At 62.1% G+C, this 227137-nt stretch overlaps 10 protein-coding genes and 3 long non-coding RNA genes across 32 annotated transcripts; 4 read left to right on the top strand and 9 right to left on the bottom strand.

Moving 5' to 3' along the window:
* Positions 1-12994: 12994 nt before the first annotated feature.
* On the bottom strand, positions 12995-17656 carry LOC132658021 (uncharacterized). The gene is made up of 3 exons (XR_009596966.1): positions 14981-17656; positions 13781-14664; positions 12995-13562 (listed from the first exon to the last, which is right to left on the bottom strand). It is a non-coding gene; the product is annotated as an uncharacterized LOC132658021 (long non-coding RNA).
* A 171-nt stretch (positions 17657-17827) lies between these two features.
* On the top strand, positions 17828-34337 carry LOC105603000 (glutathione hydrolase 1 proenzyme). The gene is made up of 15 exons (XM_027956848.2): positions 17828-17870; positions 18680-18793; positions 24069-24236; positions 24675-24838; positions 25415-25545; positions 25627-25713; positions 28769-28961; positions 29134-29291; positions 30161-30310; positions 30603-30739; positions 32698-32885; positions 33033-33160; positions 33255-33367; positions 33449-33562; positions 34049-34337. Exons 4-15 carry the CDS (start codon positions 24678-24680, stop codon positions 34193-34195), a joined length of 1707 nt encoding a protein of 568 aa, XP_027812649.1. The 5' UTR covers positions 17828-17870; positions 18680-18793; positions 24069-24236; positions 24675-24677; the 3' UTR covers positions 34196-34337.
* A 2497-nt stretch (positions 34338-36834) lies between these two features.
* On the top strand, positions 36835-45898 carry GGT5 (gamma-glutamyltransferase 5). Its single transcript, XM_027956847.2, has 12 exons — positions 36835-37271; positions 39671-39801; positions 40059-40154; positions 40744-40939; positions 41540-41697; positions 42164-42310; positions 42997-43133; positions 43407-43597; positions 44010-44116; positions 44270-44388; positions 44485-44595; positions 45462-45898. Exons 1-12 carry the CDS (start codon positions 37099-37101, stop codon positions 45606-45608), a joined length of 1713 nt encoding a protein of 570 aa, XP_027812648.1. The 5' UTR covers positions 36835-37098; the 3' UTR covers positions 45609-45898.
* A 9470-nt stretch (positions 45899-55368) lies between these two features.
* Positions 55369-63018, bottom strand: SUSD2 (sushi domain containing 2). The gene is made up of 16 exons (XM_027956845.3): positions 62989-63018; positions 62503-62592; positions 60626-60833; positions 60299-60450; positions 59701-59868; positions 59094-59268; positions 58740-58941; positions 58444-58529; positions 58096-58364; positions 57879-58022; positions 57625-57783; positions 57079-57327; positions 56695-56967; positions 56384-56560; positions 56089-56191; positions 55369-55954 (listed from the first exon to the last, which is right to left on the bottom strand). Exons 2-16 carry the CDS (start codon positions 62576-62578, stop codon positions 55930-55932), a joined length of 2466 nt encoding a protein of 821 aa, XP_027812646.2. The 5' UTR covers positions 62579-62592; positions 62989-63018; the 3' UTR covers positions 55369-55929.
* A 10344-nt stretch (positions 63019-73362) lies between these two features.
* Positions 73363-148874, bottom strand: CABIN1 (calcineurin binding protein 1). 4 transcript variants are annotated; one of them, XM_027956844.2, is made up of 37 exons: positions 148811-148874; positions 141923-141980; positions 141372-141464; positions 140892-141005; positions 140355-140489; positions 140022-140202; positions 138073-138202; positions 136906-137055; positions 135538-135824; positions 134531-134699; positions 132768-132904; positions 131016-131233; positions 130254-130332; positions 129645-129832; positions 128868-129008; positions 127852-128046; positions 122143-122379; positions 121852-122008; positions 118887-119002; positions 117129-117290; positions 116315-116521; positions 116081-116226; positions 114298-114559; positions 113150-113410; positions 111972-112123; positions 110587-110762; positions 104783-104965; positions 103112-103443; positions 97792-97905; positions 80592-80755; positions 80275-80371; positions 79182-79856; positions 77524-77598; positions 76039-76285; positions 74711-74854; positions 73775-74001; positions 73363-73685 (listed from the first exon to the last, which is right to left on the bottom strand). In XM_027956844.2, exons 2-37 carry the CDS (start codon positions 141923-141925, stop codon positions 73542-73544), a joined length of 6498 nt encoding a protein of 2165 aa, XP_027812645.2. In that variant the 5' UTR covers positions 141926-141980; positions 148811-148874; the 3' UTR covers positions 73363-73541. The 4 variants fall into 4 exon arrangements, with proteins under 4 accessions (XP_027812645.2, XP_042090086.1, XP_042090085.1 ...); XM_042234152.1 differs by having other exon boundaries at positions 110674-110762; XM_042234151.1 differs by having other exon boundaries at positions 129645-129808.
* Positions 148875-151574: 2700 nt separating this feature from the next.
* LOC101111911 (D-dopachrome decarboxylase) lies at positions 151575-154244 on the bottom strand. Of its 2 annotated transcripts, XM_015101737.4 has the most exons (3): positions 154098-154244; positions 153561-153736; positions 151575-151800 (listed from the first exon to the last, which is right to left on the bottom strand). In XM_015101737.4, the coding sequence occupies exons 1-3, from the start codon at positions 154203-154205 to the stop codon at positions 151728-151730; spliced, it is 357 nt and encodes a 118-aa protein (XP_014957223.3). In that variant the 5' UTR covers positions 154206-154244; the 3' UTR covers positions 151575-151727. The 2 variants fall into 2 exon arrangements, with proteins under 2 accessions (XP_014957223.3, XP_060256866.1); XM_060400883.1 differs by having other exon boundaries at positions 151575-153736.
* A 971-nt stretch (positions 154245-155215) lies between these two features.
* On the bottom strand, positions 155216-160344 carry LOC101118990 (glutathione S-transferase theta-3). 3 transcript variants are annotated; one of them, XM_027956842.3, is made up of 5 exons: positions 160167-160344; positions 158711-158798; positions 158084-158234; positions 155930-156106; positions 155216-155729 (listed from the first exon to the last, which is right to left on the bottom strand). In XM_027956842.3, the coding sequence occupies exons 1-5, from the start codon at positions 160276-160278 to the stop codon at positions 155511-155513; spliced, it is 747 nt and encodes a 248-aa protein (XP_027812643.1). In that variant the 5' UTR covers positions 160279-160344; the 3' UTR covers positions 155216-155510. The 3 variants fall into 3 exon arrangements, with proteins under 3 accessions (XP_027812643.1, XP_027812644.1, XP_060256862.1); XM_027956843.3 differs by having other exon boundaries at positions 155216-155628; XM_060400879.1 differs by having other exon boundaries at positions 155216-156106.
* Positions 160345-162475: 2131 nt separating this feature from the next.
* On the bottom strand, positions 162476-170064 carry LOC101111664 (glutathione S-transferase theta-1). Of its 6 annotated transcripts, none has more exons than XM_027956840.2 (6): positions 169910-170064; positions 168940-169098; positions 167654-167741; positions 166320-166470; positions 163117-163293; positions 162476-162932 (listed from the first exon to the last, which is right to left on the bottom strand). In XM_027956840.2, the coding sequence occupies exons 5-6, from the start codon at positions 163288-163290 to the stop codon at positions 162738-162740; spliced, it is 369 nt and encodes a 122-aa protein (XP_027812641.1). In that variant the 5' UTR covers positions 163291-163293; positions 166320-166470; positions 167654-167741; positions 168940-169098; positions 169910-170064; the 3' UTR covers positions 162476-162737. The 6 variants fall into 6 exon arrangements, with proteins under 6 accessions (XP_027812641.1, XP_060256865.1, XP_014957222.2 ...); XM_060400882.1 differs by lacking the exon at positions 169910-170064 and adding an exon at positions 169275-169315; XM_015101736.4 differs by lacking the exon at positions 168940-169098 and having other exon boundaries at positions 169876-170064.
* Positions 170065-171877: 1813 nt separating this feature from the next.
* On the bottom strand, positions 171878-178211 carry LOC101111397 (glutathione S-transferase theta-4). Of its 3 annotated transcripts, none has more exons than XM_027956835.3 (6): positions 178033-178211; positions 176913-177952; positions 175934-176021; positions 175286-175436; positions 174198-174374; positions 171878-173144 (listed from the first exon to the last, which is right to left on the bottom strand). In XM_027956835.3, the coding sequence occupies exons 2-6, from the start codon at positions 177022-177024 to the stop codon at positions 172947-172949; spliced, it is 726 nt and encodes a 241-aa protein (XP_027812636.1). In that variant the 5' UTR covers positions 177025-177952; positions 178033-178211; the 3' UTR covers positions 171878-172946. The 3 variants fall into 3 exon arrangements, with proteins under 3 accessions (XP_027812636.1, XP_027812637.1, XP_060256863.1); XM_027956836.3 differs by having other exon boundaries at positions 175286-175400; XM_060400880.1 differs by having other exon boundaries at positions 176913-178211.
* A 17993-nt stretch (positions 178212-196204) lies between these two features.
* On the bottom strand, positions 196205-196880 carry MIF (macrophage migration inhibitory factor). The gene is made up of 3 exons (NM_001078655.1): positions 196773-196880; positions 196354-196526; positions 196205-196271 (listed from the first exon to the last, which is right to left on the bottom strand). Exons 1-3 carry the CDS (start codon positions 196878-196880, stop codon positions 196205-196207), a joined length of 348 nt encoding a protein of 115 aa, NP_001072123.1.
* A 180-nt stretch (positions 196881-197060) lies between these two features.
* LOC105602957 (uncharacterized) lies at positions 197061-199564 on the top strand. The gene is made up of 2 exons (XR_009596955.1): positions 197061-198972; positions 199294-199564. It is a non-coding gene; the product is annotated as an uncharacterized LOC105602957 (long non-coding RNA).
* A 6519-nt stretch (positions 199565-206083) lies between these two features.
* On the bottom strand, positions 206084-222600 carry SLC2A11 (solute carrier family 2 member 11). Of its 7 annotated transcripts, none has more exons than XM_027956834.2 (12): positions 220545-222600; positions 216968-217066; positions 215194-215354; positions 212092-212216; positions 210438-210567; positions 209816-209964; positions 208610-208797; positions 208386-208496; positions 207767-207868; positions 207575-207650; positions 207196-207323; positions 206084-206973 (listed from the first exon to the last, which is right to left on the bottom strand). In XM_027956834.2, exons 1-12 carry the CDS (start codon positions 220623-220625, stop codon positions 206773-206775), a joined length of 1551 nt encoding a protein of 516 aa, XP_027812635.1. In that variant the 5' UTR covers positions 220626-222600; the 3' UTR covers positions 206084-206772. The 7 variants fall into 7 exon arrangements, with proteins under 7 accessions (XP_027812635.1, XP_042090802.1, XP_042090804.1 ...); XM_042234868.1 differs by having other exon boundaries at positions 206084-206884; XM_042234870.2 differs by lacking the exon at positions 220545-222600 and adding an exon at positions 220340-220494 and having other exon boundaries at positions 206084-206884.
* On the top strand, positions 208912-220996 carry LOC121816985 (uncharacterized). Its single transcript, XR_006056759.2, has 2 exons — positions 208912-209855; positions 210253-220996. It is a non-coding gene; the product is annotated as an uncharacterized LOC121816985 (long non-coding RNA).
* Positions 222601-227137: the final 4537 nt, after the last annotated feature.

Genomic DNA, 227137 nt, shown 5'->3' with positions numbered 1-227137 from the left:
ACATTACTTTGGTGACTAAGGTTCGTCTAGTTAAGGCTATGGTTTTCCAGTGGTCATGTATGGATGTGAGGGTTGGACTGTGAAGAAGGCTGAGCGCCGAAGAATTGATGCTTTTGAATTGTGGTGTTGGAGAAGACTCTTGAGAGTCCCTTGGACTGCAAGGAGATCCAACCAGTCCATTCTGAAGGAGATCAGCCCTGGGATTTCTTTTGGAAGGAATGATGCTGAAGCTGAAACTCCGGTACTTTTGCCACCTCGTGAGAAGAGTTGACTCATTGGAAAAGACTGTGATGCTGGGAGGGATTGGGGGCAGGAGGAGCAGGGGACGACCAAGGATGAGATGGCTGGATGGCATCACGGACTCGATGGACATGAGTCTGAGTGAAGTCCGGGAGCTGGTGATGGACAGGGAGGCCTGGCGTGCTGCGGTTCACGGGGCTGTAGAGTTGGAAACGACTGAGCGACTGAACTGAACTGAATATATGAGTAGTTGGAGTCTCCGAAGGAGAGGTGATGAGAGACAGAAAAAGTGTTTGAAGAAATAATGGCCCCAAACTCCCCAAGCTGAATGAAGACTATAAACCCGCAGACCCCAGAAGGCGAATGGACGCCAAGCACAAGAACCAGATCCAGGCAGACATCGTCGTTCAAAGCCGGTGACGAGGAGAAAGTTTAAACACACTGCTAGAGAAGAAAGAACCGTGATAAGCAGAAGAACGAAAACGAGGATGGCCCTGCTCACGGGGCCATACCGATACAAGAGCGGGAGACAGCGTCTTCCCAGTGTTGACACAACGCTGTCAGTCTGGAATTCAGTACCTGGAGGAATCACTTTTTAAGACGAAGGCAAAATACATCATTTTCAGACATTCAAAGGCTGAAAATAATCAGGAGACCTGCTATACAAGAAGCATTAAAGGATACTTCTCTAGCAAAAGGGAAATTAGAGCGCTTGGAAATCTGGATATACACAAAGAAGTGAAGATCTCTGTACTTCACCGTCTCCCTGAGTTTGCTCAAACTCGGGTCCGTGGAGTCAGTGATGCCATCCAGCCATCTCATCCTCTTGACGTCTGAAAGTAAAGCGCGTGGCAATATTAGCGTGAAGGCTGAGAGGAAGAAACTACATGCTATCATAAAGATCTTACACTGGAAATGGCATATTCCTTGAAGTCTGTGATAATTTTAAAATGTATAATATAAACCCCAGAGCAACACTAACAAAACAGAATTAAGGCAGTACTCCAATCTGCACCAGCTGGTGTGTGGATGGATAAACAAAAGTGGCATATCCATACAATAGTGTTATTCAGCCTTAAAAAAAAAAAAAAAAATGAATTTCTGGCACATGCTATACCGTGGATGGGTTTTGAAGACAAGGCAAGTGAAAGAGAACACAAACTGTGATTCCATGCAGGTGCAGTGCCCAGAATAGGCAGGTTCGTGGGAGCAAAGCAGGTCAGTGGTTTTTTTCTTTTAATAGACAACACTAAACACCTGTATTAGGAAAAAAGGAAGGTCTCGGGTCAGTGAGCTCAGCTGTGTCAATCTTAGACAGTGTATCGCTGAAGACTGGAGAAGGATTCCCTGGCGGTCCCATGGTTGGGACTCAGCACTGACTGCTGTGCACCCGGGTCCAATCCCGGGTCAGGGGACAAGATCTTGCAAGCGTCTCAGTACAGCCAGAATGAAAGAGAAGGTTATGAACACCTTCATGTCAAATTCCACAGCTGAGCTGAAATGGACTAATTCCTTGGAAGATCGAACATGCAGAAACTCCCTCTGAGAAGTAACAGCTAACCCGAATACCCCTACTTCTCTTAAATTGGAATTATAGTTGAAAACATTCCCACAAAGAAAACTTCAGGCTAATGAGCCTTCCCTAAGGAAATCTGCCAAATATTTAAGGAAGAGATAATATCAATTATCAATTCTTTGGGAATGCTTCCCAGGTGGCTCAAAGGTAAAGAATCCGCCTGCAATGCGAAAGAGTCAGGCCCTGGGTCAGGAAGATCCCCTGGAGGGGAAAATAGCATCCCGCTCCAGCCTTCTTGCCTAGAGAATCCCATGGACAGAAGCCTGGCAGGCTACAGTCCATGGGGTCGCAAAGAGTTGGACACGGCTGAGCCACTGAGCACGCACGCGCGCGATATCAATTCCACACAGACTGGCCCCGCACTCAGCTTTCCCAGCATCAGGGTCTTTTCCAGTGAGTTGGCTCTTCGCATCAGGTGGCCAAAGTATTGGCATTTCAGCTTCAACATCTGTCCTTTCAATGAATATTCAGGGTTGATTTCCTTTAGAATGGACTGGTTGGATCTCCTTGCTGTCCAAGGACTCTCAAAGAGTCTTCTCCAACACCACAGTTCAAAAGCATCAATTCTTTGGCGCTCAGCCTGCTCTACAGTCCAGCTCTCACATCTGTACATGATCACTGGGAAAACCCTAACTTTGACTCTACAGACCTTTGTCAGCAAAGTGACGTCTCTGCTTTTTAAATACGCTGCCTAGGTTTGTTGCAGCTTTTTTTCCAAGGAGGAAGCGTTTTTAATTAAAGCCTTCTATCTGGGCTCACACGTCCTCCCTTCCAGGACAGAAGCCCCCGAGCGATGGTCATCATGGTCCTGTAGAGGACAGGCGTGTTTTCTTCGTCTTTCTTGTTGCTCTCAACATGCCGGATGACCCGAGAAGCGGAGGCCGGAGAGACAAGGCTTCTGTAGCCGTCTGTCAGCTTGCCAGAAGCGGGCATGGACCCCACACGCCTGAGCGGGGCTGTACCATCAGTGCTTCCGGCCTACTCCTCACCAGTCCCTTTCCATCCCAGAAGAGGAAGAGCCTGGCTCCTCTCTGCTCCCCCGCCGCCGCCCCCACCCTGTCTTGCCTGTGAGGAGACAGAGGCCCAGGGAGATCCCAGCTGGCCTTGCTGCAGCAGGGCCCTTATGATGGCCGAATGGCCTCTGGCTTGCTGGGGCGCCCCTGGCGGGGATTTGGGTGACTCCTCGGCCCCCGATGGCTGGGAGACAGGCAGCACCCCAGACTGAAGCCAGCCGCCTGGCTCACCTCCTGGCTCCCCCCGTGCCTGGCCCTTTGACCTCAGACAGGTCTCTCGACCTCTCGCTGACTCAGTTCACTCACGTCCTGCAGGTGCAGAGAGAATTGAAGCGGTACAAAGCCCTCGGAACAGCGCTTGGCCCCGGCAAGCCTGCAGAGCGCTCTTAGATAGATGGCTTCAGCCCCGCCTCATCTCGAGGCCTGGGCTCTTGCCATTCCCACCCGGAGAGCCCTGGGGGGAGGCCCCGCTGACGCTGCAGAGCATTTGCCCGGAGCCCCCCGCGCGGCAGGCCCTTTCCAAGCCTTGTCAGCCTCGCGCCAGAGGGATAAGGGGAGGCTTGGTGAGCCTCGTTCCCAAGATGAGGGGCCGGGCCCTGAGAGGACCACACCATCCACGGGTGATGGGCGGGACCAAGCCACGTCTGCCTGCCTCCAAGACCGGGCCTCGGAGCGGACCGGCCCCAGCCGGGCCCACCTGGTGCCTCCTCCACCCGCAGTGCCTTCTTGGGTGTCCCTGCCCGCAGAGGAAGCCTCTCTGGGGTTTGCAAGGGCCCCTCAAAGGGACTCTGGACACCTGCATGGGAACAGGGCAGACTGGCTCAGAGCCGCTTCACACCCTGGCCCGGCCAGGGGCACCGAAGGGCGTCCGTCTGAGAGACGGGGAGATTGACCTGCGTCCAAACAGCTAGGCCAGCAACGCCGGCCGTGGTCCTCGCAGTGCCTGGTGAGATTCCCTCCACGCGGTCGCGGTCGTCAGGCCCCAGGTCTGTGGCAGACGCAGGCCTGGGGTGGGCAGGGAGGAGGGGCAGGGGGAGGCCGCAGACTCACAGCCTGGAGTCCCAGGACGTGGCTCAGCAGCTCACCCGGCCCGGGCCAGCTTGCTCATCCTCCCAGCCCCCGGGGACCCGAGCCCTCTGTCCCAGAGTGGGGGTCACTGGGCAGGTCCATGTCGTTACAGGAGGCTGGGGAGGGGCCAGGACCCCATGGCGGAGAGCAGAGAGCTGCACACAGGGGAGCAGAGCTCATGCCTTCCGGTCCCTCTGGGTAGGGATCCCCTGGGCACAGGGAGGCAGAGGTCTGACCTCACCGCCTCCTGCCCTCCCGGGCCTGACGCCACCCTTCTGGCCCAAGACGCTGTTGGGCATCCAGCCGCCTACAGATGTGTGTCACGGTGCTGGCTTGCAGTCCACCAAGGGCTGGAGCTCTGTGGGGCGCTCCGCGAGGCGGGAGACCCCGCTGCCCCTGGCGCTGGCCTGCAGGGGCGCCCTGGGCCGGGCACGGTGACACCACTCCACTAGCTTGGCGTCCCTGCCCAGCTCCCAGTGGCGCTGAGCTCCAGCCCCCCACGCAGGCCTGGGTGGGCAGCAAGGCGCCTGGTCTGCAGCCCGCCCGTGGGTCCTGCCCCCCCAACCCGGGCCTCCTGCTGCCAGCTGTGCCCGCCCCTCACCCCCGCGTGCACCCCTGGGTTTCCCCACGGGGGAGGACTCAGTGTGGGGCCCCCCAGGGCCTGCAGGGAGCACAGAGGTCTTTGTCTCTGACTGCTGTCTCTCCTCCCCTGCCCCGTGGAGCCGCCCACTCACCAAGTACAGGAGGCCTGGAGGGTGGCACCAGGACTGGTGGGCAGCGCTGTTCGCCCCACAGGAGGTGGGCCTCGCCCCGTCGGCACAGTTGTGTGCCTGGCCCAGGGAATCCCGGTTGAGGGGGGTGTTAAGCAGCCTGGGCTCAGGCAGGAGCTCTGCCCCGCTCTGGGTCCCGTCCTCCAGGTGCCCAGGCCCTGCCCGGACGCCCCGGAGGTCTCCTCCAAGTCTCCACCCATAGACAGACCTCCCGCTTCGGCCTCCCAGGGAACGCTGTCCAGGGAGCACCCAGGGGAGGTCAGGCTGAGTCTGGTCTCTCCCTTTTGCAGGCCCCCCGTCTCACCCCAGGGGCCGGGCTGGTGCCCAGTGGCCCCCAAGGCCCACGGTGCAGAAAGGCTGAGGTGGAGAGGGCGTGGCCCTTTATACGTGCTGGCCACCCGCACTCCGCACACTGGCTCCGGGGGGACCTCCGCCCCCATCACCCCGTCCGCCCATGGGCTCGGGAGCCAGGAGCCAGGGCAGCTGGTGGGTCACCCGGGGCAGCAGGCCTGGGGCGTGGGCCGTGCAGCCACAGAGCCCCAGGGGGACGCCAGGGCTGGGGCCCCGGGTCTGGGCCCTCGTGGATGGTGGGCGGCGAGGGGTGCTGGCTCAGAGGCTGGGCAGCAGCGGGCACGGCAGCCTGTCGCTGAGCCTCATGAAGCTCAGGGCCATCCCCGCCAGCCCAAATAGCGCGTGACGGGCTGCGGGTCCCGGGCCAACGGGGGTTCCCGACAGGTCCGCGGCCTCGCCTGCTGGCAGGGTCTTCCGGAGCTGCGGGAGAGTCACGGGCGGGGAGGGACTCAGCAAGGGCCCCACCGCCACCACCCTGGCCTCAGGCGGCGGCCCCTGGTCAGGGCGGCCCAGGCCCCTGCACACGGCCACTTCCTGGGCGAGTGGCCACAGGCAATGCTGCCAAGAGCTCTGAGCCTCAGTTTCCCCCTTGGTTAAGAGGCGGCCTGGCTGTGAGGATTCGACGCACCTGCGTTTATCAAGGCTGTTCTAAAAACCCACTGTTTGCGGCCTCGCCACGCCTCTCACAATGGTTGTCTCTGATTTTTACACCAACCCAATGGGGTGGCATTGCTTATCCCGTGGTGCTGGCGGAGGGGGTGACCTGACTCCTCCACGGCCACATGCCACTAAAGGGCAGCCAGGTCTCCAGATCGGGGTGCTGGGCCCCAAGCTCCCCGGTCAGTGTTTCCACGTGCCTCCTCGAAGGTCACTGACCATTTTGGAAAGATGGATGCTCCTGAGGGTGCGTGGTGTCCCCTACCCGAGGCTTGGGGGCCAGGGAGGGAACAGACCCAGGCTAAAAAAGAGGGCCGCGTTGGGGGGCGTAGTCTGGGGCCTGCCCTGTGGGACGCTCCCTGCGTCATAAGATGGAGTGGGGTCCCCCATCCCCCGCAAAACCCCTGTGGTTCTGTCCTGTCACTTGAGCCTGGGGCTGGCTGCCTGGGGGCCAAGAGTGGTGGGGGCGCCTCCGGAGCCCCTGCCCGCCCAGACAAGGAACAGCCCCCACAGGCCCGAGGCCAAGGGCAGCAGACTGGGGGGGCAAGGAGGCGCTCCAGGGCCCGGGTACCAGTGGCCTGTTGCCAGAACAAGCCTGTGCGCACGAGGCCATGTGGCCCGACTGAGGGGGACCCCGTGGCAACGTGGGCCGCTGGGCTGGCCGTGGAGCCCCCGCTCAGGCCAGGGGTTCCCAGAGGGCAGTGTGGCCCTGGGCACACCACGCCTGCCCCAGCCTCAGTTTCCCCCCAGGTGACAAGACCTGGGCACCACCTGCCTCCCAGGCTGCCTCAGGGACTCAGCTGACTGCCGCTGAGGTCGTGTTGGTCCGGGAGGGCCGGGCCCTGGGCCAGGCGGGATGCAGAGGGCAGGGCGGACGGCAGCTCCCACGGAGAGGAGCCGGGCCAGGGGGGTGCCTGCAGCAAGGGGGCGCCTTGGGCTGGGGGCTGCACACCTGCCCCCTCTCCAGCCCTGAGCCTCCCTCCGAGGCGGGTGGGCCCCCTGCAACCGCCTGGCTGAGGGGCTAGGCTGTAGATAAGCTGCTGGCAGGTCCTGCCCAAGGACTCCAAGCTCCAGGTGCTGCGGGGGGCAGCGCGGTCAGGGAGGCTGGCCACGGGGGCCCAAGCCGGGCATGCGCACAGCCGGCCGTCCGACCGCGGGCCGCCCACTGGCTGACCCCCCCCACCCCCGCCCCGCTCCCCGCCGCAGCCTGGCTCACAGCCAGGAGAGGCTGCCCGCTGGGAGCTGGACAGGCTGGTCCGAGGCCCGCGGGGCCCGGCGGGAGGAGGCCCAGACAATGGGCCCTTGTTCCCGGTCCTCAGGCCCCGGGCCAGAGCCTCGGGCGACCCGCCGGCTCCCCGCGCACCCTCGGCGCCCCCCGGGACCAGGCCCCTCCAGGGAGCCCCGCTGCCCCCGCGCCGCCCCGGGAAACAGGAGCCAGCCAGGTCAGCACGCCCTCCCCCCTCTCCCCGTCCAGCGGGCTGGCGCCCGTGGACTGGGTCTGGGCTGCCGGGGAGGGTGGCTGTTTGACGGCGCCCCCCCGCCCCCATCCTGGCCCCCTCTCTCTCTCGCTCCTAAGCGGGCCCTCGCAGAGGCCCAGCTGGGCAGGATGTGGGGCGGCCTGCTTTCCGCAGAGCCGGCACCGAGCCCACTCCGCCACCCAGCACATTCTTTCATCCAGGCTGTGAGCAGCGTGCGTGCGCAGTGGCAGCAAGCCCAGGGTCCCCGCAACGGCTCCAGGCCAGTCTCGGGGTGCCTGTGGCGGCCGCTGCACCTGGACGTGGTGGCTCAGAGCCGGCTGGGCCCGGGGGAGGGCGCCCCTGTCTCACGCCAGGGCTCACTGTGACAGGGGGCCACAGGTTGTGTCGGGAGCAAGGCCCCTTCCAGCCTCACGGCGGGACATCCAGTGGGCCCAAGGGGTGGGCTGCAGGTGGCAGGGGCCAGCCCAGCAGGAGGAGGGATCTCCCGTCGTGCACTGCTCGGGGAGGCGGTGGGCTTCCGTCCCCAGGGGGAACGTGTGGACCGGCTCTCTCCCAGCCCTGGGACTCAGTGGATCTGTTAGAGTGTTCTGGATCCTGAAGGCTCCCCACGCGAGACCCCCTGCCTGAGTCCCAGGGCCGGGCCCACGGCTCAGGAAACGGGTCCAGAAGACAGGCGACACCCCGGGGCTGGGCAGCAGGGTTCCCTTGGGCTGCAGCTGCAGGCCAGCCTCGCACACAACGCTGGCACGGGGTCCCAGAGAGGGACGCTGACCCTCCTGAGGCCAGGTGTGCAGCAGGCCGGGGGACCCCGTCCACCACGCTGCCCGGCCTGGGGCGCGGGCCTCACTGTCTTGGGGCACTGCAGGTCCCGGGCCTGGGGCCCAAGCAGGCCGTGGGCAGGCTGAGGAAGGTGGCATTCCTGCAGAGCAGGCTACTGAGCAGGGCCCCTTCTGGGCCCAAATCCTGCAGGCCTCTGAGAGTGGAGGCAGCCAGGGCCGCGGGCTCCCTGGCCTGGACGCCCTCCCAACCGCTGCCCCTGTCCCAGGCTTGCTGGACCTCCTCCCCCCCCTCCCCCGACACCCAGCAGCGATGGGCAGCTGTCCAGGGCAGGTGGAGTCTACGTGAACAAAGACTCAGTGCGTCGGGGGCCTCAGGGAGGTGATCTGTGGGTCTGGGAACCCTTAGACTGGTTCCCTGGAGGTGAAAATGTTCTGAGACCCCCACGGTTCTTCTGAGATGGGGCTTGTCTTTGGGGGGCTCCTCTGATGACCCCCCAGTGCCCGTGCCCTCCAGCATTCCCTTCGAGCCCCCCCACCTCTACCCACCTAGGCCGCAGTTCTGCGCTGTGGCTGCAGTCCAGACCCTTCCTGTTGGAGTGCACTCCGCTCAGACCAGGTGGTCCCCACTCCTGTTCTCCCACTCGAGAGAATGCCGCCAGCCCCGTCTTCCCAGGCCCGCTGCAGAGCGCAGGGACCACCCCGCCAGCGCCCTCAGCCCCTTGCCCAGCCCTCCCACTGCTCGAGCAGCCTCAGGCCTCGGCCCCGACAGCCTCCTCCGGGGGACCCTGGCCTCCCGTCCCTCCCAGCCAGAGCCTGCTCCACGGCACCCCTGGGCTTGACCCCCTCGGTAGAGATCAAACATCCTCACGGCTGGCTGTGGGGTGGCAGAGACAGCCTGCAAGCCTCAGACTCTGGCCTCCACGGCCTCCCCCGCCCACCAGCCCCCCTGTCCAGCCTCACGCACATCCCCCATCAGGTCCCCGGCCTGCCCTGTCCTTCCCGCCCCCACCCCCTGCCCTCCTCCTCCTCTTCTCCCCCTGCGCCTGGCATGCTGTCTTTTAGGGGGTCCGTTTACAGGACGCGACAGGCACAACCAGGATGGGCCTCCAGACCTCAGGCGCCTCTGCCCACCACAAGCCAGAGAGTAATGTGCTCTCTGCGTAAAGCCCAGGAGGGCACAGGAAGCCAGGCCTCAGCGCCCGAGGGCCGTAACTGCAGAGGCCCTGTTGGCCGTGGGACAGGGCGGACCCCCAGACACCTAGCTGAAATGCCCAGCCAGTGTGTCTTGAGCTCCTTGCCAGACAGAGATCTGGGGCCCTGGCTGATTCATGCTGGCCTATTTGCACTTCACACATGGTTCAAGTGGGAGATGCCAGCTAGGGAGGGTTCAGGAGAAGCCGGGGCTGGCCCAGACAGGGTCCCAGGGACCCCAGCCTGCCTTCTGCAGGTGCGGACAGCTCCCCTGAAAGGGCCAGCCCCAGCCCCCAGCCTGCGGAGCCCAGAGGGGCAGGGTGCAGCCTTGGCTGGCCCTCGATGTGCTCTGCGGCCCTAGGCTTGCAGCTCTTCTCCAAGCCTCCGTCTTCCCAAGCATGTCCACCTGCAGACCAGGCCGATCTCAGCGCACGGGGCGGTGGGCGGCGGCGGGGCACCGGGACTCGGCAGAGAGGGCAGCGGCTTGCTTGGTGGTGACTGCTGGGGGCCCGGGGCTGGGGGCCGGCGTCTGTGGAACCAGGGCCCCGCCCACCCTGACCCAATGCTAGGAGGCACAGCGGGTGCCAGCCGTGTGTCCTCAGTGGCCCGGGGCGCTGCCCGCGAGGAGGCTGGGCCTTGTCTGGGCTGCTAGGGTGAGGCTGCTGCACCTGCTGACCAGCCAGGCGGCAGCTTGGCCCCCCAGGTCCTGGCTGCAGGATCCAGGGCCGGGCCTCCCGTCTCCCCATTGCCCCTAGGGACAAGACCACTGGCCCCCCAGCCGGCCTCCTTGGCAGGGTCTTGGCAGGAGCTTGGCAGGCGCCTAGCTCCAGGCTAGGAGCCACAGCCGACCTCAAACCCCTGAGACGCGCGGACTGTCCAGGGAGCCCCTGCGCAGCTGTAGCCCACTGCCCTCCGTCCCCGCCTCGCCCTGCGGCCCAGACGAGACCCCCATCGTCCCCTCCCCTGGGAACCGCCCGGCGCGCGCGGCCCCGCTCCGCACTGCCTCCCGGCCCCTCCCCGGCCTCCAGCCCCCGCCGGCCCGCTCCTTCTCTCGCCTGGCGCAGGAGGCGCCGCAGCTGACGGGCGCGCTCGGGCCGCCACTCGCGGATCGTGGACTGGATCTCGCGGGGCCCGCGCACCCGGCGCTCCTAAGGCGCGGGCCCGCACCCCGCCGCCGCCCCGGCCTCCGAGCCCGCGTCGGGCCCGGCCCGCCGGCCTAGCCGCGCCCCCATGGCCGCCGCGCGGCGGGCGCAGAGCAGTCGGAAGGCCTCCGGCCCGGCGCCCCGCCCCGGCTCCGCCCCGGCCCCGCTCAGGCCCGGGGATGTGCCGCGTGCGGGGCGCGCGATCCGAGGCTGCGCGCCCTGGCCCGGCTGGAGCGGGGCGGGGAAAGAGGAGGGCCTCTGCGGGGTTCCCGGAGATCCCACGCTCGGCTTGGGGGTGTCGCTGGAGGAGGCCGTCGGCCCGCGCTCGTCCTGGCTCGAGCTGTGTCGCCAGGGACTGGAGTCACCGGAGGGGAGGCCTCGGGCACCCCGGGCTGACCGGGGATCGGTCGTTTTGGCGGCGAAAGAAAGGAGACTGGACTGGGGGGTCAGGGCGGGGTCGGGGGGCGGCTTCAGGCGGTGCCGGTACCGGTTCTCAGAACCTCCCCCCAGCCCTCGCCGCAGCGCAGTTGTAGTACCCGACTTTTTCACCCTTTGCGGACTCTCCTTGCCTTGACAAATATTTACCCTCCCTCCCTCCCGCCTTGGCTGGCAGCAGAGCTGGGCGAGCCAGGGGCCTTGGGGGTGCTGGTTAACCATCTCACCCCAGCTTTGGGCAGGCTGGCAGCAAGCTGGCAGCACCTGCCTGCCTTCAGCCTTCCTCCCAGGCAGAAGTGGGGGAAGTCTGTGCCGGGTGGGGGGGGGGGGTTGGTGCCTTGCTACTCCAGGGGCAGCTGACTCCAAGGGTCTTCCTTGGGGGCCGCTCCCCCTTGTAGCTCCTCCCTCCAGCCCCTTCACATTCCAGTGCAGGGGAATTTGGCTCCAGAGCCCCAGAGTGCCACAGCAGGGAGGGTGTGTGTCCAGCCTGGGAGGGGTGCCCAGGGACAGTGATGGGGGAGGAAGGGCCCACGGTGAGGGAAGGCAGACTTCGGCCCCTTCTGCAGGGTTAAGCACCGCTCCCCCCTGCCCCCCCCCGCCCCCGCCGCAGGAATAGGTCTGAGAGAACAGTCCCGGGGGCCGGCCCCCCAGCCGCCGTTCGGCCACCTGCGCTGGGCTTGATCCTCTCCTGGCCCCTTCTTTCCTGCTGTCGGAGGCTGTACCCAGACGCCCTCCCCCCCAGCTCTGTAGCCGGCTTTGTCCCCAGGCCACCTTGGCACCACAGGTTTCCTCCTTGGCAAACCTGCAGGACGGCCGGCCTGCCCTCCTCCGGGGCCAAGTTGACGGCACACTGAACTGACGTGGTGGAGGCCCAGGCTAGGGCCTTCAGCAGCGGCCCCGCGGCCCCAGGGGCCTTGCAGACGCCTTCCCAGAGCCGGAGGCCCGGTAACCCACACACTCCACGCTGCACCCCATCCCAGGACCGGAGCCAGAGCTGGGATGCCTCCCAGGTCCTGACCATATCCTTCCAGAGGCTGAGCCAGGCCTGGACCCCATCCCCCCCGAGAGTGAGAAGGCCCAGGAGGGGGCGTGGAGTCGGCGGGTGGGGTGGGCAGGGGAGGGCCAAGCCTGGATGTCGTGAAGGGGTGGCCAGACCGTGGTGGGGGGAGGGGTTACGCCCAGAGCTCGGACTCCCGTGGGAAGTGGAGAACTGTTCCTCAGCCCTGAGTCTCGTCCCCGCCCCACCCTCTGTGTCCTTGGCTGAGAGATTCCTGGAGGGTGTTTTCCAGGAAAGGGGGGTGGCATCTGGGCTTGGATCCCTGGACGGGCCTCCCCCGGCCTCCCGTGGGGGCGGCCAGGTTGACTGTCCCAATCTGCGTTGGACAGAGGCCCCAGAGGCAGAGCTGTGCCCTCAGGGGTGGGGGCAGCGTGCCCCACGGGCCGGCTCCCGTATGTGCTTAACTAAAGCCTGCTGCTCCCTATGCGTGGAGTTGCCCTGGGCAGCTGAGCTGTGTTTGGGGAGACCCCGTGGGATGGGGCGGGAGCTGTGGTGTTGCCCTCCGAGCCCCCAGGGCTGAGGTCGAGGTTCAGAAACTTGTATCCAGTGTCTCCGGCTCCCCAGCTGGCGCTAGTGGTAAAGAGGCTGCCGGCCAGTGCAGAAGCCTTGGGAGGCTCGGGCTCAGCCCTGGGTGGGGAAGCTCCCCTGGAGGAGGAAATGGTGCCCCACCCCCGTCTTCTTGCCTGAAATCCCCTGGTCAGAGGAGCCTGGAGGGCTCCAGTCCATGGGGTCCCGGGAAGTCGGGCAGGGCTGAGCACAGCACCCAGTCTCTCGGGCGGCCCTGTCGCCCCCAGGAGCCAGCAGGCCGGGAGGTGGAGGAGGTGGAGAGTCAAGCGGGCGGGTGAGGATGCTGAGGACGTCCTGGGCCCCGAGTGGGACCTGCCAGGAGACCAGAAGCCCCGACAGCTGGTGGCCCAGCTGCCATGACAGGGAACCAGGGTCCGGATGACCCAGCAGGTGGGGGGGAGGGCTGCCCAGGAGGAGGAAGCCCAGCCCGGGTACCTCAGCAAGCAGCCAGTAGCCACGGAGCCTCCCAGCAGCCACCGCAGAGGGACGAGGGAGCACTCACTAGCAGGGGGGAGGCAGGAAGCAGACGGACACTCTGCGGAGACCATTTCCCCTGGAGCTGCTCCAAGGGGCGGGTTGGGAGCTTCCTGCAGGGTCGGGGTGGCCTCAGGCCCCGGCTCCAAACCCCTGGACCTGCCCTTCTGGGGGTCCAGAAACACGCAGCGCTGAGTTTTCTGTGGGTTTCCTAACACGTGAACCACAAACTTGGTGATAGTTTAAAATGACAGGAGCATATCCTCTCCCAGTTCTGGAGGCCAGAAGTCAGAAACCAACCGAGGCGCTGGCAGGGCTGTGCCCTCTAAGATGCTTCAGAAGCCTCTCTCTCTGCCTGCCGCCAGCTTCGGGCAGTGGCCAGCGTCCTCACCGGCCTGGCCTTGCAGTGACTTCCCGCCAGTCTCTGCCTCCCTGGTCCCAAGGGCACCTCCCGCGCGTCTGTGTGTCCCCCGCTCTTTAGTGCCAGGGCCCGGCTCTTTAGTTAGGCGGCGTCGGCCGCGCGTGGGCTTTCTCTAGGTGCAGAGAGCGGGGCTCCTCTCGAGCTATGGCGCACAGGCTTCTCGTGGCGGTGGCGTCTCTGGCTGCAGAGCTCAGCTGCTTCCTGGCGTGTGGGGCCCTCCCGGATCGGGCCTGGGACCCCCGTCTCCTGCGTTGGCGTGTGCACGCTTAGTCGCTCAGTCACGTCTGACTCTTTGCAACCCGTGGACTGTAATGTGCCGGGCTCCTCAGTCCATGGGATGCTTCTGGGAAGAATACTGAAGTGGGTGGCCGTGCCCCCCTCTAGGGGATCTTCCCGACCCAGGGATCGAACCCGCATCTCCTGTGCATCACAGGCAGATTCTCTACCCGCTGAGCCGCCAGGGAAGCCGCGTGACTCCCTTCTTACGGGACGCTGCTTACTGACTCCGGAGCCCGCCCCCACCCAGGATAACCTCCCATTACTGATGACTTCTGCAGAGACCTCCTTTCCAGACGGGGCCCATTCAGAGCCCCCAGGTGGATGAGGATCTGGGGGAGATGGTTCAACCCACTCTGGCAGCTTCTGCAAAACCACTTCCTCTTCTGGAAAATGGGGAAAACACGATGCCCGCCTGGCAAAGGCGGAGGCTTAGACACAGCAGGGAAGGCGTCAGCGCGCACTCACGGGTCAGTGCTGAGCACCTGGGGCTCTAACCACGCTTCTGTGGCCCTGTGCCCAAGCCTCCTGGCCACGTGACAGCCATCACGTCCATTTAGCCACGATCACTGGGCCCCATGGGCGCCCCCGAGATCAAGATGCAGGAGGTCGATGGGAGAGCAGAGGTGGGGAGCTGTGATGGGGGTCCCGGGGCCCTGTGGGAGCCGGGGCAGCCCCCAACCAGGAGGCAAGGGAGTGCTTCCAAGAGGAGGAGGCAGTGTTGAGGTCGGGCCTGAGGGAAGACGAGTCCAGGCAGCGGGTGAACCGCTCGGAGGAGGGTCTGGCCCAGCCATGGGCACTGACCTGGAGGGCAGTGTGCACCTCTGAAGGGTGTCTTAGTCGGGGAGGGACATGATCTGAGTGCCGGGGCTGCAGGGGGGAGGAGAGGGGAGCCTGGGGATCTCGTGGGGTTCCCGCCACATGAATGAGAAGGGGAGGCTGCAGGGGGTGGGGCTGGGGTCAGGTGTGGCCGGGGGCAGCGGAGCGGGGGAGGGCTTGGCACCGCTGGACAGGGCAGTGAAGATGCCCAGGCCCCTCCCCAGGGCGGGTCGCTGCCTACCGTGGCCAGTGAAGGTCTGGGGAGGGTGGCCGCTTAGCTCAGGTTCGGGCTTGTTGGTTGAAGAATCAGCCGACAGGGTGTTTCAGCAGGACGCAGCTAGAGAGAGGAACTGCGCCCAGGGCTGAGATGTGAAGGGGGTCAAAGAGAGGCTGGGGAAGGGGGCGGGGAGAGAGCTTCCAGAAGCCCAGGCAGGCCGAGCCGGCCATGCACAGAGGTGAGCGCATCGGTGAAGCCCCATGTCCACGTAGCCCCGTGCAGGGTCGTAGCCGTGGACAGGGGGCTTGGGCATCGCACCAGCCCCCCACCTGGAGTCGCACCCAGGTCAGGGTTGGGGGCTGGGGTGAGGCCGGGACACTGCCTTCCTCCCCCGCCCCCTGGAGCTCCCAGACTCGCAGATAATTACGAGGTGGTGCGATAAACGCTACCTGTGCAGGGAGCCGTGGGCAGGCAGGGGACGGCGGCTACAGGCCCCGGGTGTGGCCGGTCTCAGCACATCTGCCCAGCAACTATTTGAAGGATCCGTGCTCTCCAGACAGAAAACGGAGGGCAAGGAAGGAGAGGAGACTCTGGGCCGTCAAGCCTGGGCTTGAACGTGAACCTGGGCCCTGCACATGGGGCCCGTGCCCTTGGTCGTCCTGCCAAACAGCCTCTGAGGTTGGGAATTGGACCTGGTCTGCCAGGTGCCACGTGGGCTCTGCAGCCCGAAGCTCCCGGTTGTTAACGAGCCGATTGCCCCGCGGGCCCATGCACCTGGCCTAGCGCCAGTCTCTGTCCTCACACCGAAGGCGGGTGCTGAGGCGGGAAGCCCCTGCAAGGCTGCTGGCGGGTGTCTGGGGGCAGCAGGGCCCCGCCGCTGTCTGCAGTTGGCCAGAGCTCCCCTCCCGCCACCAGCGGGCCACACCAGCCCCTGTGCCAAGCCCGGGATCTCCTCCCATCCCTTCAGTGTGGCCTTTGTGGCTCTGAGAGGCAGCGGCCGAGCAGCCGTAGGGTGGGGGGCGTCGGACAGTGGGCAGGGTGTTAGGCCAGGCCCACCTGACGCGGGTGCAGAAGGTGGACCACGAAGCAGGCAACTGGGTCTTGATGTTGGGAAGAGCATGCAGCGACCCACCATCTCTGTCCTGAGAGGTAGTGAGTTCCCTGTCAGGGCAGGTATGCAAGCCAGACTTTCTGGGGTGATGGAGATGGAAGCACAGAGGCCAAACATTTGGGTCTGTGTGACCCTCAAGCTGGTGAAGACGGACTTGTGTTCAGCCAGCTGACCGAGGGCCTCCTTGGTGCAGACCCCAGGGTACACAAAATGTCCCCGATGACATCATGCCTCCTGGGTCCCGCAGGTTCCAGAGGCTGGGTCGGGTGCGCCTTGCGTCTGGGCCCCCACCTGGCTCTCTCGCTGCGATGGCGTTACAGGATGCTGTGTCTCCTTTTTCGCTTTCTTTCTGGCCACTTCACCCTCCTTGCGGGATCTCAGCTCCCTGGCCGGGGGTTGAACCCCAACCATGAAAGCCCGGGGTCCTGACCACTGGGCCGCCAGGAGGCTCACCAGCACCTCCGCACTTCCAGGGGTTCAGGCCCAGCCACTCCCCAGGGCCTGACAGCCCAGCCGGGGGTGGGTGGGGCGCCCCAGGGGGAAGGAAGTGTTTTCAGGGCCTTCTCTGTTTCCTAGGTTGCTGTCCTGCCAGGTAGCTTTGGGCAAGTCCTTTTTCCTCTTAGGCTGCGGTTTCCTGGGCCAGGAGCATCCTGCTCGCCCACCCTCCCAGGGCGGTGTTGGGATGGGCCGGGTGCCGCCCCCGCCCCCGCCCCCCGCCCCTGCTCCCCAGGGCCTGAGTCTCCCGTCTGGCCAGGCCCTGCAGGCTCTCCGGGATCTTTAGCAGATGAAAGGCTCCGGGAGGGTGGGGCGGGGCCCGAGGCTGCCTGGGCAGCTGCCCCTGTCTGGAGGCTGGCCACACCCAGGCAGCTCCTCTGGGAGCGAGGACGCAGAGCCCAGCTCTCAGCCCCGCCCTCCGCCCGGCTCCCGGGGTGGTGACGGGATTCGTGGTCGCCCACCAGGGTCTTCATGAGTGAAGCTGAAAGTCACTGAATCGTGGGCTACACAGTCCACGGAGTTCTCTAGGCCAGATGGGGAGCCTTTCCCTTCTCCAGGGGATCTTCCCAACCCCGGGATCGAACCCAGCTCTCCCCCATTGCAGGCAGATTAGGGTTAGGGTTACCAGCTGAGCTATCGGGGAAGCCCTTTAATGAGTGAGCCAGGGTTAATGGGTTACCAGCCCAGTGACACATTCACCAGCTTCCCCAGGCTCTCAAAGTCCAGACGCGCTGGCCTGGCCTTCAAGGTCTGAGCGCAGCACCTTCCTGTTCCAGCTCTGATGCCTCAGGGCTCTGGAAGGGTCAGGAAGCTCAAAGGTCTTTCTTGTGGCCTCCCTGCTCCAGAGATGGCCCCCCCAGGGCCTGGCCTCTGGGCTACAGTGGCCCCTCCGCCAGGCTGGCCTCCCCAGTCCAATCCCAGGTGCCAGACACCTCCCCCCGCGACAGCGTGGGCCCCCCCTCAGGGTCCTGGGCTCCCCCTCCACGGCTGACCATACCACCCCATCTTGGGTCCAGCTGGGGGCTCCTGGAGAGAAGAGACGGCAGGGGTCAGAGGGGAGAGCGAGGGGGGGAGGAACGATGGGGGCAAGGCTGCAGGCTGCACGCAGCGTGTGGACCTCAGAGGCTCGGGCAGGCTTGCACTGCCAGCCTTGTGGGGGCACGCACCCCACCCCATCCCGTTGGGCAGGGGCATAAGCAGACCGCCCCGTCGTCCATCAACCTGCCTGCTTGCGACCCCAGAAAGTTGGGGGGCTGAGGAAAGACTCCCCGGGTCATGCAACTCCCTTCTGTCCCCGTGACGAGGGTCCTTCGACTGACAGCCTGTGGATGCCTGCGGCCCTGGGGCTGGGGGAGAGGGCATCCCGCGGCCAGAAGTGGGGGCTGCCCCCCGGATATCCTAAGGGGCCAAGAGGGACCCATTGCCTGACCTGCCCCTGCCCGGAGCCCGGTCTCATTCAGCTCCACAGAGGCCCTCAGAACTCAGGTCCTTTTACCCTGGACTGGAGACCCACTGGGCTGGAAGAGGCTGGCCACTGTCCGGGTCACGCGGCCCCCTGGGGCAGGACCCAGGCTCGCTCCTCCCCCTACCTGGAAGAGTGCCTGTGCCTTTAAAGCCTCCCCCACTCCGGCCCGCGGCGGTGAGGCGGGGGCAGGGGGAGGAGGGGAGGAGCCGCAGGAGACTGAGCTCTGTGCCTAGTGCTGGAGCGGACGGAGGACCAGCCTTGCAGTCAGGTGAGCTGGGGCAGGGCGGGGGGGTCTGGCTGTGCCCTGGCGCTGTGTGACCCCGAAGCCACTGCTCACCCTCTCTGAGCTGCGGGGGGGCATGGGAGAGGGCAGCCCAGACCTGGGGCCTTTTCCGGGGCATCTGGAGTGCTGGGTCCCAGCCCCAGCTCTGTTCTGTCCCGGCTGTGCTCTGAACAGGTCGCTCCTCCTCTCTGAGCCTCAGTTTATGCACCTGTGTAATGGGAGTGGGCAGCCCTTCAGGGTGATGGGGGCGGGGCTGGTGCGGCCGGGTCACGCAGAGGGGTCTCGCAGGGAGGTCGAGCGAGGGGCAGAGCCTGAGGCCCTTGGCCTGACTGGGTCTGGCCTGGGAGCCTCCTGTTTGTTGTCTGGTAAGTGGTCTGAGGCCCGCTGACCAGGCTTCCCGGCTGACCTGGCCACGGGTATGGGGTGGGTGGAGGAGGCCGGGGGAGTGGGCTTCTCAGATTGAGAGGGAGGGGGGCCTAGCGTGGAGAAACTGAGGCCTGGAAGGGTGGGGGAGTCTGGGCTCGTGGGGAGGTCGCTGGGGGGTCTGGAGTGGAGGCGGGCGACGCTGGGGGCTGGGTGCCGTGCCCTCAGACCACAACTGCCCCGCTTGGGCTCTGGGGGGCGGAGGGGCAGGCTGGTGGTGCAGGGGGGTGACTGCGCAGCCCCAGGGGGCGCCCACCCCCTTGTGGTCCTCACAGGCTCCGACAGCCACTTGGACAGGCTTCCGGCTGAGAGTGGGGTCATCGGGTCTTAGGGGAAGGAGCCGTTTCTAATTCTTGACCCTGTTCCACCAGGGTGGGCAGCAGGGGGCACGGACCCCAGCTCCGGTCCGGGTGTGGTGCCAAGCTTCCTGCCCAGGGCTGTGCTCTTGGACCCAGGGGACGCGGCTCTTCACTGCCCGCCAGGTGGTAAGTGGGGCGTCGGGGTGCCTACCTGCCCGTCCACGTACCTGCGGGCCCGAGTCACCCCTGCCTGAGCCTCGGCTTCCGGCCGGCCTCTGAACGGCTCTGGGGCTCAGCCCAGTTTCACCCCTCTGATTCGGGCGGGAGGATTAGCAGAGAAACCCCAGGCTGTCGGCACGCCTCATCTCTTCACACTCTCACTGCGTGTCCTGGAACCTGCTCGCTCAGCCCAGATTCCTCATGGGCGTAAGTGTGTGCGTGTGTGTGCACACGTGCATTCACTGGGAGCAGGCGGTGCATGGCAGGCTCAGCATCTCTGGATGCGTGAGACTTGCATACTCCTGGGGGCAGGGGGCTCACCACCTTCTGTGCCTAGCACAGGAGCCCTAGGGTCTGGCGGGGACCTCCAGCCCAGACCCCCTGCCCCAAGAGCCCCCTGCAGTGGAGGTGGGGGGCATCCGGGACGGAGTGTGGCACACTCGACGTGGGAGGACGGGCTTTGTTGTTCCGAACGTCTTGCCTCTGTTGACTCGGCCTGTGGGACGCCGTCACACCCGTCCTTCCTGAGACCCCGCAGCCGCTGCTCGGCTTCTCCTGGGCCCCATGGCAGGCCCTCCAGCCGGTCCCAGCCCAGGGTCTTCCTGCTGGGGTCACCTGTAGGGTCTGGGTCCTTCTCTGTCCATTCAGGCCTTTTTCTGACCTCCCTGCTACCCCAGGCAGGAAGGAAACCATTGAGCAAGCTCGGGCAGGTGGGGCAGAGCCCTGTGGCTTCCCACCGCAGAAGCCTCCCTGCCAATGGTGCGGTCACGCAGCCGCTCAGGCAGGACCAAGTGCCCCGGTGTTGCTGGCCAGCGTCCAGCCCTTGGGGACGGGTCTTGAGCCTCAGTCCCTGGGTCCTGCCTCGTCCCATCTTCTCAGTCACCCTGGTCTGCAGGGGACAGGATGACATCCAGGGAAAGAGAGGTCGGGGCACCCCCAGCCTGGGGTCGTGGTGGAGAGCTCATGGGGCACCCCCAACCTGGGGTTGTGGTGGAGAGGTCGCGGGAGTGGGGAGCTTGCGGGGGTGGGGAGCTCGCGGGAGTGGAGAGCTCGCGGGGGTGGGGAGCTCGCGGGGGTGGAGAGCTCGCGGGGGTGGGGAGCTCGCGGGAGTGGAGAGCTCGCGGGGGTGGGGAGCTCGCGGGAGTGGAGAGCTCGCAGGGGTGGGGAGCTCGCGGGGGTGGGGAGCTCGCGGGGGTGGGAAGCTCGCGGGGGTGGGGAGCTCGCGGGAGTGGAGAGCTCGAGGTCCCACGTGGAGCCCGCCCAAGGGCAGCGGTGTGTTTCGGCTGTGAGGCCCCAGGGGCGGCAGTGTCTGCTCCGCCTCTGCGTCTCCTTCCATCAGCTGGTGTGGCCTTGTGGGCTTTCTGCAGATTAGACAGTGCAGGTGTGGGGCTGGAGGCTTCGGGGCAGCCTGGGTACAGTGAACCGGGCGCAGGAGAGGAAGGCCTGGCTTGGGAAGCGGCTGATCCTTGCCCTTGGCAGATGAAGGCCAAGGCGAGGTGGGGCAATGTCCAAGTCCCCCGGGGCGAATCTGGAGCTGCTCCTGACTCCACTCCCTCACGTCCGGGACACACAGCCCCTTGGGGCAGGTACGGGGTGGCCAGGTGTGGCCAGGTGTGTGTGCCCTGCTGGTCTGTGCGGCCTTGGACCCGCTCTGGCCCTCTCTGGACCCTGCCTTCCAGGCTGGGCAGCTGGCTCCTCGGGCCTGGAACGCTTCCATTATTGGACAGATGGTGGAAGGGAGGTGGTGCCACCCCGGCCCTGCTGCAACGGCCTCAGGAACCATCTCTGGGCCTGGCGTTCAGACACTGAGCCAGGACAGGGCGGGCCGGCGGGAGACCCACCCTGGGGCTCGCGGAGAGGCTCACAGACACCATCCTCTGGGACAAGGATTGCCTTGCCTCTGTCAAGCTCCGCTTCTTCCCCATTGGAGCCACAGCCCTCACCTGCTGCCACCACCCAGGGGGCACCGCTGACAACACCTGCCACCTCCAGGGCCCTCCCAGGGCTGCGTGAACTTTAGCCGCCTGGTGATGGGCGGAGTCCCCAGGCTGCCGTGACAGGTCGGGACCAGACCAGACACAGCCTCTGGCCGCCCTCCCTGCCACGTGCTGTCTTTGGGGATTGCCCACTCTCCACAGGGATTCAAAGTGCCCCATCATAGTGTGAGCGCGGCTTGGGAAAGCATCTCCAGACACAGAGTATTTCAGAAAGGAGTGAGGTTTTTGAGAATAAACAGCAGAGATAGTGGAAATGTTAGCTGCCACTCCTTGTGACCCCATGGACTGTGGCCCGCCAGGCTCCTCTGTCCATGGGGATTCTCCAGGCAAGAACACTGGCGTGGGTTGCCATGCCTTCCTCCAGGGGATCTTCCCGAGCCAGGGGTTGAACTTGGGTCTCCTGCACTGCCCTAGTGAGAGTGCCGGGAGCACAGCGGGCCTGGTCACGGGTGGCCTCGGCCTGCAGCGGCGTGGAGCCGGACCTGGGCTCCCAAGCAGGGGCTGGGCCCATTCGCAGTGCTGAGACCACCACGTCCCAGCCGCTAGACCAGTGGTCAGCAACAAGAGCGCTGGCCCTTCAGCGTTGCTGGAAAGAATTTCCACCCAGACGGAAAGCAGTGAGGCACGGAAAGCGGTTACTAGGCAGAGAGCACAGTGCGTGTGGACAGGCGCGCAGCGGACTCGGAGGGAGAGACCCGGGCCACGGCCACGTGGCAGTTCAGATCACTTTATGGGGCGTTTCTTTCCGTTCCCCTCTAGCCAGTCCTTGTGATTTGCCCTCTTCACGTGTTTGGTGTATCTCAGGGCCCTGCCGTGTGTGCGCATGAGTCTCCCGGCCAAAAGGGATTCTACTGAGGAGGGCTGTGGGTAGAGCACCCCTTGACGTGACTCCCCGTCGGCCTCCAAGGAGCCTCTTCTGTGCATGTGTGGTCAGGGACAAGAACTCTGCGATCCATGCAGGGCCCAGCCTCCTCCCTTACTTGTCCTGCTGTTCTTATCTTGGAGTTTCGGTTGAAAGACTGAAACTCTGATGGCTTTATCCTGGTGGGGGGAGGGGGCATCTGACCTCCTGACAACCCACTGAGAACTGATGCTTTCCATGGGTGAGTAGAGAATTTTTATAGCCTTAAGACAAAGAAAATTCCTGCGGGAAGGGTGGCATTAGGTGATTGGTTAGGGCGCTATAGGGTGAGAACTGGATGGGCATTTCTGCATCACTGGGGGTCAGGAAGCTGGCTGGTAAGGGTCAGGGAGGCTTTTGACAATGGTCCCAGTGGGGCTCAGTCCGTCCCGGAGACGACCTTCATTCTGGGCTCTGGGGCTGTGGCCTTGGGATAGGACTCCACGCCCCCAGGAGGGCCTCTGGCCCCCTGTGCCCTCCGCAAGACTATGTGAGGGTTCCTCAGCCCCTCTGCTCCTCCTGGGGGAGCCCACCTGATCACGGGTGGCCTTGGCCTGCAGCGGCGTGGAGCAGGACCCACCCCAGCTCCCAGCCCCCAGCTCCCTGCCCAGCTCTGGGCCCCCTGAGGAGCTCTGCAGGGCCCGCGGGCATGGCTCTGGGTGGCTCTTGGGGTGGGGGGCCCGGCCTGTGCCTGGAGGGACTTTCCCAGGCAGACAAGTTGGCCTCTTCCTCCCCGGCCAGTACCCCAGCCCGCCGCCGTCTTTTGGGAAGCAGTGGGGGTATGGTGCAGCCCCCGTGGCCCCCTAGGCCTCGGGTAAGCCGACCAGGGTCAGGAGGAGCCCAGCCGCTGCTGGAGGCCCAGCACCCCTTCTCTGGCCTCAGTTTCCCCTCCTGACACGGATTTGGGTGAGAGCCAGCCTGGTGGTGGGGGCGGGGCTTGGATGTGGTTTTGGCCAGTCCAAAAATGTGGGGGGCGGGGATGGGAGACCAAAGCCAGTCCCTCAGCAGGGTGTCTTCCTCCGGGCTTCCTGTGGGGGCTGGGCCAGGCCTCCCGCCCAGAGAGAGGGCGCCGGTCACTGCGGCCCACTGCTTCCCCATTCCCCGGAAGGCTGAGCCTCGCAGGTACCCCCTGGCCCTGTGGGGAGCCCCCTTGGGCCCTTGGCAGAAAGCTGGACAGAGGGGAGGCCAGAGTGCGGACCTCAGGGGGCCTTGGCTGGCTTCTCCCCGGGGCCTGGGTGGGGAGAGGACGCAGAGTAGGACCAGGGTCTCAGCTGAGGGTCCCAAGCCCAGGAGAAATGCCCAGCATGCCCTCGAGGTGCCCAGCGTGAACAGGCCTGGGGCCCAGGACATGCCCTGCGGGCTGCGGAGGGTTGAGGGCAGAGGGCACAGAACCACCCCAGGGCGGGCCCCTCTGAGTAGGGATAGGGCGAGGCAGAGGAGTCACGGCCCGGGGTTTTCCGGCAGAACATCGCCCTTCGTGGGGGAACTGAGTTTGGGAGAGGGGGCCTTCCCCCTCTGACCCGTTGGGTCACACAGCCCTCACCTGCCGTCCTTGCCACTGGGACCCCATGGCTAAAGGCTGTCCCTGTCCAGCCTGGCAGGAAGTCTCCAGAGAAGCCCACGGTGTCAGGATGAGGTGAGGACGACCGGCTCCCCTCCTGCCCACAGGCCTCCGGCATCGCCCAGCAAAGCCAGTACTTAGCTAACGCTTGACGCCCGGCTCAAGGGCACAGCATCTGCCTGCTGTGCAGGAGCGCAGGGCTCACCCCTGGGTGCGGAAGGCCCCCGGGAGGAGGAAAGTGGCAACCCGCTCCAAAGCATCCTTGCCTGGAGAAACCCATGGACAGAGGAGCCTGGCGGGCTGCAGTCTGTGGGGTCGCAGAGAGTCAGACACGGCTGGGCAGCTTACACGTTCACTTTCCAACCCACTTCATCTCTCATTGCACTGGACAGACGGCCAGTGACTTTCCCAAGACTGCACGCAGATGAGATGCAGGCTGGCCCTCACCCGTGGGTCACATGCCAGCTCCCTGTGACTGACACACGGACACACACCCACCCACCCCACGCCTGGGAGACACACAGACGCACACGGACACACACACCCACCCTCCCCATGCCTGGGAGACACACAGACGCACACAGACACACACACACACCCTCCCCATGCCTGGGAGACACACAGACACACACGGACACACACACACACCCTCCCCATGCCTGGGAGAAAGGCCCTGGGGGTGGAATTCACACCAACCTGGGAGCGGCTGACAGCTTCCTCTTGGAGACACAGAGACTCCTCACAGAGCCCCCCGAGCTTCAGAGACACCCTCTCCGTTTGCAGGAGGACAAGCAGGCTGCGTGCTCTGGAAGCCTCCCTGGAGCAGGTTCTGTAGTCACGGGCTCCCGCGGAGCGTGAAGGAGGCCCCAGCTATTTCTGCAGCCGGTCCATCCCACACCGTCTCTGTGGCCCCCTCCCTGGGAGGCTCAGGCCACCCACCCGCTGAGGAAGGTAGGCTCCAGCCCCGCGGCAGTCGGGAGACATGGGTGCCCCCCTCTGGCTTTGAGCGCACCGGAAGCTGGGCCCCACACTCTGCGGCCAGTCACCTGGGGCCCCAAGGACAGTGTCGGGAAGGAGTCAGGCCAGGCCTGTCCCTCCTAGGGTGACCTGAAGGCCACTGTGAGGGCTCGACCACCATAAGGGGCCAGGCAGGCCCGGGAGGCTCCCCTCCCAGGAAGGGTCCCTGCCAGAGGGGGGCCCGAGGCTAAGCAAGAGGATTTAGGGGGCAGAGATGGGTCAGGAGCTGCTGAGAGAGGGCGTGGCCCGAGCAAAGACGGGAAGGAGGCCTGGCATGTCCTGAGGCCGGACTGTGTGCCATGCCCTGGGGGCCGAGGCTGTGCCCTGGGGTCCGGTCGGCTGACCTGCCACCCCCGCGCCTGGCGCCTGCAGAACATGAAGAAGCGGTCCATGCTGCTGGCTTTGGCGGCCGTGGTCTTGGTCCTCCTCATCATCGGGCTCTGCATCTGGCTGCCCGAGGCCTCCAAGCAGCATAGCCACGTGTACCCCAGGGCCGCCGTGGCCGCGGACGCCAAGCGCTGCTCAGAGATCGGCAGGTGAGTGGGGCCCCGGGCCCGGGGGACCGCCCCCGTCAGTGCCCTGGGGCATCACCCTCACCCCTCTGAGGCTCCACCCTTGCCCCTCTGGGGCTCAATCCCCAGCCCCGCGGGCCCTGGTCATCGGGCTGCCTAAGCGAGCCGTGTTTGAGCACACAGGGCTGCCCCTCCCGTCTGTGGGCCTTCCTGGCAGCCTCCAGTCAGGGGCGAAGGGGACCCTGGAGCCGAGGGCAGGGTGTGGGGGTCTCCCAGTGACCGGCTGGACCCCTTTCTCAGTTCAAGGCTGTCTGCCTCTTCAGAGAAACTCTGCTGTTTAATGCTCTTTGTAGGCCCACAGCTCACGTATACAGAAGTCAGGCCTCACACGGGAAAAAGATGTTAATAATAAAAAAGGAACAGGTTTTCATTCTTTTCCAATTATCAAAGCCATGTTCATCTGTTGGCGTGAAAAGCCTGTTGGTTTTCAAATACGGCAAATTTTTTGCGTTAAAAAATAAAACCTGTGGGCTCCTCTTGGTCCACCCTGGGGCGGGGTGGCCCCTCCGAGCCGCTCACCCCCGCCCGTGCCACCGGCAGGGACACGCTGCTGGACGGCGGCTCGGCGGTGGACGCAGCCATCGCGGCCCTGCTGTGCATGGGGCTCCTGAATGCCCACAGCATGGGCATCGGGGGCGGCCTGTTCCTCACCATCTACAACAGCACCACGCGTGAGTGCCCTGTGGGGTGGGCTCCAGGGACGGGGAGGGGCCGGGGGCCATGCAGCCCGCCCACCCGCCCGGTCCTTCCAGGGAAGGCTGAGGTCATCAACGCCCGCGAGGTGGCCCCGCGGCTGGCCTCCGCCGGCATGTTCAACAGCTCGGAGCAGTCGGAGGAAGGTGAGAGCGGGCTCAGGGCGGATGCGGGGCCAGGACGAGCTGTCTGCGGCTCGGGGTGGCCCTCCCATCCCTTCCCAGGGCCCACAGCACCCCCACCGTGGAGGATCAAGCCCATTATCACAGAGCGAAGGGTGTTTCTGCTCAGGCCCCTCCTGGGCCACAGGGAGCTAGAGAAGCGGAATGCCCCCTGTTGCAGCAGCGGGTATGGGTCAGGCCAGCGCCCTGCTCAGTCCTTTGCACCCACGGCGAGCCCCTTCAGCCCTCCCTGCACACTGGCGGGGGAGCTCGGTGCGGATTCCCATCATATAGCTGGGGACGCGGAGGCCCACCCAGAGAGGCCACGTAGACCGACCGAGGCCACGCACAGCGTCCCAGGTGGCTCAGTGGTAGAGAATCTGCCCGCAGTGTGGGAGACCCAGGTTCAGTCCCTGGGTTGGGAAGACCCCCTGGAGAAGGGCATGGCAACCCACTCCAGTATTCTTGCCTGGAGAATCCCAGGGACAGAAGGGCCTGGGGGGCTACAGACTACGGGGTCACAGAGTCGGACACAACTGAGCGTGCGCGCGCACACGCACACACACAGTCACCCACACCCACACACACACAGTCACCCACACCCACACACACACAGTCACCCAGCTGGATGGTGGGAAAGCTGAGTTTGAACGCACCGGTTGTGTTTTTAAAGAGCATCCAAGTCACTCATTGCTCACCTGTGGGGTTAGCTGTCTAGATTACAGGGCGGAGTTTCTTTACTAACCTGCCCTTCAGCTCCAGGGTTCGCCCTGCAAGGACCCCGGTGGACTGCAAGACAAGGCTGGAGGGAGGAGGGATGGAGATTAAAGGCCCTGTGGGTCTGACCGCCTCCTGCAGGCTCTGCCCCTGGGGGACTGAGAGGGCTCCGGAGCGGCCCTTTTGGATTCTCTTTCTCTCCAAGACACAGTCTGTGAATTTTCACCTGCTGGGAAGCTCACCAGGTGTAGTGATGAAGTCATTCAGGGTATGAGACTGCAAGAATCTTACAGACTTGGCATTTTGCAGTCTTGAGATTCATGCGTTTGACTCGGGCTTGTCGGGCGTTGGGGCTGTTCCCCAGCCAGTAGAAAGAAAGGTACCAGGTGAAGGGCACCGTCCAGGAGGAGCAGAGGGGAGATGGCACGGGTGTGCTCAGCGCCACTGCGCGGCCTGGAGGGCAGACGCGGGCAGGGTGAGAGGGCACGTGGGCTTACCAGGTGCAAAGACCCGGAGGCTGGGGCTGGGGTGGGGGGTGGGCATCTGGGGGGAGCAGGAGGACGCAGGGTCAGGTTGGACCCCGCGGTGGGTCATTGTGAAGACCCGGCCTTGTGTCTGAAGGAGGGACGGGTGTTCCCTGCGTCGGAGGGCACTGGGGGGGACCTGGCTCTTTTCCGACGGGACCCCTCAGGCTGCCAGTCAGGTGGCCCGTCGGGAAGTCCCGCGATGGGCAGGGATGCTGAGGGCTGGTGCCCAGCACACTCGGAGGACGGAGCCGTGGGTCTGCGGAGGGGTCTGCTGTGACACACATCCGGGGGGCCTGGGGAGGACAGATGGCCCCCATGGAGGCCAGCACGGCTCCCAGTGAGTCCCCCTTGAGACGCCTTTTTTGACCCTCAGATCTGGCCATCGGGAAGCAGCCTCAAGATTTCAGCCTGGGGGCTGTCAGCGCGTAATGGGGCTCAGTGGTAAAGAATCCACCTGCCAAGGCTGGAGGTGCGAGAGACCTGGGTTCAGTCCCGGGGTCGGGATTGAAGATCCCTTGGAGGAGAAAATGGCAACCCTCTCCCATGTTCTTGCCTGGAGATTCCCACAGACGGAGAAGCCTGGCAGCGGGCTGCAGTCCATGGGGTCCTCGGAGTCGGACACGACCTCACGTGCACACACTCTCTGGACCAGGCAGCCTGGTGTGCAGGGGTGCAGACAGGAGAGGCCGGGAGACAGAGAAGCCCGGGGAGAGGGGGTCGGGCCAGGTGAGATGAGCAAGGGGCCCGGCTCCCTGCTGAGAGGGCGGCCCAGGGCCTCACCGGCCTGAGGTCAGGCCCACACGTGCTGAAGGGGATGGACGCGTGCTGTCTGGCAGACCTTCCAGGAGGTGATGTGGTAACAACCTGGCTCTTGGAACCTCGTGCCTGACTTCAGGGTGGGAGAGGCCGCTCGAGAGTGGCTGAAACACGCTCCCCCGGCCCACATCTCGGGTGAAAGCAGGAAGACGCCTGCAAGCCGGGGCTGTGTTGAGGCTCTGTGTCAGGGCCGGGCCCTAGGGCACGCCGGCGGGCGGCGGGGCCTGGCGGGGAGCTGGGGTCCGTGGCTGTGTCTCCAGTGGCTTCCTGGCTCCTCAAAGGACGGAGCTGGGAGCCAAACCCCTTCATGGTCAGACGGGGAAACTGAGGCCCAGAGAGGGTGCTGCGCAGGGGTCCGGGACAGTGGAAGAGAGGAAGAGGGGCTCTTGCTTTGGCACCAGCCCAGCCTTGCGGGTGGTCTGCGGCTTTGACTGGGGGCCTTGGTGGGTTCCAGGGGAACCCTTGAATCGTACAGGGTGAAGGGGCTCGTGACCCAGGAGGCTCAGACTGAGGGGTGGTGAGGTCTGGCTTCCGTACACTCTCGCTGCACAGCTGTGCGCCTGGACCAGGTTTTCAGACACGGGGCCGCTGCGGAGACAGACGTGTAGGCCTGGGGGACAGCGGGACCCCCGCACGTGCCTCCCTGTGCCCTCAGCAGACACCCCGAGCAGAGTCTCATTCCTGTCTGCCAGGTCAACTGTGTCAGTCGCTCAGTCGTGTCTGACTCTTTGAGACCCCATGGACTGCAGCCCGCCAGGCTCCTCTGTCCATGGGATTCTCCAGGCAAGAATACCGGAGTGGGTTGCCATTTCCTTTTTCAGGGGGGTCTTCCCAATCCAGGGATCGAATGCAGATCTCCTGCCCTGCAGCCGGATTCTTTACCCTTTACCAGGCACAGCCGCAAGCTTGCATTTCCTTCCTGAGCCTCTGGGTCCCACTCAGGACGTGCGGACCACTAGCGGGTGCCTCTCCTTTCGCAGGCGGGCTGTCGGTGGCGGTTCCGGGCGAGCTCCGCGGCTACGAGCTGGCACACCGGCGGCACGGGCGGCTGCCCTGGGCGCGCCTCTTCCAGCCCAGCATCGAGTTGGCCCGCCAGGGCTTCCCGGTGGGCAAGGCCTTGGCGGGAGCCCTGGAGAGGCAGCGGGAGGCGGTGGAGCGGCACCCTGCTCTGTGGTACGCCTGGCCCTCCGCCGTGGGCGCCCACCCCGGGGCCAGAGCCCTGACCCAGCTGGGCTGCACACCGTGGGCAGGGGTGCCCCGTCCTCTGGTCTCCTGTGTGGGGTGAGGTCTGGATGGCTGAGCCCCTCCCCATGCCTGCCTCATGAGAGCCCCCCCACCACTCCAGCGAGGTGTTTTGCCGCAACGGGAAGGTGCTGCAGGAGGGGGACCGCGTGACCATGCCCCGGCTGGCCGACACCTTGGAAACACTGGCCTCAGAGGGCGCCCAGGCCTTCTACAACGGGAGCCTCACGGCCCAGATTGTCAAGGACATCCAGGAGGCCGGTGAGTGGGCGACACCAGGGGCCTGCGGCCAGAAGCTCCACAGCAGGAGCCCTGAGCCTGGGGTCTTCGGGCCTTGCCTGGACACTGGGCCCTCAGGGAGTGCCTGGCAGGGGAGTGGGTCACAACTGTGTCTGCAGCATGGATCCACAGCTCCTGGTTGAGTCAAAGCTGAGGGAATTCCTGCAGTCTAGAACAGGAAGCCCGGGGCGGCAGGCTTGGGGGCATTGAGGGGTGGGCAGGAGTGAGGAATGGGGAGAGCACGAAGGTGCAAACCCCGGAGGACTTCCTGGAGGAGGTGGCACCTGAGCCACAGGTGACGTTGGACTTTGCAGGCAGAGAGAACGGTCTGAGGCTTGGATAGAGGGGTTTTAATTCTCCAGGAGGATCACCGGGAAGGAGGGTGGGCTTGCTGAGAGGGGTGTGTGGGTGCTGCACGCAGGGATCTTATGGGCAGGTTCTGGTGGGTTTAGGAGTCCTGGTTGCCTCTCTTTCCTGCCCCTGCCTCCCTGAACTGTGTGTGTCAGGGAGGAGGGCGATTCGCTTATTGACCTTTACCACTGACACCGGAAATTAGCCTATAAATACTTCAAACACTTCATCGGTCTGGAGCCAGTTTCCCTGGAGAATAAGGGCCTCCCTCCACCCACTAGTCACAGGAGGAGGAGGCTGATGGGAGGCGGGGGACCTCTGGCCGCCGAGAGGACAGGTGTCGGATCTGGAGGCCAGAGGCGCAGCAGGTGGAGGATGCTGGCCTGGGCCTGGCCCCGGGGAGGTGGCACGGTTGGGGGGGCATGGGGGGGACAGTGGACGGGGCTCCCCTCTTGATGGTCCCCCAGAAGTGTGTCCCATCCCTGGGCCCCCCGCTGCAGGGGGCATCGTGACGGCCGAGGACCTGAACAGCTACCAGGCGGAGCTGGTTGAGCAGCCGCTGAGCGTCAGCCTCGGGGGTGCCCAGCTCTACGTGCCCAGTGCCCCGCTCAGCGGGCCCGTGCTGGCGCTGATCATCAACATCCTCAAAGGTCAGCCGTGCCCCGGGCTGTGGGCTGGGCGGCCTGGGCCAGGGGGCACGCCCGGTGGATCTGGGCGGTCATCCGCCACCCCGGGGCCTGGGTAACCCTGTGGCTGGCATGTGCTGCCCAACACGGGTACCTTTGCTTCCTTCCCCCGCCTCCCAAGCAGGCACTGCCGTTGGGCAGTAAATGTTCCCCTTCTCAGGGTGAGCCGAGTGACTCAGGGAGGCCTCCCAGGGCCCCCACTGTCCTGGCCAAGGGGACCCGGGAAGCTGGGGTCACTGTGGTTCTGCCCGACCAGGGTACAACTTCTCCCGGGCGAGCGTGGAGACGCCTGAGCAGAAAGGCCTGACCTACCACCGCATCGTGGAGGCCTTCCGCTTTGCCTATGCCAAGAGGACCCTGCTTGGGGACCCCAAGTTTGTCAACATGACTGAGGTAAGGGGGCAGGGGGCTCAGCCCACTCTGCTTCATTCCTCTTTTTGCACCGCCAACTTTGGCCTCGGGGCCACCAGGTGCGGGGGTGGACTGCTGACCCTGAGTGCTGGCCTCTGCGCCAGGGCGCTCTCGCCGGGGGAGTGGGGGTGCTGGGGGCGGTCCTTAGTGCTTGCCTCCTCCGCCACCCTCCAGCTTCAGGGCCTCAGCACGAGCCGCGTCCTTGGCCTGGAAGCCCCCGGAGCCATCAGCGCAGAGGTGGGGGGGGGGGCGGTGGCAGGGGGCGGGAGCGCACAGGGGCGTCGAAGCCCACAGGGCTGATGACGAAGTTCGATCCAGGCAGGCAGAGGCCCCGGCCACACACGCTCCCGGTCACACCAGCTTCCCAGATCCCCACCGCCCAACCCACTCGCTCCCCAAGTGCCCCCCCACCCCCCACCCCCGCCTGGTCCAGGCTGGACCCCTGCCTCCATCCCCATCATGGCGCTCATCCCCTACTCGGTCCGCCTGCGAGCTCTTCCCCCCTCCACTCCCTCCAGGCCCTGACGGAGCCTCCGAGCCTCCGCTCCCCTCCGGCGCGGCCCCTCCGCGGCATCCCACGCCTTCACCAGTGCCTCCTCCCCTCGGCTGCTTCCTGGGCAAGGCTGTGGCCGCGCAGCACGTTTCCTCCCTCTCCCGCCTCCAGCTCCCTCTGCTCTGCCTGCTTCTTCTGTTGGGACACCTGGCTCTGCCTTTTCCCGAGGGTCCCGCCTGCATCTTGAGGCCCCGGGGCCCCGTCCTTCTCGCCTCCAGTCTCTTAGCCTCGCTGGACCCCCGCCCCAGGCTGCTGTTGTGTGGATTTTAAGGCCCAGGGCAGGTGGCTCGTAGGATGTCCCAGTCCCTGGTCCAGCTGCTCTCTTGGAAGTAGATTCGAGCTTAACGTTCTCCCCTTGGATTAGCCAATTAATCCGTGGATGCTGCAAGAACCCACGGCCTCTGCTTGGCCTCCAGGGCCTTGCCTTGCCAGGGAACTCTACAGGTCAGGGGCGGCCCATCACACACCCAGGACAGGGTCTTCAGGGTCCGACAAGCGCGCGCCTCCAGTCAGGCTCCTGCTGTCCCCAGCCGCCCCTTCTGCGCCGCGCGCCTCCCGGGCGAAGCTCACGGCCCCTCCCGGTGGTGTTCCGCCCCCAACACAGGGCCAGAGGGTTAACACCCGTCAGCTGGTCATTTCTCCATCCCAAGTGCGGGAGGTTTTAAAGGCCTTTTAGGGCCCGTAAGGATCTGTGGGGAGAAGGCAATGGCACCCCACTCCAGTACTCTTGCCTGGAGAATCCTAGGGACGGGGGAGCCTGGTGGGCTGCCGTCCATGGGGTCGCACAGAGTGGGACACGACTGAAGTGACTCAGCAGCAGCAGCAGCAAGGTCCTGTAGGAGCAGCCCCTGCCAGCATCTGCAGCCTCCTCTCTCCCTAACTTCTGTCACTGTCTGTGTCACTCATAAGCCGGCCTCAGGCCCTTTGCATCACCAGCCAGGTGGCTTTTCAGATGTCACCTCCTCCGAGAAGCCCTCCCTGACCACTCTCATCCTCCCATCCCTCTCGCTCCCTCCCCTCCCCGTACCTGTTCTCTCTGGCACATCCCTGCCTGCCTTTGTCTTCCCTGTTGTGAGGGTGGGGACCGGCGTGTCTGTTCCCTGCTGGTCCCCCAGTGCTGGACACAACTCACAAGCTCCGTGAATGAGTGAATGAATGCTCAGGTGCAGCGAGAGTCGGGGTTCGGAGGGCAGACGGTCATTCAGAGTTGCTGGGCAGCGACAGAGACAGAGGCTGGGGAGAGGGGGTTCGGGTGGGCCATGGGAGACTCAGACAGGAGGGTTGTGGCTGGAGCCACGGTCGGGGGCTTCCTGAGAACCGCTCGCACAAGCCTGTGCCCCCTCCTCGCCTCCTTCACCTCCTCAGGGCAGCTCTGGGGTCTCGGCAGGTGGTCCGCAACATGACCTCCGAGTTCTTTGCCGCCCAGCTCCGGGCCCGGATCTCCGACAGCACCACTCACCTGGCCTCCTACTACGAGCCTGAGTTCTACACGCCCGACGGCGGGGGCACTGCCCACCTGTCGGTGGTCTCGGAGGACGGCAGCGCTGTGTCGGCCACCAGCACCATCAACCTCTAGTAGGGCTGCTGGGCGGCCGGGTGGGCCAGGGGCTGCCCGCGTGTGTCAGAAGTGAGGGGCTCCACGTTGGCAGAGTGCCTTTCTGGGGAGCGTGTGTTGGTGGGCACAGGGCGGGCCGGCCCCCCTCTGACCCTACCGGTCGGCAGCTTTGGTTCCAAGGTGCGGTCACGGGTCAGCGGGATCCTGTTCAATGATGAGATGGATGACTTCAGCTCCCCCAACATCATCAACCAGTTCGGGGTGCCCCCCTCGCCAGCCAACTTCATCGCGCCAGGTGCGGGGCGCAGGGCCTGGGCGGGGGGTGGGCTGGAGTCCCCACGGCCGCTGACCCGGGGCTCTGTGTCCCCCGCCCCCCCCCACCGCTGCAGGCAAACAGCCACTCTCGTCCATGTGCCCCGCGATCATCGTGGGTGAGGACGGCCAGGTCCGCATGGTGGTGGGCGCCTCCGGGGGCACCCAGATCACCACGTCCACGGCGCTGGTACGAGCCCCACCCCCCCTCGCCTGAGCGCCCAGCCCCTTGCCTACTGGGCCGCGCTGACCCCATCCCCACACTCCGCAGGCCATCATCAACAGCCTGTGGTTCGGCTATGATGCCAAACAGGCGGTGGAGGAGCCCCGGCTTCACAATCAGCTTCTGCCCAACACCACGGTGCTGGAGAAAGGCATCGACCAGGTGGGGCGGGGGAGGGGCGCCGAGTCCCGGTGGGGGCGGGGTGGGGGAGGGGGAACCGGGTGGGGGGGTGGGGGAGGGGGAACCGGGTGCGGGGGGTGGGGGTGGGGGAGGGGGAACAGGGTGGGGGGTGGGGTGGGGGAGGGGGAACCGAACCCCGGTGGGGTGGGGCGGGGGAGGGGCACCGCGTCCCGGTGGGGGTGGGGTGGGGCCCCGTCCCCCAGTGGGGCCCCGGGCCTGCGTCTCCCAGCATCGCAGCGCAGGCAGTGGCTGCTCCCCGCTGCCCGCGGCAGCTGGCCGTCTCGCCCCCCGCCCGGGTCTCCTCGCCCCCGGTCCAGAGAGGCCCGGGCCAGCCGCGCGGATGAGACCCAGCCGGCCCCGCGGCCCCTGGCCTGCCCTTCCTGGCCCCTCAGCCGCGGCCCCGGGGTGTGTGAAGCCCACGCGGGCGGCCCGGGTCCCCCCTGAGGCCGCGCCCCCTCCCGCCCGCAGGCGGTGGTCGAGGCCCTGAAGGCCCGGCACCACGCCATCGAGGAGACGTCCACCTACATCGCCGTGGTCCAGGCCGTCGTGCGCACAGCCGCCGGCTGGGCGGCCGCCTCGGACTCCAGGAAAGGCGGGGAGCCCGCGGGCTACTGAGCGCTCCGGGGAGGAGAGGCCCGCCGGGGCGGGGGCCGGGGGTGGGACTTGGGGGGCTGGCTTCCCCTGGGAGCGGCGCAGCAGGACAATAAATACGGCGGCGCGCCGGGCTCCAGGCCGTCCTGCCGCCGGCTCTCTACTCCCTGGGCTCAGCGCGCTGTGTGAGGTGGGGCCGCCTGGGGGGAGGATGGAGACGGGACTCGGAGGCCTTGGCAGCGCGGGCGCTGGGCCCCGGGAGGCGGGGTGGACTGCAGCCCTGAGTCCCGGCACCAGGGTCGGGCCGCCCCGGGACACGTCCCGGTGTCGGCCACCAGTGGGCGCGCGGCCCCGGGCGATTTGTCCGCGGTTCCGGGAACCGGGAGACCTCCTCAGCTCGCTGGTGCGCGTCTGGCAGGCACTGAAGGGAAACCGAGCTTCGAGGGAGGTAGGGTTGGGCAAGAAGCTGGAGAAAAAGATGCTGGTCAGGGCCAGGCCCCCGGGGGGGCTTTCCAAATGGAAACCCAGAGTGAGATCCAAGCTGCCATACGCTCCAAGAAGCAGGCCCGGTTCTCCGGGATCAGTGAGCTGGAAGAGGCCCCCCAGGTCCCCAAGGGTCAGGGCTTGGACGGTTGCCCGGGGTTAGGGCTGCTCTGGGTGGGAGGGGGGCACCTGGAGATGCCAGGCCCCCAGCCTCCTCCTCGGGGTGGCCCCTCCCGCCGGCCCTCCCGGCCTCTTAGCTCATCTTTGACACAGAGTTATAAGGGGCGAGGGGAGGTGCTGGGAAGGCGCCTGGGGGGGTGGGCAGGGCAGAGAGGGGCCTAGCTTGACAGCCCAGTGAGCAGCCCCCGAGGGCAGGGACACGGCCAGGGGGGCCAGGTCTGGGCTCTCCTCAGGGAGGCAGGTATCTTAGTGATTCCAAAGTGCCCTCCGGGAAGCGGGGCTTTGCTGGGAACTGGGGAGCAGCCATGGGGTCCTGGGAGCCCTGCCCCAGAGAGATCCCCTGCCCCCAGGTCTGAGCCCTGGACCGCGTGTCCCTGAGGCCCTTGGGGAATGGGATGGAGGCTGAGCTGCTCGGCTGGGCACGTCTCTCCTCTGCCCTCGTTTTAGCCTGAGGAGACTACAGCTCCTTTGCAGGGGAGAAGACTGAGGCCTTGCTCCCGTGGAGGTGGGAGCTGGCCTGGAGCTCCCTGAGCCCCAGCAGGCGGGCAGGGCACCCCCAGTTCCCCTGGCACTGTGGAGCCCGGCTGAGGGCCCCCTGGGGTCCTGGCTTCCTGTCTTTCTCCTGCCCCTCACCTCCTGGAGAGGAAGAAGAGGTCCCACCCTGACCCTGGCCCACCCCCTCGGTGCCTGCTGCCCCGGCCTCCCCGAGGGTGGACTGGCCGCAGCCCAGGAATGCACTCTTGCTTCCTGGTTGAGCAATGTCACTGAGGTTTAAGGGTCCCTGGGGTGGGGGGGAGGTGAGAGGAGTCCGCAGCCCTTCCAACCCCGAGAGGCAGCCTGCTGCCCCAGGAGTCCTTCTGGCTCAGGCTGGCAGGGGCTCGGGATGGGGCCTGGCAGACTGTGTGGACGTATCCCTCTCTCTGCCTCAGTTTCTCTGCTTTGCCTGGATGGGTAAAGAGACCAGGGGGCAGCAAGGCTCAGCTGGGAAGGAAGCCAGGGTACTTTGGGGGTGGGGGGTGCTGGAAGTCCAGCTCCCAGGCCCTACACCCTCTGTGTCCTGATGAGCTAGCTGGTCAAGGGGGCACCTCAGGGTACCTGCTGTCCCAGCTGGGCACCCTGAGGCTTGGACGGGGCAGAGTGCGAGCTGGTGTCCCCAGGGGAGGAGGCGCACTCAGTTCAGGAAGAGGGAAGTAGACACACTGCCCCCAGGGGTGGGTAGAGACCCAGGTGCAAGAGAAGCCCTCTCCCCGAGGCCTGGTGGCGCTTCCAGGACCGCAGGCCCCAGGGTGGACCGTCCAGTGGGTGCTGGGTGCAGGCCCCACATGACTCCCCCGCGCAGACGTCTCCCCTGAATAGATGGGGAAGCTGAGCCCCCTCCTCGTCACCCCAGCCCCTCCTCCTCAGCTTTGACTGAGTTGGGACTTGAACTCGGGTAACCCCGAGTAACCCCGCCTGGGTCCCTTTCCCCGTGTGCCTGTGTTCCCCGCAGCCCCAGGGTCCTCTGGATCTGGAGATGCTGAAGTGAGCAGCTGCTGGGGGGTGGGGGGCACGCATAGGGGGCAGGCTGGGGCTCTGTCCCGGCTCCCTGTGCCTCTGAGCTGACCCGGGAAGGGCCACGCATAGGGGCAGGCTGGGGCTCTGTCCCGGCTCCCGGCGCCTCTGAGCTGACCCGGGAAGGGTCCTCTGCTGTCCTCCGCTGGGAGCCGGAGATCAGCCACAGGGTCCTGGGAGCCGTGCGCCCCCGCTCCCCCCGTGAGCCAAGTTGGCAGCCAGTCCCTGCACACACGAGCTGGCGGGAGGGGCAGCGGGGGGAACGGTAGGCGGAGAGTTAACAGCAGCCGCTGACTTCTCTCTGGAAGGAAAAACCCCACAAACGCCCTGCTGCCTGGCATCCTGCCAGGGCCGAGATAGCGGCTGAAACTGGAAGTCCCGACGGGTGGCCGGCCCTGCCTCTGCAGCGGATACTTGAGGCCAGAGCAGCGCCGCAGCCAGCCGTCCGTGCACACACCCGCTGTCCGCCTGGCGGCCTGCTGCTCATCTGGAAACCTCTGTCTGTCCACCCATCCGACTCCGTCTGTCTCATCCTCCTCCATCCCGCCGTCTGGCTGTCCGCCCGTTTGTCTGTCTGTGGCCCCCGTCTGGTGGCCCACCTGTCCTGTCACCCGTCTGCTCACCTCGTCCGCTCCGCCGCCCGCCTCCCTGTGCACCTCCCTGTCGGCCGGCTGCGTGCCCACCTGCCTGCCCTCCCCCCGGGCCACAGAGCCATGGCCCAGGGCCGCGGGGCCGCACTCAGCCTGGCTCTGCTGGGGCTGGCGCTGGCGCTGGCCATCATCGTGCCTGCCGTGGTCGTCTCTCGGCACCGCGTCCACTGCGGCCCCCAGGCCTTTGCCCACGCCGCAGTCGCTGCGGACTCCAAAACCTGCTCAGACATTGGGCGGTGAGTAAGAGGTGGGTGGGAGCTGGGTGGGCCTTGGCACTGGCCCCTCCCGGAGACTGTGTGACTAGCAGCAAGAGTGTGGAGAAGACACGTGTGTGTGTGTGTGTGCTGGCGTGTGGGGGCCGCACGGGTATGAGGGAAGCGGCCCCAGGGCCCTTGCACAGACCCGGTGGCAGGTGTGCATGGGGGCAGACGGTCCAGGGTAGCCACCGTCCAGGCAGAGCGGAGGCGGCGTGTGAGACTGGTCGGAACCGCAGGCCTGGGAGGCCCAGAGGGGACACTGCTGCAGTGTTGCTGGTCTGGCCCTCGCTGCCCCCGATGACAGGCCCGGCGCCTTCAGGGAGGCCCTGACCGTTTCCGAGGCTGGGTCTTCCCCCGGACGTGGGTGAGGGGGGCGCGGGCTCTGTATGTGAGGCCTGCCCGCCAGGGCCCACTCAGTGATGCCTGAGAGCAGGCTCCCTGTCCTGGCCCTGGGGAGCCCGCCCCCGGTGGCACGGTGTCCCCCACAGCCTCCCCTCTGCGTGTCAGGCCTCGGAGCCAGGCCAGCGGCTGGCAGAGTGACTGATGCTCGCTGGGCGGGGCGAGGGGGCCGTGGAGCGGGGCCCCAGCCGGTGTTTCCTGACCAGCCAGACCTTCTTCCAGGAAGCCCAGCCCATGCAGGCTTCCCACCAGGACACCCCCCCTGGCCCCTGCTCCCCTACCCAGCTGGGGCTGCGGGAGCCTGGGCTAGCACTCGCCTCCCTGCCGGTTCCATCTGCTTCCTGGAATGTCTGCCTCAAGGGCCATGATCAGGATCAGAAGCGCTTTGTGATCAGAAAGGGACAGTCCTGGACCAAGGGGCACGGTGGCCGAGCCGCTGCCACCAGGCACTGCTGGGCAGAGGGCGCCCACGCCCCCTGCGTCCCAGGTCACCCCTCTTCCCAGCTCTCCCCCTCTTTCTGTTTATTCTTTCCCCGCTTTGTCTGTGTCTGGCCCTGCCCCCTCCTGTCCTGGGCCCTCCCTCAAGGCTCCCTCAAGGGTGACAGGGACAAGTCGGAGGGTTGGCTACTTGGTCTCTGGAGGGGGCTCCCAGGGGCCGGGAGGGGAATGACCCCCCCGGAAGTGCTGCCCCCCCCCGAACCCATATTTGCAAAGACGCAAACAAGTTGGGCCCCGCTGGCTCAGCCGTGAAGAGCCGCCTGCCGCACAGAAGACCCGGGTGCGAGCCCTGGCTGGGGAGACCCCCCGGAGGAGGAAATGGCAACCCACTCCAATAGTCTTGCCTGGAAAATCCCAAGGACAGAGGAGCCTGGAGGGCTACAGTCCGTGGGGTCACAAAGAGTCGGACACGACTGAGCGACTGAACGGAACCAAGTCGGGGGGCCTTCCCTGGTGGTCCAGTGGCGAAGACTGCTTCCCGTGCAGGGGTCAGGGTTCGATCCCTAGTCAGGAAACTAGATCCCACAGGCTGCAACTAAGAGGCCACATGGCAGAACTGAACAGCGTCCTGAGCGTGCTGCAGCTAAGACCCAGCTCATAAATACATGTTTAAAAAAAAAGCTTCAGCCTCAGAACCACTGATGAGGACGCGGCCCCCAGGGGTGGGGGGCTGCTATCACAGGCCTCTGAGGGGAGGCCCAGGCTCACCGTGTGCCCCCAAGTCTTTGCAGAGGGTTAAGGGTTGGGGGTCTGCGCTCTGCAGCCGCCACTGCCGAGGAAGCGGATGTGGTTTCCTTCCCAACTGTTTTCTGTCCTTGTCAAGCTGACTCCACATCCTGCTGTTCTCAGAAGTCAGAGAGATGGGAGGGAGCCCGGAGCTGCCCCAGCTGCTGTGGGACAGGGGCGACTCCTCCAGGACCCTCCCCTTCTCCCCTCACCACATCTCCCTCCTTCCACCCTGTGAGCACTGGGTCCTCTGGGAGACCCTCTAGGGAGACCTGAGGGTCGGCAGTGACTCCTAAGCTCTGTGACCACTTGGAAATGCCATGCAGGGTCCCCAGGGGAGGCTTCATTGTTCCACTTCATGTCTGAGGAATCTAGGGAGGATGGGGTCTTCCCAGGGTCCCCACCCTCCACCCAGGAGCCCAGGCTGCTGAGAGGGGCGGAGGGGGCAGGCCCAGCCGCTGGGAGGACCAGGGAGGACAGCCGCAGGAGCGCTTTGTAAACTGAGAAGCACCTTGTATGTGGCCAGGGGCAGTGTAAAGGATGTCGCAATTTGCAACCTGTAGAGTGCAGTGAGTCTTCGAGCCGCTGGACCTCAGGGGGCAGTCTGGTGTGGTCTCTGAACTAACCTGGGGTGTGATGGCAGCTGGCAGGCCACCCAGCTGTGCCCACACCCCAGTGAAGGCTGGCAGAGCAAGCCCGGAGGGGCAGGCAGGGGCTGAGGAGCCTGGCTGCTTACCCAGCGCCCGGTCCCCCAGAGCCATCCTCCTGCAGCGCGGCTCGCCTGTGGACGCCGCCATCGCGGCTCTGGTCTGCACCGGGGTCGTCCACCCCCAGAGCATGGGCCTCGGTGGAGGGGTCATCTTCACGATCTACAACGCCACCACGGGTGAGTCCTCTCGGGACCCCCGTGGGGAGGATGGGCCCGGTCCCAGGCGCTAACAGGGAGGTGCTTGAAAAGCACAAGAGGGCGTGGCCAACCGGCCTGTCCGACACGCCCCTTGCTGGGTCTCGCCACGCCCACCCTGCTGAGACCGTGGCGTTAGCGCAGAGGCCCAGAGCCCGGCCCGGGCTGTCGTGGTGTGCAGTGAGGCCTGGCAGCCTCCGGGGCGCCCCTGACACCCCGCACGTTCTGCCCAACCCCAGGAAAGGTGGAAGTCATCAACGCCAGGGAGACGGTGCCCTCCAGCCCCATCCCGGCTCTGCTGGACCAGTGCGAGCAGGCCCAGCCTCTGGGCATAGGTGAGACCTTGGAGGGCCACCTCGCCCCACCCCGCCAGGCCACTGGGTTAGAACCTCCCACCCCGAAGGGACAGTGCACCTCTTGGACCGGGAGACACCCTGGCACTGGGGGGCGGCAGCTGGGGATGGGAGCCCCCATGGAGGTTCTAACCCCCAGGCTGGGGCTGTTTTCCTGGGGGAGGGCTCTCTGAGTTGGGAGGGGTGATCCAAGCAGTGACCGCTTCAAAGGCCCCGGAGGGTTCGGTGGAGATGGGTTGGTGGACTGGGAATGGTGGACTGGAGTCTGTGGACTGGGCTGGTGGGCGGGGCCGGTGGACTGGGGTGGGTGGCCTGGGCTGGTGCACTGGGTTGGGGCCAGTTTTCCTGAGCCCCAGGGACCTGGTCATGGACTTTGTGCAGAAGTCCATGGGGCTCAAGGGGGTTCAAGTGGAGAGGAATGTACTTCCACGTGGGCTGCAGAAGGCTCGCTCGGACTTTCTGCCGTGGCTAGGAGGGGGCCAGGCGGCCAGGAGTGGGCTGATGGAGAGCCCCTGGGGCCGAGGGCACAGGTGGCCCCGGGGGCAGGGGCTTGACACCCTGTGCCGTGCAGGCGCCCAGTGGATCGGGGTGCCCGGGGAGCTCCGCGGCTATGCTGAGGCCCACCGCCGCCACGGCCGCCTGCCCTGGGAGCAGCTGTTCACGCCCACCATCGCGCTGCTCCGGGGGGGCTTCCGCGTGCCCAACATCCTCGCCAGCTTCCTGCACAGCCCGTTCCTGCGCCCCTCCCTTACAGAGTCATCCCTGAGGTGAGCGCTGATGGAGGCCCAGGGCCCCTCCTCAGCCCCTTCTCCAGCTAGAGGGTCTACCCTGGAGGCGGGGTGGGGTGGGGGCCTTGGATGATTAGCGCGTCCTGGTCTCAGCTCACAGACTTCTGCCTCCACGTGGTAGCACCTCATCGGAGGGCTCCGGCCAGAGGGAGTTTCTGCCCACGTGATGGGGCTTCCGGGGCACAGATCTGGGCTCTGCACACCGCCTCTGTCCTCCTACTCACTGTCTTGTCCTCTCCCCCACCCCTCCACTCTCCCTTCCCTCCTTCCCCTCTGCCCGTCCCACCCTAACACTCTGGGCCCACCCAGGCTGCCCACTGACCAGTCCTCCAGGAGGGCAGGATCTCAGGCCCTGGGTGGATGCAGGCCTGGCAGGGGGTGTGGCCTCCCAGGGACCCGGTGATGAGATGTGAAGGGTGTCAGCCCCACCCAGTCCTGGAGAACCTGCCCCACCCCCACCCCACCCCCGTGTCCACCGAAGCCCCACAGGACCGTGGACCAGGACTGCCTCCCGTAGGGTCGGAAGTGTGGCCACCCTCCAGGATCCGGCCCGCCCTGAGGCCGCCCCCCACCCCCTAGACAGCTCTTCTTCAATGGGACAGAACCCTTGAGGTCTCAGGACCCCCTGCCGTGGCCCATGCTGGCCGCCACCCTGGAGACCGTGGCTACAGAAGGTGCGGAGGCCCTCTACACAGGGCGGCTGGGCCAGCTGCTGCTGGAGGACATCGCCAAGGAAGGTCAGCGTGCGAGGTCCCACTGCCCTGCCCGGCCAGAGAAAGAGGGCTCTGGGCGCCAGGGCTGAGGGAGGGCCAGCGGCTCCCAGGCTCCAAGAGGCCGTTCCTTAATCCTGCCTGCTGCTGGGCTCAGGGACCCTGCGGTCAACACCCCTGAGGCACAGAGCCCCGTGGATTTTGGGCTCGACACGGGCGCTATCAGTGGTCACGGGGGGCTCCTCGCCTGGAGCTGGGCCCCCTCAGAGGCTAGTGCGCCTCCCCCATCTTCCCCTGCTTGCTTCCCACCCTGCCCACCTCCGGTCTGTCCACCCATCCACCAGCCCCGAGCCACTGCCCGCAGACCCAGCATCGCCACCCCGCCCCAGGGTCTGGAAGGCTAGGGGAGCCCCGCTGTGTTACCCGGGGCCCCTGGCTGACACTGTGCCTCCGTTTCCCTGTCTGAACACGGAGTCGTCCCCGCCTCACCCAGGTAGCCGGCTGACCCTGCAGGACTTGGCATCCTTCCAGCCTGAGGTGGCAGATGCCCTGGCCATGCCCCTGGGGGACTATACACTGTACTCGCCGCCGCCGCCTGCTGGGGGCGCCATTCTCAGCTTCGTCCTCAACGTGCTCAAAGGTGAGGCCCCGCCCCCCAGGAGTCCGCGGCCCAGAGCAGGCCTAGGGGCAGCTAGGGCTCTGCAGGGGCGGCTGCCGTCATCTTTCTGCAGAGCGCCCCCACCCACCCTGCGGGACACCGACCCGGGGCAGAGGAGCAGATGGTGAGCTGCCTGGGTGTGCACCAGGCCTGAGGCCCAGCCTAGAGCAGCCTGCAGGGTGGTGGGGTGGCCCAGCCATGTCCAGGGCCCGGGCTGTCCGATGCTGACTATGTTCTCCGGGGCTGCCGTTAACAAATGATCACTAATCACCAAAACCTGCTGGCTTAGACCACAGGAAATTGATGCTCTGCTAGTTCTGGAGGCCAGAAATTCAGAATCAAGGTGTCCACAGGGCCACCTTCCCTCCAGGGCCGGTTGGCGGGGGGAGCATTTGTTTTCTGCCTCTTGTAGCTTCTGGTGGCTGTGTCGGGTCAGCATCTGTGACCACAGGGCCTCCCCATCCTGTGTGTCTATTTTACGCGGATGTCTTACATTTAGCGCCCACGGGATAACCCGCTCCTCTCAAGAGCCTTCACTTACTGACACGATCACCGCAGAAGGGGACACTCTTCCGTGGGGGGCAGTACTCACAGGTCCTGGGGATTAGGACACAGAGTCGGACCCACTGCATCGCATGACCCCCACCCGCGCCCACCTCCTCCCCCAGGGTTCAACTTTTCCGCCGAGTCCGTGGCCGGGCTGGAGGGAAGAGTGAACTTGTACCATCACCTCGTGGAGACACTCAAGTTCGCTGGGGGGCAGAGGTGGCGGCTGTGGGACCCTCGAAGCCACCCAGAAGTCCAGGTGAGGTGTCCTGGGCTGGTGGGCAGCCCCGTCCCCGCCCCAGGGCTCAGGGTCAGGCCAGTGAGCCCCCTGCCCACAAACCCCAAGTGCCTGGCAGGTGAGGCCAGAGGGACGTGAACACGGTTGGCTCTGGAACGGGAGGGCCTGGTAGTGGCCCGAGCAAGGACGGTGCGGTCGGTCTGGGGACAGCAGGAAGCCGGGAGGGCTGTGGGGGCACCCTCAGGGGACCCTCCTGGCAGCTCACGGACCCCCTCACCTGTCCGCCCTCCCTAGAACACCTCCCAGGACCTGCTGGGGGAGGCCCTGGCCCAGCACATCCGCCAGCAGATGGACGCCCGGGGTGACCACCCGCTCGACCACTACAGCCTGGCCGGGGCGTGGACCCACAGGATGGGCACGGCCCACGTGTCCGTGCTGGGCGAGGACGGCAGCGCTGTGGCCGCCACCAGCACCATCAACACGCCGTGCGTGGGGCCCGGGGCGGGCGGGCCGGCCGCACTGGGTTCCCTGGGCCGGGGGCCCCGCCCCCACTTGCTGTGTCCGCGGGGTAGGTGGGGGGTGGTACCTCTCCTCCTGTCAAAGGGGTCCTGCGCCCGGGCATCTCTGGCTGAAGGCGGCTCACCCGGTGTCTCTTGAGCGCCGACGGGAAGGCGCCTCACACCAGAAGGATGGGGCGGACGGGGCCTGGGGCGGGGCCAGGAGGCTCTGGGGCGGGGCCAGGAGGCTCTGGGGGCGGGGCCAGGAGGCTCTGGGGGCGGGGCCAGGGAGGGGAGCGCGGTCCCAGCGTGCTGGGGGCGGCGGTGAAGCGAGGGGCCCCTGGACGGCTGTGTGAGTCAGGACCCCACAGCCGGCGCCCACCCCCGCCTCCGTCTGCAGCTTTGGAGCCATGGTGTACTCACCACGCACGGGCATCCTTCTCAACAACGAGCTTCTGGACCTGTGCTGGCGGCACTCACAGGGCTCCAGAGCCACCCCCGAGCCCGGTGAGCACAGGGCGCCCCCAGCGCCGGGTGAGGGAAGGCGGGCCGGTCTGGCGTCAGGGGATCGTGCACTGGGAGACGGAGACGGAGACAGAGCGGGCGGCACCGGGGGGCGGGCTGGGGAGCAGGGTGCCCTGACTGCTGCCCGGCCCCCAGTCCCAGGTGAGCGGCCCCCGTCGTCCATGGTCCCCTCCATCTTGGTCAGCGCAGCCCGGGGGACGAAGCTCGTGATCGGCGGGGCCGGCGGGGAGCTCATTATCTCTGCGGTGGCCCAGGTGGGTCGCTGGGCGGCCCTGGCGTCCCCGGAGGGGTTGGGGAGGGTGGCTGGTACCCGCCCTGCCTCCCTCGCTGCGTCCTCCTCGTCCCTGCAGGCCATCATGAACAAGCTCTGGCTGGGCTTTGACCTGCAAGCCGCCATCAAGGCCCCCATCCTGCACGTGGACAGCAAGGGCCAGGTGGAGTTCGAGCCCAGCTTCAGCCAGGTGAGGCAGACGCCTCCGTGCCCGCCTTCAGAGCCTGGGGGCGGGGGCCTCAGCTCCTGTATGCCTTGGGCCAGGTCTCCACGCATCTCCAGGGTCTCTGTGAAGGGTCACAGACGGGGAAGCATGGGGACCAGACTGCCAGGCAGGGCACTTGGCCCTTCAGACACCAATACCTGGGCCCTGATGCACATTCTCAGACCTGAGCCTTGAGGGCTGTGCTCAGAGCGCCTCACTCGCAAGGACCACTGGGGCCTGGGGCGTGTGGGGACGTCCAAGGGGACGCGTGGGTCTTCAGAAGCCTCCAGCGACCCCTCCACCAGCAGGGCCCTGGGGAGTCTGCAAGCCACATCCCTGGCATCTGGGAGCCCCGTGTTCTCCTGTGGGTGCTGCGAGAGTGGGTCCCAAGCTGCCGACAGCATGGCAGGAGGACCATGCCTCCTGACGTTGAGCTGGGCTCTTCTTAAGCATGGAGGACCTGGGGCCCCAAAGGGCCCAGGCTCTGCCTTCTAGAGGCTTTGCTTTCCAGACCCTCAGAACCGAGTCCCCCACGGCCACCTACCTTCTCCACTGAAGCCCTGGACTCCTCTGGGGTCGCACTGAGTCCTTAGCCCAGGACAGAAGTGAGGCTGCGTCTTGGGTCCTTCCAGACAGGGCCACGGACTCTGTCGTCCTCCCTGGAGCTGGGCCTCTGCTCTGGGGCCTGTGGAGTGGGGGCCACCGACTCCACGTCCTGCAGACGAGGCTGTGTCCAGCACCTCCCTGTCCTTACCCAGACCTGCGCCCCCACTCCTGTCCGGGGTGGGGTCCTCAGCTCCCTGCTTGGGCCCCGTCCCCTCTGTGACCGGCCGGCCTCCTCTCCCCTCCAGGAGGTTCAGAAGGGGCTCCAGGACCGGGGCCAAGAGCAGAGCAAGAGGCCCTTCTTCCTGAACGTGGTCCAGGCCGTTTCCCAGGACGGGGCCTGTGTGCATGCTGTGGCGGACCCACGGAAGGGCGGGGAGCCCTCGGGCTACTGAAAGGCTGCTCCCTCCTGATTCCGGGTCCCACTCTGCGCACGCCCGGCCAGCCTGGCCCAGAGGACCTAGCCCTCCGGCAGGAATCTGGGCCCCTGGGCTGGACGGTTGGCCTGCGGCTGCAAAGAGGTGGACAGCCCAGCAGATGGACCGCTGTGGGGGCCGAGCCCGCCCCACCAGAGCCCTGGCCCTGGCCACTCCAGGCCTCACCCACGACTGCGCTCCTGCCCCCTGGAAGCCCCGCTCCCCTCCTGTGTGCCCCCCAGTCCGAGATTAAAGAATAGCTTGCACCATGCCTGACTCAGGGTCTAGGTGGAGAGGGCCACGAACAGAGCTGACAGTCTTCCACACGCACCACAGGGCCAGGGGAACCACAGCCGGGCTGGCGCTCATCCACGGCGCCCCTGGACACTTGCTAAGGCTCCATGCATGGCCGCCTGGACTACTGGCCGGTGGGGAGGGCTGGGATGTGGCCTGGGGCCACCTGGCCCTGGCTCCTGGGAGCCTGTGGCCCAGGCCCGTCCCGGAGCTTGTCCTCTGTTCCAGGCAAAGGCTGGAAGATGAGACACCTAAGCCCTCCCCAGCCCGCATCTCCAACCTGCTCTCACCCTTGGGGGGAGTCATACTTTGAGGGGCTGTGCCCACACTGTAGGGTGCAGAGCAGCGTCCCTGGCCTCCCCCAGCTAAACGAGCCCTCTGCCCCGGCCAGCCTCCCCCAGCTAAACGAGCCCTCTGCCCCGGCCAGTCATCAGTCATTGTCGATTGAGAGCCACTGCTCTGGACCCAGGGGCCCGCGGCCACTGGGGACGGCTCTGCCAGCTGCCAGGCGGGCTGGCCTTCCTGGGGGAGGGCGCTTGGTGGGCTGACCTGGGGGGAGGTCCTGCCCACACCCTGATTCCTGGGAGCATTGCCGACTCTGGTCTCAGCCCAAACATCCCCCAGAGGTGTACCTCCGCATGGCTGGAGTCTGGCCGCTCGGGCCAGGGGAGGGCTTTGGCTCCTGTGCCCAGGGGGACAGAACGCAGCAGACTGAGGAACTCAGACACGCTGCTCACCTGCCTGCAGGGCCTCCCAGTGGCACCCACGTTCATCGCTGTGTCCCTGGATGCAGACGCACCCCTGCCCCCGCTGGGGGCTCAGTTACCCCCTGTGAGCTGGTGGGTTCCCTCTCTGCCCAGGCTCTAGCCCAGTTTTCTGGAACATCAGACTCACATGCCCACCCACCCACCTGCCTCCCACCTCCTGAGCACCTGGACCCTCAGGAACCTACCTCAGACTCAACACGCCAAACCAGAAGCCAGCTCTGAGGCAGCCACACATTCTCCAGTGGCCTCCTTTCCCCACTCGGAGACGGTCACCCAGGCCTCCCCCTCCATCTGCGTGGCCTGGCCTTGGTTCCATCTTTATCCCTCTCTCTGCCTCCTGGCCGCTGCCACCATCTCAGTCCACTCCCCACTCAAGACAGCCGTGACCCTTCAAATGCATACCTCATCCTGCGAGGAGGCCACACGGGGGTCCTCCTTGGCCTCCAGCGCCCCTGGAGGAAACCCCGTCCCCACGCCCTGCTCATCCCACCCTGCGAGACTTGCTGGCCCCTACCCACGTCTCTCGTGGACCACAAGCCACGCCAACCAGGCACGTTCCCAGCCCAGTTGGCGACTCTTACAGCTTCTGTAAACATCTCGTTAAACAGAGGCAACCAAAGCCAAGACTGCAGTATTGTCAAAACAACATTCACGTGTATACAGATCAGTCCCCACCGAGCAGAGTGAGAGGTGAAACAATCTGCCTGTCGGTGCAAGAGATGTGGGTTTGATTAGGAAGGTCCCCTGGAGTAGGAAATGGCAACCCACTCAGGTATTATTCTTGCCTGGGAAATCCCATGGACAGAGGACCCTGGCGGGCCACAGTGCAGGGGGTTGCAAAGAGTACATGGTTGAGCACGCATGCACGCAGGGCTCAGAGGAAAATTCACTGTCCTAGTTACATTAAAATAATCAAAGCATCTCATGTAAGACGTTAGTAAAAGAACAATCAGAACAGTAGGGAAAGCAAGAGGAAGACTTTAGGAGCAACTGAAGCAGAAATTGAGAATTTGCAGTCGGCTCTTGCAAAAGACATACAGCTGTCGGCTAGCCAATCAGTAAAAATCAAGGAAGAAAAAAAAAAAAAAATCAAGGAAGAGTAAATACACAAAGAATGAAATGAGAATGGGGAAATAACGTAAGCTATGGAGGAAGTTAAAAGTCCTAGGAAAGATGACTCATTTCAATAAAAATAAATTTGGAAAGTTGACGAAATAACCTTTCTAGGATAAATAGGATTCCGGTACTTAACACAAAACATCTCTGTTTATCAGAAACTCAGATTTAATTGGGCAGGCTTACAGGTCCCAGGAGGAGCAAAGATCTAGGTGGGTCAAGGATCACACAGAAAAGCTGAGAACGTTGCAGGAACAGTGGCCTACCTCAAACGCCCTTCTGGAAAGTTCCCCAGTGTCCTGCCATTAGGACCAGAGGCTTCTCCTGCCAATTGTGTTCAGGAAACTCAACACAAAGTCCTCAAAAAAAAAAAAAAAAAAAAACTCGCAAGGAGACTCCAAGCAACACATTCAAAAGGACAGCATGTCCCCAGCGGGCCCAACAGCAGGTCGGCCGGGAATGTCTGTGAGGGCCTGGACTCCCCTCTCAGCAGAGGAGAAAAACCAGAGCCATCTCCACGGAGAGGCGTCTGACAGAAGCAAACGCTCCTCCTGGATTAAGAAAAAAACAACCCACAGACCTGACACCCCAAACACTGCAAGGGACACATGGGTACTCGCATCCCATGAGTACCTGTCCCAAACAACAATAACATCTGCTGGACACTGACCACGGGCCGGAGCCACGCTATCGCTTTCCATGTATGAATCCGTGTAATCCTCCCGAGTGGAAGGGAGCCATGATGACCCCCATCTCACAAAGAGACAGCGCGCGCTCAGTCATATCGACTCTGTGCCCCCCCTGGTCTGCAGCCCGCCAGGCTCTGCTGTCCGTGGGATTCTCCAGGCAAGAACACTGGAGTGGGTTGCCGTTTCCTTCTCCAGGAGATCTTCCCGACCCAGGGATCGCACCCGAGCCTCCTGCATCTCCTGAAACTGGCGGGCGGATTCTTTCTCCGAGCCACCTGGGAGGCCCACGTCGAGGATCCTGAAGTCCCAAAGCTCCTAGGGTCCTGGAGCGTAAGTGCCAGAGGTGGAAACCTGGGAGGCAGGCCGAGTAAAGCAGTCTGGACCCCCTCCCTCACACCACATACAGAAATTAATTTGGGATGAACCTTAGGCCTAAATGGTAAATCTAAAATAGTTGCAGGGGTTGGGGGGTGATAGACCTCAAGAGGAGGGGGATACATATAGAAACTTCTCATGGCTGATTCACGCTGTTGTAGAGCAGAAGCCGACACAAAGTTGTAACCCAATTAACCTCCAGTGAGAAAGAAAAAGTCATAAAATAATTGCCTCAGCAACTGGTCCAGCATCACTGATTATAAAGACCTTCACTTTCTCGATACATTGTATCAGTGCTTTTGTGAAGCAGACAAGAACTCCAGTGAAGCAAGCCATCAGACTTTAAAACACACTGTAAACGCAGCTAGAAGAGCATGGGAAGAAACCTCAAATCCGTCAGCCACCAAGTCCACAAAGAAACGCAAATATATATGGGACTTTTGTCTCTGCTAAAAGAGCACTTCAGAGCAGTAGGGAAAAGATGAATTGTTAACCATCAGTACGAGAGCAAGCAGGTAGCCATCTGAGAGAGTAAAGCAGGGCCCCTGCTCTTTTTATTTAACTCCAGTAGGACCAAGATTTAAGAATAAACCCATTTAAAAATGCAACTGGAAAGAAAAGGAAAAAAAACCCAAAAGTAAAATTTTTCATTAGAAATGAAACTACCCTACCCCCTCCCAAAAAAAACACCATACAGATATTGTAAGAAAATGAGAGGATGTTCTATCTATGATCTTTGAGTAGGGAAGTCCTTTATTGGGCATGACGTAAAATCAGGGAGCCATGTCGTTGTTGTTGTTTTAAAAAGGATGCTGGGGAGACGGGGATGGACATGTACACCCTGTTCTATTTGAGATGGATGACCAGGAAGGACTATTGTGCTGCACACGGGACTCTGCTCCATACCATGTGGCAGCCTGGATGGGAGGGACCCTGGGGGCAGAATGCTTGTATGTGTGCGTGTGTGTGTGGCTGAGTCCCTTCACTGCTCACCTGAAACTGTCACAAATAAAAAGGTTTTGTTTTCTTTTTTAAAGAAAGGGTAAACTAGGACCTCGGTTGGGACTCTGTGCTTCTAATGCAGGGGGTGGGGTTTGATCCCCGGTCAGGAAACTAAGATCCCAACACACTGAGCAGGATGGTCAAAGCTGTTTTCAAAAGAGGAAAGATCTGAACACATGGACATTTAAAACGTCAATGTGGAAAATATTTTAAAAGACCAATGACAACCTTGGGGAAAGATAGTTTCAATACATAACGTGACCTGAGCCTGCTTTCTTTAGTATTTAAATATTTAATAGCAAAGACCAAGACTCCCTTAGAAAGACCCGCAAGGACGTGACTCATGAGACTCTGGGAAGAGAGCTGCAAATGCTTACTCCAGTGTACACAGTCACTCAGCCTCACTGATAAATGTGCCAGTTAAAACAATGAGATCCCACAGAGCAAACAGCTGCAGCCCAGAGGCTTCGTCTCTGAATGCTTCCAAACGCTGATAGCAGGGGAGAAAAACAGTCTTACACAAACTTCCCCAGAACAGAGAAAATATTGCCCAACTTTTAATGAGGCCAGCAGAATCCTGAGAACAAAACTTGACAAGGACATCTCATGAAGGAAAAGTACAGGGTGATTTCATTCACTCGCAGAGGTGAAAAATTCCTAAATGATATATGAATTCACCACTATCAATTTGGGTTTATTCTGGGAATGCGTGATCGGTTGAACATTACAAAATCAAGCAATTCTGGGAACTCCCTAGCAGTCTAGTGGTTAGGACCGCCAAGGGCCTGAGTTCAATCCCTGGCCTGGGAATTAAGATCCCACAAACCCGGCAACACGGCCAAACAAACAAAAACAAACCCTCAAGCGATGCAATCCCCCGTGTTAACGGACTAACAGAACAGAGAGGAAAAAAACCACCCACCCTCTCAACAAATGCAGAAAGGCGTCTGATACTTTGCGAACTTCCATTGACGACAAAAACTCAGAGGAACTAGGCACAGAAGGAAACTTGCTGAACCTGGTAAGCGGCGGCTACGAAAGCCCACTGGAAACGCCATGCTTCACAGCGAAACCTACCAGCCTTCCTTTTGAGACTGAGGCCAACTTCTCCTGAGAAGGACACACGGCGTTTGCTGGCTTTCCCTGTTTCCTTTCCACGCGGAAAGAGAAGTCCTTGCCCAGCCAATCAGGTGAGAAAAACAGACAAAAGGTGAAAGAACAGGCAAGGAGGACACAAAACTGTCCGTACGTGCAGGTACTTAAGAGGAAAGCTGAGAGAAACCCCAGGGGGATGAGCAAGGCCGCCGGAGCCGAGGGAAGCGCGCAAAGAGCACCGCTATCTCTACGCGCCCCTCACGAACAGAAGGCATTTCTTTCTGGACTGAAACCACTTATGATCGCATTTTAAAAAACCCAAGCCTCGAAGTAAAAGAAACAGGTATTCAAGACCCCGACGCTGACCAGCGCTGCAAACTATACGGGCAGGATGTGAAGAAGTGGAAGTGAAGAGGAGTCGCTCAGTCGTGTCCGACCCTTTGCGACCCATGGACCGCAGCCCACCAGGCTCCTCCGTCCCTGGGATTCTCCAGGCAAGAGCACTGGAGTGGGTGCCATTTCCCTCTCCAAATGTGAAGAAGGCTTGAATAAACACAAGGTTATACTATGTTCACAGATGAAAAGAGTTAGGACGGTGCAGAGACCAGTTCTCCCCACATCCACCCATAAATCCGATGCAATTCTAATAAAAATCCTCTTTTTTTGGGGGGGTCTGTTTGTGGGTTTTTCTTTTGTGTGTGTAAGTTGGTGAGCTGATGTTAAAACTCATGTGGGAACACCAAGGACTAGGGCCAGCCCCGGCAGTGCTGAGTGAAAGTGGAAGTCGCTCAGTCGTGTCCGACTCTCTGTGAGCCCCCCGGACTATTCAGTCCATGGAGTTCTCCAGGCTAGAATACTGGAGTGGGTAGTCTTTCCCTTCTCCAGGGGATCTTCCCAACCCAGGGATCAAACCCAGGTCTCCCGCATTGCAGGCGGTCTTAAGGAAGAGCGTAACAGAGGACTCACACTACCTGATGTCGGGAGCAAGCCACGGTAACTGGGCGACCTGGCGCCAGCACAGCGATACGCTGGACCCTGGGACGGGACAGTCACCCGACCTCTGACAGAGGAGACACGGCAGTGCAACGCGGCCGGGACTGTGTTTCAAAAGACAGAGCCGAGCCCACCAGGTATTCACGTGAGACAGGCGTGTCCCGACCTGCCCCACACAAGGCACAGACACCACTCCAGGTGCATCTCATCACAAAATCGGACACAACAACGCCTTCATCGGAGCCGCAGAGCAGCTCGGCGACCGGGAGAGGCAAACAGGATGCAAAAAGCCCCGAGTGTAACAGAAACCGCCCCGATGAACCTACACCGAGCAGCAGCATTCTGAAGAAAGAAAACGCCGAGCGCAGCTCGCGGTCCGCCGCCTGGGGACTGAGAGGCAAGGAAATTCTCCTGTTTGACTTTTAAGATTTTTAATTGTGGTGAAATACAGGTGGGGCTTCCCTGGTGGCTCAGTGGTAAAGACTCTGCCTGCCAATGCAGGAGATACGGGTTTCCATCCCTGGGTCCGGGAAGACCCCCAGGAGGAGGAAACGGCAACCCACTTCAGTACTCCTGCCTGGAGAACCCCATGGACGGAGGAGCCTGGTGGGCTACAGCCACGGGGTCACGAAAGAGTCGGACGTGACTCAGCAAATAAACAGCAGCAGCAAGACCCACGCGACACAGAACCGACCGTCTTCACCATTTCTCAGGGTCCTGCTCAGCGGCGCTGGGCACACGCACGCGGCTGCACAAACATCACCGCCGTGCTCTCCCCAAGCTGAAGCCCTCCAGCTCTGGGGAGTCCCCTGGTGGTCTAGCGGTTAGGATTCGGCGCCTTCACTGCTGGGGCGCGGGTCGGGGAACTGGCCGGAAACAGCGGCTCCCTATTTCCTGGGAGATCTCTATTCCACCCTCTGTCTCTAGGCATTGGCCCCGGGGCCCTCATGTATGTGGTCCTTTTGTGTCTGGCTATTGCGCTCAGCACAACGGCCTCAAGGCGCGTCCACCTGCTCTGTAACAGGTGTCAGAGTTCCCTGCCTTTTCACGGCCCAGCGGTACCCCGTTGTGTACAGACACGCCGCACCCGTTCACCCGTCTATCTGCGGATGGACCCTTAAGCTGCCTCCGCCTTCTGGCTGTCGTGAATAACTCTGCCGCTGTGAACACTGGAGGGTCCGTCTGAATGATTTAAAACCTTGCGCACACAGTGTTTGTCAACACTGGTGACAAACGTCAGGTCATCTTTTCCGCATCTCTGGGCCTGGTGCCTAGTTCACAGGACCAACGGCTGCAGCGCACAGACCCAAACGGCGCCACGGCTTACTCACAGGCACGCTTATCTTTTGTTCCCAAAGCAGGACTGCATATGGTGAACAGGTCGGGGCAGGGGCCCCTTCCACAAGCTGGGCACCCAGGTTGGCATGGCTTCTAGTCCGGGGGAGCAGGGGAAAGGGCAGGTGGAGGGGTTTGCCTGGGGAGGCGTTAAGGCCCAGCCTGGAAAGTTCCCCACCCGCTTCTGCTGGCAGGCAGTGACGTGACTGCTCCAGGCACACGGGGCGCTGGGGGTTGCTGAGCCCCTACTCAAATAAATGGCTTCCGTCCTCTGCCCAGAGGCAGACTCCCCGAGGAAGCGCCGCCCGCCCCCACGGTGCAGGGCCTGGTCACCCCTTCCTCCCGAGCAGGACAGACCACGGGGACGGGGGTCTCCCAGCAAGGGCCTGGCCCGGGGCGGGCACTGGGTCACCTGGGGCTCTGTGGGAGGGAGCAGCCTGCCAAGGGGTTCCTGCCCCGACATCAGCGACAGGAGGCCCAAGGGGGAGGCTGGAGGAGTGTGAGGGCTCCTTCCTCGGAGGCTGGGGGTGTCAGGGGCCTTTGCTGCTGAGGCCCAGGCCCCCACGTGGCTCCGTGGCCTCCTCCCCTCCTCTGGCACTGGGCTCCGGGGCTGTCATCCCCTGGGGCTACAGTTTGGGGAGGACACCTCTCTGAGGCCAGGGTCCTCACCACTGATGTTTCCAGGGGCCCTGTGCCCAGCCCTGGGACCCTGCAGCCTCACACAGGCCTGGCCGCACCCCCAAACTCCCTCAGGGCCCCGGGAAAACCTCTGCCAGGTGTTGGGGCTTCCCAGGCTGGTCGGCCCCTGGCACTGGGAAAGCCTGACGTCTGCGGCCGGGGCCACAATGGATCCCTTCTCCTGCCCAAGGTGGGGGTGAGGGGGCGACTCCCAGGCCCAGAGGGACGGGGTGGGGTGGGGAGCCAGGAGGAGGCCAGTCTTCCCTCTCGGGCCTCAGCGGCTGCCCCCACATTGCTCACCCACAAGTGCCCAGCCTGGCCCTGCCAGGGAGGCGTGGGGCTCGGGCTGGTGGGAGGCCAGCCCTGCCTGACCTCATCCCCAGGGAGGAAAGTACCTGCCCAGGGGCCAAGGGGTGGGCACTCAGCCCCCCTGTCCTGAGCTGGAAGCCAGGGGTGGGTAGGTGCCCGGTGGGGTCTGGAAGGACACGCACTGACTGGGCACCACCCCCGGGACCCTCCCACCTTTGCTGTGTTCCCTCAAACACACCCCACCACACACAGCACCCTAGGGCTCCCGGCAGGGGCACCTGCTGCCCGCCCCCTCCCCGCCCGGGCCTCTCTGCCCGGGCCCCTCTGCCAAAGGCAGGGCTGAGGAGGTAGGGAGGTCAGTGCCTGCCGGACCGTGGGTAACCTGTACAACTTCCGAGACTGGCGATTCGAGGCGTCCCCCACCCCAGGTGGGCCTGCACGAGCCTTGGCCGAGGCGGTGACCACAAGCCTGCTGGGGCACCTGCCCGGCCCTCCCTGGTGGCCTGGGTCCCCGGTAGCGTCCACCTCCGCGATTCTTACCCTCTGCTGCCCCCATGTGGCCACTCTCAGCACGGCCGTGAGAAGGCTGCTGAGGGCGCCCTACCCAGGGCCCCAGGTGTCTCCAGGTTGCGCCCTGACCCTCGATCCTCTCAGGCAGAGCCACCAGCCCTGGGCAGCAGGCACCCACCTCCAACCCACAAGCCCCGGCACTTCCCCGTCTTGAGACCTCTGATGGAAACCCAGCGCCATCCTACCCAGGCCCCCCAGAGTGCCCATTCAATACCCTCACGAGAGGCCTGGGCCCTGTACACTCGCCTCTGGACAGTCCTGGGCAAAGGGCCCAGGGGCCTGGACCAGCTGGACGTGGCGCTACCACACTGCCTCTGGGGCTGGGCCAGAGCTGGGTGCCCAGTGTAGCACCTCGTGACCCTTCCGCTCCCATGACGCGGTCACCGTTCTAGATCCCACTTTACAGGCGGAGAGTCGGAGCCTGGGGACGGGCCGGTCACTCTGGGTGCCGTGCACTGCCCAGGGCGACCACTGGACTCCCAGGAACGAGGCACACCACCACAAGCATCGACACCATGGAGGGCACCAGAGCTTGTTTTCTGCCCCCATCCCAGAAGACTCAGAGTTACAAGGCTGGAGCTTAGGAGGGCTCTCTCCATGCCCAAGGCTGGACCCAGCCACAGTCTCTGGCAGCCAGCCCCCAGGGCCTGGGAATCAAGGCAGCTCGGCCCTGGGGCTCACTGCTGGGTCAGCAGGCTCACCCTGGGGGTCAGGGGCACGGGCATGGGATCTGAGGTACTGGCCTTTGCACATCAGGTACTGGGATGTCAGGGCTCGGGAGACAGGCCTCGGGATTCAACGGTACGGAGCCCCGGGCCTGGAGAACTAGGGTTTGGGGCATGCGGGGAACAGAGCCACAGGAGCTCCCCGGTTACAGTTCGGGGTTTGGGCCTTCGGTGACAGAGCAGGGCACTTGGCTTGAAAAGCTCAGGTACCAGGTGTCCGGGTTCCACGTGTCTGGCGCTAGGAACCCGAGTATTCAAGTACTGGGGTGCAGGCTCTTGGAAGTTTGGGAGGCTGCGCTTTGGCCTCAGGGAGGCTCCGTGCATCTTGTGCCACTAACCAAGCGTGCTTTGCTCAGGGTTGCGAACCCCAGACGGCCCTGCAACAGAGTTGTGGTCTAGCGCAGGCACGGTGGTCCCATGCGCGCCCCGGGGTGGGGGTGGGGGTGCGGGGGCGGGCCCAGGAGAACCGAGGAGGAGTGGACCCGGCCTGGGAGAGAGGGGTCTCACTCACGTGTTGCTCTTCCTGCGGCGTAGGAACCAGTAGCCAAGCCCAACCAGGGCCACCAGCCCCAGGCCTCCAAAGATGATGCCCAGCAGCACCGCGTAGCTCCGTCCTGGAGAGGCGGTGGGCTGTGAGTGCGCCCAGCAACCGGGTGCAGGCGTGGGCACATGCATGCGTGGGGCGGACTTGGGGCGCGGGCGCGTGGGTCGGTGGGCGGGGCTAGGCTGACTGGTGGGCGGGGTTAGGCAGTATGGGTAGGGCGAGGACTAGTGGGCGGGGCTTCTGGTGGGCGGGGTGTTCTCACCTGGTTGGCACGTGGGGGTGGGCCAGGACCAGGTGCCGTCAGCCTGGCAGGTGCTGGCCTCTGCCCCAGCCAGGCTGTAGCCGTTGTTGCAGCGGAAGCGGACGGTGGAGCCCACCAGGTACCTCTCACCCTGCTTGTGTCCGTTGGCGGGAGGGGCCAGCCAGCCACAGGACACCACTGGGGAGGGGGCCGGGCACAGACATCAGACCTGAGCTGGCCGCCCGCTGTCACCAGCCTGGCGGGCCGTGTCCCGGCGCCAGGCGCCCTCGCCCTCACCTCCCCCCCCCCCCCGCCAGCCCCGTCACCCTCACCGGGCTGCAGGCTCTGCACGCGAAGCAGGTGTTGCCTGTGGGCCACTCGCGAGGCGTTGCCCACGCTCAGGCTCCCGGTGGCCGCCACGTCGAATTTGCAGAAACTGTCGTCCCCACACAGGTCGGCTGCCGCACTCGCCTGGCTGGGGCTCGCGGAGCTTTCCTCGGGGAAGAGGGGCAGGAAAGTGGGGTCATGCTTAGGCCGTTCCTTGAAGTTTTCCACCAGGACCTTGGAGTCGTAGGTGAGCAGGGAGGAGGCGTTCTGCACGGCCCCTGGGAAGATAGCAGCAGGCCTGGCGGGTGGGAGGGTCTGGGGGCTCCCCGCACCTCCACCGAGCCCTCCCCAGGGCCGTGCCCCCTCCTCTCCTGCCTGTGGCCTCTTACAGTCAGCCCCGAACCGGAACAGCTCTCGAGAACTGGCGCTGGGCGGCAGGACCTCCCCACTGCGCAGGGTGAAGTCGTCGGCCGGGTTGTCGTTGAGCGTCCCGAGCAGGCCCCGCGTGTGGGTCAGGAACTTCTCAGGCAGCAGGACCGCCACACTCAGGAACGGCCCTTGGAGGCTGATCTCCAGGCCGGCCTCTGACGTCAGCATAACTGATACTCTGTCCCCAGCGGCTACCGACAGGAACATGCCTGGGCACGCGTGGAGGTGGGGTCAGGGTCGCCCCTGTGGGTGCTGTGCTGTGACCCCACAGCCCCAGGACGCGTGGGCTGGCTTCAGGGCCAGGAGGGCGTCCCCAGGGCCCAGCCTGCCTTGACACTCCCGCAGCCCGGGCAGCGGGTCTGAGTGCCCAGGCTCTGAAAGGAGCTCCCACACCAGGGTCCTGTAAGGGGGAGACTGGCTGTTGGCCCTCATACCCTGACTCTACCCTGCGTCCCCCTTCGCTTCCTGCTAGGACCCCCAGATGGGGCCCCCACCATCCCACTCACCCTTCAGGTCCATCCAGCGCTGCTCTGCAAAGCTGAGCACCTCCTGGTTCAGCAGCACCTGCAGGACCCCCGCACCGTCCCCCAGCCGGACCTCCACCACGTCCGAGTTGGCCTCCTGGATGGCCACCGCAGTCAGCCCCGTGCCTCGGTCCTGAGAGCCTGGGATGGTGGGTGCAACACGGGGTCCACCGGGCTCAGCTCCCCTCCCCAGGGATGACCCTGAGCCACCCAGAGCCCCCGGGGCCTGGCCTCACCCTCGGGCGCCATCCTGGTCTGGGCCCGTGCCTGCACCCGCAAGTCGGTCAGCGCGGCCTCCAGCAGCACGTACTCGCCACGTCCATTGAATGTGAAGTTGGTGCCGTCGAAAGTGACGAAGTGTGGGTCCCCGAAAGCGGAGGCTGGAAAGATCGGAAGGTGAGGTGGGTTGTCCTGACTCTGCCCTGGGCGGTGCCCGCCCGTCCCAGCACCCACCCAGGCGAGGGGGCCGGTAGCTGCGGCAGTCGCTGGAGGGCCGTCTGTTCATGTAGCGGAAGCACTCAGGTGCCCAGAGGCAGCAGTGGTAGAAGCTGATGACATCGTAGATCCAGTGGGAGAGGCCGGGCACGCGGGGCGGCACGCGGTAGGGGGGTGAGCCCCAGTCGTGGCCGCGGTCCGGGGTGCTGCCCCCGGTGGAGTCAGCCGTCAGGAGCTGTGTGCCATCCGCCGTGTAGCAGCACTGCTGGCCGGAGTCGTACTTGGGGCTGCGGGCACAGACAGGGTCAGGCCGCCCTGGGTCCGGCCCTGCCCCTCCCCGCGCCCTGCCCTCCATCTTGGGCTCACCTGGCTTGCACCGAGCGCACGCAGTGCACAGCGCCTGGGTGGTAGGTGCACACGCTGCCCTGCTCCAGGTCACAGCCGTAGTCTGTCTGCAGAGGGGCTGGCGGCTGTCACCTGCACGGGCTCAGGGCTCCACCATCCCCTACCCCTCTGGGGCCTCAGACCCCCAGCCTCACCTCCCAGGCCTCCGCCTCCCTTCCCTGTGATGCCTCGAGCACCGTGGCCCTTGCTGGTGGGGGCAGCCAGCCCTAGCCTGCCCCTCGCCCACTCCCAGTCCCTGTCTGGGGTGGGGCGCTCACGTGGAAGCGGCCGGAGTCAGCCCGGGCCTGGGCCAGGGTGCAAGGGCAGTCGGGCAGCTCCTCCAGGAACGTGGGCAGCTGGTCCTCCAGCTCCTCCCAGGCCAGGCACTGGTTTCGGGCCCAGGCCACAGGGTCCATCCGGAAGTCATCACCCAGGTGCCAGGCCAGCGCGTGCTCGTTGCTCCAGAGCGCTTGCACATCCCTGTGGGGGACACACGCACGCTCGGGGCTGCCCTCCCTGCCCCAGCCCTGGCCCCACCCCCGCCCCCGCCCCCACCCCCCCGCCCCCGCCGCCGTCCACCGTAGGGCAGCAGACAGACAGGCCCAGGGCTCGTCCTCCAGGGCGGTCCTTACTGCTCCCCTGCGCGGTGTCTGCTGTCCACAATGCGGAGGGAACCCACTTCCCATCTCTGGAAGTTCTGCGGGGCAGGTTTCGGCGTGAAGGTGAAGGAACCGGAGTTGTGGACGTTGGTAGCCAAGGGATACAGGTATAACCACGCTGCTGCCCACTCCTGCGAATACGGCTGCCCTGAGGGGCGGGGGCGGGGGAGAAGGCCTCATCAGCCCCCGGGCCTGACCCGGGACCCCCGGGGTGCAGGTGGGGGCCCCACATGCAGGCCTGCCCTGCTGGGGGAGGGGGCCAGGCCCAGGCCTGCTAGTCCTCCGGGGCTCCGACAGGATGGCGTGGGGCACATCGTCCCTATTCCCAGGACAAGCCGTGTATCCAGGAACTGCGAACGCCTGCACCTCCTCCAGCCCCGGTACCCAGGCAGCCACCCCCCACCCGCCTCCCTGTGCCGCTCCAGCCAGTTGCCCTTTCCTGCCAACACCTTCCGGCTCGAAATCCCCGGCTGGATTCCCCCCACCTGGAGTCTCCTTTCTGCCATGTCCGTGAGCTCCAGGCTCCCGGTGGGGGTCAGGGGCTCGACCCCTGCCGCGGAGGGCCCGCTGCCAGCCTCACCTGTCTCCTCATAGCCCCACAGCTCGATGGTGACGGTGTCCGAGGGCAGGGCCGAGGTGTTCCAGGTCAGGGTGAGGTTGCCCTGCGTGCCAGGAGTGCCGTAGTACTGCCAGCGGGTCTCATTCACCAGCTGGCTCTTTTCGGAGTCCGACACTTTGCTGGGGTGCACTGGGCGGAGGGCAGGGAGGTGAGGGCTGAAAGAAGGCCTGGGGCCCAGGGCGTCCGGGGAGGAGGTCCGGGGCTCCTTGAGCTGTGGGGACCTCCCAAGGCAGTCCCTCGGGGGCCACGGTGCCCTTGTAGTAGGAAAGGTCAGGGGCTGGGAGAGGAGGGGCCCTGATCTTTGCCCCCGGGCTGGCTCCTCCCCTGCCCTGGCCAGAGCCGACTCCCCCCTAGTCCTCCTCCCTCTGGGCTGGAATCCCCGCGTGGATGCCAGTGGGTGGAGAAAGGAGCCTGGGGAGCCCACACCCAGGGCAGGCCTCCAAAGTGACTGGTTCAACCAGATTATTGCCCGGGAGAGTCCCTGTGAGGGCACTGGGCCCGGGAGGGTGCGGCCCGGTGTCCTCCTCCCCCACCATCCGGCCGTCACCGTCGGGCTCACCGGAGAGCCAGGTGCCCGAGCGCGGGAAGGAGCGGCCGTTGTCCATGGAGAGCGTGAACGGGATGCGGCCGGACTCATAGAGCAGGGGAGACACGCAGTGCACTCGGCCGGAGGCGTCCACGTAGCCGCGGGTCTGGATGCTCTCCTTAAAGCTGCGAGGGGCAGAGGGGGTGGACAGGCTGGGCCGGCGGGGGCCGACCCTCTCCGAGGCTCCCAGCCTCCTCCCAGGGAACCCATCGGGCCAGTAGCCCCAGCCCTCGGTCCTGGGGCCCCACCCAGCCCACCAGGGGGTCTGGGCCCCAGCGTGCCCCCTCGGGGGCCTCCCACCTGCAGATCACACTGTCAGCGGGGTTGGACCAGTTGAGATGCTGGACCACAAAGTCCTTGCCTCCCATCATGGAGCCAGAGTAGGGTGAGATCTCCAGGCAGAAATCCCGGACATCCACGCAGCAGCTGGCCAGGCCAAAGCAGGTTGGGTGGCAGGAACATGGCCCGCTCTGGTCTCCGCAGCGCTGGGAGCAGCTCCCCTGGGCACCTGGAGGAGAGGGCGCGCAGGGCCACGTCGCACAGGGTGCCTGTTTCACTCTCCCTGGGAGCCCCTTACAGGCAGCCCCAGGAGACAGCTGGCTGGGAACAGCGCTGACCACCATGAGGAGACAGCAGAAACCCCGCAGGGCTCGGAGTCAGGGATGGCGGTTAATTCTTAGTTCGTTGGCCTGAATGACTGGCTGGAATTGGGGGAGATCTGGGGACACGTGAAATCACTCAGTCGTGCCTGACTCTTCGCAACCGCATGGACTGTATAGCCCACCAGGCTCCTCCGTCCGTGGGATTTTCCAGGCGAGAGGACTGGAGTGGGGTGCCATTTCCTTCCCCCTCCCTGCCTGGGCAGACTGACTCTCAGCAACCAAGTCGGTGTGCTTGATGGCCACGCGTGCCTGACCCCCACCTCTCCCCCCGCCCCGATGTGGGCCGGGGAGCTGCCTCCACTTCCTAAAGCATCAGTGGACCGGAGCCTGGAAAAGGACCTCCCTGGCTCACCCAGCCTGGGGTCTGGGGGTGTGGCTGCCAAGAGTCCCCTTGGAGGCCCACTAGGGGCTGGTGCCGGCTGAACTGGTCCCATCTCTCTGCTGGGCATCGCAGGCTTGCCCACCACGGGTTAAGCCCTGAAGGGAGCCCACCCCACCCTCGGGGGAGAAGGTGAGGGGTGCTCCCCTCCTTTTAGGGGACATTTCCAGCAGAGGACTCAGCCAGGCCAGGAGAGGGGAGAGGGCAGTTTGGTGGGGGGGGGGGGTGCTGTGGGGAGCCGTCCCGCTGGGGCTGGCCTGGCCACGCGGCTTGGAGGGTGGAGACCGGGGGACGCTGCAGGCCCCTGTCCCATCTGGCCCGTCCCAGCCGCCCCCACCCCCACCCCGGGGCTGGTCAAGGGCCAAGCCTGGGCCTGAGCCACCGCTGCAGCCCTGCCTCACGCAGTGCAGGGCCTGGCACTCAGGAGCGTCAATAAATATTTATTGACCGAGGTTGTGATGGCCTGAGGGGTGGAGCAGGAGGCTGAGTGAAGCTCTAAGTAAGACAAGCGGCAGGGGGATGTGGTGCTTCCTAGGATGGGAAGCTGGAGGGGGCTGGGGAATGGGTGAAAACCAGCCTGGCCTGGCCTGGCGGGGGTCAGGGGCCTGGCTCCGGAGCACAGGGCCTTTCCCAGGACTTGCTCGGGCTCAGCCCCCCTGAGAGGGACCCATGGTCCTGCCTCCAGCCGGCCAGGGGGCCCAGTGGGGCTGAGGGCTCCTCCATCAAGGCTCAGGTCTCAGTCCAAGGGCTTGGCTGCGCTCCCCCTCCCCGGCGACCTCCCTCCCGGCTGCTCCCAGCTAGCTTAGAGTAGGCATAGCCCAGAACACCCTCACCCCAATCCCGACCAGCAGCCCCTTGGCCCTGGGCTCCCCAGAATTTCTTCTTCCTCTTAGCACCCTCCAGGATGGACATGAATCTGAGCAAACTCCAGGAGACGCTGAAGGACGGGGAAGCCTGGCACGCTGCCACGCATGGGGTCGCAGAGTCAGACACGACCGAGCGACTGAACACATCAGCCCCCAGTGTGGTCACGGACCGCCAGACGGATGGACAGGAGTCCAAGCCCAGGGAGGTTCTGCGCTGGGTCTGACTGCAGCGGGCAGACAGGGGGACGGCAGGGCAGGGCGGGGGCATACCTGCTGCAGGCCGGAGGCCCGGGCCGGGGACAGTCGCCAGCAGCAGCAAGGCCCAGGGCAGCAGGGACGGCTTCATGGTGCGGCCCGCGTCTGCAGACGGCGCAGCAGGGGCCGGAGGTGGCGGGTCAAATATTCCCCAAGCCCGGCCCCGCCCCGCGCTGCCGCCCCGCCCCGCCCCGCCCCGCCCGGTCCCCTCTCAAAGTCCACAGGTGCCCGAAGCGCCCGCAGGGCTCAAGCTGCCCCGTTAGCACATTCCTGGCCCTCCGGCCCCTGACCCAGGGGAGGGGACCGGCATCCTGAAGCCGGACGTCCGGGGGCGGCCGCTCAGACCCCGGATCCCAGTCCCCACCCCCCGCCCCCAGGCCTGCTCCGCAGGGCCGCGCTCTCGCCTGGGAAGGGATGATGCTGCAGAGGGGAGAAGGCACAGTGGACCCTGCCATCCCGGGATTCCAGCCCCCGGGGGTCCTGGGGCCACGGGCCTCGAACCTCAGCTGCCCCACAGGGAGCTGGACTTCCCAGGTCCTCCCCACAGCCGGGGTGGGGTGCGGGAGCTGGCACCTTCCTGCTGGTGCCTGCCTGCAGCCTGCTGTGTAGGCGCTGGGGCACGCCCCGACTGGGCGAGGGCGGAGATACCCCCGGTGGGCGGAGGGGCGGGGCCGGGAGCCCCCGGCAGGTGAACCCTGGGGGCAGGGTGGGGGGCTGCGGCCCGGACCCTGGTCTCCTCTCTGCTCGGCTCGCTGGGCTGCTGACGGGGTTCCGGGAAGAAACGGGATTATCTGTGCTCTCCTGAAGCGCCTCTGCCCCGAGCTGGGGGCCAGATGGGAGCCGCCCAGCCCGGCCTGCCCCCGCCCTGTCACTCTGCGTTTGCATAATCTCTTCCTTGTTCCACACTTCTCTTCTGTTTATGCAGGTGTGGAAACTGAGGCCCAGACCGGGAGAGGCAGCCAGGTCCCTGGGAGAGGTGGTTTCCCGGAGCCTCCGCGGCCAGGTTAGGCGGGGAGGACCCAGGTCGGAGACTCACTCGGGCCCTGCCACCTGGGCCAGGTCTAGACAGTGGTGGCTTCTCAAGGCAACCGAAGGGGACAGGGCCCTGGACCCCTTAGGGAACTGAAGCTAGCGGGGGCCCCTGGGCTGTGAGAGGCCTCGGGGCCCTGAGGGGGTCAGCCAGCCTGGTTCCCTGGTCACTGCCCGCTCCCCCCCACTACCCCGCTGTGATCCAGAGAGCCGGCGGGGTCGGGGAGGGGGGTGTAGCCACAGCTGCTAAGCAGATGCTGGGCACGCAGAGCACTTCTGGGGCCAGCTGCCCTGGGTGTGGTCCTCCGGTCCCCAAGCCAGCCTGGGGGGCTGGTACTGGGACTTGCTCCAGGGCCCTGACCACGGCTTAGGGAGCACGGACTTGAAAAAATGCACAGCGTGAGAGTTAAGTTTTATTTGGGGCAAAATAAAAAGGCAGAGGAACCAGAGATCAAATTGCCAACATCCACTGGATCATGGAAAAGCAAGAGAGTTCCAGAAAACATCTATTTCTGCTTTATTGACTATGCCAAAGCCTTTGACTGTGTGGATCACAATAAACTGTGGAAAATTCTGAAAGAGTTGGGAATACCAGACCACCTGACTTGTGTCGAGAAATCTGTGTGCAGGTCAGGAAGCAGCAGTTAGAACTGGACATGGAACAACAGACTGGTTCCAAATAGGAAAAGGAGTACGTCAAGGCTGTATATTGTCACCCTGCTTATTTAACTTATATGCAGAGTACATCATGAGAAACGCTGGGCTGGAAGAAGCACAGGCTGGAATCAAGATTGCCGGGAGAAATATCAATCACCTCAGATATGCAGATGACACCACCCTTATGGCAGAAAGTGGAGAGGAGCTAAAGAGCCTCTTGATGAAAGTGAAAGAGGAGAGTGAAAAAGTTGGCTTAAAGCTCAACATTCAGAAAACGAAGATCATGGCATCTGGTCCCGTCACTTCATGTGAAATAGATGGGGAAACAGTGGAAACAGTGTCAGACTTTATTTTGGGGGGCTCCAAAATCACTGCAGATGGTGACTGCAGCCATGAAATTAAAAGACGCTTACTCCTTGGAAGAAAAGTTATGACCAACCTAGACAGCATATTCAAAAGCAGAGACATTATTTTGCCGACTAAGGTCCATCTAGTCAAGGCTATGGTTTTTCCTGTGGTCATGTATGGATGCGAGAGTTGGTCTGTGAAGAAGGCTGAGTGCCGAAGAATTGATGCTTTTGAAGTGTGGTGTTGGAGAAGACTCTTGAGAGTCCCTTGGACTGCAAGGAGATCCAACCAGTCCATTCTGAAGGAGATCAGCCCTGGGATTTCTTTGGAAGGAATGATGCTAAAGCTGAAATTCCAGTACTTTGGCCACCTCATGAGAAGAGTTGACTCATTGGAAAAGACTCTGATTCTGGGAGGGATTGGGGACAGGAGAAGAAAGGGACGACCGAGGATGAGATGGCTGGATGGCATCACGGACTCGATGGACCTGAGTCTGAGTGAACTTCGGGAGCTGGTGATGGACAGGGAGGCCTGACGTGCTGCAATTCCTGGGGTCGCAAAGAGTCGGACACAACTGAGCGACTGAACTGAGCTGACTGAAAGACTTTTTCCAGTTGTCACGTATGGATGTGAGAATTGGACCATAAAGAAGGCTGAGCACCGAAGAACTGGTGCTTTTGAACTGTGGTATTGGAGAAGACTCTTGAGAGTCCCTTGGAGTGCAAGGAGCTCCAACCAGTCCATCCTAAAGGAGATCAGTCCTCAGTATTCACTGGAAGGACTGATGCTGAAGCTAAAGCTCCAATACTTTGGCCACCTGATGGGAAGAGCCATTGGAAATGACCCTGATGCTGGGAAAGATTGAAGGCAGGAGGAGAAGGGGACGACAGAGGATGGGATGGCTGGATGGCATCAACGACTCGACAGATGTGAGTCTGAGCAAACTCTGGTGAAGAAGGGATTCATAGGGCCTGGACTCCATCTGAGGCCTGCTCATGCTGATCATGCTCGGCCACCTTTCCAATGGGCTCTGAACTCCGCGTTTAGTGCCTATGAAGACAACAACAGAAGGGTAAGACCCCCTCCAGGCAGGGGAACCTTGAAGATCGTTGTAGGTTACTCATCGCCTAAGAGACAACACACACTAATCACCCCTTCCTCCAGACAGGCCGTAACGTTTTCTGTATCTATTGGAGTGTAACCTCGGGTTTATTGATTATTGGCTAATTGAGCACTTGAGCACAGAGCACGTGAATGATGGTGTTCTTGGGATTGTATTTTCCTTGGTTTATGTAAATCTCAAGGAATTTGGGGTGGTGGGTTCAGACATGTACACATGGGGTATAAAAGATTTCCACAAATGCTGGTTGGGGTCCTTGGCTAAGAGGAGACTCTGCCTCGGGCCGCCGGTGTAATAAACCGCACTTTACTATCTGCACTGTCCTTCTGAGTGAGTTTGTTTCCTGGAACGCGTGGCTACAACACTGGGAGATGGACAGGGAGGCCTGGCGTGCTGCAGTCCACGGGGTCGCAAAGAGTCGGTCACGGCGGAGCCAGTGAACGACAGCAGAGGCCTGCAGCCCAGGAGGCAGCCCCTCACACGGCTCTGAGAGACCGCTCCAAAGCAGCCGCGGGGAGGCCACCGTGTGTGTGACTTGGGGAAGGGTAGGCTCGTGCAATCAAGAACGTATTTTTACAGAGGCTTTTTTACTAGTCTCGTGAAGCCTTTGCTGGTCACAAGGAAGAGTCGTCACCATGAAGGGTTTAGAGCTTTTCTAGATATGAGGAGGTATAAGAACTGGGCTTATAAAGTCAGCTCCTGAATCCCTAACTCTCTGAAGACCTGTCCAGCCGGTTTCCTGGAGCACAGAGGGCCTGCCTCCTGCGCTCCACCCTGAGCTCCTTCAGCGGGTGTTGGAGGTCAGCTGCTGCTGGGGCGCATGGCTTAACCCTCGTGGAGGCAGATGCGAGCACCCTTGGCGAGGACCACTTTGAAGTAGGCAGGGCCCTCACGGTGATAAACTTGACCGTACTTTGGGAGGCATTTTGCAGGCACTTTGTGATCATTTTGTCCCACTCTGCTGGAAAGGCTCATTCCTAGGTGAGCTGTTACTGGAGTAAGTTTATCGACAGTAACCAGAGGGCTCTGGACCAGCTGTCTTACGCAGCGTGTGAAGGTCCGGGAAAATCCGCGCCTGTCCTCTCTTCCCATATCTACAGTTGCACTATCACGGCCACTGAACGCATACGGAACCGTATATTTGATCAACTGCTTCAGGTCAGCTAGTCATTATTTTTGCTGGAGGCTCAGTCACACATTTGGTAATATCAACACAAGAGACAGTTATCTTGTACAACGGGCAAAGAACAACTAACGTGGCTGGCAGTATTTTAAAGGGATAAGTAAGAATTAAGCCAGGAACTTCCATTAGGTGTAGCCCAGTATACTCTCAGGCCCTCTGACATCGTTAGGCTCTTTATCATTCAGGGGTGTTAGCCTCAGGCTCCCAGCCCAGCTTCCTAGTGTTACCAGGCTGGCTATCCTTAGTATAACCTAACTGCTTCCAAGATAAAGGAGGCCCTAAATCCGAAATGACCACAGCCTGGTTGTTTCATTCCTTGGCTAAATTTGCTTGTTGCTCCGACTGAGCTTGAGTGACTTAGAGGAAGATTCATATTATGGCTGGGGTCAGAGCAGGCATTCTTAATTGGCCAGCTGAGAGAATCCCACCTAGTGATATCAAGAGGAGCCCACAGGGGACTGAACTTTCTTTCTTCTAGAAAAAATTTCTAAGGGTCATCCAGTTAGAGCCTTGGAGTAGAGAAACCCACCAAGGTAGCCTAGAAGCACTAGACACAGGTGATTGGCCACAACCCAATACTTGGATTGACTTTTTAAAACTAGCATAGGATCGTGCTCGAGATAGAAAAGCGTTTGATTTATATGCAAAGGTCTAAGAAGTCAAGACAACATTATAAATGGTCATACAAGTCAGGTCCAGCGTCTTGGGTAAGCTGCCTACCTCTGATGTCACCTTCTTTTCGTCCTGGTCTAACTGTGAGTTCCTCTGTTTGAGCATCCTTTTAAGGTGAGTTTGCCATCAGCAGTCCTGTCTATAGACCAGTCCGCTGCAAGGGCCTGTAAAGAGGCAATTAACCCAAGGGTCAATTTCCCTTCATTTTCACTGCACATAAGCTAGTTAAGAGTAACTGATCGAAAGCCCTTCCACCCAGGTTGGAGACAGTCCTTTCTGGTGTACATAATCCCGTTTGGAGGTTGTGGGAATTGAGATTACTGAGATAAACTTCAGAAATAAAATTTAGAATGTCCTTTTAATCATTCAATTAACTTTCCATTAACATAGCATAACAGCAAGGAACTTATCTGGGAAGTGAGTCAGTAACTACAGACCTCTGTTAACAAAACTGGGATTTAACATTCATTGAAATGTTATCTTTTTCTCTCTAAAATTATTCTCATTTCTACCAAATATATTCACATTCAAACTAATTTGTTTGCAAAAATAAGTCTGAAAAAAAAAAGAAAAAAAATAAGTCTGATCTAAAAAAAAACAAAAAAACCTTGGCCTGAAATTTTATATAACTATAATTGATCATAGGGTTTTGCTTTACTGAAATTTTTTATGAGGACTGTCAGACTGAACTTCTTAAAAAAAAAACCAAACAGAACAAAACAAAAACCCTCTCAGGGCCAGGAAGGTCAGGCCAAGAGCTTATCACATGTCTCACCTACAGATCTAGGTGAATTCCTTCTTTTACAAGGTTGCCAAAATACCCTGAGATTTTTATACCTGATGGTGAGGTAGCTTACCTAATCTGTCTGTTAAAGCTGCTGGAAACCTGAGAGTTTACAAACTCTGGAGGGAGCCAATAGAGGAAAAAAAAGTTAAATATTTCAATTCTACTTACAAAAGTTTAATTTACCAAATTACTATAAGTCATAATTAGTTTGAAGGGAAGGTTTTCCTTACACCTGTAAAACAGATTCGGCCCAGTAACTTCTGATTAGAATTGATAAAGTAACTGGGTTACTGCTGTGCCATACCTCACTTGCAGACAATAACTAGGATTATGACTGACATTTGACCAGCACCTGTCAGAATTTTAGGAACTCCACATAAATTTTAAAATATCTATATTAGTAACATTTGCCATACACTATAACCTGAGAAGACTGTTGAGAGTCCCTTGGACTGCAAGGAGATCCAACTAGTCCATCCTAAAGGAGATCAGCCCTGGGATTTCTTTGGGAGGAATGATGCTAAAGCTGAAACTCCAGTACTTTGGCCACCTCATGCGAAGAGTTGACTCATTGGAAAAGACTCTGATGCTGGGAGGGATTGGGGGCAGGAGGAGAAGGGGACGACAGAGGATGAGATGGCTGGATGGCATCACTGACTCGATGGACGTGGGTCTGAGTGAACTCCGGGAGATGGTGATGGACAGGGAGGCCTGGCGTGCTGCGATTCCTGGGGTCGCAAAGAGTCGGACACGACTGAGCTGAACTGATGGCCGGAGAAGACTTACTGCTCATTTGACACTACTTCCCATGCAATGTAACATATCAGATGAAGCTAGTTTGTATCTCTTTTTGGGATGTTTCAGGAGGCTCTTCGAAGCACTCAAAGTTAGGGAGAGGTCAAAAAGACTTAGGAAACTTTGCAAAGAATATCAAAGGGGTTTAAAACACTCAGAGATAATCACAGGTCATTGTGAAACAAGTCATCACTTAACCAAAGTAACAATAAAAGATTTCAAAGGTAAATACAGAGCAGATTATCTAAAAGTAAAGAAATTACAATCTGTTATCAAGGGCAGTTCAACCTGTTAAGAAAACTTGTATCATGCACAAAATTCTTCTATTGGAGTCCACTTTCCAAAACTTTTCTGCAGATATCACTTATTTTGCCCATTCAAAAACAAACACCTCTTAGGTCAGACATCCTTCCTTTTCCCATAATAAAATGTAACCCCATTCCTCACGCCTCTTTACTGAAAACACATATCTTACTCTCCTTAGGCAACCATGAACTGACTTTATATTAGCATTCTGTAGATTGGTGAGCACAAATACCAACGATAGTTTCTAAAAAACATTTGCTTTCTTATAGAGAACATCTCAAGATGGCATCAAACATTCATTAACAGTCCAAGACACCTTTAGTTTCTCTGCAAGAGAAAGCCAGTTATCAGTAATTAATGTTGCCGTTATCATTTTATTTGGGAGTACCCTACCCATTAAGTAAACTTCCATCACTTAATTTAGCAGAACCCTAGAAATTCAATTTACCAAAATCTGGACAGACTAAAACATAATTACTCTTAACAGAGTTTAGTGAAAAGCTTTAACCCATTTACATTTTCTTTCCTAAAAAGTTTCTTCATATCAAGTAAATTTCCTTGCTGACAAAGTTGTAACAGCTATAATATTATTTTACTTAGCTTATATTAAAATAAACCTAGGCCAGATGATACGAGTATCAGTTCAGTTCAGTTGCTCAGTCGTGTCCGACTCTTTGCGACCCCAGGAATCGCAGCACGCCAGGCCTCCCTGTCCACGCCAGGCCTCCTTGTCCATCACCAACTCCTGGAGTTCACTCAGACTCACGTCCATCGAGTCTGTGATGCCATCCAGCCATCTCATCCTCGGTCGTCCCCTTCTTCTCCTGCCCCCAATCCCTCCCAGCATCAGAGTCTTTTCCAATGAGTCAACTCTTCGCATGAGGTGGCCAAAATACTGGAGCTTCAGCTCTAGCATCATTCCTTCCAAAGAAATCCCAGGGCTGATCTCCTTCAGAATGGACTGGTTGGATCTCCTTGCAGTCCAAGGGACTCTCAAGAGTCTTCTCCAACACCACACTTCAAAAGCATCAATTCTTCACAATGACTTCTTCACAGTCCAACTCTCACATCCATACATGACCACTGGAAAAACCAAAGCCTTGTCTAGACAGACCTTAGTCGGCAAAGTAATGTCTCTGCTTTTGAATATGCTATCTAGGTTGGTCATAACTTTTCTTCCAAGGAGTAAGTGTCTTTTAATTTCATGGCTGCAGTCACCATCTGCAGTGATTTTGGAGCCCCCCAAAATAAAGTCTGACACTGTTTCCACTGTTTCCCATCTATTTCCCATGAAGTGATGGGACCGGATGCCATGATCTTCGTTTTCTGAATGTTGAGCTTTAAGCCAACTTTTTCACTCTCCTCTTTCACTTTCATCAAGAGGCTCTTTAGCTCCTCTTCACTTTCTGCCATAAGGGTGGTGTCATCTGCATATCTGAGGTGACTGATATTTCTCCCGGCAATCTTGATTCCAGCTGTGTTTCTTCCAGTCCAGCATTTCTCATGATGTACTCTGCATAGAACTTCAATAAGCAGGGTGACAATATACAGCCTTGACGTACTCCTTTTCCTATTTGGAACCAGTCTGCAGTTCTAACTGCTGCTTCCTGACCTGCACACAGATTTCTCGACACAAGTCAGGTGGTCTGGTATTCCCATCTCTTTCAGAATTTTCCACAGTTTATTGTGATCCACACAGTCAAAGGCTTTGGCATAGTCAATAAAGCAGAAATAGATGTTTTTCTGGAACTCTCTTGCTTTTTCCATGATCCAGAGGATGTTGGCAATTTGATCTCTGGTTCCTCTGCCTTTTCTCAAACCAGCTTGAACATCAGGAAGTTCATGGTTCACGTATTGCTGAAGCCTGGCTTGGAGATACTTAATTTTATATTTGATGTTGATGAATGTATACATTTCTATATTAATTAGGCCAACAAACTTCACCATTAAATACCAGGTATAATTTAATATTGAATATTTCCCAGTTCCTGTGAACCTGAAATTCACTTAGCCTAATTTCTCTTGAAATTAGAATTTTCTGATTTGTAGGCGCTTACTTTTCTTTAGGCCAATTAAATTAGAGCTCACTTACAAATTAAACTTTATTAGAATTCTGAGCCATACATTCAGACACAGCAAGAGATCTAGCCTCGCTTGCTCAGCTTAGTCATGAATCAGGTATCTCAATACGAAACTCACCAGTATGTAAGAAGTATTTTTAAAGGCTTCATTCCCTGTCTTTCTTTCTTCAGTTTCACGATAAGGTAAGTGGTCCTGGGAGCTCTGATCTCAAGGCAACAGGGATGGAAAATCAGGTTCTCATTAGGACTTATTTCCTCGGGACTCCTGTTTTCAAGCTAAGTTTCTCTACTGGTTGGAATTAAACTGGTTGGGAGTCGGTTCCCGTCCAGCTGGCATGGTGTACTCAGCTGGCACAACGGAACGTTCATAAATTTTCGTAGGCACCGCCTTTTCTTTCTTTTAGTGGTTCTGAAAAGTTGGTCAAGCAGTTTAACAAGCGTTAACTGTGTAACTCGGATCAACCTAGACCGTCTTTCTGATCAGCGCAGCTACGTCCTCATCTAACCCTTCTAAAAGGTGGAGTCAAGCAAAGGATGATTGTGGTGATTAGAGAATGATGATTTGGGTGTCAAGCCAGAGTATTTCTTAGAAGGTTTTTTTTTTTCTCTCTCTCTTTCTCCTTTGCTGGGCAAAGGCAAACAGCAGGAGGTGGAAGAGTCGGGAAAGAAAGGAAAAAAAGGAGAAACAGCATCTGACCAAGCAGTTCAGAGAGAAGACACACGTAGAGGGAGTCAGTGACAGGCCGTTAGCAGCCTTTTTCGGTTCTGATATAGTTTCAAGAGAAGTTTCTAGATACCTGTCATCCATTGTCTGTTTGATCTTGTGGCCAGCTTTTTCTAACTGCAAGAAGATAAATTTTGGAATATTAAAGGAAGCCCAATCTGCTTGTTTTAGGTTGGGAATCTCCTTTAAGCACAACTTCCCCAGTTAAGTAGGTGTGCTCCTTGTGTTAACAGAGGCACCGGGTTAGCCTCTTAGCTAACCACACAAGTTTCCTGCAGCTGAGCCGCCCTGGTACCTGTTAACCAGCCCTCACCAGTCCTTTTCACGCAGCTGCGTGGGGTGGGGCGTGTATTCTCGGCACTGGGTAGGTATCCCCTGGTGTCTTTCAGCCAGACCCCCACCCCAGCATGCCCGCGTGTAGCTGACTCCAGGACGGGGGTCTGTGGACGAGCGGAGGGGGCGCTCTGGCTGCACAGAGAGGAGAGCTGGAGGGGAGGGCCAGGGGAGGCCAGGAGTGCACGGTGGGGGTGCCAGGGAGGGGAAGCAGCAGAGCCCTGCGGCCCCGGGAAGGGGCCCGAGTCAGGGCCAGCCCAGCGCCCTGGGTCCCCACGTGGCTCTGCCTGCACTGGGCTGCGGACCCTGGCAGTGCCCAGACTCTTGGGTGTCTGTCTTCTCAGGCTGGGGGAGGGGCACGGAGTGGCCCCCGAGAGGGAGGGGGCAGCAGGCAGCAGGGAGGGTCTCTGTGCTCCAGACGAGGCCCCGGGGCAGGCCGGGCCCCTCCAGCGTGTACGTCCCCAAGACGGACGGGCTCAGGGCGGGAGGATACGGCCAGCGCCACCCTGCTGCCGAGTTACAGACGCTTCCCTCTGTAACGAGGGGCCCCACGCTGCTGACTCACATTCAGGCCACAGCGCACGGGGCTGGTCCCGTCGGACGGGACGTGCAGTGTGGGGGGTGGTCAGTGCAGACCCGCGCTCTGGGTTCCCGCCACGCAGGGGTGCAGGCCAGCCCCTGTGCCTGGCCGGACCTTCCTGCACCCCGGCCCTGGAGCACATGGCCTCAGCCCTGTGCCCTGTCCAGGGGTGGGGGGCTGCCCTGCCTCGACGGTCCCCGGGAGAGAGGGCCCAGAAGCCCTGGACGGGGACCCCGCCCTGAGGGACAAAGAGGCTGAGGTGACCGTTTCATCTTTATTAGAAAAGCAACCAAAAAGAAAAGGGTCCTCTGCCGCCGTGACCCGGGCAGAGCCCGCAGAGCGTGGACACGGCCGCCCGGGCGGGGAGGGGCATGTTTACAAAGTCGACAGGCCATAAAAAAGGCCCTGCGGAGCTCCAGGGTGGGGCCGGGGCCGGGCCTCAGATATCCATGTAGTCCTCATCCTCGTCCGTCTCGCTCTCCAGAGAGGACTCCTGGCTCGACGTCTCCAGCACCTCCAGCGCCGGCTGGCACAGGCTCTCCTTCCGCACTGTGGCGGCCGACTGTGCAGACAGGATAGCCGACTGCGCCGGCCAGGCGGGCAGGGGTCAGCGGCGGCCCAGCCTCAGCCCACCCGCACCCCCCACCCAGGGCCCCCAGGACCCGCCATCACCTTCAGCTTCTGCTTGGTCTCCTCCGAGATGCTGCCTTTGGGCGAGAGCAGGGTCGGGGTGGGCGGTGTGACGGTGATCTCAGGAGGGAACTTGGTGGTGGACGAGGGGATGACCAACTTCGGCATGTTGGGCAGCAGGCGTGACTTGGCCCGGCCAGGCTCAGCCTTGCCGGGGGGGCCCTCAGGGCACGGGGCACTCCCGCCGCCGGGCGCCTCGGAGCTGGCCACTGCAGGGCAGACCCAAAAGGCTGAGTGGGGTCCGCGGCCTCACAGGCCAGCCCCTGTCCTTTGCTCCCCTCTGGCCGTGTTAGACCGCAGGGTGCTGGCTCCCAGGCTCCCAGGCCGCTTCCTGTCTCCCTGCCCTCCGCTGAGGGCCTGGCTCTGGCAGGCAGAAGCGGAGACGGGGGGCCCCCAGGAGCAGGGTGTCCACTGGGGGTCCCAGGGTGGAGGGGAGCCCCGAGCCACCCAGACCTCATCTGCTCTCACGTCCCAGAGCCCGCCCCGGCCCGCGTCCACATCCGCGTGCGCCCAGGAGCCGTAGGCTGGCTGGTGTCCACGCCCGTCCACCGCCCTGCTGCTTTAAAAGGAGAGGGAGCAGCCCTGCTGTCCCAAGAAGGGTTTGAGAGAGGCCCCGCCCCGTGGAGTCCCCGGGGGCCTGGCTGCTGAGAACTGGCTCTGATTCAGGCAGGGCCGTGGACGCGATGCCGCATGCCCTGCCCAGCCTGGCCCCCCGGCCGCCCTCCAGCTCCGTCTGGGCCAGGTGGCCTCGGCTTGGGCTCCGCACCACCCAAACCACTCCTGTCTGCAAGGCGGAGCGTTGGGGAGGGGGCTCGGGCACCCCTGCCTTTCTCATCTACCCCTGCCCTCGCCGTCTCCAGGGCCCTCTGCTGGGACGCCCCCGTCACCTGCTGGCCCCGGGGCGGTGCCGGGCCTTACCCTGGCTGCAGGCCGGCTGGGTGCCAGTTCGGGGGGTGGCCTCTGCCTCGGGGCCCTCAGGGGCCGTCTTCACATGCTCGCTGCCCCGAGGCTCCTGGGGCGGGAAGCCTGGGCCCTCTGTGCCTCCTGCTGGCTCTTCTGCCCCTGGGGGGACACAGAGCAGCCGTGGGGGACGTGCGCCCCCCCTCAGGACAGGGCTCCCCACCCGTACTGTGCCCGTGACCGTGACCTCCTCCGACACAATGGCCCGGGCGGCGCCAGGCTGTTAGCTGCTCGCCCGGACATGGACACCCAGTGAGCCCGACACCACAGGGCCCCACCCCAGTGCCCAGGAGTGGCTGCTGGACCTGAACGACCCAGCTGAGGATGGAGTGGGCTAAGTGGGCCCTCCTGCTAGGCTACACCTTTCGGACAAGGAGGAGGCTGGGAGTGTGCCCCCAGGCCCCCAGCCGGGACCTCCTGTCCTCCTCCTCCTCCTCCGGATGTCCCTGCCACGCCCGCCACGTCCCCAGGAGCGGGGGTTGCCAGCTGCCGCTCGCCCAGCCCTCGGCTCCAGCTCCTGAACGACGGGCCGGCCCTGCCTCTCGCTCTGATTGCCCGGCTGTTTCTGGGTTCCAGGGCCTAGTCCACACGTGGCAGAGGCAGGCACGACCCCTGGGGCGCCCGGAGCCACCCTGCTGGGCCTCGCAGGGCAGGCGGGGTGGCAGGCACCCTGCAGCCAGGGGCAGGAGCAGGTGGCAGAGCCGTGACAGAGGGCCCGGGGGCGTCTGCTCTGGGCCCTTCCGCAGTGGCCCCGTGCTGAGCTGTCCCCGCCAGGCTGGGCACACCCGTCCTCACACAGCTGTCCCAGGGGCCTGGCCAGCGACCCGCGGAGCTGCTCCGTCAGGGGCGGGGGCTTCCTAGCTGACTGCCGCCTCCAGGCGCCGGCCCAGGTGTGCGGAGCCGGCTGCGGAGCCGGCAGGGACAGGCGCAAGCGTGTGCGCACGCGTCCTGGCCGGCCGGGCTCCCCTGCCCGCCGTGGGTGGCGCTTCCCAGGGGCACCTGAGTATGGAAGGAACTGGGGCTTCCTCCTGCCCGCGGAGCCCCAGCCCCGCGTCCCCCAGCCCGTGGCTCGTCTTCGGGGGCGCAGACCGCCGAGAGGGCATGTGAATCTGGGGCCTGGACCCTGCACTCCGCTGAGCCTCCGTGGGAGGAGGAACACGGCGGGCAGGGGGTGGAGACGGCACTCGGGGGTCACTGGACGGGAGGCGCCCACATCTCTGTGCAGCGACAGGCCTGCCGTGGGGACCGGGCCTGCTGTGGCCCCTGGGTGGAGGGCACGGACTCACCTGGGCGCAGGGAGGACGTGCTGGGGGCGGCCTCAGGCCTGTGCGGCCGCGGGGGCCCGGGGTCTTTGGCCGGGTCTGGGGTGGAGGCAGTGGCCGATGCGGGCCGAGGCTTGGCGTGGCCGTCGTTGGGCCGCGGCGGGGCATCCGCTGGCGTTGATTCAGGGGCTGCGGGGGCTGTGGCCGCGGGGAAGACATTCTCTCGGGTGTCCTTGGGATGCTTCGGGGTGGTGGGCATGTCCCCTGCCGCCTGGGGGGGCAGAGTGGGGGTGAGGGGGCACACCCTGCCGGTGTCGGGGGCTGCTGGGGGCCCAGGGCTCCGCCTGAGGACATCCAGGGCACGGCAGAGGGGCCCCAGGCTGGCCGGGACCTGCACCCTGCCATTGCTGGGTGCCAGCCGGGAGGACCGTGCAGCCGCGAGCCGGGGCACAGAGGCACCCCAGGCGGCGGCTGCAGCACCGGCCAGGCCTGGAGGGTGACCTCCCGAGGCCACTGGCGGGAAGGGCCTGAGTGCGGGGGTGACGCGGGCTCTGCTGGAGGCGGCTCCCGGGCTCAAGGCTGCGGCCCCAGAGCCCCCTGCACAGCCCTTCGGCCCTCCGGGGCCTCCCGCCCACGGGCACACAGCTCCCTGCTCGTCCGAAGCCCCCCACTTCGGGGGTGACAGCCACAGCTCTGTGCAGGCAGCTGCGAGGTAGGGCGGGGCCCCGCACGGTGCCCAGCGGCAGAGCCCCAGCCCCGGGCCCACCGTCCTCTCTGAATCAACAGGGCGGGGGCGGGGGGGAAGCTGGCCCAAGGCTGCAGGAGCTTCAAGCCTCCTGGGGGCACCTGGCACCCCACCCTGACCTCATCTCTCCTGATATCTGCTCCCCAGGAGATGCCCCGTCCCTGGGTCCATGGGGGTGGACGCCCTGCCACTCCAGTGGACCTCCAGTGGGAGGACAGGCGAGACAGGACCTGTCTTCTGAGGGCAGAAGGTGAGAGTGCAGTCCCCACCCTCCTGCTGCTGGGGCGGGGTGGAGTGGCCAGGCCAGCCCTGGGGACTGAGAGGCCACACCGACCCCACGACAAGTACCCGACCCTGGACCCGGCGACCAGCCTGTGGCCAGCTCCACCTTCCGGGGTCACCTGAGCTGGCCCTGCCCCAGCCCGGCAGCCCCCCAGCCAGCTGCAGGGGTCTTCCCAGACAAAGGGAGGAGGCTGGACAGAGGCTGGGCCCCGCCTGTGGGTGCCTGCCGGCCCACCCCAGGGCCACCTCCGTGCCAAGGAGCCGCCTCTGCAGGCGAAGCTGCGGGGGTGATGGGACCCTCACGCTGCCCGCACTCAGCGCTGGGGTCTGGGCCCCACCCTGGGTCCCTCCCTCAGGGCCCAAGGCTCAGCTGCCTGCCACCCGCCTGCCCTGGGGCCCCCAACCATGGGGACAGTCCTGTCCTGCAGCCTGGGGCCTCGCGCCCCGCACCAGGCGGCTGGCACGGGTGGGGCCACGCTTACCTGCCTCTGGGCGGCGGCCCCGAGGTGGGCCTGACAGAACTTCACGGCCTGCTCCAGGGCGGCCTCCTCGTCCACCTGAGCAAAGACACGCCCGTGGTCAGCAGGCCTCAATGACAGCTCCCAGGACGAGCCCCCCACGCTGCTCCCGGGGGACCCCAGCCCCACCCCGGGCCCCAGCCCCCAGGGCGGCTGCTCGGGGACCAGCTGGCCACGCCGCGTTCACGTCTGTGGCCGCGGGACTTCACCCTCGGGGGCGGAGACTGAGGGGGGCCTGGGAGACAAGCTGCCCCCTCGACCCCCTGGAATGTGGGTGGTGGGCCGGGCTGAGGGAGCCCAGGGGACAGTGAGGTGGGCGAGAGGCAGAGGGGGGCGGGCCTGGGGGTGGCCCTGGGTGGAGGAGACACCAGCCTGGGGTGGGGAAAGGGCCCGCCCTTGCTTGCAGGAAACCCAGGGCTTATGTTTCCTAGTTTATCAGCAACAACAAAAAAGTCACTGCTGATGCTTGAGAGGGGATGATAAAACAGTTTCACCAGCGCCGGTACACGTGGACAGGACCCCGGAGCGGGGCGGGCCCGACCCAGGAGGGGGGCGGACCTGAGGCAGGAGGGAGGTGGACACAGCCCTGGAGGGGGCTGTCTGGGAGCTCACCCTGTGCCCACCTGACACTGCCTGGGGCTCTTCCTGTGGAAAGAACTTATTTTTCTCTAATTAGAGGAAAAATAAAAACCTATGCCTGAGGGACTAAAAAACACAGCAGACAGCAGAAAGAGAGAGGTGGCAGGGCCTCCCCACACCAGGCCTGACGAGGCTTCCGCAAGGCGGTCTCCTCTCCTTTGAGAATAGTTACAGACGTTCGGAACAGCGTTGTCTTTTCCAGTACACCTTTCCCCTGCTTTCCCGAGGTACAGTTAAGTAAAACTGTAACATGTTTGTGGAAAAGGCAATGGTACCCCACTCCAGTGTTCTTGCCTGGAAAACCCCATGGATGGAGCAGCCTGGTGGGCTGCCGTCTATGGGGCTGCACAGAGTCGGACACGACTGAAGCGACTCAGCAGCAGTAACGTGAACTCTCTGGGGTTCAGAGTAGGACACCTCGGGTGGCCGGGGACGACCGGACGCCCACCCTCGGGGCCTGGCAGGGAATGACCGGACGTCCACCCTCGGGGCCTGGCGGGGAATGACCGGATGCCCACCCGTGGGGCCTGCAGGGATTGACTGGACGCCCACCCGTGGGGCCTGCAGGGATTGACTGGACGCCCACCTGCGGGGCCTGGCGGGGAACAACCGGACGCCCACCCTTGGGGCCTGGCAGGGAATGACCAGGTGCCCACCCGTGGGGCCTGACCAGATGCACACCCTCGGGGCCTGGCGGGGAATGACCGGATGCTCACCCGTGGGGCCTGCAGGGATTGACTGGACGCCCACCCTCGGGGCCTGGTGGGGAATGACTGGACGCCCACCCTCGGGGCCTCCGGGAATGACTGGATGCCCACCTGCAGGGCCTGCAGGGATTGACTGGACGCCCACCCTTGGGGCCTGGCGGGGAATGACCGGACGCCCGCCCGTGGGGCACCAAGGATGGCGCCACCAGCAGGGACCACGGGGCACCGCCTGACGAGCACCCTGAGGCCTCCGGGGGCCCGCCCGCGGCCACCCACCTGCTTGAGGAGCATGTAGGTCTCTGACATGACCCTCTCGATGCGGCCCAGGTCGCAGGCCACGCCTTTCTGGCCCTGCTGCCACACGCGGTAGGCGTCCAGCAGGAGCGTCTTGCCGGACTCCGTGTCCTCCAGGAGCTTCCTCTTGCGGCTGGGCCGTGGGGGCGCCTCCTCGGGGTGGGTGCCTGGCCTGGGCCCGGGGGCGGGAGCGGGGGCCTGGGCGGCGGCAGGCGGGGCTGGGGCAGGCGGGCCGGGCGGCCGGGAGCTGATGCTGAGCTCCTCCAGGGACAGCTCGGTGGGCCGGCTCTCGGGGCCCCGGTCCCTTGGGGGGCAGCCTGGCTGCAGGGGTGGCGGCCCCCGCTCGGAGTCCACACCTCGGGCGGTGGCGTCCCCCGTGTCCATGGGCTCGGCGGGGCCGGCCCGGGGGCTCTCCTTGTCCTTGCGCTCCCCGGCCTGGTCTGCGCCCTCCCCCGCGTCCGTGGCCATGGGCCGGTGGTTGAGGGGGCCTGCTTTGCCCCCTGGCTCGGCACCTGGCCCTGAGCCGTCGGCCAGAGGGGGCTTCTTGGGGTGCGGGAGACCCTCCTTGTCGTCCTCGGGACTGGCCCTGTGGGAGACGTCTGTGGTCATCCTGGCTCCAGGGAAGCCGCAGGCCTTGGGCCCGAGGCGTTCCGACCCCTACGAGGAAAGCGATGGTTAGAGGCGCAGTCTCTGGTGTTCCCTGCCCCCACACACCGGCTGTGCCCACCGAGGCCACTCCGGTCCTGCCCATCTGCCCGCTGATCAGGGCTGGCGCCACAGCACTGCCTGCAGGGGCCCTGCCACTGAGGAGCAGCCGCCCTGCCCTGCCGGCAGGTGTGCTGGCTGCAGAGACGAGCCCACCCAGGGCCCCCACCAGGGCCCAGTCAGGCTCGCTGGGCAGGGGGCATGGTGGCCGGACAGCCCTGGCTCACGGCCACCCCCATGCTAGGGTGGCCACTGGCCTCCGGGTGCCCAGCCATGAAGAGACGGTGAGCACAGCTCCTGGAGGGGGGCTGGCTGGGTGAGGGCGTGGGCTGAGGGTCCCTTGGATGGCGTTGGTGGGCAGGGTGCGTACCTCCGTGAGCTCGCTCAGCGTGTCCTCCAGCACCTTCACCGTGAGGATGAAGGCCCGCTGTGCCAGGACCTGGCGGTCAGCATCTCGCAGATACTTCCTGCAGTGTGCGGGGGAGGCCACGCGTCACAGCCACGCAGCAAGGGCAGTCCGTGCCCCTCTGCTCCCAAAGTGTTCCCGGGGCCTCCTTCCGCACACCCAGCACTGTGTGTCCCGGGTGCCTGGGGCTGAGGCTGAGCCCCAGGGGTGGGGGTGGGCTGGGCCCGCCACTCTTGGCGGTCACCCGGGACTCTGGCTGACCGCGGCGGGGCTGCACTCACTTGCCCTGGTCCGGGGTGCGCTGCAGCATGGAGGAGACCTTGAGCAGGGTGCCGTGGTCCCGCAGCTGGGCCAGCACCTTGAGCAGCAGCACGACGGAGCGGTTCATGTGCCAGGCGAAGCTGCCCGGCCGGTCGATCTCGTCCACGGGGATCCGCCAGATGCCCTGAGGAGCGGACCGGGCGGGCGTGAGAGGAGGGCCCCGCGGATGGGGCGGAGGACACGCGCACGGTTCTGCGCCCCCTCTTTGGAGAGCTGGCACCGGCTCTCTGCTGACCCAGTCGTCCCCCCAGGGAAGCACGCAGGGTGCGCCCATGTCCAATGGCAGGACCGGGAGACGCCCAGGCCCACGAGGCTCCCCATGGGTGCTGACCACATAGGAGTGGACGGCGCGGGGGGGACCTGCTCCTAGCGGGAAACCGCCGTGAACCGTGGCAGGTGGGCAGGCCAGGCAAGCCCCAGGCCTGGCCGTCCACAGTGCTCCGTCCAGCAGTGCCTGGAGACTCTCGAGGGCCCCCCAAGAGTGACAGGCCGCTCCCGGGGATGCTGGATGCCGTCTTCCCTCAACACGTCTGCCCAGTGTTCTGGTGCAGCTGGGACCCCTTCCACTTCCCTCCTGGCTGACCCCACTGTCTGCCGGCTGGGTGGGAGCGCCCCCGCAGACCCTGTGCTGTGCTTGGCCCCAGGCAACACCCGGAGCAGAGCCAGCACCCCCAGTGTTGCTCCCATGGCGACCCCCCACCAGCACGGGGGACGTCCCCCCACAGTCAAGGGGGGACGATGGCCAGCACAGCTGAGGGGGTGCAGTGAACAGAAAAAGCGCACGCCTCTGAGCTGCCCCGGGCTGTGCTGGACCTTAGGAACTGCGTCTCTGGGGCAGGCTCCCAGGCCGGCCCCACGGCCAACACCCTGGAGAAACTCCTGCCCAGGAAGGATGGCACCATGAGCCCCAGTGCTGCCTCCTGTGTGTGGGGCCCAAGGTGCCGTGTCCCGGGGAACCGGGCGACTGCCCACGGCACCCCGTCCTGCTCCAGCAGTCCCGGGGCCGGGTTGGGGGAAAGCCAGGCTACCCCCCACCCCGAGCCTTCTAGGCAAGCGAAGAGCTCCACACCCTCAGGGCCGAGTCCTGCACCCTGCAGCCTGGCCACCGGCCCTCAGTGGACGTGGGGGGTCCTTCCGGAGAAGGCCGAGTGGCCAGCCCTGAGCCGCCTGACAAGCACCATCGGCCAACATGGGGCCGGGGTCCCAATGCTGCGTTTCCTACCAGCGGGCGCAGCTTCTGCAGCAGCTCCGGGGAGCAGTGCCCCTGAGGTGCAACAGCAGGGGCTAGAAGGGCATCGCGGGCAGCCGCGTGAGACCCAGGAAGGGCCCGTGCCCCCCCATCCCCCTGCAGGCATCCCGGTGGTCCCTGCTGCAGTCTGCACGGGGCCAGTGATGGAGACACACTTGGGGTGGGGGGAGAGAGGTGTGCGAGGTGAGCCAGGACGCGCGCAGACGCTCCGTGGAGGGCACAGCATCACGGGGGGTGGGGTTGGCCTCCTGCCACTGCTGCCAGCCCACAGGGTCATCGCAGGCAGTGAGGGCCTCGATGAGGACACTTGCCAGGTGGCCCAAGCAGTCGCCTGCCGCCCACCTGGTCACGTGGTGGCGGTGACTGTCCATCTCGCCCTCCCAGGCTGCCCTCCCAGGCTGCCCTCCCCTCTCCCGCTTCCCACACGCTGCTCCTCCTAGCGGGGCCTGCTCAGTCTGGGGCGTCACCATCACGACTCTGGGCGCACGGCTTGGCTGGACCTGCTCTCGGTGGTGGCGGGGAGCCGAGGTCAGCAAGGGGCAGGCAGCCTGGAGGCCACAGCCCTGACCCAGCTTTCTGGGGTGGGGGCAGCCCCCCGGGACAGGCCTGATTCCCCTCCCCTCATACAAGGGCTCTTCCCTACAAACCCCACGCTGGATAAGGACACGCAGGCGGTACGTTAAGACCAGCAACTTCAGAAAGTCAGGAGGTAAAAACAAGTCAGGCAGAGTGCACAGAAGGTCAGGAGGAAAGCAGCTACCGCAAGCCCTGGGCAGATTGTGGGGCCTCAGGCGGGCAGGTGGTGAGCAAGCCCATAGGCCCGCCTCCGCCTCCATGGGCTATGCTGAGCTGCGCATCTGGGAAGGATGAGCCTCCCAGGGCGGGGCGGGAGCGCCTCCCACGGGAGCCCCTGAGAGATGGGGAGCCCCCAAGTGACCGGGCACCAGGCGAGGACGCCACGTGCAGGGGGGGAGGGAAGCGGCCACGTCTCGCCTCTCCTGCAGCGGAGGCCCCCGGACCCACCCAGAGAGGGCTGCATGCAGGCCCCGGGGAGGCAGGGGGCACGCTGGGACCAAGGGAAGGGTGTGCGCAGCAGGGCCTGACAGAAGACCCGGATGCGCTTGGGGGCCCAAGGGACAGGCTGGAGCAGGACGGCGGGGAGCCAGACCCCCACCAAGGGTGGCGGCGCTGGTGGGGCTGGAGGCCACGGCTCGCCCCGTGTGGGCACTGAGGAGTGGGGGGAGGGGGTTCAGCGGCGGCCTCAGCGTGCCCAGAGCTCGCCCATGTGCCCGGCAGCTCCTCTGCGGGATCTCAGCTGACCCTGCTGCCCACCGCTGAGGCTCCAGGCTGCCGGCGGGCAGATGAGGTCACTGAGACCGACCACAACCGCCTACTGGATAATTCATGGATCCCCGGATTCTAGGCCTGGCGTAATGCATGTGCTTAGCAGTTCAGTCGTGTCTGAATCTTGGCGACCCCATGGGCTGCAGCCCGCCAGGCTCCTCTGTCCATGAGGATTCTCCAGGCAGGAATACTGGAGTGGGTTGCCATGCCCTCCTCCAGAGGATCTTCCCGACCCAGGGACTGAACCCCGGTCTCCCACATTGTAGGCGGCTTCTTTCCTGTCTCAGCCACCAGGGAAGCCCAAGAATACTGGCGTGGGTCATCTCCTTTCCAAGGAATCTTGCCCACCTAGGAATAAGAAACTGAGGTTTTCCTGCATTGCAGGCGGATTCTTTACCAGCTGAGCTACCAGGGAAGCCCCAGGCGCTTAACACGAGCTCCTGAACCCTCCCTGTAGCCCAGAGCTGGGCACCTTCCTGCTGCTCTTGAGGAAAGTGGGCCGAAGCAGCTGACCACGGACAGGCAGTCCGCTCTCAAGGGCTGCTGGGAAGCGAGGCCTGGAGGTGGGTCTCCGGGAGGGGACGGACGGGAGAGGCCCCCCTGGGCATGGGGCACTGCTGAAGCCCACAGCTCAGCCTGAGACCAGCACACCAGGGTCTGAGGAGAGCCTCTTCCTGGAGGGGCCGGGTTCCTCTACCCCCACCCCGGAGTTCCTGGCTGGCTGGCCGGTCCACACCTCCCTAGATGCCTCAGCGTGGGCCACTGAGGAGTGCAGCTCCCTGGGCAGAGGAGGGTGGCCGGAACGGCCTCTCCATGGGGCCCAGGGCCGGCTCTGAGCCAGACAGACGGGAGGCAGCAACTGAGACCTGTCCCGGCCCTCACAGCAGACCCACCAGCTGGGCCGCCACTCAGGATCCCAGGCCTCGGGGTCATTCCGGGGCCCCGGGCCCACCTGTTGCCTTCACGGACCCTGTCCTTCAGTCAAGGCCCCTCCACTCCAAGGGTGGAGACAGAGCCTCCCCTGGGAAAGCAGGCAGCCGGGAAACGCCAGGGCAGGAGAGCAGGCCGCTTGACACACAGCCCGAGCCAAGCTCAGCCCCGGGGGCCAGGCTCCTCTGCGAGGGGGGCATAGCGAGGCTCAGGCCGTGGGGGGCTGAGTGGAGACCCAGACTCGCCCCGTGTCCACACCAGCAGGGACAGTCGGAGCAAGGTGTGCAAGGTGCAACCGTGTGCAAGGTGGCCCAGGACCCTGGGGTGGGATTGGGACCGGGGCGCCGGGGCCAGATTCCTGGCCCGGGCTCTGCGCGCCTGCCCTGGACACTCACAAAGGACCAAGAAGTCAGCAGCGCGGCCTGTGACTTACAGAGAATCGGGGCCGCAGGGAACCAGGCAGTGACACCCAGTCACTTCAGTCTCCGGCCGGGGCGGACAGCGTGTGGGGAAGCCAGGGGCCTCCGCAGCGCCCCGAGAGCCTCAGAGGCTTCCTGACCAAGCCCCGGGGCCCCGGTGCGGGCCAGTCCTCCAGCTCAGGCTGCTGGCTCCTCCCACTGGCCCCACTGCCGCATGCACGGGATGCGGCTGTGCCCCAGGCACCCGCGTGGCTCTAACAGGTGGGTAGGGGGAGAGGAGCCGCACTGGGAGCACCAGGAAGGCCGAGAAGAGCTCGCCTGGGGCCTGGGGGAGGGAGCGAGGAGGGCGGGGCCGCGGGGCCCAGGGGTCTCGGGTGGAAAGAGGCAGGAGTGGGTGGCGGGGCAGGCGACCCCCGAGGGCCCACGTCCACTTGGGGCCTCCCAAGCCCAGCCCCCCTGAGCAGGGGCTCCAGGGCGGTGTCAAGGGCCAACCCCGTGGCCCCCGAGACTCTGAGCTCTTCTGCGTGTGTCTCGGTCAGTAGGCCTGCTGCTGTCTGCACAGAGGTGACCTTCTGGGGGGCTATCCGGCCGGCCTACAAGACCCTCCAGAACAGGAACGTTCCGGGTCAAGGCTGCACACCCTGCTCCGCGTGCCCTCCACCTTGGGGCAGCTCACGGGTGGCAGGCCTGGGCGGTTTGTGCCCCTGGTGGAGCCCCGCTGGTGTGAGGGGGGGCCCCTGGGTCCCCCAGGGCAGCTTGGCTGGGCAACTGCACAGAAAGCCAAGTGCATCCCAGGACCTGGGCAATCACACTGACGGGTCCGACGCTCCCCTGGAGGAGTGGTCTGTGCCGCAGGGAGAGGGGACAAGAGAGGCTGGGCTGAGGAGGAAGTGGGGAGAGAGCCAGGACCCTGGGGAGGGGGTGGTTCAGGAAAGGCCAGGGAGGAAGCCCTGCATCAGGAGCCTCAGCCCGGGGCGGCGGGGTGGGGGGCCGGCCCCCTAGGGCTGGCCTTGTGACCCAGGAGTCCTGAGCAGATGGCGTGGAGGAACGCGGAGTTCTCGTTCTAGTATTTAACTCAGTAACGGAGCCCACGTGAGACTCTCTTACATCATCACAAACTCCCTGTCACTTCAAGAGACCCCAGCACATCACCCCGCTGGGGAGCGCCAACTCCCCCAAGTCCCCTCCAGGGAGGCATCCTCACCCTCATCAGGAAGGAGGCCAGGTAAGAGCTCTTCTCCCTCCCCTGGGACTGGACCCCTCCCACAGAGGCTGAGGCTGCCTGCCCAGAGCTGCGGGGTCCAGGCCAGCCCAGCCCCCAGCCCCCAGCCAGCCCCCTTCCCAGAGCTGCTCAGTCCAAGCTCCCTGTTCACAGAGTGCCCGAGGGAGAACCCGCCTCCCCAACAGAGGGATTCCTGCCCCTCCTTGGCAAGGGCGCAGCAGTGACTCAGCGCTCCCAGCAGGAGAGGCCAGGAGAGCCCGCTGCCGCTGCCGCCCCACTCTGCGCAGCAGGGGCCTAGGGGGAGCCCTCAGCAGTGCCTGGGCGCAGGTGGGTGTCAGGGTAGGAGAGCAGGGGCCTTTCCCCCAGAGAAACATGAAGACTTTGCTTCCAGGACTGCCTCGGTGCTGCAGGCCGACCCCGAGCAGTGCCAGGAAGAGGTCAGTATCTGGACAGTGAGGCTCTGAGGTCAGGAGCAGAGGAGGATACCAGCGTCCTCCAATGTCTTAGGGAGATACCTGTTACCTGGAACCCATGCAAACCTCCCCAACAGCACGACCTGGAGAGGAAGAGGCAGGGCTGTGCAAGGCTGCACACGCTGCCCACAGGGCCAACCTCCCACCATCTCACGCCCTGCTCACACCTCCCCCGGAGAGACCAGCTCCAGGACCCATGGCAGAACTCAGCTTACTTCCCGCCCCGCCCCCGGCGTCCACCCCGCCTGTCCCCAACTGGGGGCAGCGGCACAGCCCGGCCGGCCAGCTGGGCACCGCCTCTCCCCTCGCAGGCCGGGCGGTTCCCTCTCCTCTAGGAACCGCCCCGGTGGAGTAGGATGGATGTCCAGCTTGTGGGCTCCTCATCGCCCTGAAGCCCTGCTGAGCCACGGGCCGGGCGCCCCCCTCAGCAGTCAGGGCCACCAGCTGGCTCCAGGCCCTGGGTTAAGGGCGTGCCAGAGCCCGGCTAAGTTGAGCACCCCTGGGGGCAGGAAGTCCTGAGGCCTCCTCTGCAAACCCCTGAGGGCCGCCTCTGGCCGTAGGGTCGCACAGAGGCCGCCAGGAGGGTCCTTGCCCTGGTCCCGGGAGCTCTCCAGGCTGGGCCGAGAAGGGTAAGGGAGTCCCCTCGCCGTCCACCGGGTAGAGTCCCCCGCGCGGGCAGGGGCTGGGGAAGCCTGCCATTTGCCTGCAGCCAGCGCCCGCCCGTTTCCAGGCTCTTCTGCCAGACGAGACGTCGCACAACACTGGGTCCCCAGAACTGCCAGACTGTTCGTCCCCTCCCCCTCTGGGGAGAAGCAGAAACGACAAACAACGAAGTGCGCGGAGGCAGCCCACCCGGCAACTGCGCCGGGGCCCCGCCCGCGCCCTCCCGCCCACTCGCGGCGGGGCAGCGGCCCGGCCCGGCGCGGGGAGTAGGCCCTGCGCTCGCCGGACCCGGCACCAGCTTCCCGCCCCCGCACAGCAGCTATTTATAGCCGGGGAAGCACCGCGCCGGGCGCCGCTGCCCACCCGCCGGCCGGCTCACCAGCCCCGGGAGCGGCCCGCGCAGCTCCGGGCCCGCGCCGCCCGCCGCGAAGTTGCCGGGTCGGCGGCGGTTGGGCGGCTTTCGCTTTCGGGCGGCTGGCGCAGCGCACACCCCCGAGCCCACTCGCGGCATCCGCCGGCCGGCTGGGCTCGCCTGGGGTTCGCGGGCGGGCTTCTCGCCCGGCCCCCGCCGCCCCCGCGCGCGCGCCCGCCCGCCCGCCGCCCACCTGGCGCTGTGCGGGCCCCGGCCGGGGGCAGGGGGCGCCGCGGCCCCGCTGCCTGCCGACTTCCTCCGCCGCGGCGCCCGGGAAAGCGCGGCCCGCGGGCTTCCTGCCGCTCCGGGCGGGTGGGCGGGCGGGGGGTCGGGCGCGCGAGCCGGCCCAGGGGACTGAGCCAAAGCTCCGGAGCGCGGGGAGCCCGCGGGCAGAGGGGCGAGGCGGCCGCGGCCCGCCCCAGGCAAGTTCCTACCCGCCGGCTCCGCCGTGGCATCTGTGCAGGGAGCTAGGGCGGGCGCCGGGCCATGGCGCGGAGGCTCGCTCGGCGGGCCGGGGCGGGGCGGCGGGGCCGGACGGGGCGCGGGCGCTCGCTGCTCGGCCTGGAAGCAGGCCCAGCGGCACGACTGACTTGGCCGGCCAATCCGAGCAGATTCCGGGCCGGGCCCCCGGCGGTACCGGGGGGCACAGCCCTTGCCACGGGAGGCTGTGGGACCGGGCGTCCCAGGCCCAGCGGGGCAGGGACGTCCAGGAGGTGGACGGCAGAGCGACAGGAGCCAGCGGTGCGCCGGGCCAGGCCGTCCACACCCTGCACCGGCGCAGCTGTGTGCCCAGGGCCCTGGAGTTGTGACCTGTGCAGGGCAGAGGCCTGGGTGAGTGGGGGCTTGTCCTTGCTGACCCAGTGGCCGGTGGGAGCTGGAGTGCCGACTCTCCCAGGACCCTCCTCCAGCAGGGAGGGCAGGACAGAGGCCACTGCGCCCTGCAGGGGGCTTTCCAGCTGGGAGGGGTGGCTTCTCCAGCTGGGCTGTGAGTCCCAGGAATAGATGAGACTGGGGGGAGCAATGGGGCTGGGCAAGAGGCCCCGCAGGCTCAGGAGCCCTCTGCAGAACTCCACGGGCGCTCAGGGATGAAGAGTGGGCGTCCCTCCTGGCAGGGCAGCCAAAGCCCCAGGGAGCGCATGGCGCCTTCCCAGCGGTTTCCTGTGGAGCAACCCTGTGGAGGCACCCCCCAGGCCCTGGTTGCTTCTCCCACCCTGGCTGAGAGGCGCAGCAGCGACGGGGACAGGGCTGATGGAGAGACGCTGCCCCCAGCCCAGGCTGGGCACCGGCTCCCTCACCATCTCTCCCCCAGCCCAGCACCACCATGACTGACCCGCTCTCCTCTGACCGACACCCAGAGGCCTCAGGGCCGCCTGGCCCATCCTGGTGACAGCCCCCAAGCCAAGCAGCTTCCTCCTCTTGTCCTGCCCAGGCTGGCTCCTGCCCACCAGCTTTCCCAGGCTCGCCACGTGCCCCTGATCTAAACAGGCCCAAGGCCAGCCTTCAGCCGGCAGCTTTTGCACTCCCGGGCCACCCTGTGTCCAGGGCCACAGCAGCAGTCTGGCAGCCCCCTGGAGGATCAGGACTCCGCCTGGCATTGGAAGGACCTGGGCTGGGCTCCCAGAGACCACAGAGAGACCGCAGACCTGCAGGGAGACTGGCCACCTCAAGACTGTGCCCACGGCGCTGGGTCTCAGGCCAGGAGAGCCTGGGCCGCATGTCCTCAGGTCGCAACAGCCACGCCTGTCCACACTCGTTTTGTCACCTGCCGGGAGCTCGGGCCACCAGCTGTCCGTCCTCGTGCGGCCCCACCTGGCCATCCCTGTTCGCTCTCTGCTCCCCACCACCTCTTGGGTGAAGCACGTCACCCCTGTGGGGGCTGGGAGCCCAGAGGTGGCCACCAAAAGCCAGAGGGAGCCACAGGAGGTGAGACTGAACGACTCTGGCCTGTCTGCGTGAGTAACCCTGACGGGGCAGACAGAAGCCTGGAGAGGATCAGAGGCAAAGTCCAGGAGTCTCCAGGTGTCTGTGTCAAATGAGCAGCAGAGAACGAACAGAGGCCTTGGGGTGGAGACTGTCATCTATGTGCGAATGGAAAGGAAGACCCCAAAGCCAAGAGGCGTGTGGTGGCCTGGGTTGTGGAACCCAGACAAACACGGGCAAGCCCCAGGCCTGCGCCCGGCGGGGCACACAGCAGGCCTGCGCGCACCTCTCTGGACCCCTCGTGCTCGCTGGGCAGCGCAGGCCTCTCCAGTGGCCACCCCCTCCTGGAAACACGCACCCGTGCTTCGCCACGCACGCCTGAGGCCCGCGCCCCCAGACTCAGGGCTGGCTGCTGCCCAGGCCCCCCGGCCGTGCTGACCACAGGGACCACGTGGCCCAGGGGCCCAGCGCAGCCACCCCGTAGGACCTGAGCCGACACAGGCCTGCAGACTGCTCCTGGTTCCTCCCTGCGGGCCGTTAACCCAGCCCTTTCCCCCTGACCTAACCCCCGTCTTCCTGGGGCTGAGTCCAGTGCCGCCCGAGGTGGCAGGAATGCACCTTGGAGCTCACAGCTCACGCTCTCAGCGCGGGGCCTTCACACCGCCAGCTGGTGTGGAGGCGCGGACCTCCCCAATGTGGGGTGCCAGCTCCGACTGTCGTGCACCCAGGCAGCCTCTCTTCTGGGAGCGTGCCAGCCCTCTTCTTCCCCCAGTGGCTGGGAAAGGCACTTGCCTTCCCCCCTGGGCGCACAGACCCCAGCTGCCGCCCCACCGTGTTCCCACTAGAGCCTCTGGTACTCGGGAGCAGCCCAGACTGCACTCTGCAGAGGGTCGCGGGCAGCACCGAGTCCAGCTGCTTTGCTTGTCTGACCCATGAGTGAGGACATGGGCGTAAACGGGGGGCCTGCCCGGGGAAATGGAGGGCCGTGTGCAAGGACGACCCCGTCCCTGTGGTCTGGGGCGGGATCCACCTCAGCAGACGGCTGTTCCAGCAGCCACACTCAGCTCCGCGGGGACAAGCACGCCTACCAGGGCCTGACCCACAAGCCTGCCCGTGGGTGCCAAGGCTGCCGTGGGCAGGCTCAGCCACGGCCACGGCCAGCTCGGCTGACCTGGTGAGTCCAGGACGGGGTGGGGGCCGGAGGGGCTTCAGGAAGAAGGGACAGGCATCCGGGCTGGGTGCTGATGGCCGAGGACCCCTCACATGGAGGGGGGACGGTCAGGGGGCCCACGTGGGTGGAATGCCAGGGGCCTGGGGGGCAGGCAGCCTGGAGCAAGGGGCTGGCAGGCTTGGAGGTCTCGGTGACCTGGCCAGGGCTCACCAGGGCCTCCGCGGAATGAGAGGGTGCTAGGGCTCGGCTCCTCTGCACCCCCCCACGTCAGGGGCTTGGGAACAAGAGCGGTTGTCTCTGGGGGACTGCTGAGCCACCCGGTTTCATCTCAGGAAGGGCCACATCCTAGAAAAGTCGTGTCTGACAAGCACACGGAGAAAACTAGGCCAACCCCTCCACCCGCTGACCCTGGCTCCCAACGCGGGCCTGCGTGGGCTTGGGGGCGTCTGTGCCTCAGCCCGTGCCTGGTGTCTCTCCTGGGCGACTGACACAGGGCCCTCCGCACCGTGGGTGCCAGGGTGGCAGGGGTCAAGCACGGACCACAGACACAGCCAGCATCTCCTGCAGAACGGCCGGAGGGGAACAGGCTTGGCTCGCGGAGCCTGGCCCCCCCCCAACAGGCGTGCGGTGTCATCCCCGCCCACGGGGGTTCTGGAGCCCAGGGCGCCCCAGCCCACCTGAGGAGGAAATGAAGCCCAGGCCAGTGCTGCTGGGGCCGGGGCCGGGGCGGGGCATGGGACGGAACTCGACCCTGTGCTGGCCTGGTGACGGGCTGGGCCTGCTGGGGAAGCCCCACCTGCTCTGGCATGCCCTCGTTTCCAACTTTCTACGTGTGATCTGGGGTCGACGTTTCAGAATTTGTTTTTAATCGATCACATTCCTGCAACATCCTTCCCAACTGGCCCTAAGCGCCCGCATCCCCTCCCAGTGGGCTGGTGAGCTCTGGTCCACGAAGGCCCTATCCCAGCTGCGGCTGCCCCCGCCCACGGGGCCTCCCTGCACCGGCTCCTGGACGCGGTGGCCCCAAGACACACGTGGTCCTCGATAATGCCCTGAGGTGGCTCTGGGAAGGCCCATTTGCAGACAAGAAGCTGAGTCTAACCAACGCTGACCAGCTTGTCCAAAACCGTCAGCTGCAGCTGGGGCGAGGTGTGGGGCAGGCCCGGGGCTGGCTGGGGACGAGGACACACGTGTGTGCGTGTGTCCCTGGCCAGGCCAGTGAGGCCTGTGCTCCACCCTCAGGGGCGTGTGGGGGCCGTAGCCTGTCGCCCTGGAAACCAGGCGTGGCCCCCTAGAGCTTGCCGCTCTAGTTTGGATTTCAAACTCAATGCCACTCTCTCAGAGCCCACTCCGCCAAACTTTCCAAGTAGGAAAAGTGGAAGGAAAGGGAGCCTGGCACCCGAGCGGGGAAGCCCTGGCTGGCGGGCAGAGGGGTGGCGGGGCGGGGACCCCAGATCTCCCCCGGGTCCAGGCCCCCTCCTCCAGGGAGCGAGTGGCCGGAGCAGGCGGGCCCAGCCCTTCCTGACTCTGGGAGCTGCTGCCCTTTCATGTTTGCCAACGGGTGTGTGAGAAGGCGCTTTTGGAAAAAGGGCTGGAAAACCACTGACCTCATCCAGCTGGCCGGCCTTTGGACATGGGGAAACTGAGCTCAGAGGGGTTGGACCTGGAAGTCAACAGCAGGGTGAACCCACAGGCAGGGCGACGTGCTGGGCCCCCCGCGGGCGCACAGGAGGCCCGAGGTCAGGCCTGGCATGGACGGGGCATCCACAAGCGCAGTGCGTGGACTGAGGTCTCACAGGGCAACCAGCATGGCAAGGGAGGCGGACCGCAGGCCCAGCCCTGGTGGCCACCACGCGGGACACTCCTGAGCTCAGGGAACAACTGCGCGTCGGCTCCACACCCTGAGGGATCCGCCTACCCTGCGCCTGGGCTCGCAGGCCACTACCCGCCCACAGGCTGGGCGCCGCGGGGAGGGCCTGGATCTGGAGTGAGCTGGGTGCCCTGTGGGCCCAGAGGACCAAGCAGACTGGCGCAGCCCTGCCTCCCTCCCCCAGGACAGGTCCCTGAGGCACCACCGCCCCAGCCAGGGCCTTGGGGAGCCCCACCAGGTCCTGCTCCCGCGGCCCCAGCAGACACACCCCACCCCCAGCCCTCTCCATCATTGGTCTGAGCAGCTCCAAACCCTGGGCCTCCTCCGGAAGTTGCCCCCCTGCGGTCCTCCAGACGGCGCCTGGCCTGGGGAGGCATCCCAGGGGACGGAGCTGAGCCTGCTACGTGCCTGCCTCAGAAAGCCTCAGCGGGGCCACTGGTCCTGGGAGCCGGCTTCTGACAAAGGACTCGCTGTAGGAAAGGTGTCCCTGCTGGAGACTGCTCTCAGGAAGGTGACAGGGCAAGCTCCCGGCTGCTGGCCTGGGCTGGCCAGAAACTCTGGCGTGGAGGCAGCCCGCAGGACGTGGGCCCCGGGCTGCGTTCCGCACCCCCCCCCCGGTGGGCCGTCACAGTGGGTTCAAGGATGCCAGGGGCTAAAGCCCCCCCGCTGCCTGTTTCTGCCCAAGCATCCTGGCAGGGGGCACTACAGTGAGCCCACACTGGCCTCCAGGGGCCAGGTAAGCATGCAGGTGGGGGCAGCCCACCTGGAGTGGGGTTTCCCGGCCCTGCCGTGCAGAGATCTATGACCGCCGTGCTCCTGTCTGGGCGAGGCCTGGGCAGCCTGTGCACCTGAAGGCCTTAGGCATCTGCTCCAGACCGAACCGGGCCCAGTGCGAAAAGGCCACAAAATCTGCCAAGCTTGCCGAACCGGGGGCATGGGAAGGAAGGAGACCTCGGCGCAGCTAAGAAATCACAAGTGTGCTAACCTTTTAAAGGCCCTTAAAAGCGGGGCCTGTCTTCCCTGGAGAGCTCGGAGCGACTCTTTTGTTTACCCTTCTTCTGCAGCCAGCCATCGATCATTCCAACAACGCTAAAAATAACACCGCGGCGGGCGGGTGTACTACAGCCCGGGACGGGGTATCCTCGGTTTGAATGCCCCCTTCTCTCGTGTACCCTAGTCCCCTCTGGCCTGACTGGGGTCCTTCACCCCGACGTCAGGACGGTGCTGCTGCGCTCGCGGCCCCCCGCCTCCCTTACAGCGGCTCAGGGAGCGGTGCAGGCTGTGGGGAGGGACACACCTGCCCCCTGTGGCCGTGTGCCCTCAGGCCCGTGACCAGGGAAGCCGTGGTCTCCTGCCCAGGCCACGCGTGCCCCTCATCACCAGCGGGCCGACCTCAGCGTGGGGCCAGCACCAGTCTCACCCTCCCGCCAGCCACGCTTCAGCACGAGACAGCGCGAAGCCCCAGTCCCTCCTCCAGCCCAACCGGGAGTGGAGCCCCAGCCTGGGCGCCTCCCCTGCTGGCGCCGCCGTGAGACGGGACTGCCTGTCACGCCGTGCGTGGGCCTGGGGCCCTGGGACCTCTCTCAGCCCAGCTGGCCCTGGCCTGGCTCCACACTCAGCGACATGCGCCTCGAGGTGTGGGCAGAGGGACTGGTCACAGCCGGCCAAGCCAAGGGACGCGGGCGTGGTGGGCCCAGCCTCGGTCAAGCCATGGGCTGCTGCCAGCGGCAGCGTCCCCTCCAGACCGGCCTGGCCCCGGCTCCAGCGGGCGCCAGTGCAGGGGGAGGGGCGGGAACACGCGGCGTGTGCAGAGCAGCGCCTCTTCCCTGGGCTGAGCCTGCGAAGGGCCTGCATTTGGGGCTGCTGTCGGGGGCGGTGTGGTGACTCAGCGGCAGGGGCAGATGCGAGCCTGCGACGCGGGGCTGCCCACCAGCCCCCAGGCGTGGAGCAGGGAGGGGGCACGGGGAGGGCGGCCAAGCTTGCTGTTGCGGCCGGCTCTGGCAGAGACCCCCGGGGCTCTCAAGGGTAGGAGGGGGTCACATTTGCCCACCAGGGACTGCCGGGGAGCTCCGAGCCCTGGAGGCCGCCTTTAGCCAGCACAGTAGCACTCTCCCCGGGGGAGCGGGTGCTGGCCGAGGCCTGGCTTGCACGCTGGGCACCGTCTCTGACCTCAGGGGCCCCTGGCTGGGAGCTGGGCCTGGCCCTCCCTAGCACCTGCCTCTGCAGCTGGGCGGGGCTGGCAGACCCTGTCACCCACCACTGGAGGCGGTCAGGATGGGACGGACACCTGCCAAGAAGCGCGGGCGCCAGGGACGGAGGGACGCCTCTCCCTGCTCTGCCCGCCCGGCAGCTGCACCTGCAGGCTCCCGAGCAGGGCCTTCCTCCCGCCAGGGCCTCGGGGAGCACTCGGCTCCAGGGCACAGACACGCCACGGCACAGAGGCGGCCCCTGACAGCCGTTTCTCCTGTCGGTTTAAGCAGCGTGGAGCTGGGACAGACAGGACCCCAGGCGTGGTGCCTGCTGAGTGTGCCAGGGCCTCTGGGGCAAAGGGACAGGCCAGGGCATGGGAAGGGACCCGTCGCCCTGGGTACCCCACGGGCAGGCCGAGATGGAAGTCGCTTTGGTTCTGAGAGCGCAGGCGGCAGGGCAGATGGGTAGGGTGCGCAGCCGCACCAGCAGAGCCGCGGCCTCGGACCGCGGGGAGAGGGCAGGCGCAGGCACCGTGCCGCACTGGCGGGCCCAGGGCTGCGTGTACACAGCGCCGTTCGCATCTCAGGCTGCCCCGCCTGAGCCTGGCAAGGCCTCCACCCTCTAGCCAGGCCCATCTGGGACCAGGCCCCCCACTGCACCCACCGTCAAGCCCTGAGCAGGCCGCCTTCCAGTCCTCAGGGCCCAGAGCGTGCCGAGGGCTCCCACCCACCTGTCGTGATCACCTGCCGGGGGCCGTGCTATGCCGGGTGTGGGCCTTGTGTGGAGTGTAGCGGTGGGAGCCCAGCCCGCCAGGCCAAGGGTGCTGCGGGTCCCTGCAGCCTGAGGTGGGGCAGGCCCAAGGGCAGGGGTAGCCCACGGCTCTGCTCCGCTCCCTCCTGCTCGGGACCCTGCCTCGCTGCTGGCACAGCCCAGAACACGGGAAAAGTGCCCGCTGGGGCGCTCCAGTCTCTTCTTTCACTCAGCCTGGAAACTGGGTTGAAACAGGAAAAGAACCTGCTTGCTAAAATCAGTGAGCGTTTTGGGGAAGAAAGGAGAGCCGTCTCTGGTCTTGTTACCATGGGAATGTTTCTGGATCGACTACCAGGGGAGAGAGGTGCGCCCTGGACAGCTCCAGCCGCCACAGGCCTACCACCAGACGCGCACACGCCTGCCCAAGAAGCCCTGGAAGCTTCTGGGCCTCAGAGACGCACCCCTGGCCTTTGCGCCCTGGTCTGCTCTGCGGCCCCTCAAGGCTGACACTGGCTCAGGAGGGCACCACTTGCAGGCCCAGCCCCGCCTCACTGCCTCCCGCCAGCCTGTGTGCCCACGCTGGGTTCCCCGCCCCCTGCACAGTCGTCCTGAGGCGCCACCATCGAGTCACGCGGCCACACGCCGTCTGCCCGTCCCTCCCTGGGGCCCAGGCCAGACCATGCCAGGCAGACAGGGCCGCGGCCTCAGCCAGTGCCACGCAGCAGCCCTGGGTCTGCTCGGCCGAAGGCGGGCCAGCCTGCTGTAGGGGGTGGGGGGTGCTGGGGCCACGGCTGCCCCAGAGACAAGCCTGGGCCGAGACCCAGCCCACCTGGGCTCAGTCCACAGATGGGACTTGGCAGGGCAGTGGAGGGGTGGGTGGGAGCCAGGGCCTTGGTCAGGCTGGGGGTGGGGGTCGGGGGGCTGGACATGCGCCAAATCCATGCCTCTCCCTCAGACGCCGCACGTGGTCTCTGCCGTGGGCCCCCAGCCTCCTCACACCCCGAGGAGGGCCAGGTGCCGCCTATGCCCTGGCCGCCCTCCTACCCGCGTCCGGGCGGGGCCGCACCAGGGGCGCGTCATGTCGGGTCCCCAGCTCTGCAGCCAGCACGCACACACGGCCACGGGTGGCCTGCAGCCCTCGGGGAAAGTCCCCAAGACTCAGAGTCAAAACACCACCACCAAAAAACACCCCCCGCCACAGACACACAGGCGTATCTTCTAAAGGTGGACGGCAGGCCTGACTCTGCACAAGAACACTTGAAAGGAACGGCGGCTGCTCCCCACAATGCCGCTGCGGAGGGCAGGGCGCCCGGGGCTGGGGGTGCGGCTGGGCTCGGCCGTGTGACTCAGCTGTTGGCAGCCACGGCATGGCCCCATGGCGCTCCACGGCTGTCAGACACTGCCTGTGACAAGCGGGAGGTGGGTCTCCCAGCCCCAGCCCCGAGGCCCTGCCAGCGCCTCCTTAGGGCCAGCCCCCAGGCCTCCGCCCCACACCAGGCCAAGGCGGCAACCCCAGCGCACTGGGAAGGAGAAGAGGGGTTGTCCTGAACCCCCAGGCCCGTCAGCGGGCTCCGCAGTGGGCAGGCCACGGAAGGACACCCACATGGCGAGGGGTGGTGGCTGCAGCCTGGGCATCTGGGCGGGAGGGAGGCCCTCGTGCGCTGCAAACTCCCAGTTCCACCCAGACTGACTGCGGGTTCAGTCCCCCACCTGCCTGTGAACACTCCCAGGGAGAGGCTGGCAGGGACATGCCCCCAGCTCCAGAGCCCTGCTTGACCCCTGGTCACGCCTGAGTAGGAGGGGAGGCGCCGTGGACCCAGACGCCTGCATCCGGCCGCCTCTCAGCTTGAGAGCCAGCATCTGCCACAGCCTTCTAGACCCAAGACCCGCCCCGCCCTGCTCCGGCCCAGGCCAGTCCTGCCATCTGCTTTCCCAAGGCGCACAGGGAACCGAGGGAAACACAAGAGAAAGCAACGCTCAGAGGATCTGTGCCACATGCCAAAGCACCCCCCGAGGACGGGGGCAGGCCAGGGGCCCAGAGGTGAGGCGGCGGGAGCGCAGACCAGCGGTCTCTGTGCTAGCGGGGCGAGGCAGCGAGGCCCGGCCGAGGGGCAGCCGTGAGCTCCCAGGGCCCCAGGCCCAGGCCCCTACCCTGTGTGGAGCACCAGCGTGCACTCAGAGCCCAGCACTGGCCACACTCGCTTTCTCTGCAGCAGCGTGGCCCCAGCCAACCTTGGTGCCCAGGCCCCCTCGGGGGGAGCAGGGCGCAGGCCTGGGGCCCCTCGCATGGAGCCCCCTGCACGGCCCTGGATCCCTGCCAAGCTCCGCAGGCCTCTCCCACAGGTGCCAAGAGGGGCAGCCACCTGCCAGGAGCCTCTCAGCAAGCAGGGCCCGCTCCCCAGCCTGGCGCGCTCTCGCCTGTGCCACCCCGCAAGGCCTCCAAGGACGCCGCCCTCCTGCCCACCCCAGGGTCATTTCCCGCGCCCGCCACCCGTGACGGGCGCCGGCAGCCCGCAGCTGCGGAAATCAACAAGGCTCAGTACTCACGTTGAAGAAATTGGTCTTGTTCCTCTCGCAGAAGAGCCCCTGTGCCGGCATGTGCTGCAGCTGTTGCCACGGGACACCACTGCCTAGCAACATGTCGCGGGCCCACCGGAGGTTCTGGGGAAGCAAGAAGTAGGTTGGGAGTGAGTGTGTGGGCAGCGTCGGGCACCCACGGGGAGGGGGGCGGTCCCCTCCTTCCAGGCTGCGCCAGCCAAGCAGCAGTGCCCGCAGACAGCCGTCCTGTGGCGCTCACGGCCCGGGCTTGATCGCCCAGCCGCGAGTGCATTTCTGAGCTGGTCTCGTGCCCTGCACAGCTGAGCTAGGAGAGCGCGGCCACAGACTGCCTGGGGAGGGCACAGACAGGGATGCCTGGCCCTGCCCAGATGCACAAGATACTGCAGGGACCCAGCACCCCACTGTTGGCCGGAGTCCCCCAGCAGCCCAAAGGGTCCGGGTTGACTTGTCAGGCTGTGGGAGACAGCCCTGAGCCCGGGGGAGCCGGCGCTACAGGACGCCAGGGGAAGCGCGTTGGTGGGAGGGGCTCTGTCCGCGGCTCAGGCCGCTGCTCTCTGGCCACGGCACCTCTTGGCGGAAGCAGGGACGGCGAGGCCTGAACGCCAGGCCCTCGCGGAGCGCAGACTGGGCTGGTCCATCAGCCTGGGGGCTGTTAGAAACACCCCGCTGCCTCCCAAACAGGCTTGCGGGGGCCCGGGTCTGTGGCAGAGGTACATGCCTGTGCCGGTCCGTGTGGGGGCGCCCCGCAGCCTTGGGGACTAGACCACCCTCTCCAGGCCTCCGGTGCCCATGTGGAGGATGGCGGTGGCCACTGGGCCACTCCTCGGGCCAGGATGCCAACAGGGAAGCTGCTGTCTGCACACCCACTCCTCCTCCCAGAAGCTGGCCTGCCCTGACCTTGGCGACTGGAGCCTCCATCCTGCCACGCCCTCCCCCCTGCCAAGCTCTCAGGGAGGCGTCCCTGGGAGGCAGGAGGCTGGGGTGGGCGTGACGCCAGTGTCTCCCCTGAGTTCCCTCGGCGTGGGGTTGCCTCAGGGCTCACAAGGCCGGTTGCACGTCCCTACCTGGCGGGCAGCATGAACTTGCCTGTCCTCACACACCTGGAGCAGAGAGGCCTCGGGCCCCACCCCGCCCCCGAGGACCTGCGTGGGCTGCACCAGCTGAGCCTGAGGGGCGAGCACTGGCCTGTGCTTGGGGGGGCTGAGGCCCCTCCCTCACCTCACGTGGCTCAGGCCCCTCTGCCAGCCTCACCCTCTGTCACTGGGCATTGCCTCCTGGTGACACGCCGGTGGGAGCTGCTGTCAGGGGGCCGCCACGGCCCAGGGGGGAGGATCTCCGAAGTGGGCAAGGCTCAGGAGGGCTGGGGGGCGCGGGGAAGGCCTCACGGTGGAGCACGGGCAGGGCCGGGCCAAGCAGGCCCTCCTCTCTCTGTCCTCACCGGGAGGCCCAGATGAGCCCCTGCTTCTGGGTGGGGTACAGGGAGGGGCCCAGCCATCTCCATGCCTGGCCCAGGCTCGGCTTCTTTCTCTCCAGACACCCGTGACCTGGGAGGGCCAGAGCAGGCAGAGGATGGCGAGAGCAGCCTGGCGCGAGGACTCCGCGCCACGCGGGGAGAAGCAGGGAGCCCACCCGGGGAAGCATGCTGCTCGTGGCCTCTGGCTCTGCAGCTCTGTGGGGGCCGCAGGCGCCTCCAGGCAGGCAGCACCTGGGCGCCCGCCGGGGGCGCCGGCGTCCCGGTGTGGCTTGGGCTGCACCTCCCGCACAGGCCATCGCTGGGGCCTCTCTGCTGCCGCTGCTGGCCCTGTGTGTGTCTTCTTGGAGAGATGTCTATTCAGGCCGTTTGCCCGTTTTCAGGTTGAGCTGGGTTTTAATTGACGAGTTGTGAGCGTGCTCTGTGTCTTCTGGACACGAGCCTCTCGTCGGGTATGGGGTCTGCACGCCTCTCCCCAACCTTGCCGGTCCTCTTCTCACTGCGGCAGTGCCCCCTGAAGCACAGGCGTTCTCCACTTCGGTCGTGTCTGGCTCACTCACCTATCTTTGGTCGCCCGTGCTTTTAGCGTTCTATCTATGGAATCGTCGTCTAATCCGAGATCCCCTAAGATTTACACGCGTGTTTTCTTCTGGGCGTCTTGTAGGTTCAGCTCTGAAACTGAGGTCTTCAATCCATTTCAAGTTAATTTCTGTATACACTGAGATGGCATCACCTACTCCATGGAAGTGAGTTTGAGCAAACTCTGGGGGTTGGTGATGGACAGGGAGGCCTGGCGCGCTGCAGTCCACGGGGTCGCAAGGAGCCAGACGCAGCTGAGCGCACAGGCAGGCCTCCAGCCTCACTCTGGCCGCCCAGTTATCTAGCACCGTCTGCTGAGAGGATACTGTCCTCTTCTGCCACGAGAGGATTGTGGCAGCCCCGCTGAAACTCTAGTGACCACAGACGCACCCGTTCAATGCTGGACTCCCGACTCGCCTGCGCTGGCGTGTGTTGACCCTGAGCGTGGTGCCAATCCGGCTCTCCTTTTGGCTGTGATGCGACGCACGACGTCAACTCTGCCAGAGGAGCCGCTGTCCAGTGAGCGGCTCAGAGTGCCGTGCGCGCACACCGCTGTGCAACCACGTCTCGAGCCCCGCTGGGGCTCTGCACCTTGCCAGTCTGAGCCCCGCCCATTCAGCAGCAGCTCCTGGGACCACACATGCGCAGAGTCCTGCTGGACGCATCCTTTCTTTGCGTCTGAACAATCTCACTGAGGACACCCGTGTTGGAGCAGGCATCAGCATGTCCTTTCTTTTGAAGGCTGAATAATATTCCACTCTGCTTTGATTACTGGAGATTTGCAGTGAGCTCTGATACTGGGACGTGTGAGTTTTCCAGGTCTGTCCCTTTCCAAGACTGTCTGGCTCCAGGAGCACATTGTAACCCACTCAGTCCTGATCCTCGTGGCAGGTAGGGTCGCCGGTTCCCCAGGTGAGCCAGAGGCAGCAGGCTGGCGGAGCCACGCAGAGTCACTCTCCAGCGAGCTCCAGGGCCCCTGTGCTGAAAGGCCTCTGAGTGGCCCATGTGGACAGTGGGAACCACAATTTTTGTAATGCCACAGCCTAGGACTCAAACTCCTGCCAAGACCAAGCCCTTGGGGAATCACAGAGCAGCGAGCACTGGACTCGGGTGCGGTGGCCTTCCCCGAGGTGTGGGAGCACCTGGGAGCCTGCGTCCTCAGGCGTGCCCCCCCACCGCGGGCCAGCAGGACACACACCTTGGGGGCCCCAAGGCGGGAGTCTGGTGTACAGCAAAGCTGACCCTGGGCTGGAGGGCAGCCTTGGGGGAGGTCAAGGGTCCCCAGGGGCGGACGACTCCAGAAGGGATAGGAGGGCTGCAACCCTGGGCGGTGCCCACACAGAGGAGACGGGCTGTGGTCCTCGAGTGGAGCCCTTGGGCAGGACCTGAGGGGTTTGAGGTTGGCTCCCCTGGGGCCGCTCTGCCCTGGGCAGCCACAGAGCCATAAGCAGGGAGCATGGAGATGCCACCGCCACGCCCAGGCAGACTCGACAAGGACACGGACTGCTGCTGAGCCTGCGCAGCAGGAGGCGTCTGTTACCCAACAGCTGCGTGGGAGGTGGTTACCGCTGGTCAGAGACAGGCCACCAAGAGCTCTGGCCGGGCCCCAGGACGGCAGGCTGCTCGACCGGGCCCGGCACTCAGCCCACGAGGCAGCGAGGTGTCTGAAAGCCACCCAGCAAGGCCTCTGTGCAGAATGAAGAGCAGCCTGTGGGCCCCCGGCTGCTGCAGAAAGGGACCTCCATCTTGGAGAAGCAGGCCATCAGGCTACATGCAGGGACCGAGGAGCCGCAGACGCGCGGTGTGGCCCCGCATAGCAGACAGCTGGGCGGCCTCGTCCCTGCCGCTGGGCCCACGCCCACCCCACAGGTCCCCCAGCCCATCAGCCCAGCACGGGGGACCCAAACGACCTGGGCTAATTTGCAGAAAAGCACAGGGCCAACAGTGAGCAGTGTAGGGGGCACGGTGGAGACGGCTGGGCCCCAGGAGCTGGGCTGCCTGACGTCGAGCAGAGAGGACGTGACCCCCGACGGTCACTGCCGTGCAGGCAGATACACAGGCGGCGGCCTTTGTCTCACGCCAGCAAAACCGTGGACAGCGCCCCCAAGTTCTCTAGCTGATGTGAGCGTGGGTCCCGCTTTTCGAAGACCCTCCCAGCAAAGACACAGGCTGAGGAGCCCGCGCGGCCCAACCCCAGGCCCAGGCTAAAGCCATCTGTGGGAGTGCAGAGGCGCCCGGGGCCCCCTGGGGCCTGCGATGCAGCCCTGCTCTCCCTCCAGCAGCCGGTGGCTGCCGCCCCATTCTCAGGGCATCTCACCCCCCAGGTCCTGCCTCGGCTCTGCTTCTGGAGGAGGGGAGAGCACTCGCAGGCCCCATGGACTACTCCTGAGGGGCTTCATTCAAACCCAGGTCTGCCGGATGCAGAAGGCCTGGGCATGGCCGGACGCAGCCAGGCAGGCGGGGACGCATAGCGGGGGCCAGGAGAGCCGGACAGCCCGCAGCCCCTACCAGGCTACAGTGCCCGTGTGCCCTGCCCTGGGGAGCCAGCCTGCCACGTGCACAGCCATGCCGCACCGCACCACGCCCCCACAGCACCCGTCACGGGGCTTCCTGCCGCAGCCAGCTCCGTCTCAGGCTGTCTGCCCCTCCCTGTCTCTTCAGGCCCCCAGCACGGGCCTCTGGGGGTAGCGGCTCCTGAGCCCAGGCCTTACTAAGCGGGGGAGCCAGACAAGAGTGGAGGCCACAGCCGGACCCCGAGGCCACCCCGCCAGCCCCTTGCCCGCCTGGGCAATGCCCTCCTCTCCCTGCAGCCACCACAGCTCCTCCACACTCGGGCTCCGAGAGCGGTGCCTTCCTCTAGCCTCAGCAGCGCCCCAGCCTGCCTGGGCCCCACTACTTTCCCTGTGGGACCCATCACAGCGGGACTCACCTCACCGGCTCACTGGTGCACTGCAGATCTGCCCCGTGTGAATGCAGCTCTGGGGCGACTGTCTCCCCAGCTCCTCCGGGCAAGTCGGGAGCCCAGAAAAGGACACAGACGGACCCCACTCCCCCCACCAACACTAAGCGCCCGCAAGAGAGGCCTGGTGGGAAGCACGGGAGCCCCGATGTCCAGGGCCCCTGCTGAGTCTACATGGTCCGTCGGCTGAGCTGGAGGAGGCCGCCAAGGCCAGGAGGTCCACTCGAGCTGCGCCCCTCCCAGTCGCCCCGCCCACGCGAGCCGCGCCCCCTCCCAGCTGCCCCGCCCATGGCGCTCACCCGGTGGGTCCTGCTGTGCGTGTAGAGGAAGGCCAGCCGGTAGAGGCTCTTGTAGTGCTGTGGGAAGCGGCCGAGGCAGAGGTGCAACGAGGCCACACACTGCTCCGTGAGGAACTGCCGCTGCTCCTCCGCCCCGGTGGGCAGCCCCTGCGGGAAGGCCGGCGGCTCCGCGGGCGCATCCGCCCGCCTCCTTCCATCCCCCGGGGCCGGCCCAGGCGTCTGGGGCTTGGCGGGGCCGCCAGCGGGGCCCGGGGGGTCGGCAGCAGGCTTCTGACCGCCCTGCTCTGTGGCCCGGGAGCCTTCGCTGCTCTCCGAGGACTCCTCGGCTCTCCCTGCGTTGAGAACAAGGAGCCTGTCACCTCGGCTCTAGAGCCCTCCTCGTGGCCGGCGGCACCGGCAACAGAAGCGCCTCGTGACAGCCACACGGTGGGACAGGGGCAACCCCACAGCAGGGGTCTCCACCCCCAGGGCCCCACTGAGGCCTCTGTGGCCTCCCGTCTCCTCCTTGACAACACAGGCCATCCAGCTGGTGCGCAGCAGAGGTGGGGCTGCGAGCGGGGCACGGGGTGCCCCTGCAGATGGGGCGCAGGCTGTCCACCTCCAGGCAGGGCAGGGGCATGAGACACGGTCCACAGAGGGCGGGCGAGGCGCCCCCACCCCGGGCACCACCTGCTCCAGGCTCGGCGCCCTCCACCCCAGCCTCCCTCTCCGTCTTAGGGAAAGACCAGAGGAACTCGGTGCCAGCCCAGCACACCCACTGCCCCCGATCAACGCCCCACCCCTGACCCTTCGGGGGACACCTTTTCCGGCCTACAGGGGTGAGGGACAGGTGGCAGGGAGCAGACAGCCGGGGCCTCCCCAGCACGCACAGCTCTGGCCACATGCCCACACCCACGTGTGAGCCCTGAGCCCAGACTGTCCCATCCAGGGCCTGTGTGGTGACTCTGGAGCCAGGCCTGGACCCCAGGGACAGGTTACCACCCTCCCACCAGACAGGCATCGTGGGGGGCAGATAAGGGTGCAGACTCGCCCTCTGGACCTCACGTACTTGTCTAGTAAATGGGAACAGCCAGTGCTTTTCCCAGGATGCTAGGAGGCTTGGCTGTTGCTGCTGCTATCTGCCAAGCAGCTGTGAGCCCCAGCCGGGCCAGCGTGGAAACGCTTTCAAAATCCACGGCTGGCCAACCGGCCTTGGCCTCAGAGCATGGCCAGGACTGCTTGCCCGCCTGCAGCCTCCCAGCAAGGCCCGAAGTGGAGCTGACCACTGGCTTCCCCAGAGGGGCCTGGGGATCGCAGGAGTGGGGAGCGCGGCAGACCCCAGGGCCCGATCAGGGCCCTGCCAAGAAAGGCGGGGGGGGGGTTCAGACCCAAAAGCAAGCACGTGTGATGCACGGGACACCGTGTGGCCGTCTGCACCGGCCCGGGGGTCTGACAAGGACAGCGTCACCAGCGCTCACTGAGCGTCACGCACCTTCCTGAGATGCTGCGTTGAACTCCACGACCTGCAAGCAGGCCTGGGGTCATTCCCACCCTTCGGGAGAAGCACCGAGGCCCGGCCTGTGAGTGACTCGGCTGACCGCGGTCCCGGGCACTGGCGGAGGCGCCAGGGCAAAGGCCAAGCCACTCCCAGGACGCCTGGCCGACCGGCCGCGCCAAGTCAAGGCTCCGTACCTCTCTCCTCTGTAGCCGCCGGAAGCTCTTTACCAGGCAGTCCTGGTTGGGAGCCAGGAGCGGGCGGCCTCTTCTCTGCGCAGGGCCTCCGGGAGCCCTCCTGGGAGCTGGCAGGCTCGCTGAAGAAGTCCTGGGTGGAGCTCGAGTCTGAGAGCGCCACGGCCGTGCTGTCCTGGCTGCGCTCTGGGGAGGAGGAGAGTAGTGGTGGGTGAGCCACGCAGCGGGGCCCAGAGGGGCCTCCCCGGGAGCCCCCTGCAGCCACTGCTCACTGCCCGGCCCACCACCCTGGAGGCATCGAGCCCCCCGCCGAGGCACCAGTCTCCCGGGGCGTCCTTCCCCGGGGAGCGGTGCTCTGGTGCGTGTCTGACAGCAGGCTCTGGGGGACAAGCTTGCGCTTGTAACATCCCCGGCTCCTGCATCATGAACGCTCCCGCCGCGGCTGACCGCCAGTCGCCAGTGTGATCCGTCGGAACGTGGGGCTGGGAGGAGACGTGCGGTAGTGGCCCACCGCAGGGCGTTCCCACCATAACAGGCACACGTGCCCGAGAGGGTCAGGGCTTGGCCAATGCCATTAGCCAACGTGCGGTGGGTCTGCAGTGGCAGTGCAGACACCTGGGCTCACCCACAGGGTGCGGCCACAGCTGGGGGAAGGGCGTGAAGCCCTGGCGGGACCTTTTCCCCAAGGGAGCAAAGCCAAAGGCACCAGGCCACACAGGGCAGGTGAAGCCCGTGGGAAACACGGCCCCAGGCCCCAGCGCTCCCACCCCAAGATGCAGGGACCCGGCCCTCTGGCTGTGCAGCGGCACCCAGACCACAGAGGACCAGCAGGGCCCAGCCCAGGCCGGCAGGTGCCGACTCCAGGACAAGAACTCTGCTGCAGGGAGAGGGGTGAGGATGCAGAGGAACCCCCCTGAGGGGCACACAGAGGCGCGGAGTGAGTGGCAGGCAGAGACGGACCCTGAGAAGCCTTCCGGCCGACCAGCCAGCCCTAAGCAGCAGGCAGTGTCAGGGGAACTGGAATCCAGGGCGGGGGGCCCTGAGGAGGCCCGGCAACGGCAGGGCCCGGCCCCCGCCTCGTCTGCCTCTGCCCCCGCCTGGCGCCCGGGAGCACAGAGCGAAGCCCGCTCTGGGCGTGAGCCTCACTCCCTTCAGCGTCCTCTGTCCTGCATGTGCTGTCCCGAGCCCACGAGAAATCTCAGACACACACACACAAGCAGAAGGGCACTGTCAAGAGACAAAGCGGTTGGCACGGCCATGTCAGAGACGCCCGCCCCTCCTCTCCAAGCTCACTGTCCCTCCACTGTCACTGCCCACAGGAGAGCCGCAGCCACGCAGCGTGGGCTGACCGCGCTCGAGGCAGGAGCCCAACGGGGGGAGGGGCGCGCAGCCCACGCCACGGGACCATGTCACCCGAGGACAGACTTCAGTCCCTGAAGACGTCTCAACCCCAGTGCAGATGCTAAGTTACTCTGTAAAAAGACTTGTGAATAAACCAGTTGGAGAGGTAACATGACCATCACAAGAGGCTGCAGCTCCACAGGGAAAGGGCCTGAAGCCTGCAGGGCCACCGTCAGACAGCGCCCTGCAGCTCTAGGGAAGAGGGGCCCTGGGGAGCACGAGCGTGTGGGCTCTCATGCCCGGGAACCAGAGGACACGCGTGTCGCTCCAAAGATGGCCACCAATGGGGACTAAGGGCCCCGGGACAGGTCTTTCCTATCTTCTGTGTGTGTCTAAGAGGGTCAGCGTGAGGCTGCTGAGAACGATCCTGATTTTCAGCACTACGAAGCAAGCAAGGTTTCACACTAAGAAGCCAGTCAAGCCCCCGTGAGGCCTTTGCAGGGGTTGTGCTGGGGGCTTCCAGGCCCCAGTCCTAAGGCAGGGCCAGACCCAGCGGAGAGCTGGGAGACCCACAGGGCTGGACGGGAGGGCCTTCCAGGCAAAGGCACACGGTGGACCCTGGGGACCACCCACCACGCAGGCACCCCTCCCCCACCTCCAGGGGACGCCCAAGGCCCAGGGCAAGGGGACAGAGCTGGAGGTGCAGGGAGCAGGGCCCGGCCGGCTGACTTAGGGCGGGCCGTCCCCTGCGGCTCTCTCCAGGCAGGTCTGACTCAGCCCACACCCCCTGGACTCTGAGGGCTCCCAGGCCAGCCCGAAAGAGCTCTGGTGACAAGACATGCAGTCCCTGCTGCGTTTTCTGTTTGCTCCGGCAGGATGACTAGAAATGGCCCACGGCCATCCAGTCTGTTAGCTCGGCTACATGAAGGCTCAAGGAAAGAACTGTATGCCCGTGTGGTCAGAACCGTGGCCACTCTGGCTACTGAACTCCAAGAGGGTGACCCCCATTCCGCTGGCCAGAAAACAACAGGTTCTAAGAAAAGTCAGCCTGAGTGGTCAATGTTTTCAGAACTCTTTACACTGGCAAGGTCTGCCCCAGTTGGGCCGATGACCACCAGGAAAGGACCCGTCCACTGGGGGCAGAGCTGGCCGTGGAATGGGGTCCCCTGCTACAGGCCCTGCAGACTGGACAGAGGCCCCAGAGAAGAAACACCAGGAGCCCACTCCACACTCCCCAGAAAGGCAGCAGCAGCCTCCCCTCAGGATCTCTCTTCTCCCACCTGGTCACTCAGCGTCCGAACACCATGACGTCTCCAAGCTCCATGTCTTTGCTCCCACGGTCCCTTGCCTGAAATGGCCCTCCTCCAGGAAGTCCTCTCGACCCACCAAACCCCAGAGGCAGCTCACGACGCTCCCTTGGGGCACCAAGCGCCGCCCCAGGGACACACAGACCCAACCAAGGCCTCATCTAGGCTACCCCAACGGCGCCCTCTCCCAGGCTGAGCACCCACCAGGCACTCCCCAGACACCATGAAGAGCTGCAGCCTGAAGACCAGGGAGGGGAGGAAGAGGAGGCTCACGGGCCGGCCCTCTCCCGGCTCCCCACCCTAGCCTGACGCTGGGCCCGCCCTGTGGGGATGCAGGAGCGCCCGGGCACCGTGGGCAGGGCTGTGCCCAGAACACAGCCTGCCCTGCGTCCATCTGTTCTTGAGGACACTGCCCCGCCCCGCCCGGACGTGCCCGGGCCCTGTCCTTCAGAGAGCATGCGAGAGTCTGCCGCCTCTGCGACCTTTTTAAGTGAAAAGCAACAACGCGACAGGAGTCCAGACGAGGGGCCTGCCAGGCAGGCGGGCGGCACAGGGAGGCCGGGGCTGCAGCGCGTCTGGCCGGAGCTGGGACGGAAGCCAAGCGCGTCAGACATACACTCTCCAAACACCGCACAGCGACGCGGAGGCGCCCTGGCCACGGGCAGCAGGGAGCTGGACTGAGGGGCAGCATGCGTCAGCTTGGTCCCTGAAGCGAGCCGGGGCAGCGCAAGCGGGACGGCCAGGGCGGTGCGCTCAGGGTTAGGGGCGGCACGGGCAATGCTGGCGGAGGCAGCGTGGGTGACCGTGGGGACGGGCACAGGTGTACACGACACAGGTGGGGGATGGCGGCGTGGCAGTGGCGATGGATGCTACGGGGCTCCCCGAGGACCTGCATGGCTCACCAACCCCGGGGCTCCTGCTGCACATGGGCCCACAGGCACCCCGCAGCCCGGCGGCCCCGCCCTCCTGACCCCCACACCCCTGTCCTGGCTGAGCTTCGCCCAGAAGGCAAGGCCACAGGCTGCCTGGAGGGCCCACCCCAAGGCCCCCGCCCGCTCCGGGACTCTGAGATGACATGGAGGACATCAGGAGACAGTGAGGGGCCTGGCCAGTCCATTCCAGGGCCAGGCCGCTCTGTCAGGCCTACTCCCTGGACCCGGCCGGCAGCGACCCCCCACCAGGGAGACATACACAACCAGCACCCTCGGCCTGCAGGGGCCTCCCAGGGGGAGCTCCCCACTGCCCACCTGAGACTCCAGCTGCCCTCTGCCCAGCCCCAACTAGCCCTGCAGCCTCCTGCCCTCAGCCTGCTCCCTCAGAGGGGACAGGACCCACGGCCAAGCCCGCCAGTTTGCTGCAAGCACGGGCGCCTGGTGCCGCACCCGGGACCCGGCCCGGAGCCACCACACAGAGCCTCCTGCAGGGACCCAGACCCGGGACCCGGCCCGGAGCCCCCGCACAGAGCTTCCTGCAGGGACCCAGACCCGGGACCCGGCCCGGAGCCCCCGCACAGAGCTTCCTGCAGGGACCTGGACGCGCACACGCCCACGCGCTGCACACCGCAGCGTGGGGAGCACAGGGCCTGCTCCGGGCTCTCATCCTGCTGGGTCAAGCCCGTGTCAACAGCCATCTCTGGAAGCTCCCTGAAGGCGCCAACACACTCTGGCACTGAAATCCTCAACAGCATCTCCCGAGACGGGCGAACTGAGAGGTGAGGCTGCAGGGCTGCAGAGCAGAGGCCTCGCGCTATCTTCCCTCTTGGTCCAGCCGGGGCCCTCGGTCAGCCATATGCACCTCCCGCTGCCCGGGGACTGCTTGGTTCCAGGCACTCTCCCCAGGGCTGCGGGCGGGCGGCAGAAAGCTCCCCACCCTGGTGTGGGTGGCTCAGAGAGCACCCAGGCCTTTGACGCTACGCTGAGTGATCATGAAGACGGTGAGCAGGCGTCAAGCTCCCGACACAGGCCCTGGCCGCCTTCCGGAACCTCTCCCAGTCTCTCTGGATAAGAGCTGACCAGGGCGCACTCTGGGGCTGAGGCGGAGGCGTCCTCAGGAGCAGCGCGGCCTGAGGTGGACCCGGCGCTCAGCGGCCCACCCAGAGGGCAGCAGGTCGCCTGCAGGGCTGAGGTGGCACCTGGCTGTGCGCGCGGCTCCCTGCACATGCCTCCGGAGCCAGGCGCCCAGCACACATGACGCCAGCACCCGTCTGCAGTGCTCTGCTTCCCAGCGCCACGCACACGCGTGTGCCAGGGCGGGACCCCGAGCGGTGCTCCCAACCCTGAGGCTGGCCTGGCCCCAAGTCCTCCAGAGAGCGCCTGGCAGAAAGGACTTCCTGAGTAGGGACTCGTTTCCAGTGTTTCCTCAGTGTCCTCAAGATGAAAGGTCCCAAGAGGGCTCGCCCTGAGGTGCGGGGTGGGGAAAGGCCTGCTTGGGGCACGTCTGTGGGGTCATAGTCGGGGGACAGGCCTCCCAGCTCCGGGCCTGTGCTCCCCGCTCGGGGCGGGCGGGCGGGCGGGCGGGGACGGAGACACACAGCACACGCTCAGACGGCCCACGCAGGTCTGCACACGCACACCCACAGCCGGGGGGCCCAGCCAGCACGCGCTCCCCTCAGGGTGCAGACGGCAGCCCAGGGAGTCGCGTGCCCGGGACCCCCGCGGCTCTGCGGGGCCCTGCCCCACGCCTGCCCTCGGGGCCCGGGACCCCCGCGGCTCTGCGGGGCCCTGCTCCCACGCCTGCCCTCAGGGCCCGGCCTGCGTCCTGGTGCGCCAGAGGGGAGCGCGAGGAGACCGACTGCGAGGCCGGCATGCAGGCCCAAGGTGTTAGTGAGGATGTGGTGACCGGCCGCCGCCTGCCCGGCCCGCACGGGGAGCCGGCCGATTCCCCGCCAGCTCGTCTAATCCCCACGGCCTCTCAGGTCCCCGGCCCGCAGTGGGCAAGGCGGACTCGCGGAGGCCCCCGGGGGCGGGGCAGGTGGCGGCCCTGAGCATGTGGGGGCAGAGGGTCAACGGTGAGTCCATGAGGTTAATGAAGACCGCAACATTGCCCGTGTCAGCCCACACCCGGCACCCCCTCACACAGCAAAGCAACTCGTTGCCCGCAGCGCCCCCCCGGGACTGGCGTGCCGCCCTGGGCTGGCGGGAGGGGGAACAGGGACTGTACCGTCCGGCGTGGCCTGCTGGTGGGGTTTTTTACATTTGACGTAATCGTGGTCAACCGGAGTGGCTGTGTAAGGTGGGGAAGTCAGACCTGGGCCAGAGGAGGGGAGGGGGGCTCCGGGGCCCAGCAGCGTCCCAGCTGAAGAGCGGGAGTCCTCGTCCGCCAGGCAGGCCTTCTCCCTGTGGGCCAGAGGGCGGGTGCGTCAGGGTCCGTCTCCCCTGAGGCAGGGCCAGTGCCTCTGGTGGCACCCTTCCCCTTTGGTGGCACCGTCCCCTCGGGTGACCCCGTCCCCAGGTGGCAACTGTCCCCTCGGGTGGCACTCGTCTCCTTGGGTGACACCGTCCCAGGGCTGAAGGGGTGGCCCCAGGGGCCCTACTTGGGCTCCAGCCCTAGCCAGTCACTGCCCAATCTTTACAGCTGTGCCTGCGGCCAGCTCAAGTCTCACAGCAGGCAGACGCCTCCCTGGAGGCACCCACCCCACACCCCCAGCACCTCGTGTGACACCCGGGGCCTGAGGGATCTCATCCTGGTCAGTGTGTGGCCACGCTCACACGTGCAGAAGGAAAAGGCCGCAGAAAGCACGGCGCCCTGAGCTCCGCTCGGGAGTAGCACGTGCGAGCGGGTGGGGAGCGTCTCAGAGGCAGCCCCAGACCCACCGCCGGGACCGCCGACCTCCAGCTCATGCGGGAGGGCGTTTCCACAGAGCACAGGAGCCGGGAGCTGAGTGCGCCGCTGGAGCACGTGTGGACCACAGCGCACGCTCTGGGGAGCAGCGGGGAGCAGACGGGTGGGTTGCCACGCGCCAGTCCACGCTCACGCCTGCCAAAGTCTCCTACATCTAGCGTCCGTGTGCGTCACTTATATAATTTTCAAGTAAAAAAAGAAAGACTTATAATCACACAAAGCCCATTCCTGCTGCGTCTGGAGGGCCCTTTCTGACGATGATCTCTGGGCACACTGCGTCCCACCTGGGTGATGTCCACACGTGTGCCCACCTGTCCCACAAGCTAACAGCACGGAGCCCGGCTGGGCATGGCCCAGAGATGGGGCGAGCTGAGTCAAAGCTCCAGGACGTGGACACCGGGTGACCCACACCCCAGGAAGGCCCGCCAGGCAACCACATCACAGCCCCAGTGCCCCGAGCTCAGCGAGGCTGAGAGGACCCTTGCCTGGGTCTGGGGCAGGAGGCTGCAGTGAGCAGCGTCCACGCAGGCAGAGCTGTGCTGGGAGGTGACAGGGCGGCGCAGGGCGCTCACGCACCCTCTGCATCTGGGGTTCAACAGAAGGACCCCGGCCGCCACTGGGAGCCTGGGGCCTGGCCTGACTCCTGAGCTCATGACGGCTCAGCAGACCCCGCCCCTCCCAGCCGCCAGGAGCACCCCACTCACTTCTCTGAGGCTTTGGGTGCGTTCTTCTCCTCGCCCCTGGCAAAGGGCCCTTCTGCAGCCTCCTTCATGAAGCTCACCAGGACCTCTGCACTGACCCCAGAATCTGGCCTCCCCAGGAGCTTCAGGATGGATGCGTGGAGCCGGAAGTACACCTGGGACAAGGGCGACACGGCGTGAGTGGCAGCCCCAGAGGCCGAGCGAGGCTGCCTGTCCCCGACCCCCTCCCCCAGGGGCTCACCCAGCACCGCCCTCCCTGCACCCCCCTCCTGCCCTGGCACCACGGAGAGTGGGCAGTGCCTGCACGTGCATCCCCGCACCGTGGGCCCCAAGAGGGGAGGCCACACCGGAGAAGGGCTGGGTGCCTATGGTGGAGGGGGCCTGCCAGCCCCTCCCACTACGTCTCGGCAGGGAAAAAAAACCGCGTAACAGGTGCTGAGCATGTCACTTTGTGTCTGCGTGTTAACAGGAAACACGTCCAGAAAGGACAGGGCCCAGATTTTAACACAGAGTACTGCAACCAGGGAGCTGGGATCGCTGGGGACTTTCAATTTTTCAGTTTAAACACTTGAACGATTCCATTCTTACGGCTTCCTTAACCACTAATGATCGTTAACAATCAACAGGAGCAAATATGTAAACACAAAAAAGGAGTAAACACGTAGACTCGGCCCCAAATTCCCAGCGGCTTTCTGGCAGAGGAATGGTGGGGTGGACGCGCGGCCTGCAAAGGGCGACGCTGACAAGCCCCAGGTCCCAGGAAGCCAGGAGCCCCCAGGCCTGCACCGTGTCGTTGGAACCCGCCTCGTGGACCACGTGTGCGCCAGGGAGGACCCCGAGCATGCCGCCTGAACCCACACGCACACCCAGGCAGGCACACAGTCTGCTCGGGAGGAGCATGCGAGACTGTGACCCGGGGGTCCAGAGGGTCGCGGCTCCTCGGCTCCCCCGTCCCCCAGCTGGGAGCGACCCCCCCCCCCTGAGCACCTAGGGAGCAGGCTGCAGGTGCAAGGGCCCAGAGCTGCAGTGCTGGGGGCTGACGCTCCCCCCGAGAAGGGACAGTGAGCACCCCTGAAGGGGACCGGCCGCTGGAGCAGGAGCGCACACGGTGCCACGGGGTGGCCGCAGGCCCGTCTCGGGAGCGTGCGCCCACCCCCACCCCGCGGCCAGCGCAGCCTCACCTCCAGGGCCTCCATGGCCAGCTCAGGGGGGTTGTGGTAGTGGATCTTCTTGGGGTAGCGGGCCGCCTCCTCGTGCAGGAGGTGGCTGGCCTGCCGGTAGTGCCGCAGGTACACCGTGGGCGGCTGCTGCTGCTTCTCGGCCACCTTGCCCAGCATGTAGTGAATGAGCCACTCCTCCTCATCCCCATCGCCCTCACAGCGTGCCGCCGACGTGAAGCAGTGCTGGGCCGTCTCCAGCATGCTGTCTCGCCGCTCCTCCAACTGCAGGGGACACGCCCCGCCCTCGTCTGACTTGGGGTCCGCAACAGCCCTGAGGGCAGCCCCCAGACCCCCCAGAGTCCCTCGTCTGACTGCAGGGTCCGCAGCAGCCCTGAGGGTGGCCCCTGGACCCCTGATCTAACTCTGGGACCCCCAACAGCCCTGAGATGGCCCCCGGACCTCCCTGGGCCCTCGTCTGACTCTGGGACCCGCACCAGCCCCCAAGAGTCCCTGGGACAGCCCCGGGGCTCTATGCTAGCCTCTCCCGCAGGCGCTCCCGCCTCAGTTCAGCTCCCTACACCGTGCGCTCCTCACGGCTCCGCAGGCCCGGGCCGCCCCCACTCAGCGCGCTGCACGGAGTCGGGGAGGCACGAGGCCGAGGGCCCCGCGAGCCCATGTACTGCTCTGCAGGGTGCTGGGGGGGGGGGGGGTCCTCGGCCTGGAGACAGAAACCTCGCTCAAGCGCAGGCTGATGGTGCTCGCCCGGGGGGAGGGTCCCACTGGCTAAGCAACTGCTGTCCCCAGGCCTCCCTGCGGCCCCACGACCATCAACGGCCTTGACCACAGACGGTCCACATGCAGGCCCCTTCGTGCCTGCTCTCCAGGGAAGCCTCCCCAGACAAAGGTGTCCTGCCACACGCGCCTGGGCACACCACGGAACCCCTCTGCGTCCCCTCAAGGAGCCGAGGGAGCCCCTGCACACCCACACCACACCCCAGCAGCGCTGACAGCCCCCCAAGGGCTCAGCAAGCCCCTCAGAAGGGAGAGGGAGGGGACAGCGGTTCTGCCGCGGCCCGGAGGCCTGTGCTGACCGGAGCTCACCACCCAGCCGGGGCGTGCGGGCGGCGGGCGCCCAGCTGGCAGGGCCGAGCCCCTCCTGCCGCCCTCACCTGCTGCACGAGCTCAGCGGGCAGCTCGGGCCTCCACTGCTTCAGCTGGCGCGAGGCAAACGAGTGCAGGGCGTAGGACATGGTGCCGAACTCGATCCACAGGGACAGGTTCGAGCTGTCGATCTCGAGCGCCCGCCGGAAGCAGCTGAGCACAGGTGTGGCGTGCTTCCAGATGGGCCCGTCGCTCTTCAGCTCGTTGGAGTTCAGCTTGTCTTGGATGCGGCTGGCCCGGGCCAGAGCCATGCCCGCCCAGGAGTCGAACCTGCAGCCACGATGGAGCGTGGCTCAGAACACTGCTGCCACAGGCACCCCTGAGCCGGACAGCCACCCCGAGGGGAGCGCAGGGCACAGGTCTCCAGGCCCCTCACCAGTGCCCGGGCACTACGCGGACGGGACAGCCCTGGCACGGGCAGGCCTGCCACCCCGCTGCCCTCCGCCTCCCTGCCTGGAGGGCGGCCCCACAGGGCGGCTCCGGGGGTGCACAGGGGCTGTCCTGCAGCTGTGACCTCGTGCCCTGCAGCCTCCCTGAGCCTCAGCTTGGGGCAGCTCAGACCCTGAGACCCCCATCACCCAGCTTCTACCAGCTGTCCCCGGGACCCAGGGCAGGGCCCAGCAGCCAGATGACAGTGAGGGGACCACGTGATGCCTGAGACCCAGCATCCTGAGACCACCCCAGAGGGGCTGCAGGGGAGAGCGCAGGGGCCTCTCTGAGATCCGAGGCCACACGTGGGCCCCCAGAGTCCCGCGTTCTCAGCGCACAGCTCAGAGAAGCAGCATCCACACGGACACACTGCCCTCCGGTAGCTGCCAGTCTCCCCCCATCCGAGCAGAGCCATAAAGCTGGCCCCTGGCGTCCCCGGACCACGCCACGTCGGGGAGCCCGCCAGCTCACAAAGCTCCCTGGCTCTCTCCTGGGTACTTCCGCCCCCCGGGCCCAGGAATGAGGGAAGGGGAGGCCTGAGCGGGTGGTGAGCAGCCTTTCTCCCCGGAGAGGGGGCTGGGGGGAGCACGGTGGGAGTAGCTGGGGGCCTTCCGCCTGGGCAGTTCCTTCCATACCCTGCCACAGCAGCACCCACGGGCCTGCGTGCAGCCAGAAGGATCTCCCGCCCTGGCCACCAACACGAGCGCGCAGGACGGACGCGGGCTCACAGGCCTCCAAGGGCTCCTCTAGGCGGCTTCTCCCTCAGCGGTGAGAGGCACATGCTGGCTTCTCCCCTCAGACCCCAGACCCCCACTCCCTGGCCCGGAGGTCTGACGAGGCAGACCTCCCCATCCCCGAGAACACCCAGGAAGGCTGCCCACGAGCGCCCCTCGGAGACTTCAGGCACAGGTCACTCGCAGAGGGGCTTCTCTCGACCTTGGCTCTCCAAGGCATGGCTGGCTCTCAGTCCAGCGAGCCGGACCTCACGCCTGAGCCAGCCCTTCGGGAGGGGCAGGCCAGTCCCTGCGTTTCAGGCAGAGGCCACCAGGGCCTGCTCACTGGAAGAAAGCCTGGGCCTCCGGGACAACTGGCTCGCAGGTCTGCGCCAGCATGGCAGCCCCGCCCCAAGGAGGAAAACAGCCACGATAAGAGGTGTGGCCTTGGAGGAGGCAGGCATCCAGCTGACTCCCCGGGGCGGGGGGCCGGGACCAGGAGCGGAGGCTGCGCCCCAGCAGGCTGGAGCCAGGCGGCACCCCCACACCGCAGGCCGGGAGCAGAGGGCCGCCCGAGACCGGGGAAGAGGGCTCGGCGCGCTCGTCTTCCTCCTTCCGGGGGCCCGCCCTCCCACAGCCCGCGGCTCACCTGTCGGGGCAGACGCAGATGTCGTGCATGTAGAACTTGATGGCCTTGGACTGCTCCTTGTTCTTGAAGTGGTAATCGGCCAGGAGGTAGTAAAGCTCGTTGACCACTGGAGGGGAGGGGTCGGCCCCTTCGGGAAGGCAGGGCACCTGGCAGGTGAGAGGGCAGGCGTGAGGGGCCGAGGCACACAGGCGCTGGGGGGCGGGAGACGGGCCCCGGCCGGCAGCCAGCCCCAACCTCGAGAGAGGTGCCCTCGATGTAGGTGGACAGTCTGTCCAGGCTCAGGGCAGGCCGCTCGGTGCGGGGCACGATGGTGGCGATCCTCCTCAGGAGGTTGGCCAGGTCGGCGGACACGGTGCTGGTCTTGTAGCTGTCAAACTCGGGAAGGGTCTTGGGCTTGAAGTACTCGAACATGAACAGGGCGTCCTCCCACAGCAGATCCACCTGCAGGCAGACAGAGGCGGTCGGAGCGCAGCCTGGGGCGCGCACGGGGAGGGCTCCACGCAAGCACTCTCGGCGGCCCCTGGCAGCAAGGCCACCGCACGTGACGCACCCACTCACAGACGGCAACCCCCAAACCCACTCGTGCGGCGGGGAGAACTCGAGCCAACAAAAGCCGGCGTCTAGACAGACAGACTCTGGGGCTGAGGGCCCCTCTGCGAGCCCACACCGCCACGCTAGCGGGCCAGTCACCTGGCTGCCAAACGCGGAGCAAGGGCCTGCTCTGGGCCAGGGCAGCTCGCACCCCGAAGGGGAAACAGCAGGACTCTGCCCACAGGAGTGCACACTTCCGCGTGGGCTCCCTCAGATCAAAGCTCCACTGACCGTGTTCAGGAGCCATGAGCTAACACCTGCTTGCAGTCTGAAAACCCAACACCAAACGAATGGGAACTCTCTAAGGGATCACCTGTAGGACTCCACCCAGGGGGAAACAGCTACTGCAGGAGTGCCGCGCTGCTGCGCGTGGGCGACTGGCTCAGCCGCGCACCCAGCTCCCGCAGGGAGACCCCCCCCCCACGGGCCTCGTGCGCCTGATGCCGCAGCCGCTCACCTGCTGGGCCGCGTGCTCCTCCAGGTACCGGGCCTTGCTCTTCTTGCTGGGGTAGCTGTACAGGCAGTAGAAGCACTGCTCCAGGGCCGTCTCCAGCTCCTCCTTGTGCGGGTGCGTGTCCTCAGCGGTGGGCGCAGCCAGCTCCTTCTGGAGGACGCGCACCTGGCAGGAGGGCAGGTGGGAAGAAGCGCCTGGGGGCGGGCCCACCAGCTCCGCTGACCTGGGGGGCGTGTCTGGGCCCAGGGCCCAGGATGGGCCGCCAGCCCTGCAGCCGCTCCGCAGGCCCGAGGAAGGCCCGCCCAGCCTCCCTGCTGCCAGCACCCAGGCGGCTTCTAGCTGCATGAGTTCATTTCGCCGTTCGCCTGCCCCCCAGGCATCTACACGAGCACCATCTCATGCTGGGCACAGGGAGACACCGTCCCTGCCCTTGGGACCCTCAGACTCCCCCGGAGGGGTGTGAATTAGAGAGTCAGTCACGCGGCAGATGGTGAGTCCCGTTAGGGTGGCGGGGACCTGTGGCAGACACCAGCGAGGCCCTCAGAGGAGGGGATGGACACAGCCAATGGGTGAATCTGTGGAGGCGGAGCCACCGCCATCGTTATGCCCTGCTGTTAGCAAACGCACGCCCTCTTCAAGTATCTGCGGCATTTTCCACCAAGACTAGAAACAAAAAGCGAGTCTCCACAGGCACCCCACTCCAGTACTCTTGCCTGGCAAATCCCAGGGACGGAGGAGCCTGGTAGGCTGCAGTCCATGGGGTCGCTAGGAGTCGGACATGACTGAGTGACTTCACTTTCACGCACTGGAGGAGGAAATGGCAACCCACTCCAGTGTTCTTGCCTGGAGAATCCCAGGGACAGGGGAGCCTGGTGGGCTGCCGTCTATGGGGTCGCACGGAGTCGGACACGACTGAAGCGACTTGGCAGCAGCGGCAGATACTAGGCACAGTGCAGACCAGATCTTCTAAACCTAACTCAGTAGAGCTAGGAATGGGCTATATAAAGACAGCGAGTATCAAAACTTACGGCATGCAGCCGAAAATGTGCTTGGGGAAAAGCTAGAACCTTTAACACAGGTGTATTAGAAAGTGATCGCCAACGTAAGCACTTACTTTAGTAAGCTAGGAACACAGAGCAAACCCACACAAAGTAAAAAGCGTTAAATGCTAAAGTACTACTTATTGACCTAGAAGCAAAGAGAAAGCAGGTCAGTAGCTAATACTGGTCAACCAGCAGCTGGTTTAGGTGAAGAAACTAATTTCAACCAACCACACGCAACACTTCTCAACGAAGGACAAGGAAGCGCAGAAGAGGGACGCTGGCGGGACAAAGGGGCGGGACCAGGCGCCGCCGCCGCCGCTGCTGCTTCAGTCGTGTCCGACTCCGTGCGACCCCATAGACGGCAGCCCACCAGGCTCCGCCGTCCCTGGGATTCTCCAGGCAAGAACACTGGGGTGGTTAGGGGCACTGCAGAGGCCGTAAAATCCGAAGCAAACGCCTGAACAATGTCATGCTTACGTGAACCCTACTGAAAACCAGAACTGCCTTGAGAAAATAGTCTGAGTGAATCTATAATCACCAAAGAAACAGAGTCAACAAGTTTAAGTGTTACTGAGAGAGAGAGAGAGAGAGAGAGGCGGAGAGGGCAGAGAGCCACACAGGACGTGCGCGCACATTCCAGACCAGGGCTGACGGCGGGCGGGGGGGGGGGGGGGGGGGGGGGGGGGGGGGGGGGCGGGGGGGCGGGGTGGGCACTTACGTAGAATCGCAGCAGGGCCCCGTCCGAGTTACAGCACCAGCCCCGCCGGCCCAGGTACTCGTGGGCCGTGTTGAGCAGCATGAGGGATGAGGGGAGCGTGGGCGGTTCGGCCGACGCTGGGGAGAGATTGGGCGACGGGGTGTCAGCATGCACACAGCGGGGAGCAGCGGGCCCCTGCCCCGTCTTTACCAACGGCCCCCACAGTGGGCCCCCTGCTTGCCCCCCTTTCCTTTCTCATCTGTTTTTCCCTTTTTAAATCAGTGATGATGCGTCTGGCTTTACTACCGTAGAAGGCGCTTATCAGAAAACAGCTCAGCTCACACAGGGAAGTATACAGCAGGGAGGGCCCATCCCCAGGCAGCAGGGCACCCCCCACCCCGCCCATAACCGGGGCTGACATCTGGTGAACATCCCGGGAAGCATCTCTCCATGCGCGCGAGACACTTTGAAAGACACAGGTAAGTCGTTCACAACGGTAGGGCCCAGACTGCACACACCACCGCTCAACTTCAAACTCCCCACATGCAGGTCTATTTAACTATCGCAGGAGGAAGAACAGCCCAATCTCGATCAAACGTCCGAGCACCGCTGGCAGTGCCGCTAGCTGCCCTAGACACCTCGGTGTGCTTCAGACTCTGATCCGAGGCCCATCGGTCTCGGGACAGAGCACTAGAGCGAACCCCGCCCAGCAGAACCAGGGCTCCGTCATGACACCTGTGGCATGCTTTTCGTTACTGGTCAGTCCCGGCCAGAAAAGGTTTGAGAAGCACTGCTTGAAGCAGTCAGAACGCGAGTAAGTTCAAGCCCTTCTGGCTGCTCGCGCGCTTCGTGTCCGTCTCCACCTGCAGCAGCATCGGGCGGCTGCCACCTGCGTCGGTGACGGCACGGCCCGGCTCCCAGTCTGCCGGCTTGCGCACGCTGCTCCGGTGCCGCCCGGATGACGCGGACGTCCCGCTCTGCGCCTACGCTCAGCCTGGCCGCTGGCTCCCTCCCAACGCACATTCCCTCCCGGCGCTCTCCCTTCCTGCCTCCCGCTGCCTTACTGACTGTCCTCCAGCAATGCTCCTGAGACGCCCTCAAGGAGCTGGAGTCCACTGTGATCACAAATGGCCGGCTGTGCGCCTCGGCCCACATGCATCTGCCGTGAGAGCCTCGTCGACGCATGGGCGTCTCCCCGATGGCGCTGACCCGCGCCAGAAGACTCTGAGACGAGCCTCGCTTCAACTGCTTCTTCAGTTTAGAAAGCTGGCATCTGCTTGTCCTTGAAAGACCCCCTTCGCCACGAGGTGCCTGGATACGGACGGCTGGGTAGCAGCCTTCCGGGGACACACCACACGCTTTCAATCTGCAGGCTCGGCGTTAAAGCTGCAACTCAGGGACCTATTCTGGTACTTGACGCTGGGCTCCCTGCGGCCGTGGGGGCTCCCTCACCCCCACACCTCTGTCCTCCACGTCTTCCACCTTTTCCAGCACCGTGAACTCTCCAGCCTCCGCGGGTCCGGTCGTAGGCTCCTGACTGTTCTGGTTTACATGGGCAGCCAGCCCACTGAGATCCCTGTCTCCCCGCCCACCCGTCCAAGGTTTATGGCATTGGACTGTCTTCCTTTCCTTGCTTGCTTACTGGCAGCTTTTACAAAACACTACATTGTGTTTACATAGTTAAGAGGAGACTCTTAATCCACAAAACTTTTTGTATTATTTTTATAAGAAAAATAATGCATGTTTATAGGTATAAACCTTTTTTTCACCACTAAAACTTTTTTTGAAAACACAGAGGCTCTATTTGTCAAGAGTTCTAAAGATAATCTGTTCTAAAAATTTATCCAAAAAAGTCAATTTAGCAGAAGCAAAAAGGTGAGCATGAGATGCTGAGCCCAGAATGACCCAGTAGACAGCAGCACGGCCGCCCTGGAGGCTGGACCACGAAGGGCGCTCCCTGCCAGCAGACGGGCGGCGCCCTCCTCCGCCTGGCTCCTCCCCAAGCCCGCCCACACGCCCGGCTCTCTGGGGCCCTGCCCAGCTGCCCCACGGCCATCCATCAGGCCTCAGACTGGCCATCCACAGTCTGGCTCTGTGGATGCTGCTGGGGGGCCTGCTTCTCCCCCCCGACCATGAACCATCAGGGACAGAAGTTCTCATTCGCAGAGGCCTGACAAGCAGAGAGCCGCTGACAGATGGCTGCGGGTGCAGCCCTCCGAGCAGGAGCGTGCAGGGGCTCCGCGGTCGCCCCAACATGGCTGCCTGCGCTGCTGGCGCACTCGGCTCACCCGTCGAGGGGCGAGCGGAAAGCCCCAGTGAATGCACTCTTAAGGAGGCTGAGTAAACACATGAATACGTGTGTGGTAATCACAGCTACATGGAAAGCGTGTGTCTTCGTCAAGTTTATGCTGAAAATGCAAGGAAACCGAAGGATACAGTCCACCTGGTAGAGGAACAGACAGTCTTGGCCGAAGGTCACTGAGCTGCTGTTCTGCTCTAGTCTCGCCCGCTGAGCACGGGTCCGCAGGAGCTGCCCAGGCTCCAGCACCAGCCCGTGAAGGCCCTGCTCACCCCGCAGGCCCGCCCTGAGCGCCGCCCGAGCCGGCCCAGCCCGCGCGGCGGCTACGACTCCAATGCTCCGGCTGCCCTCCGGCGACCCTGAGACGCGCCACTGTCCCCAGAGCGGGTGAGGCCGCCTGCCTGGCCCGTGGCCACAGCCGCACAGTGGAGCCTGTGCCCGCCTGCCCCGTGCCGCCCAGGCCCCCAGCCAGGAGAGGCCAGTGGCTCGAGGCTCCGGGGCCCCACTCCGCACGGGGCTAGCCCCCCGCACTCGATGGGGAGCATGGCGCGGTCCGCGGCCCTGCCCCCGCCACCCAGCCCGCACAGACACTGCCACTGCCTCCTTCCAGAAAACTTCTGGCTCCCAAGCCCTCGCGCGCCTGTAGCCTGATGCAGATGGGTGAGAGGTGCCCCCGTGCCCCCGCACCTTCATCCGCCGGGCTCTGGAGCTGCTGCTGGTGGCACAGGGAGCGGAAGGCGTCCTCCTCCTGCCGGACGACCCGGAACAGGATGACCCAGGGCAGCACCGAGCCCACGTGGGGCTCCTTGGGCTCCTCCTGCACAGCCATGCTGCAGTCGATGACCTGCGGGCGGGGCGTCACGGCGGGCAGCTTGCCAGGCTGCGGGCTCTGGCCAGGGGCGGGGGGGGGGAGGGTACAGGCCGGGGGGGGGGACAGGCGGGGGGGGGGTGCGGAGGGGCGGGGAGAAGCCGGGTTACCTGAATGAGGTTGCTGGTGAGTCGGGTGAGGCCACCGGCAGAGGACAAGTCCCGCAGGATGCTGCTATCCGCCGACAGAGCCTGCTCCATGCCCTGCAGCAGCTGGGTCACCGTGGCCACCCACTCCTCCTTGGCAGCAACCTCAGTGGCGCTGACCATCTGCTGGACTGCCTCGTTCAGGGCCACGTCGGAGCACTCGAAGCACTGCCGGTGGTCCCCCAGCCGGAGCAGGGAGTCCTGTGAGGGCGGAGAGGGTGAGGGGACACGCGGCCAGGCTCCCACTCGGGCCCCGGGGACGGCAGGGCCACCCTGTGAGGGAGGAGAGGGTGAGGGGACACGCGGCCAGGCTCCCCACTCGGGCCCTGGGGCCTGGGGCGGGGACAGCAGGGAGTCCTGTGAGGGAGGAGAGGGTGAGGGGACACGCGGCCAGGCTCCCACTCGGGCCCCGGGGCGGGGACAGCAGGGCCCCCTGTTTCTTGGCGCATGGAGCAGGAGCCACTGAGGTGAGCTGAGCCCGCGGGCAGAGGTGGAAGCCGCAGCCAGAGCCACGCCCTCTCGGTGAGAACACACAGCAGGCGCGGCTGCGAGAAAGTCAAGGAAAAGACTGGGGCCCCCAGCATCACCCTCACAGAAGGCCACTGCCGGTGCTCCAGGCCAGAAAGAGCCAGGAAGCAGGAGACTGGCTGCCAGCGCCCAAGGCCAGCAGGACCCCCCTGCCTGGGGCGACAGACCGTCCCCCAGAACAGGCCGTCAGAGGGAACGGGAACGCAGCCAAGGGGCTACACCTGAAGCTAACACGCAAAACTCACCAGGGTGCCTATAAACCAGAAACGCACAGCCAGAAGATATAACGACCAGCAGTAACGTCCTGCTAAAACAGCAACCCAAGATATCACGACAGGAATCCACGCGACCGTGAGGAAACGGCACCCTTATGCTGAAGATCGCGGCAGGCAGCTCATTTACGCGGAGCGACCGAGCCTCCCGCGTGTCCCAGAGTGGGCTCCAAGCCAGGCCCCCGCCCTACAAATGCTCAGAGAAGTGGGCTACAAGCAAGCACGAACCCCATGCCTACCATGGCTGGGAGAAGCCCAGCGCACGGACCCCCGTCTGTCCACTGTCGCCGCCTGCCAGCCTCCCTGTGGCGAGCAGCCTCCGTCAGGGGTGCCTGCCTGCCTTGTGCCAGGCGCACTGCAGGAGCTCCATCCCGAGTCTGCAACCACAGGACGAAGGCTGCTCGAGCCTCGGAAAGGCTTTCCAAGCATAACGAACAAACGCACCACCATTTGAAAACATCAAGAGATCTGATGCACTAAAAATTAAAAACTTCTGTATGTCAAAGGAAACAGAAGCTGCAATTTAAAATCAGACAAAAAACTGACAAAAGCATTTGAGGGGGAAGAAGATTCATTTCAGTTCAGTTCAGTCGCTCAGTCGTGTCCGACACTTTGCAACCCCATGAATCGCAGCACGCCAGGCCTCCCTGTCCATCACCATCTCCCGGAGTTCACTCAGACTACCGTCCATCGAGTCGGCGATGCCATCCAGCCATCTCATCCTCTGTCGTCCCCTTCTCCTCCTGCCCCCAATCCCTCCCAGCATCAGAGTCTTTTCCAATGAGTCAACTCTTCTCATGAGGTGGCAAAAGTACTGGAGCTTCAGCTTTAGCATCATTCCTTCCAAAGAAATCCCAGGGCTGATCCCCTTCAGAATGGACTGGTTGGATCTCCTTGCAGTCCAAGGGACTCTCAAGAGTCTCCTCCAACACCACAGTTCAAAAGCATCAATTCTTTGGCGCTCAGCCTTCTTCACAGTCCAACTCTCACATCCATACATGACCACAGGAAAAACCATAGCCTTGACTAGACGGACCTTAGTCGGCAAAGTAATGTCTCTGCTTTTGAATATACTATCTAGGTTGGTCATAACTTTTCTTCCAAGGAGTAGCGTCTTTTAATTTCATGGCTGGAGTCACCATCTGCAGTGATTTTCGAGCCCCCCAAAATAAAGTCAGACACTGTTTCCACTGTTTCCCCATCTATTTCCCATGAAGTGATGGGACCGGATGCCATGATCTTCATTTTCTGAATGTTGAGTTTTAAGCCAACTTTTTCGCTCTCCTCTTTCACTTTCATCAAGAGGCTCTTTAGTTCCTCTTCACTTTCTGCCATAAGGGTGGTGTCATCTGCATATCTGAGGTTATTGATATTTCTCCCAGCAATCTTGATTCCAGCTTGTGTTTCTTCCAGTCCAGCGTTTCTCGTGATGTACTCTGCATATAAGTTAAATAAGCAGGGTGACAATATACAGCCTTGATGTACTCCTTTTCCTATTTGGAACCAGTCTGTTGTTCCACGTCCAGTTCTAACTGCTGCTTCCTGACCTGCATACAGATTTCTCAAGAGGCAGGTCAGGTGGTCTGTATTCCCATCTCTTTCAGAATTTTCCACAGTTGATTGTGATCCACACAGTCAAAGGCTTTGGCATAGTCAATAAAGCAGAAATTGATGTTTTTCTGGAACTCTCTTGCTTTTTCCATGATCCAGCAGATGTTGGCAATTTGATCTCTGGTTCCTCTGCCTTTTCTAAAACCAGCTTGAACATCAGGGAGCTCACGGTTCATGTATTGCTGAAGCCTGGCTTGGAGAATTTTGAGCATTACTTTACTAGCATGTGAGATGAGTGTAATTGTGCGGTAGTTTGAGCATTCTTTGGCATTGCCTTTCTTTGGAATTGGAATGAAAACTGACCTTTTCCAGTCCTGTGGCCACTGCTGAGTTTTCCAAATTTGCTGGCATACTGAGTGCAGCACTTTCACAGCATCATCTTTCAGGATTTGAAACAGCTCCACTGGAATTCCATCACCTCCACTAGCTTTGTTCACAGTGATGCTTTCTAAGGCCCACTTGACTTCACATTCCAAGATGTCTGGCTCTAGATTAGTGATCACATCATCATGATTATCTGGGTCATGAAGACCTTTTTTGTACAGTTCTTCTGTGTATTCTTGCCACCTCTTCTTAATATCTTCTGCTTCTGTTAGGTCCAGACCATTTCTGTCCTTTATCGAGCCCATCTTTGCATGACCTGTTCCCTTGGTATCTCTAATTTTCTTGAAGAGATCTCTAGACTTTCCCATTCTGTTGTTTTCTTCTATTTCTTTGCATTGATCGCTGAAGAAGGCTTTCTTATCTCTTCTTGCTATTCTCTGGAACTCTGCATTCAGATGCTTATATCTTTCCTTTTCTCCTTTGCTTTTCACCTCTCTTCTTTTCACAGCTATTTGTCAGGCCTCCCCAGACAGCCATTTTGCTTTTTTGCATTTCTTTTCCATGGGGATGGTCTTGATTCCTGTCTCCTGTACGATGTCACGAACCTCAGTCCATAGTTCATCAGGCACTCTATCAGATCTAGGCCCTTAAATCTATTTCTCACTTCCACTGTATAATCATAAGGGATGTGATTTAGGTCATATCTGAATGGTCTAGCGGTTTTCCCTACTTTCTTCAATTTGAGTCTGAATTTGGCAATAAGGAGTTCATGATCTGAGCCACAGTCAGCTCCCGGTTTTGTTCTTGCTGACTCTATAGAGCTTCTCCATCTTTGGCTGCAATGAATATAATCAGTCTGATTTCGGTGTTGACCATCTGATGTCCATGTGTAGAGTCTTCTCTTGTGTTGTTGGAAGAGGGTGTTTGCTATGACCAGTGCATTTTCTTGGCAAAACTCTATTAGTCTTTGCCCTGCTTCATTCCGCATTCCAAGGCCAAATTTGCCTGTTACTCCAGGTGTTTCGACTTCCTACTTTTGCATTCCAGTCCCCTATAATGAAGAGGACATCTTTTTTGGGTGTTAGTTCTACAAGGTCTTATAGGTCTTCACAGAACTGTTCAACTTCAGCTTCTTCAGCATTACTGGTTGGGGCATAGACTTGGGTAACTGTGATACCGAATGGTTTGCCTTGGAGACGAACAGAGATCATTCTGTCATTTTGAGATTGCATCCAAGTACTGCATTTCAGACTCTTTTGTTGACCATGATGGCTACTCCATTTCTTCTGAGGGATTCCTGCCTGCAGTAGTAGATATAACGGTCATCTGAGTTAAATTCACCCATTCCAGTCCGTTTTAGTTCACTGATTCCTAGAATGTTGACGTTCACCCTTGCCATCTCTTGTTTGACCACTTCCAATTTGCCTTGATTCACGGACCTGACATTCCAGGTTCCTATGCAGTATTGCTCTTTACAGCATGGGACCTTGCTTCTATCACCAGTCACATCCACAACTGGATATTGTTTTTGCTTTGGCTCCATCCCTTCATTCTTTCTGGAGTTACTTCTCCACTGATCTCCAGTAGCCTATTGGGCACCTACTGACCTGGGGAGTTCCTCTTTTGGTATCCTCTCATGTTGCCTTTTCATACTGTTCATGGGGTTCCCAAGGCAAGAACAGTGAAGTGGTTTGCCATTCCCTTCTCCAGTGGACCACATTCTGTCAGACCTCTCCACCGTGACCCGCCCGTCTTGGGTTGTCCCGCAGGCATAGCTTGGTTTCACTGAGTTAGACAAGGCTGTGGTCCTAGTATGATTAGACTGACTAGTTTTCTGTGAGTATGGTTAAGACCTTTAACATATAAAAAGCATTCCAAATCAACAAGAAAACACGTTCTGCCAACAGGAAGCTGGGCAAAGATCCAGTCACTCCTGCACAAGCAGCAGCAGCTCCCCTGGCAGCGGGGCGGCCTCGTCTCAGGCTCAGCATGGCGTGGTGCCTCCTCAGCAGGTGCCCATCCCTCCGGGGTCGGGGGCGGGAGCGGGTGGTGCCGTCCTCTCATCCAGAGGCTCCAGTCCACAGAGCAGGAGCGCCTGAGCTCCTCGGCTGCCCCCTACCCCCAGCCAAGGGCACTGAGGGCATCGCAGCTCCTCCCCGCCCTCATACAGGGCTGCCTGACCTCCTTCCCCACCTCCTCACCCCTGCCTCCCCTTCCGGTTCCACTTGCTCCCAACCACACCTCTTACCTGTTTTCCAGTTCACGAAGCCTGAGAGAAGCCAGGGCTTCCTTCCCAAACTCAAGTGGAAGGCCCCAGGGAGGTAATGAGTCTGAGGGACCAGCTGGCAGCCTAGCCCGCACCGCCCAGCATGCCCCAGGCATCCTCCTCCATGCCCACACGCAAGAGCTCGTGAGGCCCCATGGCAGGCCTCTAGGGCAAGGGCGCGCATCCATGCCCTGGGATGAGAGGCGGGAATGCCCCGCCCCGCAGACGCCAAGCCTGGCGAGCCCCTGGGCACTGGGGGTGGGGGCGGGCTCAGCTGCAGGAGACAGGCGCTCAGGGGCCGAGAGGGCACGCGAGCCTCGCGCACCCTTGCTCCTCCCCGCCAGGGCTGGGCCTCCGGGCCGGTTAGCTCACCGCGCTCCCGTTTTGCGGTGTACGTGTACTTCATCTAGTTTTATACGTGCTCAACAGTTACTTTTAGAACCAGTGAAAGAGAAGACCAAGCGATAAAGTAGAAAAATGCATTTAGAAAAAAAGAAAATAAAAAGCGAAAGAGGCAGGCGGACCATCAGGTGGGTGGATGGCTGCGCCCGCCTAGCCACACGAGGTCCAGAGCCGGAGGCGGGCTTCCCGTGAGCGCCGCCACGGGGAGGCTTTCGTTCTGCTTCCCTCAGAGGAGACGGCGGAGGGCGCAGGCGAGGCGGGTGCGCTCACCTGCAGCAGCAGCAGCTGGGCCGGCCTCTCGGGCACGGAGGTCATGAACTGCAGGTGCCTGGCGCGGTCACAGCCGCTGGTACACAAGGTGGGGCGCAGCAGGCGCACGACAGCGCGGTGGTCGCCGGCCTCGTACAGCCGCTGCGTCTCCTCCAGAGACTGGCAGCGCTCCAGCGACCGCAGGTTCTTGTCAATCTGGAAAAGGCCCAGGATCGCTGGCTGACCAAGCCATCACGGGCCCCCTGGGGCGGCCAGGGTTCTGCCCTTATCAGACCCAGACGAGACGCATTCACAGCAAGCGACTGCTTTACAGACAGCACCTCTGTGAGGGTCAAGGCGTGCCAGTCTTCAAAGAACAAATACACCAAAAATCACAACTACCCCCAAAGCACAGGCTCCAGACAGAGGATGCTAAAACAGTTAGCCCGCCTCCCAGCCACACTCCAGCAACCCAGCCTCCTGGGCTGGGGTACGAGGCTGCAGAGATCAAGCAGGCCCTGGCCAGAGGCAGGAACCCACCACCGACCCCTGGAGTCCTCTCTGCCAGGAGGCCTGCCAGACACGGGTAGCAGGCTGCTGCACCGGGCCTGGGCCTGAAGCCACTCTGCAGAGCCTGACGGCCACCCTCAGCCCAAGGACATGTCACAGACACGGAGCTGTGGGTGGGGGTTGGGGGCTGCACGGTGAGGCCAGGAGGAGAGCCACAGGCCGCTGGCCAGCCCAGGGCCAGAGCAATGCTGGTCTGCTTCTGGGGAGGTTCCCTTCATCCTGCTGGAGCTGCCCCGCCACACGGGCCTGGGAGCCAAGCAAGACCCCTCCCCACCCCCCACGCCCCGTTCCCAGCCGGCTCCCATCCCTGGCCCCCGGCAGGTGCTCCATCAGGGCTGAGCCTTCAAGTCCACGGCACCCTGAACGCCAGGGCAGCTTCTCCCGGGCCCCCTCCCGCCCTGTCTCCTAGTCCGTATGGACAGGTCGGGCCTTTGACAGGAAAACACCGTTGAGGAAGCTCTGCTCACCTCCTCCAGGGAGACCACCGAGTCGTTGTGGAGGTTGGGCAGGCGGATGACCACGTCTCTCTGCTCAGCCCCCGCGGCGGCTGAGCTCTGCAGCATCTCCGTGCAGATGTCGTAGTTCTCCAGGGCCTGCTCCATGTCTCCCTGGGCAGAGGAGGTGCGCTCACCGACTTGCCAGGGCTGCCTCCCGAGCCCCTCACACGGGGGGCACCACGGGGGTGGGCTGGCCGATCCCCACCTCCCCCCTACACAGCAGCTGGCCAGAACGGAGCCTCAGCACGCATCTACTGAACAGACGGACGCACAGATGCCACGCCACGGCCCCCGGGGGAGCGCGGTGACCCCTGCGGCAGGGGCGCACGGCCCAGAACCTGTCCAGGGCTCAAGCGGAGGTGGCAGAGCTGTGACTCGACTGGGCCGGCCCACTCTGGAACCAACTAACCAACTGAAGGGTGCCACGGTGTTCAGGGGGCTGGGGGCCAGCCAGCCCGCCCCAGTCCTCCCCACGGCTCTCAGTAAACACAAGCAAAGGGCCAAGGCCACAAGGCAACCTCTCTGGGTCTGTGGGGCCCACGAGACCCTCCCGGTGCTGTGGCTAGGTGGGTGGTGGGCACGCTGGCTCCAGGACCCTGAAGATCCCCCCCACACCACGCTTCCTGACGCCGAGCCCAGTGCCCAGGTGCTATCAGGCATGCACACACACGGTCCATCATGTGACCAGCCCTCCCCTCCGTGCTGGGTGCCCAGGCTTCCTCCCCAAGCAGCTGCCCCCAGACCAACCTGCAGCGCCAGGAATCGAGCCTTCAACCAGTACACGCGGACCACAAACTCCAACCAGCCATCCTCAAACAGGTCCCGTTGGGATGAGGCAAACGACAGCTGCAGGAGGTCCCCCAGGAAGTGGGCCCCTGGGAAGTCGGGGCCGAACCTGCCATTCAACACGCCTGCGGGGCAGTTCCGAGGAGACACTGAAAACCGTCAGGCCGGAAGGAGTCAACCTCATGAGTGGGGCCCAGATGCCCTCCTGCTCCCCGAGGCACTGAGCCCTCGGAGCCCCATGGTCCCAAGTGGCCAGCGTCAGAGCCCGACGGGCCCAACAAGGATGCAGAAACCCTGGGGCTCGCAGCCCTCACCAAGCAGACTGCGCTGAGCGTATCTGGGGACATGCAAAGTGTCCAGTGATGACCTGAGGAAACAGAGGTGCCCTGGCCCTCATCCCGAGTTACCAGCAGGCAGGTGGCTCCCATGGGGCTCAACCGCTTCTCAGAGGCCCGGGTCTTTCCTGGCCTCACGAGGCGGCCTAGGAAATGTGCCCCTGGAGGAGGGACTTGGCCCCGGCTCCTGCCCCCTCCAGAAAGTGGGCCCCCATGGAACACGGACGGGGCCTACCTGCAGAGCTCCGGCCCTTGGTCAGCAGCCACTGGTCCAGCTGCAGCTCCATGCAGGAAAGAGACATCAGCATCATCTCCTGCAGCACAGGCGCGGGGTCAGCAGGGTCAGCAGGGCCCCGACGCCAAGGGGACCCGACATGAGGGGGCCCAGGGGCCGAGGGTGGGGACACAAGGAGCCTCAGCTAGACTCGACTCCAACGGGGGCGCCTCTCTGCCCTCTACCATCCACTCCCTGAGTCATAACCAGCGGCTGCTGCTGGGACCTAAGGACAGATGGGCCTCCCTGGGACGGACTCAGGAACACTGGTGAGGCCCATCCGCCCCATCCTGGGGACCGTCCCGTGCAAGAGGCAGCCCTGCCCCCCGCCAAGCGCAGGCCCTCAGCCCTGACAGCGCCCGGGGTGGGTGCATGGCTCCCCCGCATACCAGGAAGCTGAGGCTCAGCAGTAAGGGGGCTCCGGCCCAGCCAAGGGAGCACAACTGACAACTGACCCAGCGGTCTGTCCGGGGACCAAAGCTCGGCCCCACCACCACTCCACCCTGCCTCGGGGGGGCGGACCCGGGCAGACGCCGCCGGGAGGCAGTCCAACACGTGTCCCAGCAGAGGCTGCCTGCCCAGGGGCCCCTGACCCACACAGCCCTGAGCACCTGTGAACCCGGGGCTCCTCCACCTCTGGGAGCCCTGGACGCCCCCAACGCTGCCCCTAGAAGCAGCCGCCCTCCTCCGGGGAAGAGGGGCCAGAGTGCCCTGAAGACCCACCTGGATGTGCCGGTTGCTGCAGTCCCTGAGCAGCGGGTTGGGCAGGCTGGCGCTGTGCCTCCGCCAGCTGTGGTAGGTGCTAAGCACGACCTCCGCCAGGCCCGGCGGCCAGCGCAGCAGGAACCTGAGGCCCATGCTCTTCAGGAAGCGCACCATCAGCTCCAGGACTCCCCCGTTGCTCAGGTTCCCCAGCAGGAAGGCGTGCACATCCTGCTTCTCTGCCGGAGAGACGTCCCGACGTGAGGGGGGCCCGACGTGAGGGGGGACCAGACGTGAGGGGGGACCAGACGTGAGGGGGGCCCGACACAAAGGGGACCTGACTTGAGGGGGGCTGGACAAGGGGGGGGGCCTGACGTGAGGGGGACCAGACGTGAGGGGGGACCAGACATAAGGGGGCCAGATGTGGGGGGGCCCGACGTGAGGGGGGCCTGATGAGAGGGGGAGCCCGACGTGAGGGGGGATCTGACGTGAGGGGGCCCGACGCAAAGGAGACCTGACGTGAGGGGGGCCCCGACGTGAGGGGGGCCCGACGCAAAGGGGACCTGACATGAGGGAGGCCCGACGTGAGGAGGGCCCAACGCAAAGGGGACCTGACGTGAGGGGGGCCTGACGTGAGGGGGGCCCCGACGCAAAGGGGACCTGACGTGAGCGGGATCCGACGAGGGGGGACCCGACATGAGGGGGGACCAGACGAGAGGGGGACCAGACGTGAGGGGGGACCAGACGTGAGGGGGGCCCGACGTGGGGGCCCCGACGCAAAGGGGACCTGACGTGAGGGGGGCCCGATGAGAGGGGGACCAGACGTGAGAGGAGCCCGACATGAGGGGGACCAGACATGAGGGGGGCCGATGTGAGGGGGGATCTGACATGAGGGGGGCCCAATGCAAAGGGGACCTGACGTGAGGGGGGATCCAACATGAGGGGGACCAGACGCGAGGGGGAACCAGACGCGAGGGGGGCCCGACGCGAGGGGGGCCCGACGTGAGGGGGCCCCGACGCAATGGGGACCTGACGTGAGGGGGGCCCGACGAGAGGGGGACCAGACGTGAGGGGGGCCCGACGTGAGGGGGGATCTGACATGAGGGGGGCCCGATGTGAGGGGGGATCCGACGTGAGGGGGAGCCCAACGCAAAGGGGACCTGACATGAGGGGGGCCCAACGTGAGGAGGACCAGATGTGACGTGGGCCGGATGTGGGGGGGCCCGACATGAGGGAGACCAGACATGAGGGGGGCCCAACGTGAAGGGGGGCCCGACGTGAGGGGCACCAGATGTGAGAGGGGCCCGATGCAAAGGGGACCTGACGTAAGGGGGGATCCGACGTGAGGGGGACCAGACGTGAGGGGGGCCCGATGCAAAGGGGACCTGACGTGAGGGGGGAGCCCGCCGTGAGGGGGGAGGCCTGATGTGAGCGGGGGGCGCCGACGGGAGGAGGGACCTCCATGCCAGGCCTGCCTCCTTCGGGAGAAGAGGGCGGCAGTGTGGAGAGCCTGCGCCCCCCACAGCTGCGCACGCCACCTGTCCAAGCCTCCCGGCTGGGGGGTACAGTCTCACGCAGCAGCACAGCGCCCAGCACTCAGCCACACCCAACAGTGAGACGCACCTCTGGGCCAGCAAGGCCCGTGCCAGGACGGCCCAGCGCCTCACTCGGCAGAGCTCAGAGCTCAGGCGGGACAGAGCCAGGCAGCCCTGGGCCAGCCCTGGACCACCACCCAGACATGGCCCCAGCAGCGCCCATGGTGCCCACTCCTACCAGACTCCATGAACGTGGCCGAGTCGGAGGACAGCCTGTGGGCCCCCGTGCTGGGGAAGCTCTCCAGCTTGGCCTCTGGCGGGACTTCATAGCTGTTAAAGGGGTCATCTTCCTCCTCAGGGTCCAGCTTTCTCAACCTGCAAGGAACACACGAGACTCACACCAGCCCGGCTGGCCCCAGGCAAGGAGGCTCCGCCTCTGCAGGCCTTCATGGCCGGGTCTGGCCGGTGCCTTGCCTCTACCCATCCCATCAGGTGGTCACCAGGCATCGGGCCGTACAGCCAGGGATCAGCGAGCCCTGTCCACAGGAAGCTGACCTTCAAGTGGGAAACACAGAAAGGACCCACATAGAGACTGATGCCCACAGGGAGCTGGAGACAGCGGCCGCAGGATTTTGCCTAGACAGCAGTCGGCCAAGCCTCCACATGCTGAGGCCCAAAATGGGCTGGGGGGGGAAGGCAGGGGGGCCAGGTGGCACCTCCACGATGCCTCACAGTGCTGTGGGCTTGGGGGAGAGGCAGCTGCTCCCGGAAGACCCCCAGGGACTCCGCTTTTAGTTGTCCCCGCCACCCCCCCAAGGACGGACTTGACCTCACGGGGCACAAACGCATCCCCCGCCCCCTCTGGGGACTGCACCCAGCAAGCCACTACGAGCCCCTGCCAGCCATTCGAGGAAGCTGACGCGAAAACCACACAGGAAACCAGCAGTTGAAACAAAGGTAAAAGAGAAGGAAGACGCCGTTCCCCACCAGCAGGGCTGGGGAACAAGGACCCAAGCGGGGCAGCGGGAGGGGGCAGGGTGGGAAGTGGCCCCCCAGGGCTCCCACCGGCAGGCCTGCTCGAGGAGGCGTGGCTCGGGAGGGAGCCACCAGAGAGCCCACGTCCTGCTCCCGCTGAGAACGGCTCCACTCAGGCACGTCCCTCTCCCCTCAGAAACAGAAAGGCAGGGAACTAGGAATGCCAAATCCCATGGCCAGAGATTCACGAGCCACCGGGAGCTCCTGGCCACCCCGCCCTCGTCGGCTTGGATGCACCACCCCGGAGCAGACCGTCAGGAGACAGAACCAGCCGAGGACCCCAGAAGGGTGCTCACGGACACACAGCCGCCCCCCAGACCCCAGAGCCACAGACGGGAGAAAACGGTGCACAGCCTCGAAAACACAAACACACAGGGCACGGGAGAGGACGCCCCGGCTCACAGGACGTGCCCCTCAAATGTCGGTGGGCAGAGAGAACCCGCCTGCTCTCTGCACTCAGGCAAAGGCGGTAGGAAGTCTAGCACCAGGCCCCAAAGCGTCTGAGGGAGGGGACAGGGCAAGACGCAGGGGCCGGAGAAGACCCTGGGGATGAGCACGGGGGTGCAGACCCCCTTCCCCGGGCAGCCGGGCCCACCTCCTCCTGGGAGGCTTCTCTGGGGAACCCGAGAAACAGGGGACGACTCCCAAACCCGCCACCCACTTTCTCAAGCTCCAGGGACCCTGCGGAGCCCGGAGAAGCCAAGTGGGCACCTCCCTGAGCACGGGCCCCTCCCACGGGCTGTCCCGGCATCTGCGCCTGACAACGGGAGGCCCAGGCGTGAGGCGTGAGCAGGCAGCCCCAGCTCTGAAGACACGCGAGTTCCGCTTCCTGCCTTCAGGACGTTCGGAGGCCCCAGTCCGGGGTTGGCGGAGGAGGCACCCACAGGGGAGGGCGGCCCCAGAACCAGAGGTGGGAGGGAGGCGGGAGGCTGTGGGCCTCCTCTGCTGAGACCGACAGCGCCGCACCTGGACGGCAGGAATTTCAGCAGCAGCTCCTGGAAGTCCACCTTCTCTTCCTTCTTGCACTTGGTGTTTCGGACGCGGGCAGACCGCCGCTTCGCCGTCTCCCCGCTCTCCTCGGAAATCTTCTTCCGTTTGACCCCTTTCTTGGATTTATCTCCCCCGGAGACATCACCTTTACAAAGAGAGCAAGTCGACAGCTCAGGAGACTTGGGCCAGGGAAACACACCTCAAGGCACTCAGGCCTCTCATAACCTGCCTACACGTTTAACTTAAGGCTTCTCGGACATTCAAGAAATTTTCCATCCCCTCTAGCAAAAAAGAGCCTGAGAAAAGACCATTTCAAATCCCTTAATCTCACCCCTCTCTCACCCACAGGCCAGGCCTCAAGACTACTTTCCATAGCCACAGAATGCCAGGATCTCAGGGTCAAAGCCCCCCCACCGGCTGTCCTGGGATGGGGCTAAGCAAGCAGCAGGGACCCTGACTCTGCCCAGGCCCGAGGCCCAGTGACAGGATATGGGCAAGAGGGTCACGTGATTCATAGCAGACAGGTGTCACTGGTGACAGAGGTAAACAGTTGGACACCGTTACATACGTGTTCATTCAGGACCTTCTTTAGCCGCCGCGCAGGCTTTATCAGGGACTCAGAAATCAAGGAAAGGCTCAGAAGCTTTGGTCCAAAGTGTTTTTGGAAGGCTCCAATGATGATAAAAATCAGTAATGCCATTCCAAGGGACATGACCACAGACAGTGGTGACTGCTGGCTGCTGCTTAAGCTGGGAGTGTCAGTGCCCAGCAGCACAGCGGGCAGGGCAGGGGGCCTGAGGAGCTGCACCTGAGGCCAGCCCTGCCCCCAGGGCCCCATTGTTGAGGGAGGCTGGCCAGCAGCCCCGAGCTCTCCTACGGGCTGGGCAGCGGCAGGACCCAGCCTTTGGAGAGGGCGGGGCTCTCCAGCTCCCACTGCCGCTCAGCAGAAGGGCCCCCTGAAGCCCTCCCCGGGGCCCGCTCACCGGTGGGGACGCCCGTCTCCAGCAGGCTGGGGCTGTGCAGCGGGAAGCTGGCCGTGGCCACGGGGGTGAATGCCAGCACGGGCTCTGGCACGGAGGCTGCAGGGCTGGCACTGGCAGGGCTTGGCTGGAGCACACTGACAGGCACTGCCTCCTCGGGGGACGCGGGACGCTGTCTGGGGTCCTGATAGTCAGACAGGTCGATCCTCTTGCCCAGGCTGGGCCGCGGGGGCTCACACGTGGTGAGGTGGTGGTATGTGGCCAGCAGGCTCTCACCGAGGCACTTCCAGCTGCAGGGAGAAGGTCACCACGCGGGCTCAGCACCCACCACAGGGAGCCCAGAGCCCAGGCCGCCGTCCCCATGAGGGCGGGGGGCTGGGGTGACTGACCGCCGAGGTGGAGCCGCTGGGCTGGAGCGGAGCCCACACCCTCCACACTGCCCGCAAGAGCCCCAAGGCATCTCAGCCCCACCAGGCAGGGGTAGCTGCGGGCTCAAGTGATAACCCCTTCTGAGCAAGGTCCCGCCTTTACCGCCTGGTGGCCTCGCCCTGCGGCCACTCGTCTGACTTCCTGGGGGAGGGCTACTGACAGGGGTGTGCTCCAAAGGGGCCCCACAGCTGCTGGGCCGGAGCCCGCTGGGCACAGCCCGAGCACGCGTGTGTCTCGTGCAGGAGCCGTGCTGTGTGTCGTGTTGTGCTGAGGCGCGGCCTGGGCTGCGCTGCTCACTGTCTGCTGCTCTGTGCTCTGCGTGTCCCGTGTTGTGTTGCGTGCCATGCTGTGTTGCAGTATGACGCCGTGTGGCGTAAGGTACCCACCCACCCATCCCTGACCAGCTTCCCAGGCCCTTTGACTAAAAACCAAGGCCTCCACCTGTCACCAGGGTGCGGCCTGCCCCACCTCACTGCCTCACCCCGCCCAACACACCCTCACCTGCGTAGCTTCGCTCAGTTCTGCAAACAAAACCGCAGCCCGCACGCTGCAGGGCCTTTGCACAGGCCTCCTCTGCCTGACCCACGCCCACTCCTCCCTGGACTCCAGCTCTGGCCCTAAACCCTCTCCAACCCATGCAGCAGCGTGACCCCGTCATGAACATGGACTCACAAGCAGGATGCCAGGCCCTGGGGGGGTGGGCTCCCCACCCACTCTTGGCCCCTCAGAGCCCTGATGGCCCCCGTCCACCTTCCCCTCTCCCCTCGGGTGGGCGGTGAGAGGGGCTGGCAGGAGTGTGGCAGGCGGTGGATCAAGGACAGCATGGAGAGAGGGAACCCCAGCAAGGGAGGCCCAGCCCGTGTCCTGCGGTCACCTGCCCGTGTGCCCCGTGTCTCCACCCATGCAGGGCCCAGCGGCCGCCTGGTACCCCGGACAACCTACGTGAGGAAGGGGATGGGCTGCACCAGCTTTAGGTCCGGCTCCTTCTCACGCACCGTCAGCGCCTGCCGCCTCCTGCGCAGCCCCAGGGCCTCATCCACGATGGCCTGCGACTCGGCTGCGCTCACTGACACCTCGTGGATGGACATGTCACTGAGAGTGTGAGGGACAGAGGCGTGACCGGGGCACATCAGAGCCACGGTGCAAATCCTACACACCGGCACACAGTTAATACCCTGCAATCTGTATTAATTCTTCCCACAAACAAAATTAGCACTTGGGCTGCAAAGGGCAGTAATTAGTGTTCTCAACACCCACGTACACAGCATGACTAGCGCCCTTTAATCTGCTCACAGCCGGGCAGCGGGCCTTCACCCGCATCAGCAGGACCACGCTGACGGCAGAAAAACCACACGCTCCTCTCATCCTTTGCTGAAAAGCTTATAAGGATTTCACTACCCCATACTGCCCACCTGAAAACAGCCCTCGGAGCAGCCAAGCTCACCAAAGCCGACGGAAGTCAACAGCAAGGGCAGGAGCTTGAGGCCTGGCATGCCTCCCAGAGACACACCTCTGCCAGCGGAGGCCCCTCCCTGCAGGGCTCCCCCGCACTCGTGCGCTCATCACCCACCTCCCCAAAGAAGGGCAGCCTCTCGGGATGGATGGGAATAAGAGACGTGGTCTCCTGAGGCATAAACACTGGGATAAAAGACCGCTAACCCCTAGCGCGCCAAGCTGGCACCGCGGGCGGGGGCAGTGGCAACGGAGGCAGCCCGAGCTCGGCAAGCTGCCAAGGGGGGCCTGGGAGCCAGAGCTCGGCAGAGGTGGGCGAGCAGGCCAGGGAGGGGCGGGGACCCCGGCGAGGGAGCCTTGGAGCCAGGGAGGCGGACAGGGCAGGGCCAGCAGGGCCGGCCCAGAGCTGCCGGGCCCGGGCCCGCTCTCCTCCCGGGGAGGCAGACAGGAGGACCGGGTGGTCAGGCTGCAAAGGGCCCCCCCGGGCAACGCTACTGAGCATGGGCCCCTCCCAGAGGCAAGCAGGGAGGGTCAGAGGCGGACTGGGCAGCGCGGAAAGCCCAGCCTCAGAGAGGGGAAGGCGGGCACGAGCTGGACAGAGCCGGCCCTGAGCACGCGGAGCAGGGGCGCGGGCAGGACAGAGCGTGAGCGGCCCACCACTGGAGCAGCATGCGGAGGGAGTCCTGGCGCAGGCGCGGCTGCTCCTGGAAGATCTGCTCCTTGAGCACCAGCCCCTTGCTGTAGCGGCAGTCCTTCTCCAAGGCCTTGCAGATGAAGTACAGGCACGCTGTGGAGAGACAGGCACGGCCTCAGGCTGCACCGGCGCCCCGGCCGCGCCAGCAACGCCAGGGCAGGGGCCCTGCTCTGGGGGCCAAGAGACGCCGGGAAGACAAGGATGCGGCAGAACCCGGACTCGTCCAATCAGGAACCAGTTCCGAAAACAGTAACCCCGAGGCTGCCGGAAGGGGAGGACAGGCTGGGCAACCTCTCTGGGGAACAGGGGGGCGTCACACACAGACCTTCGATCTAGCAAACCCACCCTAGGGGGCCAGCTGCCTGCAAACGACTGCCAGCTCGCTCCGCTCTGGACTGGATGGCTCAGGGCCCAGCCCAGCTCCCCAGGCTGTGTGCGGTTGCAAGGCACTTAATCAGGAATGAGCAGAGGAGGACAGAGCGGGGAGAGGGGAGGAAAGCCAGGATGGAGGGCCGGAGGGAGGACAGAGCCGGGCCCCCTTGCCAGCCACCCACTGAAGGAAAGCCCAGCTCCCAGGGCAGGGCTGGGTGCAGAGAGAAAGACAGAGGCCCTCTGCTGCAGCAGAGGGAGGCCTGCCTCCTCGGCTCAGGGATGCCCATCGGCCCTCACAGGCACACACACCACTCAGTGCCCAGGGCCGTCTTCCGCTCAAGATGGGTTTACCAAGTGCAGAGCCTGAGCCGGGGCGCAGAGATGGCAAGATACTGAAGGCCAGGCCTCCAGGGGGCGCTCGAGCTCCAGGACGAGCCCAGGGAGACAGGGAAGATGCAAGCGCCAGAGTCAAAACGGGGAAACGGGCAGCGCACAGAGGGCCACAGACGCACACACACTCTGCGACGACGGGACGCGAGGGTCCGCGCCGGAGGAGAGCCCGTGAGCGAGCGGGCGGTGCCAGACGCACAGAGAAGAGGACAGACAGCAGAGGCCCAAAGGCGGAGGCCGCGGGCCGCGCAGAGAAGAGGACAGCAGAGGCCCACAGCAGGGGCCGCGAGACATGCCGGCCCTGCCTGGAGGGGCAGGGGTGGCTGAGCGGGCTCTGGGGACCCAGAGAGAGGCTGGGGTTGCCTTGGGCAGTGACCACATGGAAGGGAGCAGCAGCTGGCCCCTGCCACCAGGCTCGAGCACACGGAGCCAGGGAGTGGTGTAGGCCCAGCCTCCCAGCCTCCGCCACCCTGTCCTGCCCCACCCACACCTGGAAAGGGAAGAGCCGTCAGAGCCAGGAGCTCCCGGCTGAAACCTTCACCCAGGCTGGGCGCTGGTGTGCGTCTGTGCCCAAGGCCAGCCACCCTGCACCCTGTCCTGCCCAGGGCCCTCCTGCATAGCCGCCAGGAGGAGCTGGCCCAGGAGGCCCAGGACCCCGTCAGTGCCTGCCTCGGGATGGCCCACAAGGGGCCATATGTGCCCTGCAGAGCAGAGGGCCAGGCAGAGCAGCGAGGGGCGCCGCCACAAGGCAGACGGGGCTCCACCTGGCACAGGTGTTTCCAGCAGCCACGCTGCTCTAGGGGGGGATGATAAGCCGCGAGGAGGAGGAAGCGAGCTTCCGGCACTGGGAGCGAGACTGCAGCCACCAGACCGCCCATTAGCAAATGGCAGAGCAGGCCTGGGGCAGGAGCAGCGGCGCTGGGGGGAAGGCTGAAGGGAGCCCGTCTTCCCACCATGGCGCCAGCGGCAGACCGCGACTGAGGAGGAGAGCGAGCAGAGCACAGCGGGGAAGCAAACGCACCTCCATTTCCCCTGAACGCTGGGCAGACAGCCCTTGCGCGTCAGCGCAGGCCCCGAGCTCAGCCAAGCCGCCCACCCGCCCGCATGCCGACGCAGCGCGCGCAGGAGAACTCAGCCGCGCCCCACTCACTGGTGTAGTCGCTGAGGGTGTACAGGACAGTGATGAGGTTGTCCAGGCAGGGCCAGTGGTCAGGGTTGCACCGCAGCCCTTCCTCAAACGCGTGGCGAGCCAGGGGCACCCGGATGAGCCTCAGGGCCACGTGTCCAATCTTATACCAGAGGTTGACATCCGTGGAGTCCAGCATGACTGCCTGCAAGCAGCGCCGCAGACGCGTGCTCAGTGAACCCCGCCCTCACCAGCAGGCGTCCGAGGGGACAGCACCATCCCCGCTGCCCAGAGTGCCCAGGGATGACTGGGGAGCCACGCGGCCCCCAGGGGCTGCCTGAGGCCCGCGGGGAGCACCTCCAGGTAGAACTCCATGGCCGTCTCCAGGTCCTCCCGCTGGGCGGCCAGCTGCGCCAGGTTCTTGTACGTGGAGTACTTCAGCATCAGCCCAGGGTGCTTCAGCCCCTCCTTCTCATCGCCAGACGGAACTGCCTGGGAACGCGGCAGAGAGGCACAAAGTGAGAGCCAGGCCTTAAGCCTCCGCAGGCCATCAGCAGGGCCCCGGCCTCTATGCAGGCCTGGGGCCAGTCCGGAACCACCCTCCACTGGAGAACAGTGTGGCCCTGGGGGTCTTTCAAGGACAGCCCCACCCCCACCCCAGCTCTGAGCACACAGACGAGAAAGGCCAGACCGCTGCTCACATTACGTGTGCTCTGCCGCTTCCCAAAACAGGAGGCCCTGAGCCATCCACACGGCCGCCTCCACGCTGAGAGCTGAGAGCGGACAGAGCGCAGCAGCTGGCAGACTGTGACGCGCGCGTCTCTGGACTCGCCCAACCTTGGAGCACCGCAGCAAGGAGGGCGTTCCGCACGTGGGAAAGCCCGGCGCACTCACCTCCCGCAGCAGGCGCGCCTCCAGCAGCTCGTGGTAGGCCTTGGCGGACTCCTCAAATCGGTCGTGCTTCTGCAGGTCCAGGGCCTTGTGGTACAAGGCAAAAGCCTCTGCTTCCTGAAAAGCCAAGACGGGAAGCGTTTTCCGAGAGCACAGAGGTGTGTCTCTTCAAGCCGACCGTGCGTGTGGGGGCTGCACTCCAGACCGTGTGAGCCGGTCTCGCTGCGGTGGAGACGGTCCTGAGGCCCCACCCTCCCAGGGGCTCACTGCTCAGCGGCCCCCCAGGTGGACACAAGCAAGGTGGGCTCAGCTGAGTCCGGGCACCAGCAGGCAGCAAGCCGAGGGCTCGGCCTGAGCAAGGCCGAGGTTCCAGGAGCCCCGCTGACACCTTCTGGGGGGTGGCCGCGTCAGCCAGAACAGCCCAGAGCCCAGGAGGGAAAGGAGACTCCAGGGCCAGCTGCAGAGGAGCCCGTGACCACACACCTGTGCCTCCTTTGTCTGGGTCTTGTGACTTTTAAAGCTTCCTTCATGATCATCTTCGACTGTGGAGCTGGCATTCAAGGCTGCGATTCGAATCTAGAGGCAGAGGTGTGAGGGAGGAGAAGAGCTGCTTTTAGATAAAACATGGCTCATCTCATCAATAACCTACAAGGCGCACAGCTCTCTGTAGCACACTCGGCCTCAAACAGCTAGGCCTCCCCAGATGTGGGGCTGAATGGCAGGTGGCCACTCAGGGAAAAGGGGACCTGGAGCATTCTGCAGGGACCACGCCAACCTGCTTAGGGAATGTGTCCACTACAGAAGGGCCAGGCTGGGGACACCCAAGAAAGGCCTGACGCAGCAGAAGACCCAGGCACCAGAAAAACAGCCTCCAATGACACGGGCTGTGTCTCTCTGCCACAGAGATGCGGTCCTGCCGACCACCCACAGGAGGGCGGACACCCACACCCTCGAAGGTGCCCACAGCCCTACTCGGACAGCCTTCAGGGCCCCCAAGAACCCGCCTCCCCCCGGAGGGAGGCACCAGCACATACCATGGTTGGAGCCTCTGGCACAGGCAGTGGCGGTGGGCAGGGCCAGCCCGCTCGGCTCCTGGGGGAGGGAGCAGGACAGGCTGAGGGGGGCCAGGAAGAGCCGGGCCCGGGGACCCGGGCACACAGGCGAGCGTGCCTCAGACGGCTCAGCAGTCTGCCACCTGGGGAGCCCCTGGCCTAGGGACAGAGCGCCCGCCCTGGCCAGACAATTGGGGACACGGCGGAGAGAGCCTGACACAACCCCGGGGCTCACTGCTCAGCACAGTAGTAGACTGACAAACAGTTATTTCTTCAAAAGGTGAATAAAATGGAAACACAGGCAGCAGGTAGAGACCAGGTCAGCCGCCCAGATGGGGAAGGTGAAGAAGGAAGGCCTGCGATAAGACCGGGGTGCAGGCGGGGGGGGGGGGGGGGGGGGAGGCAGGGGCCTGGAGGGCGAGAGGGGAATGTGAAAGAAAAACCCATGCGGAATACAAAGGAAAAACTTAGAGGCAGGCAGACCAGTGTGAAATCTGCAGAAATTTCACAGACTGGTGAGGACATGGCGAAATCTGACCCTCACACCCTGCAGATGGGAACGAGAGCAGCGAAGCCTACTGGCAGCGGCAGCTGCTCAGAGTGCTAGGGGCCACTCCCAAGGGAAACGGAGACACGTCCACAGCAAAGCGCGCCCTCGAATGCGCACAGCAGCGTTCTGCACGGCGGACTCCAGGTGGGGGCAACTCAAACGCCCAGCAGCTGACGAATGGACACAGAAACTGTGGGCTGCCCGGACAGCCACTGGGTTATCATTCGGTCCTAAAACAGGCCCAGCAGCTGACGAATGGACACAGAAGATGTGGGCTGCCTGGACAGCCACTGGGTTATCATTCGGTCCTAAAACAGGCCCAGCAGCTGACGAATGGACACAGAAGATGTGGGCTGCCCGGACAGCCACTGGGTCATTGTTCAGTCGTGAAACAGACCACAGTGCAGCACTTGCTGCCCCCCGCGGGCACCGTGAGGGCACAGCCACCGAAAGAAGCCGCCACCGAGGCCACAGGCTGCCGAGCCCACTCATGTGCCCGTGCAGACGCCACCAGGCCACAGCAGCGGGAGAGAGGCGGGGCCAGGGAGAGGGCCTGGCGGGGTGGCTCCTGCCGGAACAGGGCCCCTTCAGGGGGAGGGGACAGAGCTGGGGGGTGCACAGCTGGGTGGACACGCCCACACTCGCGGACCTGTGGGGTCTGCTAAAGGAAGACAGGGCAGGAGCCTGACTGCGGCAGGGGTGCCGAGGGCACGCCCCAGGGGGAAGCCCACAGAACTGAGCCCTCAGGGGCCTCCAGCGGGCAGCAGGGTGCCGGGCAACACCAGGCTCCAGCCGACGCAGCACCACCAAACGCTCCAGGGAGGGCAGAGCGAGGCGCCAGGAAACGGCCCACCCGGGGGTCAGCACAGAGCCCCGCGTGGGCCCAGCAGGCAGTGTAACTGAGCCTGGGCAGGGACTGAATGCGTGACCACGACTCCCGCCAGCAGAGCTCACAGCTGCGACCTCCACACGGGCTCTGTGGTCTCCAGGGCCCTTACAAGGAAGGAGGAAGGACAGTCTCCTTCACAGGCAAGGGAGACCGCCCCACTAGCTCGATAGCTATCTCATCTCCTGGTTTCTACATTTAAACAAGTAAAGCACGCTGCTCATTAGCTCTGGAAACGGTGGCTTCACCATAAACTACGCTGTGATGGACACTGTGATCACCAAAAGGCCAGGGGGCGGGGGGAGGGGGGGGGGGAGGGGCGTGGGAGGGGCGTGGTAGGGAGCAAGAGCAGAGGAGAAACCCGAGCACGTGCAGAGGGATTTTTATCGCCCAGAACACAGATCTTTTAAAATCCAACTATTTATTTTTGCATCAATACGAAAATCATCCGAGGAGTTAACCTCATAGAGCCTGGCATCCCAGGGTATCTGGGAGAATACTGACATTTCTTCTTCAAGTTCTAGGAACTTTATACGCATCTTATTTGGGAATATAACATATCTACCGATTCAGTGGACACGTAAGGGAGAAATGGACATTTCATGTGGCCAAATAGAAGGAAACTTCATTAGTGGAATACCTATGCCTGTCTCTACAAAATGTATACAGGTAACAGAATATATTCGTAGTGGAAAATAAAGAATTCAAAATATGAACATTTCTAAAATCTTACCCCATAGGTAGAACATGTTTGTGTTATTTTGGCCTAAAATGCATAACTTCTAATCATGAGAAAACAGCAGACAAGCCTAAAATGAGCAATATTAGACAAACAGTAGGCACCCCACTCCAGTGCTCTTGCCTGGAAAATCCCATGGACGGAGGAGCCTGGTGGGCTGCAGTCCATGGGGTCGCTATGAGTCGGACACGACTGAGCGACTTCACTTTCACTTCTCACTTTCATGCACTGGAGAAGGAAATGGCAACCCACTCCAGTGTTCTTGCCTGGAGAATCCCAGGGACGGGGTGGGGCGCCTGGTGGGCGGCCGTCTATGGGGTCGCACAGAGTCAGACACGACTGAAGCGACTTAGCAGCAGCAGCAGCAGCAGCATGGCCAAGAAGTTAATAAAACACCGAATAACTTTAAGGACAGGGAAAACCATAGCCTTGACTAGACAGACCTTAGTTGGCAAAGTAATGTCTCTGCTTTTGAATATGCTATCTAGGTTAGTCATAACTTTTCTTCCAAGAAGCGTCTTTTAATTTCATGGCTGTAATCACCATCTGCAGTGATTTGGAACCCAGAAAAATACTCTCTGACACTGTTTCCACATCTATTTCCCATGAAGTGATGGGACCGGAAGCCATGATTTTCGTTTTCTGAATGTTGAGCTTTAAGCCAACTTTTTCGCTCTCCTCTTTCACTTTCATCAAGAGGCTTTTAGTTCCTCTTCACTTTCTGCCATAAGGGTGGTGTCATCTGCATATCTGAGGTTATTGATATTTCTCCCGGCAATCTTGATTCCAGCTTGTGTTTCTTCCAGTCCAGCGTTTCTCATGATGTACTCTGCATAGAAGTTCAATAAGCAGGGTGACAATATACAGCCTTGACGTCCTCCTTTTCCTATTTGGAACCAGTCTGTTGTTCCATGTCCAGTTCTAACTGTTGCTTCCTGACCTGCATCCAGATTTCTCAAGAGGCAGGTTAGGTGGTCTGGTATTCCCATTTCTTTCAGAATTTTCCACAGTTGATTGTGATCCACACAGTCAAAGGCTTTGGCATAGTCAATCAAGCAGAAATAGATGTTTTTCTGGAACTCTCTTGCTTTTTCCACGATCCAGCGGATGTTGGCAATTTGATCTCTGGCTGCTCTGCCTTTTCTAAAACCAGCTTGAACATCAGGGAGTTCACGGTTCACGTATTGCTGAAGCCTGGCTTGGAGAATTTTGAGCATTACTTTACTAGCATGTGAGATGAGTGCAATTGTGTGATAACTTGAGCATTCTTTTATGGTTTTTCCTGTGGTCATGTATGGATGTAAGAGTTGGACTGTGAAGAAAGCTGAGTGCTGAAGAATTGATGCTTTTGAACTGTGGTGTTGGAGAAGACTCTTGAGAGTCCCTTGGACTGCAAGGAGATCCAACCAGTCCATTCTGAAGGAGATCAGCCCTGAGATTTCTTTGGAAGGAATGATGCTGAAGCTGAAACTCCAGTACTTTGGCCACCTCATGCAAAGAGTTGACTTACTGGAAAAGACTCTGATGCTGGGAGGGATTGAGGGCAGGAGGAGAAGGGGACGACCCAGGATGAGATGGCTGGATGGCATCACTGACTCGATGGACGTGAGTCTGAGTGAACTCCGGGAGATGGTGATGGACAGGGAGGCCTGGCGTGCTGCGATTCAAGGGGTCGCAGAGAGTCGGACACGACTGAGGGACTGAACTGAACTGAACTTTAAGGACTAGGGTTGCAACTACATAGAAAAGTGACAGCTGAGTTAATAATATTGTATCAGGATGAGTTTCCTTTTACTGACAATTGCACTAGGGTTATATAAGATGTGAAAGTTAGGGAAGGTGGGGGGGGGCGGGGGGGGAGGGGGAGGAATTTGGAAACTCATTGTATCATTGTTGCAATTTTCCACACTGGAGTGGGTTGCCATTTCCTTCTCCAATCCATGAAAGTGAAAAGTGAAAGTGAAGTCGCTCAGTCGTGCCCAACTCTTAGCGACCTCATGGACTGCAGCCTACCAGGCTCCTTGGTCCGTGGGATTTTCCGGGCAAGAGTACTGGAGTGGGGTGCCATTGCCTTCTCCAAGTCTAAGTGCAGTTTAAAAGACAACCTACAGAATGGGAGAAAATATTTGCAAATGGTGCAACTGACAACGAATTAATTTCCAAAATATACAAATACTCCTCACACAGCTCAATATCGAAAAATACACAATGAAAAAATAGGTATAAGTTCTAAATAGACACTCCTCCGAAGAAAACATACAGGACTTGCTGGACACATCGCCCAGTGGTTAAGACTCCATGCTTCCAAAACAAGGACACAGGTTCAGTCCTCGGTGGGGGAGATGCCACATGCCATGGGGCAACTGAGCCCGCGTGCCAGAACGACCGAGCCTGTGCCATGGCGTCCTCAGCCCGCACCTGCTGAAGCCCAGGCACCTAGAGACCACGCTCCAAAACAAGAGAAGCCACCACAGCGAGAAGCCTGTGCACAGCAAATAGAAAGTAGCCACACAGCAACAAAGACCCAGCACAGCCAGAAATAAAACTACAGGCGGCCAAAAGACACATGGGGCTTCCCTGGTGGCTCAGACCGTGAAGAATCCGCCTGCAATGCAGGAGACCTGGGTTACATCCCTGGGTTGGGAAGATCCCGTGGCGGAGGGCATGGTGACCCCCTCCAGTATCCCTGCCTGTGGAATCCCCGTGGAAAGAGGAGCCTAGTGTGGGGTCCTAGAGTCGGATGCGACTAAGCGTGCAAAAGAGACATGAAAGTATCTTTAACATCACTAATTATTCAGTCAGTTCAGTCGCTCAGTCGTGTCCAACTCTTTGCAACCCCATGGACTGCAGCACACCAGACTTCCCTGTCCATCACCAACTCCCAGAGCTTACTTAAACTCATGTCCATAGAGTTGGTGATGCCACCCAACCATCTCATCCTCTGTCGTCCCCTTCTCCTCCTGCCTTTAATCTTTCCCAGCATCGAGGTCTTTCCCAATGAGTCAGTTTTTCGCATCAGGTGGCCAAAGTATTGGAGCTTCAGCTTCAGCATCGGTCCTTCCAATGAATATTCAGGACTGATTGCCTTCAGGATGGACTGGTTTGATCTCCCTGCAGTCCAAGGGACTCTCAAGAGTCTTCTCCAACATCACAGTTCAAAAGTATCAATTCTTTGGCACACAGCTTTCTTTATAGTCCAACTCTCACATCCATACATGACTACTGGGAAAACCACAGCTTTGACTAGATGGACCTTTGTTGGCAAAGTAATGTCTCTCCTTTTTAAAATGCTACCTAGGTTGGTCATAGCTTCTCTTCCAAGGAACAAGTATCTTTTAATTTCATGGGTGCAGTCACCATCTGCAGTAATTTTGGAGGCCCCCCAAACCAAAGCCTCTCACTGTTTCCATTGTTTCCCCATCTACTTGCCAATCAGAATGGCCATCATTAAAAAGTCTACAAACAACAAATGCTGGAGGGCATGGAGAAAAGAAAATCCTCTTACCCTGTTGGCGGGAATGCAAACTGGTGCAGCCACTATGGAGAACAGTAAGGAGGTTCCTTAAAACACTAAAGAGAGAGCTACCACATGATCTTGCATTCCCAATCTTAGGGATGGGGGGTGGCGGGGGGCGATGGACCTAATTTGAGTTTGCTTTTCAACTATTTAAAAATGTAAAAACCATTCTCTGCTCTTGGGCTGTAGCAAAACAGTGGGCTAGTGAGCAAAGAATGATTTCTACATTTTCAAATGGTTGAAAAACTTCGGGAAAAACTTACATAAGACTCAAACTTCAGTGTCCTTAAATAAAATGTTATAGAAACACTGTCCCGCTCTTACATACTGTCTTTGGCTGTGTCCCAAGTACTAGACAACGTAGAGCCCCCAAGTACTTATATCATTGTAAGTATACACATAGTCACAAGAAATAATAATATTATAAAAACGCAAAGAGAGGTCGGCTAACTGGAAAAGACAGTGATGCTGGGAAAGATTGAAGTCGGGAGGAAAAGGGGACGACAGAGGATGAGATGGTTGGATGCCATCACCGATTCAAATGGACATGGGTTTGGGTGAACTCCGGGAGTTGGCGATGGACAGGAAGGCCTGGCGTGCTGCAGTCATGGGGTCGCAAAGCGTCGGACACGGCTTAAGCAACAACCAAAAGAAGGGTCAACACGGAGGGAAGCCCAGCCGCGTGGAAGCCGCATACACAGCACGCCCTGCAGTGACCCAGGCGCCCGAGAAGCGAGAGGCCCCAGAGCCGCCTGCGCAGCGCCCCCCGCCACGGTGCGGAGACTCGATCGGGCCCAGGGGCGGCGGGGCGGCCGCGGCTTGCAGCCCGGAGCCGCCGGGCCGCGGGGGGAGCCGGGGACGCGCGACACCACCCGCAAGGGGCGCTCACCGCGCAGCACCGCCGCGAAGGTGGAATGGAAGGACGCGAGGCGGGGGCTCAGCGCGGGGCCCTGCGCCGCGACCGCCGTCCCCGGGCGAGGCCCCCCACTCTCAGGCCGCCGGGCTGAGCAGGGAGCTGACAAGAGGCCCCCGCCGGGCCGCTCCGGCTCCCGGCCTCGGTCCCTCCTCGGGGAGCCCTGGCGCCAGCCCGGCCGGGCCCCGCGCCCGCCGCCCCTCAGGCTTCCGCCCCCACCCCAGCCCTTAGAGTCGCGCCCCAACCCCGTCGCCCGCGGGCTCACCAGCCGTCTCCACAGCAACCGCCAGGGCGGCCGACCCCCAGCGCCGGCCGGCTGCGCGCCTGACAACAAGGTGCGCTCCCATTGGCTCAGGTGCCGGCTGCGCCGGCCAATCACAGAGCGCGCACGCGCCGTCCGGCGCGCGGGGCCCCAGCTGCCTGCGGACGCGGCCCTGCGCAGAGCTCCGAGCGCGGCTGCGGACTCGGCGCCAGCTCCCACCAGTCCTGTTACCTAGGAGGCGCCGGGTTGGAGGGGCCAGGCGCGCGGCCCTGCACAGTAACTACCCTGCGCAGTAGGAACAGTAACGCACTACTGTTTCAGACTTCGGACAGGTGCTGTGGAGACCGCGGCGACGTGGGGACACTTAGAGCGAACAGGGGAAGGAAGAGCATCCTCATTGACGTTACCCGAAGCCTAAGAGGCACAGATACAAGCAACTCTTGACGCAGAAGATAAAAGGGCAGACCTAAATGTAAGGCCAGAAACTATAAAACTCTTAGAGGAAAACACAAGCAGAACCCTTGATGACATAAATCAAAGCAAGATCCTCCCTGACCCACCTCCTAGATTCACGGGAAATAAAAACAAAAGTAAACAAGTGGGACCTGATCAAACTTAAATGTTTTTGCACAGCAAAGGAAACGATAAGCAAGGTGAAAAGACAGCCCTCAGAATGGGAGAGAATAACAACAAATGAAACTGACCAAGGATCCGTTTCCGCAATATACAAGCAGATCTGAAGGGTTTCCGACACGGGGCCTGGGACTTAGGGGGCAACAGTCTTGGCAGCTCCGTGTTTTAGGAAGGGGCTTCACACTGGTTGACATTCACAGAGGCCTGAGTCCAGCAAGAAGGATTTAAAGTACGAATGTTATGGCTTTCCCTTTGACTTCAGTAAAATCATGGTGAAGAACTCGTAGACAGTTAGGTATAATAAAGCTTTATTGATATGCCAGGAAGTACAAAAATAACTTAATTACCAACCTTAATTTTGGGCATAATCTGGTGGGAGGTGGTGGTGGTGGGAGGGTTTAAATAGGCCATAAACAGATGGTTTCAAACTTTCAGAGATAACTTGCAACCTTGGATACAGCTCTCACCCCTGGAGTTGTATCATGAAAGATGTTCTGAAGAGAAAGTTGAATAAAAGTGGGGAGGGTGATCCAAGCAGCAGGGAGCTGTGTAGCAAAGGTTTGTGCTGAGAAACAGTGCAGGCTATGTAGGAGTCTCATGCAGGACCGTGTTATCAAGGGGCAAAGTGGGGGGTCCTGATGCCCAAATGGGTGGAGGGGCCAGCCCTCACTGCAAACAGATGACCTCACTCACTGATGGGGATGAGAGTGATGAGGAGACCAGATTGGATGCTGTTACCTTGTGGTCCTGGAAAGGTTTTAGGCCTGAATCCCTCCTTGAGTGCTTCAACCACTCATTTACCTCCAACCCACAAACATTCCCTGAGCCCCTTTGGGAAGCAGGACATCCATGCTGGCAGGAGGAGTGAGTGCAGGGACAGCTGGGACAGGGAGCCAAGGGTAGGACCTCCAAACTGTAGCTTTTAACAAGTTCTCAGTGGTGGTCAAAGCTACGGTTTTTCTAGTAGTCAAGTATGAATGTGAGAGTTAGACCATAAAGAAGGCTGAGGGCCGAAGAACTGATGCTTTTGAATTGTGCTGAAGAAGACTCTTGAGAGTCCCTTGGACTGCAAGGAGATCAAACCAGTCCATCCTAAAGGAAGCCAACCCTGAATATTCACTGGGAAGGACCGCTGCGGCTGAAGCTCCAGTACTTTGGCCACCTGGTGAGAAGAGCTGACTCATTAGAAAAGACCTTGATACTGGGAAAGATTGAAGGCAGGAAGAGAAGGAGATGACAGGGGACTAGATGGTTGGATGGCATCACGGACTCAGTGGGCATGAATCTGAGCAAGCTCCAGGAGATGGTGAAGGACAGGAAAGCCTGGCGGGCTGCAGTCTCGAAGAGTTGGACGCAGCTGAGCCACTGAACAACAGCGGTGGCCAGGTAAACACGGTGGGCTCAGTAGGCTCAGGCACATTCCTTAGGAAACTTATTAACCAGGCAGACTGCAAATCAGTTTGGTATTTCATTGGTGCACAAGAATGATCAAAGCTTTAAGGGGTCAGGGAAAGTATCGCCCAGAGATGTGAACTCTGCATCTGGAAGAAAGCTGAAAAGGAGGCTTCCATGCCACACCTCCACCCCCCACCCCAACCCCACCCCCGCGTCCTCTGCAACGCAAAAGCATGATATGGGCTTTAGATTGGCAGCAGGGGCCGGGGCAGTAACAAGATTCGATTCATTCCATTTCCAGAAGCAGAGGCTGCATTTCTGGGTTTGCCATTTGGCATGTGGATCTTACAAGGTACACTGCTACAGAGAATTCTCAGCAAGACTCACAAGAGACAATGGGAGTCTGGCAATGCCCTGGGAAGGGCCCTGAAGCCCAGGCTGAGGACAGGAATGTCGGGTCAGCAGAGTCTGCAGGAAGGCCTAGGCTGGACCAGTTGCCTGCCGCTCCCCACCAGCCTGAACAGGGGCATGAAGAGGAGCGACTCCAAGAAGCCCTCCACCCTGATTCCAGCAGCCAAATACAAGACATGAAACACAGCCCCTGAGGACAGGAACATCCCACCTCCCAGGTTCCCTTAAGGTCCCCACCTCATAAACCAACCTGCTGTCCAGAGTGACCCAGAATGCCAGGGGGTGTGGGTGGGGGAAGGCAGTGGCAAAGGGAAGTAGAGAAGTCAGGTTTGAGACAAAGCTCTCTTAATTTATTTGCTGTGAGGATGGGGAAGAGAACCACACGGAGGTGCCAGAAGCTGGTGTCCACCAGGCCCTCACTGCCAGGAGGCCTCTCTGGAAGGGCTGTCAGCTCAGAGGCCCTGGATGCCCTACACGCCAATCATAAAAAGGTCATGACTGTCCCCTTCTTGCCAATCTGCCAGCGCTCCAAGGGGAAAAAGCGGATCATTATCCTTCAGGAGATGGAGAGAAAGATGTCATCAGCTCCTCGGCTAACGCCTTACATTCTAACATCCCCCAGCCAGACATACCCACTGTGGGCTCCAAAGAGCCTGCCTTAGCCCCACCAGGCATTTTGCAAGCCTGTCTCACCCCATGAACACTCTCCGCAAACCCCGGACAGGGCAGTGGGCATGTCGGGTGGAATGGTGGCTGCACACCGTCATCACCCACCCGGGACAGACAGGCAGCCTCTGTGGTCACTGTATGTGGGTTCATGGGGAGCCTTCTCTCTCCCAAACTGCAGGCCCCCAGGAGCACACATGTGCAGTATCCCAGCCCCTGTTTTTGCAAAGCCTGGCTCAAGGGGTCCAGGCATAACCACCTCCCTCCCCACATTATCTGTGGAATGAGTGAATGAGCTCCTCTCCCAGAAGTGACAGGAAGTTCCTTGTGCAGAAACAGGATACTTGGGATAACCTAGGGCCAAGGAGGTATATGTGACAACCTCAGTCATCCCGTCCCATCTGTAAATGGGCATAATGGAGCTATCTCCATTGTGGGATGAGATGTCCCCATAATGGGATGGCATGTCCACATGGGGGCTATAGACAGAGGCACAAAACTTCTAAGGATCAAATGGGGTCATGCATGTGAATTACCTATCAAATCTCTGGTATGTGGTAAATTACAGGTTGCTTATCATTGTTAGAATTCTTATGGCTCCCCAGATTAAGGACCAGGTCTAAGCACCCCCAGAAGTGACCATTCTTCACCCACTCTTTCTGGGCTAACAAAGGCTCCATTCTGAAAGGTTCTTTCAAGATTCTTATGCAGTTAGTTCCTCATAGGCATAGACTCGGCTTGGGAATATTTTTCACCCAAGAAGAAACCATGACCTTGCCACGGAATCCCAGGTTTGGGAGCCACGGGGCCTTCTTATTAGAAGCCGACTTATTAGAAAAGACCCTAATGCTGGGAAAGATTGAAGGCAGGAGAAGGGGATGACAGAGGACTAGATGATTGGACAGCATCACCAACTCAATGGACATGAGTTTGAGCAAGCCCCAGGAGCTGGTGAAGGGCCTGGAAGCCTGGTGTGCTGCAGTCCATGGGGTCGCAAACAGTTGGACACAACTGAGTGACTGGAAAACAGTCACCGAGGGCTTCTTGGGAACCATTTGATCCATGCCTCTCTATTCAGAGAAGAGAAGGTTACAGACCAGACATGGTTTGATTCCAGGTTTGTTTGGATTCCCCCACCTGCATGGGACCCAAAGGTCACAGCCTCAGGACAGACCCAGAATTCCTCCGGTCCAGCTTAGAGAAGTTCTAGATTACTCCTGTTTTCCCAACATATGGAAAAACCTGAGGGCAGATGATAAGTGGCTTTGGTTCTGCCAGGGTAGCAACATTCTGCCCTGTCAGGTGCCAAGGCAGGTACAGTAGTGTTGTCCCATGCAGTGCCCCCAGGAGTGGTTAAAGGGGAGCCTTCCCATTTCACAGATGGAAACACGGAGGTCCAAGAGGCCATACCTTGCCCAGGTGTCACAGGCACCACTGCAGAGCCAGGAATTCATTCAATTCCACTACCACTCTCAAGGTGGGTCGTCCACCAGCCCATGGGGTCAAGGGCCCAGGCGGCACCAGATCCTTCTTGTCCAGCGTGAGGAATTAATTTTCCCCCCAAACTTAGGAGGGGCCTGAGGTGGGATCCCGGCCCCCAGTGGCACAGCAGCCCCAAGAGGGTCCTCTCCCTGCCCCCCCTACGCACCGGTCCTCGGCCAGGTCCAGCTCCTTGGTGAGGAACTCGAAGAAGCGCGCGCTGTGGCCGCGGTTCTCCTCGGCCGTCCCCACCACACCGATGGAGGAGACGAGCAGCTGGGCGCCGGGCTCCGCCGAGCCGTTCACCACCATGGCCAGGCCGGACCGCACCGTCACGTTCACGCGCTGCGGGGACACGGGAGTTTAGCCTGAAGCCGGCGTTAGGCGGGGATCGTGCTGAGGACCTGGGGAGCGCGGGGTGAGGGAGCGCGGGGTGCAGACGCGCGAGCTCCACGGGGGTCAGGGCTGGGGGCACGGGTCGGGGTCCTTGGAGGTCACTTCGGGGTCACGGCTGGCCAAGCCGACACGGAGCACGTGTTGCGGACGGGGCCGCAGGGCCCTGGAGTGCGGGAGGACCGAGTTGGCGGCGGGCGGGCGGGCGGGCGCGGAAGAGTCGGGGTCACGCTGGGGAAGCGGGGTCGCAGATAGAGCCCGAGCCCGGTCCGCCAGCCTCCTCCCCGCCCCGTACTCCCCAGCGCAGGCTCACGTCCTCAGGCTTGCTCAGGATGGCGGCAGTGGCCGCGCAGAGCCGCTTCTCCAGCCCCGCGGGCACGCGGCCGGCGGGCAAGCTCGTGTCCAGCTCTACGAACGGCATGTCCAGCGGGAAGGGTGCGAACGGTCGCCGGGGAGAAACGAGGCGCGGGGTCCGGGTCTGTGTTCTTGAGGGTCGGGCGTCGGGGAGCGGGGGCGGGGCGCCACGGAAACCTGCTCTCCTCATTGGCTGGACAGAAACTCAGCGCCCCCTGATTGGCTGTCTGGGCTACATCCCCCCCGGGTCTCAGCAGAGAGCCGCCGCCAGGGCTGGCGCTGAGTTCCGGAAGTGTGGTAGCCCGGCCCCCTCCTTGTGACCCCGCCCCCAACGAGGTATTGGCCGTGCCGAGCCCCGCCCACACACCAGGCCCCGCCCGCGCCCCGCTCCGGCGGTGCTGGCCGCGGTTTCCTGTCCCCTGTGGCTTTCCAGCGCTTTGGCTAATATTTAGGTGGAGGTCTGAACACGCCCAAATACACACACCCGGAGGGGCTATCCCCAGGCTCCACGCTAACAATGCTACATCGTCACGGAGTATTAAAATTTTTTTGAATGAGTTGTCTCTGCGTCGGGCAACTCACGTTCGACGTGCTAAAACGCTCTTCTTTTGATCAGACCAGGTGAAGCCTGGGGGCTCGAGTGGGGCTGGGCAGAGACCCTCGGGTTCACTGCATCCCTGCCTGGTACCCACGGACAAAAACACCCTTGTGGCTTCTTGTGCCTGTGGCAACTTTGCCTCACGGTGAAGGATCGCCCACCAGGGGGTGGTGATAGCCAGCCAAAGCCCCGGTCGAATTACCAGCAATGTTTACGGGACCCTGTATTTTTTAGAGGTGAAACAAAAGCTGTTATTGAGCATGTGGATGTCTGTTGATGTGGCCAAACGTGGTACTTTCATCAGCGTTGGAAAGCTGTTAGAACTGTAAATAGCAAAGGTCGTTGAACTTACGTGGGTGTATATGAACGATTCCAACTACATACCTAAAACTTTATGTAAGTGGGCATATTAAAGCACTCACCCTTTGTCCTTTAGCCTCAGGGCAGAAACCAGGGAAAATTTTCAAACAAGAGAGGGCCAGGGTCACTTTTGTGTTTACTGGAGCTCTTTCCAGAGTTCACATGGAAGTCAGCGTGCAAGGGGTAAGGGTGAAGTTAGCGGACGGACAGAGGAAGGCATGCGGGGCTGGTGTGTGGAGAGCACTGTGGCCCGGACTCTGAGCGGAGCCGTGTTTTGGCCCACAGCCGAGGGGAGGGAGCGCCATTTCTTAGAGTGCCGTGGCAGGCTCGCCGGGACCCACTACAAGAACAGTTGCGCTAAGGGCTTCAGCCTCTCCTTCACGGCAGTGTCTGCTGGAGGCAGGTCCTTGGCCTTCATGAGGACCGCGTGGGCCTCTCGGAAGAGGTCCTCCCCCACCGCAGCTTCCACGCGCTGGCGCCATGCGGCCAGCTTAGGCCGGCTTTTGAAGATGTCACAGCCGGCACTGACGGGCTGCAGGAGAGGGAGCTGACTGGAGGGGGGAGGTGCCCAGGGGAAGCAGAAGGCCGCCCCTGGCCTAGGGATCCCCTGGGTGGATTTCCCCGCCTCTGCCACTAGAGAAAACACCAGGAAACTGCTCAATATCCCTGTAGGGTGGGGTTTTAGGCCCCTTTTTACAGATGAGGACCCTGAGGCTCAGAGGGGACGTGACCCACCCAGGGCCCCCAGCCAGAAAGAGCAATGTGAGCTGGTGCACGGGCTCCCTCCCAGGGTACCCCGCTGCGCAGCAGCCCCCCTGCCCCACAGCACTCACATGCATCAGCTCGGTGATGGCCACCAAGTCCGCCACTGAGATGTGGGGCCCGGCCAGGAAGTCCTGGTCCTTCAGGAACTTGTCCTCAAGCAGCTGCAGGCACCGGTCCAGCTCGGCCAGAGTGTTTGCCAGTGTCTCAGGGGGCACCCGTTGGCCCAGGAACACGGGGAACATCATCTGGCAGGCAGAGAGAGGGCTCAGCGTCTGCCTAGGGCCCGGCCTGGTTCCGGCTCTCATCCTGTTGGCCAGCCATCCTGGGCATTTCTCCTCACTCCCGTCACCCCTTCCCGCCCACGGCCACCACCAGCCCGGGCCTCATCGCTGACTCACGCATGGCCAGCCTCCACCTCTCCCTGGGTCCTCACATCAGGCAGCCAAGGGACCCCTCTGCAATCCCAGTTTGCCTGTAGCTTCTCCCTGCGTAAAGCCTGCCATGACTCCCTACTGCCCCCTCCCCGCAAAGGTCTCAACACACAGCAGCAGCCATCCTCTCCCACGCTCCCACCACCCCCGACTCCACCCCAGGCCTCTCAGATGGGAGTCTGTGGGAATGGGCCTGCAGATCCCTCTAGGATGTGCTTCAGGTGTATGCTCCTAATCAGTGCACCTGGGTGGGGTCAGCCTCTGCATTGCCAAGCTCCCAGATGACCGTCTTGCTCCCGGCCCATGGACCACACTCAATAGCAAAGATCTACACTCACTCTCCTCAGCTTCTCTCCATTCGGCCCTCAAATGCACCAGGCTGCCTCCCCAGCCACAGCTTTTATTGTCATTGTTGAGTCCCTAAGTCGTGTCCAAGTCTTTTGACCCCATGGGCTGTAGGCAGCGGCCAGGTTCCTCTGTGCATGGGATTTCCCAGGCAAGATTGTAAGAGTGGGTTCCCCTTTCCTCCTCCAGGGGATCTTCCCGCCCCAGGGACTGAACCCGAGTCTCCTGCACTGGCCGGCAGATTCTTTACCACTGAGCCACCAGGGAAGCCCATGGCTTTTAAAGCTATGGAAACTTTCTTTGGGCCAAATGGGCCCCAAGATGGAACTCCCTGGTGGCGCGGTGCTAGGACTGCAAGCTCTCAGTGCGCTGCTGAGGGCCCAGGCGCAGTGCTCAGCCCCTCACACACACAGGAGGACCGCTGGGTACTGGGTGCTGATCATGGCTCAGGGCTCATGGCAAAGGCCTCTGCACATTTGATAAGCAAAAATGGTATCTGCATGCTCCTTTCACGCGCATTTGCTTGGTTTTTACTGAAGTTAAATGTTTTCATCCACTTACTGCCCCTTTCTCTCTGTCCTTCAGCTACATCTCTGCTGGTTTCCTCTGCCCGTTTTTCTCCTGTCTTTGTCTGATGGGCTTCTAAGAGCATCTTAAATATCAAGAATGTTACTTCTTTCTAACATATCTTTGCCAAGATTTTCCCCAGTGTTGTTTTGTTTTTTTTTTTTTTTTTGCTGGCTTTAATTCTCTCTTTTTTTTCCACTTCGTCTACAGATTTCACTGTATAAAATTGAAAAGTCTTTTCTTTAAGTCTCTCACTGTTATTAGGCTTATCAATCTTTGCATACCCAGAAATTAGATCAACATTTAGTGACGATCTCATTTCTTCCTACTTTGAGGTTTGTCACTTAACATCTCTCCATCTGAAAGGTACATGTGTGGCAAAGCGAGGGCTTGATGCTTTTCCCACAAGAGGCAACATTCCTAGGCAGTGTGACATGTGCGGGAAAGCAGAGGGTTCATTTCCAGCAACTCGGGAATCGAGACCTGAGGGCGGCGGGCTTTCCTGGTGGCTCAGGAAAGCCCTGGTTTAGTATCCACCTGCCAGTGCAGGGGAGGACACGGCTTCCATCCCCAGTCCCGGAAGACTCCACGTGCCTCACGGCCATTCAGCCTGCGAGCCGCGAGTCCTGGAGCCCGTGCCCCCGAGTCTGCTCCCAGCAAGGAAGATCTAGCGGAGCCGAAAACAACTCAACAAATAAATGTGTTTTTGATAAGACACCTTGGGGGAGTCATTCCCGGGCTCTGTACCTCAGTTTCCTCTCTGGGAAACAAGTCTGTTGCCCTGGAGCCTCTCTGGCATTCTAGGATTTAGTGTTCTCAGCTTCAACAGAGAGCCTGGCTCCTTGATCATCCTGGAGGGCTCCCTGCCCCAGGGCTCACCTTCTGCCACATGGCCCGGGTGCAGCTCATCCGGAGGGCCGTGTGCTGCCACGACAGGTACTCATCCACGCGGGCTCGGGCCTGCAGGTCTTGGGGGTACCAGTGGTCAGGGGCCTCATACTTGCGGGCCAGATACAGCAGGATGGCCACACTGGGGGAAACGGGGGGTGCAGAGGACACGCCCCAGTCACTCATCCGCCGTTCCACAGGGACCAGGCCCTGGGTGAGGCCTGGCCCTGGCCTCACACGTCTTTCCCTAGATCCTGTGGGTGGAGCATCTCAGCGTCTTCCTGGTTGTTACACAAGCAGGAATGCGAGGCCCAGAGGGGTCAGGTGGCAGCCAGGGCCATTCAGGCCTACACTGGGCCATCTAGCGTCTCCGGCACCGAGGGGAAAACAAAGTGTCGTGGGGCTGCAGAGGGCTCCAGTGCCATCCCCCCAGTCTCCGGAGCTCAGGCAGTGCCAGGAGAGGCCAGGCGCCCCTCCGAGCCCTGGGCACCTCTGCCCACTTCAAACCACTCTCCACCCTTTGGGCCGGAACAGGGACTTGGGACACGCAAGCCATGAGCCAAGCCATCAACGGTGGACACACAGATGGCCGACAGGTGGGGCCCAGGGGCCCTTTACCTCTCAGCCAAGGTGAAGTCCCCATCCTTCAGGGCTGGCACCTTCCTCAGGGGGTTCACCTGGACAAACTCATCGCTGTGGTTCTGGCCTGTGGAGTGACCGGTGAGGCAGGTGGGGAGAACTGTGAGGCCGCTAAGATCTCTGTCCACTCCCACCCCAACAACTAGCCACCAACTTTCTGGGGTCCCTGTCCTGGTGGGGAGTCAGGAAAGAGGAGGCCACTCCGCTGGTCAGGGGGTGACATCCCCTGAGCCCACCAGAGGTTCCTGTTCCCGTGTCCACCTGCTCTGGACCTGGGCCAAGGAGCATCCCAACTTGGGCTTGGGCAGAGTGACGGGAGGGTGGGTTTCTGCAGCCGCAAACCCCCAGCCCCGGTCAACTCCATCCCTGCATCAGGCCCTCCAGCCCCCTCCTTGGGCTCTAGGCTTGTCCCCTGCAGAGCCCCACCTCTCTGTGCTAACTGGGTGACCTGTCCACACAGCTGTTCCCAGATCTGAGCAAACCTCACTCTCACCAGCAATGCCTGACCTGCTCAGCCACTCAGCCTCCTGCAGGTTGCTCCTCTTTCCTTCTTGTGCCAAACCTTCCAGACTCCTTCCCCACTAGGGCCCCCTGGTCTGGCTCACTTCTGCATACTGCAGGCCTTCCACCACCACTACCAGCTCAGGCCTGTGTGGAGGGGACGCCCAGTAGTGAGTGCGAAGCCGGAGGCTTTAGCGGAGCGGGGCTCCAGCCTGGTCACAGGACCCCAGCCTGGTTACAAGACCACCTGCGGGCCTTTCTGCTCCTTCTCCCTTGTGGGCAGGATCACCACGATCTATTCTCCCTCCAGAAACAGCCTCTGTGCTTGGCCCTCATCCCAAGGATCACTGAGAAGGCAGAGCAAGGTGGCACCAAAGCAGTAGGTGGCTCAGGCTGGGGCGCCAGAGGCAGAAGGCGGGCAGACTCAGCCAAGCACGGTGTCGCTCCCAGCCTGCCCCGAGGGGCTCTGAATCCAGAGCTCCTGCTAAGGTCCGGTGACAGCCCTGCTCCCTCCGCGGGATTCTGCCCAAGTGGAGGGGACCTAGGCTGGCACAGGTAGGAAGGAGTAAAGCGGAGGCCAGATACAGGCGAACAATCTTCTGGGCAGTCACGCATGGGGGCTGCGGCTGCTGAGAACCAGGAGGCCGCGTCCTGTTTTCTCCGAGCCGTGATATGGAGAGCCGTCTCTCCACTTTCCTCCACTGCTTCGCCCCGCCCCAACCCCGGCCGCACCCGGCACTGCTATGTACCTGCTCTGTCCTCCCTTAGCCTGGGTGTGAAGAACGGTTGGTATTCACTAGGCAAGGGAAAGACGGACAATACACAACCGATGGCCGAAGCCACGGTTTCCGACGGGAGTCCGCCTGCACCGGCCTCCCGACTTGGGGGCCACAGGGACACCCAGCTCCCGGGCCTGCTTGCTTGTCCGGCCCACCTTGGAGCAGGTCCACGGTGCGCAGCTCGAAGGGGATGCGGTTCTTCTTGGCGAAGATGTAGACGGCGCGGCAGGGCTGGGACAGCAGGTCCAGGTAGAGCTCCAGGCCCATGGCGGGGGCGGGAACGGCGGGCAGGACCCACGACAGGAACGGCGGCGGGCAGGTTCCACCGGTCACCCAGCCGAGGGATGTGCGCAGCTCCTGGTACCCGAGCCCGGCCACACCCTACCCGCCCATTGGACGGCGCCGGAGAACTTCGGGCCAATCAGCGGCGGCCTCGCTCTCCCGCCTTCCCTCTGCGGGGTTCTGAGCTGGGCTCCGTTTCCTGCCCGGCAGGGTTCAAGGAGACAGACTCTGTGTCTCTCCGCCGTGTCAGTCCCCTCACCTGAACAGCAGTGTCTAACCTGCGTCAAATGGAACAGGACGGGAGGGGGACTGGGGGAACGAGATCAAGGGCGCTTCCAGAGCAGACACTCGGTGAATTTAGGGTCAAAGGGTTAGCCCAGGCCACCTCCCCCCTCAGAGCGGGGGCTGAAAGAGGAGGGACGTCAGAGTCCCCAGGAACTCAGAGAGGAGTGGAAGATGCCGCAGCCTCCCGGGGGCCCACGGCCCAGGGTGGAGGCGGGGGAGGGCGTGTGGTCCTCCGCACCCAGCAAAGACCAGATCGCCACCTCAGGAAGCCGCCCCTCACCGAGCTTCCTTACGCTCCCGGCTAATCTTCGCCTCCCTCCTGCAAAACAGAGCCTCGTGAGACCCATCTATGAGGTTTGTGGGTGGGCCCGGAATCTTCCCACTTCCTTTGTAGGGCCAAACCCCTCCAACCTCGAGCCCGGGGCTCCTGAGGTCTTTGGCTGTGATGCCTTCTTCCTCTAAGCAAGTCTCCTAGGTGAAAAAACCCGTGTCCCCAGGGACTTCAGGCTTCCCTGATAGCTCAGTTGGTAAAGAGTCTGCCTGCAATACAGGAGACCCCAGTTCAATTCTGGGTTGGGAAGGTCCCCTGGAAAAGGGATAGGCTACCCATTCCAGTATTCTTAGGCTTCCCTTGTGGCTCAGCTGGTAAAGAATCTGCTTGCAATGCGAGAGACCTGGGTTCAGTCCCTGGATTGGGAAGATCCCCTGGAGAAGGCAGAGGCTACCCACTCCAGTATTCTGGCCAGGAAAATTCCATGGGCTAGTCCATGGGGCCGCAAAGCGTCGGACGCGACTGAGTGGGCTTCACTTCACTTTACTTCCAGGGGCTTCCCCAGTGGTCCAGCGGCTAAGACTCTTTGCTCTCAAGGCAGGGCACCCAGGTTGCACTCCTGATCACAGAACTAGCTCCCACATACCACAACTGAAGATCTTGCGAGATGCAATTAAGACTTGTGAGTGCCTGTGCTGGTCGGGTCTGACTTTTTGAGACCCCCATGGACTGTGTAGCCTGAGAGGCTCCTTTGTCCATGGGATTTTCCTGATAAGAATACTGGAGCGGGTTGCCATTTCCTCCTCCGGTGGCTCTTCCTGACCCAGGGATTGAGCCCACATCTCCTGTATTGCAGACCTACTAAGACCTAGGGCAGCCAAATAAATAACTTAAAAAAAAAAAAAAAAAACTATTCCCAAACCTATTCCCCAAACCCAAGATTCAGAGAAAGCCCAACTGGGGGAAAGAAAAAAAAAACAAAAAACAAAAAAACCTTGAGAATAGCTTGGCCTTCCTGGGCCCTTGGCTCCCAGTTTAAGAAAGGTTTATCCCATCAGGAGAGAACTTTCTCCAGGTTGGATGGGGCCATGTTCTCCACCCCCTCCAGGGGACTGACCTCCACCATAACTCATGTTTGGCCGGACTACTTCGATATCCAATCTCCCTGCTTCCTCCCTGGCCACGCTCCAGTCCAACCCCCACCACCAGTCAGAATGTTTTTCTAAAATGCAATCTGAGCATTCCGTTCGTGTTCAGGTTCTGCAGCTCCGAGGTGTGGCAATTCAGGCCCCACTTGACCGAGTCCTGACCGGGGGAGCTGCTGTTTGACGTCTCCTCCCACCACCCTCTCAGGGTCGGTGCAGGACTCGTGATTCACAATGCTTGGTGCTGAAAGGATGACTGGCCCTGCGAAGAGAGTGTTGGCGACTCTGCACCCAACACACCTGGAGACCTCTACTGTCCTCGTCGAAGAACCAGTGGAGGGCAGGGCATTGGTTAATTTCACTCTGGACAACCGGTCTGCGGAAAGCTAATCCACCGGGCCTGCGCAGCCGGCTGTCTCTCAAAGAGAGGCCAAAACCGCGGCCAGGACAGAGGGAAGGCCAAATAAAGCACACCTCAGAGTTAGAAGCAAAGGCTCAGGCTGAGCCCAGGTTTATTTCCCAGACTGGAAAGAAAATGCAGATGAAAGGAGACCAGGTCTGGGTGTGCCATTCTCCTTGTGGCTCTGCAGCCCCAGCGACAGATGGGTGGGAACCTGGCCCCAGGAGCAGAGGACTCAGGCAGGCAAGCCACGCCTGCTCTCCAGGTCTGCCTCCCAAGGGACAGCAGAAATGAAGCTGCTCCGTGAACTGCCAAGGGCAGAGCAGAGGCGCAGCTCCCTGGGTTACTGGATCATGGCCAGCACTTTGGGCAGCATCTTCTGCTTCAAGGTGGGGTCTGCAGGCTGAGAGTCCTTGGCCTTCAGGATGACCTCATGGGCCTCCTGGAAGAGGGCCTCCCCCACCGCTGCCTCCACGCGCTGGCGCCAGGCGGCCAGCTTGGGTCGGCCTTTGAAGACTTGGCAGCCGGCACCCACGGGCTGTAGGGAGAGAGGGGGCGGGATGGGTGACCACATATCGCAACACCAATCTGGTCTGGAGGCCATGGAACTCCAGAAAGTGTCTCCACAGGGTCCCACAGCCAGGGGCATGGTGTGAGCACGACTTCAGCGCCACCCAGGACCCCCCTGCCTCATCCTCCCCCCAACCACCCACACCACTCACATGCATCAGCTCCGTGATGGCTACCAGGTCAGCCAGAGAGACGTGGGGCCCGGTGAGAAAGGCTTTGTCCTGGAGGAACTTGCCCTCAAGCACCTGCAGGGCCACATCCAACTCTGCCAGTGTGGCCGCCAGCGTCTCAGGAGAGACCAGCTCACCCAGGAAAACAGGGAGCATCACCTGATGGGCAGGCAGGCAGAGTGGGGGTTTAGGGGCCGGCATTCCTACCTGACCTCCAGGGCAGCACCTGAGACTTTAGATGTAAACGGTCCTTAAATATAACTATAAGGTCTTTAACTATAAAGGACCATCAGAGGGTAATTCTGATTTATTCATGTCAGGAAACGCTATAGAGTAGTTAGAAAAAAACGCATTACATCCGCCTGCACCACCGTGGGAAAATGCAAACTGCAGAATGACCTGAGAGCGTTTATGTAAAACTGTAAGCACTCAAAGCGAAGCGCTGTTTTGGGGCTACACATAAACGCGATAATGTACAAGGTCATGAACTGAAAGGACTTGAACCAGATCGCAAGGGGCAGGCAGCGGGGGCGGACTTCAGGAAGGGAACGGGCAACAAAGAGGTCAGTTGGTTTTTGTTCCCTAATGTTTCTTTTCTTATATATATCACAAATGATAGAAGACACAACAATGAAACTGGTGACCCAGAATTGAAGATATACTTTCAGAAAGGAGGAGGGCACCTCTGAGAAGAACATGGAAAACCCACCATGATGACGCTAGAAAGAAAATAACCTTGTGTGGTTTTTTTTAAGTCATAAAAGAATACAGAACTTTAAAAGAAAAAGGAAAAATAAAAGAAAGTGCAAAAAGTAGAAAAGAGTAAAGCCTAAACCTGCCTGTCTGATATGGAAACCACCAGCCACAGAGGTTCCCGAGCTCTTAAAGTAGGACTGGTCTGAGATGAAATGTGCCGTGAAATGTAAAAGACACACCAGGAAACAGACACACATCAATGGAAGGGACAGCGAGCCCAGAAATAAACCCACACGCTTCTGGCCAACTAATCCAGCACCAAGGACACAGGAATATACAAGGGCGAAAAGACAGTTTCTTCCATCCGTGGTGCAGAGAGGACTGGGCAGCTACATGAAGACAAATGAAATCAGAGCATTCTCTAAGACCATAGAGATAAACTCAAAATGAACTAAAGACTTAAACATAGGACCGGAAACAGTAAAACTCCTGGCAGAAAACATGAGTGGAAGCCCTGAGGGGTACTCAGGCGTCACTGCTGATGGACACTGGTGTTGCCGCCACATTCTGGCTACTGTGAATGACGCTGTTGTGAACGTGGGTACAAGCATCTCTTTGAGATCCCGCTTTCAGTTATTCTGGGTATCCGCCCAGAAGTGGAACTGCTGGGTCATATGGCAATTGCATTTTTAATTTTCTTGAGGAACCACCATGCATTGTCCACAGAAGCGATTCCCCTTTCCATTCCCATCAAAAGCACACGGGAGTTTCGATTTCTTCTTATCCTCCCTGACACTTGTTATTTTGCTTATCTGTCTGTCTGTCTGGGCTTCCCACGTGGTGCAGGGGTGAAAGAAGCCACCTGCTAATGAAGAGACAGGTTCGACCCTGAGTCAGGAAGGAGGAGGGAATGGCAACCCACTCCAGCCTGGAAAATCCCACGGACGGAGGAGCCTGGTGGGCTGCAGTCCACGGGGTCACAAAGAGTCAGACACGACCAAGCAAGCAATCCTTGACCTACCTATCTATCTGCAACAGCCATCCCAACAGGGAGGAAGTGGTATTTCATTATAGACATTAAAAAAAAATCTTTACTGAATTTATTACAATACTGCTTCTGTTCTGTGTTTTGGTTTTTTGGCCGCAAACCATACTGGATCTTAGCGCCCCAACCAGAGAGCGAACCTGCCCTCACCCCCTGCACTGGATGGCCAAGTCCTAAACACTGGACCTCAGGGAGGTCCCCTCATTATAGTTTTAATTTGCATTTTCCTAAGGATTAGTAATACTGAACGTATTTTCACGTGTTTATTAGCCAAAATCATACCACTGATACTCTGAGTATTTTGGGTTAAGTAAAATATATTAAACTGTTTCTTTTTACTTTTTAATTATGGTTACTGGAAAATTTTAAACTACATATGTGTCTCACTCTTTACTTTTGGGCAGCACTGGACAAAATGAGCTAAATTCCAGAGGGCATGAACCCTCCCAAGGTAAGCCACGTTCATCCCTGGGGTCCAAGCAGGTCGCGGTGCAAGCCTGCCATCTGTCTGGGAGTTTTCTGATGAAGCAGCCACGTGGGGAACTTGGGGCAGGGCTGAGAAGCAGAGCGATCTCTTGCTTGTAGTTGGAGCTTAGATTCCAAATCCTTGCTGGAGGAAAATGAGCAACCTGATTCCACCCTCAAGACATTTCTGAAACCAGAGATAAACTGAACTGTAACTGAAGCCACATCCCAGCCCCAATCCTGACTAGCTGGAAGAGACGAACCTCCCACCGAGGATGCCTGATAGAAGAAAGTGCAAGCCCCGCGTCAGGCATTTATAGTACACTCCGTGTCCACTCTCCTTTTATATAACACGTAGCACACAGTAAGAAATTACTGTGTGAAGAAATAAGAAATTATAAGACAAGTAAAGAAAGAGGAAAATGTAGGTGTTCCCTGGTGGCCTGGCGGTTAGGATTCGACGTCACTGATGTGGTCCAGGTTCAATCCCTGGTCAGGAAACTGAGATCCCATGAGCTTCATGGTGTGGCCAAAATATAAAAGAAAAAGAGGAAAAGAGGAGAATGTGACCCCTAATCCAGATGGCAAAAGACAACCAATAGAAACAAACCCACAGAAAACCCAGGGGCTGAAATTAGCTAACAAAAACTTTAAAGTAACTATTATAAGAATCAATACGTTAAAGAATTTAGAAGAAAAGGTAGACCAAGCGGGTGAGCAGAGGTTGGATTTCACCAGAGAAATGGAAACTCTAAAAAAGAACCACATGGAATCTCTAGAACTGAAAAAAAACACTTATTTCAAATACAAAGAATGTACTAGGCGGGCTTAATGGCAGCTTGGGCAAACAGAGGAAAGAACTGGGAAGTCAAAGCCAGGTCAACAGAAGCTACTTAAACTGAAAGGAAGAATGTGAGGTTGCCGTGCCCTTGTGGGGCGATGCCCTCACCGGCCCCCCTCCCCGGGGAGAGCACCTCACCTTATGCCACAGGGCTCGGAGGCAGTTTCTCCGCAGGGCTGTGTGCTGCCAGGCCAGGTACTCGTCCACACGGGCACAGGCCTGCGGGTCCTGAGGGTACCAGTGGTCGGGGACCTTATACTTGCGGGCCAGGTAGAGCAGGATGGCCACGCTGCGGGTGAGGGGAGGACGTGTTGGAGGGCGGCGGGCAGGGGGCCCACTGAGCCGGGGCTTGATACAGAGTCCCTTCCTGAATATTCCTGACCACACACCAGGCTATTTTCTCCGTTTCCAGAACAGGAAGCCAGGCTTTAGAACAAGGATGGGACTTGCCCAGGGCACACAGGCTTTGGAGGCTGAGCTGAGAGTCTCCCTGAGGCTAACAGGCAAGCTCCTATCACCGGGCTAAATTCCGCGGTGAGTCCTGCCACAAGTTCGGAGCACAGTTTCTGACGGGAGGACCAGAGAGAGCTTCCTGGAGGAGTCAGCACCAAAGCAAAGCATTGCAGAAGCTCAATTGCTTCCAGTTCCTTCCAGCCTGCATCCACTCTCATCATCCCACATTCAGACCCCCAGGAGGCCTGATGCTTCAGAAAGGTTTTCCTGCCATCCCTTCATCGTTTGTCGCCCCTCTGTCCTCCCTGAAGCATCCTGCCGGAAACACAGGAGGGTGTGGGAGCTGCGAGATCTTGGACAAGAGGGACAGACAAGGCTCCTGCAGCCCCCCTCCTGCCCTGGGTTAGCTGGGCTGCCTTGGTGTTGGGATGGCAGGGCTGATCCGGAAGGACAGTGAATGTGGGAATTCGGGGCCACTGGGAAGGCCTTCAGGAACTCGGGGTACCCCGGGGGCTGGGCACCCCAGCCAAAGGAGCGGAAAACCTCTGTATCTGCCCCCGGACCAAGCTCCCTACTGGGAATCCTGCTGCCGCACCGAGCTAAACAGTTCACTTTTTTTTTTTTCTCCTTTTGTTCCCAGCAGGGGAGTTCCGAGGAAGACGAGGGTCCCTGCTGTGACGGCAAATGTCCATGTGACTGGTGGTCCTCCCAGGGAAGGGCAGCCCAGAGATGGGACCGCCGGGAGACTTCAGTACAAGTTTGGCCAGGGGGCAGCCCTTTGGGAGATGAACCGCCCTGCCCTGCCTTGCCCCCCTGCCCGGGAATCCCCCCTCACCAACCACCACATGACTCGTAAGGTGCCTGCTTTCCCAACCGTCTCTGTGAACTGCAACTGTGGGCAGGCAGGAGCCAGGAGTCCAGCCCTGACCCTCTGCGGGATATTGGACCGAGGGCCCTTCACCTCGGAGGGACGAGACGGTTCCAGTGGGGTCTGCCAGCAACCTTGGGGCCCCAGTTACCTCTCGGTTAAGACGAAGTCCCCGTCCTTCAAGACTGGCACCTTCTGCAGGGGGTTCACCTGGGCAAAGGCATCACTGAGGTGCTGGCCTGCGGAGAGCCCAGCGTGGTGCATAGTGGGGAGGAAAATGCCCCGCCCTGCCTGGCTGTGTCCACCTGTTGCACCCACCCCCCTCAAAAGGCCCCAACCACAATTTCATGGCCCTTCTCCAGCCCCTGGCCGCTCTTGGTGCGGGAAAGGCTGGCGGGGGCTGCTGTGGGAGAAGTGGGAGGTTCTGCCAGCTGGTGCAAAAGAGAGCTCGACACCCCTTGCCAAGTTCCTGTGGGCACAACCTCCCCCACTAGGAGCCCCCCTAAAACAGAGCTTAAGGAGCTCCATCCAGGGCAGGGCCTGTCCTTGCTCAAGCCCGCAGACTCCCACCCTCTGCCTTTTCACCATCGCCAGCATCACTGGCTCCCGCATGGGGTCTGGGGGTGTCCCAGCTGCAGGGACTGGGAGACTGGCCCTCTCAATGCCACTTTCCCTGTGGACCCTAAGGATAGGTTCCCAAACACAGACAAGTGGCCTCTTCCTAGCGTCCACTTGAAAAGTGAAAGTTGCTCAATCGTGTCCGACTCTTTGTGACCCCATGGACTACACAGTAGCCAGAATACTGGAGTGGGTAGCCCTTCCCTTCTCAGGGGATCTTCCCAACCCAGGGTTCAAACCCAGGTCTCCCGCATTGCAGGCGGATTCTTTACGAGCTGAGCCACCAGGGAAGCCCAGGAATACTGGAGTGCGTAGCCTATCCCTTCTCCAGGGGATCTTCCTGACCCAGGAATCAAACCGGGCTCTCCCGCATTGCAGGCGGATTTCTCACCAACTGAGCTATGAGGGGGTGTCCATTTACTTGCAGCCAACGTCCCCTGGACCCTGTGCGTCCCCTTGCTCACTCCGCCCTGGGCACCAGGAACAAAGCTGGCCCTGTTCTTAGGGTCCCACTGAAGCTCCCCGGAAAGGTGCAGCCCAGAGTCCCCTGGGACCCTGGCCTCTGCTTGAGCTCGAGTGAGTGATTTTGGCCCCTTCAGATGCAGCCAGAGAGAAACTTCTGGGGGGCACGGGTCATCACTGCTGCCCCTGCTCAACAGCTTTCAGGGGCTCCCCAGAACCCCAGGAGCGGGCAAAGCTGCTCAAAGCCATCTGCTGTCCCCCACGGCCTCACCTCTCCAGCCTCTCTCCTCCCTTTCCCCCCACCCTTCAGACTCTCCCTTCACCAGGACCCTCCCCTCCTCTCCTGGCGAAACACACCTCCTGCAGTACCCTCTGTGGGACAGCCTGGCTGGGACGCCTCTTTGTGCCCACTCCGTCTCCCCTACCCCACACTCTGCAGAGGTGACCGCTGGGCAAGCCAGGGGGCCCGTCCCCTGAGGAGGCTGGACGAGATGGCGATTCAGGCCTCGGGACAAGCTGGCACAAAGGCAGAACGGCAGGCGAGCCTCACCCAGCTGGGGGCGCTGGGTGGAAGGCTCAGCCCTGCAGAGTTGCCAGATTTGTTCTGTGCGCCCTCCACACGCCCCCCCCCCCCCCCCCCCCCCCCCACCCCCCGCCCCGCACTAGCAACACGGGAGCACTGCCTTCCCTACCCTCAGCTGCCCTGGCATGCCAGCTGTGCCCTTGGGACTCTGGGGATCTGCCAGAGAAAGTACAAAGTGTGCAGGGCTCATCAATGCCCTCCCCCCCACCCCCCCCCCGCAGTCCCCCTCCTGCTCTCCGCATCCCCAGCGTCGGCTGCGCCTTCTAAGAACGAGTGAGACAGAGGATAAGGTAGGCTCAGGCAAAGCAGGAGGAGGAAAGAAGGGGGGCGGGGGCGGGGGTGCCCCCAGGGCAGCGGGGCCAGAGCATGAGCAGCTGGGCCACAGTGGAGGGACCCGCTCTGCCTCACCCGCCAAGCGCCCCCGTTCCTCTCCTCCCGCCCCTGTCTCTTCACCCAGCCCCTGTCCCTGCGCCTAGCGGCAGCCCCTGTTCGCCAGGTTCCTCCATTCCTCATGCGCCGCGCGCCCCCAACCCCGCCCCGGCTCTTCTACTCTGCTTCAACTGAGCCCTCCACTCCTCTCGTTCGTTGCAGGGACCCAGCCAGGTCTGGGGATCCCCGAATCTCCGCTCTTCCTGGTGGCCGCCGCAGGCCGGGTGAGGCTCGGGAGGGGCTGCCCTGCGCAGCGTTTGACCTCCCCTCCCCACGCCCACCTCTCGCTCGCGCAAACCCCGGCCGGGCGTCCACCTTTGCGCAGGTCCACGGTGCGCAGCTCGAAGGGGATGCGGTTCTTCTTGGCGAAGATGTAGACGGCGCGGCAGGGCTGGGACAGCAGGTCCAGGTAGAGCTCCAGGCCCATGGCGGGGGCGGACCGGCCTCGCCACGCAGGGGACACGGGACTCAGCGGCCCGGGGCCGCGACCGCAGGGCCGCGCTCGGCCCGCCCCCCACGCGCCGCTCCCCATAGGCGCTCGGGCCGCGCGCTCGGGTCCAATCGCCGGCGCCCGGCGGGTCTGCGGGGCGGGGGCTCCGGAAGGTCCCCCTGGGGGAGGCGGGCCGGTCAGAGAGCGGAACCTCCTCAGGGCTCGTGCCGGCTGCGGCGTGTGTCAGAAGTTCCTGCCTTAGGGATGAAGACATCGAAGGGGGTCCAGAAAGTCCGACTCCAGCATCCACGATCTTGGCCCCAAGCTGCAGACATCCGGCGCCATCAAGAGGCAAGTTCAGTTCAGGCGCTCAGTCGTGTCCGACTCTTTGTGACCCTATGGACTGCAGCACACCAGGCCTCCCTGTCCATCAACCAACTCCCGGAGCTTACTCAAACTCATGTCCATCAAGTCGGTGATGCCATCCAACCATCTCAACCTCTGTCATCCCCTTCTCCTCCTGCCTTCAATCTTTCTCAGCATCGGGGTCTTTTCCAAGGAGTCAGTTCTTCACATCAGGTGGCCAAAGTATTGGAGTTTCAGCTTCAGCATCAGTCCTTCCAATGAACACTCAGGCCTGATATGACCAAGAGGCAAAGCCTCAGCACTCACTCCCTTGCCCCAGCGCACCCCTGGAATTTGACACAGGTCTTCCTGCCCCCAGCACAGTGCCTCCGTCTCATTCTCTGAGTGTGTTTCTTCCTCCTCTGGGCCTCTGTTTCTCCATCTTTGAAAATGATGGGAAAGATCCAGCAAGCCTGATTCTGGGCATATATCCAAAGAAAATGAAAACAGGATCTCCAAGAGACAGACACCTCCAACCCCATGTTCACTGCGACATGTTCACTGTCACTTAGAGTAACAACCTAACTGTCGGTTAAGGGGTGAGTGGATGGAGAAAATCTGGAGATTACTCACGGACGCGTGTTGAGATGGAGAAGGAAGATGGCAGCCCACTTCAGGATTCCTGCCTGGAGAATCCCCACGGACAGAGGAGTCTGGTGGGCTGCAGTCCACGGGGTCGCAGAGTCGGGCGTGACTGCGTGGCTGAGCACACACACGTATCGAGGACTCTTGTACTCAGCTTTAAGAAAGGAAATCTTGTCATTTGCAACAACATGGATGGACCTGGAGGTTATTATGCTAAGTGAAAGGTCAGACACAAAAAGGCAAATACTGCCTGATCTTACTTGTGTGGAATCTTAAAAAGTGGGACTCTTACAAGCAGGGGTTAGAACGGTGGTTACCAGGGGCTGGGGTGAGACAGGGTTTGGCAACACATTGGTTAGAGAGTAGAAAGCTTTGAGTACCCAAGATGAATAAGTTATGGAGCGTGGTGACTATAGTTAACAGGACCACGTGGCACACGTGCAGTTTGCTGAGTAGTTCTTAATTATTCTTACCAGGAACAACAAAAAAATAGCACCTGTCTACTGAGAAAAGCACAGCCTGCATGCTGTGAGTGAAGTTTGATCCAGGGTCTTGCGGAGAATGGCAGCCTTTTCAAAAATCCATTTTTTTTTTTTTTTGATTCGCTGATCTTCTCTCATTTTTCTATCCTCTGTCTCCACTCAAATCTTTTTTATTTCTTTTCTCCTGTTGGCTATAGGTTTAGTTTGCCTTTCTTTTTCTACTTCCTCCAGGTGTAAGTTAGGTTGTTGATTTGAGATCTGTATGCTGCTGCTGCTGCTAAGTCGCTTCAGTCGTGTCCGACTCTGTGCGACCCCATAGATGGCAGCCCACCAGGCCCCTCCGTCCCTGGGACTCTCCAGGCAAGAACGCTGGAATGGGTTGCCATTTCCTTCTCCAATGCATGAAAGTGAAAAGTGAAAGTGAAGTTGCTCAGTCGTGTCTGACTCTTAGCAACCCCATGGACTGCAGCCCACCAGGCTCCTCCATCCATGGGATTCTCCAGGCAAGAGTGCTGGAGCGGGTGAGACCCGTATGTGTTCACAGCTATTCAGTGGCGTCTCAGCCCTGTTTCCTCCCCTAAGTTTGGGTCTGCTGTGTGCTTAATTCTTTAAGGTACTTTCTAATTTCCCTTGTGATTTCTTCTTTGATTCATTGGTTGTTTAAATGCATTTTTAAAAGCATTTCATTTCCTAGTTGTCCTCCTGTTATTGACTTCTCATTGCATTCCAGGGTGTTCAGAAAACACACATCATATGATTTCAGTCAGTTTAAATTTCTCGGGATTTATTTTATGACCTCACCCAGGGTCTGTCCTGAAGACTACTGCATGCACTCTCTAGAAGATCATGCATCTCATGTTGCGGGTGCTGTGCTGCGTGTAGCCGGCAGGCCGATGGGTTTATTTTTTAAAACTGTATTACTTACTTGGCTGCAGCAAGGTAAATATTTATTGCTTAGTTGCAGCAAGTGGGATCTCCGATCTTCATTGTGGCATGAGGGGTCTTTAGTCTGGGCAAGCAAACTCTTAGTTGTGGCACGTGTGATCTAGGTCCCGGGCCAGGGATGGAACCTGGGTTCCCTGTGTCGGGAGCATGGAGTCTTAGCCACGGGGCCACCAGGGAAGTTCCCCGATAATGTCAGAATGTGGCTCAAACCGCCATTTCCGGCAGGATCCCCGATCTCGTTATTCTATCCATTAGTGAAGGTGATCACTAAAGTCATCAGCTGTCACACTGACAGTTTACTCGTGTGTAGCCTTTCATCCCCCAGTTCTTTCTGGAAGCTGAGGGGACTCGCGACTGCCGCCCAGCCCCAGGCGCGTCTTGGGCTCGGGAGCCACGGGGGTTGTTTCAGTTCTTTATTAGGCAAAGAAGCAGTGAATTTCAGCGTCTCCCTTGAGGAAAGCGGTTCCGGGGGCTGAGCCGGCCAGGCCCGCAGGGTGGGCCGCCTCTACTTGAACTTCTGCAGCAAATTGCCGATCCTCTCCTTGACCATCGGGTCCAGCGTGGAGCAGTCCCACTCCGCCAACTTCACCAGCCGGTCGTGGGCCTCGCAGAAGAGGCTGGAGCCGATGGCCAGCTCCACCCTCATGCGCCACTCGGCCAGCTTGGCGCTGCTGAGGAAGACGTTGTGGTTGCTGGCCATGGGCTGTGGACAGACGGAGAGGAAGGCACGGTCAGCCTGTGGACCAGCCCCACCTGGGCCCCGCCTACAGCCGCAAGGCTCTCCCTATTTGCCCCTGCGGCCAGTGAGCCTGCTGACCTCCGAGGCCTGGCCAGGGCTCACAGGTCATGTAACAGATGGAGGCGGGGGTGGAGGACCTTGAGTGGCTCTCTTGTCGCTGGTCTTGCTCCACGGCTCCTGAGTCCCTCTCTGAGGGGCCCGTGACCCAGGGATTCCCACTTCTCCAGTGTGAAACCTCCCAGGGGTCTTGCCTTCTTCCATGGAAACCCCCTGCCCCCAGACGGAGGCGGGAGGAATTCAGTTATTTCTCCCTGTGTTGAACCTCCCTCTGTGATCAAGCACAGGAACTGCGATGAGAGACCCAGCCGCAGCCTAAGACACATGAGCCCACGATGTCTGGGGTGGGTGTGGGCTGAAGCGTAGGGGACTGCACCACGTGGGACAGGAAGACTGGGACTTTCTTTCCTCCCTGTACTGGTCTGTACTGCCACTGACCAAGGACCAAAGTGGCCACTGTTCATACTGGCCAGGGTCTCAACTCCATCCTGCACACCAGCTTGGTCAGAAGAGCCCACCCTCCCCGGCACACAGAAGCTGCGTGAATGTCCCCCACCCAGAAGTGTCCCCCCGCTGCAGAGCAGATGGACCCTTAGGCCCAAAGCCAGGGAGCGGCCCTGTCCAACTGCCCTGACTGGAGCTCTGGAAAAGAGGGGCACTTTGGTCAGAAGGACACTTTGGAAGCCTCTGGACTCTTCCTGGAGGGTCCTTTGGGAGGAGGAGGCCCCTGGGATCCCGGCTGACTGAGCAGGCTCACCCTCCAGCTCCCATCCCCATGTAGGACTCTTCCTGAAGCACTAACGACCACCATCCTCCCTGGCTCAACACGTGGGCTTCCTGTGGTTCGCCCCGGGTCAAGGCCAGGCACCCAGGCGTGGCTCCCCCTTCTCCAGCCTCTCTGCAAGTTATGGTTGCAGGGGAGTCCCTCGTCTGCTCTGTCCACCTGCCCCCGCTGCAAACCTGCATCATCTCCACCAGGGCTACCAGGTCGGCCAGGGAGATGTTGTCCCCAGTGATGAACATCTTGTCTTGCAGAAACTTTTCCTCGAAGAGCTTCAGGTTGCTCTTCACCTCCGCCAGCATCTGCTCCGTCTTCTCAGCTGGGACCTCGTCACCCGTGATCATCGGGATCAGCAGCTGCCCGGGGTTGGGGAGGGGAGGGAGAGGAGGCCCCGTCTGACCCTCCAGGCCTCTGGAGGCCCCGTCTGACCCTTGCCTGCTGAGAGAGGTGGTGGACAGTACCAAGGACGTAAAGTGGTATCGCCTCCGTTGGCAGTTCCAGTGGGTAGAAGTCGCCTAGGGCCCTTGTTCAGAAGGATGTGAGGGACTTCCCTGGTCCAGCGGCTAAGACGCTGAGCTCCCAATGAAGAGAGGGCCCAGGTTCGATCTCGGGTCAGGGAACTAGATCCCACATGCTGCGTCTAAGAGTTCGTGTGCCACGACTAAATATCCCCACGCTGCCACAGAGATCGAAGACCTTGCGTGCTCCAGCTAAGACCCAGCACAGCTCCAAAAGGTTAATTAATAAAAGATTAAAAAACTAAAAGGAAGGACTCGAGGTCCCAGCAGGAAAGAGTCCTGTGACTGATAGGTCATGTCTGCCACAGGTGTAGCGTAAGAAGTAGGGGCACGTGGACTGCTTATTTGTCATCTTCAAATATGACGGTCTTTACGGGCCCTTTCACTTTTTTTTTTTTTCCTCCCACTGCACAGCTCGAGGCTTGCAGGATCTTAGTTCCCCAACCAGGGTCTGAACCCGGGCCCCGCCAGTGACAGCACCGAGTCCTAACCACTGGACCGCAGGGGAATTCCCAGCTCTGATCCCTCCAGTTCAGAATGAAATGTCTTGAATCCTATCCTGGCTTGAGTGACATCAGCCCCTCCCGGGTGCCCTTCCCCTTGTCCCTATAAGGCTCTTTCTTACCCAGTGGTCCGTGTCATACCCCCCCACAGCTCTGTAAGGTGGGCAGGAGAGGGCGCTGCGGAAATGAGGCTCAGAGCGGGGTGGGGGGGGATGCTTGCCTGAGCCCCGGTTGTGGCCCCCTCACCTTCAACCAGAGTATCTTGTTCATGGGCAGCTGAATGGCCGTGTGCTGCCAGGCCATGAACTCGTCCACACGGGCGCGCATGTGCAGGTCCGGCGGGTACCAGTGCGAGGGGGTGCTGTACTTGCGGCACAGGTAGAAAAGGATGGCCACGCTGCGGAGAGGGCGGTCAGGGCGCTCCCCAGGCTGGCCCGCCCTTGCTCGACGGCCACCCGGCACCGCCCGGAGGCCCCCAGCTTCCCTCCTGGAGGGGGCTGAGCCCAGAGGCCTCGGGAAAGGCAGTCAAGCCCACCCCCAGCAGCGAGGGCCCTGCGGGGAACTGGTGGGTGGCCTCAGACAGGGCGGAGCACGTGGGGAAGTCCCTGGGGAGGTCATTCCTAAACGTTTGCAGGTGAAGGATGGGGTGGCCGGGAGGCAGGGGAGCTGAGCGGGGTCCAGGTGATGTACAATGAGCCCAAGGGAACCGCTGATGGAGCCGGGGTGGGTCCTGGGTTCCTTACGCCCCTGGTTCTCTAGTGCTTGCTCTACCTCGCTGCGTGTGAACTGTCCCGCATAAAAGGAAGCCAGCAATCAGCAGCGCAGGTGGGCCGGGTGGGAAACTCCCCCAGGAGGAGCAGAGACTCAGGGTGCGAGCGCCGGGAAGACAGTTACCTTTCGGACAAGATGAACTTCCCGTCTCTGAGGCTGGGCAGCTTCCTCAGGGGGTTGATCTCGATGTACTCCCTGCTGTGGTGGTGACCTGAGCGGGGCAGGAGGCTCTGAGGCTGCTGAGACCCCGGGGACGAGAGACCGGGGCCCCCCAAGACAGAAACAGTGCCTCTTGGTGCATCTTCCCAAGAAGGGGACGCTGCGCCCCAGAGGAGAAGCACGCCGCCCCCAGGTGAGGAGGCAAGCCAGGGAGCCTAACAGGGGCCAGGCCAGCGCGCTGCCGCCCTCCCAGGCCCTGCGGCCAGGGCGGCCCTTTGGCTCCAGGAAGCTGGAGGCCTCCAGCCCTCACCCTCAGCTCTGGGCCCAAAGCCACAGCCTGTGAGTCCACAGAAGCCCTGGGGGCCTGGATCCCAGCTCCAGGCCTCCCGCCCCCTCCAGGCTCTGCAAGCGGAGATTCTGCAGCCCCCTCTGAGGTCGGGGCGGTGATGGAGACCCGGGCCATGACCCTCACCCGGGCCCCGGGGAGTCGCCCTGGGCAGGTCTGAACACTTGGCGGGGGTCAGGGTGGGGCGGGGCGGGGGTGGGGGGGTAGGGAACAGGTGCGGACGCCGGTGGGTGAGGAATAAGTACTCGTGCTCCTGTGACCTCGGCCGCCCTGATCGGCAGTTGCTCAGCGGCAGCGGAGAAGGCGGGTGCGCTGGGCGAGAGCCCGGGGACCCCTCTTGCTCCCACTGCGCCCCCCCCCCGCCCCCGTTCATCACAGTGAGGAAGACTCTGCGGGGGAACGGCAAAGGCGGGCGGGGCAGACACAGAGCGGACAGCTGCCCCCACCAGGAAGCTTTTCTTCCCTCTGTGCACTTGGGTGGGGCATGGCGTGGGTGCGTGCGGGGCGGGTCTCCTCGGCCTCCACTTCTGTGAACCCCTGACCTAGCATCCTGTCTGCCCTAGCACCCAGCCCACCCGGGCAGCCGCAGGTGCCCACCTTTCAGCAGATCCACAAACTGGAAGTCGAACGGGATGCTGTTCTTCCTGGCGAAGATGTAGACGGCGCGGCAGGACGCGGACAGCAGGTCCAGGTAGAGCTCCAGGCCCATGCTGGGCCCCACCGCGGCTGGCAGACGCCCAGCCGCACGCAGCCCACTGCAGCCTGTGCCCTGGCCCCGTGCCCGCCCACCCGGGCCCGGCGCCCTGCATTCCGGAGCTCATTGTTCTCTTGGTGTTGCCATGAGGCCCAGAAGCCTGGAATGCTCACCGCGGGAAGGATTGTGAGGACACTCGGCAACAGACCCACAGCCACGGGGTGGCTGTGAACTTGCCCTTCCCTTCCCTGGGGGCACGCATGTGTGTGCCCCTGGCCCGTGTCTGAGAGGGGCTTCCGTGTAGGAACTCCTGGGGCCAGGCCTTTACGGCAGAAAGTGACCAAAGGGGCATTATAGGTTCCAGAAGTGGTGGGGGGGGGTGCGGGGTGTCTAGCCTGAACTGTGGCTAGAAATGGGTGCAGAGAAAGAAACCAAAAGCTGGTGGGTTGTCAGGGCACTGGGTGACACCAGCGGGGACTCAAGGGGTCACAGAGGAGCTCAGAAGCTTCCAGCCTGGATTGGGACCAGCCGCGCCCGAGAGCCAGGCACCTGGACCCAGCACCTGGAGGCAGAGGAGGGTCACGCGGGGGGCCTGAGTGCTGCTGTCTCTGAGCTGCTTGACTTGGGGAGATTCCCAGACCGTTTAGAAACCGGGAGAGCCCACTGACTAGAGCAGAGCAAGGCTGGAGACTAGTGACGGGCACACAGCACGCTTACTGCAGCCCGCAAACCACAGGGGCATGGCCGGCCCTCAGCGGAGCTGCTCCTTCACCTGCTGCGCCAGCTTCTGGGCCACCTGGGGGTCCCCCTGGGTCTCCTGAGGCTGAAGCACACGACTGTGGGCCTCCTGGACGAGCTCGGGACCCAGGGCAGCCTCCACACGGGCCCGCCACGCGGCAAGCCGGGGCCAGTCTCGGAAGAGGTCGCAGCCGATGGCAGCGGGCTGGGGAAACAGGGCAGCTGGGGCTTGGGCTCAGCCTGCGCCCATAGCACCCCCGGGGCAAGTGGGCAGGAGAACCTCACCTGCATCAGCTCCATGAATGCCATCAGATCCTCCAGGGAGACCTGCCCAGGGGCCAGGAAGGGCCTGGCTGCCAGGAGCTCCTGATCGAGGTGTCCCAGAGCAGGCGTCAGCTTCCCCAGCAGCTGCTCCACCTGCACAGCATCCACGGGCTGCCAGGAGAAGAGGGGCAGGAGACACTGGGCCAGGAAGAGGGGAGGCGGCTTCTCTCGGGGCCCTGGAAGCCTCCCAGCTCTTTTCCACCCCTCCCTTGGCAGCCACTTATCAGAGAGGCCCTCTGGGGCTTTGTGTTCAGGATTCCAAGGTTTCATTCAGGCTCTGAGAAAAGCTATGCATTTCACTCCATCTCTGGCAAGTTGGATACTGAAAGGCCAGAAAGATGCTGGCAGTACTCTTAAATGAACGCATTGGTATTTCTGAGACTGGTGACTGGGTGGAGAGGGTTTAACCCACACTGTGGAGCTGTCTGAAACTGCCAATAAGACAGAATAATAATACACCAAGATAAGATCCAAAGGGCATATAATAGTGAGGTTGCTGCTCCGTGTGGAAAGGACATAATGAAACGTCATAAATTAGTGATGTCTGCCTGGGGAAGAAGACAGGACCCCCCTGGGGGTCCTCAGTTCAGTTCCGTCTCTCAGTCGTGTCCGACTCTTTGCGACCCCATGAATCGCAGCATGCCAGGCCTCCCTGTCCATCACCAACTCCCGGAGTTCACTCAGACTCACATCCATCGAGTCGGTGATGCCATCCAGCCATCTCATCCTCTGTTGTCCCCTTCTCCTCCCGCCTTCAATCTTTCCCAGCATCAGGGTCTTTTCCAATGAGTCAGCTCTTCGCATGAGGTGGCCAAAGTACTGGAGTTTCAGCTTCAGCATCCGTCCTTCCAGTGAATATTCAGGACTGATTGCCTTCAGGATGGACTGACTGGTTGGATCTCCTTGCAGTCCAAGGGACTCTCAAGAGTCTTCTCCAACCCCACAGTTCAAAAGCACCAATTATTTGGCGCTCAGCTTTCTTTATAGTCCAACTCTCACATCAATCCATGACCACTGGAAAAACCATAGCTTTGACTAGACAGACCTTTGTTGGCAAAGTAACGTCTCTCCTTATTAAGATGCTGTCTAGGTAACTTTTCTTCCGAGGAGCTAGCGTCTCCTTGGAAGAGCCACTTTCAGGGTTGCAGTCACCAGCTACAGTGATTGTAGAGCCCCCCAAAAAAACAGCTCCTGCCCAAGCCTGCAGGCTGCGGCACGGAGGCTCCCCTTGCGCAGGTCGCTGTTGGTGGCGGGCTGCTGGATGGCCGTGTACTGCCGGGCCAGCACTCATCCACAAGGGCGCGGGCCTGCAGTTTGGGCAGGTACCGGCGTGCCTCCATCTGGTATTTGAGGCTCGGGTATAAAAGGACGGCCACACTGCGGGCAAGGGGCGTCAGAGATCTCCCTGCCATGATGGCTTCCCCCGCGGCTCAGCCAGTCAAGAATCTGCCTGAAGTGTAGGAGACTCGAGTTCAATCCCTGGGTCGGGAAGATCCTCTGGAAGAGGGCATGGCAACCCACTCCAGTATTCTTGCCTGGAGAATCCCATGGACAGAGGAGCTATACTCCATGGGGTCGAAAAGAGTGGGACCAGACTGAAGTGACTTAGGATGCTTAGCACGCCCTGCCACGACTCCAGCCTGTTCTCTGCCTCAGGGCCCAGCTCTCTGGGTCAGGGGCCCTTCTCAGGCGGGTGAGGCAGACCAGCCACGCACGCCTTATTCCTTTCCTGGGCGAGTTATGCCTGCTGTTCAGGGTCTGGGGGAGGGGTTCAGGGGGACCTCAACTCTTTTTTTTTTTTTTTTGGCCACATCGGGGGGTAGCCTGTGGGAGCTTAGTTACTTGACTGGGGGATCAAACTCCAGCCCCCTACAGTGGAAGTGGGGAGTCTTAGCCACCGGACCCCCAGGAGAGCCCCCCATTCCTGAGCGCCTGTGGGCTTTAGGCACCTGGTGCTCAGTCTTCATCCTTCGACAGGCCCTGGGAGGTGGTTACCTTACTCCCCTGTCTTACAGAAGAGAAGCTGGGGCCCAAGGCTCAGGACCTGCCAGTGGGCAAAGAGTGCGGCCAGGGGACTGGCATTCAGAGCGCAGTGAAGCCCCAAGGCTGCCCAGCCCCTGTGGCTCTGAAAGGCCGTGCTGGGGCATCTGGGGAGGGGCTCCCCGGGGCCTCAGTCTTTCCTAGCTGCCTCCAGGCTGTGCAGGCCTAGGGGGTGGCCAGCATGCCCTCCGCTCTGAAGCTCCCACCTTTAGCCCCAGAGCAGCCCCCTGGTCCAGGTCCCTGCCCTCTGAGCTGGACTGGCTCAAAAGAGGAAGGGACTGCTGGAAAGATTTCCTAGCCTTATGTCTGCCTCCAGGCAACGATGAGCCCCAGACGCAGGGCGCCTTACCTCTCAGCCAACAGGAAGTCCCCATCCCTGAAGGCAGGCACCTTCCCCGCGGGTTCACCTCCAGGAATTCGGGGTTCAGGTGCTCCCTTGGGGGAGAGGGGAGCAGAGAGAGTGCAGCAGAGGCTCAGTGCAGGGTCTGGCCCCCGGGTACCCCCTCCACGGAGCCCACCTGGTTCTGCTTACCCCGTGGTGCCAGCTCCACAGGCCATTCTTCCTGGTGAAAATGTAGATTGCATGGCAGGGGGGCAAGTAAGGACTAGAAAGAGGTCAAGATCCATCCCTGTGCCTCCCTCCTGCCTGCTCGCCACTTGGGTCCGATGCATGCTTCTCCCAAAGCCTACTCCCCCATGACTGGCTGGGCCGCCAGCCAGGATACTGCACCCCCTGGCCTCTGCCCCTGCGAGCAGCTGGTCGCTGGATTTTCTTTTTTTTTGTTTTAAGGTTTTATTGATACAGACCATTTTTAAAGTCTTTATTGAATTTGTTACAATATTGCTTGTGTCTTAGGTTTTAGTCTTTTGACCCAGAGGCATGTGGGACCTTAGCTCCCAGACCAGGGGTCGAACCTGCAGGAACTGGAAAGCAGAGTCTTTACCACTGGACCGCCCCCATCCCCTTCCCTGCCATGGTCTGGCGGCTTCACCAACTTCCAGACTCAGCCTGCCTCCAACGAGACTCTTATCCTGTGCACACAGCACAGGACCAGAAGGAATTTCCTCTTTCTCCTTTTCTTTCTTTCTTTCTCATGTGGGGAGCCCTGGAAGACAGCCTCCCCGCCCCCCCACCCTGCCCTACCCCACCCCACATATAAGAAAATAAGTCACTCCACTGAAGAGAGAAATGTGGGCATTTCCCACATTAGCTGGTCCGATGGCTAAGACTCTGAACTTCCCCTGCAGGGGACACAAGTTTGGTCTCTGGTCCAAAACTAAGATTCCCATATGCCCAAGGTGCAGCCAAAAAAAAGAAAACAGAAATGTATGCAAGGGAAACTTGAAAGCGTGGTGTGTTCATCTGTGCTGCTTCGGACGCTTAGGGGCCATTCCCTGCCCGTCTGTTTGGACTCACTGTCAGCCGTAAGGACCCCTGACTACAGAGCAGGGCGAAGGCTCCGTGATGACTGAACACCGTGCAGTGTGCTCTGGAGGCCCTGCTGGGCTTCAGCCGCGGAGGAAGAAGTTGTTCAGCCACTCAGTCGTGTCCGACTCTTTGCGACCTCGTGGACCGCGGCATGCCAGGCTACCCTGTCTTTCACCATCTCCACAAACGACAGGAAGAGGCCACGGGAGAGGACATGCAAGAAAAGCCCCCAAGTGTACTCCTAAAAATGTAAATCTCCAGTAAAACCGGCCTGAGAATCTATCTGTAAGATAGACAAAACTGGGCAAAAGACGTGAACTTTTTTCACATAGCAATTTCATCTCCTGGTTTTAAGAACATGAAAGAAAAGTCAGTGTTTTTCTTGCATTTGCTGTTTTTCAAGTATCTGACTCAAAATAGTCAACATGCCAGAGCAGCATGTTTGGGGGTGGCTGTTCTGACCTCCTTCCATTATAAACAGGAATCAAATGGCAAACACCAGATTCCTGAGCGTGGAAGCGCCCTGAGAGCTTCACTTAAGCCTGACCCACGTCGGGGATGTGCAAGTATTTGTACCGTATTCTCTTTAATAAAGCAGAGACATCACTTTGCCAACAAAGATCCGTCTAGTCAAAGCTACGGTTTTTCCAGTAGTCATGTATGGATATGACAGTTGGACTATAAAGAAAGCTGAGTGCCGAAGAATTGATGCTTTTGAACTGTGGTGTTGGAGAAGACTCGAGTCCCTTGAACTGCAAGAAATCAAACCAGTCCATCCGAAAGGAAATCAGTCCTGAATATTCATTGTAAGGACTGATGCGGAAGCTGAAGCTCCAACACTTTGGCCACCTGATGAGAAGAGCTGACTCATTGGAAAAGACTCTGATGCTGGGAGGGATTGAAGGCGGGAGGAGGGGACTAAAGGATGAGATGGTTGGATGGCATCGCCGACTTGAGGGACATGAGTTAGAGAAACTCCGGGAGTTGGTGATGGACAGGGAGGCCTGGCCTGCTCCAGTCCACGGTGTCGAAAAGAGCTGCACACGCCTTAGCGACTGAACAACAATGTATTAGCAAGAAAGGTCACTGCAGAGACAAAAATGACGTCAGATAATCCTTCTCCTGGACGTGAGCCGCATGCCGCCCCTTGGCCGCATCTTACCAGACCTCACTCTGCCCCTCGGGCAGGTGCGGCCAGGACAGGCGCTCCGGAACCGCCTGGCCCGGGGTCGCCTTTGGTCCCGCCGCGCCCTGCCGCGCGGAGTACGCCGGGAGCTGCCAGCTTCGCCCCGCCCCTCAGAGCACCGCCCCGCGCGCCAAGCATGCCGGGAGTGGGCCGACGCGCCGCCTCGCGGGCTGCTCGGCGCGCGGAGCTTGCCGGGAGAAAGGGATGTGGGTGGGTTGCCCTGGCAACGGGCGGCTGGGCGCGCGCTGAGCCGTTGGAGTCCCGAGACCCGAGCGGCCACTGCGCGCGGGGCTTGGGAGGGCTGCGGGTGGTTCGGTTACTGCCCGGCGGCGGCCAAGCCTGCAAGGAGAGGGCAGGAAAAACCACACGGGAGCGAGGCGTAGAAGCGGAAGAGAGGGGCCTGGGGCGAAGGGAGGGAGTGCGGCGTCTCAGGCCGCGTCGAGTGAGGGGAGCTGTGCAGGGTGTCCCAGAGCGAGGGGAGGAAGACGAGGGGAGACGGGGAGACGGGCTCGGACGGTGCAGGGAAGCGGAGAAGAAGGAAGAAACAGCGGGGCGGGCCTCCGGGCAAGGCAGGTTTCTTGGAGTCACATCACTGAGCAAACTGTAGGAGACCCGATTTCACGGCGTCATCATGCCCCAGCCAGAGACGCCCTGTCACCGAGCGCACCGTGGCAGACCCGTACTCAGTGTTGGAAAGAGAATATATTGACGCACACGACAGGAGGGACAGAATGGTCAGGGAAAGGGGAGCGGGCAGGTCGGACCCCGGAGTCTAGACGCCGTTGTGGAGCAGGGAGGGTCCTCGTGGATTGCTTGCACCTGTGGTTGGAAGTCTGAACCCAGCCCTTTCTGGCGCCTAGAGATCTAACCGCCTTGACTTCCCTCTGCCTGTGAGAGATTTATCTTTGGGTTAAGCAGGGGAAAGAGGAAGGGACAAGATGCCCAGTAGGGATTGCAAGGAAGGGATGTCAGCGGGAGGAAAGGGGAGAGAGCACCATGAAGTCCATCCTGGTGAGAACTAGGCCCTGGTTTTAAGAGAACTCCATGTCCTGACACCCAGTCCATTTTGCAGCTTCTGAGTGAGGTGGACCAAGTTAAGACTAGGGGCTCTGCACAAGAAGCCTTTGGGTAATTCTTGTCAATAGGAGACTTCGCATGGGACCCCACCCACCCACCATCTTGTTGAGGCTCCGTTCATCCTTTGCCCGGGTACCTTGAGGTCCCGGCTCACTTCCCTCAGGGAGGACCTTGGTGGTCTTCTGATAGAACCTGCTGTGACCTTAGGAGAACAGCCCCTGTGGGCGAAGGGGGGACGCACATTACAGAGAACATCACAGATTGTTGAGTTCCCCAAAGTTTTCTGAGGCCGCCTTGCCATCTGTAAAACAATTGCAGCTCTCCCCTCTCCAGAGGTGGTTATTTGGAGACCTAGTGAGACCCTGCAAGTGCTTTTAGAGGGTGTGGGCCCTCTAATGCAAGGATGAGTTACTTGAAAGCTCAGTCCATGTGGCTTGTGGAGCCACTGGGGGAAGGAAGGGGCTGGAGCCCGCTGCCACCACTGGCTAGCCGGGCCAGGTCAGCTTAATGTGTAGGCCCTCATGTACCCCCATTCCCCCTGGCCCTGCTTTGGGCCCAGAGACCTGGATTTAAATCCTGGACCTGTCACTTACTAGCTGAGTGATCTTGGGCAAGACATTTTGGCTTTCCTGCCTAAGTAGGACAAAGCTGGCCTGTGAATGAAACCATAGAAACCAAGGCATTTCTGGTTCCAGAAGGAGGCTGCTGTGGCTGGGGAGGGGCCCTGGCCAGGAATCTGTTAGAGACTGTTATTTTGTCACCGACTGGAATGGCCTTGGGACAGAGCACAGCTGTCTGCCTCACCCTGCCTGTCATGCTGTCTTTCTCAACCCTGTCACCCCCTTCTGCCTTAATGTTGGCCTTGGCCTCAGTTTCCTGCTGTGTTGACGGGATAGGGATTCCTGCAGAAACCAGTAAGCTTGGGATAAGGAAGCTCTCAGGTCACGCTACAGTTCACGCGCATTAGGCGGGGGTATTCAGTCCTGAAGAGCAGCTGGTGCCCCAGCAGGAGAACAGAGCCCTGAACAGCCCACCGGGGAGCCAGTAAGGGTCCCACCCGTGAACACAGGGGAACGTTGAGTCTTGAGTGAAGAGTTGGTTGGAAAAGGAAGCTGAACAGAAAAACTGGGTCGTTGTCAACACATTCAAAATGATAAACAACCTTTACATAAATAAATACATATATGTATGTAAAGCAATTATCTAGATTGAGAAGTTACAGACTTTAAAAATGAGGACCACAGACATCACAAACTCAAGCAAAATCCCCTGACATTTTTCTTGATTGCCAGACATACCTTCTTTCAAATACTCCCTCTTCCCCCTATATTTTTTGACTGCAGACTCTGATTCACCTTTCATTTTGACCATGATTTTATGTTTCCTGCAGGGAACAGGGGATTCCCCCACCTCTCCTTCAGCAGTAAGCCTGTCCCCAGAAGCCATTTATGTGCCAAAGCAGCAGACACAAGAGTGACTTCAAAGCACATGGACATATCCCACTCCACCCATACATTAGTGATCCACCACCTTTACCTTCCCCCGTAGCCACACCCCAAATGCCCCTACTACTCCCACGGGGGATGTGTAACAGGAGGGAGCGGCTCTGAGCGATGGCAGCTGTTGGCAGGGGCGGAGTTCAAGGGAAGATGGGTGGGCACCTTTGCACGGCCAAGCCGCCGGTTCACTCTAATTTTGCCTCATTCGTTTGGTGGGGTCGCACCTGCTCCTCCTCCTGCCCCCTCCGCCGCTGTCCTCCAGCACACACAGGGAAGTTCCTGGGTTTGTGGGCGCCCCCCCAAAGCCCTCCTCTGTACAAGGGGAGGGTCCTTGGTCCTGAGCAGATTTCTCCTGGGGGCCCTCCCCACCCTGTCCACACGCAGCCTTGGTCAAGCTGATCCTTGCGCCGCAGGCCGCTTCCTGAGGAACAGAAGGGTGGGAGGACCTGGTCAGGTCCCAGGCCAGCTGCCCTTAACCTGTCTGTCCACTGACAGGCTGGGGTTGCGGGGAGATGCGGGAGGGGAAGGGTAGGAGAAGAAAACTGGGAAGAAAGGCGAGTGGGACTTGGCTGGGGCGGAGGGGGGGCCGGGGGAGGGCAGTGGGGTGGGAAGAGGCGCCGGTCCTCTGGCTGACGTGCTGTGTGACACTGGGGAGGCCGCCTACGTTACCTCTCTGGGCCTCAGTTTCCCCTTGAAAGTAAGGCTGCTAGTCCCTCCCTTGCAGGGTTGTTGTGAGGATAACACGAGGTAGCGTCGGGGGAAATTGCTTTGGAGATTGGGAAAGGTCACTCGCGCTGCAGAGCCTCTGGCTAAGAGGGACAGGAGCCCCGGAGGGCCCCAGACACAGGCCCCAGGGCCTTGCCTGGGAGGGGAAGCCGCTCGGGCCTTTACTCAAAGCTGACCCTGCCTTAGGCGGAGCAGCAGCTGTGCTGCCCACCAGAGCCCTGGCCCGAGCTCGGGGGCAGGGGGTGGGCTCCCCAAGCTGCAGGAAAAGCCTGGAAAACAGAGGGGCTGCTGTAGGGGCATAGCCCTGGGGCTGCAGAGGCTGGGGGGCCCGACAGTCGGCACAGCAGCGATCGGGCAGCCGTGGGGCCCAGCCGGGCCGTGAGGAGCGGGGGGGCCACCACCACAGGGGGCAGCGGGGTGGGGCTGGTGGGCCCCAGTGGATGGTCTTCCCCCATCGATGGATTCCCCCCCCCACGATGGATGGTCTTCCGCACCTGGTACCTGGCGCTAGCCCCTCTGATCCCGCCCTGCTCCCTGTCGCCTCCGCGATCTGAACACATTCTGCCTCTGCCCGTGTGTGCAGAGAGACCCCTTTAAGAAACCAAACAAGCTGACTTGAAGTGATAGTTTGGGGTTCGTCTCCAGCAGAGAAAACGGGTGACAACGGGTTGAGGGGGCGACAGTGGTCAGAGGGGCTGTGCAGCATGGAAGAGGGGGAGGAGGCGGCCGGGGGTGGGGCATGGCGAGGCGGCGGGAGGACTGGTCCGCAGCCGGCCTGGGGCCTGGGGCGCTGCCCAGAGACCCTCACCTGCCGGGCACTTTGCTCCGCTTCACTCCCAACGGGAGCAAGGAGGGCTGTGGGCACCCGGGCGGCAGGGCGGGCCAGGTCCCCAGAGAGGCTGAGGGAGCCGGATGGAAGATGCCCCCTTTGTCCTCCCAAGTTCATGGGTCAGCGATACGGCTGCTGCTCCCCAAACAGAGTGGCAGGCTGGACACTATGGGAAGCCAGGGGCCACTGGGCGCCTCAGCTGTTTCCCAGGGGTGGGGGCAGGCCCCAAATCTACTCATCCCCCTGTGGGGGCCGTGGGTGCTTTATAGAACCTCCCACATCTGCCGCCTCACGATGGGCCGGAACCCACATCAGTGAACTCTCAGGACACCTTGGACCCCAGACCCAGAACTCTCTCCCTCCCCTTTCCCATCCTGAATTAGGTCCAACCTCAGAGTCCAAATTTGGCTCAGAGGTTCTGCAAGGAGATAAAATGACAGAGATGCTCCCAATAAAGGGTCAGCCTAGACATAGACCCTCTGTCCTGAATTTCCTAGGGTGAAATGCAAATCAAATAATTAAATTATTTTGCCCTTTTGGGTTAGAGTTCAAAGAAAGAAAAATGGAAAATCTAAGGTCAGGGGGATTAAAGACCGAAGCCTTTCCCAGGGAGCCTGGTGGCCGGGTGCTCCCTGTCCAGGGACGGTGCTGCCCAGCCACCTGCAGGGCTCCTGGACCTTCTCCACACCTCGGCATGGTCCCAGCCGGTCGCGTGTGCCCCGCCCGCCACCTGCAGACTGCTCGTGGCCTCAGAATCTGCAGTGCTGAGCCCCATGTGGACCCCTCTTCCCGCTGGCTCCAGGTCCAGGTGGAAATGGACAGAGAGTGGGCAGGAAGGAGCATGCCGGCCCAGCCCCACCCTTGGGGGTCCTGCCCCAGCAGAGGGTGAGCTTAGCCTCGCGGGCACGCACGGGGCCAGGCCTGGAGCCTCTCTGCCTTCCGCCTCCTCTGAGTCCATCTGAGCCACTCCTGTGGGCTCATAAACCCTACCCCGTGGGCGGCCCAGCCTTCGGAGCTCATTTGTGATAACTTCCTCCTTCCAAATGTTCGGAACCTTGTACTTGCCGTTTCCCTCTGGCCACCCCTGACTGAACTCTGCCTAGTGTCCAGTCCATCGTCTGGCCCAGAGCGGGTTCCCGTGCCGAGGGCAGGGCACGTGGGGGCTGTCATCCAGCGGGGCCGCCCGGCCGGCTCCTCACCGCGCAGAGGCTGGCCACTTTTCTTGGATCCAGGGCCTCCCCTCCTCCTGGCCCTTTCTCGTGGCTTCCTGGCCCAGACATTTAAGCATTTCTGACATATCCCTCTAGGTGTTGTCCCTTGGGCTCTCCCAGGCAAGAGAAAGAATCACTGCTGAGGCCAGTGCGGCCACAGCACCCGCCGCTGAGACAGCCCCAGGGCTCCACTCTCCCCCCGCCGCCAGCCCCTCGGGCCGGCCTCCAGCCAGGCCTGCCCGAGGCCTCACCCCCATGCTGGGACCCCTCCCCTAGTCTTGCTACCCCGTCCCATGCGCCCAGAGCTTCTCAGGCTCGGTGCCCCTGTCCGAGAGCTTGCCCAGCTTGCCCGGCTCCTCCCCAGCCTCTCTCTCAGAGGCCCCGTCTGCTGGCGTGTTGTGCTGCCTGGCTCCGGGGGGCTGGCCGGGTCCCCAGCTTTGGCCCTGGGCCCCCGCCCCCAGGGAGCGCCTCTGGCCCAGGTGCTCTGTGGGCCTGGCTGCTCGTTGCCTTGCGTCTCTGCCCAGCCTGTCTCTGACTGTCCCAGCCTGTCCTCATGTTCCTTTGAGGACACCCCTCTTTCTCCTTCTTTCGCTGCTCCTGTTTTGAGCGTGAGACCGGGGCGGGCTTTTCAAACCATCCTGTCCCCCCGCCCCCAGCACAGCCCGCCGGCTCCCGAGCGCCCCTCTGCTTGCTGAGCCAGCCTCTGGTGGGCAGTGACCTCCTGAGTTGTTTTTCTGTCTCAGCCCCTCTTCTCTGCCGGTGATGTTGCTGTGAGTTCACAACCCCACACCTCCCACTGGTGGGCTGGCTGGGCTCCCCGCCCCAGGGGCCAGACCTCACCCAGGAATGTTCTAGAAGGTGTAGGCGAGCTCTCCATGGCCCCTCTTCTGATGGCAAACTCAAGGGGCCAGCACCTCCCTGTAAACTGACCCTGGAGAACCCCACCCCACCCAGAAGGCTGTAGCTCTCTGGAGCCCCGGTGAGGCCTCCAACGGCTCACAAACCCACCCACCCACGAGCACCCCTCCCCCCATCAAAGACCTCACAGCCTGGGTGTCAGCTAAGGCACCGCCAAGGTGTGGCCTGCACCCAGCCCCCGAGGCCCGTGGCACCCATCCCCACAGCCTCAGACCTCACCTGGGCTCCTGTGTGGGGTCCACTGGGGCACACTCAAAGCTTGACGCCAGTGTGCAAGGTGGTGGGCTCGAGGGGCCTGCGTAGACCACTGCTTTCTTCCAATTCCATTTTGGGGAGCTTCGGCCATAGTGTGGGGGTCCCAGCACATGCCACAAAGCGGGCTGAGCACACGGAGCCCAGAGGGTCACGCCAGCAGGTGGAGGCGGGCGGTGGGGGGTTGCTGTGGGATAGACACACCCCACAGGGACTGCCCGACCTCCGCAAGCCTGCGGCGGCTGGGCGCTCAGGAAGGGCAGGGCTAGGCTTGGGAGGAGGCAGCCAGGGGGCAGCCCTTGCCAGGCAAGGCCCCCGCAGGGCGGGGGCCGGAGGGCCACCCCCGTGGCACGTGGCGGTCTTCGTGGCCTTCCCCGGCTTCCCTTCCGTGTATGTGCAGGGGGTGGCCACACAGACCACCAAGCATAGCAGACACACAGCAAAATGCATGGCACCTGAGCAGGTGCAACGCAGACGCTCGTAACAAGAGTGAGAGACGATGTCGCCACAGCTTCCCCGCTGCGGGCCGGCCCGCTGTCCCCGGGAGGGGCAGCCTGGCCCGGCCTTCCTTAGGGTCCGAGCGCCTCAGCGGGGGTCGGAACAAGCTGGTTGCAGCTCGCTGGCTGGGAACTGTAAGTGCCCGAAAGGGCCGGGTCCAAGGTGGCGCGTGTCCCTGCGGCTCGCCCACGGCGCTGCCCGGCCGTACATGCTGGGTGCCAGGAATGTGCCGCGCTTTATTTATCCATGCCCTTCTCGATGGCTGTTGGGTGGTCTCCGGGTTTCTGTGGGGTCGGGGCGGGGAGCTGCAGGGGCTTCATCACTGCCGCCGGGACGGGTAGGAGTGGCAGCTTGTGGTGCCTTAACTGCCTTCCTCTCATCTTTAGGCCGAACACCTTTCCCACTTGATATTCCGTTTGTGAAGAGGCTTATAAAGTCCTTTGCTAATTTTTTATTGGTTTGTCTGTCACCAATTTGTAGCACGGTTTTTTGGGTTTTTTTGATATCTGAACGTGAACCTCTCACTGCACGTCTTTTGACTCGTCGTGAGATCTTACTAATAAGATCAAACGTGTCCCGCTTCCCTTAGTCATCTGTGCTTTCTGCACCTCACTGAAGAAGTCATGAAGGTGATATGCTCTTCTGTGACCTTTGTGTCTTTAATTCACTGTTTGTTTTTTTGCGTGTGGAGGCCCTGGCGGTCGCTGACCCGGGTTCTTGCACACGGATTTTGTTCCCTTCTGCCTGACCCTGCATCGGGCCCACACGTGTGTGCAGATGTCTGCCCTGCGCTGATTCACTTCCCCTCACTTATGGCGCTTGATAAGAAATCTTGACGTCGAAGCAGGTCCCCCTCCTTGAAAATGTTTTGGCTCCTCCTGACCCTTTGGATTCTCATAGATGTTAGAATTTGGTGATCAAATCCCACCCCAAGTCTGGGAATTTCTACTGGGACTGTGTGGAATCGTGGGGCAGACTGGGGGGAAGTGAAGAGACTATGGGGCCCTTCAGTGGCCCCCCTGGGTGCTCGTTTTCCCTGTGGAGTTCAGCGCATCTCGGCTTCCTTCCCTGATGCGAACGATGAGCTCAGCAACTGTTGTTTGTCTCCCTCCTCCCCACCTCTCATCTTGCCTTCTCTGCGTGTTTGAAGTCACGTTCGGTGTGGTATCTGTGAAGTCACAGCCTGTTCTGGAAAGTGTTTTTGCACCAACATTCACTATACCTCAGCGTTCTTTATTTTGCTTGTCTGGGAAACATGGGTTGTTGACCTAACAGGACAAGGGCTGTGACTGCCCTTCCTGTCCTCTTTCCCCCACCACGATCTTCAGGCCCCTTACCCTTATCTACACGTGGGATGGCGGTGGAACCTGGACTTGCCTGTCGGGTTCGTCGCCGTGTTTTGTTCCGACTGGCAGCCAGCCACTCAGCAAGGAATCAGCCCTTCATGGAAGGTTTTGCTTTTGCAAACTCCCTTCCAGAACCCTCATGAGCGCTCAGCTCTCGTGGTGCTTTGCTGTTGGTGGGGGAGAGGCCTGGGCTCTTTGCTGCTGTCTGACGCACCGCCTGGACCCCGCTGCTTCCTGGGGGGCAGGGCCGCCTGGGCAGCCCCACCCCAAACGCTGGCACTGGCAGGCAGGGTCACTCATGTTCTTCTCTGAAGCCATGCGCCTCCCTGGAGGGGGTCTGGTACCTGCCCCTTCCCCTCAGACCCACTTCTGGGGCGGAATACTGGGGGCTCACTAGAACTTTATAGGCTTGAAACCCAAAGGGTCTTTTCACTTCTCCCTGAACAAGGACAATACGGGCTTATTTTAGAATCAAGAGAAGTATCCTCCAAATTATCAGAGAGCAAAAGAGGAGAGACTCGCTCCCTGAAGCTGGGCTTCTCCTGGGGAAACACTGGCAGACCCTGACAGAGTCCACGCCATTTTCTAGTGGGCCGCAGTCCTGTTGCCAGACTGCCTGCTAGGGATCGAGCCCTCGCACCCCCGCCCCCGTGTTGGAAGGGCAGAGTCTTGGCCGCTGGACCACCAGGGACGCCCCCATCACAGTGCTTGTTTGACCGGCCAGGTCTTCTTTTCAGCAAAGCCACAGAGAAATGTGTGCCGCCGCTGAGGGTCGTGAGTTAGAGTAACAGTTCAGGCGGGCATCGCCCTGCCATCCCCCGCTGAGCTAGCAGTGGCAGGGAGAAGGCCTTTGGGGAGGAGGAGGGGGCTGGCTGCCACCAGACGCCCTAACTTACAAGCCAAGTTGGTAGCTGTGGACTTCGGGGAGACGCCTCCCCACTGCTGGCAGCGTCACTGTGGCCCGAGAGGGCTTCATCCCCGTGGCGCTCGGGCCGGCCGAGTTCCGGGCCCGCTGAGTTCCGGGCCCGAGCCGGGGAAAACATTTGCAGCTCCCAGCAGAGTTAGCTACTCTGATACACGAAGAGCTTGAACACAACAAACCACTCAGTGGGAAAACGGGCTGGAGGACTGGACTCGCTTTCCTGAAAAGGTACCAGGAATGGCCGTTCATGTCCGCCTCATAAGGAGAGAAAACCTTTCCCCACAGGTGGGAAGGCCCCGGGCTCCAGACGCCCCCTCTAGGAGGGACATCTGGTCACAACGTCGATTTTGACCTACTCACCCTGCTAGGAACCTATCCTCCAGATACACCTCCGCAAGGGTGGCTGCCAACAGCACGGAGCTGAGGGCGGAGGGATGGACCGAGGCCGAACAGTCCTGACCAGGGCTGCTTAAGTAGCTGAGCTAGACTTAAAAAAAAAAAAAGCAAAGTCAAACTAGCGTTAGAATAGGCTACCATTTGTGGGGGACAAAAGTTGGGGGAGGGGTGTTATGTGTGTGTAAAGATGCCTCTGGAGGCCTTTGTGGAGGGGGTGGCCGCAGGGAGCTTTCTCTTGGGGGATCTTTGGAATACTCTGAGCCCCAGACACATGTCCCCTATTAAAACAAGAGCAGAATTAGGCAAGAAATCCTGTCATGGGGTTGCGCCCATGAGACTTCCCATTTGTAGCTTTGGGATTCGGAGCCCGGTCTGGGGGTGGACCCACGAGAGTACCCTGCTGTCCCCGGCTGGCAGCCAAGGCTCCAGGAGCGAGGGGACACCGCCCGCTTATGGAAAGTGGTCTCTTATTTTCCCCTCTTACATGGGCTTCAAACACAGAAAGGGAGACGCACTCAGTCAGCCAGGAGGGTGAACCTGGGGGAAGCGGCTGGTGGAGCCCTCCTGTGCACCCCCACTCCGCCACCCCACCTCTCCAGCTCTTTCTGTAATCCTTGCTGTGAGGCCTGCAGGGCTGGAAGCTGGCTTTGCTCAACTGGAAAGAAGGGCTGAGTGGCAGGAGAGAGCTTCACCAAACCCCGTCTTGGGGGCCAGCACCTGGTGTGGAGTGGGGCAAAGTGTCAAGGAAGAGCTCACTGGCCCAGAAACGTTGGTGTCGTCCTGAGCTCTGGGATCCGCAGAGCCCCCCAGATAATGTTGAGACCTGAGTGCAGGCGCAGACCCTGCTGGCACCTTCAGTGTCCCTGGCAATCACAGTGCCCGCGCTGCTGAGGCTGACGGGGACGGCTCCGCGGTTTGGGGAATACGGAGGAAAGATGTTTGGGGAATTCCTTCATTTCATCGATGGGGAAAACTGAGGCCCAGAAGGGGAGCCGCAAGCACTTGACTCCAGAGCCCCTTGGGTCAGGCTCCCAGGGGAAGCAGGCCTCAGGCAGGGGTCTCAGGCTGGAGAGAAGGCAGTGGGATGAGCCAGGAGGGAACAAGGGAGGTGTGGGGGGACCTAGGCTGCTAGGCTGTCCAGAGTGGACAAGCCCTGAGTGGCCTCCGGGCTGCTGGCCCCAAAGATCACGGAGCTTGGTGCAGCTGCTCAGAAGGGGCTGGGGACACAGGACCGGGAGGAGCGGCATTCAGGGCCTAGGCTGACGCAGAGGGGCCTTCCTTGGCGTCAAGGCCTCCGGGAGTGCATCCTAGAAGGTGCTGTGCGGGGCTCCTGGGGCTGAGGAGGGGAGGGCATTCAGCGCACGAGGAACGGAGGCGCCAGGCTGCAAACGGGGGCTGAGGGCAGCCGGTCCCCCTGGAGGCCGGGGGTCTTCGCTGGCAGACGACTGGCAGCACTGGAGCGATGGCGGAAAGCAGGCGGCAGCCGGCGCCCCCACCCCCGTCTGTCCCGCCTCCATGTGATGTGTTCCTTGGAAATGAGTTTCTGCTGCCGGTTCCAAGGCTGCTGGCACCCCCGTTGCCAGGGCAGCTGCTGGCTCTGGGGGCAGGGACGGGCTGTCCGGGGCAGTGGACCCGTGCTTCAGGGTGAGGCAGGGAGTGAGGTCAGGGAGACAGGGATGGCCTGAGCGGGGTGCAGCAGGAACAGTGGTTCCCTCCGGAGAACCCCAGGGTGCAGTGGGCGTGGCCACGGATGTGGGTCCTTGACCAGCCTTGGCCATGCAACACTGCAGCTGACCAGAGGCTCCGGCGGCAAGCCCCGCTCCGCTCTCCCAAGTCCTTCCACTCTCCCTGAGACAGCAGGCGCTCAGCCTGGGCCCTCAGACTCCTGCAGCTGGGGAGCCCTGCATGGCTCCCATGGGGCCCCAGTGAGTCCTAGCTGGGGCAGTGGGGGGTGGGGGGCGTGAGGCAGGACCCTGGGAGGAGGCAGCCTGTCAAGACGCCCCCGAGCCCAGAACCAGGCCCTCAGCTGAGATGAGGAAGCTGGATGAGATGCTCTGAGACCCAGACCCCTACTCTCCCTATCACGGGCGCTGGGCCAGGCTGGCGGGAGTTCATACCCAAGTTGGGGACACTGAGCCAAGCCACAGTATGCCTGCCCCAGCCTGGAGACCCTGAGACTCCCGTTGCCTCTACTGGGGATAGAACGAGACCGAGGGGAGCTTGAAGACCTCTGTGGGGGGAGAACGACCCCCTCAGACAGGCCACACCCTCTAGACTCCTCCTTTCTAAGGTCATGACTGTCTCTGCTGTCCTGGAAGTTAAACCCTCCATGGCCAGGAAGCAAACTTGGGGCTGGGGGATGGAGTGCTTCCCCCCTCCCCAGCTACGGCCTGGACTTAAGGAGAGCAGCCCTCAGGTGTGTCCAGGGGAGCAAGCTGGCCCTGGCAGGCTGCCCCAGTGGAAAGTGCCAGTGAACCGGGTTGTTCTGACCTGTCCTCAACTACTGGCCTGGACTAGGCACCTGGAGCTTTCTGCCCCTGCCTGCGGGGAGCCACATGGGCTGGGCCATTGGCAGCCGCCCAAGAAGGGCCTGGGGTGGCCACGTGCATAAAGGGGCCCTTGTCACTGGCTCAAAGTCAGGCCTGCTCCTTACTCCCAGCACCAGAGGCCTGCCCAGGCAGTAAAACCCTTCCCCCAGTATCTCAGCTTCCAAAACCAAACTCACTTCAATTCCGTGGAATTTTAAGTCACCTCTCTCTGGGTGTTCTTGTCTGTCTTAGGGGCTGAGGTTCAGGGCTAGCACGAGTCCATAGGGGAGGCCCCGGAACTGGAGCTGATGAGGCAGGGGGAGGCCGTCTCTGTGCCCACAGCTGAGTGACGGCACCTTTTCTTATTTGGAAGGAGCTTCGGCCAGGCGGCGCCCAAAGGCAACTGGCCTGGCCACAAGGGAGCAAGCCCCTGCACTTGGAGCAGGGATCCTACCCAGGCCAGGAGACCCCAGGCTTACTGGAGCTCCTGACTGTCCCCACCCGGGCCAGGAGACCCCAGGCGCACTGGAGCTCCTGACTGTCCCCTCGGCGCCGAGACCTTCCTATCCTACAGGGGCTAACAGCCACCTGGAGGCTCGGACAGCTGCTGTACCCTGAGATCTGAATGGCATCCAAACCACGAGTTTGTTCTCAAAGGAAACTGTTGTGCCCCAGGGGCCCTGGGGTGGACTGGGCGGCATCGTCAGGAACTCCACCTTCCGGGCACCTCCCCCGCCACCACACCAGACAGTGGCTCCCAAGTTCCAGAACAGGGGGATTTCCCAAATAGCGACACTGAGGTGGGCGGCGGCATCGAGGCAGTGACCCCGACGGAGCCCAGGTTTCTCTCTCCTCCCCTCCGCGCCTCTACTGGGATTCTGACCCCTCCCCCTGTTCCCCCGCCAGCCCCGACCCACGTGGTGGCTGGGCCTCTGCGGGAGGTCGGGGTGGGGAGGGGGGACGGAGGGTTCTGGATCTGAGTTGGATTCCTGGGTCTGGGTGCAGGCAGGATGCCAACCAAGTGAGGGCCCTCTACTGGGGGCTGAGGCGTGGAAAGCTAGGCTGCAGACTCCGGGGATAACACGTCCCGGCCTCGGTTCCACCTTCACCGGCCCCGCCCTGCACCGATTCCTCTGCAAGCCAAAAAGAGCCGAGGCAGCCGGCGTCTCCACACCGTTTATTGCTCCTTCCAGGGAGGCGGGGTTGGTGGGGGCAGGGTGGGAGGGAAACTCGTGCGCGCCAGGGCTGCGGGCCCTGGGAACCCGTGGCGCGTCCCTCAGGCGAAGGTGGAGCCGTTCCAGCCCACGTTGGCCGCGTTCATGTCGCAGAAGTTGATGTAGATCCTGCGAGGGAGGAAGCGACGCTGAGCCGGTCGTGCGGGGGCCGTCGGGGCCGCGCGCCCCCCACCCACCGGCGCCCACGCACCTGTCCGGGCTAATGCGCAGGCGCTCGGTCAGCAGGCCGCACAGCAGCTTGCTGTAGGAGCGGTTCTGCGCGCCGCCGATCTTGCCGATGCTGTGCAGGCTGCAGAGCGCGCAGGGCTCGCTGGAGCCCCCGAAGGTCATGAGCTGGTCTGGGACCACGTGCACCGCGATGTACTGCGGGCGAGGGGCCGCGGTCAGCCGGCTCGCGCGCCCCCGCCTTCCCGGCCCGGGGCCCCATCCCGGAGCCGCCCGCCTTCCCGGCCCGGGGCCCCATCCCGGAGCCGCCCGCCTTCCCGGCCCGGGGCCCCATCCCGGAGCCGCCCGCCTTCCCGGCCCGGGGCCCCATCCCGGAGCCGCCCGCCTTCCCGGCCCGGGGCCCCATCCCGGAGCCGCGCTTCCCGCCTGGCCCTCCCCGCAGACCTGCGCCGGCTTGCCCGTGGCCTGCGCCAGCTGCTGCGTGAGCTCGGAGAGGAGCCCGTCCGGCACGGAGGCGCGGGGCACGTTGGTGTTCACCACGAACATCGGCATGATGGCGAGGGACGGCGGGGACCGGCACGCAGGACCCGACCGACGCGCGCGCCAAGGCAGCCCGGGAACCTGAGCTACGTGACCGCCGCCCGGCGCCCCGCCCAGCCCCGGCCCGACGTGGCCCCGCCTCCCTCGGCGTCACCGCCGGCCCCGCCCCCGGGCGGCGGCGCGCTCCCGGCCGGTGACGTCACCGCCTCTGGCCCCGCGCGCCCCGTCCAAGCCGTTCTCCGCCGGGCGGCCGGAAGTCGGCCGCTCCCTGGTTTGCCAGCCCTTTGGCTTAGTCACAGGGATGTCTGTGTGCTGGGAACAGCGGTTAGCGGGACAGAGGACCCCTGGCCCTCCAGGAGGTCGCAGGCGGAGTCCTTGGGTGTCCGCAGTCTCCAGGGGCACAGTCTTGCGCGCATGCGTGTGTATGTGTGTGCGTGTGTGTCTGTGCGTGTGAGTGATGCAGAGCGGTGGTCATTGCTGCATGTGGGCAGCGCTTGCCACAGCGCGTCGCCATCCAGGGGCCTTCCTGCACCCAGCTCTTGGAGTGGGTGAGATTGCCCGGAGGGGCCCAGGGGAGGGGCTGGGAGCACACGGAGCCCAGAGGCAGTCCGCAAAGCTTCAGTCCACCGGGCTACCTCTCTGCAGCGGTGAAAATGTCAGCTCCTCAGGGAAGCCCACCCCATCAGGTCTTCTGGGGGTGCTGTCTCACAGAGCCCTGGGGGGGAGGTCTCTCAGGGCGCACCCCGTAGGTGCCAGGCATATGAGACGTGGACTAAATACTGGCTGAATGAAGGAGTGAATGAACTTAGCCCTGAGAGGGCAGGAAGAGGGCAGGGCCAGGGCTGAGCCTGCAGGCCCTGCCGTCCCTGAGCAGAAAGGCTGCCCAGCTCCCTCTCTGAGGAGACCTTGGTCACGGGGCTGCGCTGGGGAGCGGAGCTCTGTCGGGCACTGGGGCGGCGTGCTGGTTGGGCCAAGTCTCAGATCTCTCTGGGGAGATCCTGCTCTTGGCCTCTGGCAGGCGTGGTTTGGTTAAGGGGGGCCCCATACATGCTGGCCTGGACATCGGCCCCCATGCCAGTGGGACCAGGTGTACTCAGGCAGGAGGTCCCGTGGCCCAGCTGGGCAGATGCTCTGTAAAAGGCGGGCTCCAGGCCCCTTCCGTCCCTGCTCTTACCCCAGCCGGCCACCTGTGCCCGGGGCTCTGTTAACCACGGATGCCCTCCACGCCCGCCTCGAGCTCGGGGGCTCCCCCGAGCCCCAGCAGGCAAGCCCGCGCAGCCTGTTCTCTATGTCCAAATCCAGGTGCTTGCCTTTCGCCTGTCCCTGACGGCCTGCCAGTGAGATGGACCTTCCTCCACTGTGCTCGGTCCTCGCCCCTCCTGCCCGCCCCGCCCAGTCTCCGTGAGCCGCCGGGGGCAGCGAATCCATACGGTCCTGTGACCTGCCCAGTGATACCTGAAGAGACCCAAGCGACTCCAAGCGGAAGATTCAGCAGCCGGCGCCTGCTTGGCGGTTCTCTGTAGTGGAAGCGGGTGACACGGTGAAGCCCCACCCCTGGCGGAGACACTTGCGCCAGAGAGGGGTAGGTGAGCCTGTGGTCCTCAGACTCCTGCTGTGGCACCGGGAGACTTCCCTGGTCAGCATCGCCTCTGTCCACCCCGACCTTCCCAGGAGTGTCTGTACTTTGTCTGTAGAAGGGCCTCGGAGGAGGTGGCAGGCTCCCAATCCCACTTCTTCGTAGCGTGGGCACCTGGCTGACCTCTCTGAGCCTGTTTCCGCATGGGTAATTTGGGCATGAAGGTGGAGCCCCCTTTCCAGAGGGCCTAACTTTCCAGAGGGACCGGGTAGCCTAGCTTCTGGCCATGGTCCCTTCCAGCCCTCGGGGCGGTGCTGTCGCAGCGCCCTGGGTGGCCTGGTCCCCACCCAGCGTCTCGGCCCGCCCTCCTGGCTCTCTGAAGCTTGTGTGCTGCCCTGTGACGCCGCGCTCCCGGCCCCTGGCTTGGGCCTTGCTCTTGGGACGCTGCTGGCCTGCTGCTGCCCGTCCGCCTTGGGCTCCGTTCCCGGGGAAAGCCCTCTCCTTCTGGCCGCCGACCCGCTTCTATCTGTGAGTTACCGCGCTGCTTCCTTCCTAGGCTCCATGCGGAGGGGCACTGTCTCTTTTGGGCCCCTGAGTGGCCCAGGACTTCTGGGCCCATGACTTCTGACATGTGACTCAGGCAGGCAGAGGGCCTCCAAAGATGACCTCGCCCTAACCTCTGCAACCTGTGAATATGTTACATTTTGTGGCAAAAGGGACTTCGCAGATGTAATTAGGGTTACAGACTCTACAGTAGGGAGACGATCTGGATTACCTGGGTGGATTATCGTGGATTATCCGATGTAATCACGTGAGCCCTTAAAAACAGAGGATTTTCTCCATCTCAAGTCGCAGATGAGACGGAAGGGGCAGTCAGAAAGCCTCAAAGCAGGAGGACTCAGAAGTGCTGGAAACGGCTTTGTAGATGAAGGGGGTTCAGTCATCTGGAGCTGGTTTCTGCCAACACTGAATTCTGCCGGCATCCCAAATGACCTCAGAAGTGGGCTCCTCCCTGGCTGACGCTGAGATGCCTTGACTTGCCTGAAGCGGAAGGCCAGTCACTTTGCACTCAAAGGATGACTTGCAGAAACTGTGAGATAATAAACGTGTGTTGTTTCAAGCTGCTCAATTTGTGGTAATTTGTTCTAGGAGCAACAGAACAGCATCACCCCTGAGTCCCCAGGGGCTCTGTAATTAGCCACCGAGCAGTAACCTGACCTGCGCACCAGGAGGCCTTGGACCCCCGACCACCCACTGCCTCCTCACCGACAGCATCCCGGTTCTATTTGCTTAGAACCTTCACCACCAGAGCCACTGGCAACCGGGCGCGGCCCCCACCCCCGGGCAGCTGTGTCCACGTGACGTGCAGACTCCTCAGGGAGCAGCTCCCTGCAGATGGGGCCGCCGCCCCGCGCCCTGCCTCCTGCCCTGCTTGGAACCTGGACTGGACTGCCCGATGGGCAGTCAGATGGGACCACCAGGGGCCATGCCCCACAGGTGAGGGCTGCGGGCAGAGACGAGGAAAGGAGCAAACCTCAGGATGTGGGGGACAGCTGCGGGGAACCCAGCATGCCCAGAGGGCTGGCAGCTGGGCCCAGATCTGAACATCTCCGAGGGCAGGGCCTGAGTCAGCCAGGCTGGGAGGGGTGCCCAGGGAGGGAGACTGCTGTCCTCCAGTCCCCATCCATGGGCGGCCCCCTGCCCCACGGCTCCCAGGGCGCCTTTACCAGCCTCCCTCCCCAGTGTCCCTCCCCCAGCACTCACGGTTCATCTCTCGTGGAAGGATCCAGCTGGCGCAGAGCCCTCAGCAAGCCCCTGTGCTGTTGTTTGCTGAGTGCGGTGAAAGGTGCAGCAAAGACCAGCCAAGTCAACCCCCTCCCCTCTAGTCGCAGCAGAAGGAGACGTGGGGGCCACCATCCCGGCTGAAGGGACAGGGTTTTAAGAGGAGTGTCCGCCAGGAGACCACCACGCTACCAAAGCAGGGCCAAGGCTTGGTGGGGCCCCAGCGGGCCTGGCCAGGTCTCCCCGCAGGACGGGACACGGTTCAGAGGGGGCGAGCTGGGCTGAACCTTGTGAACAAACTCTCTGAGTCTCAGCCAGAAAACTTCCAAATAGGGGACTTCCTCTCTCGCAGACGTAGGTGCAGATGGGAGATTACAGTTCAAGCGCAGAGCGCCTGCGTGCAGGAGGTGCCCAGTAAACGCTCCCCAGTGTTACTGCATTGTCACCACTTGTCCTGGAGCAGCGGGTGGGCTGACGGGCCTGACCCCCGTGGCGCCTTGGGCTTTCCCTCCCTGCTGGCCCGGCCCCTTCCCCACCCCGCCCCACCCCCATCCCACCAGAGCCAAGGCCAGGCCGTGTCCTGTCCACCTCCCCAGCATAGCCTCTCCTGTCTGTGGGGTCCCATCCCTGTCTCACCCCTCTGGGGGTGTCCCCTCGGCAACAAGGACTCCCAACACTCACCCCACACTTTCACAGCCAATTCAGCTGGGTGGATGGCAAGCGGGACGTGGCCCAAGGGCTGGGCCTGGGCTGGGTTTGCCTCTGCGGCCCATGCTGGGGAGCAGCGCGCTCAAGTGTGACCATGCAGTCCCGGACCCGAGACCCAGCCGGACACCTGCCCTGCTCCTAGCCAGTACACCTCAGGATCACAAGGCCAGTAGTGCCCCCTGGAGCCCAAGGAGGATCCGGGGAGGCCGGTCAGCAGAGGCAAAGTTGGGGCGGATGGATGGCAGAGAGAAGCTGGGAGACCGCACGGAGGGCTCCCGGAGTGCTGACTCCTGCCTTCCAGAAAGCACTGTGGTGACTGGACCCAGAGGCCCTCATTCCCATCCTCCAACACTCCTGCCTCCAAGGGAGCCCCAGCTGGGCCTGTCTGCAGGAAGCCAGCCCCAGGTGACTTCTCCGCGAGACCTCCCCTGAGCCTGGCTCAGAGAGTTCTCACTCCCTGAAGAGCCCACTGCCCGCCACTTCTGCTAACCTGGCGGTCACTGCTCCCTGTGGAAGCCAACAAAGTCTTCACGACACAACAGTGGCCAGCTGGCTTTTGTACCCAGGTGCCAAGGCAATCCAGCGGGGAAAATGGTCTTTTCAGTGAACGACGCCGGCACCGCTGCACATCCATTGCCAGTAAATGAATAATCGAGTTCTCTAGTGGCCCAGGGGTTGGGACCTGGCCCTTTTCACTGCCAAGAGCCTGGGGTTCAAGCCCTGGTTGGGGACCTGAGATCCTGCAAGCTGTGGGGCGCAGCTGAAAACATTGCTGGACGCTGGTTGCAAATCTGGACGACTATGGATTTGGTGGCGATTTTTAGATGCCGCACGAGCCACGAAAGAATCGATGAGCTCACCTTCTTTAGAATTACAAACGTCTGCTCTGCGGAAGGCACTGTCAAGATGAAACGGCAAGCCACAGACTGGGAGAAAATATTTCCAAAAGATGCATCTGATTGAAGGCTATTATCCAAAATATACAAAGAAGTCTTAAAGCTCAACAGTAAGAAAGCAAACAACTTGATTTTTAAAAATTGACCAAACAGGGGCTTCCCTGCTGGCTCATTGGTAAAAAAAAATAATAATTCTGTCAATGCAGGAGACACAGGTTTGATCCCTGGTCCAGGAAGATCCCACATACTCTACAGGCTCAACTACTGAGCCTGTGCCCCAGGGCGGGGGAACCACAGTACCTGAAGGCTGCTCGTCCTGGAGCCCAAGCCCAACAACAAGAGAAGCCACTCCGGTGAGAAGCCCGCACACCACAACTCGCAACTCGAGAAGAGCCTGCGGGGCAACAAAGACCCAGCACAGCCAAAAACCAGTAATTAAAAAAAAAAAAAAAAATCACTTTAAAGGGATACTCACCAGAGAAGATACATACAGGTGGAAAATTAGCATATGAAAAGACGCTCCAGGTTTGAACTCAGGGAAGTACAAACCACAAAAGCAAAATAGTACCATGCACCGTTATTAACAGAACGGCCAGGATCCGGAACACTGACGAACCAAACGGTGCTGAGGGTGCGGAGCGACAGGAGCGCCCGATCGCTGCTGGCGGGAACTAGACTGGCACAGCCACTCGAGGAGAGCTTAGCGGGTTCTCACAAAGCTGCACAGACTCTTGCTCTGTGACCCAGCAATCATGCTTCTTAGTATTCACCCAAACGAGGTAAGAATGTATGTCCACACACACACCTGCGCGTGGGTGTGTATACCTACTTACTCATGATTCCAGAAGCAACCAAAAATAAACTGCGGACATCTGGACAATGGAATTTGACTCAGTGCAAAAAGAAATGGACTTTTAAAAGCTATAAAAAGACAGGAAAGAAACTAAAATGCACATTAGTAAGTGAAAGAACCCAATCTGAAAAGGCTGCATAACAGCAGGATTAAGAAAGGACAGTGCAGTGCAGTGCAGTTCAGCCGCTCAGGCGCGTCCGACTCTCTGCGACCCCATGAATCGCAGCACGCCAGGCCTCCCTGTCCATCACCAACTCCCGGAGTTCACTCAGACTCCTGTCCATTGAGTCCGTGATGCCATCCAGCCATCTCATCCTCGGTCGTCCCCTTCTCCTCCTGCCCCCTATCCTTCCCAGCATCAGAGTCTTTTCCAATGAGTCAGCTCTTCGCATGAGGTGGCCAAAGTACTGGAGCTTCAGCTTTAGCATCATTCCTTCCAAAGAACACCCAGGGCTGATCTCCTTCAGAATGGACTGGTTGGATCTCCTTGCAGTCCAAGGGACTCTCAAGAGTCTTCTCCAACACCACAGTGCAAAAGCATCAGTTCTTCGGTGCTCAGCCTTCTTCACAGTCCAACTCTCACATCCATACATGACTACTGGAAAAACCATAGCCTTGACTAGATGGACCTTTGGTGGCAAAGTAGTGTCTCTGCTTTTGAATATGCTGTCTAGGTTGGTCATAACTTTCCTTCCAAGGAGTAAGCGTCTTTTAATTTCATGGCTGCACTCACCATCTGCAGTGATTTTGGAGCCCCTAAAAATAGTCTGACACTGTTTCCACTGTTTCCCCATCTATTGCCCATGAAGTGATGGGACCGGATGCCATGATCTTCATTTTCTGAATGTTGAGCTTTAAGCCAACTTTTTCGCTCTCCTCTTTTACTTTCATCAAGAGGCTTTTGAGTTCCTCTTCACTTTCTGCCATAAGGGTGATGTCATCTGCATATCTGAGGTTATTGATATTTCTCCTGGCAATCTTGATTCCAGCTTGTGCTTCTTCCAGTCCAGTGTTTCTCATGATGTACTCTGCATAGAACTTCAATAAGCAGGGTGACAATATACAGCCTTTTCCTATTTGGAACCAGTCTGTTGTTCCATGTCCAGTTCTTACTGTTGCTTCCTGACCTGCATACAGATTTCTCAAGAGGCAAGTCAGGTGGTCTGGTATTCCCATTCTCTCAGAATTTTCCACAGTTGATTGTGATCCACACAGTCAAAGGTTTTGGCATAGTCAGTAAAGCAGAAATAGATGTTTTTCTGGAACTCTCTTGCTTTTTCCATGATCCAGCGGATGTTGGCAATTTGATCTCTGGTTCCTCTGCCTTTTCTAAAACCAGTGTGAACATCAGGAAGTTCACAGTTCACATATTGTTGAAGCCTGGCTTGGAGAATTTTGAGCATTCCTTTACTAGCGTGTGAGATGAGTGCAATTGTGCGGTAGTTTGAGCATTCTTTGGCATAGCCCTTCTTTGGAATTGGAATGAAAACTGACCTTTTCCAGTCCTGTGGCCACTGCTGAGTTTTCCAAATTTGCTGGCATACTGAGTGCAGCACTTTCACAGCATCATCTTTCAGGATTTGAAATAGCTCAACTGGAATTCCATCACCTCCACTAGCTTTGTTTGTAGCGATGCTTTCCAAGGCCCACTTGACTTCACATTCCAGGATGTCTGGCTCTAGATTAGTGATCACACCATCGTGATTATCTGGGTCATGAAGATCCTTTTTGTACAGTTCTTCTGTGTATTTTTGCCACCTCTTCTTAATATCTTTTGCTTCTGTCAGGTCCAGACCATTTCTGTCCTTTATCGAGCCCATCTTTGGATGACCTGTTCCCTTGGTATCTCTAATTTTCTTGAAGAGATCTCTAGTCTTTCCCATTCTGTTGTTTTCCTCTATTTCTTTGCATTGATTGCTGAATAAGGCTTTCTTATCTCTTCTTTCTATTCTTTGGAACTCTGCATTCAGATGCTTATATCTTTCCTTTTTTCCTTTGCTTTTCACTTCTCTTCTTTTCACAGCTATTTGTAAGGCCTCCCCAGACGGCCATTTTGCTTTTTTGCATTTCTTTTCCATGGGGATGGTCTTGATCCCTGTCTCCTGTACAATGTCACGAACCTCAGTCCATAGTTCATCAGGCACTCTATCTATCAGATCTAGGCCCTTAAATCCATTTCTCACTTCCACTGTATAATCATAAGGGATTTCATTTAGGTCATACCTGAATGGTCTAGTGGTTTTCCCTATTTTCTTCCATTTGAGTCTGAATTTGGCAATAAGGAGTTCATGATCTGAGCCACAGTCAGTTCCCGGTCTTGTTCTTGCTGACTCTATAGAGCTTCTCCATCTTTGGCTGCAAAGAATATAATCCATCTGATTTCGGTGTTGACCATCTGGTCATGTCCATGTGTAGAGTCTTCTCTTGTGTTGTTGGAAGAGGGTGTTTGCTATGACCAGTGCATTTTCTTGGCAGAACTCTATTAGTCTTTGCCCTGCTTCATTCTGCATTCCAAGGCCAAATTTGCCTGCTACTCCAGGTGTTTCGACTTCCTATTTTTCCATTCCAGTCCCCTATAATGAAGAGGACATCTTTTTTGGGTGTTAGTTCTAAAAGGTCTAGTAGGTCTTCATAGAACCGTTCAACTTCAGCTACAATTGTAGACTGTGAAAAGATCAGTGATCGACAGGGGTTGTGCAGCGCAGGAAAGGGATGACCACATAGAGCAGAGAGTGGATACATGTTACCATACATCTGTAGACCCACAGCATGTACAGGAGAGAAAATTAGCATGGAAAATATTAGCGTGGAAAAGCAGCTAAAAATGAGCATGAAAAATACAGAGGAGAAAACCTCAGTGTAAACCATGGACTTTGGATAATAATGACACCTCAACATAGGGTTGTGGGTTGCGACAGACATCGGCTCTGGTGGGGACACTGATGAGAGAGGCTGTGCATGTATGGGGGCCAGGGGCACACGAGAAATCCCGGTACTTTCTTCTCCATTTTGCTGTCAAATTGAAACTGCTGAAAAAAAAATTTTTTTTTAAACAATGGGCAAAAGATTTGAACAGATTCTTCACCAAAGGAGATCTGTGAATGGCGCGCCATTTGTATTAGTACATAAAAAGATGCTCAGCGTCACTGCCCATCAGGGAAATCCCACAATTACACCACGAGGCGCCACTACACTCAGCAGGATGGCTGATTTGAAGAGACTGACGATGCCAAGGGCTGAGGAGGACTGGAGGTTCCAGAAGTCTCGTGGATGGCTAGTGGGAATGTAAGACAGTATCATCACTGTGGAAAAGTTTCTTCTACAGGAAAACGCGCATTCGTTATTAAACTCAGCAATTCATTTACCCAAAAGAAATGAAGGCACATGTCTATGCACCTCGTGCAGGAATGTTCACAGCAGATTTATTCATCATGGCCAACAATTAGAACCAGTGCAAATGTCCACAAACAGGGAAATGCGCTACCAAGGTATGGTACATCCATATAGCGAACTACTACTCAGCCACACAAAGGGATATGTGCTACTACATGCGAAAATATGCATGAGTCTCAGAGACTGTATCTGGAGCAAGACCAAACATAGACGCATGCACACAGTGGGGAATTTTGTCAAATGGTCTGAGAGAGAAATCTGACCTCCAGTGACAGAAGGCAGATCCGAGGTTGGTGAGGGGTACTGATCACAAAGCGGCAGGAGGGATGGCGTGAGCGGTCTCCCTGGGTCGTGGTGTGGTTCACAGGTATATACACGTGTCAAAACTCGTGGGATGTACACTTGTGGATGCATTTTATTGTATGTAAATTACACCTCAAAAAATTTGATTAAAAAAATCAGTTCCTCACAAAATCCTTTCGTGACCACGCCCCTCTCCAAGGTGTCACAAGCTGTGTTTTCCTCCCCTGCGTTTCTCTGAGTTTGTCATTGTTGGTTTCCTGCCGACAACCTCCAGACACAGGGCGCCGAGAGGCCCCTGAAACCATCTCTCTGAGGCTGAGCACCAGGCCTGCACACCGAGGGGCTCCACAGGAGGAGGAGGGTCCGGGGCTGGCCCCCGCCGTGCCGGCCGAGCTACAGCTCCGTGGACCGGACGACCTCGGGGCCGGCCCACGCTGGGCCTCGGCTCCTCCCTGGGAAGTTGAGTCTGTGCAGCTCCTCCGAGATCTCCACGAAGCTCTTGCCTCTGGTCTCGGGGAGGAAGATGCCCGAGTACAAGGCCGCGCAGACGCAGACACAGAGGAAAGGCACATAGATGAAGTGGGACAAGCCCTCCTGGAGGTTGCGAGAGACCCGAGGCCTGCTGTGGCCATGAAGCCCCCGCCGCACGGGACCCCCTCACAGGCCCCGCGAGGGCCTCCGCCCTCTTGGCTCAGGTGAGCCCCCTCCCCCTTCAGGCTCACACTCCCTGGATGGATGGAGCCTCCCCGGGGCGGGGGTTCTCACACCACAAAGGCAGGCCCCGCACCCCCAGGGGGCAGGGGCAGGCAGGCCTACCACGAGGAAGGGGAACACCAGCCCCACGAGGAAGAGCATGGTCCACATGAGCGCCCCGCAGACCATGTAGGCGGCAGGCCGGGCCATCTGGTCAAACAGCTCCGTGGCCAGGATCCCGGTCACCCCGGCTGGAGGGGGTGTAGGAACGGGGGCGCTGCCAGTCGGAGCTCCCTGGCCTGCCTCACCCCTCCTTGCCCTCCTACCACCACAAGAAAGTGGGCCCCCCCAGCCTTCCTCCAGCCACGCCCTCCCAGAAGCCTGTACCAGGCGGGGGTGAGGGTGTCAGGGTTAGGGTTAGGTACACCCACTCATCCTTCTCCCAGACACCCCTGGTCCTTCAGCCAGGCCCAGAGGAGGGACCCCCAGGGCCCCAACTCACCAGGGCCGATGCCAAAGCTGAGGATGAAGGCGAAGATGCAGGCCATGGCCAGGTAGGGCGTCCAGGAGAAGGAGCCCTGCGGCAGGGGCAGGGGGCGGGGCGAAGGGAAAGTGGGCGGGGCGAAGGGAAAGTGGGCGGGGCCCAGCCTCCCACCCCCACCCCCTCACCCACCCCGCCAAAGGGCCCAGCTACCTGGAGGCACAGGGCCACCGTGAAGACGCTCCCCCAGCAAGTCATCAGGCCGTAGCCCCCAGTCAGCAGCACCCGCCGGCCCGCCCTCTCAATCGCCAGGCACTGCGAAGGGAAGGAGCCCTGGCTGACTCACCGCTGCAGCCCCGGTCAAGGGCCGCTAGGCCGCCGGCCCGCAGTGGGCAGGGGCACCATGCAGAAGCTGGGGAGCGGTGGGCGCGGCTTGCCACTTCGCGGATTAAGACATTATTAATTTCGCAGAGGGCCGCGGTCACTCAACACCCATCGGGTTTCTCCATCTCAAAATGGCGGTGTGAGCACCTGGCAAACAGCAGGTGCTCAGTAAGTGCTCGCTCGCGCCCTGCATTTTAACACCGTGACCTGAAGTGGAAGCGCCTTAGCTTGGAGGCCTGTGATGCCTGGAGCCTTAGCACCCCGAGGGTCTCCACCCCGGCAGTCTGCACCCCCGCGGTGAGCACCCCGACGGTCTGCACCCCCACGGTGAGCACCCCGACGGTCTGCACCCCCAAGGTGAGCACCCCGACGGTCTGCACCCCCAAGGTGAGCACCCCGAGGGTCCGCCGCAGGGCTAGGCGCTGGGGGTCGGCCGCAGCAGACTCACGCTGAGCAGCGTCGCCAGCAGCTCGCAGCCCCCGGTCCCGATGGCCGCGTACTGGATCTTGTCCTGCGGGATCCCCGCCTGGCTGAACACGGCCGACGCGTAGGCGTACATCTGCGGGGAGAGGGGCCGCCGCGCGCCGGCTCGCGTCGCGCCCGGCAGCGGCCGCCCCGGCTCCCAGCCTTCCCCGCCCGCTCGCGCTCCCGGGCCCCGCGCGGCCGGCTCACCGCGTCGTTCCCGCACAGCTCCATGGCTCCGCCCAGCACCACCAGGCTGGCCACCTGCCGCCGCAGCGCGCGCTCCCGGAACAGCTCCCACGGGCGCCGCGCGCGGCCGCCCCGGCAGGCGGCGCGCTCCTGCTCCAGCTCGGCCAGCTCCCCGGCCAGGTCCGCGGGGCCCCGCAGCCGCTGAAGCGCTGGGGAGGGGGAGGGGAGGATGGGGACGGATGGGGGAGGGGAGGGGAGGGGGAGAAAAGGGGGCAGGGGACAGGGAGGAGTGGGGCAGGAAAGGGTGGAGGAGGGGAGGGGAGGGGAGGGACGGGGGAGGAGGAGGGGCAGAGTCCCCAGCCTCTCGGTGGCCCCCATAGTCAGCTCCCCACACCCCGCTCCGGGTCACTTCACAGCCCCACGGACCAGAAAGGCTTTAAGAAGCCCGGTGGTCTGCGGGTGCCTCACACAGGACGCAGTTGTGGCCGCTTGCCACTGCCGCCTCGGCTCTCCAGGGGTCCCCGTGCCCACACTGCTCCTGGGGTTGCGGTATTTGGCAGCTGCTCCCACTAAGTGGGCGTGTGCGCGCCGCCCCTTGGCTCTGCCCCCTGACTCGCTCTGGCCGCAGGGTTAGCTCAGCTGGGACGGTCCTAGATCAGCCCATGCCCCGCTGACCCTCGACAGTGACCAAGATGAGCAAAACCGGCAGCAAAAGCAGGCTGGGCAGGCTAGCCCTCGCTGACCCTGGGACCCTGGCACCCTGGGCCAGCCAGGCTGAAATCAGCAGGGTCGTTCAGCCCAGCCCAACAAGTGAATGAGTAGAGGAGGCTGCCGTAAAGGATTGCTGTTTTAAGCCGGAGGTTTGGGGATTGTTCCTTGGGCATCCTTACTGTGGCCTTGGCTAGCAGGTGAGACCACCAGCCTAGCTGGCATCAGGCCCTTGAGCCCTTGCTCGGGGTTTCATCATCTTGCCTGTGGCAGGGGCGGCAGGATCTTTCCTCGCACCCGCCTGGGGCTTCCCAGATGGCAGGGGCTGGGTCTGTTCCCTCCCACTGCCCTGCCGCTCCGGGCAGGCCCCCGATAAAGAGTGTCGCAGGGACGGATGAGTCATGAGATTAAGGCGCCGAGGGAGCAACAGCTTTTCCTACGTGAGACGGAGGACCTGCGCGCTCTGGCCACTTGTGCCCCATGGGAAGCGTGGTCCGGGGGCCCAAGCCAGAGGCTCACCTGCCCGACAGGCCGCAGGGTCTCCACAGTCAATGAGCAGGTAGCGCGGGCTTTCAGGGAGCAGGGGCAGGGAGGCCAGCTGGAGCGCCCCGGGCACCAGGCAGCTGGCCAGCAGCAGGGGCCAGGCCTGCGGGCCACCCAGGAGCTCCCTGGGGAGACAGGAGGGGCTGGGCCAGCGCCGCCTGGTCGGAGCCCTGTTCCCTCCCACCCCTGAGGGCAGCATCCACGTTCCCCTGTGCCTCCTCCTAGCCAGCTCTGGGTCGGACACCCAGCTAGGGACCCACGGCAGGGCAGGGCCATGGCCTCCCCTATCCCTGGCGGCTCCTCTCTCCCGGGCTCTCCCCAGGGCGCCAGGTTCTGCCCTAGCCTCTCTTTTCTGGGACAAACAGTACACGCTCCCTTTCAAAGCCCAAACCTGCCCCCTGTCCTCTGTCCAGACTTGTCCCTGCCACCTGGTCCTTCGGGGCTGGAAGAGGCTGACAGACAGCATGCTGGCCAGAAGCCCATGGACGGCTTTCAATGCCTTCGTCCAAGGAAGCCACGTCTGAACCTACTTGGGGGTAGGGGGAAGTTTAGGCTGCCCTCTAACCACTCAGTGCGTGGGGTGGGGGGCGGCGTGTACCTGAGTCCAACCACCTGACCCATCACGAGCCCCACGGCGGTGAAGATGGCGGAGGTCATGGCCACGGCCCCTCGGAGCTCCTTGGGGGCGCTCTCCCCCAGGTACATGGGCTGGACGTTCATGCCTACACCTGGCCGTGCAGGGCGACGGTCAGCCGCGGGCCGGGCCTCCAGGTTTCTTCCTCAGCCTGAGCGCTCTGGGGGTTCGTCCCCGCCTCGCCCCCGCTCCCCGCCGTCGGGCAGGAAGTACTCCAGTCCTCCCCCAGGACTCCCAGGAGAGAAACCCTGGTCACCCTTGGGGAGCGGGAGGGGTGGGAGGGAGCCGGCGCCCATCAGCTGTAGGCTGTCCCCCTCCCACCTGCCCCAGGGAGGCCCCTGGCGCCCAAGCACTCCATGGGGTGCGGGGACGGACAGGCGCCGCCCCCCTCGCCCACCCCAGAGGGTGACAGCTGGCAGTGCCAGGGCACCATTCATCTGCCAGGGAACACAGCTGGGGTGCTCCTGCAGCTCTTCCCTGCCCTCAGGTCGGGAAACAGGCCCCGACAAGGCCCTGCCTCTCTGAGCACCGGCTGGCGGAGCTGAGAGGAGCGGGGTTGCGCTGATGGCCAGAAATTCTCAGAGGTAGCCTACTCGTGCTGCAGACGCTGCGGGAGGGGTTCCTTCTGCGCTAGGAACTCGGGGCACAAAGGCACCGTCTGACCTGGCCTGTTCCCTGAGCGTGGGCTGTTGTTAGTGACTCGCTTCGTGGCAAAGCTGACGGTGTGTGACTCCTGAGATCAGGCCATAAGCCTCCCCGGGACTCTCTCCTGTGGGCCCACATACAGGCGGGCGCGTATGTGCGCGCGCACACACACACACACACACACACTCACACTCACGGGCTCTCTGCCACCCATCACTTCCCCTGGAGGAAGCCAGCCACCGTGCTGCGCGGACACTCAGCAGCCCTGCGGGGAGACCCGTGCAGGCTGGGGAGCGCAGCCCCCGGGAAACCGCACACAAGGCCGACAGCATCTCAGCAGCAGGCCCACCAGCCACGGCCAAACCTCAGCTGACCGCAGCCCCGCCTGACACCTTACAGCCTCCCGAGCGGCCCCAAGCCAGGACCCCCCAGCTAAGACACTCTGGGTTCCTCACCCATAGAAACCGCGAGTGGATCAGCGTTGCTGGCTTTAAGCCATTGAATTGTGGAGTGCTTTGTGTCAACAGGAATAGACACCTAATAAAGAGATGGGCACCCGGCTGTATACACAGTGGGGCGTCGAGGGGACTGATGATGGCGCCCCTAAAAGCCCAGGTGGACACGCTCAAGATTCTGCTCCACACCCCACCCCTGCAGGAGCCCGAGGTCCCTGGCAGGCTCCTCAGCTTCTGTGGGGATGACCAGAGGTCTCCTCCTACGTGCCTCTACACTTTGACCGCCAGGAAGCTCCCGGCTTAGCCTTCTGGAGATGCCTGTCCTCCCAGCCCTGTAGAGCGTTTCCATTTTTTCTAGATCCACTTCAATTGTCTAGTTATATGAGCCTTTTAAGATAAATCATGAGTAAGTCATTCTGAAAAAAAAAAAATGGTGAGCACGCCTGGAAAGGAAATCAGTGAATGACAGGAATACGGGGCAACGGGAAGGAAAGGCGACCCCCAGGCCCACTCCGTGCCTGCGCTGATGCCCACGAGCAGTCTTCCCAGCATGATCATCTCGAAGGAGCCTGCTCTGCGGCTGAAGCCAAACAGCGCTGCGGCGGCCAGCACGAAGGCGTTGTTCACCAGCAGGGACTTCTTCCTTGGGGAAGCAGAGCACAGGCAAGGCAGGCTCAGCTTCAGTGCCGGGGACGACCCCTCTCCCCCACAGGGACCCTTCCCTGCATCCACAGCCAGCCCTGATCACGCCCCTGTGTGTGTGTGTGTGTGTGTGTGTGTGTGTGTGTGTGAGGAGTGTGAGCTGCCTGCACAGAAGTGACGCCGGCCACTGCAGCTGGGGTCGCCCATGGGATGCCCTCAGGGACCAGCCCCCACCCACAGCCCCAATGGGTGCCTGCTAAGTTGCTTCAGTCGTGTCTGACTCTTTGCAACCCCATGGACTGTGGCTCGCCAGGCTCCTCTGTCCATAAATTTCTTCAGGCAAGAATACTGGAGTGGGTTGCCATGCCCTTATCCAGGGCATCTTCCCGACCCAGGGACCGAACCCTGGTCTTCTGCACTGGCAGGCGGGTTCTTTACCATCTGAGCCAGGGAAGCCCCCCGTCCCCAGCACACCCCAGACTACTGTCCTTCCTGCCTCCACCACAGCTTGAATGGACAGAGCTCGAATTTCATGTGTTTATCCCTACAGACCTAGCGGCGCTCTCCTCAAAGGCCTTTGTAAAGCAAGTGCCTGACATCTGACTTCTCAGACCCAGCGAAGCCTGGGAAGGGAGGGAAGGGGAGCCAGGGAACCTCCCGCGCCCTCCATCCATCACAGTCACTGCCCAGAGCAGGACGTCTGGACGGCCCCTGCCCAGCTGGCTCAGCGGGACAGACTGGCAAACCGGGAAGAGGGCACTGGGCACATCGGTATCGGCTCTGGGCTCCTGACTCTGCGCTCGGAGGCGCCACCCTGAGGTCACCACGAGGGCTCACAGGAGATCCTGCAGCTCAGGTCCTGCTGGGGAAACGGGCCAGTCGTGGCTTGTAATTTTAAAAAAAGAAAAGGATGGGAAAAATCTCAGATGGCTTCTTTCCAGTTTGGAGGCAGCCTGTCCCTTGGTGGGTGTCGTGACCTGACACCTACCCCAGGTGATCTGCAAACCTGGGTGATCTGCAAACCAGGGTCCTGTGAGGGGAGTGTTTTCTACTGGCCCACTCAGCAGCGGGCCAGTAGTCCAGACCAACTGCCAGATGCTCTGCCCTTCGACCCTTTAGACTGTAGTGCTCAAAGTGCCTCCAGAGAATCAGAATGCAAGACCTCGGACTTTGCAGCGAAGCCACAACTTCAGGGAATTATTATCTTCTTAACCTGAAAGCGGAGAAACATCAGACTGGGGTGTCTGGCTGTGGTTTAGCCAGCTGAGTCCTGGTTTTCTGTAGCTTGCAGTTGATGCTTCTGTTAAATAGCCAAACACAACGTCTTATGCACGTCTGCTTCTGACAGTGGCGGTTACCTCAGTAACGGTGGACGAGAGCCCACGGCACCTGGCGTCATCTCAGGAGCCTTGCGGTGCAGGAGGTGGTTGCCTCAGAGGGTAGAGCCTGCTAAAGGGCCCAGGCCGGCAGGACTGTGGCACCCACTCCAGCTCAAAGACTGGGGTCACCCCGGTGGGCAAAGAGCTGCACCTCTGGAAGTGCTGACCCGAAACCGGCCTGGGAGACCGGAGCATGGACGCCAGTGAGGCGGGCGACAGCGTGAGCGGCTCCAAAACCCCGGAGCAGACCCGTCCCTTGTTTCCAAGGCTAGGGCTCTAAGCTAAATTCAGCCGTAGCTTCCTTTCCCTTGGTTACTCTGTCTGTCCCCTTTGTTCGTCTCTCTTCCTGTGAGAGGTCTTGAGGGCAGTTAAGTTTACCATCAGCGTGTAGACGGCGGGACATTGAGAGGGCTGCAGGGCTGGCAGGCTGGCCGCCTCGTGGAAAGCCCGCCTGCGGGCAGCTCAGCTCGGTTGTGTCGGCGCTTGTGGCCGTGGCGAGGCAGTGCCCTGGGCGGGCTCAGGAGGGGCGGGACTGGGTACCCTGAAGTGGCGAGCCAAAGATACAGGAGAACGGTCCTGACGCGTGCTGGGCGGCCCGGCCGGCCAAGGAGGGGATGGTGGGAGCCTGGCCTGCCTCCCCCTGCCGTCTCAGCCAGTAACAAGCTGTCTCCCAGGACTCTGAGCCCGAGTGCAGACGAGGCAGTCTCAGCGTGGCCGGAGCTGATGTGCTCAAGGCGACCCCCACCCCGACCCCCCTGGAGAGCCCAGGCTGCAGACCCGCCCTCCCCAGGCTCGGCTTCCGACCGGTGAGCTGCCTCAGGGCCCTCCGCGCTCTCACAGCGTTCCATGCCTCAGAGTCTGTCTCCTGCTTGCGATCCAGGAGCTGCCTCAGGTGGATACAAAGGGGGCCTCGGGGAGAAAGCTCCTGTTCGTGGTCCGTCTAGTCAAACCCATGGTCTTTCCACGAGTCATGTGTGGACGTGAGAATTGGACCATGAGGAAGGCTGGGCGCCGAAGAATAGATGCTTCTGAACTGTGGTGTTGGAGAAGACTCTTGAGAGACCCTTGGACTGCAAGGAGATCCAACCAGTCCATCCTAAAGGAGACCAGTCTGGGTGTTCGTTGGAAAGACTGATGCTGAAGCTGAAGCTCCAATACTTTGGCCACCTCATGCAAAGAGCTGACTCATTGGGAAAGACCCCGATGCTAGGAAAGATTGAGGGCAGGAGGAGAAGGGGAGGACAGAGGATGAGATGGCTGGACAGCATCACCGACTCGACGGAGGTGAGTTTGCACAAATGCCGGGAGTTGGTGATGGGCAGGGAGGCCTGGACACGGCTGAACGAGCGTTGCGCTGCGCTGCGTTGCGCTGCGCGGCGTTCCCCTGTCAGACGTGGGTCCTCCCTCCCTCCAGCGAGGACTCTTCCTCTCCCACGTCCCCGGGAAATGTGGGCTTCTCAGTGACGCAGCAGGCAGAGCCGGGGCCGGTGCAGAGCTGACCCGGGCCTGGGCCTGCCGGGTGACCTGCCCCACCCCTCAGCCCGTGGACCAGGGTGGCCCTTGTTGAGAGGCACCCGGGGGCCCCTGGGAAGCACTCACCTTCCCAGCGTGACAGCCAGGGGCCCAGCGAGCAGCGCTCCCAGGAGGCCCCCGAGGGGGTACAGGGACACGATGAGGGACCACACGAGCAGGACCAGGTGGTCGGGCAGCGGCTGGCCGGTTCGCGTCTGCCACGTCTCATTGGTGAATTCCTGAATGTGCTGTGGACACAGATGCCGGTCAGCACCCCCCCACCCCGGGGTGGGGGCTCCCCACAACAGGCCTTCTCCCCCAGACCCTGCCCCCGCAGGGCAGGCAAGCCTCCCCAGCCCCCTGCCCGCTGTTGGGGGGACGGAGCTCCCCTGAGTGCGGGGCGCTGTGCCGTGTCTCCTGGAGCTCCGAGCTGGCCAGTGTCTGTGTGGCCCCTCCGAGCCCAGGGTCAGCCCCGTCTCTCCCCCAGTCCACCTGGGCCACGTCATCAGCCTCCCCCACCGGCCAGCTTTCTGATGGACTTGGCCGTCAGCGCGCATCAGCAGGGTATCGGAGAAGCTGGAGGTGCGTTTGTCCCCCAGGCTCCGTTCCTGGACGGGAAGCGAGTTGGCTGACAGCTGCTCTCTTGTACCCTGACCCTGACCCTGACCCTAACCCTGACCCTGACCCTAACCCTAACCCTGACCCTGACCCTAACCCTAACCCTGACCCTAACCCTGACCCTGAAGGGACAGGAGGGCCCAGTTCCATCCTGGGACCTTTTTTCCTGCAGCCCCAGCTATGTGACGGGACACATAACCTCCTCAGTCAGGTGGGTCAGAGGCGGCCTCTATCACCGGGGCTGAGAGATGCCGCCTTTCCACAGGCACTCGCTGAGCACGGGCACAGCCCTGGCGAGCTTGCTGGGGACTCAGAGATGATGGGACCCCGAGAGGGGACCAGCAGGAGGCTGAGTCCAGCTGGGAGCTTGCTGAAGGAAGGCTTCAAGCAAGTGATGGCACCTGGGTGGCTCTTGAGGGGCTTCTGCAGGAGGGGCAGGGAGGGCTTGGCCCAAGCGGGGTGTGTTTAACTGCTCTGGGCACGGAGTTGGGGGAATCAAGACGGGAGACAGGTGGACAAGTTCGGACCTCAGGAGGCCTTGGACTTCAGGTAGGTGTGTGTGTGCATTGGTTTCTCAGTCATGTCTGACTCTTTGAGGCCACATGGACTGTAGCCCACCAGGCTCCTCTGTCCATGGAATTCTCCAGCTAAGAAGACTGGAGATTCCCCTCTCTGGGAGATCTTCCTGACTCAGGGATTGAACCCAGGTCTCCTGTAGTGCAGACAGATTCTTTATCATCTGAACCCCCAGGGAAGCCCTCAGGTAGATGAGTCTGTCCTTAATCCTACAGGCACTGGGAGTCACAGAAGGTTCCTGAGCAGGGCATCGGTTTGATCAGACTTGAGAGGACCTACAAGGGGAGAGACTGAAGGCAGGGAGGCCAGTGGGGAGGCGGGGCGAGCGATCCCCGCAGGGAAGATGGGTCTGAACTAGGATCATGGCAGAGACCGAAGCCAGAGACGGTCAGGACGGACTTGGTGTTTTTCCAGGAGGGAGGGCAGAGCTGGGGCACCTCCTCCCTGGGGGCACAGGGGGAGTCGTCTGCTGACATCAGAGACACAGGAGTGTGTGTGAGTTTCAGGGGGGATTGCAGAGCTGGATTTGAACTCGCAGGGCCTGGGGAACAGCCCAGTGGAGGCGGAGGCGTGGGAGGAAGCTCCACCAAGCGGATGGCGGCCTGCAGATGCGATGTGGGCCGCTGTTGACGCTGGGGTGGTGACCGTGGGCACGCAGGGTACATACCAAGGTCGGAGCATTGATAATGGAGAGGTTGTAGCCGAACTGGAAAGTTCCACCAATACCAGCCGCACAGATGGTCAGGAGCAGGACCCTGCCCTGAGCCTGAGGAGAAAGGAGAGGACCCAGTGGCCGACGACAGCTCCCGCCTTCCCCCTGCGGGGCTGCAGCCCACCAGTCCCAGCATGGCGATCTATCTGAAGCTGGCGGTGGCGACGTCCCCGCTTTGCAGATGAAGAAACAGAGGCAGAGAGGAGTTGCCTAGGCCAAACAGCACGGGGCAGGCAGCAGAGATGCCCCTCGCCTTCTGCTCTGAGCCCGGGATCCCACTGCCCCTCGGCCCTGACAGCATTTCCTGGCGTCGGACAGCCATTCCCGGTCCCCTGCCCCCAGCCTTGCCCAGCTGCCCCCCAGGCATGCCTGCTGTGGCTCAGGGCACAACACCCTGAGCTGGGGCCCCAGGGGAGTGGAGCTCTGTGAAGCTTCTCCACAGACTGGCTGGGCGCCCCGCTCTGTTAAGAGAAGGAGCCACGTGGACCTACTCATGTGGGGACCTGGGAGGCACCTTAAACCGCAGGGAGCAGCGGGAGCCTGCTGATGCTGATGGCGACTTCCAGGCTGGCGGCAGCCGGTGCGCGCACCCCTGGCACAACAAGAGGGCATCTTCCTGTCCTAGAGCGGTGCCCCTAGACAGGCGGGCGACGCCCCAAGGCACCCCCAGGAGGCTCAGCGCCCTGATGCCGCGTCGTTAGGCTGGTAAGCTTTCCTAGGCATTCACCATCTAGTTAGAGTTTGCCTCATATACTTTTTTAAGATTTCTTTTACACTTTTAAAAATTTATTTTTAATTGGAGAGTAATTGCCTTAAACAATGTTGTGTTGGTTTCTGCTGGGCCGCAGCGTGGATCAGCTCTGAGTACACTTACATCCCCTCCCTCGAGTCTCCCTCCCACCTCTCACTTAGAGATTTCTTTGATGTGGGTCATTTCTTTAAAGTGTTTATTAAATTTGTTACAGCACTGCTTCTGTTTTATGTTTTGGGTGCTTTTTTGTTTGTTTGTTTTTTGCCGAGAGGCATGTGGATCTTAGCTCCCAGGACCAGGGATCAAACCAGCACCGCCTGCGTTGGAAGGTGAAGTCTTAACCACTGGACCAGCAGGGACATCCTCGTCTTGTCATTTTTGATTACAAAAGAGTATGTTCATTAAGGGGCTTCCGTGGTGGTGCCGCGGTAAAGAATCCACATGTACTACGGGACATGCAGGAGACCTGGGTTCGATCCCTGGGTCAGGAAAATTCCCTGGAGGAGGGCATGGCAACCCACTCCAGTATTCTTGCCTGGAGAACCCCATGGACAGAGGAGCCTGGTGAGCCACAGTCCTCGGGGTTGCACAGAGTCGGATACGACTGAAGCAACTTAGCGCGCACACACACACACACACACACACACACGCTCATTAAATCTTGGAAGCTCAGTATACACTGAAGGTACTCCACTCTCCCAAAGAACAGTGGCCTGCATCCCCCAGATATTTCACGAGACACTCACAAAGTGGTTAACTGTTCAAAAATGGGATTGTTGATCTTTTCCCAGTAACGCTATACTATCTTTCATGTTCTGGCAAATTGTCTCCCAGGTATAAAGTACTGTGTCATATTTATTACTTTTTTAATATTCAAATACAGGTTTCATGGTAGAAGGATGTTTGGCTCAGAACTTCGTGAAAAATTTCCAGAGCCTGAAGGCTACTTACTCATTCATCCGTCGAATACCGAGCATGACCCAGCCAGGAACTGAGCTGGGGGGCAGACAGGGGGCGGGGGCGCGGGTAGGGGCGATGGAGGGGTGGAAACAGACCTGCTTTCACCGGATGGTGAGAAATGGCTGGGGTGGGGAGGCGGGGGGAATAGGCTCCCAGCGCAGGACCTTGCCAAAGATGTTGCCACCAGTCTGCGGGCAGGTCTGTGCCGGGCACCGTGGCCGGCCGCCAAGTTCCTATAAGGCTAAGTGACTTCCCCCCAAGCGGGAAGCCACAGAGGGAAGCCAGGTGGGAACGCGAGAGTCCGATCCCGCTGGAGTCACGCGGAAGCTCCCTAATGGGCTGCCTGCGGTGGGAGTCTCACTGGGAGCGCAGATCCGCAGGAAGCGGCAAGTCACCCGAGGAGAACCGACCCCAGGTGGCAGGGCGGAGGCTGCCAGGTCGCCAAGGGAGCATAAATTACTTAATTCCCTGAGACCGTGCATGGAGACCGCCTAGGCCTGCGGCGACTGGTCATGAAAGCCTTCAAACGTCAGCTATGGTGGGGAGGAGTCATTCAGTGAGTGAGGAAGGCTGGCCTTCCCACTCTGGGCAATAAATCTACGGTTCTAGGTGCTGAGGATACAGCAGCGAACCAGAAAGACGAGATCCGGGATCTCACGGAACTTTCCTTCCAGCGGGGGAGTGACAGGCAGTAACAAACGAACAAGGGAACCACGTAGGGTGTCAGCGGGCAGCGACGCAGAGAAAGAGGGGAAGGGGAGGGCGGGGTCTGCGGCGTGGTCAGGGAAGGCGCCGGGTGTCGAGGGGGTCGCCCGCGCGAAGACCAAGGAGACGAGGGGAGGCGCCGTGCAGGGCTCTGAAGGGACTCCGCCGGGGGTTGGCCCTGGCTGGAAGCCCCCAGGGATGGGGTGGTGGGCGGTGTGGACACGCTATTCCGGTGCCTGGCTCTGGGAAAAGCAGCAGGTGAATGGAGACGGAGTTTAGGGGCAGCGTGGAGACGAAGGTGGGAAACAGGCCCCGCACGGGACGAGGAGCGGGTGCAGGGGCCAGGGGCTGCTGAGTCTGGAGGCGCTGTCCGGCCCGCACGAGAACCTAAGTGATGCTGGTGGGGGACAGGTCCACCACCCTGCGCCCCAGCCAGACCCTCGCCCGAAGCGGACCGGAGGGGAAGGCGAGGCGCATGTGCGGTGGGCGCTTGCGAAGGCTGGAGCACGGCGCGCCTTAACGCGCGCGCAGGCGCACAGGGCGTGAGGGGTGGGGGGCCCGCGAGCTGGTCTCCAGGGTCCGAGGCTATATCTGGGATGAGGCGGCTCGCGCGCATCCTCCATGCCCCGGTTTCTGCAGCTCCGAGGACCAGCCCGGGCCCACCTCTGCAGACCGGAAGGGAGCTCCGATCCGGGGACTTCTCGCCCAACAAACAGCCTGCCTCCGACCCCCGCAGGTCTTGGCGGGCGGCTCTGATCAGCGAGCTCGGGACTCGCCCGAAATCCCGGCCCTGGTTCCCCGTGCCCTGCCCCGCGGCGGCCTCCGGACCGACTTTCTGCAGGTCCCTGCCGCGCCCTTCTGTGGACCTCCGCCGCCGCCCCTTCCGGCCCCTTTTCGGGGCCGCCTCTCACCTCCATCTGGCGCCCCCGCCCTCTGTCAGGTTCCGGGAGACCCCTGTCCCCGGGAGGGCCCCGTCCCCGGGAGGTCTCCGTCCCCGGGCACTCTGAGGCCGAGCCCTTGATTCTGCGCGGACATCCCCGCGCTCCTCCAGCCCAGGTGTCCCCGCCCTTTCCCCGGAGGAGGGGCAGGATTCGGAGGGACGAAGGGCCGACCCACCAGTCTCCGGAGCGCTCTCATCTGTCCGTCTCCTGCAGAGCCGCGGGTAGGAGAGCGGGTCTCGGGTCGCAGCCCAGGCATGCATTGTGTGCGAGGCCGCGCTGGCCCCGGAAACAGGGTGAGCCCAGTCCAGCGGACTTTGTGAGGTGAGCAACTAGCGGGTCCGCTGGGCCGGATTAATCTTTCATTTCTTAGGGCTTCTCAGGTCCTTCGTGAATCCAGGAGGTCGATTAAGGTCAAATCGAAACCAGACCTGCCACAGATGCTATTTGTGGTCATGGAAACAGAGACCTGAAGGTCATCTGAGCGACGACGGCGACAGGACGCAGGCCGCGAGTGACGATGCAGTGTTCCTCTCGCTCCTGCTTGGGTTTATTTCGTTGCTCTGAACTTTGGAAGCGTCATGTATTTTTAAGGAAAAATACACAAGATAAAATATTAGCAGTTGCCAAGTGCTCGCCTCTCTGCGTCTTTTGCGATGACCCACTGCCGTAGAAGCACCCACTCCTCTCCCCCCCCCCCAATGCAGCCTGGACACCTTGCGGGAGTCAGCTCCCCCCACCCCCTCAGTGCGTGGGCTCGCCAGACGCTAATTATTATCCTTGAGCAAGGAAGCTTGAGGTTTCTCTTCGGCAAACATTAACCGGCAGTTTAACCTTCAGCACGCGCAAGTCAAGCTTGTGAGTGATGACGAATCCTCTCAAGACCCCACACGGGGTGGCTTCAGCCTCCCTTGCGGAAGAGCCCCTGAGACGCCACAAGGTGGAGCTCGCACCCTGTGCCCCGCAGTCGTGCTGGGAGTCCGGGCCGGGCTGCCAGATCTCAAGCGCGGCGCAGCGGACCCTGCGCGATGGGGCGGCCAAACCACGCCCGAGTTGGGGGAGCGTGGACAGCCGCCTCCCCCGCGGGCCTTCCCGCGTGGAGTCCCACCCAGCCTCGGTTTCCCGGGTGGGAAGGCGGAGAAGGCAGCGGGAGAGGAGGGGCGGCCTGCCCACGGCCTCCGTGCTCAGGACCTCTGCGCCCGCGGCCAGCGTGCGTGGTGGCGCCCCTTCTCAGCCCTGGGAGCCAGGCCCCGCGCTCGCTTCTACACGCCAGAGCCTCTTATTCTGCAGATCCGGAAACTGAGACCCAGAGCGGCGGGGAGGGCGGAGGCCGGGGAGGCCCGCGCCCAGCATCCAACCGGAGGAGGTAGCAGCAACGGCTCGCACCGCAGGCGATCGATACCGCAAAGCCGCCTGGAGGGCTCCACCGGGTCCGCGCCCCCAAAAGCCTCTGGCTACTCCTAGCCCCGCAGAAGCGGCGGGCCGCCTTGTTGACCAGAGCCCGCCCCAGATGAGGCTTTCATCACTACCTGGGCTCGAGGCCCTTCGCAGAGATGCAGCCTCCAGACCCGCGGGTGACCCGTCCAGCCCGCCCCAGGCGCCAGCTCCCAGGGATCTGCCCGCGCCGCGGAGACCCGCTCCGCCTGCGAGGGGCCGACAAAGCCCGCGCTGCCGGCGTCGGCGCGGCGCTACCTTCCAGGGCTCCGCGGCGGAGACAAAGCGGCTGAGTCGGTGCCCGGCCAGGTGCGGGGCCCTCCAGCAGAGCTGCCTCCGCGGCTCCTGGCCGAGTCTGGGCATCCCCCGTTCCGCGATCCCCGGGTGATTTCGCTTTCTCTGTCCTGCGCACCCAGCCCGCGCCCTGCCGGGCCGGTAAGCCAGGGTCTTGGTGGGGCTTGGGAGGTCTGCTACCCAGCCCACCCTGCCTCTGCCTCGCTGCGTGCCTTCCCTCGCTGATCCATGAGGTCATGGGACAGGAGTCTGGGCAGAGGCCTAAGGCCTGGAGCCAGGGCCCAGGCTGGACCCCAGAGGCCCTGGTCTGTCCTTCAGCCGGTCAGCTGGGCGCCCATCTTTAGGTGGAGTGGCGGCTGGGCCCCTACTGCTCCTGACCACCGGTGGGCCGAACGCCTTTGACCTGACTGCCCCCTCTCTGACCTCAGTGTCCTTCTTGGTCAATGGTGCCTTCCAGAAAGGGCTCAGGAGCTGTTCCGGGCTGCTCCAAGGCCCCTCCTCCTTGTGGCCTTCCCACTTGGGCTGGCATCTCTACTCCACACCAGGAGCCTCCAGATTGGGCACTGGGCGGAGCTCAGAGGCCAGCTGACCTTGGTCACCAGGCTGCCAAGGTGGGCAGTGAGCCACCACGAAGCTCAGCAGGCCGGCAACAGGCCTGGTTGTGGTGGATCCCAACCGAGCTCCTGCAATCCCAGCACTTACTTCCTGCTTCCCAGCCTCCGGCTGCTCACCTGTGAAATGGGGACATCATAATAACAGACCTGCCCCCTGCACAGGTGCTGCGTCCTCAGGCCCCACTTGTATCTACTGACTGCCTGCACCCAGCATCCTGAGGACAGGTACCCCGCCCTCTCTTTATCTCCAGACACACCTGGCCCACCTGTGGACCTGGCCGAGTGTGGAGGGCACGGCCCCGGGGGCAGACTCTACCCCAAGACCCAGCTCTGCCCTCCTCCCCCTCCCCTGCCCCTCCCATCCGATCTGGCATCCACTCCAGTTCTGGGACACATTTCCAACTTAACAATTGAGAAGAAAGAAAGAAAGGAAAACCTCAAGCAACCACCGGGTGAGCAACCCTTCTGGCCACCCTTTGAAATTCGAGGAGTGGAGCTGACTGCGATTTTGGACCGGAGATTTAAAGCCATCTTAATTAGAAGGAAAGAATGTCCCTGTGGTTGGCTGTTCTAAAAATACAGCTGTGCCCACATCTGGAGGCGAAGGGTCGGGATGGCGGTTAGAGCGTCTGTAGCGCTGACACCCGCATTCCTTGCAGGGGGAGGCCCCTCCCAGCAGGGCCCGTGGAGCTGGGGACAGGAGAGAACACCAAACCAGCCAGTCCCCTGTGGCCGGGCCACCTGGGCAGGTCTGGGACGGAGCTGAACAGGGAGCCCACCCCTTCCTGGGCCCATCCTCCCCCTTCCCCGTGCCTTCCCCACACCCCAGCCCGTTTCCCCAGGGGCCTGGTTAACTGGGGCTCCTCTCTCACCAGCGCCTGCTTGACCTGGGCGCGGCTTCTGACCAGGGAGGGGATTTTGTCCGGCTGTGATATGAAGTGCTATTTATTACCTTTAACGAACTTGTCGCTTGTTTTGTTTATCCGTACTAAGCAAATGAGGTACTTTCATACCTAATCTTAGATCTGTAATTTTGCCTTTTTTTTTTTTTTTTAAAGAGGCCCTGATACCTCACACAAGTGAAGGGCAGGTGAGGCTGGGAGAAGGTCTTGAGTAAACTGGCGGCAGGGCCTGCGGTGGTGTCTCCAGGGGACCTGAGGGCGCGGGGTTCCTGTTCCCGCACCCGGCCTGGGGCTCCCTCTCCTGGGTGTGGGAGCAGGGCTGTCGGGGGGGACAAGCCAGGACGGAGGTGTGGCGCCCCAGGCCTCTCCCAGCCTCTCTGAGCGCTGAGTCACTGGTTCTGGGCAGAGGCTCCAGAACGGTGGCCCTGGCCTTCCAGGTCACTGCCAGACCACAGGCCGGAACTGTCTGAGGTCCTGGCCGGCCGGCAGTGGCTAAGGAAGGCCATGGGACAGCGTGGTCTTAGGTTTCACATGGACCAGATCCCACACGCAGCCCAGTGGGCAGGGGTGGGGGGCAGACCCACGCGGAGACACACGTGTCTCCAGGAACTCACATTCCCAGCCCTGCCAGTTGGCTGACTTGGCCAAGCAGATAATCTTCTTCCAAAAGATGGCCCCGGGCGGAGGAGGGGAGGCCCTGCCAGCTGCTCCGGGCGCCAGCTGGAGGCAGCGGTCACGGTGGTGAGCGGGAGCACGGGGCACCTGCCGAGGGTCTTGACAGCTGGGCACTGAGGGTCAGGCTGGCCTGGCAGCTGGGGAGGGACCGCTTCATCCAGCCAACCGAGGGCCGGGCGGGGAGCCCCAGGCCCCACTGCTCAGCCAGGGAGCAGGCTGGGCGCAGAGCCGCTTGTCAGGACTCCGTGACCGGAGCCCAGAGGCGGCAGGTGGCTCAGTCTCTGAACTGGGCCTGGCCCTGCCTGGCTCAGCTTCCTCACCGGGCCGGGCGCTTACTGAGGTCTGTGCCTCCTGCCTCCTGGATCCTTCCACCCTCTCTGTCTAGTGCCTGTGACTGCAGGCTGTGGCCATCTTCTCTGACCCGCGGCTTCCTCCAAAGAGCCAGCCGCCATCTGACCTCACCCCACTGAGGCTCCTTGCTGCCCGCAGAATGGAGAGCACAGCCTGCAGGGCCCGGTGGGCCAGCCTCTCAGCACATGCAGCCCCCTCCCCACCCCCACCTTTGTTCTTCCGGCTGCCTCAGGACCTTTGCATGAGCTCTCTGTCCTCCTCCACCCTGACAGCCCCCCTGCCTTCCCCAGCCCACTCAGAGACCCTCAAACTCCTGGAAGGTCAAGTCTGCTACCAGGCTCGGAAGGCCAGGCCCCGGTCACCCCCTCTGCTGGGCAGCCCTGACGCAGCCCACCTGGACTGTGTGTCCGTTTCACCCTCCTGCCACGAGCAGCTGCTACCCAGTGAGTTCCGGAATCAGTGCTAAAAATATCCCGTGACCCAGACAGGAAGGGCCGCCCGGGACCCAGCTGCTCCTGGGGGCGCGGGCTGGAGCTGCGGTGAGGCCCACCCACAGCAGTGGGGGTGGGGGAAAGTCCTCGTGAGGGCGCCCCGTCATCCACAGGAAGACTGCGCCCCCAGCACTCACCATGTCTCTGCTTCGGGCCTGTGCTGCGTTCGGAATAAACTAACATTTAAAAATTGAGTGCACAGGGCCCTAAAAGGAGGCAGGTGAGCTCTGGCCCCTTCAGGGAGGCTTCCCGGAGTGGGGGGCATTTCCAGCAGCCTCCCTCTCTCTCTTTTAATGGAACACTGAGGATGGTAGGGAAGGAAGTGAGTGAATGAAGGAGTCAGATCTGGGAGGCAGATCTGGGCCGTCCCAGGAGAGGAACGCTGACTCAGGGGTGGGGGGTGGGCTGGAGGGTTCCCTGTGGGAGGGGGGGTGGGCAGGGACGGTCCCCGGGTTCGGGGTTGTTGCTGGGGGCTCGCGAGGGTCTCTCCTGGTGTGGGAGCCCTGAGAGGAAGGCAGGCACTGTGGGCAGGCAGAGGGTGCTGTCCCGCCTGTAGGACGGGAGGAAGAGGGGTCTCCAGACCTGGGCACCCTGAGCTCCTTGCTCTGCAGCAGGCAGGAGCCCCAGGCCAGCAAGGGAACACAGGCCTCTCCCCCACAGTCCTCAGCCCAGGAGCGAGGAGGTGGCCCTGCTGCCCAGGACACACAGACCGGGTAGAAGCCGCCAGCATCCAGCACGCCACCTTCCCGGGTCAGCCTGGCTCCCGGGGGATGTGTGGAGCCTGGGGCTGCTTTCTGTAATGAACCGTCTGGAGGCGCCGAGGGTGGGAGCCGCGGATCCAGTGCCTGCAGAGTGGCCTGTCCTGGGCCTGCTGCTGGGCGGGAAAGCCCAGACACGTGGCAATGGCCCGCCCCAGGCCCTGCTCTGCCTCCTATGGAGCCCGAGGGTCCCCACCTGGAGAGGACCCTCCAGGCAGGACGGAAGGTCTGCAGCAGAACCTACGCTGTCCCCGGCACGTCCTGCCCCCTACCCGGGGCTCCCAGCCTCCCAGGAGTGTGCTTCCTCAGCCGCAAACCAGGCTCCTGCCTGATCGGCCCCGTCGAAGGGGAGAGATAGGCCCTCTATCCCATGACGGCCCCTCCGTTAGCCCCGCCTGACCCCTGCAGAGGGCCAGCCAGCGCCTGCTGCTGACAGCTGGCAGGCCAGAATGCCTCCCCTTCCCCATGCACACAGGAAGCCTGACCCCTCTCACCGGCTCCTTCAAGCCTGGCGGGAGCCTGCTGGGGTGTCTGAGGCCCTGGATCCCTGGCCTGCAGCCATACTTCCAGCTGGGTGAGCTCTGCTCCCCCAAGTTCACCTCCAGCCTGACCTAGGTCTGCTCGGCTGGGAAACGGAGGCTGCCTGAGCAGGGGTTTCTCAGCCTGCTCCCACCGCCCAGCCTCCCAATCGCCTTGATCCGACTCCGGCTGTATCAGATTGAACTCTCCTCATGCCTGAACCAAATGCACACCCCTCCTTCATCCGCGCGCCTCTTCCTCCCCCTCCCTTCCCAAGTGGACCTCCAAGAGCTCTCCCCAGGGACTCCTCTTAGCCCTCCCGTGATCCATCAGAGATAACGGTCTCGGCTGGTCGTCTCCACTCTGGTCTCCTTGGGGGGACTCAGGGCCCAGCCCAGGGCTTCCCTCACCTGCCACACTGGAGTCCGAGGTTGAGCTCCTGTTTGGTAAAAGCCTGGACACTTCCTCTCCCTTGTGGCCACTGTTACCCAGGGCCCTTGGCGAGGCTGCGCATCTCAGAGACTTCCCAGGTCACGTGCCCCAGGGCCTCCCACCGCCTGGCCCCTGCAGCCCTGTCCTGTCTCTGCAGCAGCCTCCCTGGTTGTCCACCTTCTCTCTCTAACTCGTGAGGGTCGAGCTGGCTGGGCCTGCCCTCGCGCCTCGGGCATCTCATGCGGGCCCAAGGCTACAAAGGCCATTGGTCTACTGAAGACTGGTACCCACACTTGAGCCG

The sequence above is a fragment of the Ovis aries genome, chromosome 17 (assembly GCF_016772045.2).
Source record: "Ovis aries strain OAR_USU_Benz2616 breed Rambouillet chromosome 17, ARS-UI_Ramb_v3.0, whole genome shotgun sequence".
NCBI classification, from domain to species: Eukaryota; Metazoa; Chordata; class Mammalia; order Artiodactyla; family Bovidae; genus Ovis; species Ovis aries.
The sequence above is the reverse complement of the archived record's forward strand: the minus strand, read 5'-3'. Positions and strand labels throughout refer to the sequence as shown.

Coding starts and splice junctions, on each gene's coding strand:
- CABIN1 (XM_027956844.2), bottom strand. Junction 134,700..135,537: donor GGAGACGGGCGTCCCCACCG/GTGAGCGGGCCC, acceptor CTCTTTGTAAAG/GTGATGTCTCCGGGGGAGAT. Junction 77,599..79,181: donor CCTACATGCTCCTCAAGCAG/GTGGGTGGCCGC, acceptor GTCTTTGCTCAG/GTGGACGAGGAGGCCGCCCT.
- SLC2A11 (XM_042234868.1), bottom strand. CDS start 220,625: ATGCCTGGGCTGCGACCCGAGACCCGCTCTCCTACCCGCGGCTCTGCA. Junction 207,651..207,766: donor CGGTGGCCCTGTGCCTCCAG/GTAGCTGGGCCC, acceptor CCCCTGCCGCAG/GGCTCCTTCTCCTGGACGCC. Junction 206,885..207,195: donor TGGTGTTCCCCTTCCTCGTG/GTAGGCCTGCCT, acceptor CCCCGAGACCAG/AGGCAAGAGCTTCGTGGAGA.
- LOC101111397 (XM_060400880.1), bottom strand. CDS start 177,024: ATGGGCCTGGAGCTCTACCTGGACCTGCTGTCCGCGTCCTGCCGCGCC. Junction 174,375..175,285: donor ACAAGATACTCTGGTTGAAG/GTGAGGGGGCCA, acceptor AACCCCGGGCAG/CTGCTGATCCCGATGATCAC. Junction 173,145..174,197: donor CCCTGGTGGAGATGATGCAG/GTTTGCAGCGGG, acceptor GTCTGTCCACAG/CCCATGGCCAGCAACCACAA.
- LOC101111664 (XM_027956837.2), bottom strand. CDS start 170,021: ATGGGCCTGGAGCTCTACCTGGACCTGCTGTCCCAGCCCTGCCGCGCC. Junction 167,742..169,909: donor CACCGTGGACCTGCGCAAAG/GTGGACGCCCGG, acceptor GGCTCTCCGCAG/GCCAGCACCTCAGTGATGCC. Junction 163,294..166,319: donor TCCGAGCCCTGTGGCATAAG/GTGAGGTGCTCT, acceptor CCTGCCCATCAG/GTGATGCTCCCTGTTTTCCT.
- MIF (NM_001078655.1), bottom strand. CDS start 196,880: ATGCCGATGTTCGTGGTGAACACCAACGTGCCCCGCGCCTCCGTGCCG. Junction 196,527..196,772: donor CCACGGGCAAGCCGGCGCAG/GTCTGCGGGGAG, acceptor CCTCGCCCGCAG/TACATCGCGGTGCACGTGGT. Junction 196,272..196,353: donor CTGCGCATTAGCCCGGACAG/GTGCGTGGGCGC, acceptor CCTCCCTCGCAG/GATCTACATCAACTTCTGCG.
- SUSD2 (XM_027956845.3), bottom strand. CDS start 62,578: ATGAAGCCGTCCCTGCTGCCCTGGGCCTTGCTGCTGCTGGCGACTGTC. Junction 59,269..59,700: donor GTGGGGCTATGAGGAGACAG/GTGAGGCTGGCA, acceptor CCCGCCCCTCAG/GGCAGCCGTATTCGCAGGAG. Junction 56,192..56,383: donor CACCCCCACGTGCCAACCAG/GTGAGAACACCC, acceptor CCGCCTCTCCAG/GACGGAGCTACGCGGTGCTG.
- LOC101118990 (XM_060400879.1), bottom strand. CDS start 160,278: ATGGGCCTGGAGCTCTACCTGGACCTGCTGTCCCAGCCCTGCCGCGCC. Junction 158,799..160,166: donor CACCGTGGACCTGCTCCAAG/GTGGGCCGGACA, acceptor GTCACTCCACAG/GCCAGAACCACAGCGATGAG. Junction 156,107..158,083: donor CCCGGGCCATGTGGCAGAAG/GTGAGCCCTGGG, acceptor TCTGCCTGCCAG/ATGATGTTCCCCGTGTTCCT.
- LOC105603000 (XM_027956848.2), top strand. CDS start 24,678: ATGAAGAAGCGGTCCATGCTGCTGGCTTTGGCGGCCGTGGTCTTGGTC. Junction 25,546..25,626: donor CATCTACAACAGCACCACGC/GTGAGTGCCCTG, acceptor CGGTCCTTCCAG/GGAAGGCTGAGGTCATCAAC. Junction 29,292..30,160: donor CAAGGACATCCAGGAGGCCG/GTGAGTGGGCGA, acceptor CCCCCGCTGCAG/GGGGCATCGTGACGGCCGAG.
- GGT5 (XM_027956847.2), top strand. CDS start 37,099: ATGGCCCAGGGCCGCGGGGCCGCACTCAGCCTGGCTCTGCTGGGGCTG. Junction 43,598..44,009: donor ACCAGCACCATCAACACGCC/GTGCGTGGGGCC, acceptor CTCCGTCTGCAG/CTTTGGAGCCATGGTGTACT. Junction 44,596..45,461: donor TCGAGCCCAGCTTCAGCCAG/GTGAGGCAGACG, acceptor TCTCCCCTCCAG/GAGGTTCAGAAGGGGCTCCA.
- LOC101111911 (XM_060400883.1), bottom strand. CDS start 154,205: ATGCCGTTCGTAGAGCTGGACACGAGCTTGCCCGCCGGCCGCGTGCCC. Junction 153,737..154,097: donor TCCTGAGCAAGCCTGAGGAC/GTGAGCCTGCGC, acceptor GTGTCCCCGCAG/CGCGTGAACGTGACGGTGCG.